This window comes from Stegodyphus dumicola, chromosome 4, assembly GCF_044657685.1.
Source record: "Stegodyphus dumicola isolate Sdum_Otavi_A_Nest chromosome 4, ASM4465768v1".
Lineage (NCBI taxonomy): Eukaryota > Metazoa > Arthropoda > Arachnida > Araneae > Eresidae > Stegodyphus > Stegodyphus dumicola.
This window is the reverse complement of record NC_140771.1, coordinates 57,632,350-57,920,707: the sequence shown is the minus strand read 5'-3', so window position 1 is coordinate 57,920,707 and position 288,358 is coordinate 57,632,350. Positions and strand designations below refer to the sequence as shown.

Below are 288,358 nucleotides of genomic sequence, written 5' to 3'. Positions count from 1 at the left end.
GCACGCGGAAAGGAGGGAGAAAATACCTTATAAAACTATGTACAATTTTAAAAGATTTTCTTGACTGGTTCTTTTTCAATATTTCTGTATAAGATCTATAGGAATTTTTTTATTGAATAAATGCAAAATTTATGAATATCTTTTTAAAAACATAGTGACTCAAAATAGTTCTTGGCAAAAGATCTAAGTATTTTGTTAATGTTTGTCAAGAATATTCAAGAAAATTATAATACATTTAATCTGATAAATTCTGATAATTGCAATCTGGTTTGCAACAGAAGTAATAACATTTCCTATTTTGCGAGGATATGAATTTCGTGTAGCGAAAGGAATAACATGTCTTCGAAGTTTTAAGGTGTTAAAAACGAATCCATAATATATATATATATATTAAATTTTGCTTGCGCACTTTATGTATAGAATTTAGCCCATAATATATTTTGGACGGCCTAGTATTCTAAACATTTTCAGATTATTTCAGAAAACTTACAAATTAAGGAACTAAAAAATTCAGTTTCATTTTGTTTCCCGAATTATGATAGGGCAATATTTTCGTTTATTATTTTTTCGGAGTAAAAGGAGGGGAGGAACAGACCTTCAGGTTTCTCGTTATTCCCGGAAGGATCCAAATATTCCCGGAAGGGGGGGATGAAACAAAATGCGTAAAACTAAAAATGATATGTCTGTTTCTACTAAAGTCCGTTTCGAATGAATAACCGGTTTCGCTTTAAAACCTGCTTTATATTTGTATTACTCCGGAGTGGTTTGTTTACGTAGGGCACGTTGCCCCTGTTGCCATGACAACAATGTCTTGGAATTCCTTTCTGTCTGGAGTGTTATCTTCCTCTTCCGGGCATAGATGCGAAGGAGCAGGCGATGCTCTCTCTGACACAGGGAACGCAAAGGAATGGATGATTCCCAGAGTGGTAGATATATACGGAAATTGCTCTACCACTGGAGATGGATAAAATATCATTTCCCAGAAAGAACCAAGCAGTACTAGGCGTCTAGTACTAGGCGAAATCATACACATATTTATTTATTTGCTATTTTAGCATTAGAAACTTCTTGCATTGCTTTCCCATTTTTTTTCCGCATCTCTTAACATTATCCTAACAGAGCGTGAATTATGCATGCGATTTTAGAAATTCTAGTTGTGAGGGCTATAATATCGCAGACTATCACAGAAATCAGGACTGCGAAGGCCTAAAACCTTTATTTTGGGATTGTAACACAATGACAATAATTAGCAGTCAAAATCATCAAGGAAGCACTCGTCATCTCAACACCGTTTGTCAGGAACTCGTTTCCACGAGGCGAATTGTTATCTCCTAAAGCGAACTTTTTGACCGCTACGCGCGCTTGTTTAATACTTAGCACAATGGAATGTATGACTTTGCGACATTAAGGCTTGTCTAGAAGGAACATTCATGAACTTTCACCATGCTGTGTTCTGGAAACACGTGAAATCTCTAAGCTTAACTGTCACATTTTGGATTCGTTTGGTTGGGGACAGTTTGGATTCTGAAATAGATTGACTTAATCAAGCGGAACACTTATCACGATCACTCAGTATAATATTACAATGCCCTAGAGCCTTCCTTTTAACAACCTTAAGACAAGAATTAAAAAATAAACATTTCTAACACCAGATAATTAATAATTTTAACTGGCTCTGAACTAGAAATTAAGAATTTGCAAAATTTGTTTCGTCTCAGTCAAGGAATATTTAAACACATTTCTAAATTTAGCTTGTGTACAGGGGTACTTTCGAAACTTTGCATAATACACATTTTACAAAGTACTGCATTTTAATTTGAGGTTCCTGGTCTAGGATCAATTTTGTAGTCGAAAAGTTGGATACAAAGAAAGCAAAAGTTTGATAAAAAGCAAACGCGCAAGCAAGTGTCGCTTCCATTATGCTCCCGAATCTGTGCACAGTACCCGTTAATAGTGTCTGGTAATCTTATATGAAACCTCTGTACCGGATTTCACTGGGGATAAGGCATTGAGCTGTGACTTACTTTAACGCCAAACGATAAAGATTCAGAAGTGAAGTGGTCCGTGAATGACTTCCTGAAGTCACACTGAACGTCTTTCGGGAAACCGATCCAGCTAAATAACAAAGCATCCATTGCCGCTACCGATCCTATATCTCTAGTGGGTACAGCTTCGGCCAAACAGATTGTAGTTATTACATATCGATTCCCCTTCTTACTAACTGGTAAGACGTATATATTAACTTTTGAGAACACCTTCTCTGATATTTAATACAAGCTTTAAGGGAGCCTTTATCTTTTCCTTAGGTTTTCCCGCTTTCTGACATCCATCACAGTGTAGAGCTCCTCACTTTTATTCTGCTAAATTGAATGTTGAGAAACCTAATGAGCGAATTATCGCTTAGTTTAAAGAACGGAAATCGCATACGCAAAAAGGGTTAATTACCCTTTACTTTAATCAAAATAAGAAGAACAGTCGGCCCCTTTCTTCGGGCTTACAACAAAGACTCCACTTGGCCTTATACTTAAAAATAAGAAATAAGAACTAACTATATCTAACTAAGAGATTTAGTTGAAGCTAACACAGACGGAGTTGGTCCTTAACTTGAAACTAGCCGGAGAACTATCAAAAGGCACGTAATATACGGCCGAGCGTAACAGCAGTTAGACAGACATAGCCCAAAGGTAAATGCGCGCTACTCAGGATTCCTAGCATTCTTTCTTGAAAAAAGTTGAACTTTCCTTTAAAACTATCGCTTACTCATTTGCATTCAACGCGATTCTAAAAACTCATTCTGGTAGGGAGTTGTAAGTTGAGACGAGGCAAGATAGAAAAGCATAATTAAATTAAAATAACTGTTATAAAATATACCTTATAACGCGATCTTATAGAGTCATCAATTTCTCTATAACATCTCTATAATAATAACAAGCTAACCTATCCCTGGTTTTTATCGTAACGAGATGGCTCGCTCACTTATCATGACACAATTCTAGAATTTTCATTGATATGCTATTAAACTGTAGAAGAAGACAATCTCTATCATAATGCTATTGATGAGCGATCAAGTGAAGTTAAAATTGCGACTATTGGTGCTTGTTTATTAACTGAAACTCTGCGTTGTATTATTCTCCACGCAAGTATAAAACTGCTAACATATCCCTAATGACACTAAAGTTCCTGCATTAGTGAAAAATCTTCAATGTTTTGTATTGCATGTACTGCCGCTTGCGTCACTTTTGCTTTAGCACGTTGCAAATTGATTTGAACGCAGCATATTGGTCCAGTCATGCTGATCCTAATGAATATTAAAAAGGAATGCTAAGCGTTGTTTTCCATATTGATGTTTTGCATATTATTAATAAGTTATGCTCCGTGGTATACGTTCTACACATTTTCTTTGTTGGGCAGGAAATGTGGTACGCTGGGTGAATACATAGTGTTTTATTGCTGGTTCTGTAGTTCAGCCTGCGCGATTAATACAGGTAGGTAAGGTAATCTAGAGGTGCAGTTCCTGGCAGAACAGAAGGCGCAGTATACTTAACTTTTATACTTTTGCTGCAGTATCCAAATTCTTGGGAGAGCCAGCAGCATTTCGTGTTGTAGAATTCTGCAATTCTATGTGCTCTCCTGCCGATATACAGGCGCGCTACACTGTTCTAGAGAGTAAATGGACAAGGCACCATTAAAAGATTTTAGTAAGAACTGATAGTGGGAACACAACAACTGTGACGTGAACATAAGATGGGTGACGTGACCACAGCATTCTAATAACCCTGAGTGTAGACACAGTAGGGTAGGTTTTCGAAACGTTTCGTAGACAATGACCTTCCTCTTGTTTTAAAGGTAAAGTGTACAAGATTTTATCAAGATCGGAATGAAACTGTAGATTATTATAAACTACACGCGCACAAACAAACCGATGGACACTTTTCTTTATTTAGAGATGACTTTAATAAATCCAACTAGGATTATTTCACGAGTCCAGTTAGTAATTAATAATAAATTCAATTAGTATCATCTCAAGAGTCCAGTTAGTAATAAATAATAATACCAACGAATTTGCGTTTGCAGCTTTTAAATTGCTTAGTTTGTTAATTAATAACAGAATAAATTTGAAAGGAAAATTAAATAACTTACCCTTTGTTGAACGACTACACACTGCCACTTGGAAGACAGAAATATTTTAATTCAAGTAGTTGCACCACATATTTCTTTCAAATCACCGAGTTTGATTATTAAATTCGGAGTACTGCGAATGGCAACACAATTCTTTTATATCGCTGAGTTTTCTGATTAAATTCGAAACATAAATATTTTACGCTTTGCACAGTGACAAATCAAAGCTTTACTGATGATCGATGGATGACGTACAACCTCCCGCATTATATTATAGATTTGAATTTTGCAAGTAAATTAAGGTTAATTTCAGTATAGCGTGTTTTGATGTAAAATAGGCGTTTCTGTAAGATTGGCCAATGGATGCTTTGCTATAAGTTTAGTTTTTATCAGGTTTGGATTGCACTTTTTTAAAGTACTTTTCTGATACTGAGGAGCAGAGCTTAATTCTTTTCATCGTAACTCTCTAATGTTAAAATATAGGCTGAGAAGCAAACATTCTACAAAATAAGAAACTAGACTTACTGAAACAACATTAATGGCTAATAATTGTAGTCATCATCAGGTTTTCTTTTTTTTTTTTTCCCTTCCTTTTATTTATTAAAAAAAGTATGAAACTGAAAAACTCTGCAATACCCTCACCGGCATTCGACCTCTGGCCCTCTCGATTTCGTGCCAGACCCGCTTCCAGTTATACTATGCATTACGAAAGCACACGGAAAGAAAGGAGAATATACTGTATATAATTGTAAAATTAAATGAGTTTTTTAACTGGCTAAATTTGATAGAATATAGGATTGGTTTCTTCTGTAATGCGTAATTTTAGGAAGCAAAATATTTCAAAATGTAATTATTAAATAGTTGGAAAAAATAATTAATAATAATATTTTAATTTTAGACCGAATTTAGTAAATTTTTGGCAAAAAATATTTTAAAATACCAAAACATGTGCTTAAATAAAAAAATGTTTAAATGTTCCATTGAGGTTAGTAGCACACTTAATCCGATCCTGTCGATTAATAAATATAATATTAGCACAAATTTGGAACTGAATGTGTAAGATAAAAAATATGAAGGCAAGCTTCTAAAGTTAATTCTCTATAACCTCTTTTACTTTTTATTTCAGTTAGGAACTTCATCATCTCTCTGACCTAAAAATAGCGCTGTAAGTCTAAACTGCGTCATTCAAATTAATTATGTGATCTTACGTAAACCTTTATGCAGATGCCTCTTAACCAATCACCAAATTGTAAACCAAAAATAAAAACTGAAACTTTTGATTCTCTCCCTTATTTCTATGAACTGATGCGTTACTTTTGCTTGTGCTTTCCTCTTGGCCAGGTGCTTTGCTGCAATCATGTATGTGCTGCTATATTCGCTTCAATGGCAATAATATCAAAATTGTGAATTTTCTTGAAGTGGACACGATTGGAGTGCCAAGTGAATTGTGGTCACAAAATGGGAATTTAAATAAATATGGAATTTAATTTGGCTTAACTTCTTGTTCTTAAAAATGGATAGACGCTCTAAGCATAAAGTATCTACGCCATCAGTATTTCTACGTCTCAGGGCCCTTACTTCAGTTCCAAATTTGCCCTAATATTACATATGTACACACACTTTTAGTATTACCGATTCCAATAAAAAACTGAAGAACTAGATGTTATAGCAGTCCCATATACACCATCTCAACGTTCTACGGCTATACGCGAATTTCATAGGCTATATACGTATGTACACCACAAAAATTTTATTTCGAATCCATTTTACAATCTATTTCAGAAAAAAAAGTCCTTTATTCTGTCCGTCTACAGATATCACATTGTCAAAATGGATTCGCAAATAATTAAAATGGATATTTCCCTTGAAATATGAAACCTGAATTTTTTTGCGATTGCAGTACTTCCTTCATTTCGTACAAAGAAAGAAAAAAGAGCTTCCATATACATAAGTTATCATTAGAAAAAATATAAAATGTAGTTTTATTAAAATTTACCGCTCCGACATTGAAAAGAACTTCATGCAGGATAAAAAGATTCATTTTAATTTATATTATTATTATTATTATTATTATAAATTAAACAAATATTAATAGTAATTAATAATTAATAATAATATAACATATATTTATTATTTATATAATTTGCCTTGAAAGATTCATGTGCTTTAAGATGAAGAATTATTTCATGTGTAAAATCTGAACACTAGGAAAGGTATACTTAATGGCATGCGTCTGATTGTCAAGCAATAACTTGCAAATTTAAAGAAAAAAATTCTAGTATTCATAAATACGGTTATATTTCTGCCTCTCAAAGACATAGCATTAAAAGATATGGATCTTCACATCATTCTAAAAAGGAGATAATTTCCCATCTGAAATTTATCATTAAAGTAAATAATTCCAAAGACAATCTTTCGAAAACGTGCTTTCTTTTGTAAGACAGCCAATGCTTTCTCATATATTATACGTCGTCCTTGCTAGAAATAAGAAAGAAATTTGCTAATTTTTATGAAAGGTAGCCCTAAATAGAGCCGTTTATTTATAAAAAAAATTCATTATTTACGATGAAACAGTTAAAATGAAACATAAACCATTAATGCAAATTTTAAATTGAAAAAAATAATATAAATTCCTGATTTTGAAGATCAGTCTTTACTGTCCAAATAAATGCTTGCAAACCTTATATTCGCAGAAAATTATTTTTACAATAATTACTATCCGTCGATTTTTCAAATATTAAGCTAGTAATATTAATAATACTTTGGTTTCAGGATAGGTACCGAACATTGAACAAGTGATTAGCGTTTCGCGAATTCAAATGCTTAGCCTTTCCTGTGCCAGGTTTGTTGGAAAATGTATTTTTTGATTGGTCTTTTTCGTCTGCCAGATTCTACACTAATTTCAAGCCTATATCTATCGCTTAAACAGAGCTGCAGTTTCTGTTTTGTTGGAGTTTATAAAGGCTGGAAGAAACCTTCTTATCGTAAAATTTATGTTTATCATAAAATTGATCAAGTTATTATAAAATAAAATCTGCATAAATGGCGATAACGCCATTTATACTGAATATATTCTTCTCTAGAAATTTGCTACTTTCCTTTCCATGGAATCATGCATGATTCTTTAAAGAACGCCATCAGAAGGACTGAATCTTTGATTTAATGAATAAGATCAACACATGTATCATCAACTTTAATAGATTCTGAGTGAACAACATAAAGCAGATAGCAAACTAGGGATACCAAACGCTAACCATCGAGTGGACCAGAGCGAGGCAACATGAACACATGAATAAAATAAATTTTACTGCGGAACAAAACGATAGGTGTCTAGACGGCTGCATTTGTTCGTAAATCACGAATTCTGTTTATGGCCCTGTTCTCGGAAGAATTGCTCAGCCTCATTTGCATATCACACGTCCATTTACTTCCTGTGGAGGGAATATCTGAATACCCAAAACGCTTCAAACTGTCCCATCAAATCTCAATATGCGAACTGCACTAGAAGCTTCGAAACAATTTACCACACTTTTCACGGCAAGTAATGTAAGATTCGCTGCTGTAGCTGCAGTAATAGACGTTCTGCAGTGTATAGGAATTGTTTCAAATTACCAAGCCGAACCTTTTATGCGTAATCTATTTTAAAAACTGAAAACATAAAAAAAAAAAAAAAAAAAAAATATATATATATATATATATATATATATATCGATAAAACTGGCGATTAAAAGAAAGCTGAGTGTTTTTAATTTTAAGAATAAACACAGAAATTTTAACAAATAAACTAACCTAAAGTCGAAAAGTTAATGATAAAATTAAGGCCCAACTTTTCGCTATATTTATAAATCTAAATTTTTCTCTTTGAAACAGCGGTAAGATCACTTGGCATCATCACTTGACAAGCAACATTTTGTCTTCGCATAAAAAAAAAAAAAAAAAAAAAAAAAAAAAAAAAAAAAAAAAAATTGAAAGCTTCTTATCCATTTAGAATTTTGAAATCTGTGGTGCTTTTCTAGATACATATTTTATTACTATTATTTCATATACAGAAAGCGGTGCAGCAAAAATGGATTGGCCAATGTCGCAACATCGTTGAATAGCTCATTTAACTCTTGGCAACTAAACACAGTGACTGCATGAGATTTATTTGATCTTGTGCATTGGAAACTCTTAAAACTAGTTCATTTTCGAAAATTCTTCTTGAAGGCATCCCCCGAATTTGAGAAATGTGCAAATTTCATAAGAAACAGACATGCCAGTATTTGGACTGATGCAATCATCCTAATTTCATCTATATACCATTCTTGCATCAAATAAACTGGTTGCAAGAGATTTAAGAAAATACCTATTAACGATCTTTCTCATGCGACATTTCTTAACGAAAACATAATGAAAGAGAGACATCTATTTTTCAGCTTATGTTACCATAATAAAAAATCAATAATCAGTTAATTAATCAATTTTCGCACGAAATACGCTAAATCCTAATCAATTTACAGGTCAAAAATCATAAAAAAATTAACTAATCCCATGACTTAACGATTTCAGTAGTTGCTAATAAATTAAGATTAATAATGCTTCTTTTCGGATTTTGAGACATAGAACACGTCATTCGTCAGCTGGGTATAAAAACGATAACGTGCATTGATGTAACTTATCCCTATTTAGTTACACCCACGAAGATGACATCGTTCGGCGGGAATCGAACTTACAAAGCGGATTAAAAAGAAGCTACGCGGGGAGGGAGAGACTTATAAAAGAATTATTTCTCAGACAGTGGGCCCAACCGGTTCTTGATTGTAGTACAAGTATGGTCATGTTTGTATTCCAGGGTTCTTGATTTCTGTTTATGGAAGCAGATATGACCAAGTTAAAGATGTACTCCCTCGAATGTTTATTAGGAAGCCCTAAATTGCTCCTGACATACAACTGAAGAATATTCTCAGAAGGACTAATAAACATCATACTAATAATTCATGATATAGGCGTCCAAACATTTTCGAGAGCGCAAGTTTTTTCTTGCTTTTATACGACAGATGTCGTGAACCACAAGCGAATAGAGAAAATACTGCAATCTGAACAACTGCAATCTAAAATCTTCATATTAGTTCAAAACCTCGAAGAATTTATCATTAAACATTTAATAACATCAAAAGGTATGTAAAACATAATGTAATAAGTCATAAAAATTTTAAAAAATTGAAATCTGATCTTCGAATTCAGATTATTGCTCAGATGATATTCGAAAAAGTTTTAAGCTAAAATAGGCATACTAAATAAGAATTAACACCCTAGAAAATAAGATATAGAATACAAAATCATGCATTTAAATGGAGCTCTTCAAAATATAGAATTACCGAAACTTAAGGGGGGGGGGAACTTTCTATGATATCCCATTCTAAATGGACTTATTTAGCAAAGTAACAAATAATAATAAAGAAATTCAGTCATTAACAGCTCTGTAACTAAAATGTTTTTTATAATTAGGACATTCATTTTTAGGATAATTAGGACTTTTAATATCAACTGTCTAAAAGGCTTCATATTATTATAAAGAATTATTTAACCAACTAGAAATAATTAAACCTTTCTCGCCGAATAAATAAAATACTGGACATTAAAATATCACAAAAATCGTTAATTTGGCCAAGTGTGATATACAATCTCGTTGAAAGAGAATGTCCATAGTATAAAACTGGTACTTTTATTTAACTGTTAAGCCCACAGCACTAAACGAATTTATTGCTTAATAGTGTAACATACTGAACCGATTCAAATGTTAACATGCTAAAAAATGTCTGAAAGTTTCGTCTCATTTTAATATGTTTCTGTATTTCCTCCATTTTATGCACAACAACCTTCAAAAATTGTTCCTTTTCTTACAAGTACGCTGAATTCTGAAATTCCTGCTGAGATAACTGTTGCAGTTCTTTACGTAAGCGCTTTAAACCTCGAACTTTAAGAACAGTAAACGGTTTAAATTTTTTCTTACAAAACATAATTTTCTTGGATTATTGTCATAAAACAAAAATGTTGACAAACATCCTGTAAAACTAAAAACAATTTGGAAACAAAAGCAGAAGCAATTGCCGATAAATTTGTAAATTGGGTAACCGACAAATTATCAATCTCTTCAAAAAAGATTCAAGTTCACTAAATGGCTGAAAAAATCCTTTCAGACGCATTTTTCGTATGAAACTTAGTAGAAAAATCAAAATTTTTGCAGCAAATAAAATATTCAGGCCTGCTTATTGATAATAAACTTCCGTGTCTATTATACGGCAAGCAAATTATCTTCTTTTAAATTGAGGGTGCCAGCGCATCTTGTTAGGCACCTTAGGGTTGTAGAACGACCTATTTTATATGGTGTCATTGCATGGAGTGAAAAACTCAAACAATATCTGAAGCTTAATATTAACTCAATCCAAACTCCATTCCTACTAAGTATCTGCAAAGCCTATCGTACAACTTCAACCGCAGCTTTTTAAGTTCTAGCGGGAATACCACCATTAGATCACAAGGGCCATTCCCACTGAGCTAACGGAGTCAGTTCCATGTGTCGACTAGCTCCGCTATGCCTACACTTCAGATTTTTCAACTTGCTGCCCTATGTAAAAAAACTGGTTTTGGAGATGGACCGGCTACGTCAGTTGTCTCCGTTAACTCAGATAAACCCCCGTGGGAACGGCCCTTCTGAGTTGAGCGGAAAGGTTAGGTTATGTATAAGTATAATAAATAATTACTAATAATAGGGGCTACCTATTATTTACCTTGAGTAAGTAGTTAAACGCCTTTTATAGTAGCTACCCAGATTAATATTGCAGTCCTGGGGCCCACGGTACCGTCTGGTGCAAAAGCGCTACTTTTGTTTGGTGCAACCGACATGGCAAGCTCTGTCACTGCTGGTGTTTTCAGCTGTCCCGTCTTATGATCGAACTCGGGCAGGTGGAGCATTTACATCGCTGCCTGAATAATGTATTAAATACACGCAATGGCTATAACAAGACTATATTACACTAATATGTCAACCTGCTTTGGCTGGTGGGCTAAAACAAAGCAGGACCCCGCGGGGCATAAAATATAATGTAAGAGGCTTAGAGCACAACAGAATTACCTTCGAACACCATCCGTGCAATTAAACCTCGATGCATTAATCGACATTGACTTCCATTATATAATTTCATCTCCGAAAGCGCTCTATACAAATGGTTCAAAAATAGACAATGGTATGAGAAGTGTTTTCTGCTATACTGATGTTAACTTTACCAGTTTACCTTGAAGGGTAGCCTGCACAGTCGCAACGCAGTCTTTCAAGCAGAGTTATTGGCCTTTGAACCAGCAATAAGCTATGCCAAAGATTGTCAAGGCCATGTAAACATTTACAACGACTCGACTCCAAGCCTAAAGGCAGTTGCAGGTACGCGTAGCAGAAACCCTTTCGTAAAAAGCATCAGATAAGCCTTGTTAGCATTACCACTGGACAAAAGGCTCATCTCTATTAAGTTCATGTCCACGCTGGAATAGAGAATGAACTTCCTGATGAGTTTGGAAAGCAAGTCGCTAGTAATGTAATTACGCCAGAACAGCCAATACTACTCCCATTGTCTTATCTCAAACACGTTACGAATGTGCACCTTATAAATAAATGGCAGGAGCAGTTGTCATCTGGAACTACAGGAAGAGGTATTTTTTTCTTTTTATCCGGTTTAGGCTCAATCAAAAGGGAGCTATAGCAGCAACCCATTGCTGACACAGTTAATAGCCAGTCATCGTCTCTTTCCCAGCTATCTTAAGAGGCTCGGGAAGAAGACCTCAGATCAATGCCAATGTGGATAGGAGGACACTGTCACTATGCATTTGCTTGCATCAATACAAGTGGCCATCATATAGCAGAACCCAAAGCTTCGAACTGAGCAGCATTGGCAAAAAACATGAAGTCCGATCCTTATGTTCTTATAAAACCGTTTCATATTTTAAATTACTGTGTTATAATAAGCGATTCTATCCTTCAAACAGCAGCTTTACTTTGATCCCAGGAAATAGACTAATGTGTCAAAAATATACATGATTATATATATCATCCCGTATATTGCTCCGTTACAATATGCACCACATACTTGTTATTCAAAACTGTAAAATTATTTTCTGGGTACAAACCTAGCTTATATCATAATTGGTTATTTATGCCTAAATAATTTAACTCTGCATATAATGTTTATATGCATGTATGTGTGTACTGATTGCACTTCTAATAATTATATAATATTCTTTTAATGTTCTTATGCATCTCGTACAAGATAACAGAATACATTCACCGGCTTGGTAACCATCCTCATACGGTTGACGCCAGGGCAAGACCTATTCCAGCGTTATACTCTATTCTGTAAAACTATTCTCGTTCTCAGCCACACATCTTTATTCCGCATCCACAAAACTTATGTTACGTCGCCGCATATTAATAACTGGACCGTGTTAATATGCTTGATTTAATTTTGGACCAATATTTCTTGGAGCATTCGCTTTTTGATAGCATTGTGGCATCAATTAACCGTGAGACACATTGTGAAGAATTGTACGGAAACTGACTCTTCCCCCCCAAAAAAAAAATTAATACGGTTTTTAAACATTTCAAAATATATCACGAATCAAATGTGAAATAGTAAGTTTTTATGTTAATTAACTAGTAACCTTATTACTTTGTACTTTCACTTCTATTTTCGTCGGTTTCCACCAAGATGCAAACTAGTTGGTAATATTTACTATTTAAGTTAACCACTTATTTTTAATTTCGACCTTTACTATTTCTCCTTTCCATTTCCTCACCAGAAATATAAATGAGTTTAGAGCGTATTTAAGCTGAGGTTTTTAGACTGTAAGACAGAGTGTATTTCTGCCCTCCTGGCCACGTTATTTAGTTCCGTCATCTCTGATAAGTTTGTAATCATTCGAATTTGCTTTATTGTTGTCGAATCGTGAATTGTTACGTCGTTTAGAGTTTTCTAAGCCAGCTTAGATTTAAATTTAATTGTGCAAGCACTGACTACTAGTCTACGTTTTAAATTTGAATTTCACTATTCTTTTAGTTACGTCGCCACAAGTCGTGGTTGATGTAGTAAGCTCAAGAAGTGCGTTTACGTTCAGAGTTTGCGTTTAAATAAAAAAGTTATTTTAACTCCTTTCGAAGACTTTATAGTTAATTTCAGACACAAGGATAATTCGCTTTACGTCTGTTAAGAGTTTGAATCTAGCTTATGCTACCAAAGCAAATCAAAATCTAAAAGTTAATAATTTTAAGCGCAGAATTCTTGAGTTCGAGAAACTCAAGAACTTACAGCTAGCAGCTAGTCTTGGCAGCTGCTAGCTGTAATTACGTCGCGAAAGGTTTAGAGATGAACAAATGCTTAGTAAGTGTTACTGTTTAATATTTTAATTTTACTTGAGCATTTATCCTGAATTTCTTGCAAGCTGTGGAGACTGATTTTCTGTTTTCGCATAGCTTGTGTAAATTTCAGAGAGCTTCTATTTTCCGCTAGTTTTTTTCTATTGAAAAAGGCACTTTAATGTCAAAATAAAATACTGAAAGCTTGAAAATAATTCCGATTGAGTAAAAGTAAATAATGCAGTTGGCAGAAATAAATAGTTTACTTTAAATATTTTTTTTAAGCATGGAAATTGATTATCCATAATTCAGTTATCCGAATCCCTCCACTTAATTTAAATATTCGAAATTCTACTAGTAAATTAACAGTTTAATAATTAACAACGAATAATGTGCAGGTAACGTTTATTAATTTTTGAAATAATAACACAAAAAAGCAAAAATTTTTTTAAGGAAATCAAAACAATATTTTCCAAATATGTTTTCCGTCTTGACGTTTTAAATATAAAAAAATATTACTGATAATTTATTGAAGAAATTGTTAATAAAAAAGTAACGGCGAATAACTAATAAATCATTATTACTTGATCTTTAATAATTACACGCTAATTATTTCAAAAGTATTGAAAAAATAATAGGAATACAGGAGAGTTTTTTTATTTCTCCACTTGATGAGTCTACATCCTCTTTCAGAGTTTATATTTCTATAGACTTCTTAGCTTGGTTTAAATAGCCATATATTTTTCTTATAAATGATAGCTACGTTTCACGACAATCTTAACCATCAGCTGAACATGGAGGGGGGAGATGCTGTATTCGTACCTATGTCGTTAAAAAAGGATAGATGGTTATGTTCCATGATACAAGATCATGATTTTATATGTCTCTTTAAACCTCTACTATTAAATCATGTAGACATATGCTATTCAGTTTATATAAAAGACCACAGCACAAATGTCACCCAAACTGTTTATTAAACCAATAAATAGAAGCAATTTCTTACTCCTCTCAGACGCGCAATGTTCTCCTTAACATCTCTAGTGAACTAACTTGTCTAAGTGTTTTGCCAGACTACCAGCGATGGTCTCTCTGCGCGTCATATCAGTAATTACCACATGATACTTGCAAAATTCTATTTAACATCCAAAAACTTCTTTCAAAATGTATTTCTAAATAGTAGATGTGAACATGAGAAATTCTCATAGAAAAGAAGGTAGGATTTTCATGTAATTTAAAGAACATGATCTGACTACAGAGAGATAAAACATAGTGTGCTCAAATTTTCTAAATGCTTTCTCCATTAAAATTCTATTTTGATTGCTATTCTAATGCTCTGAGTAGAAATAACTGCGTATTTCTGATTTAATATGTAAGTTATCGTTTCCAAATTTAAAGCTTAAATATATGTAATATGCATTTCTAGTATCATAAAAAGGAAATTGCCTATATTGTCTTTAAGCAATTCCATTATCATGTAACTAGAAATTTGGTGTCCATATTCACATCTGGAATTTCTTTGATCTGATCCTCTGCGTTTAGTTTTAAACCTCATTGTGTAATCGATTATGACCTTCATGAAAAATCCTTGCTAAATTGCCCAACTCTTGAAACTTCAGTTTGCACTGGAGAGAAGGACCGAATAGATTTGGGAAGGAGGATGAGAGGAAATGGCGCAGAAAATCACGCGACCTCCTACAAGAGGGTCAGACGATTATCGAGCAGCATGAGCTAGTAACGACGCCTGCACGCGATGTGTTACTTTCACCAGTCTAAGCCGATTCTCACAGCCGCCATTTCTATCCACTTAGCCTTGAATAGTCATCCCTAATAATGATATGAATAACAAGAACAGAGCGAAATTTGATGTCAGGTAATGAAGATTACAATCGCTGATGCATTCGTATTATTACGTCTGTAAAGAATTTTAATTCAGGTGAAGAAGCATACAGAGCATGCATGTCAAACTCACAGCCTGCGGGCAAATGGGGCACATTTGTGGTCCTGTCAATATAGCTCTATGTAACAAAAGTGTTAGTAAGAATTTCGCACATTTTTTTTAAATTTATAGTTAAATATAATTATTAATAACATAAGATTCGCCAGTGACCAAATACTATTCGTGTTGCATCGACCCACCAGTTTTCCCACCAATAGCTGCCCACCAGCGGCCGAGCGGTAAAGTCGCTGAACACTGGTAGTTCGGTCCGAGGTTCGAATCCCGCGAACGGGCTGGCTGCATGGGCGTTTTCGTGGTTTTCCCCATGTGTAACGTGTATACGAGCCAGTTTCCCTTAGAAAGTCCTCCCCAAAGGCATCCCTCCCCTTAGGCAGATAGCCCTCGAGGCTTTGCCATAATCACACACACACCAATAGCTGCGAATATTTTAATTTTAGCAGCTGATAATAATACATATCTCAAGTACTTCACACTAAGGACATCATTAACAAAGTTGTTTTGATCAGTACCGTTCCCACCATTAAAATGAATTTATGTCTATATTTTATTTAAAATGATATCGCCACTAATGCATTTCAGTTCTCACTCCTACTATTCTAACTTCCCCCCCCCAATACCTTGAATCACCATAATCACTTGAATCACGTGAGATTCGTTTTGTTTATTTATTGCTGTATATTGCGACTTCTGTCGAAAATTCAAATTCTTCTTCGAATCGTCTTACTTAGTGTTAACGACTGGTCACCTATTTTAGCCCTATGTATTCAGTATGATTTTATCAAAACTTGATGTTAAAGTAGCAAAACTAAGCAAAATATTGCTCTGACAACCATGGCAAATTTCAAGAAGAGTAGGGGGTTAAAGTTTTTTTTTTTTTTTTTTTGTGAAATAAAATATAAAAAATCTATTTTATATGTAATAAATGCTCTTCGTGTACCAAAGTTATTTAACAGAAAACGCCAGTATGAACACCATAAATCAAAATATGATAATTACGAAGGTTTAATGAGACAGAAAAATTTCAAAGACTTCAAACTGGAACTGAAAAAACAACAGTTCATGCTCACTACGTAAGAAAATGAAGCAGCGATACATGTAAGTTACGTCTTGTCGGAATTGATAGTTAATTAGCCGGTGCTGGCATGAAGTATGGCATGCTTGATGCAGAAGATAATATAGTAATCTCAGCAACCTCAGCTACTAGCAGTGCTGCACATTACGCAGTCAAATTGTTCCACAGTCCTTGGCATTATGCACAAATCATGTGCGCTCTTCAAAATATACAAAACTCTGCGTATGCCTTGCATTATATTTTGGACGATCCGCTCTAAATCATTTAAGAACCGATTCACTTTATTGAGAGAATTTACTCCGATTGCAGAAAATGCAGTTGTAACTCTTTGATAGTTCACGGACAACTCTTATTGGAACTGTGCCAGGAATAGATATCTGCTTTCTGGTCCGCGAAAAAAGAGCGGAGGTATTGTAAACGTGGCAGGGAAATTAGAATATTTTCCATTTTGAAGGAGAAAAGAATGTTTATTCTCTCATGGTTAAAAGTTAGTTTAATTTTAATCATTTTCCAACTTTCCGAATTTTATTGTTTTGAATGGTATTGGCTAGAACTTTATTATTAATTATGCGTAGGAAGGAGGTATTAAAAAAATCCCAAAACCATAGTTGAAATAAATCACTTCTGGGAGTTAGAGTTTGACTGAATCGATTTTTCCGATTGCACGACTTTTTCTTTACGCTGTTCTCTCTAGTCTCCCTAACCCGTCACGATCCCACTGCTTGTTCGATTCTTTCAACTTATCTTACCGTCCTCGCTAACTATTCTTGATTCAACCTTCGTTCAGGATCGTTTTCATCAAGGTTATTGATACTGAGCGGTAAGTTTTAAAAAAAGAACCAATTCATTTAAGTGAGTGAACAGTTCTGATCCGATCCCATAAAAGAGCGGTTTTTTCCACCTCTATTTCGCATACGAATTATTCCCATCTTCCTAGACACATTTAATGATGTCCAAATTATTCTTTTGCATAGAAACAACTACATTAAAAAACATGCGTTAAAAAAGACAGTGTGGAGGGACAGGCCAGAACACTAGATGCTACGATGCACTACTTAAAAATAGAAGAAGTAATATATAACAATGCATATACACTCATAATAGAAATAGCTATTAATCTAACAAAGCACATTTTCAGTGCATTTAAAATAAGCTTTTGTTTTCCTTATGCTACTGATTGTGGACTTATTGCTGCTTGATAAATACTGTGATTTCAAGAAATGTCAAGCATACAACAGATAGGTTTACTAATATATATTTTCAAGTGTTTTGAAGCAGTGTGTCGATGATGCAGAAATATCTGGTATGGTTTCTATTATTTCTTTTTTTAATATTCCATTATTTCTTTTTCTATTATTTCTATTCTATGCACATAGACACAAAATAGTGATATTTAATACCTTTTCTATTCCATGCATATCGGTAGTACAGAATGGCAATGCTGTTTAATTGGCTGCCCTGTAAAAAATTGCTTTTATAAATCTCAAACTGAACACATTTATGTGTGTACGCGAATTTTAAATATATATATGTCTATGTGTATGTATGTATATAATTTGAACTAAAAATATGAATATAATTTAGCAAAAATTAATTAACAATAGCAAATAAAGTTTAAAGAAAACAGCTGGTTGGAGCAAAAACTGTGTTTTAAGTGGAACTTGAGGGTGCATCGTGAATTGCACAAAAGTTTTTAACGTAGTTTTAAAGAAAAACCGAAAAGTTCACATTTTAAACGAGGTATTTAGAAAAATATTGCCTGGAAACAGTAAGGAGGTAGAAACAAAAAATAGAAAAGAAAGAAAGCTTCACGTATATGGCTACAATACGGTTTGAAGAGAAATTGGCCTGTTTGTAACAGAAGTTTGCTTCAGAGAAAAATAGTTACATTTATATGTAAATTACTCATATGTAAATAACCTTCTTTCGACTTAAGTTAAAACTTCATCAGCAACTTACTAGGTAACACTTAAGCCAGTGTGGGTTCAACCGAATTACAATTTTATTACGAAGTGTATAAATTATATTGTTGTAAAACTGAACCTTTCTCCTCGTATTACAAATCAAATAACTACGTTACTCTGTCCTCTTTTTCATTCTATTGTATAGGTAACTAATTGGAGTTAATTGTGATTAAATTAATTGGAGTTAATTGTGATTCTTTGGAATGTTATTTACAAATCATTTCAGCACACATACTATGTGAATTCCACTAGTATGGCAATTTCGAAAATTCAAAATTTCTATATGATATCATCTGAGTTGACAATCTGTTTGTGATGTCGTATTATATACAGTATACCCTTGCAGAATGCGGATTTCTGGAACGCGATTTCGCATTGTTTTGATTTAATTTTACCAACGCTAGAATTTTCATTTGTGCAGTTAAATATTCATTCATCAACACTGAATGTCCTGTCTGCTAAGTCTCCTGGCGACTAAGTGTATTTTCGGATAAGTGGTTGTCAGCGAACAGTCACGTATTCCACAGAACCGTATTTATATAGCGCGAGCTTAGCAAGGAATCGGTCTTAAGGCTTCGAATATAATTTTTTCCGAATCTTTCCAAAAGTCGCCAAGTTGATAATATTATTAATCGGAAAGGAAAAAATCGTCAATTATTATTTCTACATAAAAAGGAGACTCAACGAATACCTGGTAAAGGTACGTCCTGTATCCAATGGTTCAAAAGTTAAATTTTTGATAATACCAGAAAATCCGCCGATGCAGAAATCAATTGCAGAGTCTTAAAGTACATCTGTAGCAACATAAAAAAGCTTAACAACATAATGTTTACCAGCTTTTGCCGAGGCATGTGGCTCAACGCAAAACAATTTGAAGAACCTTGTATGAAAAATATTTAGCGGGAGATAAACTGAAATATATTGGGACCCTTGATAAAACATGGGTTTACCTAAATGATTAAAAAAAGCCGATTTATTATCGAAATTGAAGAGAAAAAAGTGCTCATATGTGGTTTCATCAACGCAAAGAAAGTTTCAGTACGCAGATTTTGATTTTCGCAGGATTTCTTATAATGCTAAATTAAAAATTCGGAGAGGGGAAAAAATGTTAAAATCAACTCAACGAAGTACGAATAGAAAGTTTTAGGTCCGTTATTAACAGAAGAAATTCCATTTTTTTATCCCAATCACTCCAAAAAGGGAAACTTTAACAGGACAAAACAACAAGCCATACTTCGAAAAGTGCCATTGCATTCCTTGAAAAAATGAAAACTGATACCCTTATTGCATATACACATTTTCAACGTATTCCTGTTAAGTCCCCTGAAGTATCACTTTTAGACTATTAAGCCTTTAGTTTCTTGAAAAGAAATCTTTCTAAGCGCAAACCCACAACGACTGATGGATTTTGGAAAGTAGGACAAGAGAAGTGGAAATCAAGGCTCTTGAAAATTTTACAAAAATCACAATGCAGACTTGTATTCCAGAAAAACGTCTATCAGATCCAACATTAACAAAAATTCTCTTCACAGTTTAAACACTAATTAAACAACACCGGAATCGTTCTAAAAGTGTGTAAACATCTACTGTATATTTATACTCTATTTACATTATAAATTTTGCTATAGAAACAAAAAAGTAATAAATTATTTATTTTATTTACATAATAGCGTACATAGGAAAGGTTTCATATTTTATTTAAGAAAGAAAATTATACGAAACTTATAAAATAATACAAGCGCTATTTTTAGTATTTACCTAGTCAAGTATTATTAATGGACGAGTATGGATATTACTGCACAATAAATCTTTATCCCTTTTTAAATATGTCTGAATTTCATTTGAAAAATTCAATGAAAAAATTTAACATAAAAATTTAAAAATTTGCTTTCCCGAGTAGTAATTTTATTTCCTTGGCATAATCACATGTTTACTTCCAAATGTTTTCTCTGTCATAAGATATTTATTTTCAATTTTTTTTCCATACCATCGCATTATACTCAGTTAACAGTTTCATTTATTTCGTTTGATTCGTTTATTTACTGTTCTCGTTTAACTCGTTCGTTAGTCTTGTTTGATTACTCTGCGGCCCTTAGAAAAGCAGCAGACCAACACTTAAAAGAATTAAATCGTACGCGAAGAAGAATCGTACGCGGATAGGTCATGACATTGTTTTATATTATAATGGAAACCTGACCGGCTCACAAAATTAAGAGATTTCGCCAAAAGTGGAAAATAATTAGTAGATTAAATGTACAGCAATCTAAGGAAAGGGACAGTTCTTATCTTCGGTTCTAGTTCACTGATCGACCAACTTGTGTGTTTCCTGTCTCAAAAGCGTGATTTAGTATATATAGTAGAGTTATCTATAGCGCAGAATGGGTATAAAAATTTGCTTTTAATTTTAGCCTCTTTTTATGTTTCTTTTTGTATATATACTATATAAATGAGTTTTAAAAGGTTACAATTAAAATGCCTAGAAAAATTCGTAATTAAAATGCCTAGAAAAATCCGGCATATTAGTATATATATATATATATATATATATATACTAATGTGCCACAAGTATTTTAGTTTACATACAAAAACTTAGATTTCTTTCTAGGCGTATAAAACATAAGTTGAATTTTATCTATCGGCATTTCGGCCAATTAGAAGAAGATTGTATAATTTGTTTTACTTGGCTATAAGGTAAATGATCAAATAATCATGCAAGCCGGACTTTTTGCCTTTAATAGGATCTTTAAAAAAGGATTTATCTTATGTGGATAAGTAATTGAAAACTAAGATATTCTAAAAAGGGTTGTGATAACAGAAGTGACGTATTAACCAGTCAACGGCATAAAGAGGTTTGCCTGTATTAACATTTAAAAAGGAATCTCTGTTTCATAATAATTACTATTTTAATCTTTACTTTATTGTAATTACTAACACATACCCTTTTAAGAACTGTCAGTTTATTTTAACAATCTTAAGATATTGTATTGACAATATGACAGCTAAGCAAACACATCGTTCTTGATCCTACAGGCTGTTTTAGTTATAAAGATGTTTTTATTTTCATAAAACGAAAGAAGACAGAAACGATTTGCTTTTCGGCATCATTACATTGTTTTCATGCCAAAGAATTTCTCTTTAATTAAAATAAGTATTCATTTGCATTGTATTCAAATTTTCTGATACGGCAGCGTCATAAAGTCATAACTTAACGATTTTATGATGAGATTAAATGCAAAAATGTGAGAAATGTTAAGTATTTAAATCAATGTATTGACTTACAGTTATGACTTTTTGAGTATCAAATTTATACTTTTACGAAATCAAAAAGAAGGTTTTTATATCATAAGTTATTAGGGCAATAAAAGCGCACACTCATAGTAATTGTAAATGTCCCTTTTGATTGCACGCTATGCCTTGAATGCTGCGGAATACCTTATAATGCAACAGCATCGAATATTATAGTTCCGATAACCATCTCGTAGAAATTTTAAAAGAACAGCAAGGCATTGACCGAATGATAAATATCTGTAAACATTTCAATTCCTTTTATTGCATTTTTATAATATTGTGTATTGATTTATGTAGTATTTATTTTTCATTGCTTTTAAGGCTTATTTTATCTTTGTGACCATATGTTTTTTATATAAGCGTTTGTTTTCTATATGAAATTGTTGATCTTTCGGTTCTGTTTGTGGCAACATTTAAACTGTAAAAAAAGCCTGAAGTAGAACTCAAGATAAGTGAATACCTTCTTCATATGTTTTGGTGATCCACTTTTCCCAAAGCTTCCAAAATCTCGTGCTACACCGGATCCAAACTCTGTCATTACAGTATATAAATAAATTTCCGAGAACTCAGACGAGTTGTTAAAACCAGATGTGAGTACTGTTGCTAAGGTTCTCTAACTTCCACGTAAATGTGCTTCCGTCTACCCAATGTGGCCAATGCCTCGCAGATGGGTTCCCGATTAGTATGAGCTGATGTCACCATTTGAGAGAGGACATACAGTTGGACCAAAGGGAAAACCAAACGCCATCTTAAAGGGAAAGGGGTGGTCGCTAGACATTTGTGTTGGAGCGATGCTACCATTGGACGATGTTAGTAAGAGTGGCCACACAGAGCGTTAAGAAGGTAGCGGTCGACCGAGAGCAACTGCAGAACGCGAGGACAGAGTAATGGTCCAATCGGCGCTCACAGGGCCTGATACGTCCTCATCAACAATTCGGCGTGTACCCGGAACATCATGACTACAATGGCCATTAACCGGCGAGTTACCGAAAGGCGCTAAGGTCACTGAGGCTATTGCGCCTATTGGCCCTCCTCGTTGCACACCGCCATGCACATTTACAGTGGTGCCGGATTCGTTCGACCTAGTACCTCACGGATTGGAGTAGAAGGAGATTTCAGCGAAGAGTTGCGCTTCGAATTAAACCTCGATGACGAAATTAACTTGGAATTTGAAAACTTCCCATTTACATTTCGAAAATGCTATGTAAGAATAAGGTAAAGTAATCAAGGGCTATATACCTATAGAGAGGGATGCCTTCATGGGGGAGATACTCATCTTCAGCCGTCTCATCAAAGAGAACACGAGATCCGCCACACGTTATACTACACACCGTTACACAAGACCCATTACGAAGAGCAAGCGATTTTACACTCCTAAAAAACTGGAACGAACACAGAAGTTTCTCACCTCTTTCATCCCTACAAGCAAACCTCTCGAGAGGACTATCAGCTCGCCATTTTTTTAAGTGCTCCAATGCCGCACATACGAATACCCGAGCTCTTTTAGGGATTTGAGCCCAGGCCCAACGATATGGCGGTACTAACCACTATACAGATCAGGAAAATAATGCGAAATATAAGCTAAATACGTTTAATGTTACACAGCTAAAATTTTGAATGCTGATTAAAAAAAAAACTGCTCGCTTGATTTTTTTTTTTTTTTTTTTTTTTACCAAACTTGGCATTTCTTCTGGTACGGTAATTATTGATGAAAGATGGCACTTATTGATGAGATTCATAAAATAAGCTTTCTTGAGTTGAGGAAGAATGAAAATTTTATCAAGATAACGTAAGACCAGGACAAGATGGTGTATGTTTCCAACATTCTACAAGATTTACTTTTAGGGGCATAAATGTGTGCAAAACACCTACTCTTTTTATCTCCATCGGGTTTCTTTATCCTGAAACTTGAAAAAAAAATTCTGAGATGCTTTCAGATTTTATATTACGCGCAATTGGCTTTACTTTTTTCTTTACACACACATACAGTTTTCGAGAGCATTTGAGCTAAAAATATTTAAAAACAGCACATATTTAGAATTTCTGATAGAAATTCTCACGCGCTGGAGATAAGAATGTTTTATTCCGTACAATATTGTCACTGTTCGCTTTGAAAACTTTGAGTTTGTTACTCAAAAATTCGTTAAAGTTGTACAAAATATGAGATAGGTAATAAAATTAATTCCAAATTCGAGTTTCTTGGTGCCCATGTTCGGGTGGAGGACTACATTAATTCAATATTCGATGGTTCTAGGTACCGTTGTTTTTCATAATGGAAAGAAACGTACATACGTTCATGCAGATTCTTCTTAACTTAATTTCTTTAAATATAATACAGGGCGATAATATTTGGTGACAAAAATTTTAAAAGTGATTCAAAGCTTTTAGTGATTTGATGCAAAATGCCGCTTCGAGGTTTCGAGCCCTTCTGGCCCCTTTAGGCTAAAAAAAAGGATAGGCGTCTTGAGACGCTTTCTCCAAATGCCAGTGCCAGCTAGAAATACTTTTAATGAGTACTGAAAAGACTTAAAAGATATGGTTTTGAATACAAATTCAAAAAATCGCAGTGGCATTTCAGCAGGTTTATTTCACCCCCAAATTACTACTTATGTTGAGCGTGATAGAAATGCCATTTCATTGACCCACCTATTTTTTAAGGATTAGGTGTTTATCTTAACTGAACTCTCCTATTATATATTTCATACTTATGAGCGTCAAGTGTATTAAAACAGTGTTGCAAGATATTTAGGCGTAGCTGGATTAAAAAAAATGTTATAAAAAAAAGAAATTGTAGTTATAATTGAAATCTCATTCAGTTCATATCTTCCACGAAAAGAAGGAAATGCACCAACAAAATTAGGTTCCTAAATTGAATAAAATAAACAGATTCACTGCAGGACTACCAGATTTGTGTTCTGATTTAGAGCGAAAGAATTCAAGCATAAATTTAGTATTACCGTGAGACGAAAATCTTCAGATCTAGGTCATTAATCCAACTTCATTAGAACAGGTTTAATCTTTGGCATAAATCTTATAACGTATAAAATTTTATATTTTCTGAAGGTATAGTTAAGTCCTTACAGACTTGATAGAGAGCAACAGATCTGCCTGAATCAGCCTGTCGAGAAGATACAAATGGAATCTTTTTTTTTTTTTTTTTCTTTAATTAAGGATACGAAAATGCCTGTTTTGTCGACTATGACGTTACTGATTAGAGTTATTTGATAAATGTCATTAACATCTAAAAATATGTTTCGTTATCGATTTATATGATTATGAATCATATCCAGGCACTTATATTACAGACCAAATCCTAATTATTTTTTTCTGCTACCACTGCTGCTGTAAAAAAGAGGAGGAAATGCTTACGATGAGGAAAACGAATTGTGTTTTGAAAAAAAAAAAAAAAAAAAAAAAAAAAAAAAAAACGAAATCTCATCAGAGGAGTAGCTTTTTCTTTTTTGAAGCAGTTCCTGAGTAAATTCAGAGTCAACTCTGGACCAATTCAGAGTATATCGGCTCTGAGTACACTTAAAGATGGCATGGCGAATGTTTTGGATGCTGGGAAAATAGTTGCATTGATAATGATTTAGTATTTTTTCATCTGTAAATTACATTATATAGTTTTTTAATTTGAAAATTATAGTAATCAAGTTAAATTTTATTAATACCTATAGTGATTTATTTTCTTACATTTGTGTTATTTTGGATGAAAATTCTGAAACGAAATACCGTTTTATAAGTATATTGGATTTTTCAAAAGCCTTCAGGCCTTATATTCTATTAAATGATAAGGAAGTAAAGAATGATGAAACCCCGTAATCTCGAGTAAACAGGTATGTGGTATAATGCCAACAGATTTCTAGGCTCGTTACATTTTGCCAAATGTCGGATGTCACCGAACGCCTGCTAGCAAATACTCCGTGTAATTTCTCTTTACTCACAAATTAATCGGATTTATGAAATTCTCAGTTTAATTTTACACAAAACTAGTAAAACTTTTCAGGTAACCATATAATTAGTCAGTGTAAGAGAAATTCTTGCATTCTGTGCTTGCTTGATTTATGTAAGTGGTTAATGCGTCCATCTAGCAGTAGAAAGATCCGTGGTTCGAATCCTGGCAATCACATAACCGATTCTCCCATTTCTTGCTACGAAAGATCGTAATATCTCTACAAAGACGTCCGAACTAAAATGTGACTTACTGAAATGCGATTCGTCATTGCAAATAAATAGCGCATCCTAATCGAAGTGTCTTATGCGTCTTTTTCACTACTATATTATTTCCTAACGTTCATAAATGTTTAAAAATTATGTTATAGAATTTGTTATGTGCAATTTTAAAAGGAATTTCTAAGATATGAATATGTATTTATAATGTGTAAAATGTGATTCTGTCTCTAACATACTCATCTTTTATATTCGTACTTTGTGATCTACATAGTTGAAACACATAGAAACAAAAAATAACAGAATAGATTATTTTTTCTTGGAATGTGAAATGGAATGTGAAATGCGAATAGGAAAACAAAGAACACAGAGAATGAAAAATCGTTTTAATCGCGCATAGTTACAAGAAGCAATAAATATTTAATACACTCCTGTTTGTCAGCATTACAAATACACGAACGAATCATGCGCATAAACTGAATTTTACATGACATGCAAATCAGGGTATAACATGCAAATTAGAATTTTGGAGTTCTATATGGGCTAAGTGACCCCCTTTGAACTATGGCGTTAGCTTCAGAATTAGAGAACTGTAGCAGAACATTAAAAATAGTGTTTCTTTATTTGCTAGAGGTAAGCGTTTCATGAGAAGTCAGAAGTAGACAATTTAAGATATTACTTACATGAATGCACAGGACATGCATCTCTCAGAACCCTCTGAAAATAATCTTCAGAGCTGGAGGGATAGACTAGTGGAAAATGAAAAAACGTCTAAAGAAAGCTCTCAAAGTAATTGCATATATTAACGTTAATGCTAATAATATCTAGGTTTTTTGCACAGTACTTTTAAATCAGAACTGTTTATTGCGAAGTACGTTGCAAAGTCTAACATAACGTTTAATTTGTAACGCGGATATTTTCTTTATGTTGTCTAACTGGTTGCGTTTTTTTGTAAATAGTCTGTAAAAATGTCTATGAATTATTATTTTGATACTTGAATATATTCTGTAAAAAGGTCCTATAATATGTGGTACAATATGTGTTTCTATGAAATTGATGTAAATAATCTTATAATTTATGATGTGCAACTTTTAAGCTTATGATATAGTGTTCATTTAACAACACAGGATTCGAACGCATTTCCTTCAAGGGTCTTATATGCCCATGTAATGTTCTCCGATCCTTGACCGGGGTATAGCTAGTAGTTCTTTTTTCCTTTAGAGGGCATGCAATAGCAGACCGGTTGTTCTCATGGGGGTATAGAGTAGAGTAAGTACGCCTCGTCGACAGCAAAAAGTGCGATATAAATAAGTTACTCCGTTTTGATTTTGAGGATGATCACCACGCGAGAAGGATGATTTTTATTATCACGAAATCACAGCTTATATGGCATAATGTCTAACGAGCCGAAAGTCCTGTCCAGAGGTTTGGTGATAGGGCAAGAGGACTGAAGGATCCTAGTACGTTCCAGAGGCAATTTTACGGGAAGATTGGGATGGATTTGCCCAGCTGGTGCTTGAGACACTATACCTATAAAATCGTAGGTGAAATTTTGGTGACCAGCCTTCTTCATGTTATCCTGCCCTTTCCGTCAGTGATGTGTGTGAAGTGGCGGATTCAAGAAAACAAACCTGGGAATGGACCAAGAAATGTTACATTAATATGGGATGGCATAAACCTCATCCGCATGACAGTAACGGATAGTGCAGCTTTATCTTGAATGTTGGCAGAGAAGTTGAACATTGCAAGATATGTGCCTTGTAAGCTTCAACAGTTAGCCGGCAACAACGAGCCCATCAGCAGAGTGATTGGAAACATCATCTTTTCCGATCAATTTCGCTCCAGTCTGGAATACAACAAAGGTTGAGTACATGTTAGATGCTAGGGGTGAACATCCTCTTGCGAAATCAATTATCTAGTGTTACACTTGAGGATCACTAAGCATGATAGTCTGGTTGCGCCTTGTATGATGGGTTATTTCATATGGTAAAAACTGAAGATACCTACAGCAAATAAAGCTAAAGCAGAGAGGCTATGGAATCCGAAATCGAAACATTTATTTAATGCGTTTATAGAGGTATATTTCAACATGACATATGTTGGAAGAAATATTCAATTTTTCTTCTCCATCATGTCAGATATGACTTCTTCCTTATCCTGCCCATTCACCAGATATGTCATCTGTTGATTATGCCTGGGATTTCTTGGGTCGGTAACTCGCTTGTGACACTCGTCTCGCAGCTAATATGCATGAATTATGAGTTCAGATGGAAGGAATACAGAATGCTATTTTTCAGGTGCACATTCAAAACTATTTAATTCAAGGACACGATTATTAAAAGCTCTTATTGTATTATTTGCATTAGTTTGTAAATTTTAGACCTTTACCACTAGCCGAGTGGTTAAAACCGCTGAATAATGGGATTTGATCTTGGGCTGCCTGTATGATTGGCTTTCGCGACTCCTCCCCATGAATATAAGACAGTTTCCTTTAAAAACCTTCCACGAACGCATATCTCTCCTCATATGGCCATCCTGTGTTTTCACGTATTTAAATAACCCAACCAGTATAAATTTAAATGCTTTTTATACCACCACGGGTCCTATGTGGAAAATATTTCCTTTAATTATGATAATTACTTAACGATGCTGCAGTTTTCACTAAGATTGTGTCTACAAAAAATGTTAAAAGGAAAACGCTAAATGCAATACACACATCACAATGACGAATGAGTGATAAGCATGTACTTTAAAAAAATACGCAAGAAGTCAATTCATGTACTTTAAAAAAATACGCAAGAAGTCAATTCATGTACTTTAAAAAAATACGCAAGAAGTCAATTCTGACGAGAAGTCTTCAGGTGAGTCAATCTGCGTCTTGTAAATAAGATCCGTTGTCGCTGTGATATATTTTGCATTTTTTCTTCTCGTTCATTGAACAATTCTTGTAAATTGTTCTCACTTTATGGAAACGATTTTCTATCTAAATCTTCCCGTTAGCCTTTTAAGATAAAAATTTGTCAATTTTTGTATATTCGTATGATGTTATTTTCTTTTGATTTGATTGGAATGTAAAATGAGAGATTTATTTCGGAATTGGCTTCTAAAAGTGATAAAAAGCTTGAAGGTTACATAAATGCACTTCCCGAGGAATAAAATTCAAAAATGTAAAAATGTGTAAAACTCGAAGTTTTTGCAGTTCAAAAAAAAAAAAAAAAAAAAAAAAAAAGGTGAAAATATTAAATTTGAAAGGAAAAAATGGCCCCCAAAAAACGCATCCTAAGATTATTCGAATGCGGATAAATATAAAAAATGTGAAATCTACGATCCCTGAAAGAAAATCCACCTAGTCAAAAATTCATTGCGTCTGAAATGGGAATGTCTTCTGCCCTTGTAAGTAAAATTTTCACAAAGATTCCAAGTTAAAATAGACGTTTGCACCCAAATTCCATCTTTCAAAGCAAATTGCGGAAAGAAAAACAAATTGTAGAAAATTATATGAAAAACATCTAGCTACTCATAAATGTAAGTTCGTATAATAGTCGATGAGGCATTGGTACTCGACGAGGCATAAGCTTAAGTGCATAACTGGCACTAAGCCATGCCTCATCATGCTTTATACCTATCATCTATATATCTCAATCATGCATTCTATGCATTGTGCATTACATGCATTCTATGCATCATGCATTACACCTCACCACGCATTGTACATACCCTGCACGTATTAAAAAAAAAAGATCAATTTTCGATTGCTCAATTGATGAAAATGACGGAACGTGATGGCTTCGTGAATGTACAATGTGATTCGTGATAGTTGCAGGATATGGTTACAACGGTAAAAAACCAGAAAAATCTCAGGTAGGGTTAAAATGAATTCACTGTACTATAAGCTGAATATTTTAAAACCAATTTTGATGAAAATATTCTTACATGGAAAGAGTATCAATAAAGTTAAGTTTCATATGGACAAAGCCACTGGTCATACGAATACGAATATAACCATTTATTTAGAAAAGAAAGAACCAGAAGCAATAAAATGTATCCCATTTAATGAAATACCTATAAAATAACTTGACTCTTCCTCTACGAACTTCTGTGCTTTCATCTTTGTTAAAACAAGCCTAAGGGAAACGACATTTAAGAACTCTTGAATGTATTTTGAAAAACTGTCTAAGAGCAGAGTGAAAAAATTTACATGTCTGTGCTAAGAAGAAACTTACTTTCATAGATGTCGAGCTATTACTTTCAATGCCGAGCTATTCGTAGAAAAGCTACAGTCAAGTATAAAAGCTCAGCGAGAAGCAAATTGCCACAATACACTCTTCATAACAAAAATTAATTATCAAAATCGCTCCTTCAATAAAGTCCAAACGACCTTCTGTAAATATTATTTCTTGTAAATGTTCGTTATTAAAACGACTTTTCGTTCTTTATGCTCTTCGTACTTAACTGTGTTTCAGTGCTCACATTTAACATCCCATCACGCACTGTTACTGAACTCCCTACATCGAAAATTGTTCCATCTACTATAATTTTTTATTCTTTGTAGTAGTACCGATCAATTCTGTTACAGGCTATCTATTTATAAGACTCTATCTGTCTATCCATCTCTTCATCTCACTCTCTTATATGTATATGTAGGAAATAAAATATGAAAGAAAATAACTAATTTAATTCACAATAGACCTTTTAATTCTTCATTTTAATATAAATACCTCTCCCTTCGAAATCCTTACTGCATCATTATTTTATCTGTATTGCTGTAAGATTTTATTCAAGAATCATTTAAATAATTTTTTTCATTTATTAAAAACTGAAACAAAAGCGCCGAGTCTATAAATATTTCAGCTGCTTTATACGCATCAATTTTCTTCCCTGTTCTTGCCACGCAAACATGTAAATAACCACTTTGCGTTTATTGTAACAAGGTGATTTGCATATAAAAAATTCTGGAGCGCGTATAGCACCCCCAAGTTGTACCAATCAAGAAGGAATGTGCTTCTAAAAATTTTTTTTTCAAAAATAAAATGTATTTAATCATCATGGCAGCAACATTTGACTACAAGTTCATCCTTCAATTTACGCAACAGTTTCAAGCTATCTTCACTCATCTACCCAACTATGATTGCTATATTAATTAGGGTCTTCTTCTGTCATCGTGTCATCAAAAGCTTTTCGTATATACATAAAGAGACAAAAAATATTTTTTTGTCCGTCATTAAAGACATGGAAAAGCTGCAGATACTTTATTTCGAATTTAAAATATTTCGATTTGCAATTGAACAGATGGCAAATTACCTGAAAGCAATATTTTGAAGGAAAATCAGGTAAAGAAAGGAAACGGAAGAGTGGTAAAGAAAAGAAAACATGGGAGTTTTCGTGTAAATGCTTTTGATTGACTCATTTTTAGATTTACCTTTAACAGTAAGTCATTTTTTCGTAATCTACAAATACTGAAAATTCGAAGGTGCTTTAAATCTCCCAAACAATTACATTATCCGAACAATATCCAAAGGGACAAATATCCGAACTGCAGTAAAACATTAGTAGGTTATGAATAAGGTATACAAGTTGCATCTACTTGTTTTAATATCATATATATTTTATCATTTATACATTTCGTTTTTCCCTTAACAAAATATCTTGAAAATTTCCCTAAAATTTATAATGTTTCACAAAATTCTAAAATGAATTTAGAATTCTAACCACATACATAGACATCTTTAAAAGTTAGAAACATTTTAGAAAATAAAAGCGATCTTTAGCTCTGTATTCCTCTTCTACATTTAAAATAAAAATGTTTGGAAAAAGTATGATAAAATTATGCCATACTCTTTATACAGAATTCATTGTAATATAAGTATTTGTAGATGGACAAGAATTTGCCTGTTTTAAGCAGTTGCACTTTATCTACAGTAAATGAATTTATATCTAATTATTATATGTTTCCTAGCAATGTTTTCTTTAGTTTTTCTTCGTTAAATCATTTTCATTGTCAAAATGCATTAGCAAATATTTCCTTCCATTTAAATGAGAAAAAAAAAATGAAACCAATGAAATGAAAGCATGGAAAATTATTTATAACTTAAAATATTATTAACATGCTAATTATTGAATGACCAATAGAAACCAATCACTTTTGTAACATCTGCCACAATAGCAAAATGTGATGACTTACTGTCTAGAAATTATTGCATTTAGTGTTACACGTATGTAGTCAAGTAATCTGTAAGCAGTTGGGAATAAAAAATAAACCAATAATTTTCCGTATATATATACACACACATATACGGAAAATTCCAAGAAAAAAATTCTATCCACTAGTGTGGGCTAAAATGGAAGCTTCTGTAGTATCCCATGATGGCGCGTGGTTGTCCGGCCTTCTGCACACACAGGAAGAGCATTCTTGCGTAATCGTCTGATTCCTCGGTCACTCGAAAAGACGGCTTGGACAGCGGTCGCTATTGTTCTAACCCTCCCCCCTTATCCTTCGGAATTCCATAATGAGAGCCGTGATTGTGGACACCGAAGAATGCGGTCTGTTGCCATCTGGGAAGAAGAGCAGGGAAGAGTGGAAGAAACAAACATCAATAGCACTGGTAAAGAGAGATCAACTTAGAACATGAGCCAAAATGATGACCTTCGGCCAATTCAGTGAACATGTCTTTTAAATATGGATATCCCGCACGCAATAAGCGGAATAGGGAATATAAAGCCGTACTAAAAAAAAAGTGTTGAATGCATTAACAGATAACAGCAGAATCTGACAACTCTGACAAAACAGTTTCTTTCATTTTCCGAAGCAGATGCATTTTAAACAGATCTCATGCTTAAACACTTTCATAGTCTCCCAATAATCTGCTATTGGTTTATTCGAGTACTTATTCATAAACAAAAGCAAAGAAAACAAAACAAACAAAAGAATGAGGGGAAGAAAGAAAGAAAAGGGCTACATACTATTGCCTTTTATTAAGTGCGTAACGATTTTACTAATATGCTCTTAATTTTAATATGTCGTAGTCTTTCATATTACCGGCATTTATCAGTTATTTAAATGATTTAGTTTACACGTATAAGAGAAAGAATATTGTAATGTATAAAATGATGATACTGTTTCACTGACAACAAATCTGTGTTAAAAATTATTAATAATAGAAAACTGAAAACCTGTGTATTTGGAAACCGAGTTTAAAAATAACCTGAAAAAGTCCTTTCCATCTCCTCCAAAATTTTTGTGACAATATTACCGATGAATTACAAGAATAAGAGTTAGAATTCTGAAGATATTTTGATTCTACTTACAGTTTTCGAAATTATTTTCAGCAGTTTCGTAGATTTTAGAGAGTTTAGGAAGGTTACTGTTATCATTAATGCTTCTTGAAGTAACGTTGAGATTTCCTGAGCTCTCCCGAGAAAAAAATTATTATTACTAAAATTACGTAATTGTTTACTATATAACACATTTATGTTCGTTATGCTTGATGGAAGATGTGCTAGTACAGTTATACTTAAGATTTATTTTTTAGTAGCAAACAGGTATTCCTTCAGCACTGTCAGAATCATTTTGAAAATGGCATTTAAATGCAGTACACAAAGTAAAGTCAAACGTAAAGAAGAGTAACAATTTACATTAAAAGTGAAATATTAGGGAAGTTATTAAAAGTGAACATATGAAAAATAAGAGTCATTTCTGGATAACTTATGATGGTAGAAAAATAAAGTTCTCATCATTGTAGCCCAGTTCGGTTATCTGAATTTAAGAAGATTTCTGACAGAAATCAGTATCTGGTACAGTCGCTATGGATGGCTATCACCCCTGGTATACAGTAAAGCATAAAAAAGAGAAATTGAGTGTGTGTATTAGATGTATTAGTCCCTATAGTTTCGGAAAGTTATTAAAGTTTAGCTTTTGCAGCCACGGATAGTCTATGGTGCACTAATCGTCTCAAATAAGAAGTTAGTCAATACAAAGTAGAGCCAGCGAACAGATGGGTCAAAGAAATAAATGAAGTATAATTACCGACCAGAAAAAAATTGTTGAACGTTGTACTTACATGCGATCACCAGTTGATACATAACATAGTCCAAGTTCCAGCATCTCAGAGTTGTTATATTGGCTATTCAAAGTACGAGAAAAATGCGTGTCATGTAGTATACATCCTTGGTAAGTTGTACTTTTATGGAACATCCATAGGCATAAGCGATTGCTCTATGCTCTATACCTTGACATCAGATATTGTACCGCTAACGTGATGCTTAATGCATAATTTAGTTTGTCGTTACGGTATACCTATAACTACAGATAGGAAAGGAATTTGTTGGAAAAGCGATGCCTCTTTTTTTTTTTTTTTTTTTTTTTTTTTTTTTTTCTGTAATGTTCTAGGCACAGTAGTAACCGCAGAGATATGTCATATACAGAAAAAGTAACCGAAACAGTGGGCTGTTTAAAAAGTTTCCGGTGGCAGCTACGACATAGATCTGTACATACGGAGACTAATTGTTACAAAAAGTGTTATTTTAAACTAGGCTTTCTCAAGCCGCTGTGTGTCATACGATTTTTATAAATCGTGCTTACAAGATACCTGCTTTCTCTTTCTATAAGGTGAACAGCAGTGAGTATTCTTCATGCGAATGAAGCCCCGCGGAAAGTTTTATAATTGTAGCTATCTGTGCTTTAGGGATTTTGTGATCACGATATAGTGGAAGTAATTTTGCCTATTATATAATTTGAACTTTTACAATATAACACTTCGGTGAACTCATTAATTTGATGTGGTTGGGGGCTGTCCTCGAAGGAAGTTGAAAATTAAATTCAAATTTTCTGTCTCCCGTATGAATTCCAGGGTGCCGAGAGGAACATTGTGCAAGTAGTAAGAAAGCGTATATTTGAAATGAAAGAAAGTACTGGCGTGGAATAGGTAAACACCTCAAAGAGCTTCCTATAGGAAACCGACAACTGCATTACAATCTTGATATCTATTTTCAAACGGCGCCATATAGGAAAATTAATAGCATAATATTATGACTGATGAAAATGGCAACGCTAGAGGGCAAAGCAGGGCTGTACAAGAAGCTAGGTTAAAAGATCTGCAAACTGGTTAAAAATAGTAGTGAAACTTAGCACTTAATCTGCTAAGGTAGTAAAACTAGCCCATCAAAAAAGGCGGTTAAAATAGCCATCGAAAGAGAAAGGAGGAAGAATATTTCATGATGGTACATTATAAAAATGAGAAAAATACTTTGACGTGAAAAGAAGACGTGAAAATTCCTTTGGTGAAAAAATAAACCCATCGAGGATAAAAGTGAATATAAACTGAATTTGAAAGTCAAGGAAAGAGTTGTCTTATTGAATTCTCGAAGAAAGATGACATGGAATTCATACAGCAGACCATCGGGGAGAACAAGAACCTGAAATATATTGCGGAAGCAAGAAGGCGGACAAAAGTGAATCAAAAAGTCTTGATTTACAATCTTAAGAAGAAAATGACAAAGAATCACTGATCTAAACTATCTAGATGCAAAACCTTTGAATATGAGGTTGCATCAATGGTAATTAAATTTATGATGCAAGGAGAGTATGGCAATAACTGAATCTTGTCGGTGAATCCGCATTTGTTTAAGATTATGATAAAGAATCAAGGAATTAATTTGCAGGGGACCAGAAATACGGTTCGAGAATTTCTGAGGTGTATCTATAGGATACACCTCAGAAACTATGGAGTATGGATACACCAGAAGGTACTTCTGAATACAGAATGAAAGTGCTCCAGATGTGAAGAACCTAGTCACATCAAGGCTGGTAAAAGAACTTTGCATTTAGAAATTTTACATTATTATTATTATTATTATTATTTTGTATTAACAATCTTTGCTTATTGATGTTAGGTACAAATATTTTAAAATAAATAAACATTTTATTCGAATTGCACATGAATTATCCGAGTTTTGTAAATGTAAATTTTTATAGGTGTAAAAGACAGCAACTGTAATTGTTGTAAGTGTGTGTAATTGTTGTAAGTGTGTAAGGCACCAACTTTTCTAAATCCCTGTAAGTAGAAAAAAAAAAAGACACCAACTATTTTAAACTTTTTAAGTGCGATAAACACCAACTGTAAAATATTTTTTAAGTACTCGATAGGTCCTTGTGGAGCCCTAATGTGTGCTGCGATCTAAACAGTTCGTGCAGTAGAACTATATCCACATTACTCACAGTTAAACGTTGGGTCTCCACTTTATTTCAACCTGACCTGATCTGTACGGCTGTGGAGGTTAGCTACGCGAACGGCAAAACTTTTAATACGAGATTCAAACTAGATTTTGAAGGCGGATCACTATCCAAAAGTTTAATCATGTGAGATTAATAATATATTCGGCAATAAAGCGTTAACACAAGGTACTAACCTATGCCGAATTAACCATACAGACTTGAAACTTCGCTTCTTCGAAAGTGAAGAACTGGACTCGCCAACTGCGACTGACCAAGTGATATAAAGATCAACTTCCGGACTAACTATTCAGAAAGAAATTCAGAGCACTGCGAAGAAAATTTAATTCAAAATTATATGATGAGACGGAAATACCACTGTAACTACACCAGATCAAGAAACGAGACGGGATGCTTCCAGTGGATGTCCAAGGAATCATGGAATATATACTAGAATACTACTTTCCAAATGATGACACATGAACGGATAACGATGCTCATTGTCAAATGCAACTAAAAGCAGCGTATTTGCAGAAGTCAGATAACGATAATGAATTAAAAAATCAAGAGACTGAAAATGCTTTCAAAAGCGAAGGACGAATGAGCACCGAGTATAAACAGGATTACTCTAGAATTTGTCGAAGAGATATACCTGACTAACAGGCATCACGTCCTGAACATTATGAATTCGTGTCTAAAACTGAGGCACTTCCAAGAGACGTGGAAAATAGCAAATCTCCTTCTCTTCCCCAGAGAAAGAAAAGACAAATTAGATCCAAGCATATATCGTTCAGTATGTCTCTTACCTTCATGGAGGAAAGATTATTATCAAGCTTTTAGAATAAAGGTGTAGAGACATTAGGTATTTTTTGGAAGCAGGCAAGATGAAAAATGAGCAATCACCTTTGCCGGGAATCGAACCACGGACTGCTGGATACCGGCCCAGCGTGCAGGACCACTACACCACGAAGGCACGTTAGGAAGGCTGGAGAAATACCTTATATACTCCCCCTTTTAAAGGGCGACTGAGGTTTTAGGGAACCCAATCGCCAAATCCTGGGTGTGACGAGTCATCATCCACAACCCTTTTAGTTCGGGCGCCACTGTAGAGACATTAGGTATTTTTTGGAAGCACGCAAGATGAAAAATGAGCAATCGCCTTCGCCGGGAATCGAACCACGGATCTCTCGATACCGGCCCAGAGTGCAGAACCACTACAACACGAAGGCATGCTAGGAAGGCGGGAGAAATACCTTATAAAGGTTTTTTTTTATTTTCTCATGAGCAATCGCTTATTAAAACCTAACCAGTTTTGTTTCCTCAAAACGAGGGGATTATAGATAGAATAGATAATTTAGTCTCCATTGAAAAGAGTAACCATACTCGAAACTGGCATAACTGCATCCTATTACGTTACTGAAAAGTCGTCTTTCAGCAACCTCAGTGGCTTAGTGCACTTGCGACATTCTTCGACATGAATTCCCCGGTTAACGTTGTAGAGATATTAGGTTATTTCGAAGCAGGAGATGTGAAAAATTAGCAATGCCTTCGCCGGGACTCGAATACTCGTCGAGTGTGATGACCACTACACCACGAAGGCTTGCTAAGAAGGTGGGAGAAATTCCTTATATACTCGCACTTTCAAAGGGCAACTGGGGATTAGGGGCCCAAGTCGCCAAATACATTATCCACCACCTTACTTTAGTCAGGGCGCCACTGTAGAGACATTAGATTATTTCGAAGTAGGGGATGTGAAAAATGAGCAGTGCCCTCGCCGGGATTCGAAACATGAACCTCTCGAATACGGGCCGAGTGTGCTGACCATTAAACTACGAAGGCATGCTGAGAAGGCGGGAGAAATACCTTATAATGTACTGAAGCTTTCGAAAAATTATGTTCACAATAGAAAAGTGATATACGAAAGGCACGAAATAAACATTAGTAAAACCTAATGCAAGAATCAAATCTAGGACCAATTTTGTGAGAACTTCGTTGGTAAATACAACATTGAGTCTGCACCTAAGGAATGACGTTTCGCTTCAACCATATGCTATTATGGGAGGTGGCAACAGAATTGGCATTGAAAGAAAAGCTAAGCGAGCTTCACGTATAATTGCAATTTGGAACATTAAGTATAAACTTAGTTTTAGAAGCTCCCAAACTAAAATGATTACGTTCTCGAAAGGTACCAAGTAAGACTGCAATTGAGCTGATACTTGAATAATTTGTATAATCCTAGCGAGTTCTTGCTACGTTCTTACTAGCGAGTTCTTGCTACGTCTGAAAATTGTATGACAGAGAAATCACTAATAGGTACTTAAAGATGATAAATGTAGTCTATGACTACACAGTCAATAACCTAAGTTATAAGCTGGCTCAACTAACTTTATCGGCGTGTAACTTTAAAGCAATTGGTTGAGAGATAATGCAAAGCCAAGATAATCAAATCTGGATAGAGCTGGCAAAATCTAACAGCGCGGCGCAACTTCCAGAAACTCTCTCTCTCTAACATCCCAAATCCTCACTTTAAGCTAATCTGCATTCTGGTGATGAATACGGAAAGAAGATATTAAAGCAAAGATTAAAATCATAATAATTGGTTGATTAACATAAGAACCTTGCAACCAAAGTAGTGCAGAATAGATTCTGCACTACTTTGGTTGGACCTAGATTAAAATCGTAAAACACTCCGATACGAATCAAGATACAGTAAAGTGTCTGTAGTTTCAGCCTTGATAAAAAGCTAATATGGAATTCTTTATCCCACGGAAATGAGAATAGAACTCAATCGCTTTATATCGCGGAACTGATATCTTAAAGGAAAGTTCTGGAAACAGTTGTATCTCAGAGCCATCGAAAGGCTGATATTGCATGATTGCCTAATACTGTGCCACTACAATGGAACAGTACGTGCTACCAACAAATTTAATACATATGCAAAGAAGAATGTTGCACCACCATAATTTCTGCCCTTCGAATTATGGGTGCCTTTCTCCTTGATCTCAAAGCAGAACAAGAGTTCAGGCTCCATCGGCTACATTGCTGCAAAGAAGACTTAGTGAGAGACGAGCTGAAACGAGAAAACAGCAAGAGCAAAAGTGGAAGATATAGTTTCTGAAATGAGAGATAACAGCGTAAAGAGCCTGTAAAAGGAAAAGGTAATGAAATTTTCACCGATGGTTTAAAGACGAACGAAAAAAGTTGGCGCAGCATTCATGGTCTTCCATGATAGTCAGATCATAAACAAGGTGCAGTGCAGATTAAGTGACACTAGTTAAGTTTTTCAAACTGAAGCAATTGCATTAAAACAAACTTTTAACTAGCTCAGTGACTATTATAAAAACTCAAGCCCTGAAATAAAGTTGTACTCAGACATCCAAATCGTACATGAAGCACTATGCCCAAATAATAAAATCTCCCTACTCTTTAGAGCTTTGTTGAAAATGATTAACGCAGAGTATCAATATAGACAGATCACCATCAACTGAGTATGACTACATATCGGAATAATGGTAAGGAGGCTGCAGACACGGCAAGCGCAGAACAATACCTGCTGAAAATGTGAAACAGACATGAATCTTCCAACATCAGGATTGAAGATGTTTCCTAAATCTATTCTGGAAGATCTAAAAAAGTTGTTTCTTGTGTCGATAAACGAGGCGTAACTCGCATACTGCGGCCAACAACTTTATCTGTGGAAAAGCAAAGTTCATTCACGCTATTCTGTAAACAGACAGCCAGGTGCGCGTTAACAGAAAACAGAAGTTTTCAAGGGGAATAGGTAATCTTTGATAACTTTAAGCGAAAAAATAGCATTCATAGTGTTGCGCGTTACGAAGACACTGCGAGTTTGCACATTAACTCAAATTCTTTTTGCGAGAAGCTTGTTGTTTACGAGCGGTACTTGTTGTTTACTGTCGAAGAAAGTTTTTAGCTGCAATGAATCAGGGTGTTTTTGGACAAAGATGCCAAAGAGGACCTATATTGCAGCAGAAGAAAATGAAAGCTTTTGCGAGAATGTCTTATCCTTTTGATATGAGGTAAAACCAGCATTAATCCGAGAATCGAAAGCTTTCAAGAAATGCAAGGTGCAGAAAAGCCAATTAAACGTTATGAAGAAGTTCAACAACAAAATTTGAGTCTTCTTATCTCTGTTTTTTTTTTTTTTTTTTTTTTTTTTTTTTTTTGAGTGGATTCATGAGATCTTGCAGTGAAGAAATAATTTTTAGAAAGGAATCCGAGACTTAAAGTTTTGCTGGTTTTGGATAATTATTTAGCTGATCCTATAAACTTTGAGGATGACTTTATTTTCTCCCTCCTTCCAGCATGTCTTCGTGGTATAACAGTAGCACATTCGACACATATTCGAGAAGTCCAGGTTCTAGTTCCAGCGACTGCATTGTACATTTTTCATATCTCTGGCTTCAAAATAATCTAATGTCTGTACAACTTACTGGAAGAATTGATATTCATTAAGGTCAAGTTCTTTCCTCCTAAAATTACTCTACTACTAAGTTCATGAATCAGTAAATCATTTAAATTTTCAAAAAGCTTTTTACTAAAGGACTATTTCAGCGGTGTTTCGAGATGACGAAGAACTGAACCTCCGTCAGATCTGAACTAAAACAGTTCCACATCTTGAACAGCCTTAGAATCATCGATAAAGTCACGAATGGAGTCACGAAGAATTCTTTGATTTATGTTTGGAGACAACTGAAATCTGACATGATACTGAGGTGTATGCTCATGAAGAAGAACTACCATTTTTTGATGAAATTTGTCTTTGCGAAAGATCATGTGGGATAAAGGCGAATAAGGGTGAAATTCAAGAGGAACACGAACCAGGAGTTGACCACCGATGAACTGATGAATTTGCAATCAACAAGAGATTCTGGAAGAGATCTTGTCTGAAGAGGTGCAGAAATGGAAGAAAAAAAAATCACTTACTTCATATGAGAATAAGGAAATATGTAAAATGTAGGGAACTGCAAAATTAAAAATAAATAAATAAATAAATAAATAATAATAATAAAATAAAGTAAAATCTGAAATGTTTCAGATTTTAAATTACGTCCAAAGGGGCGTTTTTTTAACCTTTTGTGTGTTACCTTTATTTATTACATATCATGTTCTTTGCACTTAAACCATAAAATTTAGTTCAATAGCAATGTCACAAAATAATTTTAAAATGAGCATTTTAGAATTTCCGCTACACAGTTCGACGCGCTGGAGATAAAAAGGTCCCCCCCCCCGTAGAGTGTTGCCATTACTCGCTTTTAAATCCTTGAGTTTGTTACTCAAAAATTCGTTAAAGTTTTACAAAATATGAATTAGGTAATGAAACAAATTCCAAATTTCAAATTTGGGATTTCAGATGCTCATATTCGCAGTAGGATTACGTCATTCAAAATTGGATGGCTCTAGATACCGTTGTTTTATCACAATGCGAGAAATATACATCCATTTATGCAGATTTTTCATTATTTAATTTCTTCAAATATAATGCAGGACTCTTACATTTTGTGGCAACAGTTTGAAAAGTGAACCGACATTTATAGGAGTCCGACGCAAAATGCCAAAACGAAAGTGATAGTCCTTCGGGACTCAAATCCCTTTGGACTAAAAAAAAGCAACACATAAGGCTGTTATAATACGAGAAATGATCTGTTTTCTGACATTGAAATATCACATTTCTAAGTAAACCCTAAAAAGAGACAAAAAGCGATTGTCATAGCATAAACTTATTGTTAAAGTCGTACCAATAGAAAAAGATCTTATGAGCCAACGGATAGCTGTGATCCCGTTATTGACGATTCTTTTCAAAGGGTAAAGTGCTGGTAAATTTGTTTTATGTATTTTAACTTTATATTTTGTATTAATAATTTTACATACATAATGCGTTGTGGAAAGAATTATGTGAATTTCTATTATATTTTACTGGAAAATTCTCTTTGTTATAGGTATGCTTTGGATTACACAAATGCATTTCCGGGATGAATTATCCTCGCAGACCAAGCCACCATGGCACCTTGGTTTGCACTGCAGCTTTTATATGGTACACTGCTGTGTAGATGAGATTTTCAGTGAGAAATTAATTTCTTAAACATAAAATATTATTTTCCTTATTTTCTCCGAAAAAGATAAATCTTTAAACATCTGAAAATATTTTAATTGTTTTTCTCAATCCTATTATCCCAGCGCTTTTGCTAGTGTGATCATATGTTTTTAGCTTCTATAAAATAAAATAATATTAAAAATTTTTACAGTTTTAATATTAATCTTATTCCCGTAAATTCATGTTTATAATTTTTATGCAGATTTTGCAAGTTTAGGTTTTAAACAAAAAAGGTATTTACAGGATACATAATTGAGAACTAAAAATAAAATGGAAAATTTACTTAAAATATTACACCGTTTAAATTAAATAATTTAAAGTATTATATATTAATTATGAGAGATATGTAATAAAATTCATAAATCTTTTTTAAGGCATTTGACTGGGATGAAGTATCCCAAATGAAGAGATAAAGTTGTAGGGTTTTACTTAATTTTCTAACAATTATTTTTATTTTGAAACAAGCCTTTCCTATTCATTATAATTTCACACTTATGTTTCCCTACCAGAGAGTTCTCAAGATTACGATTTGTGCAAATGAGGTAGAAACGAGTATTTAAGCTGAAGTCTGGGTCACTTCAGTAGGAGAGTGTGTTCTGCCTTTCGGCCAATTTGTTGCTGTTAGTCTAAGCTTACTGTTCTACGGCTGCACTTCTACTTTCTTGCTAGGCTACGTAGGTGATCTTTAAATAAAGGCGAAATCCGTTAGTTGATTCGGTGCAGCTTAGGCTGATTAAATTTATTTAGCGGTAGTTTAGTTTTATATTTTCTGAGTTAAAGCCAAGTGGAGGCTTAATGTACGCCAGAGAGAGGCCGCCAACTGCTAACTTATTTTGAGTTGGAATAAAGGGTCATTTAGCCCTTCTTTGGACTTGTTACTTACGTCACAAGATCTCAGTGAATAGTCGCTACACACTTCTTCAGTATTCTAGCTTACAAGAAAATCTAATTTAGCTAGGACATTACAAAGGATACAGGATCCCTTTTTCATAAAACTAAGTCATGCAGTACGTTGTGGCATTATTTATTTAATGTCAATTAAAAATATCATAGCTTGTCAAGAAGAGACATGCTAATCCTATTAAAAATTTCTTAAAAATATCAGTAACGTCAAGGGGAAAAAAATATGCACTATGAAAAGGGAACATTTATCCCCACAACTCCCCTAATTATTCGAAAATAAAAGATATGGCTCTGATGTATGGTGACAGAAATTGTAAATATTAACTGTCTTCTCAAATTGTGAAACTTAAGATGACGTCTCAGTGTAGTCAAGAAACCTGACGAAAGAAGGCTCAAAATCTGCTGAAATTCATTCTCAGGCGAACAGATTGCAACACTTTTATTTGTCTTCAAATTCTGTTTTTTTGTTAAGGCTGTGTATCCGTCAAGGATAATCATGAATTTCGGCTGAAAAACATCATTGTCAGTGAATATTGCACAAAGTCGAGAAGATTATTTTGAAGGCTTACGTGAGCAAGTCAAGGCCATTTGCAAGAAACATGCAGGATTGTCCGATAAAGGTATAATTATGCAATGCAATTATAAGAAATTTCATATATCCGCAGAACTCTGATATTTATTTACCAGTTGCATTCGGAGAGTATTTCTAGGTTTGGCTGTCCAAAATTTTCATCTTTCTTGATCTTTGAATGAACATTGAAGGAAAAACGTTTTACAGAAATGATGTAGTGATTCAGTTCTTCAATAGGTCCCACAGAATTTTTGCTTCTGATCTAAGAAGTTTATAGCCAGATGGGAAAATGCATAGTAGAGTCAATCGTAAGTATCTGAAGGTTCGTTTCAGATCGATATAACGAAACGCAAAGGAAAAAATAATGACTGTGTAAAATATAATTATATAATGTGAGTTCTTAATATACAGGGTAACTTCTCAGATTCATTAAATTCTTAGTGCATACTGTATCTGATAGATGTAGATATATTAACAAAGGCGTTAATGAGGTTAGTCTGATCGCCACGGTCAACTTGCGTAAATGTACAGGCATCTTTTTTCAGTTTGAACTGTGTTCACTAAGAGACAAAGATGTCCCATACTCTTCTAAAGTTCACGTTATAAGGTATTTCTCCCGCCTTCTTAGCATGCCTTCGTAGTTTAGTGGTCAGCACACTCGGCGCGTATTCGAGAGGTCCGTGGTTCGAGTCCCGGAGAAGGCGAACTTAATGACGAAATAACCTAATGACTTTACAAGTTCAACTACGAAGAATGCAATCTTCTTCAAGATGCCAGACCGCACATTTGAAGATCTTCATTTTAATGATCAATCATCGACTTGTGTAAGGGTACCGGCAATGTTATGAAATCATAGTGGTGGCGAGACATGAAAATTCTCGCTTTTGTGCTATGTAAAATATTAGATCCTACTGATAGGAATTTGCGACAACCTAACGACGGAAGTTAAGACAATTGAGTTTAGAACGCTTACGATTAATTTATGTTTTTTTTTTTTTTTTTTTCCTTGTGAGGAGTGGTATTAAAGCTTTTGCTTCAATAAGTTTATTGTTTTTCTTTTTAGCTCAAAAGGGGCTATTAGTATGGAAATGGAATTTTGCGTTAGTTTTCTAAACGGCATGTCATTTTTCAAATTATCCTCATCAAATATGATCGTCCTGTATAATTTTTAAAGAAATTAACTAATGAAGAATCTGCATGCATATACATATGTTCCTCGCGCAGTGAAAAAGCGACGGTACCTAGAGTCATCAAATTTTGAATAACGTAGTTGTTCACCTGAGAAAGTGCACCTGGGAGCCCGAATTTTGAGTTTTGAATTTGTTTTATTATATATTTCATATTTTGTAAAACTTTAATTAATTTTTTATTAACAAACTCATCGATCTGAAATCGAGCAGTGCCAACGCTTTTCGAAATAAGAAGTTTTTAGCTCCAAGGAGCAAGACTGTTGCCATTCTGAAAATGTAAGATATTTATCTTTCAGTTTTAATTAACAAATTCGGATCTATGAAAACATCAAAGTACTGCTGCAGCCGGAAATAAAATACTTGTATCTTCCAGCCGCCAGCGTGTTGCCATTCAGTAAAATCTTAAAAAATTTAAAATTTAATGTGGAAGATTACTAAGTAATAAACTAAGCCATTAAAGTCAATAAACACAATTCTTAAGAACATTTTGATATTTTTTAAGATAACTATTTTAGGCCGTTGACTGCGCGAGCGGCTAGTTTGTAAAGAAATAATATAGCAAATATTAAAAATATCTAGGCCAATCTCTAACACTGTATCGAGAAGTCTAGAAAGAGACTATTTTTAAATATTTTGTGATTTTTGTTATTGAATTAAATTTTATGTGGCGTAAGCGCGAAGAGCGGGATATTTAATACATAAATTTAATGCATGAAAGAGTTAATAATAAAAAGACAAAAGAAAAATTGTTAGCCACCTTACTAAGAAAACTGGTTATTGATACGATGAATGGAGAAAAGACTGAAAAAAATATTAAAATATGTGCCAAAACTTAACAGAGAATCCTAAACATATGTTCATATGCAGCTTTCAAAATTATTTTGTTGTTGAACTGATGTATGTGGCGTAAGTGCGAAGAAAACGATGCTTAGTAATAAAGCTAAAGAGAAAAACAAAATTTAAAAAAAAAAAAAAAAAAAAGGTTTAGCAGTAGTGAGTGTAAGAGCAGACTGCGAACTCAACAACAGCGTAAGAAACCTTAACAAACTCTTCTGGGAGACCACCGTTAAAATCTGAAAACTTTTAAAATGTTTTAATTTCTTTTTTCTTTCTTTCCTTTCTCTCTCGCTCTATCTTCCCTTTTTTTTTTTTTTTTTATTTGGTGTGTGTGTGTGTGTGTGTGTGAGTGAGTATGTGCATGAATTTTATAATTATAATTAATGTTTCTTCCGTTTAAACCATAGACATCATGTAACAAGGTGGAGCTATCCACCGTGCCTCGAGAAATTTCCCCGAATTCTCCAGAACCCCATTCGCCCTTATATTGACAGAGGAGAGCACAAATTCTCCGAAAGTTTTTGGTTCCTCTATATTTCTTTGCTCATATTTCTACGTTAAATGTGTGCTTCTAGCATTCCCTCTATTACCACTTATTGAAACAGTTAATACTGTACAGTACAGAAAATATTTCTTCTTTTCTCACTCGTCTTTTATGAAGCAGCTATAGTGCCAGAATGCTTTATTTCCATATATACACGAGAAAAATATATACATGAGTATTCTGTGCCAACATTACGCGTATTATTTTATTTAACGGTAGAATACCTTATATCCTGTTTCATACAGCTATTTTCTATTATCTGCGATTAAATCTTGGAGCGTATTACCAATCAGAATAAGGAAACACTATTTTGCTTTTATTATTACTTAAGTTCTGGTTCTCATTCACGGTCATTACAGCGAATAAGCTTTGCGCTGTATTTGAGATTTTTTCCTCCAAAGTTTCAAAGGAGCCACACCTAACAGCTACGGCAGATTTTCTTAACCCTTCAGTTTTTCGAGAACATCTAAAGTGAGCGAATTCGTCGGGTGGGGCCCTCTGGGACTTGATCTCCCGGCGTCGAGTGCCAAAGATCGAGTTTAGAGGCAGTCCTCATCCATCGAGAGGGGGCAGCATCCCTATAGGAAGGAAGATCTTAGCCACCCCAAGAAGGAGGAGGGCGTCGTGGCGAGCCACTTGTCCCCGGCAGCTGGGGTGCGCTACTGTGCCAGCCGCTCGAAAAGGAAATCGGAAACTGCCGTTTCCTCTCCTGCCTCCGTGTTCACCACCCCACCCCACTCGAAGTGTGTGTGCATCTGTGTGGACGCACTTGCGTTCCACCACGGATGCATCTTCAACAGTTGCTGGCTGCGGGCATCTGTCCTGCCACTGCATCTGGCCACGAATCTCCGTGTTCTAATTTGATTGCATAGCTGTGTACCGCATCCACTTTCTTAACATTTACCGCGTTGGCGGAACCTAAAAATAGCGGAACATTATTCCCGCATCTCGTGATTTCATAGGACTTCTAACACATCCCCATTATTCAAAAAATTGCGAGAATTGCCCTATTTCAATCATTTAAAATGTACTTTTTTATATTAGGTGACCAAGACGAAGGGTAATATGCTGAATTTGAAATATATTTCATTAAGCACAGTGATGCTAAAATAAAATTTCAGATCATTATGAAATGTTTTATTTGCTTATTTCAAATTGCTTAATCTGTTACGCAGTCACAGACTTTTTAATTCGAAATATAAATTAAAAGCATCGCACTTTGCCAAGTGTTAGTACTTATACTGCAAGTTTGTTGTTTGCCAAGTCGTGTAGAAGATCAGTTAAAGATCTTATGTTTCGCACAATAGAAAGAACTTTTCGCGCAATGTTCGCAAGCAATAGCAAAGCTTGACAACTCGAGTGGAGAGTAACTATACGGTAACGTTAAGTAATTGTCTAGAATTTTAGAAAAGTCCCCGTTAAACCAATTTCTATTTAAAAAAATAAAAGTTTTATTGAATTATATTGCTTAATTTTCAAAGATAAAATACGAGAAAAAACTTTTTGTTTCGTTCTTTCTTTTCCTCTTTTTTTCCCTTAAATATATGTCTATATTGGTTATTAATATTAGGCATAAAGTTAAACTGCATTAAAATCTGCCTGCCACTTCAAACTCTCACTTCACTGCTATTTTAATGTTTAAGGATTTCAATATGTATTTGATTCCCCTCTAAAATTATAACAATAATCCTTTTCCTAGATCCCTACTCTAAACTGAACAAGTCCTATACCTGGAATCGTTTGCATCGACAGTTAACAGCTGTCTGACTTCCTTTTCATCCTAATTTGAATTCCATTTAGTCTTCTTCATATTCTTAATTTTTTATTCCTCAGAGTAGTGTTCCCAGAAAAATTTCAGCTAAAGTAGCAAGAGAAGTATCAAAATTTTGCTAAAATAGCACTTGGCATTAGACATCTAGTTATTTTGTGACGTCATACGTTCATAAGCTCACATCGTCTCTGGCGTCTTCGAATTTTCCAGAAGTTTCAAACCATTTCCCTCGACCTGAATACCCAAGTTCTAATTCCATACATGATGATTGGCAGTACAATATTTAAGTAAATCTTTCTCAGAAGAGAGGATGTCAAAGCTAAAATCTCAGCTGAAAAAGTCCTTCTATAATTTAGTAAAATCATTGCAGTTCGTCTTTGTATGAATTTAAAATGTTTTATAAAATTTAATTTATTATCAATCATAACCCCATGATATTTCATATTTTCCACAAATTTGATTAATTTGCCTTGCTATTTCTTTATATATATAGTCTTTTTACCTCCTCTGAGAAAGAACAATGCACGTCATTTCAAAATTAAATTATAATTTTTCTTTCTTTTGCCAATCACTCAATATTAGAGCAGTTTCATCAAACAATTTTCCCATTTTTCAAGAGAATCGTGTTTCATAAGAATCATAGCATCCTCAGCATACGCGATTAATTCCACATTTTCAAAAAAATTTCTGTTTCAGCAATTTACCCACAATAATGTTCCAGAGCAGGGGGGCACTGCAGGAACCATGAGGTAATTTTCTATAAATATCCATTACTAAATCTTTAAAGCAATTAAAAATAATTTTTCTATTATTAAAATAACTTTTAAATCGATAAAACAAATTTCTAGGTAATTTTAAATCAATTAAACTAAACAACAGGGAATACCAATGAATAGAGTCTAATGCAGCCGAAATGGCTAAAGAAATCAAAGCTACGTGTTGTTCACCTCTAAAACGTCTGACATATCCAACAATCCGGTAAAATGCATCCTGCGTACCTCTTCCAAAGGCAAATCCACGCTGAAACTCACTACATTTTATGGTTTTATAGTTTTATATTTTAAAAGTAAGTCCAAAGTTTAAAGTAAAAGTCCAAGGGACTTTTACTAACCATAAAATGTAAAACTCTATTAGTTACCAATTTGTCTACCAGTATACCCAAAATAGTCAAAAGTTGAATGGGTCTTTGCTTTCCATTAGGCTTAGGGATCAAAATAATTCGACCTATTTTCCAACAAACTGGAAAAAGAGTAAACTTAAAACAGACATTATACAGGCAAACAAAAAAAAATCTGGGTAGTAGAAAAATAATCTCTTAATCAACGCAGAATGTATGCGATCCGGGTCTGCAGGAGCCATATTCCTCAAACACAATATAATACTCTTAACTTCATCATATGTGAATGGTGAGTCATTCCCACTTCACTCTCATTTCAGAACATCATCTTCAAAAGTATGTAAATCATCTGGTTCGTCCAAATTACACCCTTCTTTAACATATAGAGTGTTAATATCTTGTCCGTTACCCATGCCATCAGGTCTTTTTACCTTCAGCTGTAAATTTCTCCTCCCAATTGCCGTCTTATCAAAATCATTATAATAAAGAACGCTTCTTAAGAAATAATTCTATTTAAATACCCTCTTGGTCTTCCTAGTCAAACGTTTATAAATAGCCAATTCTCTTTTATACTTTATCTTACGTAAAATTTTAGTATTATCATCTAATCCAAATTCTCACTCTGCGAACTTCTCCTGTATGCACAAATACGTGTTTTAAACTTTTCCAATTCGGACGTCTACCATGAGATCACATTTCGACTCCTCTGCTGTATCACCAGATCGCAATTTATTCTCGCCTGAAGCAACATTCCAAAATCGTTTACTACAATCAATTGTTGACTATCATTTACAACACTAATTCTCTCACCAAACCTCATCATATCAAAAGTTTCTTACACAGCTTATTGACTCTTAGAATAGTTCTCGATACCAAAGTCCCTCTTCCATATTGAAGACAAGAACCTGTCATTTCGAAGATTACTTATCAATGATCGCTCAGTGATTCTTCAACATTAATTTCAAGTTTGCATTTGTCACTATCCAAGTTGCTGGATCCCATAACCAAATCTGCCCAACCTTGTCAGACAGCAGAATTAAAGGTTGCAATAGAATTTAAATCAGTAACCAAAATTAAATCACTAGACACAATAAAATAAAATATTGTTGCTTGCGTACGGGTTCGTTATGAAATGAATGCACAAGTCCGATGAAAAATGAACAAAAATTTATTATTATCACAACAAAAATGCTTAAATTTTCTCAAATTATCATGCAGTATTACAATACCTCACAGTAGTTATCTTTTAACTACTCAAATGTACAATAGAACGTAATTCAAAACAGCTAAAGAACGCTAATCCGCGAATTCGCTATAATCAACAACAGCAGTTTTCTAAACAACAACAAACTAAGCAACTCCTACAAACTGAGATGTTTTCCTCCTTTTATAAGATTTTAAAATCACGCGCTAGAATTTTCCAGTACTTTCTCGAAATCAAAAAGAGATATTTATTTATTTAATGCACGCGCTCTTGTATTTTCAATTTTCCGGCTTAGCTTTCTTTTAATATTCGTCACGCGCTGCACTGCGCGAGAAATAAAACCATTTAATTTATAATTGAACTAACATTAGCTTTTTAAATACCAAATTCGTAACACTGCCCCCTTCCCAAGGACTGCACGTGCCGGGCAGTACAATCCCTGGACAGGAAGCTAAACTTACAACTGTGGCATAAATGCATTAATAAGCATTACATTACAATAATAAACAACATGAACAATAAATGCAATAAATAAAACAAATCAAATACAAAATACAAATCAAATGCAAAAATACAAATCAAATGCAAAATACAAATCAAATACTAAATACACATTTAGAAGCAAAAAGGACCATGGTCTTACACTATTTACAATTATTTACATTACGTACTATGGCCATAGTAATGTGCTAACCTGTCGTAATGAACGACTTTAGGTTTAGAGTTCGAAGACTTACGAATCCGAACCACGACGTCATTCAGCCTGTTTAGGACTGTGTACGGACCATCCCAAGGTGACTGTAATTTCGGACAGAGTCCCTTCCGTCGAGTCGGATTCCACAACCACACCTTGTCTCTTAAATTATTTTATATGTTTTTAAGATAATTTTATCAATTCAATGATCATTTGTGAGCCGAGGATTTTATTTTACTTGTAGTAGTTGTATTTTATTGTACTTGTATTTTATTTTACTTGATGATGTAGTTATTTTGTTCTGCTCTAACCGGGGCTTTAAGTGGCAAAGTTAAAATTAATATTGCTGTCAGATTATAATTATTTTCTATTGCATTTTTAACTATAGAACACCTTATTACGTGCGACCTTGGTGTGACCTTCTGCAGGTTCTTTTCCTTTTGGGAATTCCCCAATGAACCTTTGAGGTGCTTAGTTATTTATGTTGTTTTATGGTTTGAAGCGAGTTTTATTATGTGACAGAAACAGCCTCTCTGTGAGTGTTTTTGTCTGTGATTGTTTGATTGCGTAAGTGTTTGTTTGTGTTTTGTGTCATTTTCTTATCTTTAGTTCTTCTACTAACCCTTCTTTATTTTTGGTTGGTTATTTTATGTTTTCTGTGATGTTTTATCAGCGTGGTTTGGAGGAGGGTTGACCTATTTTTAATCATATGGTCCCGCTGGGACAAGGCGGATTGGGTCTCCCTCGAATAGTTCACGAATAGTTCACCTTGTCTCCTTCGTGGAATTGATGTTCAGTAGCTCTTGTGACGTATCGGATCTTCATCTTCTCCGTCGCCAAGTTGACTCGCTCTCGTGCAAAGTTGTGCATCACTTCAAACCGGGCCTGGAGATCTTGAATATATTCCTCAGGCGATGAAGGAGCATCCGGAATGCGACCAAACAAGAGATCCCAAGGCAGACGAAGGTCACGACCGAAGAGCATCTGTGATGGAGAATAGCCGGTAGTCTCGTGGACAGCACTGCGGTAAGCCAGTAAAGAGTGGTAATTTCTTGTCCCAGTCCTGTTGGTTTCTGGAAACCACTAATCAGAGGTTATTAAGGATGGTTCGATTGAACCTCTCTACCATGCCGTCCGACTGGGGATGTAATGGCGTCGTTTGAGTTTTGTCAATGCCGAGTAGTTTGCATAGTTCTTTGATTACTGCCGAGGCATAATTCCTTCCCTGATCGGAATGTAACTGAAGAGGCACTCCGAACCTGGAAATCCAGTGCTGTATCATTACCTCAGCTACTGTGACAGCCTCTTGATCAGGAATAGGATAAGCTTCAGGCCACTTGGTGAAGTAATCAATGACAAAGAGTATGTATTTGTTGCCATCAGCAGTTCGTGGCAGAGGTCCCAAGATGTCAAAGGCGATACGTTCAAACGGCGCACCTACATTGTAACGTTGCAGCTTGCCTCGGCTGCGTTTCCTCGGTCCTTTCCGACCTGCACAGGCATCACAAGATCGGCACCACTTTTGCACGTCATGCTTTGCATTATTCCAGTAAAAGCGCTCACGAACTCTCTGTAAGGTCTTCATAATTCCAAAGTGACCTCCTGTAGGGCTGTTATGTAGTTCTTTAAGGACATCAGGAATCCGGGATCTTGGAAGTATCAGTTGCCATCGGAATGTCTTCCCATCATCTGATTCGAATTTCCGGTATAAGACGCCGTTTCGAATATGAAGTGAATCCCAGGGTGCCCAGTATTGTTTTGTTGTAGGACTACAGATAGAAATGTCCTGCCAAGTAGGTTTTCTGTTTGATAACTCTATTAAATCAAGTATGGGTTTAATGTCGCGGTCTTCCAGTTGGTCTTTCCTGACGTATCCTCAGCTCGACAGACCATTTATTCTCGACACCGACGCGAGCAATGAAAGTGTCGGTGCTGTTTTGTCCCAAGAAATAGACGGCTAAGAACGTGTAGTAGCTTACTGGAGCAAGTGCCTGTCTAAACCGGAGAGGAATTACTGTGTCAAAAGGAAAGAGTTGCTCGCCATAGTCAAAGCTGTAGAAAATTTCCATCACTATCTATACGGGAGAAAATTCCTCCTCCGCACGGACCATGCCTCATTGGCCTGGCTTTTAAATTTCAAAAATCCTGAGGGTCAAATAGCCAGGTGGATACAGAGACCCCAAGAATATGACATCACTATCCGTCATCGTAAGGGATCATCACACGGAAACGCCGACGCCCTGTCTAGAAGACCTTGCCAAGAAAGCTGCCGATATTGTTCCAGGGTGGAAGCGAAATACGAGCTGCTGACTCCGGTCGTAAGACAAATTACAACATCAACATCGGCTGATCGAGACCCGTGGAGTGATGATTTTTTATCCCACTTCTGACACCAAAAATTGTTGCGTGCGTACGGGTTCGTTATGAAATGAATGCACAAGTCCGATGAAAAATGAACAAAAATTTATTATTATCACAACAAAAATGCTTAAATTTTCTCAAATTATTATGCAGTATTACAATATCTCACAGTAGTTATCTTTTAACTACTCAAATGTACAATAGAACGTAATTCAAAACAGCTAAAGAACGCTAATCCGCGAATTCGCTATAATCAACAACAGCAGTTTTCTAAACAACAACAAACTAAGCAACTCCTACAAACTGAGATGTTTTCCTCCTTTTATAAGATTTTAAAATCACGCGCTAGAATTTTCCAGTACTTTCCCGAAATCAAAAAGAGATATTTATTTATTTAATGCACGCGCTCTTGTATTTTCAATTTTCCGGCTTAGCTTTCTTTTAATATTCGTCACGCGCTGCACTGCGCGAGAAATAAAACCATTTAATTTATAATTGAACTAACATTAGCTTTTTAAATACCAAATTCGTAACAATATCAACGTTCCTCTTGCATCAACCAAGTTAGCTTTCCAGCTAAAATGTTTTGAATTAAAATCCCCCGTGGCTAAAAACTTTTTATATCTAGTTAAAACATCTTCCAACTTAAGAAGATTCACAGCAACGTTCTCTGCAGGCGAAAAATATACCGATATAAAACTCAACTCTTGGTCTCCCACTAATAGGTCTTGGTCCCCACTACCTGTTATTTCATCTATTTCACAATGCACTATAAAACCAGTTTCCTTTTTAAAAAAACAATTGCAGTTCGTCCTCTATCTACAGCTGAAACTCTCCAAATTTCTAGGACTATACTTTTCAATAAATGCCAGGTTTCCAGCAGAGTTCCTGCAGTAAAATCAGATCAGGACTAACACCAATAACATTTTGGAGACCAAAGAGCTGGGCAGCAGCTAAGGCACAGTGGTTTAGGTTGATACTTAGAATAATCATGCAAATAAATTTACATAGTAAAACCATGCGAAAATAAAGCAAATATACACATAAAGGGAAACACAGCTGCTACAGTCTTATTATATAAAATACTAGAACCAATGAGTACATACATGGCAAAATTCATAAAAATTAAACCATACTAATCATTCTTTTAAATCAAAGTCCGTGTGATCTCTAATAAATTCAATCCATCTCTTTAAAGAGGGACAGTTCTTATCAAATGCACTGTGATCATGTTTCAACTCTATACCATACTTCTGATTAGAAACCACACAGGTAATACATTTCCTACCTTTACCTTTATTCATACAAGCAATCGCAAGATGATTTCCAGCACATTCAGCACAATGGACTTGATCTGTACAAAGTCTCTTAGTGACCATATGCTAAGCATTGTGTACACTGTCTTGATCTCAAAAATAACCTCGCAGAAAAAATACGCCATCCAATTGCCAGACATTGCTCTTCCAATTTTTCATTTTGACAAAGAGTATTAACAGAAAAAATATGATGAAGCGTCCTTCCCAGTCCTCTTGTAGGAATATCAAACAAATGTCTAGCACATTCGGCATAATGTACACAATTGCGTTTCAAGACATCTACAAGCTCATTCTTAAAGGTCTTTCTCACACCATAAAAAATAACTTTCGGTTTAATAAATCTACGCCTCCTTGGTTTTATGTACTTCCTCAAATTTTCTTTTTCTTCAATGGCACTCTTAAGCCTACCTACTTCATCTTTACTACCTAGCTTCGGCATTTTCTCTTCTAATGGACCTTTTAATTCTTAACCTTGATAATCGTCTGGCTTGATCATTCTACTAAATTCATCAAATACATCAACATCATCAGAGGCTGGCACCATCATAAGCTGACAATAGTATCGCTTATCGCTTGTTATGACAGTAGCACTCATCCCTGTAGTAATTCATGTCGAAGCCCGTGAAGGATGCTTGGCGGCACACTGCGACCATCGTCCCAACATGTCCCGCGCATTCTGCATGGGATTCATGCCCGCTGACTTTGCAGGCCACTGCAGATGCGAAATGGTTTCACTCTCTGGATAACTCCGAACCACTCGTGCTTTATTATCATACATAAATATCGCGTCAGTACCGATAGCAGCGATGCGATAAAGAAATGCACAAGAGAGTGTATAATTTCGTCGCGTTATCGAACAGCTGTGACAGAACCACCAGGAATCACGTAGAGGTCGATGTTGCTGCTCATTGCAATCCCAGATATACATGTCCTCTGGAATGATCCTCCACTCGAATGGTCGCTTTCGATGATCTGACCGTCGCCTTATCATTGCCCTTCCGGAATAGTTCTGGATGTGAAATCGAGATTCATCCGTAAAGAATATGTAACCCCATTGCGATCTTCACGTTCAACGGCGCTCTAACATGCGATGGGGGACAAAGGAATACAAAGCACAGGTTGTCCGACGTACAGTCCATCTTCATGCACTTGAGGCGACGCAATTTGGTGGGATGAGCCGTCTCGTCCTACAGCAGCAGAGAGATGCGATGCCAGCTATCGTGCTGTTAGTGATCTACGGCGTCTTGTACATAGCAACAGGAAGGCATCGTCTGCTGTTGTGGCAAACCTCCGGCGTTCAGACCCACGTCTTCTACAGGTGTTTTGATAATTTTGATAACGATTCCACAGCCTATTGATGACGCGACAATACACATTCAGCTCTCTCGCAATAGCAGACACTCTTGCACCAGTTTGCAACACCCTGACAGCTCTCCAACGCATTTCATTAGGCAAATGGTGTCTTTGACTCATCCTTTCCGCTTTGGCTATCTCGGATTACACGGAACTATTGCTGCTTGCGAACTGACGTATGGGTCACGCATGCCCCTTTTTAAGGCGTTGTGATGTGAATGAAGGATTGCGTTTTATGTTAATGACATTGCATTTGGCTATTCAACCCCTACTTCATATGTAAATTGTATGCTTTAATTCCCCTTTTTACATTCGCACAACTTTTTTCGTGCAGTTCCGTTTTCGGTGGCGTGAAATTTGTCGTGCAGATGGGTCATTTTGACATCTTTTTCATACAGATGGACGCCTGACTTTCTTATCTATAGTTTCAAGCTGAACTTTAAATTTTCGAAAAATAAAGAAAATTTGTGTTATTATTGTTCTACTGTAATTATACAGCTTCTTGTGTAAATAGAAGAAACATAAATCGTATCTTGTATAGAAACAGCTGCTATCATAGTCCTAAGCAGACTTCATCAGTTCGCTGGAAACAATAATTTTTCTCCCTTCAAGCTCTACTCAATGATTTAGCACTGAGGTAACAACAACAAAATATTAAAGACAGGAAAAAATGCAATAAATATGTTTAGAGAAACATTTCCAAAATTTCCGTGCAGTTTTGATTCTCACCTTTAACAGATATTTTTTTTCTTTCGCATGTGCATGTATTTCTGTCTGTTTTTACCAAGGGATTAGAATAGATGGAGTAAGTATGACGTCACAAAAGTGAAGCCAAGGCGACGTCATGACTTATCGTGGCCGCGGTATAGCCTACAGATATAACTACGAAACATATTGTTAAATTAAACTACACTGACTTTTGAGAGCCAATATCGACATCTGCAGGCTCATAACTCTCTTTAGGCATAATTTGCTTAAAATACCACTGAAACTTTCACTGGTCTTTTAGGTTTTACCATGTACACATTTCTCTTATAATTATAGTTTACACATTTTCATATATTTAGATTTTATTAAATTTCAAGCAGTTATTTTTAATCCTCGTGATTTTTCTATATACTAAGCAGAAAATCATTTATGTTAAGTATCAAAATTAGAACGGGAGACTTATAAACATTCAGTTATGAATAGCTAACATGTACACAACTCCGGTTTCAATGTAAACAAAATCAAACAGAAGTTCGTCTATGGCAGCAGCCATGATGAATCCTGCCGTCATAACATGATGATTCATGGCTTCATTTTCATTACTCTGAACATACGGGGAAGGTTCTCCATTTATTCTAATCACCTTGAATTTACATGGCTTTCTTTTTCTGTAATTATTTCATTTTGTTACTATTAAATAGCAACATGGTTCCATGTGCAATTTAATGGTGATGGAAACAGTAGGCATGCTTCAAATAATTTTTGGTGTTGACGAAGACGGGCAATGCTTTGCTTTGCAGTGTTATTTAGCCACAATATTGGATTGAACTGCATAGTTGAATTATTGGAAAGCAAATTAAAACTTTCGTTTGGAAAGGGTGTCTTCGGAGAGGATTTTCTGAAGTAAACTGATCCGTTAGATTGCTCAAGTGGAGAACATCGAGTCGACAGTCGATTCAGCCATTGAGAATAAAACGCGGGGCAATTTTTTTTCCCTTTCTGTCTTCTTCTTTTTCTTCCCGCACCCCTGACAGTTACACAATAAACGATTAAGAACGAAAATCGGTGTCAAAAATTGTAAAAATACCAACAGTTACTAAAAATATTTCTATGTAACAACTGTACAATATTCGACAGTTAATGAATTGTAATCTTGTAAAAGTATATATTTGTATGTTTATATTAAGCTGCTTTTAAATTTCGAGAGATTATTTTCTCTCATTATTATTGTTATCATTGGAATGTTATTGAAACAACTCTGACCAAATCACGTTGTGCCAGCTGTATCTCCCAACAAGAAAATTATATTTTTTCCAACGCTTGTTTCAGCATTCCAAATCATTATTCGAGGAACTCGTCAAAACTTTTTTTTCTGTGAAATATTAGCGAAAATCTGATCAGGGAAAACGTGGGAACTTTCATCAGCTTTCTACTTTTATACAAGAACATTATCATACGGAACAGACACTGAAAGGAAAGATACATTAATTGCTAATTTGAACGATTCAAGAATTTCATAAGAATTTCAATGGTTGGCCTAAAAACATAACATCCATTTCTTATACAAGACCGCGAAGGATACATCATTGTCGACGCGCGTGTCTACAATATGGGACCAAGTTCTGATTATTGCGCACAAAAATATTGGACTAAGGCTCCAGATTTTAGCGGGCCGGAAAATCCTTCTATGCTTGCTTACCAACCCGTTTTCTCCTCATGAAAACAAGTTTTCGGGGACAGTGAATTATACTGTCTATGTCTTCAGACTGGGTTCGGCATAAAACAGCATGTATTCTATTTTTCCATTATGAAGTCGTAAGATCGAAATTCTCTTCGAAAAATCCACCTTTGTTTATAAGCCTCTTCGGGAGGATGCATTTTCATGCACTGAAATATACCTTCTCACTTTCTGACGAAGGGTTGAGTAGAAAAAGAAAAGTGAAATAATATCAACAATAATGATAAAAAGAACAGAGAGAGTCTCGTCTGCTCGCCCAGACACGTCAAATATCTCGGGTCGGGCTGGCGAAGCGAGATAAGGCAGAGCGGAAACCGAGGACCGGAAGCAGGATGCGCGCTCTTTTGTGCCCCGGCGAGGACACCTGTCGGAATCACAAAAAACGACACCTTTCTCCTCCCCTCTTCTCACTTCGCGTCGCGAGGAGTGTTCTCTTTATTGGAAGGGGTGCCGCCCAGTGCACCAACCCCCTCTCCTTCTGGGTGCTCATCGTGGTCTAGAGGAGTAACAGTGAACCTGTGGTACGTGAGTTCTTTTCAAGGAGTAAGCTAGATTTATTTGTTTATTATGCAAGTCATAAAAAACTGCGTGAGTTGCTCTCCCCCCCTTTTTTTAAATCCAGTTATACTGAGTAGAGATTTCTGCTTTGCACAAAATCTGAAACACGGCCATTTGACAGTCGAAATTAGTAACTCAGTAAAATTTCTGCTTAAATCTGCAGTCTTAAAATATCAAAGCACCCTATATTCTTTCAGGTAGGTAAATAATACAAGAAATTCTTTGCCTCCTCCTTAACAAGTATCAGTTTTCTATTAGCAAATGAAATTTAGTCTACCTTTGGCCAGCCAATGAGAGTGAGCGAAATAATAATATCAGATTCGCAAATAAGCCATAAACTAGCTGTCTAATCTCAAGTTATAATTAATTTGAGTTTCATTTTAGGATCATAAGATTTCCTGCGAGCAGGTATTTGAAAATTAACCTTGCTTTCACCGGATACATTCCGCTTGCCAACTGGACACGCTTATTTCAAGAAGATAAGGACACGTTAGAGGAATTCTTTACTTCTTTGCAGTTCCCCATCACTTATCACTTGTTGTTGGAGTTGTCTTATCACTTATTAAGTTAGAGACTCATGACGAATGGTGATGGGTTATCAACCTCCACGTATGACTTCGGGTACCAATCTAGAAATTTTAGGTTTCTTTGCGAGTATAACCCACCCTTTTTTTTTTTTTTTTTTCAAAAACAAACAAACAAAAAGCCCCTTTTGTAAGAATCGATTTTTAAGCCTGCCAGTTATTAGCCGGATATGCTGGTAATATTCGTCAAGGACACATAGAAGGAATGCCTACTTGATTGTCTTAAGAAAAAAAAAAAAAAAAAAATTAAAAAACTTAAGACTTTTTAAGGGCTGATAAACCTATTTTCTGGAATGTAATAGTATCGATTTAAGTAGTAATAGTATATCAATTTAAGTTAGATTAATTAATACAAAGTATACGAGGCTATCTGCCTAAGGGCAGATGTATCGTTCTGAAGGACATTTGAAGGACTTTTTGCTTTAGTGCAAGGCAGTGACTATTCGCCAAGTGACAGGCTGGATGGCAGGTTGTAGCCGTTATTCCATGTTATCACATATGAATCCGAGCTATTTCTCTAACTTTATACTAAACTGCTAATTTCTGGATTGAGCGAGCTCGTGATAAAATGAGGCAATAGAAACATGTGAATTACAAGTCATTTGACCAAAAGAGGCAACAGAAAGTTATAAACTAAAAATCAGTTTGAATTGTGCAACCGAAGCCCACCAGCGGCAGAGCGGTAAAAGCCACTGAATACTGGTATTTCGGTCTAGGGTTCAAGTCCCGGCGAACGGACTGGCTGCATGGACGTTTTTGTGGTTTTCCCCATATGAAACGTGGATACGAGCCACTTTCCCTTTAAAATACATCCACGGGGCATCCCTACCTTTTCGTGCAGTGCCTAAGTGCAGAGCACGTAATAAGTGAAAAACAAAATCGTGAAACCCAACTATAATACCACAAAATTAGCTTCTCATCTTAGCTTTTAAGGACTGGATTAATTTTGTTATGAAACGGACTAATTTTTGAGATTTTTAAGAGAAATAAAAACATGCATTTTGCACAATTCTCTAAAGCTGTACTTCATATTTCATGCGTTCTTTATATCTTAGTTCATGCCATAAGTTCTCAATTGAATTTACGTCCAGAGACTGACTGAGAGAGACATGGCAGAACTTCAATTCCGTTTCATTCGAATCAAGTTTTGATCAACTTTATTAAATGCTTCGAATCATTATCTCGTTAATAACGCCACTTCAGTGGCATGCTCCCTTTTTGCCAGTGCTAACATTATGTTCTTCAAGATATCTACACATATTTCTTTGGTCGTACTATCATCTATACTAAAAATTGGGCTCACTCCGTATAAAAAAAAAAAACAACTCCACGGAAAAAAACTGCCACCTCCCCTTTTACAGTTTTCCCGGATTATTTTAGATTATATACCTGAACTTAAGGAAGACTGACAAACTGTTTCTAGTCATTTTAAGTAAATGTAGGTTTGTTTTTATTGCTCCGAAATACCATTTCCCCATTATTTCTTCCATTTTCAGGTCTTTTTCAGCATGATATAATTCGCGTACAACCTTTCGGTATGTATTTTCTTTAAAACGGAAGCTTTCTTGGTCTTGAAGAATACAAGTTTTCATTCTATCAGCATACGTTGGTTGTTCTAACACTTACGCAAAGGCCACTTTCACCTTGAAGCACTTTGCGGTACAAAAATGATTTCCCTTTTGACTTTTAGAAAGGCTTAGCCCAACGTTCAGGTATAATTTTTACATGTATCCCAATAAAAACTTTGCGGAACATCCAATCGATTTGGCAAATCTCAATGATATTACATTGCTGTGCACTTAAAATAGTTAGTAAATCTGTCACTATTGCAATGCTTTCCTGTATCCAAATTTTTTTTCAGTATAATTTTTTTAAGAAAGCAGTAGTTTTGAAAGAATTTCGAAGTAAAACCGAAATAATAACGCATTTTTATATAATTTCTTATCTTTTAAATGGCAAATGTTTTGTTTTGTTAAGAGGCTTTTGTTTGTGGGAGAAAGAGAGTACAGTGCTTTTTTTAGAATAATTCAGAAGAAAATATCGTGTTACGAAAACGTTACAATGATAAGTGAAGATACTAGCATAATTAGTAAATTAAATCTATAGAACCAACCAAATGCGCAATAATCAAAATTTTAAAACGTTAAAATGACATTATTCTAAAATTTGCAAAAACATAAGAGATATTTCTACTTTTCTTTTGGCCATAGCTACGTATTGTTTCAATAGTATTTTAATATATTCAATTGAAAGAAACTTTCCAATTGTAAAGATTAAATGCTTTTTGCTCTGTGTGGTTATAAATAAAGATAAATAAATATGTTTTCTTTTGCTATAATTTAGAAAAATACACTCGTACGATATGCAAATTTCAGTTTTCTCCTAATTAAAGGAAAAGAAAAGAAAAATAATTTTCAACTGATTTTAACAGCCATGAAAAGAAGATATGTCATATTTACTCTAAAGAAAGAATGTATTTCTATTCTGAAATTGAGTCTTATCTTATAAACAGGTATGTTTTTGATAAATGAAATTGCAAAATAAGAGTAAGGGGTTTAATTATTCTAATGCATAGAATAATTACACTGTTTGAATACTAAATAAATCACACACGTTATTTCGATATGTATAAATGCGTAACTATACCGTTAATCACAATAGTTACGTCTTGTTTGCGATTTTAATTGACGATTGTATCCGCTATACTGATATACATGAGAACAAATAATTAACAATATATGACTAACTTCTTCTCATCTTTTATTTGTTTTGAAGCCACAGCCACCGGTATTGCTATTTTAAGGAAACCGAGAGGAAAAAATAATAAACTAACATTTATGTTTTTTGGAAATTACTGTGAGACAAGATAATTGTTTATCCACATTCGTATTTTTAAAATTTATCCTAAATTGTAAGGAACGTTTTGCATTCGGGGTCTTCGTTTCGAGGAAATACGGTAGTTGTTGGTCTTCCCAGTAGTATAGAAAAATTTAACATAGTGAAGAATAATGTAGTTATTTGACAATCAGAGCTTACGATTTTCTTTATTCCTAAATAGTACGCAATTTTCAGGAAACGATAAATACAAATATAGTGAAAACAGATATGAGGGGAAATTGTAATTTGGGTATAAAATTCATTTTAACTTGCTAAATTTCTGAATAAATGATAACAGGAAAAAATAAATAATAATAACAATTTTCCGTACTTATTAGCGTGAAAAGCAAATTATGGAAATTGCGTCTAGCCTCAAATAATTTAATTCGTAAGATAAACTGGATTATCAAATGCAGTTAATGTTTTCAGTGCTAGTTACTTAATATATACATAGTGTTTAAGAACTGAAATATAAAACTTACGGGTATAATGCAAAGCACTAAAATATAAAGCAATGAGTTACCCGTAGATTTTCTATCTGCTGTCAATTTCAACCGTTGCATATTTTTAAACTAACAGGAGCAAGACAGTAAATCACACAAAAGAATATTCTTCTCTTTTATTAATAATTTGGGTGATTGAAGAACATTTTAAAATTGTTTCTAAATCATTATACATATTAGGTAATTAAAAAACTAATTTGTTGGTTGTTGGAATAAAGACGTATGTAGTGATATCTGTATCAAAAGTATTATCATACTTTGGTATATAAAATCTTAAGTATTTTCTTCGCAAAATTCTTTTTGAAATTGTTGTTGCCAGATGCTTAATCCTATTTTTCTCCGATAGATAGTTAATAGTTTCCGAAAACCGATTCTTGAAACATCTATAGTTTCTCACAAAATAGAGTTGGGATTCGAATCCGGTGTAAACCATGAATGTTTGCTTCAGTAGATTTTCGACTAAATAAAAGAATTTAAAGCTTCCATGAGTTGCTACGGAAAGGGAAGTGGAAAAGACACATAGGATAGGATTTCTTGTGGAGGTCTGAATCAAAATTGAGAGAGAGCGGAGCAAATTCGTATTATCTTCCTCGTGCTGAAGACCAACGAGACAGATGTATCCTTTATCGCACTTCGGATTATTTTTTAATCTGCTCATATACAAGAATTTAAAATAGCGGCGATAAAAGCTTTCCTTAAGTTTGTTTCTTTTGCATTGAGGTGAGGCGACTATGGTTTTTTCGACGCTCTTTTGAAATTTCATCTCTGAATTTACAGAGGCGATAAGTTGTAAGTAGACTATCATATATCCTTTTGTCTAGAATAATGCGCAATGTAATATTGCGTCACAGTATTCATTTATGTATGAACATCAAATCAGCTTCATATCTCGTGTTCATTAAGTGATCATATTAAGGCTTCTGATAATATCTTGGTATATCCTTTCATATTAGCAACGTATTTCTTTACCAGCTAAAACAAGAACTACCTCAGAAAGGTGGGGAACGGAACCACCTGACGGTAAAAGAAGGGTGGAGAGAAGGGGAAAGGATTTCCTTCACCTGGCGAAAGAACACTAGAAGCTCTCACTCTTGTCGACACTATGGGACCCTGCCACGTGTTGAGTCACTGATGTTACAACAGATCGCACGAGTGAGCACACAAGGTGCTATTTTTTCAAGAGGAATTCCCTTTTTGGGGAGAGACTTCAGTATAGATAATATCGTGCACTCTACAATTAATCCTACTACAGTGGAAATGTAGGCTTCTTTAACTACTAAATACCTCAACTATCTGATTTGCTTATAGCAGGAGTACTTTTATTAAAGATTAATAAATACTAGGGTAAAAGTACCCTCCAAAACAGGATTAAATCTAAAATTACTATTAAATCTTTTTTAAAATACTGGTTAGCTCTGAATTCTAAATATTATCTTATTTAGTAATATAAACGAGAGCGTGCTTAGTAGTAATACGAAATCAGGTAGTGCTGTCATATTACGCAGGTGGAGTATTAGTTACAAATTACAAGTTTTTTATTACAGTAACAGTGAACTCTGCGTAAAATGTGACTTTGTGGGACACACATAAATTTTATTCGTAAATTAACGTAGAAGGAATGTAGGATATTTATGTTAATTAAACAGTTATTATAATTGCAGTCTTTAATATAACTTCTGTTTTCTGTATTACTCACCAGAATGCAAATTAGTTGTGAGTATTTAAGGTGAAGTGTTTGGATTTGAAACAGACAGTGTTTCTAGCATCACGTGCGCGCTACGTGGTTAGTTCTTGCCAGCTCTAACAATTGTAATTGCTTAGCTTTGCGCTTTCTCGCTGCCGACACTTTAAATCTGACACACCGATTAAGTTATTGAGTCAGCTTTTAGTATAGTACTTAATTGTGTGGTTCTTGACTGCTGCTCAACGTTTAATTAAAATGTGACTATTCTGTTTCAAAGTTCTAGAAATGACTCCAAAGTTTGTATGTGCAAAGGTACAGACTGTAAACTGCTATTTATTAGTTACATTCTAAATTAATAAAAAAGGGAAGTATAATAGGGCTATACCCATTTACTTATAGGAAACATTGGGTGCCCTATTACATTTCAACCTGTACCTGATCTATTTATTTACTTTCGGACCGCACTTCCCCGGGATATTCTCCCTGAAAATTAGGGGTAGAAGCTTAACAGTTAGCTAGGTTCAGCAATACCTCAATTACCTGCAGCACTAGGAATGTCCTGGCCTAGCTTCTACCTGGCCTGGCCTAGCTCTATTTATTTACCTCACTGCGAGTTGTGGTTATTGTAACAAGAGAGCGAGCCCTTATGTTCAGAGTTCTGTTTAAATAAAAAGTTTATTATGACCTTTTAAAACTTTGCCTCTTATGTCAGACATAACGATAACACGTTTCACGTCTGTTAGGGTTATAGGACTAAAACTGCATTGCCACATCATTTGTAATTCCACGGGACATTATAAAAATTAAATAAGCTGCAATAAAATGCACAATAAGCTACATTAGATGTTGCATTCTAAATAAAGTATTTCAAAGTATATTGAATGCTATATGTTTTCTCTTTCTCTCTCGTTAGTGTGAAAATAAGTAAAAAAGAATATGACATTTTAGCCTTGTCCTCAAAAGATGCTACAGTAATAAAAAATCCAGTACTAGGTTTTATATGGTATAAAGAATTGTTTCAGTAATGGTAGAAATAAAAATCCTTCTGTTTCCAGGTTATGTGGGAAGGAAAACAAATACAAATGAGCCAAACATTGCCAGATCACAAAATGCCAGGACTACTAGCCGTTATGTTTATACTCATCTCTTACGGTATGAAAGTCTGTGGCTGAGAGATAATATATAATCTGAGAACGCATATAAAATTCTATATAGACTATTTCCATCTTCTGTGTTTGTTTATATCCGCCCAAAATATGCATGCAGGTATTCAGGTTAACTACAATTCTGAGAAGATAATACTAGACTAGTTTGAGTTGTATTTCTTTATGTAATGAGCTTTCAATTTGAAGTTTAAACGGGGTATTTTATTTATTTACTTTTATTTCTCTTCCTGTCAACCATCGGTACCAAACCAGCGGATATCTTCAAGACTAGGACTGAATTATATCAGTTTCAAAATGCATTAATTTTAAATTCAGATTTTTTTAACACGTTAAAATCTATTATTGGCTTCAGTTAGCAATAAAATCCTATCATCTGCAAATAAAGATTATAAATATTTATGCAGTTGTTGCTAATTAACGATTCCTAAGGATCTTTCATTTATTTAACTTTGGCTTTTTAAAAGCGCGTTCCTGATCAGCATAAGAAAGTTAACAACGTGAATACTTATTTATACATTTTAACGGCATTTCGCAACAAGTTTTATTTTATAAAGTAAGTCTCATAAATAAAATATGTTTCTATACCTGATAATGCAAGCAATTGCAGAGCTTCTAAGTCCACTTCTTTTCGTCATTAGTGCCTATATTCAAGATAAAATCGAATGATGATGATGAAATTTCTCTAAAAATGTAAAATCCTTGATTTATATTCCATTATTATTGTTATTATATCTAGCTGACATTATTTTGATTACATAATTATTATTCTTACATATTATTATTATTATTATTATTATTATATCTGATTGGAATAATTAAAAATACAGCTAACTGATAATTTCGAGAATACTTTACAGCATTATTGCAATTAATAAAAGATATACAAATTTACTTGGCTTCTAAGCGGATCAATTTATTTCACTGATAAGCAATTTATTTATATAATTTAAAAGATAAATATATTATGCTGTAAAGAGAGAGGATATTTGCTATGACTACGATTTACCAGACTACGTAGATAACTAATGCAGTAGTAGTATAACGTAACGTAACGTCAAAATTGGGAAGACTAGGCTATAGACAATCGTCAATTTAAACAAATAATATATTCTGTTTCTTTAGAATAGGCGCTTCAAGGTCAAAGCAACTCTTTCTTCATTTACGATCGTTACGTGTGAGTGCATCGCCGCATGGAAGGAGCTGGAGGATTTTAGCAAATTAAAGCATTCGATTTTTCCCCCCGATGAACAATTTACCATGATTTGGAGAAGAATGGCCTTAAACTGCTTATTCTAAAGTAACAGACTGCAGAACATAGTTCTAAATTTGGTTCAAGATCCGAGTTTCTCTGCACATCGATGTCCCAGCATCAAAATAGTGACTCGTTTAGAAAGGTTAGTTTTTTTAAATTAGCAAAAGCTGTCTGAATAAAGATGTCATTATAGTTATTTCAGGGCATTATATCCAGATTTTTAATTTCTTTATAAATCAGAACAAAAATTGAAATCTACTTTCAATAGTAACCTGTGATTGAGAAATCTTTGAAAAACTGAATACCTATATCACTACTGTTACTAAGCTTTATGATATGAATTTAAACAAATCAAGTTCAAAAATTTAATCACAGACAAAAGAGAAGAAGCTGGAAGTGTCAAAGCTTTGAGCACCTCGTAAATGACGGTATGAGTTTGCCTAGTTTTCCCTCAAATTTGATGGAGAAACACCTCGGAGGAAGGATTCAAAGGTCGCTTTTCCCATTTTCACTTATCATTTTCTTGTGGGGACATTAAGTTGGACGGTATTGTTTTTGGTGTCCCCATGCTGAAGATAATATACATTTGCAAATATCTTTCTCCAGGTTTCAAACCTTGATCCAAAGCTATGACAGTCGGCACCACTAACTATCATACCGATCAAGGTGGTGGAACGCTGAAGTAACTGTTCCTGCTCCCAGCCCTTCTAATCCCTGCTCCAACATGCACTCCGGTTTTGTAGCCGCTAAAAGAGAAATATCTAGGGTCTGATTTTAACAAATCAATTAATGAAATAAAAGTAACTATGATAGTAATAATGATTAAATGAAATAATAATAATAAAGATAATAACAATGATTTAAATGAATGAAATGGTTTCCAGTAGCAACATGCATTCCAGAAGCAAATGGAATGGCACTGGATATAAATAAATACTAAATAAAAAGAAAAGAAAATGAAGAAGTTTTGAAAATTTGACATTGCAAAAATAATCATGCTGAATCTCTTCCAACGAAAGGAGGAGGTGCCGATAGTATCCGTAGTGCTGCCATCTATTGAGCATAAAAGGAAACTAAAGCATAGGAGAAGGTCAACGGCTCTGCCGTATGTGAAGTCGACTTTCCCATAGAGCGGTGCGAATTCTTCGTGATGGACATGTCACGTTCGAGAGACAAACGGTTTTTCTGTGTCTCTCACGCGAGGTGGCTTTGTTTCTGATGTCTGAAAGGTAAAGGTAAGGTGAATCAAATTTAATGAATGTCCTCTCAGAAACTATATTTTAAGCTTATTATCCATTTACCCTTCTACGAAATAGATTATATGAGCTACTCTTCACAATTCAAAAAAGGAAAGAATTCGACTGTCCATTACAGGTTAACTTTCAAATGTAAATAAGTTCTTGGGAGTAGTCCTGATTTTCACAAAAATCTTCAAACGAATTTTATAATGATTAATAAACTGATGTTTGTTATTGAATAATCCAATTTAAAACTAAAAATGCCAAAGTTCAGTTCTGTTTTCGGCATTACTTTCTAAAAGTAGGAATAAACAAGGTAAGATTTATTTATTAAAAGTATAATGATCCAACTTAAAAAGTGAGTTTGAGAAGCTATAAACCGTAAATTATATTCAGCGTTTTTCATTCGCAGTTCCCAGGAATCATAGCAGGAACTGGACAGAAAATTAAAATTATAAACATATACAATGTATGGCTATATGATATGATTTAAAAACGCATTAATAATTATATACGTTAAGGCGGTTCCCTCAGATATGAAAATTGCTTCACGTGTAAAAATATTAAGAAACTCTGGATTGAAAAAATATAAAGTACTGATCATGCTAATGAAGTTTTTATAGATATTTAAACTCTAAATTTGGACAAACAAAATTATTCTTTACTTGGAACAGAGGGGAGAATATTAGCATGCTTTTTTTACATAGTTTAGATTAATTTCTTGACTTTTTTTTTTTTTTTTTCTTTTTTGTCTGTGTCAAATTCTGAGATCAATTTTTGACACACTCCTATCAACCCGATGTTCTTGAAATTTTGCAACAGTAACTATTTACGATAGTAAATATGCAACTGTAATACAAAACAGATATGCAATTTTAAATATTTGCGACATCTGCTTTGCTTATGTGCGTGCTCATCATGGTTTCTACGGAAATGAAAGAGCTGATTTCTTAGCTAAAGATGCCTTAAATTTACCCATTGATATCAACATTAGCATTCCAAAGAGTTATTGGAGGTCCTTTCATTATAAAAAGCTTTTAGCTATGTGGAATGAGGAATACATTTCATCTTGTAATGCGGAAGTCACCAAAAAGTTCCTTCCTTCTATTTACCATAGACTGAATTCCGAGTCTTTCCTCTCGTTAAATTTTAAAATGTCTCAGTTTTTATCTGGTCACGGTAAATTTGCAAGTTATCTGTTTCGTTTTAATCTACGATCAAACAATTTATGTGAATGTTCAAAAAGAGTTCCTCAGGATGTGGAACACTTGATTTTCTTGTGCCCTACATTTGATGGCCCTAGATTATGCTTACAGAACGATTTGAAAATGTTCGGAGTGACTTGGCCAGTGAACTTATCTGTTTTCGTGAAGTCCAGACTGCTGTTCTCTGCTTTTGTTCGCTTTATTTATGCATGTAATTTTTAATGTTTATTTATACATGTAACCTTTAATGTTCTAGTTAACTTACTTCTGTAAGCCCCGTGTTGTACATATGTGGTGCACGGGGAGTCTGTATGTTCTCAAAGGAAAAAAAAAAAAAAGTATAAGATATGACATTCGAAAAATCATTTTAAAAATTATGCACAATTGAATATTTATAATATTTTCTTATTTTAATATCTATAGTTATAATATTTGAATCAAAATAATGTCAGCTAGATATAATAACAATAATAATGGAATATAAATCAAGGATTTTACATTTTTAGAGAAATTTCATCATCATCATTCGATTTTATCTTCAATATAGGCACTAATGACGAAAAGAAGTGGATTTAGAAGCTTTGCAATTGCTTGCATCTATATTTGCACACATCCTTACTTAGTAACAGAACTAACTAATGGTCGCAGAATTTTGATTTTTGCACCATGAAATACAATGGATCTTCGAAATGAAATTTGCTTGGGATCACTAGCTTAATTTAGCTATTTTAGGGAATTTATCCAAAATCGATCGAGGAGCTACTAACGATCACGAAGAATCTAATGACACATTTCTATGCTGCTAGGCAATGTACACTGCAGGGGAGGGGAAAGACAGTTCTATATCTCCCGTCCTACTGGGCCGATTGAGAAAATTCAAATTGCGTTTTTCATGTCTCGAAAGCGCGACTTAGGATATATATTAGATTTGTATAAAGCATTGTTCTAATATAGGTATTTTGACATAAAAATCTCACTTTTTCTGAAATGAAATGCCAATGTTTTTCCATATTTCGCTTCTACGACTCAAATTATGCCTAAGTATTAAATTTTGTAAAATTTGGTGCGAAATATACCGAGAAATTTTAAAATTTATCTTGGTGGGTTTTTTTCAGTTTTCGACAAGAATAATTCACTTGGCGAACTTCTTAATATATGGCAACCTATTTTTCTTTTCGGTCTTACATTGTTACATAAGCATAAGCAAGTCACATCGTTCCTACTTTAAATTAATTTTAACAAAGTGCCTTAACTACAGTTAATGTTATTATGGCTTTCAAAAACTATGCCAAATTTCAAAACGCTCCAGTATGTAAATTCAGGTATATCTTAGGATATTTTGAATTAAAAACTCTAATTTTTTGCAGGTAGGCTTAAAAATATATCTAGGATGATGCTAAAAATTTTATAGATTATAATTCAAATTTTTTTTCCGAAAAATTTATAAAAAATATTTTAAAATATAAATTTTAAAAATAAATCATAAAAAATGAGCTAATTTTGTTTCGAATGAACTTAAATCTCGAAATGTGAAAGGAAGAATCAAATAAGTTTAATAAAAAAAAGAGAGATTAATAAATATATACCAAATTCAATTAACATTAAGAAGCTAAAATTTTGAGGGCTAATCTTATAAAAACTACTCGTGCCATTTTTATAAAACTTGCAGTTTGGCAGAATTTGAGTCGTAGAATTGAAATATGGGAAAAAATGGCATGTCACTTCATAAAAAGTTCCATTTTATGTCAAAATACCTATATCAGAACAATGTCATATATAAATCTCATACATATCCTAAGTCGCGCTTTTGAGACATGTAATCAGCCCAGTAGAAAGGGAGATATAAACAACTGTCTCTTTTTTTTTCCAGTGTACTTTAATAATATCAGAATTAATTAGATTCCAACACTTTTATTTTTCGAACTGAATTAGATTTTCAGGTAAAATGGAACAATAATTGCGGAAAAAGTTTAATAGATTAAAATAAATAGCCGATGGGTTAGCATTTACACTGTTAACTGTGTTTAAACTTATATCGTTTAGATACATTGTTAAAAAATAAAGCAAACGCATCAATAATGACAGATATTAAATCCCAGATTTGATATTAAATTTAATTTATTTGTTAACAATTAAAAGCTGTATTCGCTAATAATAAAATTAGTCTCAGATGACATTTTTCCTTAAAAATCTTAAATTTATGTTTGTTTTAAAAATTTAATTATAATATATTAGATAATTTTTCATGAAAAACTCGAAAAACGTATTCTTTGTTTTTTGCTAAAGCCTTCGCAAGATTGATAAACAAATTTTTTCCCACGGAGAAGACTGCCGTGGCCTTCATTGTCGGCCTTATTCATTTAACATACGTTATAAACAAGGAAAATATCCTTGCTTATAAAGTATATTATGTTAAGTCTTAATATTTATCATCTTTGCTGATCATAAAATATACATGAATAAACAATTTCCTGTAAAAACTGAAAATTAAATAATCATAGTTTCATACAGTGTCACTATTTTCATACGATCGATACGGCATAGAATCGACAATGGCACAAGATCGGTACCGGGATGAGGCCATCGTTGGTTACCGAAATACGATCAACATGATATAAAACAAATTTTAATAATGATGCATCAAAGAGTAAGCAAATCATTCCCCAAAGTCATAAATAATTCTTAAGACTGCATAGAATCAACATTCAGTATTATGTAGAATCATCACCGGCATAATAATACATAGAATCGCATAAAATCAACATTGCCTTAAACTTGTAAGGTTTATCTTAAGTTTTTAATAGTTATTTTTTAAGCTCCTTTCCTGTCTCTCCTAATTTCAGCTTACAATTTCCTACCAGAATGTGTTTTAGAATCGCGTTTAATGCAAACGAGTAGGAGTAGTATTTAAGTCGAAGCTCCACTGACTTCGAGAGAGAGAAGCAGAGTTTCTGACTAACGCGCGTTTGCCTTTTGGCCACATCTCTCTAAGCTGTTACTACGCTCCGCGATATTACGGGCCCTTCAGAGCTTCGCTAGCTAATTCAAAATTTAGGGGCCAACTAGTTATATTTATATTAGCTTCGGCTACATCTCTTTAGTTAAGCATTAGTTAAGCTCTTATTTCTTTCACTTTTGAGTTTAAGCCTAGGTGGGGGCTTTGCTGTACGCCCTGAGAAAGGGGCCGACTGTTATTCTTTAAAAGTAATTAACCCTTCTTGAGCTTTACGTTTCTATTACTGAACTTGAACGATTATTCGCTTAGCTGTTCACTAGGTTCCTCCATACTTAAGTTGTAGATAGAAGGGAGGATCCGCACAAACTAGACAAAGCTTATTATTAGGATGGGTGCATAATGGCTAAAATTTTGATGAAATTATTTTTTTAATATAACGGTGTAGGCTGACTCCTGCAAGTGAATAATCTAACCAGTAACTTTACAACGAGTTAATGGAAACCGGTTTTTGAGTTCTAATGTCGATTCTATTCCCAGTACAGAGACTACGCAACCTGAAGGTCTTTGGGTTGCGTAGTCTTAAGAGAAGGTCTTTAGCTAACTGCCATTTTTAGTTAACGTTTCAGCCAGTTTCATACTCTCAGACTCTGAGCTTGATTTAAACATGCACCGATTCAAACAGAAGCAAGGAATATAAAGACTGTGTTCAATAGATCGCATTCAGTCATCAATAACGCCTGCCTAAAAGTACCTAGATTACAAACGTCATTTCAATATAAAGTTATTATTAACTCCAGCAGCTCGGATGGCTCACTTATAGTTTATCTGTTTGCGACGGTATAAAGTCTTGGGTTAGAATTCCAGGTCAAATACAAACTTAAGGTCTTTACAAACTTAAGGGCATCCTTGCTAAAACTGCAGAGCTTTTACTTAAAGCAAGTTAATGGTAAATTTCCTTCACTTTTATATTATTGAGTTATAATAGCTAAGAATTTCGTTTCGAATTTCCGATTTTTCAACTAATTCTTCCATGCTGCCCAGGTAAGATCTTTCAGCGGTCCCTAAACAGCCCCCTAATTATAAAGCTATTAGACTCAAAGTTTGGCTCGTACAGCTTTACGATGCTGTCAATAGTATCACACGTAGTAAAATCTTTCATGGCATATCAGTGTAGTATACTGATTATTAAACAAAATTTTATTTGATAGGTATGTGAAAAGGTGTGCAGTTATAGATTATATGCAGAGCTTAATTTCTAAGATTAGAAGTGCCGGAACCTATGAATGAACTAACTAAATGAACTAAAAAATAAAACATTAAATAATTAACAAATAATAATTAAAATTAAATAAAGTGTACAAGGTAAATAAAAAATTCACAAATAGATACAAATTAATTATAATTAGGAGGATAATGAAATAATGCAACTTTAAAAATGAAATGAAACAAAAAAATTGAAAGATGACTAGATTACCGATAACAAAACACCAAGAATAAAAGAAAGATTTTGATCAGAGTTTTCAACATCTGATAAAATTGCTTCTTTATTATGGTTTCTAATTCATTCAAAACATTGACTGAAGGGGTAGTCCCCAAATACTCATCTTCTTAAAGGGTCCATCTCCCCTCTTCCTCCATTTTAAAATGGGTATTTATTTACCAGATGCTCACACTTTTACTCAGGTATTTTACAATGCAAAGCGAACGTGAAGCATAGTTATCGGTATCAAATTTATTAACAGTTAAAAGACATGTTGCATTAACAACAAATTTATGCGTATGTTGCAGTTTAAGTACACGTAAGTACACAGTACAGACCTCATACTTGGGTTTCTTACTTGGCGTTCAGACTTGAATAATGATTTCGCTCAAAAACTGAGAAAAACTGCAGCCAGGTTTCAGTTGAATTTAAGTTCCAATCATGTAGCAGTACTTAGGACTGAATATCATTACAACATTTTGCATCCCATCGCAGTCTGATTGATTAAAACCATTGAACACTCACTGGGAGTTCAAAGAGGGTTCAATTCAAAGTAAACGGACTGGTTGCATGGTTTTTTTTTTTTTTTTTTTTTTATGTTTTTTTTTTGGGGGGGGGCATGGTTTGCCCTATATGTAGTGTGAATACGAGCTGGTTTCCCTCAAAACGTTCTCCTCGAAGGAGCCTATTTCCTCAGGCAGACGGCCGTTGTGTTATGTCATATTCAAATACTTAATCATTACAGCATTTTGTTCATTACATTGATAATCATTACAGCATTTAGTTATATCGATAATTTAGTTATATTCTCGCACTTACAACTAAATTAACTCAAATTACTGCTGGATTTCTAAGAATCTTGCCTAGTTTGAGAATCGAAACTGAGAAGTCACGCAGAAATTTCCTACCACGCATTTGAGAATGCGGCATTGAAAGAAAGTATGAAAGGCATAAAAGATGCACCTGATGAGCACTCGCTGTGCACGGTTTCAGCAGAAGCAAATGTACTGGAGAATAGATTACCTGTCGAGAGTGTTTTCTTTGAGTTATGTCCAACCGTGAAAAGTTCATTGGATGAGACCCCGAGGAAAATGATTCACAGTTGCTGCGGTGTTGCCTAATTGGGATATCGGCAGGTATGAACAGAGTTAACTGCTTCAAAAGCGCGTCATTTGCGTGGAACCCATTAGTTTTGCCGATGGATCCGCCGCCCAAATCGAGTGGCACCCCGATGTCTTAGAGGGCAGATAAATCATTCACTTGCACTCGCTGGGCGGCACGCGGAAAGCTCTCGAAGAAGGTGATCTGTTCTACAAATTGACCATTAAGCGGAAATTATTCGGCAGTCTTTAAGAAAGGGGCGTTTTATGGTTTGCTGAATGCATCGCTTACTTTATATATTTTACCTCTCAGAAAAAAATGGCTTTCATAATGGTTTCCAGTTTTTTCTTTGCACATAATTTTTACTTGCTGTTTCATTTCGAAAATATTCTGCTTATTTTTTTGTAAATATTTTCCTCTGCCAGTTTCTTGTCCATTAATCTGGCCGTGGTTCGTTTCTTGATTTCTCGTAATCCAAACAAGGAAACACTTTTGATATTTTTTAACACAAGTGATAAATTTATTCGAACAAAAGTAGTATAAAATCATATACATATATGATTGCCCCATACATTTAATTTTGAAATGTTTGTCTTTAAGAGACCAAGGTGCACCTTTACTCTATAGAGTAGCTTTGGTAAGCGCAGGTCTGTATCTCTCTTGCAGTTTATAATTTCAAAAATCGAAAGCTTATTTTACAAAATTTATATTCGTGATATTCCTGCCTATAGGTAAACAGCTTCGATATGTTTTTCTATAATCTATCAGATTCACAAAACTTAAAAGGAAGCAGACTCCCCGGCTGCCTAGACGACTGCGTCATCATTCGAAATATGATTTCATTTCCTTCCTTTAATTTTATACGAGGGCGTTTAAAGGGTGTGAATAAATGCAAAAGTATTTCTATATAACAATAATTGTGTGTTATATACAACCCGCTGCTCAGATTGCAATCTTTTTGTCACTATTACACGAAAACATATTGGCTCACTGTTGTATTGCTAAGCAATATATAGTAATAGGCTAACGAGGCTAGAACGAAACAAAAGCAAGGCTAGATTGGCAACAGTTCTTTGATTCTCAATACTAATTTAATTTTATCGTTCACAAAAAATTTAAATTAAATGTCTTATATATACAGAATGCGAAATGCCCAGCTGCAGTAAGGCAGCTTCCCCGCAAAGCGGGTTTAGGGTGTCAGAAAACGGCAAGGAACAGAAGGGTTACCAGAATCGCCCGTTTAGAGATATTTCGCGACAAAATTGACGATATGCCATAGACGGAGCGAGAATATTCTAGAACGAATTCTTACTGGTTTTCCCAAGAATGTTCTCGAAGGTTGGTCAAAAGCTATATAAAGCTATACCTGCTTGCACGAGGAGAGAAAGAACCTTCAATTCAGTAGTGTAGTAGTGACTTGAGTTCAGAGATTAGCTCGAGAGCGTGACCGAGTCGGTAGCTGTACTTTAGTGCTTTGTCGTGAAGCTGTCTTCACCATTATAACACGAATGCTGTGTTGCTGATTGTTTCAGTTAGGCAGATAGCCCTCGAGGCTTTGCCGTAATCCTAAACACACACGCTGATTGTTTCAGTATGTTTATCGTAATTTTTCGACGATGTAAACGTGTCTTTTGGAATTTCCTGTGTAATACTGGCGAATAAATTGTGTTTTGATTCGTTATCAAGTGTTATCGTCAATTACTCAAAATAAACGAACCTGTAGAACGCAACAGTATTTTAAAATTTAAAAACATAAAGTAAGATAGCCCATCTTAATAATGTCACTGAACTTTGATAGCAGAATCTTTAAATTAGATTCAATGTTCGACGAATTTCGTAAATTACTACAAAGTATTTCTACATAAACTCAAAAATACGCTTTTATTGCTATCTAATACTTTGCCAATTTTTACTCAGTTATTAATTTATCAGTGACTCGAGCAATTTACTCAAATATTAATTCATCGGTGACTCGAGCAATTTACTCAAATATTAATTCATCAGTGACTCAAACAAAACGCTTATGTAACTAGAACATTTCTCTTAAACAACAGAATTAATGCTATGTTGTCGAATCATTAATTTCTTCAATTGTTTAAAGTTGCGTAACGAACATTTTTTTTTCAAATTTTTAATTTTACATTTCCATACTTTTAAAAGTTATAAAATTTAATTCTTCGGATAATCTAAAGACGATTTTCATGAAGAAATATGGTTTTAGCACTAAGCGTTCAAAAAAGTGTGGCGGTTCGTGTTTCTGAAACACTTACTTACATCATGTTCTTTACGTGGCCTTTATTTTCGCAACCGTTGGTCATAGACAGAGACTTCCAGTTACAAAAATGATTCAAATTATGTAAATATTTATTTTTTGGCATTTAAAAATTTTTAAAAATGAATTTTACATAAATTGCAAAACTAACTTTTTATGCGATATTCCAGTCCTAATATTAAAAAAGTTCTCTACTTTTTTAAAGATGCACAGATGCAAGACTACAACTGCAAATAAATAATTAATAATAACGCACCGCTACTAGAAGCGCTTCGCACTTTAAAAGTTAAAAATATTTTCTGTTAGGAGAATTTATACACGGCTCTTCCGTTACAAGAAGTCTTTGGTGGTGTGTGGTGTATTTAATTACGGCAAAGCACACTAGGGCTATCTGCCTAAGGGGAAGGGTGCCTTCGTGGAGGACTTTCTAAGGGAAACTGGCTCGTATACACGTTACACATGGGGAAAACCACGAAAACACCTATGCAACCAGCCCGTTCGCGGGATTCGAACCTCGGGCCGAACTACCAGTGTTCAGCGACTTTACCGCTCGGCCGCTGGTGGGCCCAAGAAGTCTTTGACAGTCTTTTAACTGTACCAGATTTATTTCCACAAATTACTGCGGTTATTTCAAAAGAAGAATGGCAGCTATATTTAAAAAGTATTCTTTTTAATGACTGCATTGCTTTTAATAATGCTTTTTTTAAACACATGAACGGTATCTCGATGGCACCCGCACTAATTCAGCCATCTGGAATTTGTACCTTTTCACCACGGAATTTCATTTCCAACAACAGTTATCTCAAGTACAACGTTCATATTACATCTACAGGTACATGGATGATGTTATTGCAATCAACAGCTTTAATATAATAGACTTCGATCACATTTATCCTTCATGTTTGGAACTCAATAAAACTAACTTTCAACAAGGCGATATTCATTACCTTGATTTGCAAATTATCAATTTCAAAGATATCAGAATTTACGACAAAAGAAGACATTTTGATTTCCCTACTATTAAACTCATCCATTGGCACTCCAATATCTTCAAAAGAGTAATACTGAATACCATACACACTCAGCTCAGAATAAAAAATGTTTGCAACAAAGTCGAATACTTACAAGAAATCAATTGTTTAATCAAAACTCTTTTAGAGAATAAAACCCCTCTGTATAAAATTTATATAACTCTAAAAAAACTGGTATTAACTACTTTTTAAAAATTTCTCATCTATAGTGATATAATAATTAGAACTTAAGCCTAATCGGAGGTAATAGTTGAATAGCAACGATAAATAATTTAATGTAAATATATGTAGGAAGATATTGTTTCTTTTCTCTTTCAATGATTAAATATACTTTCTTTCTACTATTTTATTGATTTATAACTAGCAAATTTTCTTGCTTTTACTAAAAAAATGGGGCCTTTTTAGCTTCAAAGACGTTTTGCACCCCGATTACGTGAAGACTTTTATCTTTTATATCATATATTTTCTTTTTACTCAACTTTGAGCCGATATTACTTCCACATTTTAAGATTTTACAGAAGACAGCATCTTTCAAAGTTTCTTAACTTCGCCACTTTGAAATTCGACGGTCACCATTCCCTGTGATAATAATTTTTACGACAGTGCCCAGGTTTGACACCTCCGCTCACAAAGTTTAACAGCATAGATTTTTTTTTTGAACATATGTTCAAAAACTTAGTTCTGCTATCGGACACCTTGAACCTTATCGCATACTTTTCCCAAGAACTACCATCTTCGGCTTCTTCACAGTTACTATGAATTCTACAAGAAACTCAGTCTGTTCATCTGAAGAATTAAGTAAATTTTCATTTGAAGGATGTCATATGATTTCAGTAAGTTTGCGTTTTTAAAATTCGTTTCTAATACGTTTTTTTCAGTTTTGTTTTAAACATGCTTTCAGTTCTTTGCCGAAGTAGGGTCAGCTTTGATTTTATTATTTAATGCAATAGCTATGAAAGGTTTTTCGTTTTATTGAAATTAAAAGTTTAGTTTAGCATAATCGGGAACCGCCCATTTTTAGAGTATTGTTTAAATGACTATTTGTTTTAAAGTACATTTATATTGCGATCTATCTTTATACTTGATTTTGAATTTCGGATTTGCATATAATGTTTTTAGATCAATTTGGTTTTTATCGAATGCTCATTTTACAATAAATAATGTTTTCTTTCTTTTTTTTTTTTTTTTTTTTTTTTTTTGTAGTTAATTTAAAACAGTTATGTTTTATTCTTTTTTTCAAGTGTTTCGAAGGCGTGTAGGCAAAATCCTGGTACATAAGATACACTTGTTTCGGTTTTATATGAGTTTTAATGTGATGTAAATTTTCAGTTTTAATATAATGTAAATTTCTTTTTTCAGTTTTTGATCTCAAATTTACAGGGAGAACGAAGCACTTTTTCGAAGCATATTAATCAACTTTTGACCCTGATGAGTTCTGAATCCCTGATGAAGTTTCAATAAAGGGAGATAAATTTTTATAATTTTATTATTTTGTATATATTTTCCCTTTATGCATTTTTAGTTTTCGAGTTTATACTACTATGATCATTTTTATATTGAATAGTTAAGATTTTGTGTTTAACTCTTTACAAGGATGCAGTTATTAATATTGTTGAGGAATTGCCTTGCTTTGTCTCCAGTTTACTTTGCTTCAAGTTTATGTATTGTAGAGACATTAGGTTAATTGGAAAAGCCGAAGAGATGAAAAATTAGCAACCGCCTTCGCCGGGAATCGAACCACGGACCTCTGGAATACCCCGGCCCAGCGTGCAGAACCACTACACCACGACACGCTAGGTAAGCGGGAGAGATACCTTATAGCGTATATATATATATATATATATATATAGACCTTTCTTACTCGGCTCGGTGAGCTCAGTTTTTTTATTCTTATATGTTGGTAAACTGAGCGTTTTCGCTTTAAAAGTAATTGAATTATATTGTTCTTATGTTCCGGTTAAGGTTTTTATATCGTTAGTTAATCTCCATGCAAAATGTATAGAATTATCAACAGTTCAAAAGTGCAAGTAGCGCTAAGGCCTAAAGTGCTGGCTATTTGTTTGTATTGGAAACTTTTAGTAGTATAGTGAATTAAATCAATTGGGGTTCCAACTTCAGTGCCATTTTCAACAGTGGGGCCAAAATTTAATTTTAAATTTTTATGCACTGAAAATTTTGTCTTTATGCTAGAGGGGGTCCAATTACTTGTTTTGGTTTAGAACTAATTTTTAATTGCAATAATCGTTTCCTTAACTCTTTTTAACTGTATTTAGTGTTTTAGGTTTATCTATATTTTACAATTTTTAATGAAGGTCTTTTGAGTTTTATATATTTTTGTCTTGACGCGAAGTGAGTTGATTGAATTAGAAATATATGCGCATATATATATATATATATATTCATGATATGCTTATCATGATAGTTTGCAGATATACTTGTCACTTAATCTGTTAATACCAGACATCTTTTTCTAAACTGATGCTTAATTTGGAATTACGTACAAATGCAAATATTTTATTCTTCAACATCTGTACGGCCTTTGAATCTGATTTCCATTTGATTTCCAAAGTTAAATTAAATATCTCGGTCAATTTTTATATTAAAGGTGTCAAACAGTTTGCATTTTATTTTTTAAGATAAATATAAAATTTTCCTAATCATAAATACGGGGACCGAAGGAACGCATAGAAAGTTAAATTTTGTAACTCCTACAAAATTGATTTTTCTTTTTTTTCAATTTAAAAATACCAAAACATGAATATTTGTAAGAAACATGAATATATCATTTAAAACATCTTTGCAACTTTAAGTATATGTCTGCTACATGGAATTTATGACTGCGTAAAAAAAGTGGTAACACGCTTAGTGGACACGGTGTGTAACACGCTTGCATAAATTTCTTCTGAACTTTTCTACCTTTTTCATGCAGTAGCTGTTGCTTATATTACGCATCACCGATTTAAGCAGAATGAATAAATGATTATAATAAAAGATAAAAGACGTGTAGCATGAAATTCTGTTATTGTTGGAGAATGTCCTTGAATTTTAAGTAATGTACCGCTGGTATGGAAGAGGATTTATTATCAAAACATTTAAAATATGTAGAGGGTATTTCGAAAAGGGATATACAAGCTCGCATAACAGAAAGTAAAATATTAGTATATATATACTTGGGTATTGTACTTACAACCTAGTTTATAATATACTAGTATATATATATATACTAGAAAGCCCGGAGGTCATACGAAATGACCGCTGTTCTAGATATTATAAATTGTAATTAAAATGATTTGTGCAAAGGTGTCTGCTAATTCAAACTGAATTATCCAGGGCAGGTGGCGAGGACGCCCCTTTGCTTACTGCCCCACGGGATTTCCATGGAGGTAGGACTTACTTCCTACCTAGGAAGTAAGTCCTACCTCCATGGGGGTTTCCCTTTTCTACTTGCTTAATTGCTTAAAGTAGAGTGCAAGGAAGAAAACCACTGGTGGTACATTTCTTAAGAGCCATCGCTAGTTCAATAAATAAAGGTGATTTAAATAATAAAATGTTAATTCGCATGTCAAAAATCTCTTTGTACACAACATTTCTTGTGCAGATCATTCCATCATTTTTAAGCTCACCTCGCAGAGGACAGTCAGTTATTTTTTATTTTACGTCCGTTCTTTCACTCTTGAACAGGCAACATAAAGTTGACCGTGTCTAACTGCAGGTTCAGGTAAAAAAATGACAACACGCTTAAGCGTTTGGCCCTGAGACTTATGGATGGTCATAGCAAAGGAAAATTTTACAGGAAATTGTCTACGTCTCAATTGAAACGCCAACCCGGTGCCGTGGCAACTTCACCCCATTGGCTAGTACAGTTACGCAAGCAACCAATAAACAATCGGCGACAAACAGACACTTAAGCCGCATATAATAAAGATATTTATTTATTATATCTTTGTTTTTTTCATCCCTGCCGGTTTTTGCCGGTTGCATATTTCCGAATTCTATTATATATAGATGTTAAATTTATTTATTAAATGTTAAATGCGCGTGCCGTATTTTTAATTTTTCCGGCTTAGCTTTCTCATAATATTTGTTATTCACTGCACTGAACAGGGAATAAAACCATTTACAGTTACGCAAGCAACCAATAAACTATCGGCGACAAAAACTTATATATAATTAATATATATAATTATAATAATAATATATAAGTCGCTTATATATAATAGATACACATACACACACACATATATATACATATATATACGTATTGGAAGCACTGATGTAAGAACACTGATACGTAGAACCGTAGAAATTCTAATAGCGTCGAATGTAGATCCATAGTTGAAGTCAGACTGGCAATCGAGGTGGTTTTAATTCCATTTTATTTCCAATTGACATTTGTGGCCACAATTCAACTTGGCACTCTAATCGTGCCTATTTCCGGAACATTTACTTTTTTGATACTTTTGTGATAGGAAGGAAGCCCAGCGAATTTGCTTCCAAGCAGCAAGCAGAGAGAAGCTAAACTACGCATTTATCCAATATGGAAATTTGTTGCGAGAAAGGTTTTGGTTTAAGATACAAAGGTTTCGGTTCTCAGAGTTTAAGTTCCCAATTAACTACGTCATCAGCGTTATGCAAGCTTAGTGGCATAGATTAATCTATAATGGCGCAGTCCAGAAATACTGTTATGTTTAGAACAGCTCAAAATAATACAGGTACTCAAAATAAAAATGGAGAATTAGAAGCTAAATGAAATGAGCTATTGCTAAAATGAATTGTAATGCTGATTTACATATTTTTATACATAAATCATAGATAAATATATATTATATATATATATTATTGTTATGCAAATGAATAATATTTAATATTCGAATATATAATATGAATAATATTTAATTGAATTTCAACACTGGTAATTCATGTTCAATATTATTGCCTCTTAATTGAGACGTACCGTCAGAAATCAGTTTCTTTCCATGCTGGATAACACACTAAAGTCGAGTGCGGTTTGCATAAGGGCATTTAAAAAACTCCATCTTAAATACAGACCAATACAGTATGAGTTTCGAAAGGGTCACAAAACAGATAAATTTATTTACGATTTCATAGGACTGAACAAAACTAATTACGCGTAGTTTTAATCATCATACTAACGAAGGGTTTGAGAAAAATTGTTATGCTTCTACTTCTTTCATATCATTATTTGTTTTTCAATTATAAACGCTATGTTGAATCATCCAAATATATATATATATATATATATATAGTCAGTGGAAGACTTTTCAAACATTCTTCTTTCGCAATTTTCACGATAATCTTAATTTTGTTTTCGACGCCCAGTCATTTGAGCAAAGACATAATTTTATAAAAAGTCAAATTATTTATTATGAGTTTTAATGGGTTTATTTCCGTATTAAAGAATATTTTTAAAAAATTATAAACACATAAAAAGCTAAAGGTGTTAAAATGCAATGTTTATTTGTAATATATTCATAAAGCATTAAGGTACAAAGTCAGCATAAGAACTGCTCATTAATAACACTAGAAAAAAATATAATTAGTTAATTATCTAAAAAAATAAAATTTTGAAATGCTTTCGTGGTCCCCAATAGATTTTACGTGACCGCCAGAGGGATCATGCATCATCATCTGAAGTAAGAAGCTGTGGCCCCTTACTTACCTTAAGAATCTCCTTTTTAGCGAAATCGAGATGTAAAAAAAGCAAACATAATTTTTTAACCAATAATTTATTTTTGATACCTGTCAGAATATTTTTACGTCATAAAACACTATTGTAATAATGATAAAAGAAACTGAAAGCTACAAGAAGTTACTGTTAAAATGTCTTGTGCCCCTGCAGTGTCATGGCCTAATCATTAATAAGTATAAACACCTGGACTCTTTTGCTAGATCGTTTGCTCATTTGTTTAATAACTTTTGAACTCAACTGCACAAATCATCATACCTATTTTATCAGTAACTTATAGAAAACAATCGACATCTGCATATATATAGCATTTTAAGCACGATGAATGGCAATAAATATTGAAGTCACTTCAGTTTGTGATGTTTAAGTATGCAAATATTCTAACACGTTGCAGGAAAGTAAACAAAGGACAAAATATACGTCCTAAAACTTAATAAAATATTTCAAAGCACTGTACAAGGTACTGATATCTGATTACCACATTAGCTAAGCTGTTCAGTCCTGTTATACTGACTTCAGATGAAACTTATTTCTCGATACTTGTGGTGGAAATGAAAATACATCGAAAACAGAGAACTGGCTACTTACCATGGCGACGGAGGCAAATCTGCAGTCTTTTACAGTTTAGAGTCCTCGTCCGCCCCCTCGTCGGGCGTCTCTGCAAGACACGTACACCGGACGCCCACCCACTACAAACGCCTCGGCATTCTGAAAGGTGGTTGAAAACTCTATACGCTTGTAAAATTAAGTAATTTAATGATTAAACCAAAGAATTCGCTGTATTTTTCTCAAGTGACAAATTTCGATGTCAGAAAAGAGGAAAAATTGTCAAGTAATCATGCACTTTTGACACTTAAGTTATTGAATGAGTAAGCACTAGGAAATAGACTCAGCCTCGCTTCTTCACATGATGCATTAAAAATATGTATTCTTCAGAGTCTGGAGAGCGAAATTCTTATCAGAAGATCACGATCTGAAAGGTAAACAAAAGGAGAAGCTTCGGCCGATATAACTTTAAAGACTCGATGTTCTAAAATTATGTAAAAGCGTTTATGCCAAATCATTATCGGCTTGAAAGACCAGTTAAGAAACATATTCTAAGTTTTAATTTAAGAATTTAATATTAAAAAAATTTCAGTATTTTATGAAGTAATGAGAAGACTATAAAAATATACATGTATATTTTAGACTCAATGAAAATAAGAGTTATTTTACAAATGGAAAAATAAGAAAATATTTTTGCTGAAAAATCAAAATTAAAATGAGATAATATTGTACATATGAAATCCAGTACATTCTATGTATGTATAGAGATATTTACAGTTAAGTATTTTGCTGCAAGATACGGCAAATTTTATGCTTATATGAATTGAGTCTTTTATCAAATTCAGAATGCTATATATATAATAAATGAAAGCTTACAAAATTTCGTAGGAATCATATGTCACTTAAAGAATTTTCTAATATTTAAGAAGCGCATCAGTATTTATTCGGTTAGTACAAAAGTTTTTTTGCCTTTTTAACTTCCAAAGAACTTTTACTTCATTCTGAATTAATGTATTTTTAATACTATAATCTATCGAGAATGATTTGACGAAACAGAACATTTCAGTTTATTGGTCAATATATTGTAGGGTCCCTCCCTCTTTTTCGCTAAACTAAATGTCGAGGAACCTAGTTAACTGTTAGGCGACTTATCGCTGAGTTCAAATAACTTAGACTCAAGAAAGGTTAACTATCCTTTATTTCACTCAAAATAAGATAAACAGTTGGCCCCTTTCTCGGGCTTACAGCAAAGCCTCCACTTGGGCTTAAACTTCGAATAAAAAATAAGAACTAAATTAAAACTAACTAAAAGACTTACATAATTATCTAACGTAATTGGCCCTTAATTTAAAATGGTCGACGAATATCAAAAGGCACGTAATAAACGGCCGAGCGTAACACCTTCAAGAGAGATTTAGCCGGAAGGCAAACACGCGCTAATCAAGGTTCCTAGCTATCACTCACTAATTAAGTTGAACCTTCCTTAAATATTACTTCTGTCTCGTTTACATTAAACGCGATTCTAAAACTCATTCTGGTAAGGAGTTGTAAGTGGAAACAAAAATTGATAGGAAAGTGACTTTAAAATTAAAGTAACTATTATAAAATTAAAATATATCTTACACTTTATTGCATCTCTTCAAAGTAATGCTCCTAACTGAAATGCACTTATGCTAATATTTTTACATATAATTCAAAACATCTTTCGTCTTTCCTGTGAAATATCTTCAGGACTCGCAACGAATATCCTGTCATTGCATTTGACTTAAAATGGTAAACAAGAAGCAGAAATATGACTGTGAAAAGGACAAAATTTACATAGCGTCATATTATATGAATACGAACTTACTGGTGTTTGTTGAGTTTGGGCTCCAAAATTCAAGAACGAAATACCATTCTGAGCGAGTGCATTATAACTCTGTGAGTCCTTTCACCACATTTCATGTCGTTTTCTACAAATTCCTTTCCGCAGAAGACGCAAAATATTAAACTAATATTTTTTTGTTAGGGATTTTGGCAATGGGTAGAAACTGATGCACAGCATCATAAGAGCTGAAGAAAACTGGCAGTATTACTTTGACTTATAATTGAGTGTTGGCATGGCATTTTTGGTCTCACTTACACTTTACAACGATATTCACTTGTTTGGTGAACTGTTTCTCTATCTAAAGCTTAGATACATGTTTCATATTCGATAAAAATGCATTAAGAAGGATTCACCTTGATGAAGTATCTCATGAGCCAATTAAGCATACTGTTGTTTTCAAAAAGAAAAATACTTCAACGTTATTAGTACAATTCCAGGTGTTACCTCCCAAATGAATTTCCAGAACTAATTGACCGGATCCGAAAGCTATAGGAATTTGCTCAGTAATATACCTAATTGTTTAACAATGATAGATAACCACCAAATCTCTAACTTGATCGACGCGTTGAACAGAGTCGTCTACCGAAACGTGATTCCTCTTCAATGTTTTCTCTGACCTTCTTTAAACATTTTATACCATTCGAAAGCTCTTTTTTTTATTATTATTAAGGCTATTTACATTTCAAATCTTTTGAATCAAAACTTCCATTGCAAAAAAATTCATTTAATAAATGTTCTTCGCTCTGTTATATTTATCATCTTCGGAAATTGTCGAAGGAAAACTTTTATTCATGAAAAAATAATTTATCTGAAATCGTAAAATGAGATATATAAACAGATTGTTTTCCAGGCATCGGTAAAAGTACTAACAACTTCTGAAGACATACAACAAACCATCTTTTGAAAATGAATAATCTAAATCTCTAAATGAGTTATTCCCGATACTTTTTTATCACAGAAGTATGTAGGTGCAATCGAAGTGATGAATTTGCAGTTACTGATGAATGTAATATTTTATTACGCTTGATGTTTTTAGTTACATTTAAAAGAAATGAAATTTATCTCTTTGATGTCGTTCAGATGACAAAGTTCAGATCAAAAATCCGATACCAAGACTTTCATCAATTTCATATATAATAAGAAGTGAATTAGATTCCACAGAAGGTTTTCTGTATCATTATCCAGATGCAGATCGTCCAGATCGAGTTTCACTCCAGTGTCAGTTTCTTTACCGAAAGTATTTGAATTAATTTCTGAAAATATGGCAGATTCAAACATCCGATCCGAAAGCCTGAGAAAATTATTGGTATTTCTTAAAACTGCATCGCACAACAAAATAAATTTTTTGAAAACTTCAAATGCTTCGTTGCTCACCATTGACAAAGTCAAATCACCGAACTTTGATAATTCAACAAGAGTTTTATGTCCCTGCAAACGGGCAAGCTGCATGATAGTTTTAGTGGTTTGCCTTACCTTCTGTGGTTATTAAAAAGGTCCTCCACGAAGACAATTCTCCTTTTAGACAGACAGCTCTCGCGCTTTATCGTAATAATGCAATCATGCTCCGTTATAAATGAAGTACAACAAATCTTCACTATTTAAAGCTGCAGACTTTTACACCTTTTGTAAATATATAATATAGTAATGAAAATTTTCGAGAGGAATATTTTATAAACTTCTTGAAATTCAATGAAAATTTGGATCAACCCATTTTTTCTTTGGCAGTAAATTTAAAGTTCTGTGTTTTAGCAGCACAGTTTATCAAGGATCATCAAGATGAATTTTTCAATATCATAACCAAGCTAAGATTACTTTTATGCCGAAATTTAATAAGTAACATTTGCGTATCTCTCTCCTATGTTATCACCATAATTGCAAAATCCTAGCTAATATAAACTTAACTAGTTTAGGCTTACAAGTTTATGCAAGATAAATTAAGGAAATGAAATTATCTGATTGCAAATAATATTTTAAGACGTATAAATCATCTGGAAATTGTGTAATTGATCTCTTTCAATTAAATATTGGAAATTTATATTCAGTATTTCTTATTAAACTAAAGTTGATTATTCAGTAATGTACATCACTTAAATTTGGTGTTTTGATTCTAGTAAAGATAAGAAAATGTAAAATATTTAGCATATAATTCTAGTATCACATGTTATATTTTTCACAACATGACTCGTGATTCGAATGACAGGAAGAAACTATGCTTCTTTATTATTTAAAATTAAATTCGTAGGATGTTGATTTCTAAAAGCAGTTCATCATTTAAAAAAAATGTTACAAAGACAGTATTATAAAATTTAGCTTACAAGAAAAATGGTTCATAATAAATATGAATAAAGATACTTGCACATATGTAATCATTTAACAACGTCTTGATTATTTAAGCAACTCAAAAATCAAATCTAATCGAATCGTATTTCTAATTATAAATATATCTAAACCTTTATGACATGAAATTGAGATATGTGCTGGTGATGCTGGTTAGGGTAGGATACGAACTGCGCGAAATTTGATTGAAGATACCCCCCCCCCCTTCTTATCTAATCCACGAACTGCGCGACGTTTTCCTGTCCCCTCTTTCTAAGAACTTGAATTTCCAAGAAAATGGGTGCTACAAAAAGTCATTTATATCCATTAATGGAATATTTTATTGAGACTGCAAGCCTCTATTTTCGTTTATCAAATATTGTAAAAATTGTGCATACAAAACAAATACTAACTTAAAATCTGGCGTCCGCTAAAGTAAAACAGAATTTCTTTTACATTCATTTTAAAGTTTTATCATGCTTAAAAGAATAATGAGCCAGATTTTTTTTTTATTCTGTGTAAGAATTAAATACTTAACAAGTTGCAGATAATGATATACAGATATATCAGTTTTGAATAATTAAATTGATAAATTAATGACATACATAAAACTGATACATAATCAATCTAACAATTATCGGATTTGTAGGGCAACTTAAATAAGTTTTCTTGTCTAGATGAATATTAACAAATCTTCTTAGATAACAGAATGGTTTTTAACTTTCAAATTTACCATTTTAGGTAAACATTTCTAATTTAACTAGAAGAATTATCTTTTTTAATCTAAAAATTGGATTTCTTTAAGTGGTTCTAAATTCATACTAATATTATTGCAATATATGCCGTATTAAGCTTTCCATTTTTAATCTTTGAAGTTATTCTAAGGTTATTTAACTTTCTTACAAATTCCATATTTTAATATTAGAAACGTTTAAATATTTATTCTGTTTTTCAGTGACCCTACCTGATGTACTTTGGCATACATTTAATTTCTAATACACATTTAATTAATAAAGTGATAATTATGAGCATCTGCAGAATTTTCATAATTAACAAAAAAAAAAAAAATTTCGAACTCCCTTATATTCATATCTTGGGATTTTCAGTTCCCTTTTAATCCATTCCTTTTTCACATATTGTTGCATTGTATTAAAGTTTTCATGTATAAAGAAATTTATATATTTTGTATTGTATTGATGCTAATTTATATTTAAATGATAATTTTTACAAATTTTTGCATCATAACTCTAGTTAACAGAAGATGTTTCTAACACCTTGATAAAGCTCAATCTTCAGCATGCAGCTTATTTTCCAACCTAGTTTCAGGCTAAATTATTTGTAAAATTAATTATTTGTTAACAAAGATCGTTGCTAAATCCCGCTAATGATATGTCTAACTGTTGTAATTTATAATTAAACGAGTTCATGTGATTTATAATATAATTCATTTAAAATTTTTTCAGCAGTATTGAAATTAATAGCAGACACTGATAATGTTATACATTTAGATTGCCAATGCCTTCTTCATCGATGCTTTTATGCTACATACCGAATATTTCAAAATAGCATATAGATAAGTTTAACTCATTCAACAAATATGTAAATCTATAATTCAGCCCACTTTTGTTCTTACATGTGCTGTATCTTCTATTTTCTTTAATATATTGTTCAGCCTAATTTCAAAAGGGCTTACGATCAAGCGGAAAAGTCACTAAACATTGGTATTTCGACCCGAGTTTCTAATCCCAGAGATCCCCCAACTCTTTCTTTTTTTGTACTTATTTACTGTGTAAAAATGTATCGTAAAAATTTCAGTTCATGAAGTAAAAATACTTTTTTTTTACTTTTTTTACTTTATTCTTTAAAAATATTGCAAAAATTTTCACCTCTACCTTAGCGTAAATTTTTACAAATCCCTTTAATAAGAAAAAATAAGGAAAGAAATTAACTCGGTTTCGGTGATTGATACCTCGGTGCAAATTATATGTAACTTTTTCCAAAAGCGTAGAGTTTATATGGATATCAATAAATTAAGGATTATTTCTCCATCTAATTTTCTTAACATGTTTATTCTAGAATTTTCTTTTCACACTGTAGCGCTTAACTTTATGAGTTTTCTATAATCATTCAATTTCTCTAGCTATGGCAACTTTGCATACCTTCTGGCGAGTAGTCATATTTTTAACCACTATATTTTAATTCCTGTTGACTATCAGTGCATTATTAACTTGTTTCACAAATGCAAATAATTATTTTATATGAAAATCTACGTAAAATAGGAATAAAATTTCAGTTATGCGGACCTCCTGATCGATTGCTTGTTTCAGATTGAATGAAATTAAGCGTAATGTCACTGTTAATTATCTTGTTATTAATTTAATTATACGTTTCCAATAAATTATATGTTCAAATATTTCCAAGTATATTACACAAACTTTTGCATCCCAATTTTTAATTTTTGGTTAAAAAAATAAGCTTTTATTTATTGAGAGGCCTCATTGATTATATTAATTTGCAGTACTGTTTATCTCATGGAGGTAGGAAAGGGAGGAGGGGCCATTCCGCGCTAGAAGTGAAGCACTGCTTTGAAGCTTGGGTCACCAGACGGGGTGTTCTTTGTTTACATTCAGAAGCTCGCTTGATAAGATTCTGATAGTATTTCGACACACGACAGTTCCATAGAAATCGAAAAAGGGACACTCTCGCATGAAAGAAACATTCATAGTGTAATGGATAATAGCAATTTGTATAGTTTAGTGACATTTACGCAAAAATCACATCTTGGTTATTTTTCGATAACTAACAACAGCGATTTTGATTATGAATTTGCTTTATAAAATTCTAAGCTGTTGCACTACAAAAATATAGATTTTAAGAAAATTGCTAAAAGAGATCTGCCAAAATTTATTTTCTAGAAGATTTGAAAAGTTTGAAACTTGATGGCTAAATGTAAATATAAAATTATGTATGTTAAAATATTTGTAATTAGGCACATAGGTCAGATTGAGTTTTTATTAAATAGAGTAACGCATGCAAGGGCTATCTCCGTAAAGAGAGAGATGCCATCGTGGGGGAATTTTGAAGAAAAACTTACCTTTGAGTGGGTATTAAAAATAATACTTATAATTTTCATTCAAATTATATTCATATATATTTTTTATGTAAAACTTTCCGGTGTATGCTAAATTAGTGTAAATTACTTTACACGAAAAATATAGTGAATGCACAGAAATTAAAGATTTGCACATGCCGGAAATGATAAATAGGAAATATGTATGGGTATTTATGCATGTGCTTGCAAAAAGCATGAATCTGCCTTTGACAAAATACTTAAATATTCATTAAATTATTTATAAATGTATTTGAAATGAAGAATTTATTCACTTATAAACAACTGTGAAAGTACTGTGAAGAAATCTAATGATTAAATGTATCTAATTTATAATGATTATAAATGTTGTCTAAATATATAATAACCTTAATATTGAATTGTAAACATAAATTGAAATCCTGTTGACAAATACGTTATAAAACTATTTAAGCAAGAATTGTTCGTATTGGAAAGCAATCTGTTAAAAGGTATTGTAAAGCAAATGCTATGAGATGCGCACTTAAGAACGTAATAAAGAGTTTTGGAATATGTATTGTTGAAATGAAGGGTAAAAAAAATCTGATAAGTATAATTAAAAGAATTATTCCCTTTACATTTTATAACTCAGTTACAAGCTTTAAATAATACTTAAAAAAAAAACTTATTTTATTCCCTTTCAGAAATGTTCAGAGAAAGTCAAATACTATTTAATACCTATTTAATTATTAGGAATTAGCGAAATACTTATTTAAAGTATATCGCTAATTCCTAATAATTCTCTAATTTAAAATGAACCGAATAGAGCATTAATTATAAACTGACTTACATTTTTCGATTTAAAAGAAGCCAAAAAATCATGTCATATTTAAGAAAGTATTTTAGGAAGAAGCTCTATAAATAGAAAAGAAATAATGCATAATTTTAATATTAATAATACAATAAACTTTGATCTTAATTTTTGTACCTTAACCGAATAAAATCGAATTACCTTAATTTTTTTTCTAATGTAATTAACGAAAACTTGTGAAAATATTTCATTCAAATTAAACCATTCTGAGAAAACTGTCCTGTGAAAAGTATAGCATTTAATTCCGTTCAGAATGAAATGTTGTTTAAAAATATGTTGTTTTCACATACTTAGGACTGTTGTAGAAAAAGAAAATATATACATTTATATGTACATTTGCGACGTAATTACAAAATATTTACACCCGAACTCGTCAAATCCCATAGAACTCAATGGTAAATGACCCAATGTTTTGGTCACCACGTAGGGATCGCCGGTGCTTCAGAGCAGGGTACGGAGAAACTTGTTTAGGGCGACTCCATCTTACTTCCTACCTCCATGGTTTATCTAATTCTTTTCTTCTAGTCAAATTTTAGAAAAAAAGTCTTAGCATAATAATTTAAATTTATTTACAATTTATACCTCAGTGTTCCAAACGCATAGTAATGTTGTTATAATAGATTTCATGCTAAGCTTTTTTTTTTCTAATTTAACTATTAATTTCTGCAAACATTTACATCTTTGCAGAATTAATTAACGAAAAATATTTCTAGCACACTTTTAACTCACTTTGATACGGAATAATACGGCATGAAACAGCGATCGTTTCTCGCTCTGTTGCTGAATATTTCTTTTGGGTAGAATTCAGCATTTTCGAAAAGAAGGCTATCGGTTGTCCCTTCTGAGAAAGCACCGCTCCAATTGCATAATCGGATGCATCTGCAGCAATCTCTAGACCTTGTTCGCCTTCTGGGAATTTCAGGACTGGGGCATTAATTGGGGCATTTTTTAGTTGTTCAAAAGCGGTGTTCGCCTCGGCTGTCCAAGAAAATCTAGTCTTTTTTTTTTCCCTTCTTTTAAGCACTAAAAGAGGCTCCACGATTTTGGCGGTCTTTCTTAAACATTCTGTACTAGGAACATAAGCCCCAAAACGAAGATAATTTCTTAGCCGTGTTTGGGAGAGGATAACTTTTAGTCGCTAATATTTTGAAATTATCGATTTCTATGCCCTCCTTCGAAATCTTGTACCCAAAGTACCTCAACTCCTCGACCGCGGACTTGCACTTTCTTGCATTTATTTTGAAACCGGCTTCGTTAAGCAAATCAAAAACTTCTTTCAAGTGTTTCACGTGGTCGTCCTATTGCTTCGCTGGTTACTATTATATCATCGAGATAAATAATTGTACTTTTACGCAAAGCTAGCCTTAAAACTATGTCCATTGCTTTTTGAAAAAAAGCCGGTGCTCCGCTTAAACCAAACGTCATTCTTAAGAAGGCATAGGCACCTGACTTTGTAATGAACGCAGTCTTTTCAACATCTTCGAGTTTTACAGCGATTTGAAAATAACCAGACGTTAAGTCTAAGGTTGTCATAAACTTAGTCGAATGAATTATCCTGATAATTTCATATTGGTATCAATTATTGGTAGGGGATACGTAGGATACTTTGTTATACTGTTAAGTTTGTGATAATCAACTATAAACCTATACGCGTCCGGGTGCTCGGGCGGTAGCTCATTTTTCTTCCTGCAAAAGACCACCGGACTTGCGTATTGACTAGTGCTTGGCACAATGATTTTATTTTCTAACATTGTTTTTATATGATGTTCCAGAATCTGTTCTTTTATCATATCGATATGGTTTCGACCGGACTGGAGGGCATTCCCTGTATCAATAACATGATTTACTACTTAACAGAAGCCGAGTTTATCATTAAACAAAGAATTAAATTTTCTTACCAACTTTTCAATTTTTTCCTTCTCGTCAAGCTTCAGGTGGTCTAAGCGCATTTCCGACATAGACCCTTCCTCTTCTTCCACGGGGTCCATGTGCACCTGAAACGTAGAATTCTGAAAATTAAGATTCGCGCCAGCTGCGCGTAAGAAATCGACCCCTAATATTACAGATGTGAATAAATTTTTTACGACTAAAAAGTTAACTTTTAATACCTCGTTTTTTATTTGTACATGCAGTGCGGTTTTCCCCAAACACACGCATTTTTTGCCTTGGGCGGCAATTACTTTTTGTCCTGTAGTTTTAAATAGTCTATAACGACGAAAATGTTTCTTAAGGAACCCTTCTGAGAGAAATGAACACTGAGCTCCGGTGTCCAGGAGGGCAGTAGTAGGTACGTTATTTACAAGAATATGTATCTCCGGCATGGCTAAATTTTGTACCACCACTGTATTTAGGCGTATTTCTGAGGGGATTTTCTTCCCACTCTGTGACCGTTCCTCCTTCCCGATGACCGGTCTGCGTTTAAATATTGGTTCCCTGCTCCCTCTTTTCGCTGATTTTTGTACCCGCCACCCTTAGATTTATCCGCGCTCTTGTTATTGGACACCTTTTCCCGTCTGCCGATACGCATTGTGCTGAACTTGCGGTTTCTTCTGATGAGTAAACCTTGAATGTTGGCCAAACTGATTTCGCTCGCGCTTTCTCCGAGTTCCTTCTGCTCTGGAACTTCCCCGCAAGTTGAAATAGATCTTCTAATGTTTGCGGGTTACGAACTTCGAAGATATCTTGAGCTGATGGTAGTACACGCGGTAAAATTACCTCGAAGAGTTCACTATCGGACCTCTTCCCGTATAATAAATTGAAAATGTGGATTTTTCATAAAATGAACTCCGTCAAATGCTCGAAACTGCTTTGGTATTTATTATATGATTTCGACTCTAGCTTCGCACTCTCTTTAACAACTGGAAATGCTTTTAGCAATGCAGACTTGAAATTTTACCAGCTGTATGATTCCAAACCTGGGTCCTCCAACAAGCCTCCAACTTTCCAATCCCTTTTCCCCAGCTGAGAACTTGACCTCTTAGTTTGTTGTAGCGATGATGACTTTCTGCAGCTGGTTTACTGTATATAAAGTAAAGTAGTAGTTTCTGCAGCTGGTTACTGGTCCAGATTTTCCAGGAAGGTCATAACTGAGCCTTTGCCGTCAAATGTTGCGGCTTGCTTCATCATCGCACGCATTGTTTCCACGATGAATCCGAATCCTTCCATTGGGTTCGCGGCCATCTGAGGGACGTGAAAGGTTGGAGGGGTCAACGTAAACTTCCCGGACTCTAACGACATGGCCCGTTGACAACTTTTCGGCGCTAGTTGTAGGATTCTCCACTGTGTAATTCTAAGTTACTGTTGGAAGTGAAGTATCTTAAGAACTGATAAGCGAATAATCGCTTGAGTTCGTGTGACAAGAAACAACAAGATAGAAGGGTAAAATAACTCTTTATTATTCCAATTAAAGTTTAACAAAACTCCGTCTTGGAGTTGTACAATAAAGCCGACACTTAGGCTTGAACTTAAGAAACTAAGAAATAAACTAAAATAATCTTAACTAAAGAGGTATAGCCGAAGCTATCAAGATTCTAACAGAGTTGGCCCCTTAACGTTAATTGACTGCGAAGCTATCAAGTGGCTAAAGTACGGCCGAGCGTAATAATAGCTTACGAGAGAGTAGCCTGAAAAGGCGGATGCGTGCAGCCATAATATCTGGTATCTCTCTCTCCAAGACTGTAGAACTTCGCGGTTATATACCGCTCTTCCTCATTATTATTCAGACGGGATTCTAAAACTACGTTCTGGCCGGAAGTGGTAATTTGAAGTAAGAATCGATAGGAAAGGAAGTTTAACTCAAAATTTAACTGTTAATAAAATTAACACAATTCTTACATGTTGATAACGTAATCTAAAGCTACACATAAGATAGAATAAGTTGGCTCAGATTATTTAGTTGCCAGAAACTCTCTGAACTAAAGAACCAAAACCTCAGCTTAAATACACACAAAGCTAATTTACTTTCTGGTGAAGAATACGGAAAGAAGAAGTTATAATAAAAAGGCCCGGCGGTGCAGTAACTAGAGCATTGCGCAGCAGCACCACGGGTCCGGGGTTCGATTCCAAGGCTGTGCAAGGTCGATTCAGCCTTTCATTCCTTGATTTCCATCATTTGAGTCGATAGAATGGGTACCAAGTTCGCTTGGGAACTAAACACTAGGGGTCCTGCGACCAAACTGACCACTTGTTCAGGACATATGCTTACGCACCCTGGGGGGCCCACTGTCAAGAAAGCAGATTTCGGGCACTGCAGGCCTTGGCCCATTAGGGCTGTTACGTTAGTTTTTTTAAGAAGTTATAATAAAGACTTAAGTCATATTAACTGACTTAAATCGTAATAACTGGTTAATTAATATAAAATATCTTACATAGTTCTTAGATAAATTAAAATCAAATTTTACAGTGAAAATACTTGTATTAAGTTTTTTGATTCAAACAGTTTAAAACTGAAAATTCCAGCTCTGAGGTTTTTTTTTTTTCCGAGCACTAATTTCTAATAGATTATTATTATCATTATTATTAATAAATGCAAAGTATTAACGCATACTGAAAATTTAGTTTTGGGTCTATTCTTCTTTCATGCATTGCAAAATACAATTACTCGCACATTGTTAAAACCAGTCATATGCGCAGCAAATAAGACTTTTGAGCAGTTAATTTAGACTGAAAGCAAAATAACTTCTATACTTGTTACAATGTTGTTAAAATTCAGGCCTGGCGATTATTTTTCTTTCGCACATTCTAAATACAGTATGCAGAGGTATGGCCCAATAGCCTCGGCAGGTCTAGTTCCGGGGATACTTTTCTTGGCCAGGAATGTTAGGCCATTCCATTTCGGGGGCCCTTGTTGCGCAACTCAGGTGTGGGTGGAATGGGTGAGGATTGCGTGAGTGCGATCGCAAATGGAAGTCGGTGGGGGAGCCGCAGACGAGAGCGAAGTTTCCCAGCCACCCGCGGCGGAGGCGCACTCGACACACCCAGGGCCGTGGGAGAGCCGAGGTGTCGGTGATTCAAGCTTTTGGTCGGCCGAGGCTGCCTCGAGAGCCCTCCGTGTTTGCACTTCTGTCTCCGGGTTGGGGGAGGGTAACCCAGTGACTGCCTTACCCTTTGCTCTCTCCCTGGAAGTGGCTCGATTGACTCACGTTAGGTACTTGTTTTCTGATGAAAATAGATCGGGACTACGGTGTCTCACGTGAGACTGGAAAGTTGATCCAAAATTTCAAAACAGAATGATAAGAAACAAAAAAATTCAGCTGGTAGACTTTCAAACAACAAGTTTTTTTTTTTTTTTTTCCCTAACGGACTAGATTTTTATAACTTTTATCCTTAACTGAATAAAGATGCAATTTATTAAGTATTGGAATCTGCTTGCAATACGTTTCATAAAAATTTCAATGCAAAAAGTACCTTTCATAAATACATTTTTGTGCATATAATAAATTTAAAAAATAAATAAATAGATTAAAAAATTAGTAAGTAGCACTAAGATATTATAGAATATATTACGAGTAGTATTAACTTCAAGGCGTGCATAATGTGAACGCCCAGAAACTATTGAATGGCTGAAAATAATTTTAGGTAAATGGTTACATTTCTGCCCTCGCAAAAGCCCAGTTTTTGAATCCTTTTCGATATGATTACCACAAATACACATGAATGTCTTCATAATATGAGATGAGATTACTATTTATAACACTCACAATGAAAATGATCCTATACTAGAAGGTATTTCTCCCGCCTTCTCAGCGTACCTTCGTGGTATGGTGGTCTGCACGCTGGGCGCGTATTCCAGAGGTCCTCGGTTCAAATCCCGGCGAAGGCTTTGCTCATTTTTCATCTTGCCTGCTTTCAAAAATACGCAATGTGTCTACAATACTATAACGCAATCTACCGAAAATGTCCCGTGAGCCACTAGTAGCTCGCGATCGACAGTTTGGACATGATTGTTGTAGACCGTATCGCATCAAACGACGAAATATTTTCCACAGGCACTTGCCCTTGCCTGCTTTTTCTCCCATAGTGCGCAAGAATAGGTGAATTCCGCTCTATTTGCATGAGGTCGGTTTACCGACTCTCTCTAAGAGTTCATTGTTTATCACTGAATTTAGCGCGATTAAGCCCGAGGCGACTTTACTGTCCCAAGATTAAAATTGCAGTATATCTTTAAGATTGGCTTATTCTTATTTCTGAGCTTTTTTTTAAGTCTGAATGACGATGTATTAAATCTTGAAAGGTAAGAAGTGAAGTAATTTTTCCAGAACTTTAAACCAGAACATGAGTTAAATGAGTTTTTCCAGAACATGAGTGAAAATGAAACAAAGGGACTTTTAAAGAACCTATTTCAACTGATATTTAGCTTTTCATCCTTCTCTAAAAATTTGTAAAAAACAAAATTTACATGAAAATGACAGCATTTTCCTTTTTTAATGGGCATTAGCAGTAAAGGAAAAAAAAATTTTCAAATTGCACATTGCAATAAAATGAGTTAGTAATTTGCAGTGATAAAGAAAAGATTTTCTCTTGGCTATATTAATTTTTGGTCCTGATAGAAATGTGTAGACTAAAGATGCAGTTATTTTGTTGTGCTGTTAATATCTATTTTAAGGGAGAAAAATCTAACTGTTGTGTTAGAATAAGCATAACATTTTTCAGAATGTAACTATAGAAGCTGGATGGCTGTATAAAAAGTTAGATCACTCAACTTTTATGAAATTGATATTTTTAAGTAAGTACACTTAAGTTGGGGAAGCATGAATATTTAAGTTGTAAGGTTCCTATCTTAAGTTACAGCTAAAGTTGAGGAACCTTGAGAACAGGTAAGAGAATAATCGCTTTAGTTCAGTAGACAGAGAACAGATACTCGAGAAGGGTTAAAAACCCTTTATTATTCCAAATAAAGTTCACAGAAGACTCCTTGGAGTTTACAATAAAGCCTCTACTCGGGCTTGAACTCAGGAAAGTAAGAAATAAAGCTTAACTAAGGTAAAAAGATATAGCCGAAGCTATCAAAATTCTAACAGATTTGGCCCCTTAACGTTAACTAATGGCGAAGCTATCAAGGGCCTAAAGTACGGCCGAGCGTAATAAGAGCTAAGAGAGAGAGTCGCCTAAAAGACGAACGCGCGCTGCATAGAATCTCTGGCTCTCTAACGAAGTCAGTATAACTTCGAAGTTAAATACTTCTTCTCATTTGCATTTGACCGCGATTCTAAAAACACATTCTGGCTGGAAGTTGTAAATAGAAATTCATAGAGGACAGGAAAGTAACTTGTAACTAAAAATTAACTGTGAGAGAAATTAAGATAAATCTTACAAAGTCATAAAATATTTTTAAATTTTTGTCTAAAATATTTTTGTAAGTATATATCCACGACCGACGGTTATCAAACTAAAGGTTTTTGTGTAAGGACTTTTGTAAGCACGGCGTGTGTTTTTTCATAAAACAAGAATTGTGATTTAGAAGGCCATATCAGTCTACTGATTCCATATATAGGAAAATATATATAAAATCCATAAATCTAAGAGAAAGGAAAGGTAAATATAGTCTATGGTTCAGACCATGGCACTTAAGATAGTGTGTGTAGTAAAAAAGCGCTAATTACTATGAATATAAAATTCAATTGATTAGATGTAATAGTTTACATATGCGAAATATACGTATTTATTTTGGGGAAAATGCAAAAAATGTAATAAGTGATATAATTAATTTAGTTGTAACAATGTCTTCAGCCTCGCATGAAATGATATAATTTCCGAAGTAATGCGAAAATATCTAAACTTTTCTATGGGTGTACGTTCCGTTGTTTAAAAATAGTGGACTGTAAATTGACTTGATATTACTTCAGTATAGAACCCAAAAAGCCTCAGAGTCATAACGTTGACCGAAACTTCTTTATTGACTTTCATACAGTAAGTTAGTTGAGGAACGGCGAAGACCACACAAACTCCGACTTCAGTGGCGGCTTACCAACACAAACTCAGAAGAACCTCTGCTTAGTTGAAACTCCAGTAATTCACAGCAACCTCAAAGCTCTAAACACGAGCTTTAAAACCTAACAAATTTGCGCCTGCGCCGCTCCTCGGTACAAAGAAAGAAATACAATTTGCATAACATAGAACATACCCCCAGCCTTGAAGTCCCAAGGGGGTTCAAACAATAAATTTAAACTGTTAAACTGCATAAACCTGAAAAATAAAAATTAAAGTCTCTAAATCAGGAATTAAATGGCAAAGCACAGAACTTTGCTATAGGTCATTTTATTTCACCATTAGACGTGCGTAAACTCACCACTCGAACTTTCTCATGAAGACCAGGATACACTTCATGAGAAAGTAATTCTACCTAATTTCCAACGTAGCGGAGGTAGATTTTCGTTCTTAATAAGAACCATATCACCAATCTTCAGATCTTGTTGTAACTTGCACCACTTGGGTCTCTGCTGCAATCTAGATAAATACTCACTGCTCCATCGATTCCAGAAATGTTGAAATAACCTTTGCACGTTCCTCCAACGGTCACTGCAGCTCATGGTTTCTTGAATTTGGTTAGATTCTGGAATAGCGCTTAAAGCCGCTCCGGTTAAAAAGTGTCCTGGTGTTATCGCCTCCAAGTCGCTACAATCACTTGAAGCTGGTACCAAAGGCCTAGAATTAAGACAGGATTCAATTTGGGTTATTAATGTCAAAAACTCCTCGTATGTTAAAATAAGTGTTCCTAAACATCTTTTTAAGTGATGTTTCATAGACTTGATACCCGCTTCCCAAAGCCCTCCAAAATGAGGGGCAAAGGGAGGATTAAATAACCATTTAGTATTTTCTGAAGAAATATATAACCCTGTAGCTGTTCATCACGTTGAACAATAGAAAAGGCTTTCCTTAATTCTTTATTAGCTCCTATAAAATTCGTTGCACAATCACTGTGAATTTCACACGGTTTGCCTCTACGAGCTATAAACCGCTTAAGTGTCGCGAGGAATGATTTTGTTGAAAGATCTCCAACTAATTCTAAGTGTATTGCTCTTGTAGTAAAACAAATAAATAGACATACGTAACACTTAAAGATTTTGACTCCTCTACCAAGACGATATTTAACGTTAAATGGTCCTGCTAAATCAATCCCTACACGAGAAAAAGCTGTACTTTGAGTAACTCTTGAAGCGGGTAAATCTGCCATTAACTGAGTTGCAGTTTGCGCTCTAACTCTACGGCAGATAACACATTGGTTTATACACTTTCTTATAATATCTCTAGCATTCACAATCCAAAATCTATGTCGTATGACAGAAGTGAGTAGCTGCGTACCTGCGTGAAGATACGTGTCATGATAATGCTTAATAATTAAACGCGTAATATTGTGATTCTTAGGTAAAATCATAGGATGTTTCTGATTATTTGAAACTGTAGAGTTTCTGAGCCTTACTTACTTAAACTTAAAGACACTTAAACTAAGGACTTACTTAAACTTAAGGACTTAAAGACAGTAATTTACTTGATGTCTTCAAGGGTTTACCAGAGTCTAAACAGAATAATTCTTCTGAAAATTCGGCTCTTTGCACAATCCTAACAATCATAGAAGTAACTTCACAGAATTCTTCAGTAGATAAATAACCCTTTATACGCTCTGTAGGTAACTTACTACAATTATTTCTGAATCTTTAACACCACGCTAACACTCGACATAACTTTAAACATGATGAAAATCTTGAAAACACACTAGGCTCTTCAAATTTGGATACATTTGAACTGAAACTCTTTTTCAATTCCTTCAACATAACTTCACCCTCTAATTCTACACTTGAGATTTTGCTGTACATGAATTAGGGATTCGTTTAACCACCGCGGTCCCTTCATCCATAACTCACATTGTAAGAATTCTGATGGAATAAAACCTCAGGTCCCACAGGATTTTCTTTCTGCAGGATTTTCTTTCCCAGCAACATAATTCCATTGAATACCTACCTGGAACAGCTTCCTGGATTTTTGCAACTCGAGTTGCCACAAAAGGTAGCCAACGGCGAGGTTCGGACGAAACCCATGCCAATGTAACCCGCGATTCTGTCCATGCGTAAATATTGTTAATAGGCAGTTCTAATGCATGATAATACTGCATGTAAGAGGTTTGCTAAAAGTAACGCAGCACATTACTAGTCTCGGAAGAGACTGGGTTTTTAAGGGCGCTACTCTGGTTTTCGATGTCAGAAGGCTGACTTTGACTGACGAATCAAGGTTGATTGTTCGGAGATAGATGACTGCACAATAAGCCTTTTCTGAAGCGTCGCAGAAAGCATGGATTTCTATAACTACTGCCTTCGGACTCAAGACATACCTCGGAAATTGTAAGCTTGAAAGTAAGGGCAATTCTAGATAGAAACGCTTCCACTTTCTACTTATTCTCTTATCAACGAGTTCATCCCAACCCAGCTGTAAGTTCCATAACTCTTGTAATAATATTTTCGCGTATATTATTGTTGGCGCTAACCATCCCATTGGATCAAAGATTTTGGCTACTTCTGATAAAATAGTCCTCTTAGTAAACTCTTTATCACTTATGCATACCGAAAAATGAAACGTATCACTAGAGTTGTTCCAATTAATTCCCAATACTTTTACTTTCTTGTCACTGTTTATTTCAAGAGAAATACTGGATTCTCGTAAGCACTCGGGAATATTCTCTAAAATAGCTGAACTGTTTGAAATCCACTTCCTTAAGCGAAATCCACCCCTTTTCATCATTTCATTCAACTGCTAAACTAGAACATTAGCTTCCTCTTCACTTTGTGCCCCTGAAAGCAAATCATCAACATAAAAATCACGAAGGGCAATTTTTGATGCTAAAGGAAATCTCACTTGTTCATCTAATGCAAGTTGTTTCATTACTCTAGTAGACAAATATGACGCAAAGGCAGTCCCATATGCAACTGTCACTAATCTAAATGTACTCAAGGGCTCACTAGGACTATCCCTCCAAAGCATTCGTTGCCAATTTGTATCTTCTGGGTGGACACAAATTTGTCTGAACATCTTCTCTACATCGGCACATACTGCAATTTTGTGAGTTCTAAACCGTAGAAGAATTGGAAACAGCTCTTGCTGAACTCTTTTCCCAACCATCAAAATATCATTCAATGAAAGACCCGATGTCGTTTTAGCTGAAGCATCGAAAACATCTCTCTGTTTAGTCGTAGTACTTGATTCCTTTAATACGGCATGATGAGGCATGTAATACGTAGAGTCAATAAGAATCTCTCCCTCAGGCACTCCCTCCATATGTCTCAGCTCAAGGTATTCCCTCATGAAATCCTTAACATGTTCATATATCTGAGGCCTTTTTAGAAGTGAATTTTCTAAAGATTGGAATCTACGCATAGCTAATTGTCTGGAATCTCCAAGCTGAGAAGGCGGAGAGTGAAACGGTAATTTCACAGTATATACCCCACTTTCCTCTCTCGTATATGTAGATTTGAAATAATCTTCACATGCTCTCTCCGATTTAGTAAGCATGTCAAACGTAGGTACAGCATCAAATGTCCAAAAGTCAGACAGCATCTGATCGGTTTCCTCTTGTATGTTATTAACATAGATAGTAGAATTAATTTCTGTTGAATTATTCACACTACCTGAAATAATCCATCCTAGTTCAGAACGAGAAGCTACCGGTTTACCTTCTTCGCATTTAATTATTTCTCCCTTTAAAAGAGGTAAGGCAATATCTACGCCTAAAATTATATCAACAGGCCCACTTTTGTAAAATGCTGGATCTGCTAACATTAAATCATTATATTCCTCAACGTACTTCTTATCCAATGTAAAATGCGGCAAAGTTCCAATAATTCTATTGATGATAAATACTGGTGTTTTAAATGACACTTTCGCCGGAAAATGCGGAACGAAGTTTATTTCCGTAATTCCATTAGTTTTCGTATCCAAAGACCCTAAACATGAAATAAAAACTTTGGCATTTCTTCTTGCTAACCATAGCCTTTGTACACAATCTTCTGAAATCGGGCTTGCTTGACTGCCAGGGTCAAGGAGGGCTTTACACAACTGGTATTCACCCGATGAATCTAACAATTTAATAACAGCCGTACATAATAAAACTTCACTCTGAAAATTAAAGTCTGAAACACAAGATTTAATTACTGGACTAGAACTTGCGATATTCTTCCCTGACCCAGCCGATTGAGCGCGAGGTTCTGGCCCAGGGAAAAATGGCTTAGCCGTCACTGATAATTCATTCGAACTGTTCGTAACTCCTTTACGTGCCTTTGGTTCATTTTGAACTCTTTCGAAATGCAGTAGTGTGTGATGATTTTTAAAGCACTTTTTACATTTATGTGTACTTCTACACTCGAAAGCTTTATGATTTGAAACCAAACAATTAAAACAAACATTATTTCTCTTGACAAAATTAACGCGTTCCTGAACATTCAAATTTAAAAACTTATTACATTTAAAAACTGAATGACCGGCTTTACAATACGTACACTGCGCGCGAATCTCTGAAGCCAATGAAGTTAATTTGTCTTTTGTAACTCGTTTTTTAACACCTTGCGTTTTACCTGCTTGCAAGGTTCTGGCATGAGATTTCAAGAACTCTAGCAGATTATTAAGTGTTGGTATTTCCTCACTCTTTAATGTTCTTTCCCACCATCCTCTCGTCGAAGAATCCAATTTAAACTGTACTATTAACATTAAAATAGTATCCGCGAATTGTTCCACTTTGAAGCCTTTTTGAACAATGGGCAATAAATGCCACTTTGAACAATGGGCAATAAATGCCACTTTGAACAATGGGCAATAAATGCCACGCTATTTCGAAATTCCTGTCACAAATAGTTAAAGATTTTCAAACGAACATACACACTCTCTTACAGTGTCTACTAACGCTAATATCTGACTAGGAATTTCAGCTTGTAAATTTGATAAATACAAGATTTTCTTTAATAGCGATGAAAGTAATTCTCTCTTATGTGAAAATCTTTGACACAATAAATGCCACGCTATTTCGAAATTCCTGTCACAAATAGTTAAAGCTTGAACAATCCGCAAAGCATCTCCTTTTAAAGGACCCTTTAAATATTGTAGCTTTTGTGCACCTGATAAACGGTCATTATCCACTATCGCCGTTTTAAATAAATCAGAAAATGATAACCATTCTTCAATACTGCCACTAAATACAGGAAGAGTTAGCTTAGGTAAGCGTATACTCGCTATTTCACAAGATTTAGTTTCCACACTAATGTCTTTAACATTCTTAACTCTGGTTAGCATTAAAATTAACTCATCAACAGTATCTTGTATGACCTGTTGTTCTTCTATAAATACATCAATATCTTTTTCTTCACACACTACAAATATGTTACTAAAAATATCCGAAAGTTCGATCATTAAATTATTTAATCTAGATTTAAAAAGTTCTAACTGATCAACATCAGCAGAATCGTAAGTCACTGTAATTTTCTCTTTCAGTTTATTCAACTTAGCTTTAGCTACACGCTTTTTAGTCTTAAGCGTTGTAAATTCCATTATCTAATAAGAAAGATAAAAAAACACACTGACTCACCAAATTTACTGCGACTCCGTAGCTGACGGACCAAAAAACATGTACGTTCCGTTGTTTAAAAATAGTGCACTGTAAATTGACTTGATATTACTTCAGTATAGAACCCAAAAAACCTCATAACGTTGACCGAAACTTCTTTATTGACTTTCATACAGTAAGTTAGTTGAGGAACGGCGAAGACCACACAAACTCCGACTTCAGTGGCGGCTTACCAACACAAACTCAGAAGAACCTCTGCTTAGTTGAAACTCCAGTAATTCACAGCAACCTCAAAGCTCTAAACGCGAGCTTTTAAACCTAACAAATTTGCGTCTGCGCCGCTCCTCGGTACAAAGAAAGAAATACAATTTGCATAACATCGAACAATGGGCTTTGAGATTTTAAAAATATGTTTATGTTTTTAAAGCTCTTTCATATAGTTTGTCAAGTCTTCAAACTTCTGTGATGTATCGTAATTATTCATGAATTTTCATGAAAGATGATTTCATGAGAAATATTTGATTTCATATTGAAAGTTTAAGTGTCATTTAGTAAGCATCTACAATAAAACTCTCATGGTGTTGCCTAAATAATGTAAAATGGCGTAAATTCTTTGAAAAAGAATAGTATGTATTCTAAAATTTATAGGATATTGAAATGTTTGATATGATACAATTAAAATCGCAAATGAAGATCAGTATATTTTCTCTCTCATTAGTGCAAAACTCTTTTTAACCTGTGAAATGGTAATTATTTTTTCCCTTGTATTTTTCAGCATTTCTTATTTTATAACTGTGACTTGCATAAATGGGTTAAAGCTTAGAAAAATTTCAAATATTTTCCTCACTATACGAACTAACAACATTTTATTCTTTTTTTGATAACAAAACGAACTACGACCTGCTCTTCACCCCACATTATTCAAGTAAATATTTCTTTTTGGTGCTTCCACAATACAAAACACTAAACATGCCGATTACACATGTTACATAGTTTCCATATAAAATATATCCATATTTTGAGAGTTCTGCTGATTACTCAACAAATTGAAATTCAACAAAATAATCCCGCAAGTTCATAATCTAAAGGCCTATCTCTGGGATTAGAAGCTCGGATCAAAAGAGGTAAGTACGATATTTTAAAACACGAAATTAATCTGTTTTGAATTCTTGCAACAATGTAAAATCTAAGACTTCTGGTAGCGTTTTATTTTCTGTTGTACTTAAAAGTAATATTGATAATTCAGATTTTATGTTTAATATTCTGCCTCCTAAAGTTAATAGTAGCTCTAGAGCGTCTAAATAGCGTGGCATGGATATACTTTGCACGGACAGGACAAAACTACCTACAATAGGAAATTGTTAAAAATAATGCTGGTGTAAATAATGTTAATAGGTTTGATGTTCTGAATAATTCGGAAAATAATGTTGAAAATGACAATAAAAATGCTGATAATAATAACATGGACATGAGTATTCCTAAACTGATACCTAAACCTACAATTAAATCCCTAATGCTAATACAAGCCATTAAATTTAAAGACTTTATTAAGGAAGCTAACAGACGATACCAATTGTGTTTACCACGAGGATCGAGGATTGCATCTTTAAAAATAATAGTTATTGCAAATATTTTTCTGTCAGTATTCCACTCTTCGAATTTCTTTAATTTGCCCTGCAGTGGTTCCTGGGATATACCACCTTTTACTTTGTTACGTGGAACACTTGCAAATTTCGCATTTGTCTGGGTAACTTTTCTAAGTACATTAAGCATCGTTTCCATCTTAAAAGAGTTGCTTTGTTTTTCATGTGGCATGCCTTGTAGTTCTGGGTTGGTTGCTTTGGGAAAAATCTGTTTTGAAAGTTATTGGATTTCTGAGGTATTTTCTATAACTGGCCACATGATTTTCGCAGTAGTTGCAGCAAGTTAATTTTTCAATCCCTTTTGCCTCACAATGAGAAGATTTGTGAGACAAAGCACACTTCACACAATGGGGAGCTAATTTACATTGATCAGATGAATGGTAATAGTGTTGGCAGCTATGGCACTGTGGACCTTTGAAATGTAACACCATATTTAAAATCGTAAGTACAAAACGAAATTTTTAAACTTGGTAAATTCATACATGCGTTCGGTTCCAGGTACGTTAGCTAATTGTAACTGGAAAAAAAGCATTGGCGTCCTGATTTTGAAAAGGTATATCGGACATACTTTGGTTGCATTAAAGCTCCTTTAACAGGCCCTTCTGTAATTTTGTCTGTAATCAGTCTGATTTTACCAGTCTGCCAGGCCCTTAACAGGTTTAACAGATAAGACAACTTTAACAGGTTTAACAGATGTTCCCTGCAGTACATAGTGTTGAATACTAATTTCAGTGACGGAATGAGTTACAGTCCTGTGGTTATCAACGTTCAGAGGAAAATTCTTTAAGAATGCACCAGTTTTGAAATTTCATTTTGTACTTACGATTTTGTATGGTGTTACATTTCAAAGGTTTACAGTTCCATCAAAGTGTCAGAGTTAACTGTGTGATGAAGAAGAAAGGAGGGGACTCAGAGCAGTTTATAAGAAAAAGAAAGTATATATATTATACAAACGCAATATATGGACTGCAAAACCCAACACCTGAAATAGATTCTGGGAAATGCCTATTCTTTTAGTATTCTTCAGTATTCTTTTAGTACATTTACTTCTAACATTCATAAGAGGGTGGAATGCATAATAGACCACCACTTCCCTAATGATAACAAAAGGGTAAATGGACAAGTACATAAGAGTATGAGAGAGACAGCCAATGTATTGCCGGAGACTGGAGACGATCCACTCTTTACGGAGATCAAAGAAGCGATACGGATGACTAAGAAAGTTCGAGCCTCGGGTTCGGTTGACATAATTCTAAAGTTCGTAGAAGAAAACTACAAGGCTCACAAACAGCGAACTATTTCTGGACATCCTTAACAAGTGTTTGAAGGTGGAATACTTCCCCCAAAAAATTTTAAGTTGCAAATATCGTTCTATTTCCTAAGGAAGGAAAGGAGAGGACCAATCCCAGTGTGTACCGTCCGATCTGCCTTCTATCATCTCGGGGAAAGGTTCTAGATAAACTGCTAGCACAGAAGGTGTGTTTTCATATCATTAAGAACTATCTTTTTCATCCGCTTGAATTCGGTTTCATGCCAAGAAGAAGTACGACTGACGCACTCAACAACGTGGTGAAAATCATTAAACATCACCACAGCATGAATTGGCACATGAACATCTCGCTCGATGTTATGTCTACGTTCAGCCACCTGTGGTGGCCAGGTTCGCTTGCCACTCTCCATGACTTTGATTGTCCAAAGAACATTATGTTCTCCTGAGTGACTATCTAAAAACAGAAGAATCACGTACTAAAGATATGGTGTCTATATAATGAAGCAGTACTTAAATACTCCACAAGGGTCCAATTTAGGCACTTTTTTTGGAGCGTGATAACGAATACTGTTTTATCCCTCGATCATGGGAAGAGACAGGCTCCAAGCATACGCCCGGGAATTTTTAATTATTGTAGGAGGCATTGTGGTGGAATTGTAACAGAAAAACCGAAACTGAAAGGAAAGCTAAGTAGGCTGTTAGCAAAATCCAAGACATACAAGCTAATTCAGCATCGAGAAAACTAAAATGATCACCTTCTCCAAAGCTTCTAAGCCTCTACGTGATTCGAGAAGGTTACGGTGGATGGACAGACCATCAAGAGGAGCGACACTATCATGTACTTGGCTAACACTCTAAACATAAAATTAACATGGGTCCCCCACTTGTCAGACATGAAAGATATGACTCACAAACTTGTAAATAGTTTAAACAGATTCATGACACATAACTGGGAACTGAAAGGCAAGATTCTCAAACTGCTTTATATAACAGCGATTGAAATACTAAACATGTATGTGTGCCCGATATGGTGGCACTATAGTGGCACTGTCAGAGGAATGAACAAGCTACTACAAATTCAAAGGACGGTTACTACTTCATATTTCAAAAACGTTCAGTACCAGACCCACTTCAGTCTTACAAGTTATGATGAGTGTACTTCCATTGAATCTTAAAGCAAACCAAGAATCTAAAATATACAGAATAATGCATTGTCAAGAGGATCTCACGATCGAATATAATGAATTAGAAAAGGAACTCACACGGATGAGACGGAACCCGGCAGAGATTTCAAAGTATAACTGGACCCAGAACAGCTCCCGCAACAAAAGCCTAGGGATCTATACTCGCGGTTCCAAAAACACGAACCAGGTGGAGAGGCGTTCTTCGCCTTCTACAACGGAGCTATAATTGAAATACTCAAATTGAAGTTAAGTCATTATAGTAGTCTTCCAAAAAGAAATGATAGTTCTCAAAAAAAATTTTTTATGGAGATATGACTTCTTGAAAAGCGACAATAACAGAGCTCTTAGGATTTACACGGATAGTCAAAGTGTAATAAAAGTGTCGAGCAAAACTAAACTTACAGCCTTACTTACTTGAGCCATCCATAAAATTATAAACACAGAGAATAAGGTACGCTTAGTTGAACTTAACTAGGTGAAAGAACACGCAGGTGTCGAAGGAAGTTAATCAGTTCACAAGGCAGCTAAGGATGCTTTCGAAAAAGCAGGAGATAGACGTGGAGCTACCGTTTTCAACAAAGGTAATCAAATGACAGCTTCTAATAAAGATTCTGGAGCAATGGCAGATGTGGAGGGACGACGCTGACATGGGCCGGCTAACCCATCAATATTTTTCTGAAGTATCATTAAAGTGAACAAAAATAGATCGACTGCTGTCTCAATTAGTCACAAACCACGGGAGGTTCAAGAAGTTCTTTTACCGCAACATCAGGTACAGTTGTAGCACATCAGCGGAACTGGCGGTATCAGATTACTATATATGGTGATATTAAAACTTTCTGAACTAAGGAAGAAGTACCTATATCTCAACGCATCTTCAGTGCCGAAGGCAAGGACGATAAAAGATGTTCGATGTGTAATTAGTCTTAGAGAAATTATGCAGCCTATCACTGAGAGAGAAGGAATAATTGTAGAATAAACTTCTTTCCAGCTAATTTACTGATTGTATAGAAGCGTCTTTACATCTGTTTTGACAAACTCTGTAAATAATATAAATATTATAAATAAATTCTTCAATATTTTGTAATGTGCATATGCTTGTTATAATACAGGACCAGTGGGTCCACAATGACGTTGACGAGGTCAACAAATATTTCAGTTCAAAGACATTGCTTTATCCAATACGCCTTTTGCCCTAACAAACTGCATGGTACTAGCATACGACCAGAAGTTTGTTTCAGCATATTTTCAGCAAGAGGTGTCAAAATTTCAGTCCCCCTCATTGTTCTTAATTGAACGGGGTGGATAATCAAAAATTTAATTAGTTAGTTACACGGTTGTGGAAGTTCTCTCCAAGTTGCTCTTCCTTGGCCAGCAAGGTTAGCCAATGAGACATGTATATAGGGTATGATAGGCTGTCAGATTCAGGCGCCCCAAAATGTCTCAATTCTGGAGCAGTAATTGTGGAATGCCTGACAGAATGCATTGCAGGATAAGTTTAGGAATCTTTATCACCTCTCACTTAAACGTTTGCAAGCATGCATCACTGCCATCGCATTGCCTGACAGGTCCTATAGCCTTAAAGTTTTAATAATTTCATTACCTGTGTATGAGTTTTACCCATATTTAATTTAAAAAAAAAACAGTCACTTTCTTCAAGGTGCATTTTTTTCCCAAAAGAGTACTTACATATATTCCTAAAATCTGAAAGCTTTTGAAAGAAAACTTGGAATGCAAAATACATTTCGTAGGAACATTATTCTTTCCTTTTGAAACAGGACACGTAAAAAATGAACCATGCTCTCCCCGGAACTAGAACCTGGACATCACGTTACACTATGAAGGCATGGAGAAGGAAAGGATAAAATTCCTTATATACTCCCTTTTAAAGCACGGCTGGGGTTTAGGAGACCCAGTCGCCAAATCCTGTTTTAAGAATCATCATCCACTACCTTTTAGTTTGGGAACCACAGTAGAGTCATTAGGTTATTTTGAAGCAGGAGACATAAAAAATGAGCAATGCCTTCGCCAGGATTCGAGCCTGAACCTCTCGAATACGCGCTGAGTGTGTTACTGTTATACCATGAAAGCATGCGAGAAAGAGAGAGAAAATACCTTATAATTTAATTTCTATCATGGTAATGATCCTAAACCTGTCCTAAATGTTCACTTTTAAATGTTATACAACTATCCTGAAGTTACTAAAATACATTCGTGTTCTTCAGACCTAAATCCTACCGAAAATGGATGGAGTGAATTGGAGAAAACAATAAGGAAACATGATATTTCTTCGAAAGGTCTACTGAAAGCCATTCTTACAGAGAAATGGAACGTTATTACACAAAAGTATTAGTTGAATCCAAGTGAATAAAAAGGGTAATTTTAGCGGAAAATATCCAACGAAGTATTGAATGTCCCAATATTTCCACATTTTTATTACACTATAAGGTATTTTCTTCCTTTCTGCGTGCCTTTGTGAAGTAACGGTAGCACACCCGGTGCGTGTTCGAGAGATCCAGGTTCGAGTCCCAGCGAGGGCACTGCTCCTTTTTCACCTTTCCTACTTCAAAAAAAAAAAAAAAATACTAATGATTCTACAGTGGCGCCCGAACTAGAAGGTGGTGGGTGATGATTCTTCACACCAGGATTTTGCAGCTGAGTTCCCTTATCCAAAGTCGCCCTTCAAAAGAGAGAATAATACAAGATATTTGCTCCTTCAATTTCTGCGTGTCTTCGTGGTGTAAGAGTAGCACACCGAGTATTCGAAAGGTCCAGGTTCGAGACCCGGGGAGGGCATTGCGCATTTCTGCATTTCTTCAGTTTTCTGACACTGAAAATTTCTAAGTTACTCTACATTGGCATCTGAACTAAAAAAGGTGGTGGATAATGATTCTTCACCACCAGTATTTGGCGATTGGGTCCCCTAATCTCCAGTCCCCCTTTAAAAGAGTATTTTCTCCCTCCTTTCTGCATGCCTTCGTGGTGCAACGGTAGCACATTCAACGCGTATTCGGTCCAGGTTCGAGTCCCGGTGAGCGCACTGTTAATTTTTTACTCCTGCTTAAAAAAAACCTAATAACTCTACAATATATAACTTAGTTGTTCAAAGTATCCGGATACATATGTGAATTCATTTTCAGAGCTTTTAAAAATTAACATTTTTTTCCCTAGCCAAAAACATTTTGAATAAATTTTTCAAAGCAATCAGAATTTAAAAAGGATGATCGATAGTATCTGTGAAAGGAAAATAAAGTCATTTCACTTAGTAACTGATATTTGGAAGTAAAACTGGAAAACACGAATGCCCAGAAATAAATGTGAGCCTCTGTAGATGGTTTTATTCACCTAGTTTGTTTGTTTTCTTCCTTGAATAAAATTATAAAATAATTTTTTGACCCCGCCTCTGCCAAGCAAAATTTCTCAAAACTTTTCAAACATAATATATATAATTGTGAAAATTCACAGGAACAGGAATGTGTGACAGGAATTCTTTGAAAACTTAATGCAGATTTTTATCTAGTTAGAACTGAATTTTCATACATATACACTTTTACAATCAAACTAATTACCGATGACTTCCTATCTTTGCAATATCAGAGTAGATAAAAAAATGTCTTTCAAATTTCTTCTTTTGGAATTTCTAAAGTAATTTATCTAACTTTAGCTATTAGTCAAAAGAGTTCGAAATTTCTTTCTTTGCTTTTAATTTTTCGCGCAGTTACGGATATGACGGATTTTTAAATCAAGAGATTTAATCTTCATTTTTAACAGCCGCATGATTTCAAGAAATGATAAGATGGGATCACTAAATTAAATTAGAAATTAAACGAATTGAATTTATGTCATCAGAAAGATAGGAAAACTTAGGAAAAAGAATGTCACCCATATTCTAATTAGAATAAATTATTCTTCAACTCTCGAAATTAGTTCTACGTTCGAAAAAAAGCAGGGATTTTCTTTTTTTATTCTTTATTATTTATTTCCCCTCCCGTTCAATGAATTAAAAAGTGTAAAATAAAATATATCAAAATCATTTAAAATTAGATGGCTTTAGTTAAATGCGTTAAAATTGAAATTTAGTTTTGTTAACATTCTTGATCATATGTGACCAAAAATAAAATCATCGAATAAACCCTGCAATATGAAAAAAGTTTTTTATATGTTTTATTTTCAAGATCAGAACTATATTTTCACATTTTGAAAGGTACATTTATAAAAACTGAAGAAATAATGAAAAGGGAATAAATTCAAGGTTACGAATATAATAAATTGAATATAACCTGATAGTTCAGACCCTTTCTTTGAGGTAAGAAGAATAGAGCGACTTGGTAACGAGGTTTTTCTCACGGCAAGCTCCGTTCTTTTAATCCATTTGTGCTTAGGCCAATAGATCAAAGGTCAGACAATCACTGAAGCGAATAACAAGTTCAGGCTGCCCAAATAATTCTCCTGCCAGAGAAGTGATGGAACTCGGGTGATCTATGTTTATTTTCTCTCTTATTTCCCTATCTAGTACTTTCTCGAGAGATGTCTTGAATCTCGTCCTACTACAACCACATTTTATATAAATAAACTTATGCTAATCGCCCGAGCGGCCAGCCGCATAAAATAGTTCTTATAAAATAGGAAAAAAATATGTTATTACTTTAACAAATCTAGCCAGTGTAATTTCATAAAAATAGTTAGTATTTCTAATTGGAAGACATAAATATATTTTCTATTTAAATCAATCAGACTGAAAAGTATTCTTAAGAAGTAAGTTTCTTGCTTTTAAATCGCTTATTTGTTTTTATGTCAGCAATGGCAACACATCGCATTTAAATAACCGATTAAAATTGAAAAATAAATATCTTGTATATTGAGAAATGCCAACAGTGTGGTACGCTGAAGATAAAAATAAGGAAGTTAGGCTTGATAAATTTAGCATGACGTCACAAAAATGAAGCCCCCCCCCAAAAAAATGTCAACAACGTGTTATCAATACTTATCCCGGCGGTCATACACCGTATGCGGATAAGACTACGAACATATTGTTAAATAAAATTTCACTAACTTTGAGAGCAATAAAAGAGTCTTTAGACATCATTTGTGTAAAACACCTTTGAAACTTCCAGTGGTCTTCCGGATTTTACTATGTTATATAGTTACCACTTTCGCATTTTCATATATGCCTTGCACAAAAAATAGGATAGTTCTATATATCCCGTTCTACTGGACCGAATGTCGAAATTTAACTTGCGCTTTCCATTTCTCGAAAGCGCGACTTAGGACATATATATGATATATAGAGAGAGCTTTGTTCTAACATTTTGACACAAAATCAGACGTTTTCTGAAATAACATAGCAATTTTTTTCATATTTCGATTCTACAACTCAAATTATGCTTAGATATTAAATTTTGTAATTTTTGGTGAGAAATTTAAAAATTCATCATGCTGCATTTTTTTTTTTTTTTTTTTTTTTCTTTTTTAGTTTGCGCCAAGAATAATTCACTTGCGAACTTTTTGATTTATAGCAATCTATTTACCGTTAATTTTTTTTGATTGTACACGAGCAGAAAAAAGGTCATCGTTCATACATTCAAATAATTTTGAAAAAGTGCGTAAACCACATTTGGCGTTATTACCGCTATTATTACAAATATGCCAAATTTCAGAACGCGCCAATATGTAAATTCACGTATATTTTAGGAAATTTTGAATAAAAATTCCAATTTGCAGATATGTTTAGAAATACATCTACTTTAAGACGATAGAAAAATTTTATAGGTTTATCAGGTTCAGTGTTCCTCCTTACTTGCTTGGGGAACATTAAATGACCTGACTCGGAACAGGGAGCTTACTAAAGCTATGTTCAATAAATGTGGGAAGTAGACAAGATACACAGGAAGGGTATACGAAACCCTTTATTTTTCTCTCTTTACAATGATTTCCGGACTTCGGAATACAGAGACCAACCACTTGTGGTCTGAACGTAAGAATATAAAAATATTAACTAAATTCTAAACTAACTTTGGATTAATAAACAAGTGTCTACTTGAAGATTGGCCGTATATTAACAGAAAGGCCGTATGTAGTACAGAGAACTGTTAACACTACGATACGTTTAAAATTATCAAGAGGATTAAACCTCTGGCCTTGAAGGCAACGAGCAACCGAGTAAAACTGCAATGGCAAGCGGCCCGCTCCTAATCACTCCTTCCTCTCCCTCTTGCTTGGCAAAAAGCCACAACTTAAGTACTTGGCGTTCGCAAGACAAATTTGCATAAATAAGTTAAAGCTTTTAATTCTGGCCGGAAGTAGAAAATAAGAAGTGATAGTAAAGATTTAAAATAAAATAAACGTTAGTAAAACTTAAGATCCTTACAGGTTATCATTCAAAACTGTTTTCGAAAAATTTATAAAATTTATTTAAAAGTACAAATTTTAAAAATAAATCATAAAAAATGGGAGAATTTTATTTGGAATAAAACTAAATTTCGAAATGTGAAAGGAAGAATCAAATAAATTTATTAAAAAGAGATATTAATAAATATATATATACCAAATTTAATTAACGTGGAGGAGCTAAAACTTTGAAAGCTAGTTTTTTAAAACCTACTCGTGCGATTTGTATAAAACTTGGGAGTTTGGTATAATTTGAGTCGTAGAATCGAAATATGGAGAAAAGTTGTTACATTATATTAGTAAAAGTCCGATTTTATGTCGAAATACCTATGTTAGAACAATGCTATATATAAATATAATATATATCCTAAGTTGCGCTTTCGAGATATGGAAAACGCAAGCTAAATTTCGACAATCGGTCCAGTAAAACGAGAGATATAAAATTGTCCCCCCCTTTTTTTTTTCAAGGTGTACCTATGTTTGATTAAATTTGAAACTGCTATTCGTAGTTCTTGTGATTTTTTTATGTATTAAGCAGAAAATCGTTACTGTAAAGTATCTAAATTAGAACGGAATACTTATGATTAACGTTCTTACAAGTGAAACATTCAATGATGAAAGCTAATATGTAAACAACACCGATTAGAATGTAAACAGAAGCTCCCCTATTAACAACGGTCGTGACGTCATACCTTGACATTTCATTGCTTCATTTTCTTTGCACGGAGCATCCGAAAGAGGCTTACTCCATTTATTTCGGATAAAAATGTTTAATTTCGAACAGTATTGTCACTGCTAGCTTTCAAATCATTGACTGTGTTAGTCAACAAATCACTGAATTCGTATAAAATATGAAATAAATAAAAACTCAAATTCGGGGTTTGAGCTGCACATATTCGCGTAGAGCGTTAAATGTGTTCAAAATTTGGAGGCTCTAGGTGCCGTCCCCAATGCGGGGGAACATACAGATATAAATACAAGTTCTTCATTATTTAAAACAACTGTAAAATGTGTTTTCCGTATTATCTCATATGGATTGAAGTTTAATATAATCAGTTTCCGATTTACGGAGGTAATACTGGGGACGATGTCATTTTTTAACTCGATTACGATTAATATGAGGACAGTTGAAAAAAACACAGGACAGAGGAATAACCTATGTTATAATTAGCAGAAAAATACTATTATCGAAATACTTGTATTTTTAAAAAGTTTAATTTGTTGAGTAATTTCATTTGGTGACCCAAATCCCCCAAAAATCAGTATTCCAAACAAAAAGAATACGATCTAAATAGTGGAAGAATAAAAGGCATTAGAAAAGGAGAAACTTAATTTTTAAATGGCATTAAAAAAATATTTACTAGTAGTAAAGCTCTCGATTCTCTAACGAATGGAATAAATGAACGCGTGTACTAGGTACGGCATGATTGCATAGAAATAAAAATAGAAGAATTAAAAAATAAAGAATGATTCCATCATTAAACTTTTATATATATTTTGAGACTTGCCGACAACATTAAACAAAATTAAGTAATAAATAATATTAAATGAAGGTGGATCAATTACTTTACTTTGTTATTATACAATGTAACTCAAACATTGTGCGACAACGAGCAGTTAAAGTGTTGAGATTCCAGCTAAATAATGTTTATTATTTTTTTTTGTCTAGACTTTACTTGAACTGTGAAGCGACTATCCGCCAAGTTAAAACTGTATTAATAACAAGCCGTGAGAAGGATAAAAAGATCCTTTTATTCAACTTAGAGAGGACTTACAGACGGCACTGCTGGTGCTTGTAAACTCAACCAATACGTTTGGCTGCAAATTCAAAATAGAAATACAAAGTTAAAACTAAATTAAATAATCAGCCGAAGCTGCAAAGAGATAATTAACGTGAGTTGGCTCTTAGCTGTACCACTGACGTACAAAAACCGACAATTAATAAGCATGGCCGTAAAATAGCAGATTTAAATCAGAGAAAGAACGTGGCCAAACGGCGGAACACTCTCTGTCTGAAGCAACTCAGACCCCAGCTTAACTTGTATCCTTTTATCCTACTCTGCACATGACGCGAAACTGAAAAAACATTCTGGTAGGGAATGGAAATGAAGGAAGATAGAAAACTAAGTAACTGAACAAAACTGGTTAGTTTAAAACTAAAATAGCATTCCTTATAAAAATAATAAAAAATAAGCTCATGATATTATGTGATCACATAATGTTCACGTGTTTCACACAATGTTTCAGGTAGAAACGTTATTAAACGTTAATAATAATGTCTAAAACGTAATAAGAAATTGCTCCAATTTTAATGCTAAATAATGCACTTCCACCTGATGCGATAAGCTCACCACATACAGACAGCGAAAATTTTGGCAGTTCTTTCACGTTACGGGAAGAGAGGAGAGAAGAGATCAGCTGAATGCGCCTACGCCACCCATATTTTTCCTGTTCGCCTTTAATAAAATAAGAAAATTTCAATAATATCTTTGAGTTCAAACTTACATAAGAAAGTCAGTCGGTCAGAATGTTTTGTTTCGTATCGTACAATGTTCATTTATTCTGGATTATGCGCAATCAATTTATACACTGTTGTGGATAAAAACAGGTCACAAATTATGTAAAAGGCATCTTTTTTTTTTTATTATTTTTTTTTTTATTTTTAAATAGTGCACGACTAATCGCGGAAGTTGACTGTATATTTTATTTTATTTTATTTTATTTATTTATTTATTTATTTTTTTTTTTTTAGATACTTGGAAGAAAGTTTAATTGCTTGAATTTAAAAGCTTAGGCAAACGAAACTGAGATCGACAAAATTTCAGTTTAGATTTTTTATGCTTCAGTTTGTAATGGTTTGGAATTCTTTCCTGCATAAGAAAGAACAAATGAATAAATCGTCTGCTTAAGGTATTCAAGATATATAAACTATATAATATCTGTATATAACACAACAGAGTCATACTTTATGACATAATAGAGTAAATTACTTATAGATTCTGACATTAGAAATAGCTACAACAAAGTTTTTCACTGTTTGAGACAGTTACATTACATTCCATTACTAGGACATTTATCTATCAAATGTTAATAATGCACTGCTCATCTTGGCAAAGAGCCAGTTTCAGTTTCTTCTATTTGATATGGCAGAAAATTCTTTCAAATTACAATCGTAATTGCGTAACTAAATCTGAGAAATAAAAGAAAAAAATCTGATGTGTACACCACATGACTTCCTTACCCGGAATATTAAATTATACGCATTTTTTTCCATTTCATTTAAACTTATTGGATTGAATTAAATCTACTTCGCCGACAGCGCATAAACCACAATAGAATAAATGCATTCTTTAAAATTGACTCTATTTGTTTACCATAGCGACATTCTGGCGCTAGGTTCACTTAACAGTATTATATTTCGTTCATATTATAACTCAGAATGCACAAAATTTATATCATTTAAAGAATTATCTAATCGTTGCCACATGTTCTATTCAAATACTATAATAAAGCTAGAAGGATGTATAAAAAAATTATACATCATTCAACAACAACAACAAAAAGAAAAAAAAAACAGTTTTTCACAGACAATTGAGTACTTCTTATTCAATTAATTGAGTTCTCACTTCGCGACAAGGCAAAAATACATAAAATGTCAAAATATCCGTATCAAAAATTACGAAGTAAATCTTTAACACTTATTTCCTCGAAAAAATTCCAGAAAGGATTAAGCATGATTTAATTCGCAATAATAAATGAAGGCGTTATCTTTGTTGTTGCGAAGCTAAGTTTCTCTAGATTTGGCCACAAATCCACTATTCTGCTGTTTTAAATGTAAACAAGCAATGGCCGCCATCCAAAACATTATTAGGCTTAGCAGCACTTAAACAACTTTAAAATTGTTGATAATTCTAAAAATATTGCATACAAATTTACTAAAGGCATAAAAGCCTTAACCGGAAGATAAGAACAACATAATTCAATCATTTTTAAAGCAAAAAATGTACAATTTACAACCATATAAGAGTAAAGAAACTGAGATCACTGAGCCGGGTAACAGAGTGGATATATATATATAAATATATTTATATACGTTTGGTGCTTCCGATTGCAACCAAAATACGAGGTGCACATCTACATGTTATAGCAGTCCCTATATACAAAATTTCAACGTTCTGAGGCTACTTGTTTTTGAGTTATGCGAGATACGTTCGTACAGACGCCACGAAAAATTCTCTTCAGAATTCATTTTAAAGCAGTTTTATAATTTTTTTGAGGAAAAGAGTCTTTTATTCTGTCCTTACGTACAGATATCACGCAAAAGCATCGTTAAATTTCATTCGATAGCGGTCAAAATGGATATTTTCGTTGAAATATGCTGCCTGAAACTTTTCGCGATTACAATACTTCCTTTTTAACTTCGTACAAGGAAGTAAAAAGCCATTCTTTATAATTTATCTTTTTGTTTTATTTTTTATTACCTTTTTATTTTATTTTTTTAATAATTAATCTACTTCATAATGCGTCTGATTGATATACTTTATAATGTAAACAATCAACAATTTTTATAAACACCTTCAGAATTACTATTATGAATTAAATTTCTTTCTAGTAGTATATATTAGGTACGTATGATGCAGTTTTGAATACTCCGAATTCATTTTACTTCATATGTAGCTGGAAAATTGTATCTGTATAGATAATAAGGCCGAAGAGTGAAAAGTGCGGAACCAGTTCAAAATGAGGTAACGAAACATCGGTGAGCAATTATTGGCCAATAATGAGTAATTATTAACTGGAAAAAAATATCTGATAATAATTGCTCTTTGGGTTTCAGCTACTTAAAAGGTAAAAGGTTTTTCTGCATAGCTAAGGAGTATACACAAAAGTTACTTTTACAGTCACAACAGAATTAAACGTGTGCATTTAAAATTAGAACATACTGTAACTAAAACTATAAACACTCCTAACAGTTTGCTCTGCTAAATCAAAGTACACTTATTGCATTTTGGGAAAATTTAACTTTGGCTCACGAACTATTTGCCCTCTGAAATGCGACTTTTTTTTTTTTTAAAGAGTAGCTTAATTTTTAGATAAAAACGGAATATGAAATAGAAATTATACAATGACACTTTTTTATTAATCGCTAATTTCTTATATTACATACGTAATAATTTAATAGAATTAAAACTGTTCATCACAGGCTTATCGTCAGAAGAATAAATATTATTATTGTAAATAATTCCATTTTTGGCACTTCTGATAATTATTATTCCGGCCATGTTATGTTTTATACTGGTAATGGTCATCGGAATAGCACAAAATATATAAATACAAAGTTCCTTTATAGAGTATTTCTAATATTTTTCTATTAAGTCAAATTTATTTCAGGCAGTTTCTGCTTACATTCCTTCCGTGTAATCCCATAGTTCATAACAGTTGTGATCCACTCGGAAGATTTGGAATTCGTTGTAGGGTTCTACTTTTATTCAGTTGTGGAGATATTAGGTTAATTGGAAAAGCCGGAGAGATGAAAAAAATTAGCAACCGCCTTCGCCGGGAATCGAACCACAGACCTCTGGAATACCAGCCCAGCGTGCAGAACCACTACACCACGAAAGCACGCTAGGAAAGTGGGAGAAATACCTTATAGAATCCTTGAATAGCTTGAGTAATAGTTGAAGAAACCTCTTTCGCCCTGCATTCTACGCAGGGTTGTTTGAATTCGTGGAGGCAACAGACATGTTGGTGGACTTTAAAATAACTAAAAATCAACTAAAATATTGAATTTGTTTTTTCACTCTTGTAATATTCCACATACGTAACTACATCATATTCAAAAAACCGAGTTCAAATATTCTAATTTTTAAAGAAGTTACAAGCGTTTAAAATGTGTAAACAGCGTGAACTTTGCCCTTAAAATTTTGGAGAAAATGTAGAAAAAGGTATTTCAACGGTTATTTACTGATGTTATAATTTATATATTTGACCAAAAGAAGTGTTTATTTCTTAAAAAATGGTTAGAAATGTCAGCATTGACAACTATTAATGAATTTAACTTTGGTTAAGTAAATACTATAGGCGTAGAACAGGAGGAAGCCAACTCGTTGCAAAAAAGAATGATCAACGTCACTTGAACCAAAGCAAAAAGAGAAGTTTACCTGCTTGGAAAAAAAAAAAAAAAAAATCTGAAATGTTTCAGATTTTAAATTACGTTCAAAGGGGCGTTTTTTAACATTTTGTGTGTTACCTTTCTTTATTAAATAATCATGTTCCTCGCACTTAAACCATAAGATCCAGTGCAACAGCAATATCGCAAAATAGTTTTAAAACGAGCATATCTTTAGAATTTCCGATACAGAGACTCACGCGCTGGAGATAAAAATGTTTTTTTTCTGCCCAACGTTGCCCTTGCTCGTTTTGAAATCCTTGAGTTTGTTAATCAAAAATTCGTCAAAGTTTTAAAAAATAGGAAATCGATCATAAAACAAATTTCAAATTTCAAATTTGGTCTTCCACATGCTCATATTCGTTGGAGGATTACGTTATTCAAAATTCGATGACTCTATGTACCGTTGTTTTATCACAATACGAGAAATATACATACATTTATGCAGATTTTTCATTATTTAATTTCTTCAAATATAATGCAGGACTCTAACATTTTGTGGCAACAGTTTGAAAAGTGAACCGACATTTATGAGTCCGACGCAAAATGCCAAAACGAAACTAATAGCCCTTCGGGATTCAAATCCCTTTGGACTAAAAAAACAGAAATAGTAAAACATATTTTAAAGCATTAAAAAATAAAGTAAATGTAAAAGATGAAGGTAAAACATATGACGCGGATGAATTTTAAAAGTTTCATTGGATATAATGTATGAATTGTGTCTACCTCTAACTTCGAATCACATACCAATTTGCGATATACTTATTTTTATCAAATTTAATATTGTGAGAATAAAAATATTTAAATGATACAAAAATGTTACCTAGTGTCTATATATTCATATTTAAAGTTAATTTGCTGTTTCTCATGACCATGTATTAAAGGCAATTTTGAAGAAAAACTTTAAATTCGGTTTCCTCAAAACTAATTTTTTTGCAGTTCATGTCTTGAAAATGCTCCATGCGTCTCATTTTTAGTTAAAAATGAATGGTATTTGGAAGAAACTGTCTTGTTATATGTTCCAGTAGATCTGTGTATGCATTTTTGGTTATGAGGTTATTAAAGAAGTTTAAACTTGCGATAATGTTTAACAAAAGGTGTTTTTTTTTCCGAAAACTGGGTTTAAGTTCACAAGTCCTTTTTAAAAATTTCTGATCCATCATATTCAATAAAGGGTACACAAAAACTTTTGTCACGTCTTTATAACTAACTTAAAGGAAAAATTTAAAGGAAAAATTAGGAAAACAATTCGAAAATTAGCTCGCAAGGAGCATTTTAAATTTTTATTTAAAATAATTAATTATTTGTTTAGAATTTTTTTAATTTAAAATAAATTGAAATTTTGAACACATATTTTATAAACTGATGTTATAATATGTATAGGCATAAAATTTCTTGTTGAAAACACAAAAACTTCAAAAACTAATTTTTAAAGTCCACCGTCTCCTTAAAGGACACAAAGAAATGTTCAAATTTTCCGAAACTAAAGCATCATTAACGATGTTAGGTTATGCATTCTATATTTTGAATTTCTCCTTCATCACTTGCATTTTGGATTTTCTTAGCAATATCTGGTATTCCTTCTATATTTTTCCTTTCTATTACTTCAATTCGGTTTCTTTGCTTTCTGTCACTTCCGCGTGTACTTTCTGGTTTCCAGAATTCTCCCCGAGTTCTTTTTCTATAACTTTGCTTCAGAATGAAATACGCATTAATATTATCTGGTTTTGTATTAATAACATAGCTAAACAGATAATTTTTTTTCTTTATTGTTTCTTCCTGCATTTTCTTCGCACGCTTTCATTTTTCGGCACTGGAAGGGTGGCAATAATTCATTTTATATAAATTATTTATACAATTTATTATATAAAAAGCTATTTCAACACTTCAACTAATTAACCACTTCCAGAAATTCTATATTTAGAGCCAAAAAATCGTCTATCTACCAATAAAACACCTATGTGCATATTCTTTTGTCTCTAATCTTGCTACGGTTAATTTTTTTACTAGACATCTCTCCACCATGCAGTACGCATCCAATATCACGTGTCACGCCCCCACCTGCAGATTAGTTAGTCAGAAAACTATTGTTCATGTACAGTGGACCATTTATACCAATAAATTTTATTAAAAAAAGAAACCTTTAAATTTAGATTAAATTTAAATTGAGTATATGGATGCACTTTTATTTATTTTGTGAAATAAAAAGAAACTTATTTTATTTTTACATTTTTTTCAAAGTGGACGGTTTGACCGGGCCCTCAAGAAAACTGGGTCCTAGACATTTGTTTATGTTAGGTCCCGGCCCTGACGCCATGCAGTCAACTCCTTTACTGGCATTTGAAGCAGGATCGAATTTATCAGCGTTCAGCGAGTTTATCCACTCGAACTTCTTAGTAGGTCTCTTCTGTGTAAGAACCAGAGTTTAAAAATTTAATTTATCCGTATTTCTTGTAATGTTTTTTATATTTTATGTCTTACGTAGTGTACTTAGCTGATATAGTTTATAATATGTGTAACTGATTATTTTTCTAAACATTACAGCATTAGAATACGTACTTCGCTACAGAGCAATCGCTTGTCTCTTCATAAAAACGAATTTGCTACATTTTCAATAAGGTATTGACACTTTTCATTTTATTCTTTTCCCATTTAATAATGTGGTTTTCCAAACGGTGTTTAAAGCTTGTGCAAAGATTGCTAACAGAGAAAGGGGGAGAAATGAGATAATGGAAAGGGGGATAAAAGTTTTACCCACAAAGACATTCCGCGTGTCCAATCACAGGCTGCTTCCCTGGTGAGTAAACAGAATGAGTGATTTTCTTAAAAGCCGGCTGGCCATTGCAGATCGATTATGCGCAAACCTGCATGAGGTTGCCATCGGAGCCACTCGAAGGCGTGGGAAAATATGTGTTCGTTGCACCCCCTCCGTCCCTCGATCCAGAGCCTTTCGAGCAATGAAATGGCGCGCAACCTCCGATCCACAGTAGGGGTGCTCTTGGTTTGCAGTGAATGCCGCTAAGAGACTCCGGCAAAAGAAGATTCTAATAATAAGTGCAGTTCTTAGCGCTCTTAAGAAAAGGCCTTGGAACAAGATTGAGTTAGTTACTGAGTTTGTGTGGGTCACACGGTCTTTTTTAAAAAGAGAAAGAAATTAAGAGTCTAAAGGTTATCGAGGTCCCCAATGAATGCACAAGAGCTAGAGAAAGAAAAGGGATTGTTTGTGGTTTAAGCGTTTAATGCATTCTCCCACAGCACTGAATACTAGAGCTCCACCATCGAAATGCTAGCATGCTCTTTATACCAGTGGAAAATAATTTCTTTGATTTAAAAATTGGACAAGGATGCATTTCTTTATCAATTAGACTGCAATTTCCCCTCCAGTTAACACATCAAATACGCAACATCTTTTACGCAAAAAAGATAAAAGGACAAGGAAAAAAACCGAACTGTTCCTTCCCGAGTTACGTAATATAAAGTCTGTTCAACGAGTTTTTCTTAGCAGTGCTTCATTGCGATTTTACAGTGAAATCTGTTAAGTGACGTTGTATGTAAATGACCCCGGCAGATTATTTTCTTTTGTTTCATATTTAAATTGTCATTAGTCGTTATATTACGCAACTTTTCGTATCTATTCTGAGATTCTCAAAATGAATTAATTTCATGAACAGTGTATTAACACAAAATTTACGTTGAAGTTGAAGAGAGGGAAGAGACCCGTTGAATTTTGAAGCAAGTTTACGGTGATTACTGCATAAGCTCTATGCAGTGTTTTGATTGATTTAAGCAATTCAAAGATGGCCTACAATCAACTGATTATGATTTTCATTCACGGAACACATCGACCTTAACTGATGAAACTCGGTGGCTCATATTCCTGAAAACGTGCGTTCAAACTAACCATTGTTTGCACGAGAAATTGCTGAAGATTACAAAACTTTAATTAGATCATATCGTCACATTTTTTTGCCTGAGAAATTCGAAATGCATCGCATTGCTATAAAATTCGTCCGACGTCTGCTGAATCGAGATCAGAAGGGCAATAGCACTGCAATTTACTGCGGACATGTGAATGAGGAAAAAATTTTATTATTCACCAGTAATGAAACATGAGTTTATGGCTTTGATACTAAAAAAGCCCAGTCTTCGAAATGGATGCAGGAAATTTTCCCAAAGCCTCACAAAACTCACAAATCAGATCGTTGACTGTCGCTAATTTATTAGTTGCAGTGATCAAACATATAGGTTCCAACTAACAGATGCAAGCTAAATAACCCTGACTGAAATTCAGCACTTAAATTCAAACTGGATGCCTAATTCGCCTGTTCAAGTACCTCGCAGAATTACTAGTAATGCGCATGTCTGATGACTGCAAAATGAAGAATTTTCATTATTTTCTCAGCATTTTAAGCAACATAAACGTAGTGGCCTAAAATCTATTAAATGGAGCAATCTGAATTATTAATCTACAGTCCGAATCGAGAGAATTTACTTCATTCTCGTGCATTTAATTCTAATAATATAGCAAAGGATTTGTGTATATGTACATGTTTTTCTTTTTCTCTGAAATATAGTGTCAGACGTCACCTAAATGGTAACAGTGAGTCTGCTTTCCCTTTAAAAGGAAAAAAAAAAAGACACCTTTCAACTGACAGCTCCAATGGATTCTAATATATATTCGTTTATATGAAGGCAATAAATTAGATTAAGTCCCAACTGATAATCCCCAAAAATTATTCTAAGATTTTTATGGCGCTTGAACAGAATATGCCCAGAGATAAACCACTGGATTATAAAAGAATGGCTTTCGAGAAAAGATATAATAATTGGAAAAAAATTTACTTCATCGATCTTAAGTTCACAGACAAAAAGTACTCTGTAGTATCAAACGTATCAAAAAGGTATCAAACGTGAGTTGAAGATCACTGAGCACCGAAGATATGATTGTCCGGCCCGGGTTCAAAGTCCGGGGAACGGTTTGGTTCCATGGGCATTTTCTTGGCAATTCGCATTTTTAACATAAGAATGAGGCAGTTCTTAGATAGTCTTATACGAAAGCAGATAACCTTAGTGCGTCCAATCCAATCTAGTCTTGATGAAACAGTTAATGAAAGTTCTGAATAAAGCTTTGTTTCATATTAATTATTTGTCAAATAAATTTTCTAATTTGAGAGCGGAAAACTGCAAACAGAAATTATGGGATATATATTTAAATCATCAGTTTTAAATGCTCAGGAGTTTGACTGAATGTAGAAGACTTTTAATTTGTTTAAATCATATATATGCATTAAAATATAATATTATATTAAAATTGAGTAAATAAAATTAAAATTTTCTTTATTAATTGACATGATAAGCATATAGATTCATATTATATGTATATTCAGTTCAATAAACAGATACGATAATTGCACTCTTAATGCGTCAAAAACAATTGCTATTCAGTTTGCAAACCCAAAACACTAATATATCTGGAAATATATATGTAGTTCAGTCATCAGTCTGTTCATTGGCCAGTGAAAATTTATGACACATATCAAACTTGGAGCCTCATTAATCCTTATTATGCTCTCTGTACACCCCGCTCCTTAATTTCAGTTAAAAATCAACAAGGAATCAAACCCAGCATCTTCTAGTTATCAGTTGGAAGCTTAACTTCCAAGGATACGCGAAAGAAATGCCGTTCATTTCTTGCAGTGCTATTTCAAGGAGTCTTAGTAAAAAATTTGATATAATCAAGATCAGAATTCGGAACTTCTGAATCTACAAAAGAAATCTATCGCCACTAGGCCACAAATATTGACTATACTTTTTGCTTACTTTTTCCTTCATGTTCGACGAAGCTGAAGTTTTAAGTGTTTCTTAAAGCTGCAGTTATGTTCACCAAAGCCTCGTGGTGGTAGTAAATCCAATGAACCCTCACTAGATAGATGAATATCCATTTAACGCAGCCCGAAAAGCCGTAGATAAAAAATAAAATGTTTTCCCTACCCTCAAGCACACTCTGCGCTTTATACCAATTAATATGTCCTAAGTTGTAGTAACATCATTAATCCATATAAACAGGTCTTCAGCGATCCGAATGAATTATTTTCTGCTGCATGTTGTGATACGCTCGAGACCGAAATTAGTTTTCCCATCCTGGAGATAACTGACAATTTTCGCTTACTGGTGAAAATATTTCGTTCACTGGAACAGGATGTTCACTACAGAGAAAATGCAACGGTGACCACCCGCAAGCGATGGGCGGGCAAGTTCTTTTTTTTTTCTGATTTTTGGGGAACTGTTGGCTGCTAATCGGAATGGTATCGAATGCTGTGTTCGATGAGCCAATTAACCACATACCTTAAAACCAGTTCGCAGAGAGAGAAGGAGCGAAAGAAAGAGAACGGTGAAAAAAAGGAGCAGAAGAGTTGTTCCGAAATTAATTACAATACCGAGTGAAGCGAACATCGACGTGTCATTGACCCCTTTCTCCCCCCACATTTTTTTTACTCTCACCGCGGGTGGGCCACTAACCAACGAAATCCCACATTCACTTTCAGGTTTGCTATGTCTCGCAGGAGCCGCTCCCATTCCTACTACGGGCCGTCTTCTGGTGGCCCTGATCCGGCAGTGGCGGCAAGCGGTCGAAGACATCCAGACATTCAGCTCGGCATGCTTTCCCTTGCTTGTTACAAATATACCGCCGAGGGGAAAGTGTGTGTATGAGGGGAAGTGTGCGTTTGAATGCAGTGAGATGACAGCAGTAATAATGAGATCACAGTAATAATGAGATCTATTCAATCAAAACCTTTTAAATAAATACCTCTGTTGTTTTAAAATTGCTTTTTCATATAAAATTTAATAACATTTACAACACTGACAAAGCATATGCTACGATCGATAAATAAGAATAAATGCTTTTAAATACTGCAGCCTCACAAGGTGAATCATTCTCTTTTGAAGTGTCTTATAAATTCACTATGGTTGCGCCTCTTCTAAGGAAATGTTTGAAATGGACAAATAAGAAACAAATGCTTCTATACAGTTTCACGGCTGTCAGCATTTCTACAAACTTGTAAGAAATTTTCTCCTTCCTTACTGTGTGCCTTCGTGGTGCTATTAAAAGCACGTCAGGTTAGCATCGGGAAGTCCGGAGTTCGAATCCCGGCGCATCTCTGATTTTCCATATTTCTTTCTCGGAAATAAACTGATTGACGTGCTATATTCTAATAAGGGGGATCACCATTTTAATTAATCTTTCACTTTTTGAGGTACTGAATTCTGTACAATTGATTTCAGGAAGAAACGCTATTTAACCTATTATAGTAACCAAAAAAACCAAAAAAACAAAAACAAAAAAAAGTGTTTTTATCAATATACCAAAACCGCTTCTGCAGTGTAACTGCATGAACCCATTACCTGCAGAGTTGGATTTATGAAGTGATTACTCATCTTACCTGACTTCTGTAATTCCTCATCTTAAGAAATACAGTATATTTACCACAAAATTAATTAATAATTTGGAGATTTTTCACGATAATGACTTATGGGATCCCTTAAATCTACTTCTGGCTCTAGATGAAAAGCTCATTTTAGTCTCCTAGCCCCTAGGACCAGATAAATGTTTTAAAGTAAGGAAACGGAGTTAAACTGACTAACGGACAACCCGTTATGGGATATTATCCAAAAAGTAGGTTGTCGAACGTCGCTGCTAAAACTTGCAGTCCAAGAGGGCATCAGCTCTGGAAGAATGTATATAGTAATGTTGGAAAGAATGTCACAAATTTAAGACTTGAATGATCGTACTTTTTGTGTCCACACGAGGATCTCCTGCACAACTCCTATTTGAGTTAATTACGTTCAATCATAAGGGTTTATAAAATTCATTTATAAGGATATTTTTTATTATTTATAAGGGTTTATGTAGTGACGTCTGCAGCTATTTTCAAACGACCACTCAATGTTATTTTCTAACGATCCCTTAGTAATTCTCAAGAAAGCAGAATGTGATCGAAGCCTTTTAGAAAGCCACGAAGGTATTTTGAAGGACACGATATGATCAGTGGCCTAAATAAGGGTATGCAAGGAATGCCGTCGCATAGGGGCCCGAAGGCTTAGGGGGCCCTTAAATGTCCTGATGAACTACATTTACATGTTTAAACTTAAAAGACGGATTCCATTACATATATAAAGAAGTTTTAATTCATTTTACCTTGATGAGTTCGAAATTAGAATTTCAATAAAAGAAAATTATTTATTATTTTTACATTTTTTATCTTGTATTTTTTTCCCTTTAGCTTTTCATTTTTATTTTTAGAATTTGTACTACTATAAATTCTTATTTTAATTTTGATAAGTTTGGATTTTGTGTTAAACCCCTTTTACACGATTATTAATATTAATATAGTTGAGGAATAGCCTTGATTTGACTCCAATTTACTTTTCGCTTTAGAATCCTTAAGTATATGTAGATAATAGAATTCGTTTTCTTTTAAATTTTTAAGGGCCCCCTACCTATATGGTGCAGTAACGCAATTCTCTGTATGACGCAGATAGGAGGCCCTTGGAAGCACCTGAAACAGCTAAATTCAAGTGTTTGCAAAAGTTAAAATTCCAGCATTCGACTATGAAATAATAACTTCATGACCTACCCCAGTTTAGGGATAGCAGTGAGTGAAAAATAGGAAAAGTTTCTTTGTATTCTTTAGTCTCAAACGTGAAAATTATTAAAGACAACCCCCTAAAGGAAAGGTTTCTCCTTTTGCAATCCCAAATCAAAAAGCGGTGGAAGTGGAAATTAATTGCAACTATTTATTATAAAGTACTTATTTTATGCATTAATTTGTTTCTGTATAATTCGCATTATAATCGAATAATCAGTAAACATATTTTCTTCTTTTTCTTAATGCTATACGTCGACATGTTCCTTTTTTTATATAAACTTATTCATTTTATATAAACTTATTCATTTATTCAAAATCATCTGACGTCAAATAAGCAGACTAAAGCAAATTTTCATTTCACCAGTTGGTCAAGGGAAATTATTTTCCTTTTTATTCTTTCTTCACGTTACGTATCTTTCAACTGGTTCCCTAAGAACGTGCTTTTATTTTTTAACAATTAATCCAGATGTGATAAAAATCATCATGAAAACATTGGCTCCTGGAATCTTTGATTTTTTTTTAATATTCGCGTTTTTTATTTATTCATTTATTTATTTATTTTTAAGCACATTAAATTTGTTGGGAAAGGGGCCCAGGAAAATTTTTTTTTCATAGGGGCCCAAGAGTTCTAGTTACGCCACTGGATATGATCCGTCATCACGTAGCGTTTGCGATTCAGTGGTTCGTTTCATGGTGCTCCGAAGAAGAAACATTGTTTTGATCCTGAGAATACCTAGAACGAGGGAATCCTTCGTTTAAAATTTCCACGCATCGGTTAATAGGTGTACTTGTTATGTATCACCTGCCTGTCACGGAACACATAGATGCAGAGAATCCGGATCACGTCCAAGATGGAGCCTGAGAATTATCAGGGTATTTTCCCAGGCATGTGAAGATCATACCCGCAGACAATCACAGTACACTTGCTAGTCGAGAGACGCCTGAAAAGTTAGGGCAAAAAGGGATTCAGAAAGTCTTCATGAAACGCCTATGAAATCTTGAACAGAAAACAGTTAACGCAGCTTCAGAGTTAGAGTTAGTTTGGTGAAGAATAGTAAAACTTCCTCTCTTGTGTTTTCAGCTTTGCCAAAAGGAAAATTTTCTCTGTTCGCACTGTCAAGAACATTCTTATCTCTCTGCGGAGAGATCTAGTAACCGGTAGTCGGACTTTCCGCTACCTAATTTGAGAGTAACTTGCTCGGAACGACCATTACGTAATGGTCGTTCCGAGCAAGCCGAGTTATCCTGCGGCCAGGATAGGCAACAAGGCTGTTTGCCTTACATAAGAACTTCACCCTGCATTAAGGAACCCTCTGAGAACTTTTTTTTCGGGGGGTGCAATTAATTTAACTTTTCCCCCTTATTCTTTGACTAGAACCAATATACACTATCTTGTAAATTATTTATATATAACCTACAATTTTAAATAAATTAAATACGCTACACTCTTGCTTTGTGTCAGCTCGCTATAGCAGGAACTTCTTAGACGTACTGTAAGATTTCTTAAAAATAAAGAAGGATTCTAATGTATAACAAGGTTATTCACAAAAATGTCAGTTTATTATGTCCTTGTAAACGTAAGTTTAAAGAAATAGTTTTTAAACAGAAATTAAAAATCAGGAAAATTTATCATTTTTGATGCGTATTTATATTATTTACTAGTCGCAAGAAAATGTCATACCGAAATCCAGTTAACTAACTGCAGACTGATTTATCATAGAAATAGAATTTTAATTTCAGAAGAGTAGCCCTTTCAGAATAGCCCGATAGGATACTGAAAAAGATGACAGGCAAGTATAAAAACTTGATGGATACCCTGTTTCACTTGTATTCAGTTGGATTCATTAAAATATTTCTTCATACAATAAACTTCTTACACTTCGAAAAATGAGGGGTTAAAACTTAAATTTCGAGTGTTACGGGAACTAGCAATATCTGCCCTAATTATGTTTCAGTGCTATACAACCTAAATAAGCCAGAGTTATTTGGTGGCAAAATAATTGTTTCAACAAATCGGGAACTATACAAAAGTATGTGAATCTTGAAACTTAAGAGAAATAATAATTTAGAATTCAGTTAAGATTTTCGACCTAATTAATCTTAATGAATATTAATTTTATTTTATATTATCGACCCTTATCTCTGAAAATTACCGCTAGTATGAACAATCACAACATACTGCTTTCTCCAAATTATTTTACTTCATTACGAAAATGTGTTTCTAGAAAATTTTGCCTATTTCCTACGATTTTGAAATATAAGGTCTTCCCTAGGAACAGTAAACTATTTCTTCCGATTTTTCTTATGTTCAAGTAAACTTGTCATTCCTAGGATCTATCAAAAAAGAAGTTTACAATACGATCAGGATTGTATCCAATCTTATCAGGATGTTGGATAATGTGTTATTCTGTACGTTAAAGAAAGACTCAGTTCATTCCCACTCCCTTGTAGAAGGTTTTGGTAGTGCGCTATGTCAAACTCTTTTTCGTCTTCTGAATAGGGGAAAAAAAAGGTACAGATAGCCGGATTTTCTTCAGAAAAAGAGTCCCTCTTGATGGCGCGTGTCTGTTAAGATCCAAAAGAAGTTTTTCGAATGGAAAGACCATGCAGACCATGACGTAGAATGCGGGAATTAAGGAGGGGCACGCCCGAACAATGAGCGCCTTTTGTTCACGTGCAAACTTTCCGGCACACTCGATTACTGGACCCTAACATCCCGGCACACTTCAGCAGCAGCCACTTCCTCCCGAGACGGCCAATTACACGACCCGACCCTCCCGTCGACACCCGAGACGCAGCCCCCTCTCTTTATGATGATACTAATTGCACGATGGACTCATTCTATCACCTAAGGATCCGCTTCAAAGAACAAGTTTGATGAAAGGCGCTTTTGAATACAGTTTCTGCCTCATTTTGGGCAAGAAGCAGCATCAATTTGCAAATTTATTTAGTGTGTCTTAACTGCACCATGATTATCACTCGGGGCCTCTCTATAATGATTCTAAGCACCGTTCAGCATGATCGCCGGGCGCAACAGATGTGAAGCATGGACAACGACGGCAATAAAGAGTTCGGGTATCATACAACGCCATTTTGTATATTCCAGTGGTAGGGTAGGGGGAAAATGGAAAATATTTTTATAATACATATCCACAATAAGCGCGAAAAGTGTCGATACTAAGCTATACGTTGGCTTATTTAGCTGAAGCGGAGCAATTTTAATTTGATCTGAACATGACATGAAATTATTCATCTCATTTCTAACAATTGCCAGAAGGTAACTTCCATATCAACCTGAGCTGGAAACATCTCTTTATCACCAATAGTGCAGCCTTATTTTTCTACTTCCTTATGGAAATAAAAGGAGGCAATTTTCTGGAGAGTATATGTTTCTAAATTGAATTTGTATTAATACGATATTATAGATATTAGAAATAATATCATCTAATTATTTTAATGATTTTATTACAGGTATACAGCCGTGTTTTAAAAAACATTGTGAGGAAGTAATCTTTTTCAAAAACTAATAACTATGAACTTTATTTTGCAGCGTCCCACCAGTGGCTGAAAGGGTAAGACCCTGAATACTGATAGTTCGACCTGGTTTGGGTTCGAGCCCAGACGAACGTGCTGGCGGTGTGGGTTTTCTTATGTGTAACATGAACTCGAGCCGTTTTACCACAGAAAGTCCTCCGTCCTCAGAGTAGTTGCTTTGTCATAGCCAAACTACCTAACTTTATTTTGCAGCTATAAAATAAATAAATTTAATCCTTCTGTTTACATTAATGTGAACTACTTATTTGGATCACTCTTCTCACAATGGAGTATATTAAGTAAATCTATTGGTGACCCAGGTATTGAGCCACAGAAGAATTTTCAATAAAAATTAAAAAAAATTAAAACTTGTAATTAAATAATCCTATTTATCATTGCTTCTCATTTGCCATCAAACAGCTTGAAGAACCAGAGTCGTAGCTAGTGTTTTCAGAACCGGGGGACAAATGAAGATTTCATGCTGTCTCCTGCTTGCTAAGAATGGAAGACATTTAATTCTAAAATTTCGCTACATGAGTTTGGCGCCCGCCGGATACCCAGGAACAGGTGTCCCCCCCCCCTCTAGCTACGCCACTGTGAAGAACATTCACCTCGTTATATCATATGAGAATTTCAAAATACTTTCATTTTACAGTAATCTACCATTCTTAAAAATCAGCTGAAGAAAACTACATAATTACAGAACTTTGGTAGTTTTAATAAACAAAACATCTACGCGCTAGTCGCAAATTTGATATATTCTCTATCTAGCAATTACTACGTTTTTTAGCCTGTAGGCGATAAACGAATTTAATTTTAATGCTTTAAAGTGGAGAATAATCTTACATTTGCGCAGTGAACATTTAATAATATAAAGCATTTTCCAGTCGATTTTTTTTCTTTCCATTATTATTTCCATAATATTCTAATTTCTTTCTTTTTCTATTCAAATTTTGTTTTTGGAAGACCGCTATTATACTAAACAACAGTGCGGGAAAAAAAAAAAGAGGGACAGTTCTATATATCCCGTTCTACTGGGCCGATTGACAAAATTCAAATTGCGTTTTTCATGTCTCGAAAGCGCGACTTAGGATATATATTAGATTTATATAATGCACTATTTTAACATGGGTATTTTGACACAAAATCGGACTTTTCTTGAAATGACCTGAAAATGGTTTTTCCATATTTCGATTCTACGACTCAAATTATGCCAGACTGCCAAGTTTTGTAAAAATCGTACGAGTAGTTTTTAAAAAATTAGCTTTCAAAATTTTAGCTCCTCAATGTTAATTGAATTTGGCATATATTTATTAATATCTTTTTTTTTATTCTTCCTTTCACATTTCGAAACTTAGGTTCATTCCAAATAAAATTCAGCCATTTTTTTGTGTTTTATTTTTAAATAATTTTTGTAAATTTTTCGAAAAATATTTTGAATTATAACCTATAAAATTTTTACCATCATCTTAAAGAAGTGTAGTTCTAAGCATACCTGCAAAAAATTAGAGTTTTTTATTCAAAATTCTCTAAAATATACACAAATTCACCTATTTTTGCGTATTGAAATTTGGCATCTTTTTGAGCAATAATAACGCCAAATGTGGTTTATGGATTTTTGTTACAGTGAATTGCCACAGCTATTTTTAACCTTAAATTTCAAAAAAATTTTTACGGAGAATTAATTATACGAAATTTTTTCCCTCAGTGATGCATAATAAATATTTATTAATACTATATGAAAAGCTATTTTTTTAAAAATTATAAATGATATTATTCAAGTTTTTAACTTTTTTAAAATTTCTTTTTCTCTTACTTTTTTAAAAAAATATTTTTAAGAGTAAATTTTTACCTTCGCCGTGTTATCGTCTGCTACTTTACTTTGCATTTAAATTCAATTGTCTAAAGCTGAGACAGTGGCAGTACAAGTAGAATTCGATGAGATATTTACGTTTTGAGCTTGTTCTTTTCAGTTCGTTGTTACGATTTTTTCTGAAGAATTTGATCAAGAATAATCAGAATTTGATTTTTGAAAAAGTTTATTTGACTGATTAATTACCTTCGGGTAGAAAATGTCCTTTTATAGGACACCACTCGATAGTTCTGATGAAGAGGACTACCGAAGCGAGCGTTCGTCCAAATCCAACAAGACCTATCCATTGAAGAAAGAGGATTTCATACTTATGGCCAAAGAAAAGAAAAGTAAAGCAAAAAAGGCGAAAACTATGTCAGATACGGAAAGCGAACAACCAAGTAAGAAGAAAGATGTTAAACCTGGTAAGGAAAAAAGAGACATTCAAACACCGAATGGAGAAGCTACTGATGAACAGACACCAGAAGATTTATCAATAGAAAATGATGAGGACATCCCAAAATTCAAGTCATGTTCTGAAGAAGAAATCCGGGACCAGATTGCGAAATTTGGATTTGACGTAATTTGCAATTGCTTTCATAAAAGAACTAAGGGTGAGATGGATGTAGAGACATTCACGAAAAAAATTTATCCAGGGCAGATAACTGAAAGAGGAACAGACAGCAGGGAACAAGAATGGATTTCTCCTAAGAAAACCGCGAAAGTATCAGAAAACAAAGCTCCAATGGAAGTTACGACGGAAAATCGATTTGAGCAGCTAAGTGAAGTAGAAGGTATGGAAGAAGAAGAAGGAGGAGCCGAAAAAGAGGAAACTCCACTCCCAATAGTTTTCCAGCAAAGCGAAGTGGATTGGCCTAAAATTCATGAAATCCTTATCAATACCTGCAGTGAAGAATTCGAAGCCGATATGAAAATGAAACTACTATATGTTAATTTAAAGTCAGTAGACGATTACAGAAAAGCAACTCTGGTTTTGCAGAAAAGAAATATACCATTTCATACTTTCCAGTTACTCAGCGAAAAACCTATTAAGGTTGTTCTTAAGGGCCTCCCATTCACGATGAAGGAATAATCCAGGCACATCTGGAGAGAAGGAAATTCCAGATAAGTAAAGTCAAGCAGTTTTCCAGACGAAGAGGAGAAGCTATCGAGAAACTTCCGATTTTCCTGTTGGAGCTGAAGAAAACGAAGGAAGGACGTGCAATTCATGGACTCAACAATATGTTAAGTGTTAATGTCAAGATCGAGAAGTTTGCCCCGAAAAAACGCGTAATTCAATGCTATAGATGTCAAGAATATGGACATTCGCAACATCTTTGCTAAAATCCTGAGCGATGCTGCAAGTGTGGACAGCACCATAGAAGTAAAGAATGCCCTCTAAAGCCAGAAGAAAAACCTAAGTGCATCTTCTGCTCACTACCGCATGTAAGTTCATACAAAGGTTGCCCCGTGTACAAGAAGCGATATGAAGCAAAGAAGCAGCAGGCGAAGCCAGCAGCTAAGATCCCTACGCCGGCAGATTTTCCGAAATTCATCGAAACAGAGAAAGACAGCAGTAAAATCTAGATGAAACCTCTCTACAGTGATAAAGAAAAAATTGGAAAACCCACCCACAGAGTACAAGGATATCATAAACTGGATCCAAGATCCTAAAATAAAAAAATTTCTGAACAGTATGGTTGAGCACGTTGAGAAGATCCGCGCTGCAAAAACCACGGCTGAGAAGTTTACTGCCGGGTTCAAAGCAGCCATGACACTGATGAGATTTGCTGAAAGTGAAGAGTAATCACCAGCTTAGAAGCATTTGAGGGAATTTCACTATGTTTACGATTTCTTTCACTTTTTTAACACACGGGTTCCCCTGTTTACAGCAGCAGAGCTCGGGGTCAGTACTTGGGTGGGTGACCACCCACGTGACTGGCCTCGACGGATCATCTTTCTTCAACTAGTGAAGATACATCACAGCTTGTACGGCGGCCAGATGCTTGAACCCTCCATCTCCAAAGTCTACTTGACCAACTCACGTGCATTAGAACATGTCCCTGCTTCACCTTTGTAGGTGCGGTGTAAATCCCCTTAATTTTTAATTCTTCCCAACGCTTTAGGGCATATCTCCAACAGAGACGGTTAAAGTAGCAGAGGCTACTAAATGCCGCCTAACCATTCACTCGATTTCGATTTCGAACTGCAGTGGCGTAGCGAGGGAGGGGCAAGGGGGTGCATGATGCCCCGGGCGCCGCTCGTAGAGAGGCGCCAAAATGGTCTCCAAACAAGATTTTCTGGAAAATTTTAGTTTTTATTTTGGTCGGTTTCTGGAAAATATATTTAAAATTAATAACTATTGTAATATAATTAATTATTTATTTTCTTGATTTGCCTGATAAAATGTGTAATAAAATGTTTGCATCAACCAAAACGTTCTTTCTGACCACTTTATTTCTCCAAAGTAGAGATATTTGTATTTTTTTAAACGAAATGCACGTATAACTTCCGCTTTTTATTTTAAAACGATAACACGGCCTCGTCCCGAATTTCTCAAACATATCCAGTTTCCAAAATCCGATTCAATAATCTGGAAATGACATTTTGAGAAAATCCTAATGCTTCCGCTGCAATGGATTGCGTTCGACTCTCCTGTAAACGACTGAATGCCTTCCTGGCTACCGATTCAACTAAGTAATCTTGCTGAGACATCGTATATTCACTGCTACGAAGTATTCAACGCATGTCAATTGTTTTTAATCTCCTATTACAAAAGGAATACTGCAGGTCGCTCCTTACTCCTTATCTAAAACGCATAGTTTTTGACGTCACAGACTAAATTTGCATATTCCCAACTTTGTAAACGTTATAATTTTCCTTTATAATCTCTTCTATTTCCTTTTGTTCAAAAAGGTTATCGATTATATGGTTATTTCCTACCGAACCTACAATATCCCTAATTTTTTTAGCAGTGAATGTGACTGCATGACGTTACTCCGTAGTAGAAAAGAAACGGAATCTAAAACTCCACTACAGAGCTATAGAGAAAATGTTTTTCCAAATCTAAGAGTCGCACTTCAAATACTACTTACTATTTCATTATCAAATGCTAGCTATGAATTTTCGTTCAGCAAGTTAAAATAAATTTTCACATATTTACAATCAACGATGGGAAAAGATCCCCTAAGTCATCTAGCATTTTATGTGTGGAAAGAGAAAAATTTGAAAGGCTCGACTTTGATGAAGTAAATGATAAATTTGCTTCATCCAAGGTAAGAAAAGTGTATACATAGTAATTAATTGTGTTTCATGTATTATATTATTATTAATAAATATAAGTGTCCGACCAAGTCCAGGTGCACGTGATTGAAGGGAGATAAGGGCAAATTAAATTTTTTAAGTTGGCTGGTGGTGTGTCTGACAATTTTCGATTTTTGGCACTCCAAGCACGAACGTATCCAGTTGGCTATGTCCTTTTGCATACTAAGCCATACGAAACGTTGCTGTATCAGTTTCCTCGAAGCCTTGATGCCAGGATGTGACTGACTAAAAATGGCATGGCGAAACCCGGAGGGAACATAAGGTCGAAATCTTAAATCCTGAACATCACAATAAAGTGATTTTCCGGATGACAGCTGCATAGGCTGCAAGTTGAGATTGGTGGAAGATTTGCTTTTCAAGAGGGTTTGTAGTTCTGAATCCCGGTGTTGTTCGTCCGCAAGGGCAGCAAAGTTTATTGGCGAAGGAACGGCTAGTTCTTCAATACGAGACAAAGTGTCTACAACAATATTCTGCGAACCCTCAATATAACGGATATCTGTTGAAAATTGCGCTATGAAGTCTATGTGTCTCATTTGACGAGGAGAAGCTTTATCCGAACACTGTTGAAAAGCGTAGATTAAGGGTTTGAGGTCTGTGAATATCATGAAAACGCGTCCCTATAGCATATGTCGAAAATATTTAACAGCTTCATAAATTCCTAATAATTTGCGATCGTAAGTGTTGTATCTGGTTTGCGCTGGTGAGAGTTTTGATGCGTCAACGTGTAGAAACATTAGGTTATTTTTTTTTTTTATTTATTTTTTTTTGAAGCAGAAGAGATAAAAAATATGCAACGCCTTCGCCGGGAATCGAACAGCGGAAGTCTGGAGTACCGGCCCAGCGTGCAGAACCACTCCACCACGAAGGCACGCTAGGGAAGCGGGAGAAATACCTTATATACTCCCCTTTTTAAAGGGCGATTGTGGTTTTTAGGGGACCCAATCGCCAAATCCTGGGTGTGGAGAATCCTCATCCAACACCCCTTTTAGTTCGGGCGCCACTGTAGAGACATTAGGATATTTGGAAGCAAGAGAGAGATTGAAAAATTAGCGACCGCCTTAGCCGGGAATCAAACCGCGGACCTCTGGAGTGCCGGCCCAGCGTGCAGAACCACTACACCACGAAGGCACGCTAGGAAAGCGGGAGGAATACCTTATAAACGTAGAGTGATAATGGTTTCGATGCGGAAGGATACTGCAAATTTGTTGCCGAAATTAAATCATTTTTGCATTTTTGGAACGCTTCGCGAGATTCTGTGGTCCAGTTTATAACACGTTTATCGTTTTTCTTGCTTCCAACCAAAAATGAATTTAGAGGTGCTTGTATGGTTCCTGCATGAGGTAAGAAACGTCGATAAAAGTTGAGCATAGCAAGAAATCTCCTTAAGTCTTTCACTGTAGATGGTTCGGGCACATCGCGGATAGCGGGGACTTTATCTGGAAGGGGTCGAACGCCGTCAGTGGAAATTTCACGACCAAGAAAGGATACTCTTGGTTGGCCAAAAACGCATTTGGAAGGATTAAGACCGACACCGTACCTTTGAAAACGTTCAAAAACTGTTCTCAAATGTGATAGGTCCTCTTGCTCTGAAGAGGAGGCGATTAAGACGTCATCAAAATAAGGTACCTAAAATTCGAGGCCGTTTCACACCTGATTCATAAACGTTGGAACGTTTGAGCAGCATTACATAAGCCGAAAGTCATGATCGGAAACTCAAATAGTCCGAAAGGCGTAATAACCGCACTTTTTGGAATATCAACTGGGTTAACGGGCACTTAATGATACGCCCGCTCAAGATCAAGGGTTGTAAATATAGCGTTTCCCTCTAAAACTTGCATACAGTCCTGAATGTGCAGGACTGGGTAACGATCAGGTATTGTAGCTGCATTTAACCAGCAATAATCGCCACTTACCATTTCGTTTCCGAACTAGATGGAGCGGACTGGCCCATGAACTTTTTGAAGGACCCCAAATTCCCTGTTTCATCATGTATTGAAATTCCTCTTTGGCGGCTTTATGCTTGTCCGGAAGTAAGCGTCTTGGTTTAGCGGCAATTAGAGGTCCGGTAGTTTCAATATAATGTAGTACATTGTGCTTGGGTTCGGAAATACCCATAACTGGGCGCGTGTTTGTAGGGAATTCTCTGAGAAGTTGATGCCATGGGGTGTTACCCGAAATCAGTTTAATGCTCAAATCTTGACTATTGCGAATTACTCCCGGATGTGTTAAGCTGGTTGTGTAATTTATCAAACGGCGATTCTTAAGATCGACGAGCAAAGAAAATTTTTGAAAAACGTCAGCGCCAATAATAGGACTTGAAACAGTAGCAATAATGAATGGCCATTGGAAGTTGCGGCGCAATCCTAAATCAAGAGATATCAGGCGTTCACCAAAAGTTTGAATAGGAGTTCCATTTGCTACATAAAGTTGTAACTTGGTAAGGCGCTTTTGTTCTCGAAAATGTGGTGGAACGACAGAAACATCAGCCCTGGTGTCTACAAGAAACCTTAAGCCCGAATTCCTTTCGATGACGCAAAGGCGTGCAAAATTCCGGCCGCTGTCGTTCACAACTTCGAGCAACGGCCTTTCTCCTTTCCCTGGTCGTTTTAACGACACGTTGAGCGGCATCTGTTTGCCTTGTTTCCAAAGTTTTGGTGGTAAAAACAAATACCCGTAGGAGGACTTTCATAACGTTTCCTCAGTGGGCTACGATGTGTATTTCAACCAGGTGATGTGGAGCGGTTGCGCTGAAAGGATTCAGCTTGGATGGTAACTAACTGAGCAACCTGTTTGGACAAATCCCCAATTTGACCCTGTAACGCCACAATACCTGGATCAGGAGCCTGCACTGCGTGTATTTGCTCTGGAATGGCCAGCTCGTGAATTTTATTAGCGATTTCGGGAAGATTTTTAAGTGGTTTTACTGGTCGCTAAAACGGTTTGCATGTTAGATGGGAGTCTATTCATCCATAATGTTTTAAGAATATTATCCGTTAGGTTACCGGGGGCTAAGTCTGACATTTTAGACAGCAAATGAGAAGGCCTCATATCACCCAACCGTAAATCGTGCAACAACTGCTTGATTTTAACTGTCTGGGATTCTTCATAAACAGAAATAAATTTTTTTTAAGATTTGTATTTGTCCGTCGCCGGTGGATTCAAAATTATTCCACGAGCTGATTGCAGTACCTCTGATTCTAAGGTCCCAATCATATTATGTTTCGGCTACGCGGGACTTGACGTCGAAAGGGACAATTCTCAAAACCCGCACGATTCTCAAAACCGCACAGGAATCACACGTAGCTAGATTACCATTCTCACTTACTACAAAGACCTTGAACGCCAAACAATAATCGATTATCGCTCAAATTGGGATCACGAGATCCTTCAGAAGCAGAACTTTCGTCTGATTGGTTGTCTGTACCCGGGACTGAGGTCCAGCCGAGACATGTTCGGTGAGGTTTGAAAAAAATCCTGCGTAGCCGCAACATTTTTCCGTAGCTAGGCGGAACTTCGCTTCCAGCGAGGCTCTTTTTTCTAGGAATCCTCCCATTTAAACCAGTGCTACCAGAATCTCGTTTCTCAGAAAAGTCCCGTCTAGCAGGGACTGTAGCCATATGTGATAACCTCTTAACGCGGCGATCGCTGTATAAAATTGAGTTTCGTCGGCAGTAATGTGACTCAACGCGCATCCAATTGAATGAACCATAACGATGAGTCTCGGTGACAAAAGGGCAGTGGCTTAACTACCACTTCTGTCAATTGTGAAGCAGCATCGTTGTCAACCACTTTAGATCAATCAAATATGCACAAAAATAATATGTATAGAAAAATAATCAATATGTATATAGTGACACAGTTTCTTGGTACTTGAAATCAGAGAAATTGGAGGCTCAAATGCAGCAGACGATACATATATATCCGCTGAAATTATGACAGAAATATGTTGACTCACCAGAATGCGGCACCACGCTTGAAATGTCTCACTTGCATCTCATCACAATGGATAACTTACTGCTACTAAGAATTTTGACATATAAACTCATATTCGTGCAACATTGAAGGTTGCTATTCGTAATAAATACGGGTCACCAATTATGGAAGTAAAATATTTTTAGACAGATCGTTAAATAATTATAACAATTGAATAGAATAAATATTATTTTGTTTTTGGTTGCTATGGGTTACCAGACCGGCAGAGTTGAGTTGTAGTAGGCGTTGCCACATATCTATTTATCTATAATGTATATTAAACTTTTAATTGTTTAAAAACTGTACTTTTTAAAAACACATATATAAATATGTAAAATAAATAAAACCTTTTTAACTAATTCTAGACCAACGTATGTCTGATTTTTCCGCCGACACAGACGCATTTCCGAATCCAAGCCTAGTGTAGTTACGTAGTGACTATTCTTAATATATTTTTGGTATGTTATAGCAGATTCAGCATTTTATTATTATTTGCATTATTTTCTTATTACGAATATATTCTATATATTATATTACTGAAAGTTTTTTTTGTGGGGGGGGGCGCCACAAAGGTATTTTGCCCCGGGCGCCAGTTATGCTTGCTACGCCATTGTCGAGCTGAGAAAGTTGGTTTGATGTTTATTTTCACAATGTTTGTAAGCAAACAGGACGTTGAAAGTTTGGGTCATGTCCCAGCTTTAAAAAATATATATATAAATATAAATTTTTACATAAATCCTCTTAAAGAATGTTTTAAGTAGTAATTTTCTCTCGTGTTGTAGATTATATAAAAAAAAACAAGTCCTAGAAATTATTAGGCTTAAAAAAAACTCTAAATAATACGATTTAGATTGTTTTGCACCCGATATAAAAATTGGGCCACTCCGTGGTACAGGATAAGCGCTGCTGGAATGGTTTATTTCTTTCTCATTTAAAAAATTCTTTTAATTCAAATATTTATCCTTTGGACTTTGCTTTAAAACTTTATTTACAGTTAAAATGTCTAGAAAATGAAAAGCTATCTTCAGCTGAAACGCATTTGATGCAACGAATATTTTAAGAAATTTGACAAGAATGCAAAATTTATGGAAGTGTAACAATCGAAAACTCTTAATTTTCTTGTGGTGAGCACCGAAAATAAATGTAGAAGGAAGAAATATAAAGAGAAAAGGAAGGAAAAATTTGAAGGAGATTTTGGCTGTCAGAAATACCAAGGTGTTTCGAAAAGTTGGATGCTTTTGAATATACTTTCAGAATACTTCAATGAATTTGGGTTTTCAAAGAGAAAACACTTGGACGTGTACACTAGCAAATACCATTAATTGAGCTTGTGCTAACGATAAAGACAAAAACGATGTCATTGCAGATTAAAGTGAAGAGCGATTGGTTTTCGACTATAAGTTTGTATAAATTTAAATTACGTTATAGAACATCATATAATCATCAACAGAGAATCCCATGATTTCTTAGTCGAATTATTTGAATATTCATGAATTTATCCAGTGATGTATGTGGATGTCACCTAAAGACGTTTCACCTCTTGATGAAACCAGTCTTTCCTTTCATTACATGCCTTAAAATGCTTAGTCTCTAAAGACTGATAAAGGCTCAAACCAAGTACTGATGAAATGGATTGAATTGGATTATTAAGTTACGGCAAAGCAGGGCTATCTGCCCTAAAAGGCCTTCGTGAAGAACTTTCTAAGGAAAACCAGCTGGCATACGCGTTACAATGAGAAAAACCACGAAAACGCCCAAGCAACCAGTCCGTTTTCGAACCCCGGAGCGAACTACCAGTGTTCAGCGACTTCACCGCTCGGCTGTTGCTGGCTTTATGGAATGGAAGGCGAGAAATTTATTTAAAATGAATGTCAGAAATACCAAGATGTTTAAAAAAGTTGGATGCTTTTTAATATACTTGTAGAATGCCTGAAGAAAAATAAAAAAAAAAAAAAAAAAAAAAAAAAAAAAAAAACCATTAAGAAGAAAAAAAAATAATTTTTTGCATAAAATTTAGTATTTTTTTAAAATTTAAATCTTATGATATTTGATTCTTGCGATTTCAAAAATAAAATATTTGACTAAAATATGAATAACATTTTAAGAAACTAAATGTAGGATGATAAAATTGTGTAAAGCAATGAGCATTAATGTTAAAGCTATTTAAAGCAATATATGAAGTCATCCTAAGTTAAAATGGTGGTTATACATCTTTCTCATTTATATATCTTTTCTGAACGGAACATTGAAAGGCGTGTTATCTGTGCTTTACTGTATTTCAGGGGCGTAGCTAGAGGGGGGCATCTGTCCCCGGGCGCAGAATCCAAGGGGCACCAAACTGATGCTAAGACATTTTAGAATGAAATGTTTTCCATCCTTGGCAAGCAGTAGGGAGCGCGAAATCTTTAGTTGTCTCTGGGCACTGAAAACCATAGCTACGACTCTGCTGTATTTTCTCTTTTAATATATTCAGTTTTCAGATGCATCGTAGTCTGGGACACAAAGTATTCTTCCGAAAGAAACGAAATTCAAATAAATAAAATAAAATCCTGGAAAATTTATATTAATAAATATATTTAAAATGCTCAGTTCGAATGGAAAAATAGTAAATTTGAAGAGAAAATGCGACACAAACAATTAAAATAAAAGTGTAAAAATTTAAAAATTACCTAAAATAATAACTGTTACAAAAAAAAAAAAATATATATATATATAAAGAAAAATATTTGGAAAAAATAAACGATGCACCTTATATTTAAACTAAGCAGTTCGAATGGGTAAATAGAAAAGTTTAAAACAGTTATTCAAAAGAAACCATGCAACTTAAAGAATTAAAATGAAATTCGAAAAAGAAAAAGAAAAAAGGAAAAAAAAAAAAAAATATTTAAAATAATAACATAAAAATATATAAAGAACATTACGATTTTTTTTTTTTCCTCTCACGAAAAAGGAAAATAGGTTGCCATATATTAAGAAGTACGCCAAGTGAACTCTTCCTGGCACAACTGGAAAAAAAAAAAAAAAAAAAAAAAAAGTGCCAACATAAATTTGTGAATTCCTCCGTAAATTTCACAGCAAATTTTACAAAATTTCATATTTGGGCATAATTTGAGTCGTAGAATCGAAATATGTAAAAAAAATTGGCATGTTATTTCAGAAAAAGTCCGATTTTGTGTCAAAATACCTGTGTTAGAATAGTGCTATATATAAATCTAATATATATTCTAAGTCGCTCTTTCGAGACATGAAAATTGCAAGTTGAATTTCGTCAATCGGCATAGAACGGAAGGTATAAGAACTGTCGCCCCCCCTTTTTTTTTCGTAGTGTATCACCGACCTATTCTAACGAAATATTAGCTGATGAAGAACGCAAACAAATGCACGATTTAATTTCTGGAATCAATTTAAATTAGTTAACTAAGCCCGAGCTTCTCGAACAAGGCTGTAGCCCTCTATTTCAAACAGCATAAACATGCTAATCTGAACGATTTGACAACACGAATCAAGACTTTCTGTCTGTATATATCCTTTATATATACCATCTATAATTAAAAATAAATTGAAAAAATAATACGTTTAAAATTCATCCCATATACATTTCGAAACAAACACATGCAGAAACCCGACTATCAGAAGCACAGTGGTAAACTGCAAGAAATGGTGCTAAATGTACCAAAACCGAAAATAAAATAAGAAACAAGCTGATTTATTTGCTTCTTTCATGCGCCAACTTCCTGATGACGATGCAGCCAAAGATGTAAATTTCTTATTTTATTTTTGCCTCTTTTCTATCAGTCTGCTGTTGCTCTTCTGTATTTGGGGTTTTTCATACGTTTATTCCGAAATGAATATGGGATGAATTTTAAACGTATTATTTTTACTTCCTTGTACGAAGTAAAAAGGAAGTATTGTAATCGCGAAGTTTCAGGCAGCATATTTCAACGAAAATATCCATTTTGACCGCTATTGAATGAAATTTAACGATGTTTTTGCGTGATATCTGTACGTAAAGACAGAATAAAAGACTCGTTTCCTCCAAAAAAAACTATAAAACCGCTTTAAAATTAATAATTTTCGTGGCGTCTATACGAACGTTTCTCGCATAACTCAAAAACAAGTAGCCTCAGAACGTTGAAATTTTGTATATAGGGACTGCTATAACATGTAGATGTGCACCTCGTATTTTGGTTGCAATCGGAAGCACCAAACGTATATAAATATATTTATATATATATCCACTCTGTTACCCGGCTCAGTGATCTCAGTTTCTTTACTCTTATATGGTTGTAAATTGTACATTTTTTGCTTTAAAAATGATTGAATTATGTTGTTTTTATCTTCCGGTTAAGGTTTTTTTGCCTTTAGTAAATCTGCATGCAATATTTTTAGAATTATCAACAATTTTAAAGTTGTTTAAGTGCCGCTAAGCCTTTTTTTATGGCGGCCATTGATTGTTTACATTTGAAACAGCAGACTAGTGGATTTGTTGCAAATCTAGAGAAACTTAGCATCGCAACAACAAAGATAACACCTTCATTTATTATTGCCAATTAAATCAAGCTTAATCCTTTCTGGAATTTTTTCAAGGAAATAAGTGTTTAAGATTTACTTCATAATTTTTAATATAGATATTTTGAGTTTTTATGTATTTTTGCCTTCTCGCGAAGTAAGAATTGAATTAATTGAATGAGAAATACTCAATTGTCTGTGAAAAACTGTTTCTTTTTTTGTTTTATTTGCTTAATTTCTTTTATACATCGTTCTAGCTTTATTATAGTATTTGAATAGAACATGTGGCAACGATTAGATAATTCTATTCTTTAAATGATATAAATTTTGTGCATTCTGAGTTATAATATGAACGAAATATAATACTGTTAAATGAATCTAGCGCCAGAGTGTCGCTGTGGTAAACAAATACTAGAGTCAATTTTAAATAAAGCATTTATTCTATTGTGGTTTATGCGCTGTCGGCGAAGTAGATTTAATTCAATCCAATAAGTTTAAATGAAATGCAAGAGAAAATGCATATAATTTAATATTCCATACAAGGAAGTCATGTGGTCATCATATTACCACCACTTGCTGCTTTCAACTAGAAATTGGATTAATTTTTGAACTTTTTACTTTGTATTTATTCATTATATATATGTGTGTGTGTGTGTAACTCATATAATTTGAGCTTAAAATATTACATTTGTAAAATAAAACAGCTATTAATAAAAATTATACTAGAAGGAGAAAAATGAATAATGTGCTCGAAATTATAGTAAAGGGACATCTTTAGCTCGAATTCAGTCAGGGATAAAATTGTTACAGTTATATATTCGAAAAAAAAAAAAAAAGAATCAGGATATCGATGTTGCAAAGTCCTCCAGTCTTACTGTGCACATCATTATAATTTGAGGTATTTGTCTATGTTTCATGCATATCTTATCGAAATCTATGTCAGATCTCTGTGTACTACTATTTAATCATGCATACAGAAGGCATTACCGCACAGTGAATATCCTGGTATCACAAAGGATTCTGAAATTCAACATCTTTTTAATATGATTAACTCAACTTTTTCCATTTAACATCATGGATGAATCTAATCACTAACATGCATCTATGAAGTAATGTACCAAGGTACATTATGCAGAGGTACTTCCTCCCTCTATGTTAATTTCTAAAAAATTTGGAATACATTTCATTTTTTATTATTTTTAATACAATAAAACTAGAACAGACTATCAATGATATGTTCAAGAAACTGTAGCATGGACCTTTATAAATTAAATAACCTACATAATTAATCAATCACTCTAAATGAAAAACCATATTTAATTGAAATAATTTTTGATAGACAATTTTACGCAGAAATTTGTATTTTGACTAAAAGTAAAAAAAAAAAAAAAGACTGAATGAAAAAAAGTCACAAAAATATTTAAGATTTACTAAAGTGAATCAGAAGGTTTTTTAAAGAAATATGATAGGATCTAGATTTATATTGTTTCAGATGTTTAACTTATATCTCAAAATTAAGATCAGATTAAATTTTATGTTTTAATTTCTGAATGTAATTTTTTTTTTAATGGTAAATTCTAATTTGAGGTGTTAGATTGCAATCTGTACTTTTCAGATTGCAACTGAAATTCTTTTCAATGAATACAGAATATTAGTATACCTTCCCCTTGCCCAAGCAAAAATATTATATGCCCACAAGACTAACTTTAGTTCGACAGGAAAATTAAATGGCAATCATAATCTATTGTGCCATGGACAAGCACATATCACTCAAAGGCAGCTAGATATTTCTTTTAAATTGATTAAATTTTATGTAATGAATTTACATGAGTTGTAAAAATGAATGTACTTATTAATCATCATATGACTTGAAAAAATATTTTATTTATATAAACACAGGCACAATTTTTTTTTTTTTTTTTTTTTTTTTAATTAAAGATTCATACTTCACCAGGCCTCTAATATACAGATGCATGGATACTGATTTGACTATGTAGAATTATACCTCTTTCAAAAGCCAAATGGATTACTATGTTACTCTGTATACAGTTTTGAAAGTATCAACATATTTATAATAACAACTCAACTATACAGCTTATTTTTTTATGTTTATTTTCTCTCTCCTACTTCATGGATTACACTTTTATTTTATAATTAATTTCCATTATTAAAAAAGACATGAGATAATGCCATAATCTGAATTTTCCTTTCCTAATATGGCAATTAGTACCTAAGCAAATCTAATCTGAGAATTAAAAAGAATGAAATTTAGTTTTCTTTGTAAAAATACTAAGTATTTTAAAAATTTCTTAGATACTAGCCATTCAGAGAATCTTAGCCTTTGCTGTTTTAAGTGATAAGTTACCAAACTTATTAATTTCGAATAGTCTTGGCATTATAAACTGGCAGTAGTTAGTAAAAGTTCATTATTTTATTAATTTTGTTCCCTTGTTTAGAATATGAATCTAGCAATCTGATGTTGGTACCTTCCATCTATTAAAAAGAAAAAGAGAGAGAGAGAGCATGGATATAAAAAAGGAGAGGTAATTTATGCTTGTGAAAAATCATTATTAATAGAGGCTACTTTTTCTTAAACAAGTCGCATGCCAGTAAAACAATTTAAAATTTTACATGTAAATAAAACATTTCTTTCTTTATCTACGTTCAACTCTGAATTTAATGACCAATTCTTAAAAAATCAACATTAAAATTTTCAATTCCAGTTGAGATGTCTTGTTCAATGAAACAGTTTTTAAATTAATTTCAAGAATGGCAGAATACCAAAGCTAATCAGAGCTGACACTAGGCATTTCACCACTTGGTCATTCCTAAATTCAGCTGCCTCCAAAATTTTATCATCTTCCAACTCTGCACTCGGTAGAGGGCTTAACTGAATATATTACACAGTTAACGCACAAAATATCCAAAACATTGTGTTAATACGAGTAGCATCTCAAAGATCTGCGAGTATGAAAGTCCATATTTTGTTAAACTTACTGTTATTCTTGAAATAACTAGTATAGATAAAGGCCTCAAAACACACAGAAACTCATGATTATTTTTAAGACAGCCCAGTTAAAGCAAACCACTTTGGAAAATGGTTAACTATATCCCACACTGGCCAACTGATGTGGCCAAAATTTGCAGTATACAACAATTGAACATAATTTTCAGGTTTTGACTTATAAGTTCTAGATTTGGTTTACAGAAATAAGCCAAAATTAGAAATTATCTTTAATTCTAATGATTTTATATGAAATTGATATTTCTTAGAGTATAAAATTTATATATATTTGCTAATAGTAAAAACGTTACAGTTCACCATTAGTACACAATTAGAAATCTCTATGATTTACATGCAGCACAGAAATAAAATATGTGATTAAAAGCAGTTTTTCAAAGACATAAAAATTACATAAAACAAAGAAATATTGATCTCAACACTAAATTATTTTTTATTTTTACTTGTTTGTGAAGTTTAAAGCTTTAACTTGCACTTTGCAGCATGAAATTATGACAAGTTCATATAGGATATGCATTTTATAACACATAATTATCGCAAGTGAAAAGTGTAATTTTACAAAAATGTTCATAATTGTACGTTTATTTATTTTGATGGTGCAAAGAAATCTCCACACAAAAATTTCTAATTATATTATAATGACAAGTAATGATCATGGTAATGATAAAATGCAATTTTTAACAACTACAATATGAAATAGCTTATTATGCAAGTAAAAAACAGATCACAGAGTTAAGATCAATATTTAACAGCTTTACATAATTTTTACTTTGAGAAAATATTTATACTGATATATATTTAAGTTATTAATTTTTTTGTGGTGCAAAGGTATTTTCCTGAGATTTTTAATTATGTCCAAATAATGATACTAATGATAAAAAGTAGATTTTTAACATTTATAATACTAAAACAGCAAACTTATCTTTCATATCAAGAACATCAACTTGTTTTTGTTCTTGGTATTAAGTTTTGTATCATTACTGTCAACTTTTTTGTTCTTGTTTAGAACAAAATATATATATATATATATATATATATATATATATATATACATATATATCAATAAAATTGCCCGAAAAAGATAGTTTCTAACTTCTGATGAGTTTTCTCGGCTAAATCCAGGCTTAAATAAAAGCCTGAAGTAATGATAAATTATTGTATATTTCAGACTTTGAGCACATTTCAGCTGGCCAATATTAGAAGTGGTCATCTATATAGAGCTTTGGCTGTAAAATATATAACTGAAGCTACACATACAATGTAAAAACACTATCAGGGGGGGGGGTGGAGGAACTTATGGATTTCTAAATTTTCTGTTTGGCAATAATTTAAAAAAGGTAATGAACATATCTCACAAGTTTTACTCTTTTTTGGAGCAAATACATATCATCACTGATACTCAGCTCTAGAATAAGACTTAGACAGGTCTCCAATACTTAACCACTTAGCAGTTTTGCCTCATATGGGTAATGCATTTTATGTGCAGTATGATTTGCCTGAGTGTGGTGTGGTCATCACATCTTCAAAGCTCACATTTCTGATTATCAAGTACAATTAATTTTAGTTTAATTTTCAGATTATAGATGGCATTACTGATCTGTAAAACAAACTTTCTTGAGTTTTTCCTCCCTTCTTCTTTATTGTTTTGATTTATCGTAAAAAGCACACTTTTGTTTGGGTATTGTACATTACAGTTCATGAAAGTTTTGTTTAGGTAAGTTTTCAAGGAAATTATTAAACTTTTATTAAGCTTATTATGAAAATTAAATAATTAAGCTTTCAAAATTTATTTTATGCAGCTTACAATCTTAAAAAAATTTTCGTGTGAACCAAAAATGGATGATTCTATAGTAGAAATTATTGCTAGGACTATAATGTGAGACTCTGAATTGTATCCTGTTTCAAAATATATCATACTGATTTGAAATATTAACTTGTATCTAGAAATTTCAAGATATGTTATATGTAAAATAAGTTTACTATTCATATGAGCTGTGTGAAAAAAAGGAAACATTAAAAAAGCAATTTTAATAATTTTAGATATATATACTTACATTTGGGCCAATAAATGATTTTCTACACATATTTTGTCTATAAAAGCAATTTTTTTTTTTTACAATTTTGGCAATAAAAAATAGACATTTGGGGGAACGGGTTTTTAGAAATTTATTGAACTGCTAAGTGGTTAAAAGATTTTGATGTACACAGAACATCTAGACCAACCATTAAGCAAAATAAGCATTTTTTCCTCATTCATTCTCTTTCCTCCTTAATTTAGCTGCGCAATACATTCCATGGTAAAACTAGCAATAGGAAATTTTTGTGGTGCTCTCTTTTCTTGATGCCCTAAGCACATGCTTATTTTGCTTAATGGTTAATCCAGCTCCGCTCATACTCATTCATTTTTTTCACAAAGTGCAAATTGTATCAGTTTAACTTAAAGGGGAAAATGAGAGTCGCTTCGGGCAGAAAATTTCTCTGCCAACTATCCAAAAAAATTAAAGTTTAGTTTAATTTTTAAAAAGTAAAGTCATAGTTTAATTTTTAAAAAGCAAGATTTCAACAAACTATCATTATTCATATGAAATTCATAATATTCATGAAAATATATTTGCTACTAAATTGGCAGAAGACATCACAAATGGATATGACACAGAGAGCTAGGAAACTGCAATTGAGAAACCCTATTTTCAGACAATTTCATTTTGAAGGAGAGATGATTAAAGAAAAAACTTTAAAAAGAATAAACTGACATCTGCATATTTGCAATGATTTCTGGACAAAAGTCCAGTTTTAACTGCAATATGCTACCATATTATATAATGGAAATTAACAACAATAAATTTTTCAAATGCAAAATGGAGTAACAAATTTAATAAATATAATCCACATGTACCATACATTACAAAAGAGAATTTATCAAATACTAAAAACCAGTAATACTAAGCTATTAGACACAGTGCTAAATATTGCAGTATACATTCACACTGAAAGCAAATTACAAGATTTGTCCATTCAATTATTAGCATTTAAAAATATATCCAGAAATTTGATTTTTATATTATATAAATTTTTCCAGTTTTTAATATTAGACAATTTCCAAAGCAAAATAAACAGAGGATATTTTACTCAAAGGAACACGATTAACTCTTTCACATTGGTCAACCTCATAAATCATTCCTCCTAAACTTCTGAAACACCATGCTTACAGACTTAAGAAGCAAACTGCCAGAAAGTAAATAGTTAATAATCGTCTACTTAACGGAAATGGTTACTTTTCTCTAAGTCCTCTGTTATGTGCTACCAATTTTCAATTTCAGCCCTTTGTTAATAGCAGTAAGATCACAATGCTCCAGAAAAGAAAAGGAAAGGTTCATTCAAATCAGAGATGTATTCAGAATATGACAAAAGAATGTTGACAATTCAATCAACAGTTTCAGAAAATGAAGAAACCATATATTAATGTAACTTGGGGGAACACTCAGGCTGGCAGTGGGGCAACTAAAAGGTTGTGCGAGCACTTAGATAACTTCCTACTGTGAAGGAATTAAGAATATATTTACATAAAAGTGATAAAGAAACATTTTTTTTAATTACAATTTTTCTACACTTAAAAAAGCAAGTTTTTGATAAGGTATCAGCATTTTTAATCAAAAATCTGCTTCTTACACAGAATTATAGACAGCTTCATCCTGAGCTTTAACTTAAAATATTTTATTAGATAAAATGTTGCATAATTCAAGAACTTGAACATAAAGGAAAATCAAAGTAATAATTTTAATCAACTTTTCAGTTAAAAACCTCAAAGAATTATCACATGGAACACAGTAATCAGTAGAGAATTTTACTTAATTTTATGGTCAAAGCAAACTTATAGCTCTCAAAATTACATATCTTTTAATATATAATAAACAAACAAAACAAAGCAATAAAATAATCTAAATAACCCAGGGAAGAAAGGCTTTATCTTTCTACAATGCAATATCTATACCGATATTAAATTACAAGAGTTCAACTAAAAGTGTTGCCTTATTTTAAAAAACCATTTTGTCTCCATACTTGTCTTTAAAAATAACCATACAATTTTATTACATGATATTTTCAGCTAAAAAATGTAGAAGCATTATGCATTTAAAGAAAAGCAACCAAATCATGAAAAGTAGGTATTGGCTACAAAACCTTTTAAGTCATCTAATGTCAGGATTAAAAAAAAATACACAAATATTTATAAAGAGATTATATATAATGATATAAAATTAATATTTAAAACTAATAATATGGAAAGTTCATCATATTATAATAAATATAACTAAAAATATCAATATCATGATCAAAATGATCAATTTCAAATATAGACACATTCAATGATCACAGAATCCACACTATTAACTTAGAAAGACGAAATCAATTCAACCTACGATCACTCATGTTTCTTACAACTAGAAATTATTTCACTACAATACATTAGCAGAATTTAACAACATTGAAAAGCATGCTTGGAAAGAAAGAGTTTTGACACAGCTCACTAGAACTATTAGCTCATTTAAAGATCAAGAACACATTTCTAAATATAAACTCTTGCCATTATTGCAAACAACAAATGACAAAAAAACCTTCCATCATCTGCTTCTGTGTAAAAGCATGATTTACAAATTGGTATAAAAGACAGTGAAATTTACATATGAATACAGGAACGCTTTAAAAATACTATAAAAGTTCATATTTCATAAAATGACATTTTTATATACAGTTATGAATACTACAATAATAGCAAACAAGCTCAAACTTTATTGCACAAGCACAGCTAAAACGTAAAGTTAAGAAAATGAATTTCTTAATTGAAAAATAATACTAATTGAAATACTAATCTTGGGAAGCAATTCTGACTAGTACTGAAAATTTACCCCCCCCCCCCCACTTAATGGCAAATTTTTACCACTAAACAATTATCAATTTGACTAGTTATTTTTAAAGTGAAAGACAAGTAATAAACATACATAAAAATATTGGCAGATCACAAAATTAAGAAGCCATGGAGAATTTCACTGGCCAGTAAATACATATGATTATCTCACAGCATATGAATGAAACAACATGAATTCATTTTATAGGGCTGACATTTATCACCAAGAGTTTTGACTTGGAAATCTTTTTCTATTTATTAAAACAAAAAGCTATGTATCATAAGTACTATATAAAACAAATCTGAAGAATACTGGAATTTCAGTAAGTTATTACTTTACATAATTTGAATAAAAAAGTACTACAGCAAATTAAGATCTTTTCATTTATAAAATATAACTTAAAACTATCATTTACATGGCATATCTAAGGAAATATACATGGAAACTAATACAGGTTTAAAAAAAAAACAAACCAGATTATTATGTTTTTAATTGTTTGCATTATTTTTAAAGTGGGAGGTATTCATCTTTAGTTTAATTTTTGAGAGAAATAAAAATGGATAAATAATACATTATAATTATAAAATTTTGAACTAACTTACAACTACTTTGGATAATCAGGATAACACTCAAGATGTCAATCAAATTAGTTCTTAGAATTATTAACCTCAAAACTAAAATCAGAATTTCTAATTTCTTCAAATGGGAACAAGCATATTTTTATCAAAAATAATATCTTAGTTTTTTTCACCTCTTGCTTGTAAAAACAGCAGAAACCTAAAAACTTATTATCGTTTTCAACAAATTCAATTTAGTTAACAGTCAGCATAACATTTTGGTATAGCCAGAAGCCAAAGAATATAAGATTTTGAAAAATAAATATATATAGCTTAGATTTTCTTAACTGCCAATTCTCCCTTCAAAAATCAGAAAGCCTTTTTTCCAACAGTTAAGTACAAATTACTCTGCATACATATAATCTCATTTTGAAACAAGTGCATTATGAGGTTCTTTCCAAAGCTGCTGAACTATAGTTCACCGAATATCAAAATGGGTTATGAATGAGAACTTAAGATTACTTTGATTACAGTATTTAAGTTCCAATATGCTTCTAGAAAAATTTATTCAATATGATTATTCTCCAAGAATGCAGTCATATAATTTACACAATAACTAATAATTTAATAAATTCACACAATTCAGCAGTAGCAAATAACTGAAACATTCGGAAAATGTTGATTTAAGAAGTACAAAGATAATTATCAAATTAATTCTCTTACAATGAAAATGGCATTCTTGGGAAGAATAAGTTTCACTAATCAGTTATCCAACAAATGAAGCCACCGGGAAGGCGAATACTATCTTCCCAAACATGAGGTTTCATTGCAAAGGTTGTGGAGAAAATCCCTTTGATAAGGCTATTTTAAAGCTGCATTCGAAGATAAACCAGACTTTCTCAAACTATGCACTGCATAAAACAATTTGGAAACAAAGCTAAACCAGATTTTCTCAAACTAAGCATTGCACAAAACAACTTGGAAATAGCAATCATTTGTGGACCAAAAATAGTGTATTGTTTTGGCTTGCATGTTATGTTGTAAAATGGCTTTAATTTATTTTTGAAAAGTATTTTATTCTTTATATGTTACATAAACTCTATGAACTTAAGTATGGCCATATGAATTCCAAAATTAGCCAGAAACTTAGATTGAGATTGAGTTTATGGCAAAGCCACTACAGCAATATCCACTTAAGGCTACATTTTTAATTAATTTGGGGAAAAGAAAAGGCTTAAACAAGGTATTACCTAATTGTGATAACCAATGATGTGCCCAAAGGAAATAAAAAGGACCATACATACTCCCTAAAAATTTTCCTTTTATCAAAAATTAATTAAAACTAAAGATGGCATTATTCTGCTAATTCTCTTACTGAATATGCTCTTTTTGGGTTACCTTACCAACTAGTTTCTCTTTTATTAGAAAAGATCACATATGCTTATTTTGTTAATGCTTATCCCTTGGATGAACATGTATTGTAGTAGTCAAGCTAGTGAATAATGGAAGATGGATGAATTCAGATAAAGAAGTTACTATTGATATTTCTTAAAACCATGCTCCAGAAAGTGACACAATGTGTCAATAAAATGATACAAATTCAAAGTACGCTGGAGATTGCAGAGAGCCAGCTCAATACAACATTAAATAATACAACATACAACATTCTTAAATTACTTTTAAAACTGTCAAGAAGCTGAAATGAAAGATGAAATGCAAGCCAAGAAAAGAAGTATTACATACTAAGTGATGATGAATGACAACTCAAGAATGCTAAGACTCATAAGCAAATTTCAACTTCTTCAAGCACTTTTGATTCTAATTCATATATATTTTTGAACCCTTTAGCTGAAATTAAAATCCTTCTCCAAGAGGAAAATGTAATGTATACAATTTTGCAAGTTATATAACTCATTAAGAAAAACTTAATTTTTTTTAAAATACTTCAATTTAATAGCAAAGTGTGAGCTTCCAAATTCTGTAATTGGCTATGAAAATGTAAACAGAAAATTTAAGTACACATTACTTGAACACCCTTGGCTGGCTGATCAAATTCGCTGACTAAAATTAAACTAAAGATGTAAACATTGTAATACACTAAAATTAAACTAAAGTGTACTGTAAACATTGTGTTATGTTTGGCAACAGATATGCACATCAATCAAACTTTAAAACAATTAATGCATGGGCCTTTTTACAATTGTTGAAAATGTAATGAAATATTCTGTAACCACAAATAGAAAAATAGCATGAGCATTCCTCATTACTTGCTGATACTTAAAAAAAAAAAAAAAAAATGTTGTTCGCTACAAAAAAATCCACAGTTAATGCAATTAATATTGACAACAGGGTTGCCACTCAAACAGGAGAATGAAATTCCCTGACTTTTCCAGGTATGTTTCGAGAAAATTCCAGTCTATCCGCATAATGTACGTTGGCTGTGCTAAGAGGTAAATTAATTATGGTATTACTTGTACTGTGTAGCAAATTCACTTAATTATTCAATAAATCCCAGAGGACATTTATTCTTAATTATTCTTGGTACACTTTGTTTGATAATTTTGTTTACTTTTCCACTTAAAAAACTTAATAAAATTTAAGATATATACATTGGATAACAACTGTACATTTTATTTAATTATTACTCATGATCATCCCCAGTTCAACACGAGGCTCATCCGGTTCTTATAAATCACAACACAATGCTAAAAGTTAGGTTAGATTTTAGGTAAATTTAATTTGTGTGAGGTGTATTCTTAAAAGGCACCTTAACACTTGAAAACACAAATATAATTATAATAGGAGTTGTTTTCTCCACTGAAGATTGAGATTAGAATCTGCACAATCTGGAATAAAATAAGGCTTTTTTTGCAGACATTCTGCAGCTAAACGAAAGAAAGAAATCTATTTAATGATATTTTTTTTTACTAAATTGAGGTATTTTATATTTATTTCGCAGCATACATAAGGAAAAAATTTGTGCATTAAATTTTGTGATGTCATCATACTGCTAGAATTAATTTCGGGATTATGCCAGAGAAAATTTCCTGAAATTTAGAAATATTATTTACTAATGATAAATAAATTTAGAGGAAAGAAGCAACATTAAATGATATGAATAACATAAAAATAAAGATACTTAAAAATTTAATTAGAATAATCAACGATATTTTAGTGAATATAGTTATATTACATGGTTATCCTAGATGACTGATTACTATTTTTTTTTTTTTTTATTATTTTACTACAAAATGACAAGGTATTTATTAAAAAGAAAAGAGAAAAAAAAAAAAAAAAAAAAAAGATTTTGCGGTAAAATCCTAGTATACGATACGGCCATCGCATGATTTTGAAAATTGTCGCCAAAAACAAAATGACCCGTTTACTGGTCATCATCATGTCGCCAAATCCCGCTGTACCATACATGGAGATTATTCTAACCAAAGAACGCCTATGTAAAAAGCGGAGGGAAAATTTGCCAAGGGATTTGGCGACGGAACCTGGGGCCAGAATTTCCCTCTCCGCGATGTGTACAGGAAATTGAGAAACACGTGTTAAGAAGAAACGTTCTTTACGAAAATCCGTTTTTAAATTATTGCAAAAAATCCAAGAAGAAACGTTTTATCAAAGAACGTTTTTTCTTGGATTTTTCGCAATAATTTTAAAAACGGATTTTCGTAGATTTTTTCCCCCCCTCAAAATAACTAATCCATGAATTAATTTACTTGCGCCAAAAAATATTTTCTTTTCCTTTAGAGTTTAAAGAAATTTTAAACGATATTCATTTTATGAACTCTTGATAACGTGACCTTCGAACTTGACACCGGTTTCGAGCTTTGGCGACAGATATATCGCGCATGCACAGCTGTTTCCCGCTATGATGGAACGGAGCCACGTCTGTTGCAGAGAGGTTTTCCTTCTTCACAATATACATATTTTTTGATTCTAACCTTCATGGTACCGTATACTAGGATTAAACACATTTTGTTTTATATGAGAACAGGTACTTTCTTTAGTTCATGCACTGCACATGCGATTCTCGAGGTTACTGGAAACCAAAAGTTGCGGGAAACTTGCTTTGCCTTTCTAAAAAGACAATCAAATTGGAGCTGCAAAAATTGGCTCTATGCCAGCTGCCCGAATGACACTCACATGATACACAATTTGCCAAAAAAGTGATCTCTTCCGACGTCGGCGCAAAACTCACCTTTTTTGGCAGGAACATTGCATGAAATTCCCTGAATTTTCTAGATTTTGACTAAAACACTTAAATTCTCTGACTTTTCCCTGAATTTTTTGGTCAATTTCCGAATTCCCTGACTTTTTCCGGTTTTCCAGGTAGCGTGGCAACCCTGTGACAAGAAATAAATTCTCACTAAGAAGTCTTCACATCCTGGGCAAATAGATGTAAATGACAATAGCACTGAATCTCATTAGAAAAAAAGAAACTTTCGCCAACTCTTCAGATTTCGAGCCAATGAAGTAGATGATACATTAAAAAATCATTCAGAGTTCTACAGTAAATAATGCAATATATATTTCACCAAAAATACAAAATTAAATCATAAATGCTTACAATAAACTTATTTTGGAAAAGATTGTTGTATGCATTTATGATTTAATTTGTAATGAAAATTGAAAAGCATGTATTTGCTTTTGTAGTTCATAACTACAAACATTTTTCACAAGAGCAAGTATCTATTTTGTGAGATATGAGGGAGATATTTAAATTAAAACTATTTTAATAAAAAATTTTTACATTCTGTACCTGTCATATAGGCATGTGGGGAAGGTTTGGATAATGCCATTATTGATATTTTGACATCAGTAACCTTAGATTTGAAATACATGAGAGGTAAAGTCTATGATTACAATGCAACCGTGTCTGGGATATTCAAGTTCATAAAAGGTACAGTGAAAGATTTCCTTCACCACTCTATGTTCATTGTTCTTCTCATTCCTTCAGTTTGGCAACTTATATCACACTAAAGATATTCATAATTGCATGGGAGTGATAAAAAAGCATTACACTTTTATGAACACTTCAAGAAGAACAATACTATTTTGCAAGAAAATGTATCAAATTTGTACCCAATTTCAAGAAAAGAATCTCCGAAAAAATTTATATCAGTTATTAGATACAGAGACATGAATCTGTTATGGTGGAATTACTAAATTTTTTGGTTCATGCATTAGAAATACTAGGGAACTGGCATGATAAGGAATCACCTTCTAGAACTCATATATTCAAGTTCTCCAAAATGTTCTGCTTTTGTGATTGCATTATTTTCATTTGAAAAAATATTTTCATATTATGTGGCCATTAAGCAGGATTTTACAGTCTATCTGCGGCAATTGACTTACGACAATAACTAAAGAGAATTAATTATGACAATTCAAAAAACATTTTCTGTGCACTTTATTCAGAGTCAAACACACTTCTGAAGCAAATAAATGAAAATAATTTAGAAACTTCTCTTTCACAACTGGCATGCAAGCAAACATTTCATTTTAATATTCTAAATGAATTCACCACATCCTATTTTTGAATATCAATCTTTAATCAATATATTGATGATGTGATCTTGCACTTAAGGAACATTTTATTAATATAAAGAAGTGTTAATATTTTAATTTTCCAAAAGAATAAATTCCCTGTCCAGTTTGACTATGAAAGAAAACTTAAAATACTCTCTGAACATATATTCTTCTGATTTGTGGAACTGCAATATCAGTATTTAAAATGCAGACTATCAACTCTGGCATTGAAAAATGCATCAAAATCAAAGTAACATAACTGAAATAAAACCTTTAGTGGCCTGCAATAAACAGCCCTTTCTTAATATTTACAAACTTTTGAAAACCCTAATAGCATTACTAACTACCAAATGTACTGTGAAAAGATTATTTTTCTATCTTACAATATCTAGAAAATCATTTACAAAACAATACATGTGAAATATGTGTTTAAATGGATTATGTTTGTTGTATAAATATAAAACATATTTGCAAAAGAAGAAATTTTAATTATATATAAAAAAAGCATTTATATAGGACTTGGTCTAAATTAAGAAACTGATTTTAGAAATATCTTTGACATGATAAAATAATGCAAGTATTTTTGTATTGTTAACTGGTATTTTTATTAAACTTTGTCAATAACAAATAATATAAATGGAATTAAATTAATGTCATATATTGTACTTAAATAATGTAATACAGATACATGTTTCTTTGATTAAATGCAAAATTATGCATATTAAAAATTGCACTATGGTAGTTTTGACATCATGATGGTGACTGCACCTTCCAAAATTAAATATTAGGTATCTCACTGGTGATAACTGTCTGCAATGATAAACATTCCATAAAAATTTTTAGAAGTTAGTATCTTGTAAAACAAATACAGTAGTTAAAAGATAAAGATATTTAAATGAAAACAAATGAAATACAAATGACAATTTTAGTAAGATTCATTTTCTTTTATACTTGAATTATATAAATGGCACACAAATGTTGACATGTTGAACAAATTTCTCTAAATAAAAGGTAAAAAGGGAATAGCTGTTGCTTTAGTTCGAAGATGAATGGTTACATTTTTAAAAGATGTAAATATTGTTCTGTTTTCTAGAAGTAAGAAAAAATAGACTAAGTAAAAACGAGAGCATTGTTTTTTTAGCATTTCACAGTGGCATGTAAAAGTGAAGATATGTTCCACACAGATCTGAAAAGCATCCTCCAGTAATTATCTTCTGAAGGTGCATTTAAATTTCATGACACATTTTTATTTGATTACAGTAAGTATCTATTAATTTCTCTTTATAAATATTTATACATTTCCAAGCCAGAACTGAAAATGAACTAAGAAATCTTAAAAACCTAAAAGCATTTACATTTCTTCTATGTATGTGTTTTATAAAAATTCCCAAATATGATTTCCCTACAATCTTTGTAAATGTCAGAGGGAATAAAAATAGTAAAATTTCATAACAAAATTATATAACACAAAAAAAACTTCAAAAGTTTTCATTTTTAATAGTGTACATGAAAGACAATTGCTTGTATATGACTTATCAACTAAAAAAAAAAGCTGAAAAAAGCTCTACACTTAATCTTAATATCTCAGCTAGTCTATCTAAATACTCGGTAGGAGAAACTAAGGCAGTGACATGCATACATAAATAAATTACACATCTTTTAGAATCAATCTGATGGAAGACAAATTTAAACAAAAAATTATAAAAGTCAATGATAACATATGCCAAAATGGTATTTCTAACCATTTCAATGGAACCAGCCAATCTTTTAAAATTATCAATAATTAAGACAAAGGATAATGTTAAAATTAAACAATATACCTTTTTCAATTATGAAATGCAAGTCAGACTAAAATACTACATGTAAAAATTGTATGGCTAGAAAAATGCACATAACAAGATACACAAAAACGCTGGTCCACGGATACAGTTCCCAAGATGTACTTGCTGTCAAATGTTCAAATGATTTTACAAATGGAATCTGCAACCTGTAAAAGCACCTTATTAATGAATTTAAAAAAAGTTGTCAGAAAGTAGAAAGATTTAAAACAGAATGTTTTCATTACATACATTGCAAATTTTAAACAACTTTAGGAAACATGCTAAAATATATACAGAAGCTTCAAGTGAGCTACGAAATTTGCTTTAAGACATTACCATACTTCTTCATGTAGTTTTCATAACCACATATATTTTCCCCTTTGTTCTTGACAATAACTCTGCTCATCCCCTCCCCAAACAAAATAAAAAAAAATAAAAAAATCTGAGCATTTTTACATAAAAAATACAGGACTGAGGTTACCTACGTAAAGAAGATTTTTTAAAAATGATGAACATATATAGCTGTAATTAATTCCAGCAAACTTTGAATGTTCTAACCATTTGATTTTTCAGTTAATAAACCTTTCAAAGATGGAATTCAAAGGCCTTATGCAAAGGGAATGGCTGGAATTATCTACAGCCTGACACCAGACATAAAACGCAATGACTATGTTTGGAAAAGAAAAAAAAAAAAAAATAATAATAATTAATAAAAAAAATAATCACGAAAGCATGAAAATTAATTCACAGTTAGTAACTGAGAACAATTTTTTAAACCATTTTGGATGGTCAATACATATACATGCAGTGGACTGTTCACATAATTTCATAAGCAAAACTTTCTTTCTCATCCACAAAGGGTTTAAGAAACTACGACTTCCAACAGTGTAGATGTTTCTGGTTATAATTTAATTTTATAAGACGCTGAAAATGACATCTATGCATATAATAGGAAGAACTTCTAAATGTCTTTCATCTGTGCCATGCATAAGCTACTACATCCAGGACTGCAAAATTTGGTACATAGGTGCATCTAGACAAAAACCAGTGCACCTTCAAGTGATATTTTTCAAAATTTTATGTTTTTTGATGAAACTGCATCAAATCGATAATTCTCTCTCATTATATCAGCAATAATGGCATCTAGAATTATCTCTAAATTAATGCAAGAAAGTAGTAAAAATTTATTGATGATGGTGAGACCCAGGGATTCATTAATGCCAAAGATGATGAATAGATTTATAACCATGTTGTAATTTAACTGTAACTGCATATAAAAAATCATTCACTGACTTTTTACACTTGTATCCCCCCTCCCTTTTGCAGTGTGTTTGAGATTTATCTATCTGCATATTTTTTCCTCAGTAAAACAGCACAATAAAGAAAAAAAAAAAAAAGTATCAGATGTGAGTACTGTAAAAGAAATGTAAAAATTGAGTTAAATTGACTGCTGGTTCAATACAGAATCAAACATAAGCCATTAAATGTAGCAATTAATTATCCTGCTTGCATTATTAAGTCAAAATGCATGTTAATTTTTTATTTTTACTTCCTTGTACGAAGTAAAAAGGAAGTATTGTAATCGTGAAAAGTTTCAGGCAGTATATTTCAACGAAAATATCCATTTTGACCGCTATCGAATACAATTTAACGCTGTTTTTGTGTGATATCTGTACATAAGGATAGAATAAAATACTCTTTTCCTTCAAAAAATTATAAAACTGCTTTACAATTAATTCTGAAGAGAGTTTTTTGTGGCATCTGTACGAACATATTTACATACGTACGTACGTATCTCTCATAACTCAAAAACGAGTAGCCTCAGAACGTTGAAATTTTGTATATAGGACTGCTATAACATGTAGATGTGCACCTCGTATTTTGGTTGCAATCAGCCGCACCAAATGTATATAAATATATTTATATATATATCCACTCTGTTACCCGGCCCAGTGATCTCAGTTTCATTACTCTTATATGTTTGTAAATTGTATATTTTTTGCTTTAAAAATGATTGAATTATGTTGTTTTTATCTTCCGGTTAAGGCTTTTATGCCTTTAGTAAATCTGCACGCAATATTTTTAGAATTATCAACAATTTTAAAGTTGTCTAAGTGCCGCTAAGCCTTTTTTTAACCCTTTGCGGTTCAGTGTTCCACTACATGGAACACCCAAATTGAATCGCTTCTGAAACCTTTAAATTGAACCATAAATAGATAAAAATGCCTTTATAATATACTTTGAACTTTTCTTTTTAAACAGTAGATAGCAGCATATCACAAGGAGACACAGAATTTTCATTTTTTATGTGTTATTAAAATCCACTTTTTTTAAGTAATTTTCTCTATTTTTTTAATGATAAAAAAAATTTAATTTGGAAAAAAAATTAGGCATAATTTTGCTGGCTGTACTCCAAATTATCTGTTCTACATTTTTTTTTTAATCTTTCAGAAAAAAACCATACACAGAATCATTGAATAAACCCAGGTGTTCCAATAGCGGGAACACTGCGCCTTTAGCGATCTCGTGCTGTTATGAATCAGAACATCTGTGCTTAGGAGAGAACATCCGTTGTTTACGTTTTCTGTTTTCATTGCTTTGGGGGGAATGAATTCAAACAAAGCACTATTAAGGGGTGAGGTGTTTTGTGTTATGAAAGCCCTAATATTGGCATCTCGAATTATTTGGGAGTAGTTTTTAGGCGGGAATTTTATTAGTAGCTTGACTCATCTTTAGTTAGACGAATTTTTTGCTGTCGCTTTTTAGTCTCATTCCCGTTAATTTTCAATAATTGTGTAGATATTTTTGTGTATGTATATATTATAGGCTTATTTTTCTTTATTGTTAATATTAATCGTAGTTAATTATTTTAATCGTGGTTGGTTTGAGCTTCCATCAAAAAGGTGTGACTTGCTTTGAACAATTTCACGAAGCTAAGAAATAGGAAAATTTGTAAATATTTTTGTATATAGGACTTGTGTATATAGATATTTATCTCATTTATCCGTATATATTGAAGAATATTGTGTATATCCAGGAAACCATATATACAGCCATAATACAGAGTTTTTTCATTCTTATACAAACGCTTCTACTCATTTTCATGCTTCACTGCAATGCTCGCTTAGTCGCACTTTTAAAAGCTCTGGCGGCGCAGTGTTCCACCTCATGGAACACCCACAGAATTAAAACGGTAAGTGCAATTTTTACAAAATTTTACCTGTATACTCCTTTAGGACTAAATAGACTGCATACAACTTTTTTTGTTGAAATTCCGACGTTAACGTATAGTGCGCTGCAAAGGGTTAATGGCGGCCATTGATGTTTACCTTTGAAACAGGAGACTAGTGGATTTGTTGCCAATCTAAAGAAACTTAGTTTCACAACAACAAAGGTAACACATTCATTTATTGTTGCCAATTAAATCATGCTTAATTCTTTCTGGAATTTTTTCAAGGAAATAAGTGTTTAAGATTTACTTCATAATTTTTAATACAGATATTTTGAGTTTTTATGTATTTTTGCCTTCTCGCGAAGTGAGAACTGAATTAATTAAATGAGAAATACTCAATCATCTGTGAAAAACTGTTTCTTTTTTGTTTTGTTTGCTTAATTTCTTTTATACATCATTCTACCTTTAATACAATATTTGAATAGAACACGTGGGAACGATTAGATAATTCTATTCTTTAAATGATATAAATTTTGTGCATTATGAGTTATAATATGAACGAAATATATAAGTTAACTGTTATATAATTATTGGATTATATAACAGTTAACTTAGTTTCTGTTGTATAATTATTATATAAGTTAACTGTTATATAATTATTACTACTGTTAAGTGAATCTAGCGCCAGAGTGTTGCTATGGTAAACAAATATTAGAGTGAATTTTAAAGAATGCATTTATTCTATTGTGGTTTATGCGCTGTCGGTGAAGTAGATTTAATTCAATCCAATAAGTTTAAATGAAATACAAGAAAAAATGCGTATAATTTAATATTCCGTACAAGGAAGTCACGTGGTGTACACATCAGATTTTTTATTTATGTACTAGCCGCCATGCGGCTTGCCTTCATCTGGCTTTTAAATGTATCAGAAAAACACATAAAGTAAACAACAAACATTAAATTTAAAAACTACACAGAATTTTACTCTGCAAAACAAATTTATCAAAAGAAAAAAAAATACCCACAAAAGCCATTGTTGCTGATATATCACTGTTGCCATTGTTACTGATATCAGCACTGTTGCCACTCTGAAAAATGAGGGCAATAATTCTGCACAGTTTTTTAGATTAATGTTTCTCTTGGTTACTGGATGTTTGTCGACAGAAGGCAAAGGGAAGTTGGTTAATTTACTTATTAGGATAATTAATATTTGTATTAAAGGATATTGCTTATTTCATTGTAATTTTTTATATTTAATATATTTTTATTGATTTTTTTAAAAGTTGTTTGCAGAGTAAAATTCTGTGTAGTTTTTAAATTTAATGTATGGTGTTCCCTTTAGGCATTTCCCCGGTACATTTAATGCCAGACGAAGGCAGGCTGCGTAGCAGCTAGTACATTAAAAAAAAAAAAAAAAAAAAAAAAAAAAAAAAAAAAAAAAAGAAGATGCATTTTGGCTTAATAATGCAAGCAGGAGAATTAATTGTTACACTTCATGGTTTACGTTCGATTCTGTATTGAAACAGCAGTCAATCCAATTAAATTTTTACATTTCTTTAACAGTACTCACATCTGATACTTTTTTTTAAGTGTGCTGTTTCACTGAGAAAATACTCACGTGCTGTATTGCCGAGGGAAAAACATGCAGATATATAAATCTCAAATGCACTGCAAAAAAGTGTGTGTGTGGGGGGGGGACAAGTGTAAAAAGTTTAAGAATGATTTTTTATATGCAATTATGGTTAAATTACTACATGCTTATAAATCTATTCACCATCTTTGCCATTAATGAATCCCTGGGTCTCACCACCATCAATAAATTTTTACTACTTTCTTGCATTAATTTAGAGATAATTCTAGCTAACTGGTAACATCAAATTCCTTGTCTAAAGAGGGAGGGATTACACATTTTATGGAAGCAATCTAGTTATTTTAAACTAATCATAAAATATCAAATAAAAATTTGGAACACATAATAATATTATATTAAATCACACAGAACTACTTTCCTCCTACTGAGAGAATATATTTTAAAATTCCTAATACATTCTTTTCAAAAATAGCAATAAACGATGGAATCATGAGTGTAAAAACTTACCTAAAATTGCTATGAATCTAGCTTAGCCAGCTCACTGGTATAAATTCCAATGCTTTCCATGTCATGAAGAACAAAATATATTTGTTTCAATGAGCTGGACATGATGTTAACAAAATAATTTGAGATTGCTTTTAGAATTATCTGCGCAGCTTGTTGCTTAGGAAATCCAGAGCTGTAAAAATAAATGCAATTCAGATAGATGCATAAGATTGCTATTTCTTTCTAAATAATTGTGTTAAAACTAATATAATATTATTAGGATTCAGAAATAAAACAAAAATGAAAACAATTTTTTACAGTAGTGTTCCCATGTTGGATATATGTTCCAAGATCTTTTTCAATGAATATAAACACTTTGTAAATAAAAGTTTTGCATGGCAGCTGCAGCCAATCAGTTATAAATGAATATTTTAACTTTTATTTTTTATTAAAATCATGTAAAAGTACATATTTCTTTATTTCCAATATATTTCCATTAAATTAGTTATAATGCACTGATATTTCTGAGGGACATATTTTTCTTAATATTTAATTTTATTATTCAGCAGTCATGGACAAACATGATTACATTAAATACAATCTACAATAACTGCAAATTCATAAGCTTTCATAAAGCATTGGAAAAAGTCAATTGATTTCTTATACTAAACATTAACTTACCTTCCTGAGCTTATTGATGGGATAGCAAGTGACTTTAAGTTCTTTTCATCAGCTATGGCTAATATATTCTTGATTGCTTTCTCCATTAATTCTGCAGAATTTGATGAACCATATGAAGGTAGATGACAGTGGATGACATATTTTGCAGGAAAATTGTGTCCAGGACAAATCACAGCTGGAATTAATTTTGGATGATTAAAAAACAAGTGAAAATTTTACATCAAAATTTTAATGTAATGCCTTTGTAATAATTAAAATACCTCAGCGAGGGAAAACATAACACATTTACAACCACAAGAAAGAAGTAATATATATAGGATTAATGGCAGCAGGTAAAATTGTTAAAAACCTGACAAATGTTTCTATCACGAGCATTTTACGAAGTTTCCTCTTGAAGAAAAGAGACATATTAAAAATGCATCAACACTTTTCCAATTGAAATGAATGCCAAGTAATGGCTAATGATTAATATTAATGTGCATACCTAACTATGATAAAAATCCAGTTAAATACATTTATGCCAGTACTGCTAAAGGTGCTCAGCCAGCGGTGATTTTATCATTCTTTAAATTTTTTGCAACAGAGTAACCAGTTCTGCACCAGATTTATTAACAGATATAAGAGAGAAAAGCATTCAGCTACTCCAGAATTACAAATCAAATGCTCACATAGTGATAACACTTAATTTTTAAAATATACAAAATTTCTGGAGTATCAACTCTCTTAACACCACCTATTATGCCATCTACCACCTACTTATTAATGTTTCCATAATAACTGTTTAATTTTCTTAAATGACTAGAGTCTCATACATATACACAGTGTCTATAATTAAAGAACCCTATTTTAAAGCTGCCTACAAACAAAATCACTGATCAGAAAATTGTGAAATTTTGTGGCAGAACGAAGGGATAAGAATTTCTTTCAGTGGGGGGAAAAATATTTATAAATAGCATCATCAGAGGAATTATATTAATAAATTATACCTTTAGCCACTACTTCTTTACAATAGTTTTACAATTTTACAGATGTTGCTAAAAAAATAAAACATGTTCTACATGATGTCCATTCTTTTCAGCTACCATCTGAAGATCACAAGATGGAATTGTAGAGACATTAGGTTATTTCAAAGCAGGCGAGACGAAAAATTAGCAATGCCCTCACTTAGACTCAAACCATAATACACGCCGACCATGCTGACCATGACATCACGAAGGCATGCTAAAAATGCAGGAGAAATACCTTATAGTATGTTCCACAGTTGAACGAAGTGTGTGCTGTGACATGTCCAGCAGATGGTGTGAAATGCTGGCTTTAAAATCAGGTAAAGTTCTTGGACTATCTCAACTTAACATATATTTCAAATGTCACCAAAGCCAAAAATCGCATGGATTGAGGTCTGGGGATCGGAGAGGCCACGCATTACTAAAATGACATGCTATTCTGTAAAATGACATTTAAGAACATTCCTAACACACCCTGCAATGTGTGGTGGAGCTTGTGCAAGGCACTGACATGTTTGCACAGACAGAACAATTTCATTCTCCAACAGTGATGTATAATGCTGCCTGGTAATCGAGCATGTCAATGGACCTACGGAACTTAGCCCCTCGAAGAAGTATGAGCCGAGAATAAATGACGCAGTGACGCAGAAAAACCACACCATACCATCACTTTTGGTGAATGCAATGGAAACTCTAAGACAGGGTGCAGATTTTCTGATCAGCAGTTGTGAGTATTCACTGAATAACCCAAATGAAGAAATTGTGCTTCGTTTGTCCAGAGGATATTCCAGGGCCATTCTGAATCGACCTCAAAGTGAGCAAGAAATAGAAATGAGAAACAGAGTGGCGTGTCAAGATCATGCGAAAGCAACTGCTGCACTAGTGAAAGTCTGTAAGGGTAATATTGGAGGATATTCTGCAAGATTTTATAGACAGTTAAATGTGGTCTATACAGCCCCTCTCCTTTATGCCCAATATTGGGCTAGTCAAAGTTTGAAGCAGCATTCTCTAGGACCTGAAGCACAATCTCTTGTACTGCTTCTGCAGAAACAGGTTTCATTATCAACAGCCACTTACAATGTGCAGAGTGCATTCACATTTTAAAATGCTAGAAAACAAAAAACTACAGTTCACATCATGATATCAAACTGACAATAATTCTATCCAAGAACAAGCTCTGTTAAAAGAATGCCTTTTTGTCAATAAAAAAGAAATACAGTATGCTCTTCCAGCTTATATTCAATATAAATTTTCTCATAAACTAATTTTATAATCCGTTAAAAATTGCATGACTTGAAATATCTAGGTCATCAAGAATACTTCTGCAATATTCTGATTTTTGCATCATTATCCAATTTTCATCATGTCATGCTAACTGTAATGAAAGCTTTTTTTCTCTGCAAACAATGCTGTTCTGTGCTTGCTTTTAAAACAAAACAAAGTGAAATATGTGATTTTTCAATTTCTTGACACTCTGTTATGTTTAAATTTAGATTAAACAATTGGTAGTGAATGCAGCTTAAAATATACATAAAATTTTTGTTAAAATGTACATACCGTATAAACGCACGTACAAGTCGAGATATTTTGGACAAAAAAAAGACTTCAAAGTGGGGGGGTCGACTTATACGCGGGGCCATAAAAAATTAAAAAATTTCTTTATATAATGCAGTTGTTTTCTTCCCGCACTCAAATTAGATGACTTATCAAGTAAGTCACTTACTTGAAGTAATTTCATGACTTAAATTATGTGACGAACTAATCACAGAGTTTCATACTTTAACTAGAGTAAGTTTCGATTAAACCAAAGAATTTTCGGCCCCCGAACAACCGATCAGTATCGAGCAATAAAAAAGTTTCACCAGTTTCACCAACACGCCAAGAAAAGAGAAATGCAGATAGTTTTTACGTACATGTAAGTCTTTATAATAGTTATTGTTCATTCATGAAATACTTTTGTTAACAGGCGTACACGTCAAAATTTAACAAAATAGCCCACACAATAACTGAACAGTTCAATACAGAGTTCGAGACTGAAAATATGTATGATGACGAGCCAATGACAACAGAAGAGTTCTACGAAATGTTTGGCGAATCTGACCATAAATCGGACGTTGAAGGATTTTGATTTTGTTTATTTACCAAGGTATTTTTTATCGTATATTTACTTTTTTTTTCTCAGATGATTTTGAATAAATGTAGTACTTAAAAAAATTTTTTTCGAAGTTTCTCGATCAATTTCGGAAGTGGGGGTTGACTTATACGCGGGTTTCTTATTTTCTACGAATTTTTTATGTTGAAGTGGGGGGTCGAGTTATACACGGTATCGACTTATACGCGGGTATATACGGTAAGTAAAATGTGCGAGATGTAAACACTTTGCAAAAATGTGCTTATAAAGGGGGGAGATGTGAAACTTAGCAAGCAAAGATCTCAACTTTAAGATTACCTACAAGTCTTAATGACAGTCATATGAAGGAGCTGATTCGTGCTATCTAAGAAGAAGTGGCACAAATTTAGTGGAAGAATAGAGAATTATGTGAAATATTAAATGCCATTATGTGAAATCTCTATGTGATGAGAAATATAAAGAAATTAGAAAACTGAATACCCTCTGGCAGAGCAAATGCAAAACTACTTTGAAATGTGCCTTTTGCTGCTTTTGCAGAATGGCCCATTTTTGTTTTACTTCTAAAAATGGATTTGTGTATGATTCAGATGTCAATGTGTGATGAAAAATGGATCTTGCTACAATAACAGAAAATGATCAGTGCACAAACAAAAGAAAAAAACTCTTCAGTTCTTTTTGACTTCAAAGTGGGACTTCAGTTCTTTTTGACTTCAAAGCCACATTCTAGTGACTTGTGACTTAATTCTTCTGAGAACTGGCTCAAATATTGCTGCATAATTTGCATCAAAGAATTAGAAGTTTGTCAAAAGTTGAAAGCTTTAAACTAGCATATGTCATCAGAAATGTTCAATCCTCCTCCACAATAATGCTAGATTACATATTTTAAATACGATCCTGGAAAAACTACACAAGTTCACATTCTTCTGTTCTGTCCCCAACTCATCATCAGTTCGTCTGCACTTCCAAGTCATTTTCTAGATGAAAAAAGTAGGAAATGATAAGGGCCTTGTATGAGTCACGGACTTCTACACACATGGGATAAATCTGATTGCCATACTGTGAAAAAAACATATTTGACATGTTGGTGCATGTTCTTACGAAGTATGATGCATAAGGATAAAGTTATTTTGATAGTTCAGAGCCCATGAAAATTTCTTTGGCATCAACTGTATTATTAATAAATCTGCTATGCTTAAAATAAATCATAAACATGTTTAACATTACAAACTCTGTCAATTTAAGCAAGCTATAAAAAATCAAAATTAAATTTGCATATCCACAAAGCACTCATAAACTTTTACCTCCAGCAATGTCTAAAGGTCCATTGGAAGATAAAACATCTTTAACTTCTTGCTGAAATTCTTTACCACCAGCTTTTTCCAAAGCTTGACCTAAGGGAGTACATATCTTAAATCACTGAGATAACATATATTCTAAATAAAATACACATTATAATGGGTTGGTAACACAGAAATGTTGTTTCACACACAGCTTGAATTCAATATGCATCGAAGAATTTTAACCTTCCAGCGCGCGCATACGCACAAAATTTATGACAAATTCAGTTTTTAATGCACATTTTTCGCATATCGAAGCTGAGACATCGGAAGGTCTCTCCTTTCTACCCTTCCCCACATCATGGAATGTGCCAAAAGGAAGGCATTTGAGTTTTTTTTTTTTTTTTTTTTTTTTTTTTTAATGGGCTTTTGTGCTATGTGGCAGCTTTTTCATAAAATTTACGACACGCACGTGGTCGTGTTTTAAAATTCGGAAAATATTTTTTTACTCAAATATTTTGTAATTTTGTGTTATTAATTGCCGCGTATTATTTTATTTTAAATACATTTGGCTCTGTAAATTTTATATCGGTTTTCAAGGTAAAAAAATATGTGCCATCAGCTGATTTTGCTCGGATTCTTCAAGAATTATCTGTTGAAGAAAAGGAAGACAAAGAAACCTTTGGATGGAACAATAGCAATTTCCATTCTTTATTTTCTTTTATTTCTATTTTTTAGAAATAAATAAAAACATTAAAGTTAGTTTAAAGTGCATTTTTGTAACCAGTAAGAAGTAAATTTCCTTCCAGAAGTAAGTAATGCTAAACTTACTTTTTTTCCTACCAAGGTGTTTTCCTTTTTTATTGTCTATACTTGTCTTTGATGAATATTAAAATTAGCTTCGATTTTAAAATATAATTATTAAATAATAAATTTAAAATTTTCTATAATGAAATACATCATTGCTTTTTCCATCTCACCAACATAAGAACTTAAAAATAATTTCCTTATATTTGAATGTGATATCATTTGTATTTTGCAATAATAAGATTAATATTTTATTTCTTAACACATTTATTATCAATATTCACTCATTTCTGTCGTTTTTCGTGCCCAAAACCATAAAATAACGGGATGTCATAAAAAATATGACGCACGCTTGCTTATATAAAATATCCAAGCGTGCATGCTGGAAGGTTAATATTACAACCAAAATATAAAGACCAGCAGAAAAATATGCTTAAATTACATCAGCTCTCTGGAAAGTGTTAATATTTCATTACCAGAGGTTTTTAAAGATGCAACATCTAATAAAGCTTTAACGACTATTTAAAATATTCTGTCAAAATCCATACTTCATCAGTAATCAATAGACTTTTTATATAAACTGCACATACATGATTAATATCTGAATAAAAATTTTATTCACTAACATTTTACTTTTGAGATAAAAGATACTGGTTGACAGAATAATATAAAGGGAAAATCCAAAAAGTATTGCCTTTAAAATAAAAACTTTGCCACAAAACTAGCATAATTAGCTGAAATGCATGTCAAGTAATCATAAAAATGCATTAATTAGGAAAATACTATTTCAGTTTGCAAATTTTTATGAAGGAGGTCAAATACTTAAAAGACCAACCAAGCACCAACTGTCACTATGACTGTTTGAATGGATTAATACAAAACACATTTAAACAATCCAGCTAGCAGTGAAAGTGATAAATAAGAATCAATTCCCATTTACATTGGCAAAAAAAAAATCCAATTCTAAATAACTGATGGCATTTGCTTATGAAAGACTAATTTAATTTTCAGCATTTGATAGCAATAATGTTATTTATTTGTAAACGATTAATTGAGTTTCATTGATTTATATCACTTAAGAATGTTTTGGTTTCCAGATGGTAAGGCTGTGGCAAATGTTTCTTATTTTAGAAATATAAAACTTAAAAAAAATATACAACATATGTCTACACAGCATGGTTATCTTCTTTGGTAAGGAATTTCCAAGATAGAGAACACTGATGTCATTTATGATAAAGAACATCATGGACTTTTTTTAAAATCTATTTATATTAAAATTTGTGAATATTATTATGAAAAGAAAAAACAATCGGGCACATACTATGATAAATTTGTAGAATCGCCATTGAAGCATCTAAGTAAATAATCCAATATTACTATCCCTCATTCCCTTAATTGAAAGTAGATTTAATCTAAAAGAAACTTTCTCCTCATATGACTCTTTATGAGCATTCTGCTATATAGAGCTGCTAACGTTTGTACTATTATGAGATATTTTCCCCTTTCTTATAGCTAAAAATGTTTCTACTTTCTAATTGTTACTTGTGTATCACAGTGTGGTTAATAAGGTAAGAGATTTTTATTCAACTTTAATATTTGGTAATTGTCAGTAAATTGCATTTTGATATTAAACAGATGAACTGCACATTTCTTCAACATTTGATTATGAGACAGAGTGCATGTTTACAGCATAAAACATATTAAGATAAGCTATTATGAATAAAAATAGAAACAGAAAAGAAACTATTCTAAATTATCACTCAATAATCGAAAAACAAATACCAAGCCTGTCTTTCAAAAGCAAAACATACCAATAGTTGTGTATTGCACATTTGAAAAGCAGAAGCAAAAACGGCTACTAGCTGTGATAATAAATAAACAGTTGTAAAATTAAACAATAACAGCTATCAACTATGGAAATACAAAGTAGAAACGATTCTGAAAAAGAAAAATTTATAGGACCTTAATCACAAATGAGACACCAAAAGAAATCATTGCTGCCTGGACAAAATGAGATGAACAAGCACAAGCTACCATAAGTCTACTCATAGATGAAAACCAAATCGTGCATACAAAAAATAAAATAACAGCTAAAGAAATATGGAACAAACTACAGATTCAATAAAGAAAATCTTTCCAGTAAACTTTACCTTCTCAGTGCTGTACATGTTAAAAGTAGAAATTGAATATAAGCTCGAACAAATCAACAAAATGCTTGAGATCATAGATGAACTGCAAGGAAACAACGAAGAAATAAAAGAAAGTCACATTGCTGCACTCTTACTAAGCAGCTTACCAAAATGCTGTGAAAAATCTTATTACAACTTTAGAAGCATACTCATTAGAATATGTAAAAACAAAACTGATTGTGAGGACATCATTTGCGATGCTGAACAGCCATTTGTGAAACTTCTTTTTGCAATTTTTTTTCGCCAGAGCAGCAATATTAAGCCACTCTAAAATCAAAAGAACAGTGACTGATTTTCTTTTTATGAAATTCAATATGTATAAATTGTAAACAAATGTTAATCTTATGGGAGTCAGAGGAGTGCTTACCATTTTCCTACATCAATAAACTTCACTGGTTTACCAAGATTTGATCCAATTCTATTTATTAAGAATAAGAAGAAGAACATACAATGCTTCTGTATGATGGTGAGATGTCATTGACATTCTACACATGTTATAAACAGTTCACCTGTTATTAAATATGTGTTAGAGACAACGTTGTAAGCAACTACTTGTCCACTATAAAGTTCTGTAGTTTTTCTTTTTTTTCCTGAGCTTGAAAGTGGATTGAGTAAAAGTTTTGATTTCGCAGCGTTTCTGTGTTTGCATGGATTATGTTAAGAATTTAGGGTTTCATTATTTTTATTCATCTGAAAAGTATAAAATTTTGAGCATATGTGGTACTGAAATACTTCTGAAATGGGTTAAGTCAACTTTAAAAATTAAAATTTTGTTCTATATTGCAATACGTCTTCGGTAGTAATGTATACAATTAGGCTGATAAATTTATTGAAAACTTTCAGAATGCAACAAATGTGCTAAAAGTAAATGAACTAATAAAAACTAATTTTTACTAAGCAATTTTTAACCGGAAAAACTTCAGCTATAAAAAATAAAATAAAATGAATAAAGATAATTGTACATCCATTAAGCTTAATTCTACTATGGCTGACAAAGACGAAAGTACACAAACTGAAATTAATGCAACAACTGCGACTGTTCCCAGGGTCAGCATTCTTCACCATCTAATAACATTATAGCCTAAGATCTACAGAAACAGACATCAAACTTGCAGAAAGCAGAAATTAATAGGCATAGAAGTTCCAGCCTACAAGAAGACACAGATCGAATTCAAGAAATTGTTCCAAAAATAAGTAACTCAACTGTTATTTACATCAATGCTTTGGCAAGAGAGCTTAAAAGTGCACTCTGCCATGCAAATACCAGGCTTTGAAACAGGAAAACTGAATCTCTGGCCTACCATGACGACTGAAATCAAAGGATCCAGCTGAGTTGTCTATATATTCATGACAATGCATCAGCAACCTATTTTTTAATTAACACCAGAGCAGAAATATCGGTTATTCCACCATCACCATGGGAAAAAAGGACTGTGTCTAAGCTTGAGCTATTTGCAGCTAATGGTATAACAATCAAACCATGTATGATGGTATAACAATCAAAAAATTACTAGAACTGGATTTAGGGCTATATATATCTTCCAACTAGTCTTTTATCATTGTGGATGTCAATAAACCTATCATTGGAACAGACTTTCTCTCACATTTTAATTTGTTAATCAATAGTAAAAATATAAAATTAATTGACGGCACCACCTCATAGACGATTAAAGGTACTTTGTGTGGCAATACTGTCATTCCTAAATTCATTAGTAATACTTTTCAAAAGCAATATAGAGCCAGTCTAAATAAATTTTGTAGCTTACTTAACAAAGAAAATGATAAACTTGAAGAACAAGATGTGCTGCGTTACATTGAAACCAAAGGTAACCCTGTATCCTTTAACGTCAGAAGACTTTCCCAAGAAAAGTTGATTACTGTGGAAAAGGAATTCAATTATATGTTGCTGCAAGAAGATCTCTGCAGACTATCCAAAAACAGCTGGTCAAGTCCATCACACCTCACTTTAAAAAAAATCTGGTTACTGGTAATCCTGCCGTAATTAACATGGCCTTAATGCAAATACTGTACCAGACCATTACCCACTACCATTTCTATGGATTGTACATATATTCTGAGATAAAATGATATTTTCAACCACAGATTTGATAACAGCCTACCAACAGATTCCTGGTTATGAAGCTGATATTCAAAAGACTGCTTTAACACCTTTCGGACTTTGAATTTTCTTATACGACATTTGGCCTATTCAACGATGCATAAACCTTCCAAAGGTTTATGAATTCAATGCTTAGTAGCCTAAACTTTGTATTTTGCTATTTTGACAACATTCTCATTGCCTCTCATGACACTGAATCACACAAGAAACATCTTGAACAAATCTTCCAAAGACTCAATAACTATAAACTTTGCAAAATGCAAATTTGGTCTGAACGAATTTGAATTTTTAGGTTATGAAACATCAACAGAAGGAATCAAACTTCTTCCATCAAAAGTTGATACAATTAAACAATATCCTAAACTAGAATCCTTCACAAACTTGTGCAGATTTTGGGAAATGATGAACTTTTACCCTCCCTTCATGCCAAACAGTGCCAAACTACAACCATTGACAATCTTGTTTAAAGGAGTAAAGAAAAACAGCAAAATACCTTTAATTTGATGCCGAAGATTTACCAAAGATGTGCAGAAGGTTTTCACTGATATTAAAAGCGTACTGTGCAACTCTGCTATATTACTTTGCCCCAACCAGACAGTGCAAATGATCCTAACTGCAGATGCATCTAATTCTGCCATGATCCATCAACTATACAATAATGAAAAACTACCGCTAAGCTTTTTCCCCAATCCCTATTATTAGCACACAGACATTACAGTGCACATGATCGAGAATTACTAGTAATCTATAGAGTGGTAAAGTATTTTAAACATATTCTGGTAGGATGATCATTTACTATCTTCACTGATCATAAACATATCACCTTTGCCTTCCAGCAGAATTTAGATAAAGCTTCTCCAAGACAAGTCCGGCAGTTGAACTACATTGTCAAATTCACTACAGACACCTGCTACATTTCTGGAGAAGAAAATATCGCAGCAGACACGCTGTCAAGAATCAAAACCATTGCTACTCTAGCTCTAATTGATTATATAGTTATTGCAGTCTTTAAGATTCTTAAATTAAATTTCAGTTTCAAAATAGTACAAATTTCTATCCCAGATAGCAATGAGAAAATTTACTGTGATACCTCCAATTTTAACCAGCTATACATTCCTAAAGAATTTAGTGAAATAATATTTTTCTCTATACATAACTTATTCCACCTTGGAATTTGTGCAACAATTAGAGACAAAAAGATTTATTTGGCCTGGCACAAACAAAGACTGTCAGCTATGAACTAGAGCATGCTTGCAATGCTAATGAGCCAAAGTTCACAAACATACCCATGCTCCAGCTGCTGAATTCAAAAGTTCCCCATCAACATTCCAAGCATCTTAACATCAATATTGTTGGCCAGTTACCATCTTGAAATGGTTTTAGGCGTACTTTACTGTGGAGTAGAAATACGACTGCTATACTCATTGCTTTCCAAATTTGACGTTTGCCTTCATGTGTTTAATGCTCATACCAGTTCTTACCATGATTTTCATTATGCGTGTCTGTTGTGCATTACACGAGTCAGGCCTTTCAGATCGTCGCATTTTCCTATAAATGTGCCAAATGCAAGGACTCTTGTTAGAGAATTAGGACTTGATCAGAATGCGAAAGATCACTTATTTCGGAGACTCAATGAGATTGCTAGGCTTAAAAGAAGTCTTTTTGCAAGTTACCCACAGAACTGACATATGTGCGTAAGGACAGAATAAAAGATTCTTTTCCCCCCAAAAAATTATAAAACCGATTTAAAATGAATTCTGAAGAGAATTTTTCGTGGCATCTGTACGTACGTACGTATCTCATGTAACTAAAAAACGAGTAGCCTCAGAACTTTGAAATTTCATATATAGGACTGCTATAACATGTAGATGTGTACCTCGTATTTTGGTTGTAATCGGCTGCACCAAAAGTATATAAATATATATATCCACTCTATTACTCGGCTCAGTGAGCTCAGTTTTTTTATTCTGATACATTTGTAAATTGTGCATTTTTTGGTTTAAAAATGATTGAATTATGTTGTTTTGGTTAAGATTTTTATGCCTTTAGTTAATCTTCATGCAATAATTGTAGAATTATCAACAATTTAAAAGTTTTTTAAGTGTGGCTAAGCCTAATTTTTTATTACCCTGGCAGTCATGTTTGTTTACATTTGAAACTTAGTAGAATAGTGGATTAGTTGCTAATCTAGAGAAACTAAGCTTCGCAACAACAAAGTAATGTCTTCTTTTATTATTGGGAATTAAATTATGCTTATTCAATCTGGAATTATTATTTAAGTTATTAGTTTGTTTTTGCACAAAAAGTGTAATTTTAATTGTAAAAATTGTTTTTCTAATTGCTTCAACTGCACTCGGTGGTTTATGGTTTTTTATATCTTTCAAATTTTAATGAAAATATTTTGAATTTTTGCCTTGCCGCAAAGTCAGAACTGAATTAATTAGTAGCGCATGCACATTAGGTAAGCGGTGCTGAATCGTCTGTGAAAAACTGTTTCTTTTTTATATGTTTAATTTCTTTTATACATCATTTTAGATTTATTATAGTATTTGAATAAAACTTGTCATAATTCTTCAGATGATATAATTTTTGTACACTCTGAGTTATAAAATGAATGAGAATTAATGCTGTTAAGTGAACCACTAAAGTGTCGCTATGGTAAATAAATACAGTCAAAAGTCGTTAATCCGGACTCATCGGGACTTCGCCGATTCCAGATTATAGATCATCAGTTTAAATCTCGTAAGATGGCATGCAGAAATTCTAAAATTAAAAATATGAAACCGTAATTTATTAAATAAAGAACAATTATGATCTAAAGGGTATCAAAATTTACAAAAAAAAAAAAAAAAAAAAAAAGCTTAATATTTATTTGTTTACTTTATGAAACATTTCTTTCAATGTAAGTTGTTTAAGTTGCTTCATTTTATGTGATAATACTTTCTCTTTAATTCTATAAACAGACATAATTTCTTGTTCAGTTACAAAGTTCCACTGTTCAAGTCCCGTTAATTGCTGTGCTGAGAATACCGACTAACTTGTCAATCGAAATTTTTTTGTTTTCACTAACCTCTCTGTCACATTCTTCATGTCTTTATCCATTTTTTGCAGCAATTCCACTTTTTGTTTGTTGGACATCGAAACATACTTTCGTTTTGTAGATCCTTGGGAAGTTCCAGCATCAGAAATTCTATTTGACATAATTGAAAGTTCAAGTTTACTTTTATAAAATTGCTCTTACAGTCTGCAAAAAATAATAAGCGGGATCCAATTTGAAGATTAAGGAACAACGCAATCATTAACATTAACTGAAATAGATAATTAGATAATTTTAGCTTACACCGTCCGTTATACATTAAACGCGCAGGCGAAAACGTATTCTGCACTTGCGCACACGCATATGCGCAGTAGTCAAGGTCTTACGCGCACGCGTAAAACGCCTGTGCGCATGTGCCAACGCGACGCATGCGCAGAAAGTTTTTAGCTTGAGGTCCGGATTATAGATCATTCCGGATTATGGGTGTCCGAATTAACGACTTTTGACTGTATAGTATAGTGAACTTTTAAAAGTGCATTTATTGTATTGTGGTTTATGTGCTATCGACGAAGAAGATTTAATTCAAAATTCATTAATTGTTCATTCAATATGCTTAAATGAAATGCAGGAAAATTGTTTACAATTTAATATTCTGTACAAGGAAGTCATGTGGTGTACACATCAGATTTTTTCATGTTATGATTGTTTACTTTTCTCTCATGTAATCTTTTACTCTCAGGTCTCGACTACATCATGACAATTGGCAAAATATTCGTAACCAACACAAGCTACGTCCATTATAATAACGGAACTTGGAACTGCCTTCCAGTCTTGCAGAATTCTTTGCTCCTGATGAAGAGGGACCTGTACCTGTTTCCCCTCAAAATCGACTCAGATCTTGACTTAAGTCAAACTCAAGGTTGCTGTATTAATAATTTTATTATCATTTCAGCATCATTATGTTTGTTGAAGCAAGGAATAAAAAATGCAGAATGCTTTCACCGGGATCTCAACTCTAGATCTCCTGACTGCTAGCTTGACATGCTTCCAAATATACCATGAAGGCATGCAGTAGGGAGAGAGAAGATATCTTACAATACTACCATTAAGACTATTGCAAGGGGAGGGGGAGAAAATACTTAACAGTGCTATCATCAAGACTAATTTATAATTTCCTATAAAATTTTTGAGTGAAAGCGTTAAAGAAGCTGTTCAAGTCAACATCTTTTGAAGCATACACATGATGTAAACCAAACATTATTCACCTTAAAAGATTTGAATGGGAAGCATATTTCATGTAAAATAGGAAAAATATTTGATGGATTTTCAATTTTTGAAAAATTCAAAAAGTAAAAGATGTGAAATTCGAAAAGTAAAAACAAAGATCGGTTTTATTAAGGAGAAATTAAAAAAAAAAAAAAAAAAAAAAAAAAAAAAAAAAAAAAAAAAAAATTATTTTTTAAAGGGAACAAACTAACTATATAAAAAAAAATCAGGAATAGCATAGAAGAATTTTTTGGAATATAATGATATAACAGGTCAAGAATCTGAGGTAATTTTACCGCCAAAGTCATATGTTAAAAATGATGAAAACAGTTTGCTGCAAATGCCAACATCTGATTCCCTTCAAGAAACTGCAGAACCCAGAAATTACATTTGTGTATCAGTCATAAGACTCGTCAAGTAAATCAATTTAATGCCAATTATGGAGAAGTGTGACATCACAACACACTCATGACATCTAAGTTTTCTTTTTAATGAAAAATTATATAAATTCACTGTTACTGCTATATTTTTCCCTAGCATTTTTTTTGGGGGGGAAAGAGTTTGAGGGCAGTAGAATCGCATTTGTGATTGAGCTTTGGTCCAGTAATGACACTTTCAACCTTTAGAATACTGTTATTGACTGCAGTTTACAAAACCTACAAAATAATTTTTTTTGATGTAAAACTTGCATATTTAAATGGACATTTAGAGAAATTAAGTTATATGGAATTTTATCTTAAGTCTTAACAAATTAGATATGGATTATCACAGTCAGGAAGATGCTGGTATGAAGAATTATGTAAAGTAATTTGAAAAAAGAATATAATAAGATTAAAATCAGATCCATGCATTTGTATTTATAAACATTTGCTTAAACATCTTATGATAATAATATACATTAACAACTTAATGGTTATTAGAAATTCAAATTCTGAAACAGATGACTTCATCTCTTAACTTTCTAAATTATGTAAAGTCACTGAAATGAACTTGTGGAATGAAAGCATATCTTTTAAGATTCTAGGAATACTGATTGAAATTTTTGATGAAATTTTTTAATCTTCTATACCAGGATCTAAAATAAAATGTTAGGAAGCATTAGGTTCATTGATGTACTTATCGACAGGCATAAGAACAGATCTTGTTTTTTCTGTTTGAAAAATAAAAATAATAATAATAATAAATAAATAAATAAAGTTTTGTTTGAAAAAAGTTATCACTGCATAATAAAGATCTTCCAAAGAAACAATAGAAAACAGTGATGAGGATATTTAGATACATTATAGGAACACAAAATGCATATCTAATATAAGTTCAGACAACAGAAAATTAAATACTATTTCAGATGAAAGCTGGTTGTATACTACTGAAGATAGAAAATCATTTGGAGGTTATTTTATTAAATTAGGTAAACATTTTATAAATTAACAATGCAACCAACAAAGAATAGTTGCTCAGTGTATAATGGAAATTGAACCTCTGGTACTCAGTGAACGTACATGTGAAATCAGTTGGTACATCATTTACTTGAAAAATTATAACAAAAAGATTTAATCGACAAACCTGTAGAAACTAAAATTGACAATCACACATTGATAGTGTAATGATCCTCAGTTTTGATGAAACATCAGGTTTAAATTAGAGGATTTCCTGTTCCCATGGCAACATAACCTGAGTGTTCGTTAAATGGCCGGAAAGTAATCAAGAGAAAAAACTCATTAAGGATACCTCCTTGGGTAGTTTTCTTGTGACACAAATGAAAAAGGAAAGGAGGGAGCTTTTGTCCGAGAAATGCCATAGGTCTAAGTCACATCATGCGACTGTCTGATCTGCATCATGTGGAAGCTGTGTCTTTCTTTTCTGTAACTGTGCTGATGCTTCAGCTTTTATTTAACCAAGAAATCTTTGTTTAAGTTTAAAAAAAAATATTAAAAAGAGCACTGGTCTGATTATTTTCCATCTCGGAAGCTCTCCTACATTACAATAGAAAGGATAAAAAACCCAAATCCAAATAGTGGCTAATGACACATTAATCAAAGATATTTTAGAGAAAAAGATGAATATGAAATGAAGCAGATCATCCCTCATTTTGTGTATTTTCAAAATCAAGAAGCAGTCATTTAACCAAGCATCCACCTGCTATAAAACTGAGAGGTAAACTCTTAAAAGATGGACATAACTGATGGATTAAAATTAAATCTTTATCAAAAAATGATCATATTTGTTTATAAAAGACTAATTTAGTTTTCAATTTTGCCAACACTGATGTAATTAATTATAAAAGATTGAGTTCCCTGGATTTGGCATCAACCGAGAATGTTATGTTTTGAGATGTTGTGCATGATGAATGATCTTTAATAAAGTTGTTTTATGTATTTCTCCTTAATGTTTATTTTAGAAATATCTGGCTTTTAAAAATAAAAAAAGTTTAGAAAACATTCAACAATAACATAAGCAGAAAATACATATACTGTTTTAAATTGGACAATTTGGCCCATTAAAAGCAGTGTATTTTCCTAATTTCAAAAAGTAAATTAAAAATCTTTAGTACTGTAACTTTCTGTAAAATTAGCAAGTTGCCAGTGAAAATAAAGATCTGCTATAAGACCATCAACAGCTGTTAGAAGTGAGAATTTGTCACACTGCAGGGAATTAAAGTATAATAAAAGTAACATGATGCAAAAATGGGATTAGTCAACTACAAATATTTCTAATGCCAAAAAAATTGTAAAATAGGTGAATCACAATTTACTGAAGTGAACAGATTCATTGGTCCAGTCTTCAGTTCTGCATCGTTGTGAAAGAAATCATTACTTTATGGAATTGTAATTACAAAGAAAAATGGATTATCTATAACAATTCTTCAACCTTATCAATGATAATCATCAGAAAAGTTATCCAAAAACATTTAAATGTATGGTCTTCATTACAAGGTCTTAACTGCTAACCTTGAGAATAATTTTGACATAGTATTAAATCAATTTATACAAGTAATCCAGCGATTCTACATCTACATATCATGGTTTAACAATAATAATTACTGGATGAACCAAATTACTGCAACAGTTCAGCATAAGTAAATTGTAAGGGACTACTTCTAATCCAATAATGCAATGCAAGATATCATACTACTTTACAAACTTGGTCAAATATTTGAGAGTTCATAAAATATTTTTCTGAAGTGTCTTTAAACTTAAGCTCATAAAATTTTAAAATATTTAGCAAGTGCCAGAAACATATATGAAAATATAAATAAAATATTACCTATATCACTACTCATATGCAAAGTGGCATTTGTGGGATGAAGAACAGCATCAGATGTCACATTGATGATATCACCTTGTATCACAATTAACTGCAAGAAAAATTACTTTCTCAAATATACAACACAGATTATATCATATTTAAAACAATACCTATAATCCATTAAAATGACAGATTTTATGTGCAGTAAAACTAGTTGTATGTGTTAAGAAAACTAACACATACAAGCCGTACAAAATTTTAAACTATTGATGATTTATTATTCTTTCAAAAACAAATGTTTAGACACAATAAACTTTCAGATTAAACAGCATGCTGGCACCAGCATGTTTCAGTTTAAGAGTGAGTTGGCACCAAATTTTACTGGGGACAAGAATGGCAACCTTAATAAATGTATACAATTTCATGAAAAGAATAACTATTTTATTAAATCTAAAGTGAGCCCCCAAAGCAAAGACAAATACAGAAATTTATAAATATGAGTGCATGTAATTATTCCAATCAGCAACTCTACAATGTTTCATCCCTAACTGAAATTGGAAGAATTCTACAAACATCATGAGCTCTTGTCATCAGAAGTAAATAAACAGAACTCTCAGAAAATGAAAGCGTAAAGCTTCTCCAATCAGCTTCTACACTGTAAGATTCTGCCCTCTCTTTCCTTTTTCTTCATTTTTCTGTGATATAATATTTTTCCGCAGTTCCATTTAGGTACTTCAGAATTAGAAAACTACAATTTCATTCTGTTGTTTTTGAGCTAAATATTTCTGTATAGATGACACCTTTCTTTGAAGAAATGCAAAATTTTCAATTTATTTACCACATTTAGCACTTTGTTGAAAAACTTTTGACAGGTATCCCATTAACTGGAAAGTATCATGAAAGCTCTAGACGGAATTATTTCAGCAAATTTGCTTATAATACCTAAGCCAGGGGTTTCCAAACATTTTCAGTATGTGGCGCACTTACAGTTTGGTTATTTTTTCACGGTGTTCCTGTTGCAATATTTCTACCATAACGATAATCAGGCACAGAAATAAAAACAAGAATTTTATGAAAAAGTATAATAATTTTAATTGATCAGCAAACATACAAATAAAAGAAAACTTCAGCAATAAATTAGAAACTCATTGTGACAGGTAAGCTTCTTGATGCCCATACAGTTTTTTCAAATCAGAGAAGACGACTTGAGACAGTCTCATTTTTTGCCCCGCGTTGATTTTCGAACAATATATGGTTTTTATTAGAGCGAGAGCTGAAAACCAAGCTTCACACAAATAGAATGCCACAAAGGGGATGAGGATCCTTAGAGCTTTAGAACTTAAAATTAGATACTAAATTTTGATTGAAATCCAAAACTTCTAATTAAACTCTCTTCATCTTGTGAATGAAAAGGATCTTGGATTAACATAAATTTCTCTACATTATCTTCTGCAAACCAGTCAGTGAGCTTTGAAAGGTGTTCCATGAAAAGGGACAGCAATTCCTATAGAACGAGAACTTTATTAGAAGTTGTGTATTGGTACACTGTAGAAAAATAATCTTTCTACACTGACCGCTTTCAGTGGTCTAGTTTTTATACAGTTTTTATGTAGAGTACCATTGTCATAAGCACTATCAGTGCATCACATTGAGAACCATCATGTTTTTATCCACAACTCCAGCTTTTTCCTAAAATCTGAAATCCTTTTTTACAAGTTTCAAGATGTGCATACTGTAGTGGCTGATTCAAAAACTTTAGTTTGTCAAAAATGCAGTCCTAATGTGCTAGTGTAAACAAAAAGACTGGGTCTGCAAAATTCTTAGTGATCGCATGACCTTCCTCTTGCAGAAAAGTATGAAATTCTTGATGCCATCCGAAGGCACAAGACTGGACATTGTCACGCAAAAGCTATCGTGAAATGCAATAGCATAACATAGCCATGTGTTCAGCTTTCATATCCTTGCATAGGTTTTTGAAAATAATTGCTTTTGGCCATCTAGTTTTTATGTAGTTCCCTATGTCTATGACCTATTCTAACGTCATACTCAACTGAGAACTAAGCGACTTCTCAGTAAATAATGTAGTGAGTCCACACAGCATGCAGTGTTTTTCTGCAAATAAATGCCTATAGTCCCACATAGCGACCGTATATTGATTTAGCAACCATCAGTACATAAACAGATGCACTTTTTCCAATCTAAATAATTTTCCATTACAAACTTGTCAAGCATTTTGAATAAGACTTGTGCCTCTGCAGTTCCAATGATGCTCTCACAGAATAGAAGATCTTCAACATTATCATCTAGGAAGCAGACATAATGTATAAGATTTGCATCTTTATTACTGTCAGTAGCCTCATCTAAATGTGGACCAAGTTCATGCTCTCTATCAAGTGATCATTGAGATTCTGAGTTACACATTAAATTCTTCGTACATATGAATTATACATTGAGTTCTAATAGCTGCATACAGATACCTCAGAAATGAGTTTCTGTACCATAATATTAATTATGTCGATAGCAGCTCTTCTGCAATAGTGTGCAGTTTTTTTGCACTTCATCACTCAAGCTAGCTTGAAAGAAGCTAGCTGCGAGTTGCTCGGAACTGACAATTGCTTCGTGAACACACTGCCTTGCTTTTGTAAATCTTGAAACTTCCTATTAAAAAAAATAAATAAATAAAAAAAGAAAAAAAAAAAGAGAGAGAGATTTGTCTACCAAGTAAGGGTGAATGATCTCAAGATGTCTCTTTAGCTTACATGGGTGCATACATCTGTCATCATAGTATTTCATTATTATCTACATCTACTAAAATAAAAGCAAAATCAACGTGGCTGTGTATTATCATTCATAAAAACAAAATCAGGAGCAATGGCACCCAAAAAAAGATGCACGTGTGGGGGTTTACTTCATCACAGTAATGATCTCAGATAATTTAACCTCTGCCAAAACTGTGGAACTCCATCCATCTTAATGCCTTCTCATATAAGTATGACCCAAATGGTCTCTTTCCCTGATGTTAGTGGAATGAAAGCATGACCCTACCTCTTTACATATCAGCTGGCACCTGATTGAAATTATTATCATTGTTAAATAAGATGTGATTTCATTTATGAGTTTTCCAAGCTTTGTATTCTCTACACTGCTGTAAATGGTGCCGCTGATGGATTATTATTATTAATTGTCATCAGTCACCATTATGTTCTTTGGCCAATATCCACCAACCTTGTTTATATCTTTACCTGTCATTTGGAAGGCTTTCCAAGCTCATGAAAAAATACTTTTATCAATTCCAAATTCTTGAGTGACAGATGTCAAACTACATTCTTTCTCAAGCATGCCAATCATTCTATCATGTGTAAAATCCTCCTGCTGTTTTTTTTTGTAGCACGGTATGTACAATCTCTCCGATGTCATGGTGCTGATATTTGCATATGCACTGCCCTTTGTACCGATAACAAAAAGCTTTTTCCAACAATTTCATGGTTACATGTTGAAAAATGAATTTGTTTGCTTACATTTTGAGCATTAGTCTATATTCATTACTTAGAGGGTGTTTACACACATTTTTTAGAATGATTTTAGGGTCTTTTAATTAATTTTTAAAATGTAAAGAATATCTTTTCAAAGTTTCATCTGAGAGCTTTTTTTCTGGACCATAAGCCACATCATGATTCTATGACAGAAGAGCTGTTCATAAAATTTATATTCTATTCCTCTCTCACTACTTTCCACAGTCTCTCAGTTGTGATGGTTTTGCACTTAGAAAGAGCTCTTTTGAAGAGACCAAAGACAGAACAATCCATGAATCAGGGGACAAAAATCAGAGGACTTTGCAGAAGTACACTGCTCAAAAAAATTAATAAATAAATAAAGGGACGGTGCTATATCTCCCGTTCTACTGGGCCGATTGACAAAATTCAAACTGTCATGTCTCGAACTGTCAAACTGTCATGTCTTTTCATGTCTTGAAAGTGCGGCTTAGGATATATATTAGATTTATATATAGCACTATTCTAACATAGATATTTTGACACAAAATCGGACTTTTTCTGAAATAACATATCATTTTTTTCCCATATTTCGATTCTATGACTCAAATTATGCCAGAATACCAAGTTTTGTAAAAATCGTACAAGTAGTTTTTAAAATATTAGCTCCTCAATGTTAATTGAATTTGGTAAATATTCATTAATATCTCTTTTTTTATTAAACTTTTATTATTTTTCCTTTCACATTTCGAAATTTAGAATCATTCCAAATAAAATTTACCCCTTTTTTGTGTTTTATTTTTTAAATTTCTATTTTTAAATAATTTTTATAAATTTTTTGAAAAACATTTTGAATTATAACCTATAAAATTTTTACCATCACCTTAAAGTAGGTGTATTTTTAAGCATATCTGCAAAAAATTCGATTTTTTTATTCAAAATTTTCTAAGATATACACGAAAATTACATATTTTCGCATTTTGAAATTTGGCATCTTTTTTTTGAGCGATAATTATGCCTAATGTGGTTTATGGATTTTTGTTAGAGTGAATTGCCACAGCTATTTTTAACCTTAAATTTCAAGTAAAATTTTACGGAGAATTAATTATATGAAAATTTTTCCCTTAATGATGCATAATAAATATTTATTAATACTATATGAAAAGCTATTTTTTTAAACTATAGATATTATTCAAATTTTTAACTTTTTTTTTTTTTTTTTAATTTTTCCCTTTCTTCCTTTTTTTAAAAAAAAATAAGAGTAAATTTTTACCTTCGGCGTTTTATCGTCTGCTACTTTACTTCGTTTAAATCGAATTGTCTAAAACTGAGAATTTTCGTTTGATGTTTATTTGAATTTTATGAAAATATTTTATGATATTAATTGCATAATTCATTTCTAAACAAACTGTTGCTTATGAAGTGGCTGAAAAAGCGGCTGATACTATCATCCATATTTTTAAAGCACAGTATATTTTTATAGAAACATAAGATTTAGAATAATCATTTTTATAAAAGTCAAATTATGATATAAACATACAACCCTATAGAGACTGAATTAATGGAAGTTCAATAAAGTCAAATTATGATATAAACATACAACCCTATAGAGACTGAATTAATGGAAGTTCAATGGTTATGTAGAAATGATCTGCAGCTACTTAATGGCTGGATAAGTCAGCAGGTTCTGTGGACAAGTAAGAATAATTATATAAACGACACCCAACATTCTGGATTCAATTAACAATGAGGATACGATGTTTATTAAATGAATTTAAGAAGTTTTAAAACATAAAAAATCAACTCATTTTTATCCTAAAATGTATTTTTGTGCATAGCGTATTTTCGTTATATCCTTAAAATTCTAATTTGGAATGTAATTGTCAAGAACTGAATCCTAATCATCAGTAATATAATAAGTAATTATTACGGTTATTAATAAATCCTTTTTATAAAGTAATTGCAAATATTTCAAAAAACTTTCTGTCTGAATGCAAATATTTATAATTTTATATTAATCAAGACTGCACACGATATTATTTATTTACTCTTCAATTCTTACCATTAGCCCTAGTAGAAGTTACAAATCAAGTATATTTAATTAAGGAATGCCCATCTAACTTTAGAAACAGCGTACTGTAACAGCAATTCAATTATTGGCGCCGTATCATTCATGTTACTCCCGATTGGCAAGCTACATGATTTTTAATGAGTATTCGGGTTTTGCTAGTAACTTCACTTGGAAATCGCGCTTAAACTAGGTTAGTTGGTTATTTGAACATAGAAAGAACATGGGAGGTATTTGATTAAGATGCTTTCATAGAGAACCTTTGTAAAGAGAACCTAGAAAACTACAAAAACCAACAATGCAGCCTGGGTTAGACTTCGCAACAAACAATTAGTATTTAACAATCTTCAAATGCTAGGCAACTGGTGAGGCTCGAATTAAATCTTCAATTTAATATTTTATTTGTAAATATTTAAAATATTCTTGTATTTTTAGACACAAAAAGCAGAATTTAAGTGTTGTTAATTCGTTAGTAAACTACCAAGCCGTAGTGCAAATGAATATTCAATTTCTTTTGCAATAATTGTATTCACTTAATATTCTTGGAATATGAGCTAAAGAAGGAACGTTATCGGAAGATTAAAGAAGTGTTTAAATCCAGTGATATTAGGTTTGTCTTACAAGCTCAGGATCAAAACGATTCTGCAATTGCCCGAGTAGTTGACTTGTAAATGATTGTGAATTAAGCAGATTATTTTTAATCTTACGTTTTCAGTCAGAAAACGTATTCCAAACATTTGGTATTGCACGACAATGCATCTTTTCATTATTCAATAACCAGTCGGAGAACCGCTTGTATTCAGAAAATAAGTATGTGTACTCAATCGTCCTGCATGTTCTTCAAATTTGTCTTCTTGTGATTTTTTTCTTTCCCCAAAACTAAAGTTGCCTCTCAAAGGAAAGTTTTTTGACATTGAAGAGACAAAAGGAGTATAACATTTACTTTTAGAGGCATGTCAAAAACAGATCTCTACAAGCCTTCTCTTCTATTACATGTTGTGCAGTCAAACAAAAAGTTGCATCAGCGTAAATTCTATAATCTATTTTCATTACACTCTGATTACTTTATTAACATACAGTGAATATTTACCAAATCTTTTACTTCAGCTTAAGAAATTCGGAATTTTTGACGGAATTGTTGTCGGAAGTCAAATTAAATATTTCGATAACCTAATAAATTCAAGGTCGAAGTTTCAATATTTTATTTTCAGAGGGAGGGGAAATTTTTTTCAGTTTTGGTCCATTATCCTAAGTATATTTGCTTCGATTATTTATTTTTCCATAAAAGCGAAAATTTTACGCATGGTATACATATAACGCATAGTTTCAAATTAAAATTTAATAATATACAGAGTGGTTATAATTAAAGTTCCACATTGAATAGGTCATAAAAGGAAAACTACTGAATCAAATGTTATCAAACTTGGTAATTGTGTAAAGAAGGTCATGGGAATTTATTTTCCATGAAAAAAAGGAAGTTCGAAACCTCACCACAAGGGGGGGAAAAGGCGCTGTATGCAATATTGTTAAACAAAATATGGGTCGGAATCTAACTTAACCTTTTGTTACCCGGGTTTAATATGTTGTATACCCTTAAGAAACTTTGAAGTAAGCAAATTACCATTTAAAGGCGTTAAATTCGATAAAAAGTCGAGTGTGCCATCCGTATACGGGAGAAATTCGTCCGTGAAAACTACGAATTAGCGATTAGAAAATGTGAGATCGCAAGTCACTCGTACAAGTGCATACAATCTGGAAATCGTTTTCTTACAGATCGCTAATTTTTAATTTTTGAAGCCTGAATTCGGCACTAAAACATGAAGATACTGATTCAAAACACTTTTAATCGATATGGGCCAAAGAAATCATGTTATCTATCTAGTTCCATTGCATTCTTCTACTGCATTCGATTGCATAGCAGTCATTCCACACCAAACGATGTGGAATGACAGCTAGTTTTATAACTGAACCATTTTTCTCTGAAGAGCAGTCGACAGCTGGACCACTGTGATTGCAGCTCACTTAGAGTCAATGTTAAAATGTTTCGTGGTACATGAACTGCAGTAACGTGGCATTTTAGATACTACGATTTTTATGCAGGGCTGTGCCCCACCTCACATGTGTCGCACAGTTACTTAGGCAACATTTCACAAATAAACGTCTTATAGGCCGAGACTTCCCGTCTTCCCACCAGACCTCAACCTCTGTGACTTTTGGCTATGGTGTTATCTCAAAAGCACTGTTTATGGTGATAATCTAAACAATTTGGCAGAAATGAAAAATTAAGGTACACTGACATGTCCGTAACATTCCTCCTGATATGCTAAGAGCCGCTGTTGAGAATGCAGTAACAGAATTTAACTTGCTTTCAGAAAATGCTGGACGCTACATTGAACATGCTATCTAACATGTTTCGAAAACTATTAAACACATTTTAAACAGATGTTTTCATGTCTTACTTCATTTAACAATATTGCATACAGTGCCATTTTTTCCCTGGTGGTGAGTTTTTGAACTTTTTTTTTTTATTTTTTTTTATTTCCCCGCAGAAAATAAATTCCCATAACCTCCTTTACATGATTCCCAAGTTTGATAACATTTGGTCTGGTAGTTTTCCTTTTATGACAAAAAGGAACTTTAATTATAACCAACACGTAAATTAAACTTTAAAAATTTGACAGCTTGGTTCAAGTCCCAGCTTTAAAAATATATATATAAATATAAATAAATTTTTATATTAATTCTCTTAGAAAGAATTTTTTAAGAAGCTAATTTTTCTCTCGCATTATAGATTGTATAAAAAACACGATCTTTAATGATTTAGATTGTTTCAGCCGAAATAAGAATCGGGTCACTCGGTGGTACACAATAAACCCTGCTGGACTGTTTTATTTCTTTGTCATTTAGCAAAAATCTTTTAATTAAAATATTTATCCTTTGGACTTTGCTTTAAACTTTATTTATAGTTAAAATGACTAGAAAACGAAAAGCTGCCTTCAGCTGAAATACAATTCATGTAATCGATATTTTAAAAAATTGACAAGAATGCAAAATTTATGGAGGTCTACCAATCGAGAAAGCTTAATTTTCTTGTGTGAGCACTGAAAATAACTGTAGAAGAAAAGAAGAAAATTAGGGAGAAAAGTAAGCAAAAATTTGCAGGCAAATTTGGCTGTCAGACATACCAAGATGATTAAAAAAGTTGGACGCATTTGAATATACTTTCAGGATACTTCAAAGAATTTAGGTGTTGAAAGAGAAAACACTTGGACATGTACACCAGCAAATGCCATCAATTGAGCTTGTGTTAACAGAAAAGACAAAAATGATATCATTGCAGATTAAAATGAAGAGCGACTGGTTTTAGACTATATGGTTCTATAAATTTAAATTACGTTACACAACATCATTTCGTATCATAAATGGAGAATCCCATAATTTTCTCAGTCGAATTATTTGAAGATTCAGGAGTTTATCCAGTGATGTGTGTGGATGTCACCTAAAGATGTTTTTTTTTTCCTCCTGATGAAACAGTGGCCGAGCGGTAAAGTCGCTGAACACTGGTAGTTCGTCCGAGGTTCAAATCCCGCGAACGGGCTGGCTGGATGGGCGTTTTCCTGGCTTTCCCCGTGTATGCGAGCCAGTTTTCCTTAGAAAGTCCTCCTCGAAGGCATCCCTCTCCTTAGGCAGACTGCCCTAGTGTGCTTTGTCATAATTAAATAAACCAAAACCTCTTGATGAAACCAGTCTTTCCTTTCATCTCATACCTTCAAAATTTTTAGCCTCTAAAGACTGATAGAGGCTCTGACGAAATACTTCGTGAAGAACTTTCTAAGGGAAACCAGCTGGCATACACGGTACACATGAGAAAATCCACAAAAACGCCCATGCAACCAGTCCGTTTACTGGGATTCGAACCCCGGAGTGAACTACCAGTGTTCAGCGACTTTACCGCTCGGGTGTTTGTGGGCCTTTATGAAATGGAAGGTGATAACTTTATTTAAAATGATTGTCAGAAATATTAAGATATTTCGAAAAGTTGGATGCTTTTTAATATACTTGCAGAATGCCTAAAGAAAAAGAGCAAGAATAAAGTAAAATGCCTGAAGAAAAAGAGAAGAAAAAATAAATTTTTGTGTAAAATTTAGTATTTGTATTTTTTTTTCAATTAAAAACCTTTTAATCTTATGATATTTGATTCTTGCAATTTCAAAAATAAAATATTTGACTAAAATATGAATAACATTTTAAGAAAGTAGGATAAAATTGTGTAAAGCAATGGGCACAATGATAAAACTGTTTAAAGCAGTGTATGCAAGTCATCCTAAGTTAAAATGTCGGTTATACATCTCTCTTATTTATATATGTTTTTTCTGAACGGAACATTGAAAGGCGTGTTAATTGTGCTTTACTGTATTTTTTCTTTTAATATATGCAGTTTTCAAACGCATCGTAGTTTGGGTTACAAAGTATTCTTCCGAAAGAAACGCAATTCAAATAAATAAAATCAAATTCTGCAAAATTTATATTAATAAATATATTTAAAATGCTCAGTTCAAAGGAATAAATAGAAAATTTTAAAACAATTATCTGGAGAGACAATGCAACACAAACAATTAAAAAAAAGTACAAAAATTTAAAATTACCTAAAATAATAACTATGACCAAAAATATATACAGTCAAAAGTCATTAATTCGGACACCCATAATCCGGAATGATCTATAATCCAGACCTCAAAGCTAAAATCTTTCTGCGCATAGGCGTTTACGCGTGCGCGCAAGACCTTTACGACTGCGCATATGCAGCTGCGCAAGCGCAGAATACGTTTTCGCGTGCGCGTTTAATGTATAACGGACGGTATAAGCTAAAAATATCTAATTATCTATTTCAGTTAATGTTGATGATTGCGTTGTTCCTTAATCTTCAAATTGGATCCGGCTTATTATTTTTTGCAGACTGTAAGAGCAATTTTATAAAAGTAAGCTTGAACTTTCAATTATGTCAAATAGAATTTCCGATGCTGGAGCTCCCAAAGGATCTAGAAAATGAAAGTATGTTTCGATGTCCATCAAACAAAAAGTGGAATTGCTACAAAAAATGGATAAAGGCATATCCTTTGTTTATGTAACCATTCCGAAATCTGTTTATCAATTTCACGCAGCTCTGCGGGGGGGGGGGGGGGACGCCGCGGCACACAATGAACTGGAAGTTGATCTGTCAGCACTATCGTTATCTTCAGGGCAGATGTTTTTATTTTATTTGGCTTATAATTCCTTACTAAATGTAGTATTTCATCTCGATGTACTCCGTCTTTGATATGATTTAAATCAAATTCCTCGTCATTATAAATATCCCGAATACAACTCAAATAGTTTTCTGGTTGCAATTTTCTAATTTCGGCTAAGCGTAATGTATGCTTTACGCATGTGCGTGTTGAAAGAAATGTTTAGTAAAGTAAACAAATGAATATTAAGCTTCTTTTTTTGTAAATTTTGATACCCTTTAGATCATAATTGCTCATTATTTTATAAATTACGGTTTCATATTTTTAATTTTATAATTTCTGCATGCCATCTTACCAGATTTAAACTGATGATCTATAATCCGGAAAAATCAATAATCCGGAATCGCCAAAGTCCTGACGAGTCCGGATTAAAGTCTTGACTGTATAAAGAAAACTATTTGAAAAAACCATGCAACTTAAACAATTGAAACGAAATTAAAAAAAGAAAAAATTACTTAAAATAATAACAGTTATAATTAAAAATATAATATAAAGAATATTATTTGGAAAAAAGGAACGATTGTGACTTTTTTCCCTCTCAAAGGAAAGGAAACTAGGTTGCCATATATTAAGATGTTCGCCAAGTGAACTATTCTTGGCGCAACTGGAAAAAAAGTGCCAACATAAATTTGTGAATTTCTCCATAAATTTTGCTCCAAATTTTACAAAATTTCATATTTAGGCATAATTTGAGATGTAGAATCGAAGTATGTAAAAAAATTGGTATGTTTTTTCAGAAAAAGTCCAATTGTCAAAATACCTATGTTAGAATAGTGCTATATATAAATCTAATATATATCCCTTAGTCGTGCTTTCGAGACATGAAGAACGCAATTTGAATTTGTCAATTGGCCCAGTAGAACGGGAGATATAGAACTGTCTCCCCCTTTTTTTTTTAGCAGTGTACATTGAAAAAGTATATGTGCAACACCTGTAACAGGCTTCATTTTTTTTAAAGAAATACAGTGGCACTTTTTGGAGTATGGTTAGTTGCTTTGTCTTCATGAAATTTCCCTCTTTGAAAGTCACTAGGATTAAGAAATGGAATTTTTTCTGTCAGTATCACACATGAAACTTTACCTTGATTGTAACCAATTTTAACATTTTTTTCCTACTCTTTTTATTTTTAATTTCCCATTGTAAGAGAATCCTGTGACAATCATAAACACTTACTGAAACTTTCTTTGCATTGGTGGAATCAGGTTTTATCTCCAGTTAAACAGTTTTCATACAAGGTTCTACAAATTGTTTGGGGCTGAGTTAATGTCTTGATGAAAGCTGGTGAACATTATGTTTTTTAGTCTTATTAGGTTGTAAATATTGATTTATTAATTTATTTATTGTCATCACACATATCTTTAAAGACCTTGAACTAAATTTCTGCACTGTCGGATTTTCTCTTCTTACCAATGATTTAACTTTAGAAACACTATGTAGCTTTTCAGGTGCTTGCTTGGAGTCTTCTAAAAAATATCAAAATGAGTATGCAATAATAGAGGAATATAATAAAAATTTCAAAAAAGCAGAAGTAAAGGCAGAAATGTATTCAAAGAAATGTTCAAGGCCATGCTCTGGAAGAAAAATTGAATTTTTACACTTTGTGTGATACTAGCAAGTCCGCCTATAGTGCAATCATATTTCTAGAGAACAAATGAGAGAAAAAGATTAGAATTTATTTAATTGAAGCTAAAAGTATACTAACTCCTTTAACAAAGATAATAAATAATAACTCAACTAGAATTGTTAGCATGCTTGATAGAAATTCACCTTACTGTAACAGTGAAAGAAGCTATGAATTTAAAAGGAATTCCAAGCACCTGTTGAACTGACACTTTAACCGTTTTATTCTGGATAAGGAATGAAGATCATTGAGGAACATTTCTCAATAACCGAGTGAAAGAAATAAAAGGTTTAACATCAGAAGAACTATGAAAGGTACAAGCTGGCTGACCTCCCTTCTAAAGGTTGTTCCACTGAAGTTTTGCTTAGATCTAGATGGTGAGAAGGCCTACCATGGCTTTGAGTCTGCAAACAAAAATCTTTTGAAGAAAAGATACAAATAATTTCATTTATCCAATACTTTTACCGTCTAATCATCAAACTGCAGAAAAATTAATTTTCAAACAACATACAATGCTTTCATGTTCCGGAGTTCAAGTTGTTTTGGCACACATTCGTTAATGGTTTTGAATCCTAAGAGAATGCAAAACAGTTCAAAGAGTAATTGCAAAAGCTATAATGCAAAGAAAATCAAACCAATTCTAGCCCCACTACTTGAAGATAGGATCGGTAACGATTTGGCTTTTGAGGTTACTAGAGTAGACTTAGCTGGACCTCTTTAAGATGGAAAGAAAAGCTGGATACTTTCAATCAACTGTGCCATATATGGCACACCATACACCTTGAACTGACACAAAGACTTTTCACTAGCAATTTTTTTTATTGGGGTTCAGAAGTTTATAGTCAAATATGAATGACCAAAGACTATGTATAGTGAAAGTGGTATGAATTTTGTCAGAACTAACAACTTGTTTCGTTTTCTCGATTGAAATAAAACTGCAAAAGAATGTTCCATTTTGAAGATTACATGAAAATTTAATCCCACTACAGCTGTGTTGTGGGGCAAACGGTACGAGCAACATTACTGAAACAGTGAAGAAAATTTTGAGAAGAACATTAAGGAAAAGCTTACCCCACGTAACGATTGTATCCTTTGGAAGTGATAGATGACGAGAACTTGTTTTCACATAAACAAAAGCAATTTAACATTCATGCCAGTAAAGACATTAACATTCATGCTAGTAAAGACATTAACTTGATAATGTCTTTACTAGCATGATAAGATAGTTAAAACTAGATGCTCCTGATAAGATAGTTAAAACTAGATGTGGTAGGACAACTGAAAAACTTTTGCAGTATAATTAGTTTTTTTTTTTTTTTTTTAAATTTTTTTTTTTTTTTTTTTTTATTCACAGCTGCATCAAGTATATTGTTGTTTAATCTCCTACTTAAGTATACTGTATTTTGATTTGTATTCCACCCACCATAAATCAAAAGGTGGGAGGAGACGTCATGAGTAACTCAACATTTGTATAAACATACTTTTCCTTAAAAGTTATTTTTCAAGGTTTGGCAACCATGTATTTAGTTTATGTTTAGAATACTAAAAACAAAGGATTAAATAAAAGCAAAAATAGTTCACTGTGTACTTAGAGAGAATGACAGTGTGCACAAAAATGTACCATGATGCTTAATTTTTACAACTGTTTTTTTTTTTTTTATTATTATTATTTTATTTTATTTATTTATTTTTTTTTTTTAAGCCAAAACAAATCATTCTGTACAGAGGAAGAACAGCAACGGTAAAAAAAGGAAGCTATGAGTTTTATTCTTTATTTTCTAGTGTTTTTAAATTTGTTAATTGGTTGCAACTTTATGTTATTGCTTATCTTATTGCTTCACCATTTTTTTAAAGTGGCTGTTGTCTTTCCTGTCTTAGTGAAAATTAGTCATCCACAGTTGGTAACTCAAGGAATGCAGATAATCAGATAATATTAAATAAAGTTCAGATACTTTATATAAATTAAAAAAAAAAAGTTACTTAAATTGCAAAATATGTGTTAATACACTTCTTGCAGTGCCTGTGTAGAAGCCCAAACTCTAAGGCCACTCACATGAACATTTAACCTGAACATCAATCAATTTAAAACAGTTATAAATTAACACATATTTAACAGGCAGGTATTTAATACATACTTTAATCAAATGTGTTAATAAACTGAAATGATATTTCTATGGTTATTTAGATCTCTATATTATATTAGTTTATAAACATATCATTTTTTATCTTTATAAAAGGAAGTTTTTTTAAACTTTCTTTTATGACATCAAAATTCCTATTTCTCAAAGAAAAGATGAATATATATTTTCCAATTATGTTCTCAATTAAGATATTAAAAATATGTAAATGTAATTAGTTTAGATCCAACCAGGCCACAGAAACTCCATACAATAATTAAAAATATAAGCTCGGCAAAATACAAAAATTAATTACAGTCAAAAGTCGTTAATCCGGACTCGTCGGAACTTCGCCGATTCCGGATTATCGATTTTTCCGGATTATAGATCATCAGTTTAAATCTCGTAAGATGGCATGCAGAAATTCTAAAATTAAAAATATGAAACCGTAATTTATGAAATAAAGAACAATTATGATCTAAAGGGTATCAAAATTTACAAAAAAAAAAAAAAAAAAAAAAGCTTAATATTTATTTGTTTACTTTATTAAACATTTCTCTCAATGTAAGTTGTTTAAGTTGCTTCATTTTATGTGGTAATACGTTCTCTTTAATTCTATAAAAAGACATAATTTCTTGTTCAGTTACAAAGTTCCGCTGTTCAAGTCCCGTTAATTGCTGTGCCGAGAATACCGACTAACTTGTCAATCGAAATTTTTTCGTTTTCACTAACCTCTCTGTCACATTCTTCATGTCTTTATCCATTTTTTTGCAGCAATTCCACTTTTTGTTTGTTGGACATCGAAACATACTTTCGTTTTGTAGATCCTTTGGAAGTTCCAGCATCGGATATTCTATTTGACATAATCGAAAGTTCAAGTTTACTTTTATAAAATTGCTCTTACAGTCTGCAAAAAATAATAAGCGGGATCCAATTCGAAGATTAAGGAACAACGCAATCATTAACATTAACTGAAATAGATAATTAGATAATTTTAGCTTACACCATCCGTTATACATTAAACGCGCAGGCGAAAACGTATTCTGCACTTGCGCACACGCATATGCGCAGTAGTCAGGGTCTTACGCGCACGCGTAAAACCCCTGTGCGCATGTGCCGACGCAGCGCATGCGCAGAAAGTTTTTAGCTTTGAGGTCCGGATTATAGATCATTCCGAATTATGGGTGTCCGAATTAACGACTTTTGACTGTACAGATTACCTTTTGTCCAAGGAAGAGCTTCTTTTCTGACAGCATTGTAACAGCACCAGTTTGATTGCTAAGGGAATTTGGAAGATCTTTGCTAGCCTGAATGTACGAAATATTTTATGTTATAGTATTATTTTCAATTAATATCAGAGAACATTTTTAAAACAAAAGATATGCATTTCATATAATTAATGTATAGTTTGTGATTAAAAGAAATTCAGTACTTTGTAAGTCCAGATTTTTAGATTTCCATCCAAATAGTTAGATTATCTTTCTTTTGCTAAGCATATTTACTGTAATGCAAATGAGGAAATTTTAACATATTTTTCTTAAAGATTACATAATTAAAAATGATACAATTTTATCTCACCTTAAAATGCTCTCTTTTTTGGAAAAAAATAAACAAAGAAATTATTTTCCAAAATAATAAAATACATAATCTCTATATCCCATTTGGCAAAAAACAAAACAAGTAATCCATTTTTATCCATTAAAATTAAACTAAGGCATTTTACTGGTGCTCAATAATAAAATTAACAATAATAAACTTATTATTGATATTGTTAAAATAAGATGCATCTAATAAAAGGAACTGTAGTCATATATTCTGTGGTGTATCGAGAACTTAATCCTAATCGAACTTAAAACTGGTGCATCGCTAAGTATGCGAAGCTATTGTAAACCAGAACACAGACTGAGAATGACGGCAGTAAGAGCTGCACGTATGTATGCGAGTGATGATGTATGTATGTATATAATAATGTAACTAAATGTAATGTCTTGTGCAATAAATACCCACTACAGACACAGTAAAGCTGGCAACGAAAGATATGAGATTTTTAAAAATAGTAGAAGTGCTGTCGTGACGTGTTTTACCACTATCGGAGTACTAGTTATGGATTAGGGGATTCCCTGAAGACTGCTCAAGTTAAAGCTTTTATAATCTTCCCCCTCCCTTGGAGAATCAACCATGGAGCAGCTAGTAGAGCAGAATAAAACTCCGATGGAAAAACTAACTTCAGTTATCACTCCACCAAATTCTAAACTTTCTGTTCAGTTAAAAAAATATAATAAACATGAAGAACAGTTTCATTCATTTTTAGAAAGATTCAAAAGTTATTTAGATACACAAAATGTTTCAAAGGACAAACATGGGAAATTACTGATTTCCAGTTTGTCAGAAAAATGTATAGGCTGTTAAAAAACTTGCTGGCTCCTGATAATCCTTCCGATACAGATTATGATGTGTTAAACACAAAACTGAGAAATAATTTAAATCCGAAGCCACTTAATCATCATTTAAATCCGAAGCCAATTCCTAGCAGGCATGTATTTTTAAATTGAAAGCAGCATGAGGGAGAAATAATTAGTGTGTACATGGCAGAGTTAAGGTCATTTGCCATACCATGTGCTTATGATCAAAGCATGTTAAATACAATGTTGCAGGATGTGTTTGCTGGTGGACTAAGAGATACGGCTATTCTTGATAGAATTTTTGAGCAGGATAATATCAGTTTAGACAACACTTTAAAAATAGCTTTGGCAATGGAAAAAGTGTTAAAAGGTGCAAACGAAATAATTGAGAAACCAGTAGGAATTAAAAAATTTAGTGTTAGGAATAAAGGTAAATTTAAGTCAGTCGCTCTAAAATAAAAATTTGAAAAACAAAACTTTTCAGCTAAGAGTGCTAATGGCAAAATGTGATCATGATGTCCTGGAACTGACCACGATGATAGAAATTCCTGTAAATTTAAAACAAGTATCCTCAGATTTTGTAAGAAAATTGGACACATTGAAAGAGGATGCTATAACACTAAAAATGCTGAAAGCAAAAAAACAAAAAAAAAAACAATTAGATGTAGGAAAGGAAAACATAGTTCCTATAAACAATATAGATTCCAGTGAGGTCAAAAATAGGAAACCACCCATAATGGTCCAAGTGAACATGGAAGGAAAACCGACAGCTATGGAATTGGATACAGGGAATGCAGTATCAGTAATGAGTTTAAAGAATTTCCGGTAAATTTCGAAGAAGAAAATTCAAAATACAAGTCTGATATTTAAAACATATAATGGAAAAAAAAAAAAAAAAACTGATACCTTTATGATTTACTACAGTTAATGTAGAATATAAAGGTGAAAATAAAAACTTAAATCTTTACATTGTAAAAGAAAACCTTGATACAATATTTAATTGTAAATGGCCTTAAGAGATTAATTTAGATTGGACCGCTATAAAGTCAATTTCGGTCTCACAAAAGAGTAGTTTAAATAAATTATTGGAACATTATAAAGAGACTTTGATGAAAAATCAGGGAAGATAAAAAATTATGAGGCTCAACTTGAATTAAAACCATATGTTTCACCAAAATTTTGTAGAGGTAAGGAAGTACCATTTGTGTTAAAAGGCCAGACATATGAAGAAATTGATCGCTGGAAAAAGGTTGGTATAATCGAAAATGTTGAAACATCGGAATGGGCAACTCTGGTAGGACCAGTAGTTAAGCCGGATGGCTCTTTAAGACTGTGTGCAGATTACTCGGTGACAGTAACCCCAAATATTGTTATGCATCAAAACCCTTTGCTGATCACTGAGGGAAAATTTCCATGTTTGAGCGGGAGAAAATATTTTTCAAAAACTGACTTTAAACATGCTTACCTACAAATGAAAGTACACCCTGAGACTCAAAATTTGCTAACAATAAACACACAGAAGGGCTTATATAAGTCTAAGAGATTAATGCTCAGGCTAAATGCAGCGCCAGCAATCTGAAAATGTTACATTGACGGACTATTACAAGGAATGGAAAGGTGTAAAGTCTTCATTGGATGATGTGCGAATAACAGGGTCTGTTGATGATGCACATTTAAATACTTTAAAAAATTTCTTTGAAAAATGTAAAGCTCATGGACTACAATTAAATTTGGAGAAAAGTAAATTTTTTTCCAGATGAAATACAATTTTTAGGTCATGAAATTGATGCTAATGGTTTCCGTAAAACTGATGAAAAAATATCAGCAATTGCAAAAGCCTCAAGACCCAGAAATGTCCAGGAAATTCAAAGGTTTTTGGAATTGGTTAATTTTTATAAGAACTTTTGCGAATTCAAAATTAGTGACAATTGCAAATCCCTCATGCCAATGAACTAAGAAAAACTCAAAATGGGTTTGGATGAGGGATGGTCAAGAAGCTTTTCTAAATAATAAAAAAGAATTGTGTTCATAAAAAGTTTTGATGCATTATGATCCAAAATTGCCCTTAACATTGGCAACTGTTGCATCACCAGTGGGGTTAGGTGCAGTACTTTTTCACAAACTTCCTGATGGAATGGAAAGGCTAATTGCATATGCTTCTAGAACACTGACTGAAACAGAGACAAAGTTTTCTGAAATTGATATAAGAGCCTTGTCAATCATTTGGGGAACTAAAAATTTTTTTCTGTACTTAAAAGGCAAGAAATTTATGCTAATTACAGATTATAAACCTCTTGTTGCAATTTTCGTTCAAAGAAAGGCATAGCAGTTTTGGCAGCAACAAGACTCCTGCACTACACCTTGGCTTTACAGTCATTCCAATTCGGTATTATTTACCGTAAAACAAACTAGCATGATAATGCTGACTTTCTATCGACAAACTAATTACCAACAAACTAACAAACTCAGAGCCACTGTCTATTCAGGATGATGTAACTATTTTTCAATTACAGCAGACTGAAACTCTTCCAATCACTGCCAGAGATTTGACTAAAGAAACTGAAATTGGTGCAGTACTCAGTGCTCTGCTATGAATACTTCAAAGCGGTGGTGAACTGAAGGAAGGGAGATGGAGTACAGTCTTTAATGTGGCTATATAATGTATGGCCAACGTGTTTGCGTTCCAAAATGATACCATGAGAATGTTTTGAAAGAGTTGCACCACCGACACTTAGCAACTGTAAAGATGAAAGCAATTGCTAGATCTTACGTGTTTTGGAATGGTATAGATAAAGATATCGAAAATACTTAAAAAAAAAAAACTGTTTTGAATGCGCAAAACATAAAATAGATACTCCGAAAGTAAAGGTTCATCATTGGAAGTGTTCCAATGGAATATATTCACATCGATTATGCAGGACCTATTTTTGAGAATATGTTTTGATAATTGTCGATGCTCACTCAAAATGGCTAGAAGCCTATCTAATGAAATCAAGCTCGAGTTTCAAAACAATAGAATGAATATGAAACTTTTTTGCATTATTCGGATTGTGTGATAATGGGCCACAATTCACTTCACATTAGTTTAAGATATTTCTATAGAGTAACAGAATCAAACACAAAACCACAGCACCATTTAAACCATCTAGTAATGGGCAGGCTGAATAGTATGTGTTTACAGTAAAACAATCCTTAAGAACCATGCAAAATTATCTGGGAACTTTGAGGCAAAAACTCAGTACATTTTTAATGCAATACAGAAAAGCTCCAAACTTTACAGAGCCTGCAATGTTAATGCTGAAGAGGAAAATTCGAACAAGAATACATTTATTGAGACCAGATCTCAAAAGGAGGGTGGAAGACAGAGTTTGAAAAGAACTCTACGAGTTTGTAGACCGAGGATTTAGAGTTGGTGATAAAGTAGTAGTAAGAAATTACCAGCAAGGTGACAGACGATGGAGATTTGGAACCATCCAATCCAAGGATGGGCAACTTCATTACACTATAAATGTTGGTCAGCTATAGTGGCCACATGTCAATCAGATGTGTGATGGAGGAACTATAATTGATGATGGCTGCAAACATCCCCATCCAGCTCTTGCGATTTCCAAACAGCCTGATAAGAGTGGAATTCCAGAACCATCCAAAGCCACCAAGTAGATGAGTCTGTGTTGACTTCCGATCCCAAGGTTTTACCAGATGCTCCATTCAGTGGGATCTGCTGCTGATACAGCCAGGTTCCCAAAGAAGCCAACTGTGCTACAACCTTTGCATCGGTCCATCAGAATTCGATGACCCCTAAATAGACTGAACTTGTGATAAAGGGGAGCGGGATATCAAAAGCTGATGCAGAGCCAAGCATCGCCAAGGACACAAAACTATCGTAAACCTGAACTCAGATTGAGAATGCCGACAGTAAGAGTTGTAAGTGTGTATGCGAGTGATGTGTTTTGCATATAATAAAGTGTAATGTAATTAAATACAGTGTCTTGTGCTATAAATACCTATTAAAGACAAAGTATATTCAGTCTCTAATTAGCTTTCTATTAATATTTATAAGCTATATACTTGATGAACATTACAGGCTAATCAGTATATACATAATTTAAATTAACAACAAGTGACCATCACACTGAATTTATTTTTTATATCATTTAAATCAAGGAAAAAAATTAAAAACATATAAATAAATTAACAAGGGGCTTAATTTTGCTAGACCCAGATTAGGAATTCTAGTGGATTGTCTTCTTTTAATGACAAATAACCTAAGTAATTTAAGAAATACTAAACACAAGTTAAGAGTGCCGGCAGTAGAGACATACTGTTTCTTTATATTTTTTTTATAATCATTTTCAAATAATTGCTCTACTGTAACTATAAGTGACTAATTTGTTATACAATTTAAATTACCAATAGTTTGCACATATCATAATTTAGCTATTACAGAATACAGAGTGTGATTACTCGTTTGCCACAAGTACAATGACACAAAATATTTTTGAAGTAAAGTAAGAAAACAAGCAAATAAACAGCAGTATGTACAATAAATTAGAAACATTGTGTTAAAAAAGTATTATATATTTTTATATTTTGTAAAATGCAAACCAATTATAATGATATACTCAAGGAGATAGACTACTATTTTAAAGCTAGAAGTTACTTAAAATTTGTTTAAGCTAGAATGTGTAATATAACAAAGAAAAAGCATATTTTCTCGTTAAAGTTCACATTTAACACATAATAACTTTATAAAATATGCATTTATCAATTAGTAAATAATATATCTCCTTACATGAAGTATTCTAAACATGTATACCAAATTGCAGAAGATCTCAATGATAATTTTTAAAGACAGTGTGTTTCTTGTTAGCATTAAAATACAAAAAATGAAAAACGAGATACACACATTTAAAGAATTCAAGCACTCGATTATCTACTTTTAATCAGTTTGTAAACTTAAAATTCCCCTGACTTTTTAACTAATGCCCTCTTGTTTTTCAGAATTTACATTTTTTTTTTTTTTTTTTTTTTTTTTTGCTTTCTCGCAGCTTTTAAAATTTTTCTCTGCTTTTTAAAGCCAAATCAGGGAATGTTGTTTTGCATTGTCGATAAGGTTAACATTAAACCTTTCATACTCGTCTGGAATGTAGTAACCAATTTATCTATAAATAATTTACCATATCTATACCAATATTTATCTATACCTATAAAAAATTAATGAATATTACTCAGTAATAAATTTTAAAAAAATGCTTATCAGCAATGTAAACACAACCAAAACATGAGCAAAAATGCATTAGTGAATTCATAACACACAGCTTGAAAATATGCTAGAACTTTGTGTTGTTGCCATCGTAAAACTACTTTTTGGTCTTTAAAATGCAATTAAATAAGTTTTAAGCCTTGAAACTAAAAGTAAACAACTCTGACACCATCATTTCGGCCTTTTAAATATTTATGTTTTGTGCACTTCTGGTATGCTGTTCCAGGACAAGGTGTCAAATCAGCTATCATAACTCCGGTTTAAATGAATGTAGGAACAAAATTCAAACAGTCTTGGAAACATAAGAAATAAGATTTTCATCAAGCATAAGAAAATAACAAGGAATTTTTTTACCAAAATCTCAGTTTCTAAGGTATACAGCCCCCTTAAATAAGCATCATTTGATTAAAATATACTTCTGAATATTAAAAACCTATCACTAAGGAAAAATTTTAAGGTGCAGTATCTTTCAAGAACTACATCTTTTTCCATTAAGACTATTTCAGGCACATATGTAAGATATCAAATAATGAAAATTAAATGCACATTGCACCCTTTTGTGAAGCAGCATCTTTTTCGCTCATATGACCAATGTTGTAGCTGTGGCTGATTGCTACAGTTGGTTGCATTAAAGTAACACATCATAGCTTATTTTTCACTGAGAGAATTTTCTGCATTAAGCCATTTTTATTACGTCAAATAATAATTACATAGCTTGTCTTGTAAGTTAACTCTACTAATAGTTTCTGATGTTTGACCAGTCTCATAATTAAGAATTTTAAACACAAGGAAATAATAAAGCACAAGATATTTCTTACTGGGGAAGAGGTATAATTCTGTGCCCTTGCAATTTATTTTATTAATAAAAAAGCATACACTCAACATGGTATTTCTGTTTTAGCTTCTAATTACTTGGTTAACTGATTATAGTAAAGCAAACAAGAATTGCTCCTGATAAAGACTTCCCAAGTGAAAGTATCTTGCATTCATACTAGATGCACACATAGAAAACTGATTTGTTAGGATAAACTACTATAGTTCAATAGTCTTATTCATTCAACCATTAGTGGACAACTGCCCATATTCAATTTGAACAAAACAAAACAAATTTAACACAGAAGTTTATTTGGATATGGGAAAGCAGAGGGGGAAGGACTCAAACACATGTTGAACTCAGAAATCAGCAGTCTTAATCACTTGGCCACTGCTGAATCATGAACATGAGAAATGCCATAAATTAACACAGCTGCCTATAAATTATAAAACTATATATTAATACTTTCATTAAATATTATCAATCAAATCTTTTTATTACTGCAAGCATTAATATACACCTATTTTTAATAGAGATAAATATCTGTCAATTTGACATACTTGTGGTTCTGGCTTTAACATTAGGCAAATATTAAAAAAATTAGCTGATTTAATTTATCACACTATGTTTCCATTTAAGTATTTTTATCCTTTAAATAAAGTTACAAAAACTGCATTGATGTCATTGCAAATAAGAAAAAGGAATGACAACACTGAATAGTTACTCATTACATGAAATAAACAGAGTGACTTGCATGCCACTTAACTGGAACGTATCAAAACATGCATATAGTATAATAATTTCAATTTTAAATACTTAAGCTCTCAGTGTAATTTTACATACAAAGTGTTTCACATACACAGGTTTCTAGAAGAAACTTACAAATTTATGTAAGAAAATTTGGTTTAAAAAGATCTGATCCTGGAAACGACAGTTTAAACCATATGAACTGCTACAAGAATGATAGATGTGGAAATAAAACTGTAAAAAGAAATTTACAACTTTACCTTGCCTTTTCCTTTGCCCTTCCCTTTAATACTGGCACTGACACTTGCTTTCCTGGGCATTTTCTTTGGTGGTGTATAAACTGGTTTGGCTTTCTTTGTAGATGACACAGGAGCTGGAGAAGAAGGTCCAGAACGGGGAGAAGGCATTGTCACAAAACGGCCTTTCTTCTTTGCTAGCAATTCAGGTTCAATTCGGGGCAATACACCACCCGAAGCAATGGTAACGTTTTTTAGGAGCTGAAATAGATATTCAATGCATTTATATATGTGAAAATAATCATTGGTACTTACATATGAATGCAACTAACTTGGCACAATTTGGCTATTTTTTACAGATCAAAAAGTAAAAGCTACATATTTGGTGCAAGTTGGTGGTTTTCGCAACCTTCTTTTTTTTTTCAGAAAGGTTCCCAAACTATCAATATTTATCATAAGTGAGTAAACATTATCAACACAGGAAAAGAAAAGATACTTAACAATTTAAAATATAAACTTGAGTTATTAAATAAGGATTACATGCTAATTAAAAAATAAAATACTTAAATATTTTTTCAAACCTTCCTGCAATTTCTTTGTATTATTCGTCTCCTGAAGTGCATAGCAATTTGTTTTCACTAAAAAAAAAAAAAAAAAAAAAAATTGCAGAACAACAGAATTGTGGAGATTCAGCTTCGCACACCCCTGAGCAACAGTGGCTATCTAGGAAATGCATTTTCTCATTGTTCCCTTAGAAAATTTTAAGTAAAATTCTGAATTCCTGCAGAAATTTTATCACAGTTTCTCCCACTGCTGGCAAATTCCACAAACTCATATTTTTAAACTAAGTTTAAGACAAAAATATCAGAATATGTTTGTAAAAATGGTTTGAACTTGGAATACAACATAAAAGAAATGCATATAAAAATAGTGATGGTGCTTGATTCAAATGATTGTTATGAACATGGTTGACAGAGTTTAGGACATTCTGAAAATTTGGCGATGTTAGTACCCGATTATTAGGACTACATATTACAAAATACAAAATAATGAATAAAACAAGTGTTGCAGATTTATAATGTAGTTGTGTTGTTGGGAAGCAAATTAAATGTTTAACTGTAATGTACATTGATTAAGTATTTAGTTTTGAAATTAGAATTTTGCTTTGTAAATGACTACAGCCTTGTCTTGTAATGCTTTTACTATGACGATTAAGTCATTGTTTAGTTTGTTTTATAAATTTTAGCTATAACCTGGGTTAGCATGTTTCTTCCAAAGTAGAAAAAACAGCTAAAAGAAATGGGAAATGTAAGAAACTAATTTTTGAACTTATGTTTGTATTATTTTCATAATATTTTATTTGTACATTGGCATTTATATTACTATTTTAAATATTTTCGTTTTCTATATACTTTAAGAAGCCTCATTTGTATGCTTGTGACAGCTTTTCATTGGTAATATATGTATGTATATATGTATTTTTGTGTATCTGCTATGATATTTCTTTCACATCTGTGAAATTATTTAGAAAGAAAAGAGGAAAAAATTCTGGAAAATTTATATTAAAACAAAAATCTGAAAGCTTTCAGATTGTATATTATGCCCAAAGGGGCTTTTTTTTTTCAACACTTTGTGTGTAACATTTATTTATTAAATATGTTCTTCGCACTTAAATCATAAAATTCAATTCAACAGCAATATTGCAAAATAATTTTAAAAGAGCATGTCTTTAGAATTTCCGACACACATTCATGCGCGCCGCCGGCGATAATTTTTTTTCTTTTCCTCCGTACAGTGTTGCCACTGCTAGTTTTGAAATTGTTGAGTTTGTTAATCAAAAATTCGCTAAAGTTTTACAAAACATGAAATAGATAATAAAGCAAATTCCAGATTAGTGCTTCCAGATGCCCATATTTGGGTGGAACATTACATCATTCAAAACTTGATGTCTCTAGGTACCGTAGCTTTATCACAATGCGAGAAACATACATAAGTTTATGCAGATTTTTCATTATTTAATTTCTTTTAATATAATGCAAGGCTCTAATATTTGGTGGCAACAGTTTGAAAAGTGATACGCTGTTTATAGTGATTTGAAGCAAAATGCCAAAACGAAATTAGCCCTTCTGGACTAAAAATTCTGAAAAGGTTTCAGATTTTAAATTATGTCCAAGGGGGCATTTTTTAAACATTTTGTGCGTTACCTTTATTTATTAAATATAGTGTTCTTTCCCCTTAAACCATAAAATTCAGTTCAACAGCAATGTCACAAAAATATTTTAAAATGACCATACTTCAGAATTTCTGATACACAGTTCCGCACGCGGTTTATAAAATGGATTCAACCCCTCGGTAGAGTGTTGCCATTGTTTGATTTTAAATCGCTGAGTTTGTTAATCCAAACTTCATTAACGTTTTACAACATATGAAATCAATAATAAAACAAATTCCAAATTTTATATTCATAGTAGGATTACGTCATTCAAAATTGGATGGCTCTAGGTACTGTTGTTTTATCACAATGCGAAAAACACGCATTTATGCAGATTCTTCATTATTAAATTTATTTAAATATAATACAGGGATCTAATAATTGGTGGCAACAATTTGAAAGTGATACACCGCTTATGGTGATTCAATGCAAAATGCCAAAACGAAAACAATAGTCCTTCAGGGACAAAGCCCCTTTGGACTAAGAACATTGAATCTACATCATCGTAAAAACAGTGTAGCTAAGTAACAACAATAATAATTTCTGAAATTTGAGATAAATGAATATATTCAACATTCATTCTAATCCTGTTGAACTTTAATCTCAATTAAAAATTCACATGAAATTTCTGGTATGACATATTCCAGTACTTATGTATTATCTCATCAACTGGCCAAGTAACAAAATTTAATGTCAATTATGAATCATTCACTTCTTTAGAATTCAGCAATAGTAATTGGTGATTGGTGAATATTGCCGATGATCTATAGGATAATGCATAAGCACCCATATTGCTTTCCAAATTTTATATTCATACCATACAAGATTTTAGACATGGCAAATAGCATCAAGATAAAGTACACTGCACAAAAAAAGGGGAGAACATTTCTATACTTCCTGTTCTACTGGGTCGATTGATGAAATTCAAATTGTGTTTTTCATGTCTCGAAAGCGCGACTTTGGATATATAGTAGACTCATATATAGCATTATTCTAACATAGGTATTCTGACAGAAACTCAGACTTTTTCTGAAATGATATGCCAATTGTTTTCCATATTTTGATTCTATGACTCAAATTATGCCTAAATATTAAATTTTGTAAAATTTGGTGCAAAATTTATGGAGAAATTCAAAAATTTATCTAGGCAAATTTTTTCAGTTTGTGACAAGAATAATTTACTTGGCGAACTTCTTAATTTATGCCAACCGATTTTCAATTCCTTTATTTCATTGTAAATGGGTGGAAAAAAGTCATCATTTATACTTTCAAATAATTTTAACAAAGTGCGTAAATCGCATTTGACATTACTATCACTTATAACAAATTTCAAAACTTGCCAATATGTAAATTCACCTATAGCTTACAAAATTTTGAATTTAAAAAACTCTAATTTTTGGTTGGTGTACCTAGTACTAGTACATCTACTTTAAGATGATGTGAAAATTTTTATAATACAAAAAGTGTTTCGAAAAATTTATAAAAGTACAAATTTTAAAAATAAATCATAAAAAATGTGCGAATTATACTTAAAGCTTTAAATTTCGAAGTAAAGTAAGTAAGCCTAAATTTCAAAATCTGAAAGAAGGAATGATGTAAGTTTAATAAAAAATATAATAAAAAAATAAATAATTAATAAATATATTTCAAACTCAGTTAACATTGAGGTGCTAAAATTTTGAGAGCTAATGTTTTAAAAACTACTCGTGTGATTTTTACAAAACTTGGAAGTCTGGCATAATTCGAGTCATAGAATCGAAATATTGAATACAATTGGCATGTCATCTCAGAAAAAGTTTGATTTTGTGTAAAAATACCTATACAGTCAAAAGTTGTTAATTCGGACACCCATAATCCCGACCTCAAAGCTAGAAACTTTCTGCGCATGCATCGTGTTGACGCATGTGCGTAAGACCTTTACGGCTGCGAATATGAGTGTGCGCATGCTCAAAATATGTTTACACATGCACATTTAATGTATAATGGACGGTATAAGCTAAGCTAAAATAATCTAATTCAGTTAATGCTGCAGATTGCGTTGTTCCTTAATCTTCAAATTGGATCCAGCTTATTATTTTTTGCAGACTGTTAGAGCAATTTTATAAAAGTAAGCTTGAACTTTTGATTATGTCAAATAGAATTTCCGATATATATTTACTAATATGTAAAGGATCTACAAAGCGAAAGTATGTTTCGAAGTCCATTAAACAAAAGTGGAATTGCTGCAAAAAATGACTTAACCATTCCGAAATCTGTTTATCAATTTCACGCTGCTCTGCGGCGGAGGGGGGGTGGCGCTGTGCGCAATGAATTGGAAGTTGATCTGTCAGCACTATCCTTATCTTCAGAGCAGATGTTTTTATTCTATTTGGCTTACAATTCCGTACTAAATGTAGTATTTCATCTCTATGTATTCCGTCTTATATATATAATATGATTTAAATCAAATTCCTCGTCATTATAATTTGCTTCCGATAGTGAAGAAAGTGACACAGAGGTTATTGAAAACGAAAAAATTTCGATTGACAAATTATAGGAGCAATTATAGGACTTGAACAGCGGAACTTTGTAACTGAACAAGAAATTATGTCTGTTTAATAGAATTAAAGAGAAAGTATTATCACATAAAACGAAGGAACTTAAACAACTTACATTGAAAGAAATGTTTAATAAAGTAAACAAATAAATATTAAGCTTTTTTTTTTTTTTTTTTTGCATGCGCCGCGTCGGCACATGCGCACAGGCGTTTTACGCGTGCGCGTAAGACCCTGACTACTGCGCATATGCGTGTGCGCAAGTGCAGAATACGTTTTCGCCTGCGCGTTTAATGTATAACGGATGGTGTAAGCTAAAATTATCTAATTATCTATTTCAGTTAATGTTAATGATTGCGTTGTTCCTTAATCTTCGAATTGGATCCCGCTTATTATTTTTTGCAGACTGTAAGAGCAATTTTATAAAAGTAAACTTGAACTTTCGCTTATGTCAAATAGAATATCCGATGCTGGAACTTCCAAAGGATCTACAAAACGAAAGTATGTTTCGATGTCCAACAAACAAAAAGTGGAATTGCTGCAAAAAAATGGATAAAGACATGAAGAATGTGACAGAGAGGTTAGTGAAAACGAAAAAATTTCGATTGACAAGTTAGTCGGTATTCTCGGCACAGCAATTAACGGGACTTGAACAGCGGTACTTTGTAACTGAACAAGAAATTATGTCTTTTTATAGAATTAAAGAGAAAGTATTACCACATAAAATGAAGCAACTTAAACAACTTACATTGAGAGAAATGTTTAATAAAGTAAACAAATAAATATTAAGCTTTTTTTTTTTTTGTAAATTTTGATACCCTTTAGATCATAATTGTTCTTTATTTCATATTTTTAATTTTATAATTTCTGCATGCCATCTTACCAGATTTAAACTGATGATCTATAATCCGGAAAAATCGATAATCCGGAATCGCCGAAGTCCCGACGAGTCCAGATTAACGACTTTTGACTGTATTAGAACAATGCTATAAATAATCTAATGCATAGCCTAAGTCGCACTTCCGAGACATGAAAAATGGAAGTTGAATTTCGTCAATCGGTCCAGTAGAATGGGAGATATAGAACTGTCCCCCTCTTCTTTTGTGCAGTGTACATTTTTAGTAGCAGTAAATTTTTAACAAGTTTAGCAAATTTCTTCCATACATGAAAAAGTAAAAATGATTTTTTTTTTTGTTTACTTATTTAATAATAATACATTTATATTTCATTCCTATATAACGGTGCAATAATTACTAATCAATTTAAATATTTTCATTTTATATATATATATATCAAGCTTCATTTGTATACGTGCAGTAAGTTTCTTTTGTAACATACATATGTAATGTTCATTTTGCACTTGCAATTAAATCTGCTTTTATATCTGTAAGTCTTTGTGGATTTCAAAACTGAATTTCAGTTTGTAACAGGAATAAAATTAGAAAATAGATATATTTATTCAAGAAAATAAATAAATAAATAAAGTAAAATTAATTATTGAAAACTGAATCTACATCATCAACAATGTGTAACATACTATAAATGAATAAAAATTCCACCATACTTTTCACTACTCTTTTTTTAGGAAAAGTTAATTTATGCATTTTACTGCCGAAATAATAAAACATTTATTTTCAAATGAATTAAAATGTTATTAGTAAATTTATTTCCTTTAACAGCTCTATACACCAGGAATAGCTTCATAAATTTAAATTTGATTTTTAGCACGTTCCTTGCCACGTGGGGCATATGCACTCCACGCTAAACATTCCGTTCAAGCCATTTAGTATTATCATTGTAAAATGAAGAATTTTTTAAAAGTTCATTATGCAGTCAATTATGGGCATCTTCATACTACTGCTGATGCCCTCATTTAATTGTGAGGCGTATACGCCCCACGCGGCGTGATTAGTAATTTTTTTTTATCGCCAGAAACAAAATAATACAAATGTAAAGCGTGAACGGGAAGTCTTCAAAAAACGGTCTGGCAGAGAACGTGTTAAGGTACAGTGCGCAAAACAGGGGGGGGGACAGTTCTATATCTTCCGCTCTACTGGGCCGATTGAAGAAATTCAAATTGCGTTTTTCATGTCTTGAAAGCACGACATAGGATATATATTATATTTATACATAGCATTGTTCTAATATAGGTATTTTGACACAAAATCGGGCTTCTACTGAAATAACATACCAATTTTTTATATCTGCAGATAATGAAAATGTTATAAACAAATTCAGGGATTTTCGGCATAATTTTCAATATAAATTCAGTCATTAAGCGGTTAAGTTGATAAAATGTGTTTCATTTTATTATGTTGATACTGATAGTAAACTTATGAAAAATATCGATAGAAAATCTTTTTAAAAGTGCCACCAAAATTTTCACTTGCACTGAATGAGTAATTTTTCAACTGTAAAAAAACTCCACATTGCACCACGATATTAATATATGAGAACGATTTTTAAGATTGTGTTTACCTTAATAATTATTTAACTGTACAAAAAATACAATCCTGTCATGAAGATGTATTTGTGTTGACAGTGCAACAGATGTCAATACCAGATTAGCATAGCTTTGTATGTTAGCTGTTAGGTTGAAATACATTTTAAGCTAATTTCACACTACAGATGTTAAGTTGCAGTATTTATAAAAAGATGACAATAAATATTATTATCAAATAATGTAAAGTTTTATATTTTATTATAGAGCATCATTACTGAGATCCACAACTAAACATGGGCATGATAATTATGCAGTGTGCTATAATTTAACTTCTGAAAATCTGTATTTGTCTTCAACTGTTTAAAAAAAATGTCATTTTTGAAATTTATAGTTGTCCAAAAGTATTTGACTAAATATAATAACTAAAAAAGTAATGACAAATTAAATTTAATTTCAGATACATTTAAATTAAACTTATTTATGTACTTCATGAAATACTAAGATATGATAAGCTTGGTTAGCCATATCATAATACCTGAAGGATTAAATTTTCCCTTTGGATTTGTTATGTTGTAGGGGATTATTTTAATTTTCTAATAGTTATTTTAATTTTTGAATTAAGCTGTACTTTACCTCCTTGTTTTCCACCTACAATTCCCTAACAGAATGAGTTTTCAAAATTACGTTTTATGTAAATGAGATAGAACCAGTATTTAACTTGAAGTCTTGGCCATTTCAGTAGAAGAGCTTAGAAGTTCTTCATACAGTGTGTTCTGCTTTCTGGCCACATCATTGCTTTAAATCTAATATTACTATACTTCAGCTATTTTGTTAAGTGCCTGTAAGTATTCGTTGGTGATCTTTAATAAGGGCCAACTCTGTCAGTTATTTCTGTGCAGCTTCATCTGGTTTTAGTTTAGTTAACATTAGATTAGTTTCTTATTTTCTATCTTAAGTTAAAGCCCAAGTGAAGGCTTACTGTAATCCGAGAAGGGCCATCTGTTAAATATCTTGAGTTGGAATAAAGAGTAAATTTAAGCCTTCTTTGGATTTAATACTGACTAGGAACTCTGTGATTTATTTCCTGCACAGTTCTTAAATATTCTACCTTGCAAGAACCACAAATTTAGCAAGAATATTACAATATCAATGACACATTTGCTGTATTTGATGAAAATAAAGTTTTGACAATTATGAATTCTGTGGATTCTACCTTCCAGATCACTTCTGAAGTTGAAGCATTCCATTTCCTTTTTCTCAACATTTCAGGCATACAAAATAATTCTAGTTTTGATACCATATGGAAACCTTTCTCAATTTGTCTCAGCACAACCAGATCCAGACACTGTGCACACACATGATTTGCTATATAAAGTCAACCCCTGATCACTAACTGAACTATTTGAGAACTCTTACAATTGATTGATTAGAAATCATTTCAGATTTCTACCATGAGTCAAAAAAAAAAAAAAATTTCAATTCTGATATAAAAAAAATTATCCTATTCCAATTAATGCTAATAATTTAGTTGCTATTTCTTTCTTTCCTGCTATCAGTTACAAAAATGCAACTTTCCTGTCATTCTTTCTTGTCGGTAAAATAACACAATTTTGTCCTTAAAGACCCTATTCCTGAAATGAATTGTTAGAGAATTCAGTACAGGTTACATTGAACAAATGAAGCAAGTTTTAAAATTTCACATAAAAAATGTGAATCTTATTTTCTAAAATTCGAAAATGAAAAATCATTTATTGCTCAACACTGTTGGAATGCAAACTGCAAATTCAATTTTGCTTTTACCAGAACAATCCAAGAAACTTCTTCAGTTGGTAAATCAGTTTTTCTATGAGGCTTTCAATATCTATAACATTTTGTCAATGACTCGCATTCTAACCACAATCAATAAAATCGCAGAATTTATCATAGAAAGCCTCATTAGTTAGTAGTAAATTTTCGAAAATTCATCTGTCTTTCTGTTTATATCTTTCCTTAAGTTTCAGCTGAAAAGTTTGAACTGCTGAAAGCATTTTTGCTAAAATAAAATATATTTCAATCAATTATGTTTTTCTTACATTCAGTTTTACTTGGTGTGTCACTTACCATTTTTCCAATTTTAGCAAGTTATATAACATACTTATGATTGTAAATATTAGTTATGATTGCATATATACTTATGATTTTATATATTTAACTTATAATTATATATATTAATATTAAATTCAATATTACATTAAATTAAAGTATGCAAAATAAAAAATAATTTTTATTCTTTAATAAAGAAAAACTACACTATTTAACACCAATCAAAAACATAATTTCATATCTTAACAAGACAGAGATAATAAATACCAAATGAAGTTCTTCATCATTAGCTACAGCAAGAAGAATATGACGTGGAGTAACTCTGCCTTTTTTGTTATCTCTGGCAGCATTTCCAGCTAATTCAAGAATTTCCGCTGCAAAGATTAAAAATTTACTTGCATCTGATGGGAAATTGTACAAACACTCCCATGTATCATATGGTACTACAACACAAATAAAATGCATTTCTTTACATAAAAACCAAACTGAAATATTTTTTTATCTCAAATTTAATACAGTTGAGCCCCGATATAACAAAAGACACTTAAAACAAATCCCTGCATATAATGAACGAAATCTTTTGGTCCCATCCAGTTTCTTATAATGTTATTTTATACTATAACAGCAAATCTTAAAGAGTATGAAAATCAGATAAAACAAACCACATGGATACATTACATTGAAACTTTTTCATATATTTTATATTTTGCACAGAATTCTTGCAACTTTTAACAAAACAATTACTACCCATTAAAATAATCCATAATTAGAATGTTAGGATTCACATTCTAATCCCACTCCACATTCCTTCCATTAAATAAAGGAAAATGTAGAAGGTTCTTTTTGTAAAGGAAAAACATGTTTTTTTTTTTTAAATTTTTTCATCTATCTTTATCTGTGCTCTAAACAGAGGCTATGTCAGACACATGTGGCACTCAACTCTAGGTGAACAAGAATACAATAAGCATATCTTCGAACGCCATATTATATATGTTATGTCGAGAATTTTAATTATTAATACATATTTTAAGTTATCATTATTCCAGAATTTTTATTTGTACTCATATGTATTTTAATTTGGAAAAAAGCATTCTTAAATTGTTAAAGCCTTATTTAGCTGGTAGTTCTTGAGACTGTAGTGTAATAAAGACAGGAAACGGTTGCAAGAGCCACCTGGTTTATTGGTTCATGGCCTTTTTATTAACAATGGAGGCTGTAGGGTGTTGTGTTGTCGCCTTTTACTAATGGTGTTAGAAGATTTTTGGACATAGAAATATTTTGGACTTGGTCAGAATCTTGTACTTTGAAATATCGTCTTTGCAATTTTTGGACTTAAAAACATTTTGAACTTGGTCAGAATCTCGTACTTTCAAATATCGTCTTTGTGTCAAAATATTTCTAAGTTTCGGGACTTAGAAATATTTTGGACTTGGTCAGAAGTCTTGCTTTCGCCTTGTTATAGTTGCAATTTTGTTTACTTCAGACAGTGGGGGTTGTTGTTAGCTTAGGTAATTGGATTCAGTTAATCTTTGAATTATGGTAACTTGGCGATTTTTTGGCGAAAATTTTGCGACCAACACTGCTACAGCAACCTGCTAGTTTTTGTTTGGACGCCATTTTGTTTTCACGAAGTAAAGGCTTTTTTTTTTTTTTCCTTCAACATTTTTTTTCCAACAATCTGCTAGCCGAACTACGCTTATGCTAGAACTTTTATGGAACAAAAGTGCTTAATCATGATGAAGATTAGGTGCGAAATTGGGAGAAAGTGCAGAATCGCCAACTGCTTGCCGCATTTTTAAGAATTGCACATACATGGTATCCAAGTACACGTCGACCTATTTTCACTTAAAAAACATTCCCAGAATTGCACAAAAATGGCATTGCGCACACTCTTGACTTTATCCATGTACACTGCTAAAGTCCTAGCTAGTAACCTTTATCGCCTTACCAAAATGTCGCCAAACTACCTGTTACCATATTACAAAGATTAGCCTTGGATTCTTGTAAAGCTTAGTTTCTGCTTGTTAGTTGTGGAGGTCCACTTTAGTTCCCACATTGTGTGTACAGATGTTTTTTGGACTTCATTGTCAGATTTTCTTGTTTTTGATTCATTGCGAGGATGTAATTTTCTCAGTTTAGATAAAGTAAAATTCTGGCATTGGTGCGATTTTAATTTTATGATTTTTTGTAAGCCAATGAAATTTTTTTTTGGGGGGAAGTGGAGAGTTTACTTCGGTGCTTGCACCAGATTCATTCGGATTTCTGATTTTTGAGCAAAAATGTAAGAAAGGAGAAAAGAGTGTAGGGGCTTGACCCCTTGCATATAATTTATGGTAACCTGAGTAGTTGAATGTTATGGAAACCCTATTATGATGTATTTGTTTGCATTATTCTGGGAAATTTTGAATCATGGGATGTTTTGCAAGGGCTTTTGTGATGTGTATTGCCTAGGAAGTAATTGCTTGTTTCATTGCTTAGGCGGCACAATAGCTGAATGTTGTAGGATTAATTTGAAGTTTCTGTATGATTTGGAACGAAAGGGGAAAAGTGCATTAATTGACTGGTGTGTAAATGAAGGTTTACTTAGTAGCCATAGTCCGGATCTACGTAGTATATTTTTGACTGTTATTTTTGTGAATTTCTATGGTGATGGCGATATACGGATTGTAGTTAAGATAATTTTAGGAAGTTTTTGGATGCTGTTAAGGAATTTTGTGTGCCACAAACTGAATAAGAAAGAATTTCTAAATAAGGTAAGCGGATATTTGCTTTGTGTAGTGCTTAAATGCATAACAGGTTTTTCCTTTTCTTATGTTATTGTTTGGTTTAAAATGTAGTTTATTGAGATTATGTATTTTTCGTTTGCCTCTACTGTAGAATTGTGTGCTCCTTTGACTTTTTAAGTGAAAATATATCGATGTGTACATGGACAAACTCAAGGGAGTGCGTAAAGCACAGTTTGTGTAATTCTCTGATGTTTTTTTAAGTGAAAATAGGTCAGTGTGTACATGGATAAAGCCAAAGGAGTGCACAATGCCATTTTTGTGCAATTTGAGAATTTTTTTTTTTTTTTTAAGTGAAAATAGGTCAATGTATACATGGATACCGAGTATGTGCAATTCGACTTCTTATTTTGGCTTGCATATTGGGAATTTTTTAGCCAAAAATTGCTGCTACGCAGGCCCAAAAAACAAGTTAAAGAATTGCACAAACTCGGTATCCATGTACCGCCGAAAATCGCTAAGTTTCGCCAAGGGGTACCCTAAAATATAATTTTACCGAGGCTAGATGACAGACCTTAACTAGGGAATCTTATCCATTTGTGTCCACCACTACAGAACATTCGTCTTATAAACTTGCTGGAGGTATTACCATCATAAGTAGATAGCTTCAAAGAGAAATGAAAAGGCATGAGTAAACGTTTAAAACCATCAGAACTGCTTCCTGCTGTCGCTATGCATTTCTTTACTATGCCAACTTCTTTGGTGACAGCAGCAGAAACTCAGTCTTTAATTTATTGTTCAATTTTTTTCTTGGACGACCGAAACTCTTTCTTCAGTTTCTCAAACTCTATTTTCAACTGTGCCTATTCAGTTTCCTATAGGTTCAAATTTGCTCTCTGTTATGGCTATAATATCTCTTTTCATTTCCTCTTGGCCCACTTTCATCTCTTCTTTGATGGATTTTTGACCAGCTTCCATCTTTTCTTTAATGGATTCAGCTCTTCTTTGAAAGCAGCAAAGGCTGGCACCAACAGCCTTAATTGTTTCTAAATCACTCTTGTCACTGGCATTCAATCTACTACTGCCACCAAAAAGTGTTGTTTGTGCACGACTTCGCAATGAATTGGATACATGAGTCTGATAACAGGTTAATAACATTTATTTTTATCAAAAGAAATATTTCAGAACTCTGGAATTTTCCATAGAAATATTTGTACAAGTGTTCACAGTATCGCACAGTATGATCAGTAATTACGTTTCAAACTACTAAGAATGATAAACCCAATGCCATGCAAAGCATCTAAAAAGAAAGCTAACTCAGATATTTTAGTTCACATGTAACTAAACAACTTGTAACAAAAATAACTAAGCAACTGAGAAGCAGATGCTCTCTCTTCAGCCTTAAACAGTTTTCAAACAGCTGCGAGGTTATTTCTTGTACTTTCTGCTTCTAGAAATTACAGGAAAGCAATAAGAGGGTAGAATTAGAGTTACAGTTAACATAGTGATCAATTACATTTATTCAGTTACAATACTTATTACAGTTATACAGGGACCAGACCCAAATGTTGCCAAATTTGGTGATAAAATAAATCACCAAAACCATTGTCAGCTTGGCGATATTTCGCCAAATTACTGAGATACCTATTAACTCCATGTTATATGCACTTTTACTTTTTCGGCATAAATTTCTCTTAAAATTTGTCTCGTGTTATATTATACAGAAAAATACAACAATTCTACCAAAATTACCTATCTAAGTACAAAATTCCTAATAATAGGTTATCGTAACTTATTTATAAATCATTCAAATGCTTGTAGCTGCAAGACATAAAATACTCCTATTGCTCATAAACTATAAAGACAGCCCATTATCTTTGTATAATGTGTTTGGCACACCACAGGTTATACACCAAGAAATCCACTCACCCATCCACCAACCAGCCTATTATCTAAATGTCGATCTTATACGATAATTTCTAGCCATTTAACCAGTGTCTGCATAGCATTTGGTTTTATTGCTGAAAGATAATTTTTCGGGAGTTTTTTTTATTATGAGCAATTACAACACTTGAATTTAAGGCAGTTAATACATTAATGTATTTCTGTATCTTTTTTGGTATACTGGTCAGGGTATTTTGATCTTGTATGAATCTACAAAGAATGATCTTCAAACTTTTTAAACTGTCCAGAATTTTTTTTTTTTTTTTTAGGGAAATTCACCTTTCCTTGAGAACTGTTTAATGTGTAACCATTCTTTCACTAACATTGATAAGACAGAGAAATTCATCAGTACTAATAGTATGTCCCATATTTCCACATGGTTTCACAAATTTTAGCTCTATGTGTTTTGCTCACCTTGCAGATACAGATTTTTTTTTTTTTTTTTTTCATATATTAGCACAGGTAACCACAATATGTACTCTTCTAAATCAGCATCAACTTGAAATTTTTTGCTGAACGTACCATGACGAGATGAAAGAAATGACAAATGCACATTCTATTTAATTATGAAAGAACAGCATAATGCAATGCATTCTACAATTGTGGATATGTCATCATATCAACAGGACTAAGCCATTTATATTGCATAGGATAAAAGGATTTTTATACCAACAACCTTTGAAAAGATAAAAGAATTCAAATTTAAAAGGATTATTGAAATATTTACTCATCTCAATGGCAAACAGAAGTAGCAGTTGCTTTTGGAATTTTGTGTACAGTTTAGGTGAGACCATGCAAGCTGATTAAAAGTCACTTAAGTTGCTAATTTAAAACAATACAAATGACACAAATAGGCATTATAGTGTTAATATGCATACACCCCAAATTTTTTGTTTCTCATAAAATCAAAAATAACATTCAGCTTTGTCTCTTAAAACACACTTTTTAAAAATATGCTTTAAAAAATAATATTTTTAAAGCTCAACCCGACTTTTGAATTTTAAATTTATTTTTAAGATTATTATCTTAGATAGGCTTTCCAAAATTAAGTAGTATATGAATTCTTTTGCGAAAAAAGTCAAATGAAGGCATAATTTAACACTATACATGTTTTAAAAAAATCTTTAAAATCTCAAGTTAAAACGAAATGTGTTCATTACAGCAAAACATTCAAGAGGTATCTGCCTATCTCACAATATATTACAATAAAACATACACAAGTTATCTGCCTATTAAGATATGTTTTCAGAAAAATTAGAATACTTTAATGTTACAAAGATGAAAATCATGAAATTCCTATGCAGCTAACCTGATCCAATGGTTAGAAACTCGGCCCTGAGGAACTATGAATACTCCAAAGTATAGAAATTCATTCTGCTTAACTGATACAAGGAGTGATTGATTACACATTTTTGCCTCCTACACTTCATTTTCCTAACTAAGTATTTCGTATTTTATAAATAGGTAGGAAAATAAATTAGTCCATTCAGTTAAATAAAATATTAAAAAGCATTGTAATGTACAGAACTAAATACTGTTAAGTAAAATACTGTTTTTATTGCTTTTAATACTTTTGCTTCCATTAAAAAAATTATTTTCTTCTTTTATACTAAAAGTCTGAAAAGTATTCCTGCAGCCACTTATGAAAAAGTTCTTCTGCAGATTTATACTCCAATAAATGCCATTCAAGGCACGCCAAACACTTTCATGTTGCAAGACATTCATATATATTCCTCCTTATACTGATAAAATAAACAAACTTCAAAAGTAAGAGGCAAATTTACAGTTTATAAAATTGATTAGATTAATCATACCAGTCAGATACTCAATAACAGCAGCCATATATACCGGTGCACCTGCACCGATTCTCTGATGATGAGTACCATTTCTTAAATACCGATGAAATCGTCCAACGGGAAATAAAACTCCAGCTTTAGCAGACCGAGATGTAGATTTGCTCCTTTTTTTACCACCGCGAGCAGACATTTTTAAGTCAGACAAAGTAGACAGAAGTCTTGTTTTGCACCCGCTAAGTCTTTCTGCTCGGATGAGCGAAAAACAAACACTGTCGACTGTCAATACGGTTTCGAATAGTGTAATGTAGAAGACATTTTCGTTTAAAATCCATCTCACATTTTTAATTTAAAAATTCATCCATTATAGTAATAAATTATGATCTAATTTTTCAACGATATAAATACCAACAATGTACTTCTATGATTTTACTATTACCTAATTTGAACATAAGTATTAAATACATTTTAGATAACACTATTTTAATAATTTAAATGAAGCAAAGAGTACGTGTTATTATTATTTAATTTAAATGAAGCAAAGAGAAAATATTATTATTATTATATAATTTAAATGAAGCAAAGAGCAAGTATTATTATTATATATCTATAAATTTGAGTTTTAAAAAAAAATATATGATGTGCACAGTTTCAACCTTATTACTAATTTTTATTAATAATAATGTATAAATTACAGGTAGAATGAGTAAAATTAATAAAATAATGAAAATAAATCAAATTAAATAATTTGCTCAACGTAAAATTCATTTTAAAGGTTTTTTTTTTTTTTTTTTTTTTTTTTTTTTTTTTTTTTTTTGTCCCCCGGATGCTGTGTGCATTATATTTGCAACCATTAGATGCTTTTTAACTGTACACAAACGATTTTGTTATTATTGGGGAGTCTGCGATCACCGAGGCAAGCGGCAGCACGATCGCTGCGCTCCGTAAAAAAGTGAAAATATTTCCTTTCCTCTTGGTGATTATCAATTAAATTTCTTTGAAAAATGTTTATTTTTCCCCTACAAAACCTATATCATTCCAATGAATTTCGGCTCCGATGTTGACGAGAATAAAACAGCGGACAATGTAAGGATATACTCCAAAAGCCTGGAATTTTAAGATAAGTACTTTTCTTTCATCTAAACTAAATCAAATTTCTTTAAATAAGTGCATTTAAATCAATAAATCTTAATTTTTCATCAGTTTAAAGCATTAAAAAATACTTGAAATTGCCATTGCTTGTGGCTTCCTTTGTGTATCAACTCCAAACAGACGCCAGCGTTATCAGTTCACGTCTGTCAACACTTACAAAGCCCTTAAGGATACTCGAGAGAGGGAAAATTTGGGGATGAGAGGGATAATTTGGGCATCGCGCTATTTCCCTCTCGGATCTTCTGGATTCTCATTTCTTTCTAGATCGCTTGAATATAGTTTCGCCTTTAAATAATATTATACCTCACCGATTTTTTCTCATACTGTTCTTTGCTATCTGTTAAATGTCCATATGTAAGGGATGGTTTATTCTTCACCGCCTTAAATGAATTCTTAGAACTATGAGCTTATATAAATAACAGTGTGCCTCATAGTGTTATACTAACATTATTTAACTAGTAATAAATTATGATAGTAAAATAATTAATCTTGTAATAAATTATGATAGTTAAATTAATAAATACTGTTTAATTTGTGTTTTTAATACATATACTCAGTAATATACACACACACACACATATATATATATATATATTTTTTTTTTTTTTTTTGGTGTGTGCGATTGTGGTCTTGTATTGTATATATTGTATATGGTTCTCTGCTGTTAGTCTGATGCTGTTTTTTGAAAAATGTATGAAAATGTTGAGAATGAAAGTAGCATAAGTTACTTTGGTTAAATTAATATATACTTTTGTTTGATGACCTTTGTTGATATCTCAGGATGCAAGCGTACATATTACTTTATATTCCATGCTAAATACCTTGATACGAAGCATTTTAACACCGTCAATAATTGTTTTTTCCCCAGTAACACATCTATTCACCATTACCAAACACACTCACTACACAAACACACATGTGAGACACTATTTATTGTAAATGAAGACAGTTTCTTCTCCTTTTAACTACACTCATCGACACAATCGTATTTTAGGATATTTCCTACTTCTTTTCCTTTTCATTCTATAGGCCTTTTTTTTTTTTTTTTTTTTTTTTTTTTTTGGCCATTTATTTTAAATTTTATTTTGTCCCATCTTTTCTTCCTGGCCTTTTGAACTCGTGCAAGATGTACGAAGTTCCTTTTTACTCTCCTCAAATGCGAAATTGCCCCTCTTTCTATATACCTTTCCTTCGCACCTATGCTTGATTTTTCGCCCATCGGTGCAGAAAGACTTAGCGGGTGCAAAACAAGACATCTGTCTACTTTGTCTGTCTGTCTCATTTTGTTATTGTAGATTAATTTTTAATATATAATGCCGTACTTATTAGGTTCGCATGCAATCCGAAGAACACGCAAATACCTAGAGCAAGGCAAACTAATATTTCGAAAAAATGTACAAATAATGACTGTACATTACAATGAGAAAGACATTTATCATCAAGGAGCTAAGTATGAGTAAAGATATTCTTTCGATAATACTTTTGAGTATGTCTAAAATAATAGGAACATTCTGTTTTCAGTGTTGTGTTTGGAAAGCAGTATCCCTAAAACAGTGCTTGTTTATTTGAATTTCGCCTAAATACAACAATTTTCATTTCTGCTACTGCAGTTATTAAACACGAGATAAATAAGGTTCTTAATATGGCTGATCCCATAATATGCGTATTAAATTTGCTTTAAATAAGAACATTCGTCCGCCCCCCTTTTTTTTTTTTTGGAAATCAGTTTTTGTTCCATGTTTACAGGTTTTATGAAACTCGCAAGTGCCGGTTATCTAAATATGCCCTTTTTAAAACGTGCCATACTGGGCCGTAATCTACGGTTTTACCGAAATAGGAAAGCATTGTTTAAATAGGCAAAAAGAAACCTTAGATAGCTATAAATTTTGGGCAACACTTTTATCGATTTCGAGTGTGATGTAGCACAGCTCCCTCCCCTTTAGACGGAAAAAAAAAGGGAGGGGAGAGGGAATTACGTCAAATTTTTCACGAAATCCATAGATTATATTAAAAATTAGCACCAATCTAAGATAGCTTTTTTTGCTTAATTTTTTTTTTATTTCTGTTGCAGTTACATAATGCATTCTTATTCTGCTACATAAACACAAACATTAAATGAATGCGAGCCTCTTTGCATTATTTGAATTTGATTTGTTTCTTTATTATGATTAAAATGAATCTTACTTTTAAGATTCATAATAAGGACCGTTGATTAAAAATATTCGAAAACAGAATTAAAAAATAATGTGTAATTATTAAAAGTTTTTTTTTTTCTTTTAAACAAGAGAAATTACATTTTCATTTTCCTGTTTTATGTACTGCTTGCAAGAAAAGCTGAAAATTTATAATGCCATTTAGTTTTTAATATAATATCAGATCTTGCAAGTAGTAATAACAAAAGCTAAAATGATAGTAATTTGTGCAACAGCCTATAAAATAAATTAATCTGTGCTACAGCCTTTAAAATAAATTAATATGTCATTGTTCTACATTATGCAAGTGAAAGCTGTATAACATTGATAGTTCTAAGTATTAGCAGTTATGCAAACTTCGTGATTTATGCAAGGGTAAACAGAGGACTTATTCCAGGTTTTCACTTTCAAGAGATTCTTAAAATCTTCATGCAGTATTTGAAGTACATTGGGTTTTATACATGTTTTTGATTCTAGGGGTACGGGAGGCAAGATCTTGTAGGCTGTGCAGTCTTAAAAAGAAAAAGGAACAATACAATGCAAGAAAAAGTTATTTAGCATTAAAATAATATGTAAATCATGCTTCTGTACATTATGTTTGAATTAGTGTGATTTTATTTTCAATGCAGGATGTGTTTGCTCTATGGCAGAAGGTCATATGCCTTTCAATCTTGCAATACATGTTTTTATCACTAAAGTATCAAGCCAAAGGATTTTCATTATTATTATTTCATGCTATTATTAAATATGATTCATTATTGTTTGTTGAATTCTATTCCTTACAAACTTCCTTGCTGCACAGGTATTTTCATAGTTTTTTTGTGTATGTTTATGAATACAAGCCAGTTTCTGTAAAAAATGTCCTCTTTGAAAGCATCTTTCTTCATAGGTAGATAACTTTTATATGCTTTGCTATAATCATATAATCCAGTCTAATCCATGGTTATTTATTTTTAATAAACAAACCTATTTCTTTCTTGTATTTGTAACTTATTTCTTTTTTCTTAATTGTTCCATTTATAATTTTTTGTGTGAATAAAAACATAATTTTTTTTTTGAAAAGAAAGTTTTGAAATCATTGCATAATTTTCATAAAATCAGAAACAAGCAACATGCGAGGATCTTCCGGGAAAGGCAAGCCTTTTGATGCCATAATAAAAGCAGTTGCATTGATAACGAGCCATGGAAATCAAATAGTAGCAAAAATTCTTGATCATGTGCTGGATGATTGAAAAATTTTCATCTCGCCAAAGATCTGATCATTAAATCTTGCTAAAGAATTCTCCGGCTAATCTTTGGAATATGGTAACAGGTAGTTTGGCGACATTTTGGTAAGGCAATAAAGGTTACTAGCTAGGAGTTTAGCAATAATCTGAGAAGTACACAGTTCGAATCACAGATTATTTTGTCTCGGAGAAATGAGACATTTTCCGGAAAATTCCAGTCGGGAATTTAGCTAATAAGCACTTAGAAACAATTTCGCTGCTAAAGTGCAGAATCGCCCACTTATTTGTTTAGTGCTTTTTACAAGAGTAAGAAGAATTGGATTTTTGTCAATTTTCTTTGACTTTTAAAGTGAAAATAGGTCAATGTGTACATGGATAAAGTCAAGAGTGTGCTCAGTGCCATTTTTATGCAATTCTGGGATATTTTTTTAAAGTGAAAATAGGTTGACGTGCACATGGATACCGTGTATATGCAATTCTTAAAAACACGGCAAGCAGTGGGGGATTCTACACTTTCTCCCAATTTCGCACCTAATCTTCATCATGATTGAGCACTTTTATTCCATAAAAGTTCTAGCATAAGCGTAATTCAGCTAGCAGAAAAAAAAACAAACAAACATGGCCTTACTTCGTGAAAACAAAATGCTCTCCAAAAAAAAAAAAAAAAAACAGCAGGTTGCTGTAGCAGGGTTGGTCGCCAAAAAATCGCCAAGTTACCATAATCCAAAGATTTACCAATTATCCTTTCCCCCCAATAAAAATATTACTTGTTAAATAATTAAGTTTAGCAAAAATCACTCAGGATGAAGCTTCCTCTCTTAATAATACTCTGAAATGGTTGTAATTATGAAGATAAAATTGTGATATATATTTAACCATAGCTGAAATTATTTTTCTTTTGTGTAATGTAGCATTATTAATGGCATAATATTGCATATTAAGGTCATTTAATTTTTTTGTATTTGTATGTAATATTACATTATTAATGGCATAATATTGCATTTTAATTTAATTTTTAATTATGCTATATCTGTACATAAACAATATTTAAATGCATTTGTAATTAATACATTAAAGTATGAAATATTAAAATGTGGCCATAGTTGCTTTTTTTTTTCTTTTCTTTTTTTTTTTTTTTCTCAAATATATGTTTTTTTTAATTTTATGCCATGAAAGCATTTATTTGAAGCTTTAATATACTGTGTTTCATTTGAATATGAGTTTGATTAAAAAAGTATATAAAATTAATAAAAATAATATCTATTTACAGAGATTTTGTATATTGGAATTTGTGTCAAGTGCAATATAAAAATCCAAATGTCCAAGTTGTTTTCTATAGAAACATGTTTCCAACATCATTTGTCAGGTGTTGGTTAGGTAAGAGATTATTTTCTTAGGATAAGGTGAATAGTTTTTAAAATTTTGAACCCTAAATATTTTATTCAATTAATGATACTTGCTCTCAGTTTATTTTATTTGTTATTTATTAATATTCAGTATTTTTTTAAGTGCATGTAACTAGCAAATGTTACTGTGGTAACATTTGCTAGTTACATGCACTTAATTCCTTTGTAAAACAGCCATTGCATAAGCTTTTGGGAACATTGGAAATTGGCCATTACAGATTAGGCAATTAAGTCTGCCAGTTTTGGTGACTGAGTGTAGTGTCTGTTTTAACAAGGATTTAACATATTAGTGCAACCATCTAGTAGAAGTCATCAAATTATCAGTATGTGCCAAATTCTGGAACCAGGTACATAATAGTTGTTCACTTTTAATAAACAATGTCACTGTTTTCTGTGTGCATGTTTTTTTCTATATTCCTAATTTCAGTCGTTTCTGTACTAAGTTGTGATACTTTTTTTGTTAAATTCAGTTATAAAAGATATGTTCATAGACTTTGCCTGCAGCGGAAGAAAGTTTTATAAAGTTGCTGCTGCAGTTTGGTAGTTTCCTGCAAGATTGTTAAATGGAACAGTTGTTTTGAATTCTTAGAAAAGTCTCTGTGAAATTTCCAAGAGAAAAAAAGTATTGATTGATTTTTCTGGATAAATACTAAATTAAAATATAATATACATATTTACTAAATAATTGTTTGCAATTGTGAATCATTATTCTTTTTCTTCCATACAAAACTGCCCAAACTATGGCAAGATGGTTGTGCTAATACATAAGTCCTCTCTTCTTCCCTGCCCTCCCCGAAGGAAAAAATTGGGTACTTTTCCATTTTGCTGTCTCAGGCGATAAAGTTAACAAAAATAACATCCGATACCAAACGATATATCTTGGCTGGTAAACTTTCACTGCCACATTTTCAAAACAAGTCACGGCCATTTTTTATCAGTCACATCTTTTCTCTAATGCATCAAAAATGGATGAAAGACCAATGAAAATTTGGGATTTGCCCAGAATGGAGGAAGAATCTGTCAAATTCTTTCAAGCAAAAGACATTTTGCTTAAAAATTGCTACTTGTGATATTAATCATGAAATGAAATTATATTTTGGAGACAAAATTTATTGGTACTGCAACCTTTCAATTTGTCACAGTAAAAGAAGTATTGTTTATGGTTGAAGAAAAGAATTAACTTCAGTTTAATTTTGTGAAAATCATTCAGTTGTAAATCAGTCACAAGACTATTATGGACTGGAATAACTACATACACAAGGTACTAGCATAACCTACTTTTTTGGTACTTGCATGTTGGCTGGAAGTAAGTGTAAATACCCAATTATGAGCTTCTTGATACTGATGGCAAATCAGAAGTTGCTAATTTAGAATCCTATTGAAACAGAAGCGGACTTATTTAACCATAAAACATTTATTATAAATTTTGAAAATAATTTGTTAATTAAAACTTTTCATATAAAAATTTGAAACTTGCTTTGTTGTATAAAAGGTGTTATAAAAATTGTAGAAGACAGGTTAATCATGCCTTTAATCATATGCAGTGATTTATCCTCATCTTTACACCTAAGCATCTAGAATCATTTTGCAGAAAGCTAATTCATATGTACTAAGCACAAAGTCCGTAATCTGGACGTCCATGATCCGGAATGATCTATAATCCGGACCACAATTTTTTTTTTTTTTTTTTTGTATGCTTTATGCATGCACATTTAATGTTTAACAGATGGTATAATTTAGGCTAAAATTATCTTTACTGATTCTAAGATATTTCAGTTAATGTTGCAGATTGCACTGTTCCTTAATCTTCTAATTGGATCCGTCTTATTATTTTTTGCAGACTGTTAGAGCAATTTTATAAAAACTTAAGCTTGAACTTTCGATTATGTCAAAAAGAGTTTCCAATTCTGGAGCTGCCAAAGGATCTACAAAGCAAAAGCATGTTTTGATGTCCATCAAACAAAAAGTGGAATTGCTGCAAAAAAATGGATAAAGGCATATCTATCTCAAAATTATGCAAAGAGTATGACATTGGAAAGTCAAATGTATATGACATAAGCAAAAAGAAAAGGAACTTTTTGTGGATTCCAACACCCCATTTGCAATTAATAACAGAAAAAGGGTTCGTTATTGACAATGACAAAGGGATGATTGAATGGGTCAGACAGCATCACAGCAAGGGTGGGCTATTGATGGGTCCAATGCTAAAGGCTCAAGCCAAAATATTTCATGAAGAAATTAACTTACGTATTCAACAGGTTGGTTAACTAAATTTAAAAATCGCCATGGTATAAGACAATTAAAAATTTCAGGTGAAAAAGTTTCAGCTGATACTGAAACTGCTGAACAATTTGTCGATGAAGTCATTGAACTCATTACTAGTGAACGATTATCTCCTGAACAAATTTACAACGCTGATGAAACTGGTCTTTTCTGGCAATATGTACTGCAAAATACCTTGGCAACCTCTACAGAAAAGGCTGCAACTGGTGTCAAAGACTCCAAAGTGAGACTAACAATTTTAGCATACACAAATGCTGCGGGAACACACAAGTGCAAAAAACAGCATGGATGAATGATTGGTTTAAAAATCATTTTATACCCGAGGCTCGGTGACATTTTAATTCGTTTGGTTTACCTGATGACTCAAAAATAGTCATGATTGTTGACAACTGTTCGGCGCATACTTCACTTAAAGTTTTAGTGAAGATAATGTATCTGTATTATTTTTTCCTCTAAATTGTACATCCATCATTTAGCCTATGGATATTGGAATAGTGTGTACATTGAAATGCAAATGAAAAGTAGAATTTTTAAAATCCATATTAAATTTCTTGAACAGTGGTAAGACTATTCAAGACTTTTTAAAATTTTTTAGCATAAAATCTGCTGTGTGGAGCATCGCAAGATCATGGAAGAATGTGTCTCCAGATACGTTAAAAAATGCTTGTCATTATTTATGGCCAGCTACCATATTTCATGGTGAGGACAATGAAGATGATAGCCGCGAATTTGAAGGTTTTCGGACATCACAAACTAAAGGTGAAATTTTCTAGTTATTGGAATTTGTAAAGAAATGGCTCTAGATCCAGAGAATACCGCTTTCGATAGTGAAGAAAGTGACAGAGAGGTTATTGAAAACGAAAAAATTTCGATTGAAAAGTTAGTCGGTATTCTTGACACAGCAATTACAGGACTTGAACAGTGGAACTTTGTAACTGAACAAGAAATTATGTCAGTTTATAGAAAGTATTTGCACAAAAATGGCAACTTAAACAACTTACATTGAAAGAAATGTTTAATAAAGTAAACAAATAAATTTTAAGCTTTTTTTTTTTGGTAAATTTTGATACCCTTCAGATCATACTTGCTCTTTATTTCATAAATTATGGTTTCATATTTTTAATTTTATAATTTCTGCATGCCATCTTACCAGATTTAAACTGATGATCTATAATCCGGAATCGCCGAAGTTCCGACGAGTCTGGATTAAAGACTTTTGACTGTATTAAAAAAAGGTATTGTCTTAATCTTTAATTAGTGGAAAATTCATGAAATGAACAATAGTTTTGTACTTGCAGAAATTTATTAAAAATAATCCATTGCGCAGTTTGTTTGAAAGTGTCTGCATTGCAAGCACTTTTTCCTATGTGGATATTAAAGTCTCTTATGATCTTAAATTCTACATTATCACCAACTGTTATCATGAATTTTTTTAATTGAGAAGTGTATTTTAAGGTATCTGTATAGTTTTTTATGTCATACTTATCTTCTGGCTCTTCTTCATCTTCCTCACTGCTCTCCAAACTAGTTTTGTTAAAGCTAACATCATCAGCTACAGTTGAAATAAAAGATTTTATGTTGTCATTGGTGTCTTTAATACATAAATTTTCATTGATTTCTGTATATTCTTGCATTTGAGCACTGCCACTGATTTTGATAAATTAAATAATTAAATTTCCTAATTAGTATTTTCACTGAGGTTATTCGAAACTGGAATTTCAAAGCCTGCTTTCTTAAAACAACGTTTAATACAACTTTGTAATGCATATTTAAGAGCCTCTGTTATCTACTGAGTGGCATTCAGTAAATTGACAAATTTTGCAAACTGTTCCGTATTTCCGCAAGCAGCTTGACAAAGAACATGCCGTAAAAACAGTTTTCTGTAATCAATCTTGAAGCTTCTAATTATACCTTGGCCCAAAAGTTGTAATACTGATATCGCATTACTGGAAAAATTCTAATTTCACTGATTTCTGGTTTACATTTGTTGGGCGGGCTGGCAGATTGTCAAGAAATAGGAAGCATAGGAACTTTAGCCTTTAGCCAAGAAATAGGAAGCTAGTTGAACACTACTTAGCATCAAAGCCCACTCTGGATGCCCATCCTCTCTAAAGACCATTTAAATAAGTTATTAATGAAAATCCAAGTTTTACAGTTCAGGAACAATCAAAAAGCATAAATATTCCAAAAATACATGATCATTTAAAAAAAAATTGGGTATGTAATCTGCTTAAATGTATGGGTACCTTATCCAGAGACCCATTAAAAGGAGCTATTGGTAAAAATCCAAGCTTTAAGGAACTATAAGAATGAATAAATATTCCAAAAATACATCATCGCTTAAAGAAGGTTGGGTATGTAAGCTGCTTCGATTTATGGGTAACTCATATTTTAACGGAGCAGAACATGCTTGCTCGAGTTTTGACTTTCTTTGCTGGGGGGGGGGGAGAACTCCTTTTTTAAAAGAACTTATTACTCGAGATAAGAATTAGATACTGTATAATAATGTTTCAAGAAGAAGAACATGGGATAAGCCAAAAGATCCTCTCTTAGTAACATTGAGAGGGACAGTAAGATTCCCAAAAAATAACGCTTTGTGTATAGTGTGACTACAAATGAATCATATTCTATGAAATATTGTCACCAAGTCAGACAGTTAATTTAAGAAAATGCTGTTCCCAAATGGAAGTTTTAAAAGCTGAAATCAAAACCTAGTGCCAAGAACCAACCAATCTTCATGGTATTATCTTCCAACATGACAGAGCTTGACAACACATTTCGATGAATATCAGACAAAAACTTAATGAGTATGGTTGAGTTGCTTTTTATCACCTCCCATATTCTCTATACCTTGCCCTTTCAGATTTTCATCTCCTTAAGTCACTTCAGGATTCTCTGAATGGCCTGGAATTCACCTCTTTGAGGATGGTTAAACTGCATGTCTCTAGCTTCTTTTCAAATACACATAATGACTTTTCTAAAGGAGTAATTTTCCACCTGTCTTATACATGACAAAATGTCATTGAATAAAATGGTGGTTACATAATTCATTTAACTTTTCTTATGTTTTTATCATTTGTGTTTATCATAAACAATCTGCAGAACTTTTCAGGTGACCCAATACTATATATTGTTTTTATTTTCTAGTTGTTTAATAGAAGGTCAGACTGCAGCTTACTTTTATAACTCTACCAAGTATCAAGGTTTTACATTTTTATGCTAAAAGTCTCTAGAAATGTGTATTTTAGTGATATGGACTTGAATGATTGTGTATCCTGTAATATAGAAGGACTGTCATCTGTCACAAGATAATCAGGTTTTAGGGGGTTTTATGTCTACCTGTGTTTAAGTAGATAAGACAACTGAAGATAGGTAGTTAGTTCATCCTTAACAGTATTTGCTGTATTGAATTATTATGTTTTCCCTCATTTCTGATGTGAATGAAATCCAGTTTCCTTTAAAAAAGTACATCATAAAGTGTGGAACAATTCTTATTACTTGTTTTCATAAATAAATAGCATTAAAACTAACTTTTAAACTTTTTCAAATAGAAGTGGGAGGTTAGTGACTGTTTTGTGCTTTAAATGAATTTCTTGTTGATTCATATAAATTCTGAATTTGAAAAAAAAAAGAAAAAAAATCTGTAATAAATAGATTTATATATGTAATTACTTTTTGGGGGCATTTCAACACTGGTAAAAATATATTTACGGGTATCCCTTGGCAAAAATTGGTGATTTTTGGTAGTACATTGATACCGAGTTTATGCAATTCTTTGTTTTGTTATTTTGCCTTGTGGTATGGCAATTTTTATGAAAAAAATCGCTGCTACACAAAACCAAAATAAAAAGGCAAAGAATTGCACAAACTCGGTATCCATGTACACATCGACCTATTTTCACTTAAAAGAACATCAGAGAATTGCACAAACTTGGCATTGCGAACTCCCCTGACCTTTATCCATGTACACATTGACCTATTCTCACATTAAAAAAAAAAAAAAAAAAAAAATCATCAGAGTATTGCACAAACTAGGCATTGTGCACTCCCTTTGTCCATGTACACATTGAACTATATTCGCTTAAAAAGTCCAAGGAGCAGCCAACAAAAAAGTATATAATCTCAATAAACTACATTTTAAATCAAACAATGAAATAAAATAAAAAAGGAAATTCATCTTTGCACTACACAAAGGAAATATCCACTAACCTTATTTACGAATTAACATGTCTTCAGTCAAACAAAATTCCTCAACAGCATCCAAAAACTTTATCTGAACAAGAATCTGTATACTGGCATCGCCACATAAATTCACAAAGTAAGGGTAAAAATATCCTCTCTAGCTATGTTCGACGGTACGCATTTCCGGCATTCAACTATATGCATTTCCTCTCTACAAACAGGACATCTAATAATGGCTACTAAGTAAACCTTCATGTATACACCAATCAAGTAATGCTCTTTTCCCCTTTCTTTTCAAATCGTACAGAAACTTCAAATTAATCTTACCACATTCAGCCATTTTACCATCTAAACTACAAAACAAGCAATATATTTTCTAACCAACACACATCCACATTACGAATTTACCACAATCATGCAACCGATTATATCATAATAGGGTTTCCATAACATTCAACTACTCAGACTACCATAAATGAAACAACTTGGTGATAAAGGAAACAGCTTCGCAATAACACAAGGGGTACCCTTCTCTCTACTCGATCCTCAATATTATATCATATAAAATGTTTTTTCAATATTATATTATGTAAAATGTTTTCATTTTTATAAGTATCACTATATAATGTTAAATACTGTAATTATTCTTTTCTACTTCTACACTGTATTTTATCTATTGTATTGTTTTAGATACTGGTGAAGATGTGCTTATGGATGTATTTGGCAAAAGTAATTTGGAAATTCTCAACCATCTAATAAAAATTTTAGGCCAACCAGTGTAAGTTAAAATGCATTTTAAATGTAAAATCTTTCAGTAATTTATTTTTTTTTTTTTACTTTAAAATTTAATTTGGTAAATGCATAAAAGCATAAAATTGTGAACTTATGAAAAATTTGCTGCATATCTTTATTGCCATCAATCTTTTATTTCTTTCACAGTGGATTTACATATACAAGTTTTCATTGGTAAACTGCTTTTTCACAAAGTTTTTAATTGGGAGAAGGGAAGGAAATATTTGTGAAAGCAAACTTTTGTTACATTTTTATGTTATTATGTTTGTAATAATTAATTATGAATAACTTTTTTTTTTTACAAAGTAAAAGTTTGAATAACACAATTAAATTATATCATAGTTGCTGTTTACAAAAAAGTATTATAACATTGGCACTAAAATTTTTTTAAATTGGTACTTTGGGATTATCCCGTTGACCATTTTCACCAAACCCGATATTATCGCCAAAAGGTAGCTTCTGCACCAATAATCACAAATAATTATGTAATCCTTGACTATGCAAGTTAGTTCTCTTTAGCGTGTTAAAATATGCTGCTTTTTTTTACTCCACTACAAAATGGTTCAAATTAGGGATTTACCTAGCACTGAAGAGAATGCAATGACATATTTTTAAGAGTATAGAATTGTTTCTTCTACAAAAATGTGCTTTAATGGCCAGAATATGGCATTGTATATCAAAACTGATAAGCAATGGTGGTGCAGTGTAAAAAGGTGCGATAAACCAGTAGCTATTTGAAAAGGCACATGTTTGGAAAGCTCAAAATTCCCATTTCTGACTGCCCTCTGTTTTTTTTACTGCTGGTCGCAAGAAATAACATCAATTGAATGAGAAGAAAAATAACTGGATTTAACAGGAAAAACAGTTGTTATTGGAACAATTATATGAGAGAAATGTGCACTCGTAGCCTTCTACAACCTGATTGAAAACAAGTAGGAGGTCCAAACTAAATTGTAGAGATAGATTGTAGAAACTCTTCAGAGAGACCAACAAGTATTTCATCATAAAGGTTCCCAAATGAAATGCAGTAACTCTAATGGCTGAAATTAAGAACAACATTGCAGAAGGAACTACAGTTTTCTCAGACTCGGGGAAAAGTTACAAAAACTGATGACTTGGAAGCAGCAGGATTTCGACACTTTAAAGTGAATCACAGATATAATTTTGTAGATCCTGAAACTGGTACACCTACACAAAATTTAGAACAATTGTGGGGTTTGGCAAAATCAAGAAACAAGAAACACCACGGAACTACCCAAAAACAATTGGATTCATATTTAAACGAATTTATGTGCCGGAGAGTCCACAAGGATAATGACTTGTCTGTGCTTTAAGAGCAATCAAGGATTTTTGGCCGCTGAAATGATTTATAATAATATATATGGTATTCAAGAATAATTCATTGTGTAATTATAAAAAAAGTACAGGTTTTTTATTTTGTTTTGATTCTTTTTTATTACACTTCTTTATTACGTATTAGTACACTTATATTTTTTTGTTATTAGGATTTTATTATTATTATTTGAGAAATTTAATGTGTTTAAAATGTTTATTTTGGAAACTGCTTTTCATTATAATGGCACCAAAGGATTTTTGCTTTTTCGCGAGCGTTTACAGGTCGGCGGGATAATCCCGAAGTGCCTTGAAAGGGTTAGAAGATTATTTTGCCCCATACAAGATATATATATATATATATTGGTAATGCATGAATTAAAACTTCAAGAATTTGCTGAAGTGAATATTTGTTCCTTAAAAATGTATTAATTTAGAAATTTTTTTAATGTGAGACTAAAAAAACTAAATATACTAGACAGATTTAAGTTAAGATTTCAATCGATTTCAAGAGCAAATAGATACAGGTCCCTCTTCATCAGGAGCAAAGAAATCTGGAAAACTGGAAAGCAGTACATCAGTAGATCGGGGTTCGTAAGAGAAGCCTTTGTCCTGTCAGTGCTTTACTTCCATATAATCTCATCTTCCACTAAAGCTGCCAATTGATTGCATGAAAGTCTGAATTTAAACTTTTACTTACATAATTCTATTGTTCGTAATCTCAGTAATTTGTTCTTGAATGAGTTTAGGTAGTTTACAATGTACAATAATGTTCTACAATTTTCAACATTGCTAAAAGAAAGCAATTAGTGTGGGATTAAAATAATAATTATCAGTACAGTAGAACCTCAAGATTTGTTCCACCATTTCCAGCACTCGGGTTTAATTTGTTCCAGCATCGAGCTCATATAGTGAATTTCGTGTATCTAGAAACAAACTTCCCCATTGAAAATAATTGAAATCCAGTTAATTCGTTCCACCCCTCCGAAAAATACCATCATAAAAATCAATTTTCCTAATACATAACACTGGCAAATAATAAGTTAACCATAGTATACCTTTACAAAGAGTCCTGACTGGGGATAGGGATGTGTGGAAGACGAAGCGGGTTACTGAGGGGAAGGAGAGTCCCCCTCTGATTCAGGAAGGCACTCTCTTGAAAATTTTATCCCACTGGAAACAGGTTCTGGGTTAGAATCGCTTAACTTTTAGTTGCAGGTTGCTTTGCCAAAAACTTATCTAATAATACTTGTTTCTGTTTTCTTTTCAGAACAATTATAAATATGTTATCTTTTGGCAAATATTCATAATTTAATTGTTATGTTTTTGAGATTTCTTTCAAACATAATTTTTTTTAAAATTCAATCAAAGAAATTTATCGAAGTTGAAGCAATGAAAGTTAAATTGAATCTTTATGTTTCTACGTATGTTGCTAATCAATGTAAAGTACTGTAGTGTCAATTGCTCGATCTTCATTGAGTTTCATCTAGTGTTTAAATTATTGACCCCTTCTAAAAAAAAAAGTGCTGTACAAGGAAAATCTCAGAAACATAGCAAATGCGTAACAAATATTTGCTTCTCCTTGAAAGATGATACATACACTGGTGGGAAAATTTAAACAAACAACTATAAAAAGGTATTTATGTTAATTCTGTTAAGTAAAGTCCAATGAAAGGTAACTGGTTGATGGATATCGTATGAGTGGCTTGATAAAATTTTGCTTGTGGGAAATGAAACATGTCATTGAGAAGGCATATGACAGATTGTGAGAAATGGTGGGCACTTGGGAGAATAGAAGTAGAGCAGACACTGACATAAGTCACTAAAGACCTAAAAATAACTGAAAGCATTAGTCAAGAATCTGAAAATGTTTTAAAGACACTGATAATGTATGATGACAACCAAGTTGAGATTGAAAACATGCCACAACAAACTCCAAGAGCATTATTTGGCAATAATTACACAAAAAAGAAGTAGCGACATTAGCCGAGTTTGCAACAGAATTCACTGCAGGTACAGGAACTTGATTATCCAATTATATTTTGAGTGACAGGCTGCATGAAAGAGGCCTGTATGCGAAAAACCAGTGATTTGTTTCCCAGTATCTTAAGCTGCGAAATACGCCCAGTTGCAATGCTGTAGAAATTACAATGATTGGAGTCCCCCAAACTGGAGATAAGTTTTCTAAACTGATGAATCCAGTTTTTGTTTGAAGAGTAATCCCAGGTGTGTTACATTCTGGAAGGGGCAAAGTATATGCAATAAGCATGAAAATGTCCATGAAAAGCATTGGTTTAAGAGTCATGAAGCGGCCATCATTGTGAATGGCCATGTTGATCTGTACGCTTACACATGTGCAACCATGAATGCTGAAGTATGCAGAAATGAGGTTTTTCGTAAGTTGTTTAAGGGTGCAATCAGTAATAACTTCCTGAAAATGCTCGATAATGTTCATTGTGCTGCAGTAGTGGCTGATCATTGTGCGGTTGAAAGAATCCGGCAGATGGAGTGGCCCACATATTTTCTGAATTGAAATCCAACAGAACATGCAGGACACAGGACCAGATTTAGATAAGACCAGATCATAAGCTATTTGAGGTATGGGACCATTTATGAGGGATATGAGCCAATTTTTTTTTTATATGGAATATGGTACAATTTTTGAGGGTGTCTCCAAGAATGTGGAGGATATAAGCTATAGCTTGTGCAGCTTATATGTAAATCCGACACTGCTTGGCTTGCATCACTGCAGCCCCATGTAGCATTCTTCAAGACCTTCAAAGCACTGTTCATTTGGAATGCAATAAGTTACTGCTGGAACTCTTAAAATAATGTAATACATAGTATGGAAAATAAGCTCATTTCAGTCCATGGTTACCTCACATTTTATTATTTTTTTCTGTTTTATCTCAAAAGTTGTAAGCCCTTATCCACATTTTATATCATATTTCTAATGTCCTTATTTAAATTATTCTTTTTTCAGAAATAAGCAATTTTATATTTTGAACTTATGTCATGCATGACAAAATAAAGTTTCGTGCAAGTTCCGTACTCTTATTAGCAAAATTTTTCACATTACAGTTGTTCTATTAACTTACCATTTATTTTAGTGTGTGTACAATTATTTTCCATCATTGCTTTTTGTTTTTCAGTCTCATTTATTTTCTGTAGTACTGTGTGTTTTAGTTTTGACATGACAATTTGTAATTCTGTGGTTACGTAGTGTTTTTAGTGTACTGAGATAGAAATAAATGCATGCAGTTTTTTTTAAACATATTTGACAACTGGTCGGTGGACCAGCCTTTATTGATATGGTTCTTCAAGAAAAAGCAATTGCTGCGCTACTTGATCCCTGTTGGTTTTAAAACATTTGTCAATGAGAATAAAAAAGAGTATTTGATTCGGATATGTCTGCAAGATTTTTTTTTGCATTAGCTTTGCCAATGACTTCAAACTACTTCATACATATATATATAAAAAAAGTAGGTTTAAAAGTCTTTTTAGAACACCTCCTAATCAAAACCATGTATAAAAGGTTCTCAAAGTAGCAAAGGCTTATATTATGTGTTTAAAAATATTTTTTAAACCTATTTCATTTATATATATATATATGTGTGTGCATTATTTTGCTGCATTTGCATTCAGTTAATGAGCTTTGCAATTTTAGTAACTTTCAACTTTATTCCATTACCTAGATAGATATAGACATGTAAGAACTTTCATCTTCGCCCATGTTTGATTTTAGTTTTTGACTTTAAAACATTATCAATTTAATAGCATATACAGCTCAAAGTCCGTAATCCGGACATCCATTATTCGGAATGATCTATAATCCGGGCCTCAAAGCCATAAACTTACGCATGCGCTTTTAATGCACGTAAAGCGTTTACCCATGGGAACTTCCGATAGTGAAGAAAGTGATAGAGAGGTTTCTGAAAACGAAAAAAATTTCAATTAACAAGTTAGTCGATATTCTCGACACAGCAATTGCAGGGCTTGAACAGTGGTACTTTGTAACTGAACAAGAAATTATGTCTGTTTATAGAATTAAAGAGAAAGTATTATCACATAAAATGAAGCAACTTAAACATCTTACCTTGAAAGAAATGTTTAATATAGTAAATAAATAAATATTAAGCTTTTTTTTTTTTTTTTTTGTAAATTTTGATACCCTTTAGATCATAATTGCTCTTTATTTCATAAATTACGTTTCATATTTTTAATTGTTAATTTCTGCGTGCCATCATACCAGATTTAAATTGATGATCTATAATCCGGAATCGCCGAAGTCCCGACGAGTCCAAATTACGGACTTTGTACTGTATTAAATTTAGTTATTTTTGCTTTTTACAGCTCTAGCAAAGCAGAAGAGAGGAAAGACACTATAGAAAAGGATACAGAGATTGCAAAATTTGGAAGTGGTTATAAGAGGCATTGCATATGTGAAATACCTGGGCAAGTTCCATGTCCAGCTGTTATACCTTTACCAAAGCATATGACTGGCAAGTACAAATCTGAACATAATTTATGGCCATTAAAGGGAACGACTTCTGCATAGATAATCATTTCCTTTGAACTTTCTCTATCATTGTGTCATTTGAAGATCAAAATGTACTGCATTGTGACTGAACTGTTAGATTATAAATATAATTCTCATAAATTCTTGTTTACTTTTGTGTTTAAATATATCCATATACACTCATAATAAATAAGCTATTGTTGATAATATTTATATAGGAAAACTAGTTTTTCTTATCCATATCTAAATTTGACTGACAGTCTGCATAGAATTGATGATTGTCTTCTCCAAAACATCCAATTTTTGGCAACAAAATATTTCAAAATACATTGTTACTAAAGTTTGCTGTAGAGAATTTAAAATATACTTTGTTTAGATATCAAAATATTTCTTTCAATCAAAATGTCTTTCAGAGCCTTTTGAAAGGAAATAAACATTGAAAGAGACAGATATTTTAACATAATTTAGAAGAAGAAACTGTGTGTAAAACTAAGTAAATTTTATTATCTTTCTTATTAATTTGAAAACAAACAAAAGAACTTCTGTATGCAAGCTATCATTTAAAACAAAATTTGAAAGAATTCAGATTTCAGCATTGCACTAGAACAGAGGTTGTCAACCTTTTGACTAACGCTTACCATTTAAAAAAAAAATTAAAAACTTTTAATACCACCACTACAAAGTACTACTACCACCACCTCACTTTTGCTAACAAAATTTTTTCCCCCTTTATTACTAAACATTGGTTTGTTTGAACTTACATCACATAAAATTCAAAAGTAAAATCATAAAACATTTAAAAACATAATTTTAAAATTCGTGATATTTTTAAATTCGCAACATTGTTTCTTTAAAAATAATACATGGTGATAACATTTGGTAACAATATTTCTTTTATTTCAAAATTGATGTTTGAGGCTAATAGCACCTTTGGTGCCCCCCCCCCCCCAAAAAAAAAAAAAAAGGAAAAGAAAGGAAAGTCTGTCAAACTTCAACACTCTGATTTAGAAAATAACAAAATTCTGCTCGATATTTAAGAAGTTACTTTTAATTTTTCTTGCGTGAAGGATTTGTATATTTTAAAGTAGAGAGTTAATTCATGTAAGAAATTTGTCACCAAAAATGTCAGTATAATAACACATATATTATCATCAAAGAACTTTTCTCAAATTTTTTTGTTTTTTTATTTAATTAATCCAAAGGTTCTCTGTCCCTGAAGGACTATTGCTTTCATTTTGCAATTTTGCGTCGAACCTTATAAATGGCGTTTCACTTCTCAAATCGTTGCCACCAAATACTATCGCCCTGTATTATCTGCATAAATGTATGTATGTTTCTTGCCTTGTGATATAACAATGGTACCTAGAGCCATCCAATTTTGAATGATGTAATCCTACTGCAGATATGGGAATCTGAAAGCTGAAATTTGGAATTTGTTTTATTATCAGTTTCATCTTTTGTAAAACTTTAACGAATTTTTGATTAACGAACTCAATGATTTAAAAGCGAGCAATGGCAACACTCTATGGGGGGGGGGAACCTTTTTATTTCCAGTGCACAGAACTGTGTATCAGAAATTCTAAAGATATGCTCATTTTAAAATTATTTTGCGACATTGCTGTTGAACTGAATTTTATGGTTTAAGTGCAAAAAGCATGATAATAAATGAATAAAGGTAACACACAAAATGTTTAAAAAATGCCCCTTTGGACGTAATTTAAAATCTGAACGAACACTTTCAGATTTTTTATTATTATTATTTTTTTTATTATTATTCATTTTTGGTGGTCATAGAAAGTGTTTTCCCTTGAGCAGGCATGGATCTTCCCATTATTCTTAAATATGAGCTAATTTCCCATTATCCTGGTATTTTTCATTACATTAAATAACTCCAAATGCAATCTTATAGTCATGTTGTTGTTTCTATCACAGAACCCATGTTTTCTTAACTAAGAGAAAAATTTTTTAATTATGAGTATTGAACAGTGTGATTCATAAATTAGTTTTTATGAATGAATGTGTCAATATTAAACATGTACTTGTCAGGAAGGATCAAGGATGAAACTATTGGGAATTCAGAAAATTTTCTGAAATGCCCAGACATAGTAATAATAATAGATCAAGCAGTATGTAGTAAAACCTGTTTCTAACTAGAAAGTGGCAAAAAATGCAAAGGCAATTATCATAATTGTTATTTTTGTATTCAGAATATATACTGTTGTTTCAAATCTGAACATCAGTGGCACCATAAAAGTTTTTTAAACCTCATTTCCATGTTATATCATTACAGTTACTGAAACATGGCAAAGATATTCAATATTAATAATTTAACTGATTCTGAATCAATGATCTTATAACACCAGCTAAGAATGATTTTATAACACCAGAAATAATGATCTTATAACACCAGAAAAAAGTGATATTGAAGAGGTTCATGTGTATAAGAAGTTAAATGAATTTTTCAAAAGGGTACAAGAACTGTCTGATTTTGTAATGCAGATTGACCCAAATGAAGAAAAGACAGGATACTTTATGGAGACATTGAAAAACTTTGCACTCCTTACCAGTGGCGACTCGAGGCTAAAATTAGTAGGAGTGCTGTTCCAAAAAAAATTTAGCCTTTGTTTTAAAATTATGTAAAAGGAAACAAACATGCATAAAAAGAAAATTTATTTCGAAACTTCATGAAATCTTACAAGAAAAAATTAAACATTTCTTAATTACTTTAACCAAAATTATTACAGTTCAATCTTAGTCTAGTCATTTGAAAATGAAATCCATTCCTCTTGTTTTAATTTGCACGAAAAGATCAATAATTTTCTCCTTGATCTGTAGATGACAACTGAGGAAATTTTTCCTTATTGAAAGCAATGAAGCGCATTTAGTCTTTCCGAATTCCTAGTGCTTCTTAGAAAAGTTTTCATTCTTTTCAATGTTGAAAAGCAGCGTTCTGCCTCTGATGTAGTCATGGGAACTCTCAAGAGAATTTTTATCAGTTTCGTAATTTCACCAAGAACATCATCTAGATTATTTTCGAAGATAAATTGTAGTAGCTCACTTAATTTGCAGTATTCATGGATATCAGACCTACAATAGAATACTTTTAGTTCAGTTTCAAGCTTTTCTTTGCCAATCATCGGATATGCTTCAGTGGTCAGTACTATTTCTTCTGTAGAATGTTCATTCCTAAAACTAAGCATTTCTTGTTAAACAATTTAGCAGCTGCTAAGTGTTTAGTGGAAGAATATCTGTGCATTATATCAATACATAATATAAAAACACATATTTCCTTAGCTTCTACCATCAGTGTCTTTGAAAAATTCTTACAGTACTTTGAGTTTCTTAATTCTAAAATAGCAGTTTTGAAAACTTTAAACACACTAATTTCTCTGGATTGCATTTAATTGTACATTATTTCAACATGAGGTATCTGATAAAAAAATCTCTAACCAAAACTTGAAATTATCATCATTTAGATATTTTAAAATTCCTGTTGCTTTTGCAATAGTTTGATCTGCATTTGATGTTGATTGTATTTCAGTAAGGCAATTTTTTAAAAGTTGCAAATTTTCATGAACTCTGTTTATGGTCCGTATGATGAAGTTCCACCTTGTGGAGGAATACCACACGCACGGAATAAAAAGAAATCACGTTTTCAGCAACATGACAGAATTTCGGCACTGCAAGAGCGACAGTGCTCTTCTCTATACCCGGCTCACGTGCTGCTCTCTGTGTGCGCATGCGCAGAACAGCCAAACACCAAGTTGCTGGAACTGTGAAGCATGCAGTTCCAAACAAAGAATTTCGTACCTTTTTCACAAAGTGGGGGATGGTTACTGACATTAAGCTTAAGGATTATGTATTGTAAAAGTATAAAGAAAGAATTAAAGACTAAAGGGCACACTATATTAAATATTAAAAATAATAATAAGGGGAAATAGGGGGTGCTGCAGTTCCACAGTGCTTATTATCCTTACCGTGAAGCATTTAATGAATAGTTGCAGACATTGCAAAAATCACTAGCTGTAAAAAAAAAAAAAAAAAAAATATTATCTATCTACTTATTAAGCAGTGATTAGAATTCCAATTAATGTTTGTTTCATTTTACCTTTTAATGACAATAATAATATTTAAGTTTGTATAATTTATATATACTTTCTTAATCTGAATTATACCTAACCCACTTTTTCCAAAGAAAGTGTACTTTGTGCAAAGCAAAGGATTTTACCGTATGTGCAATAAATTAATGAGTATCTCCCATGTTCAACAAATGTTTACTGTATACCAAAAATAGAGCAGTTCTACCGAATGTTGAAACTGGGAAGCAAGGTACCAATTTGTTTCAATTTACTAATTTTACATGTCCGTATCTATTTGCAATATTTAATACATCAAGCATAATATCTACAATATTTAATATTTGACTCAGAATAAGGGGAAAGCATTAACTATCATAATGAAACTTTAATTAACAATAATTTATGTAAAGTTATTCTGTTTTCTTTCAAAAATGGTGGATACAACTATTAGAGACTCAAAACTTCAACATGGAAGAAACTATCAAAAAATAAAACCATATTTCATTTTTTCATGCATAGTAATTCAAAATAATGAGTCCTAAATTCTATATAAATTGCAATTAAACACATATCAAAGTACTAAGTACTTCTTGTCACCAAACCGTTTCTGGATTCAAAAATATATTCTTCGAGAGATTATTATTATGCTTCATCTGTTAGTATAACTATATATATGGAAGCACCAGTGGTCATTAAATCTACTTTGTCTCCTGATATATATGGTTTAAAAATAGATGAAATATTAATTGTAATTCCAGGATCCATGTAGCAAAAATCAATGAACTCATTAGAAGAAAAAGATTTAGAGATGCTAGGGGAAAAAAAATGAAATATAAACTAGTGATAAATGTATTAAACTCATTGTCCTAATCCAATTATCATTAGCACATCGCAGTTTCATAACTGTTGGATCTATTTTTTTACACCATAGCTTAACAGAAAAGAATTTTCATATCCTACCACCCCAAAGATTTCATAATGATGTTGAGACTTTTATGTAAATCAGCGACTATTCACTTAGATCTTCACAGTATGAAAATCTAAAATTCACTTATATCTTCACATGAACATCCTGCCATCTTGATGAAGGTTGCTTTTTTTCTTTTTTCTTTTCTTTTTTTTTTTTTTTTTTTTTTTTGTTTTGTTTGTTATGAACTGACCTTTCCTAAGGCTGCCAATCAATCCTTGTACCTTAGCGAACAATCCTTAACCTCAAATGTTGCTGGCACATTTATGTTGCTTGCAGCTGTTAGAGCAGACCCTTCTACCCCTGCCTGTCTAATTTGCATTTTCAATATTATAAATACTTGTTTAGTATGTATTATGAATTTATATAGTACTGATGCATTTATAGTATCAGAAAGGGACATTTACTGGAAAAAGTAAAATTTCTATAAAACATTGTTTATAATAAAATATTTGTTAAAATGAAACACTGACTATTAAGGCCCGTTTCCACTTCTGCATATGCAGTGTGCGTGCGTTTCTCCAATTAGTGAGCGAATTCACTTTGATTGACATCTGCAATCCGGTCGATGTGCGGTGACGGATGACATACGGATGGAGTCCAACAATGTTCAACTTCTACCCGTATGTCTGCGGAAACGTTGGGGTCACGTGGTAAAAAAGGAGCAATCAGGTGTCGTTCGTCACCAAAAACTAATGGCGGAAGTAGCACTGAACGCTGGATTACGGAAAGAATGTTTTCTTAAAAAGTACTTATTTCTGAATTAAAATTATAACGAGAAATTTGTATATTGAAAAAGACAGCAATCAACTGAATTTAGTTAAAAAAAAGAAAAGAAAAATAAGAAGATAACTGCAACTACAATAGTAGACTTTCACATCGCAGCAAGTAATAGGAGAGAATGCCAGGCCGCCGTTAACGAAGGCACTTCCAGAAGATAGACGATTTTACGAGGGGTATGGTGATCGGACTGAGAAGGGCGGGTTTGTCCTTACGTCAGATCCCAGCTGATACCGACAGGGATGCGAGCACGGTGCATCGGCTATGGCGAACATGGTTGGACCAAGGAAGTGGGGGAAGAAAGAGGGGTGCAGGTGCAGCTAGAGTGACGTCAGCACGCGTGGATCAACGCATCCGCCGATAAGCTGTGGCGGTCCCGCAAGTCACTTGTACCGCGATTCTGCAGCATGTGTAAGATACCCTGGATGTTCCCGTTTCGACCAGAACCATTTCCCGTCGATTGGTTGAATGTAGCCTGCACTCACGGCGTCCGCTAAGAAGACTGCCATTGACCCCACAGCATAGACGCCAATGTTTAGAATGGTGCCGGGCTGGAGCGATGTGGATGACAGAATGGCGAAACGTCGTGTTCTCAGATGAGTCACACTTCTGTTTATGCATTGACAGTCGCCGAATACGTGTGTGGCGTCGATGGGGAGACAGATCTAATCTGGCAGTAACTGTGGAACGCCCCACCGCGCGGCAACGTGGCATAATGGTTTGGGGCGCTATTGCCTACGTTTCCAGGTCACCTCTAGTTCGTATTCAGGGCACTATGACGGCCCAACGATACTTGGATAATGTACTGCGGCCGGTGTCAATCCCCTACCTTCAGGGGCTGCCTAATGCAATTTTTCAGCAGGATAACTCCCGACCACACAGTGCTCGCATCTGCCAACATGCTCTGCAAGGTATACAGATGCTTCCCTGGCCACCGTACTCTCCTGACCTGTCACCAACCGAACATCTGTGGGATGTGATTGGACGAAGTTTGCAGACTTTGCCCCTGCCTCGTTCAAAAGACGAACTATGAAAGGGAATGGAGAGCCATCCCTCAGGACACCATCCGCACTCTTAATGACTCTATGCCTAGACGTGTTTCTTCGTACATCGCTGTCCACGGTGTTGAATTGGGTTCTGGGTTTGGGCGCCCGGTGTGTGGCGCCTTGTGATTCCTCTTTAGGCTCCAGATATAGGTGGACGTGGTGCTTTACCGATTAACCTTTTGGTAAAGGGACAGTACCCACGTCCTCCGTTGCTTATCGCTTATCCTACTGAGCCGACGCCGTTTTCACTCTGTATTCTGACTCATTTTGAAATGAAGCTGCTTGCTGTCTGTCTCTCTTTTTTCCAAATTTCATCACTTTCTTACCACTCCTTCTTGGTGTTGCATTTTCAATGTCGAGCAGTGTATAAAATGAAGGCCTTGTGTTTTTAAATGCACATTCTTGATTTTGCCGGTCTCTATACAATTACTCCTGTTTTCAATCTGGGTAGCCAAGTATATGCTTGCCAAATACACTAGTGTACAAAACGTAACCAACCTCTCTGATATCGGCCGTAATTCCGAAAAAAATTAATTGGGAGACATAAAATTTATACTACAGAGGCAAAAAGTAAAGGGCTTAAAGGATCCGGAGAGTATATACTCACAAAAAATTAATAGAGCACATACAGTACGAAACGATTAGAAAAAGGTTTTATTGACAGAATGGAGTTGGTGCAAAAAACTTTCTGGCGAAGAGCAAGCCAAAGAGCCTTTGTAAGAAATATGACGTCCCCTTAACTACAATAGTTGTATTTCACCATCTGTCGATACTTATTACCAGATTATCTAGCAGTTCTTAGGGTAAGAGTTCCCATTCTTCAAGGAGTTTCAGTTGTCTGGTGTTCTCCGAGGATAAGATTGTGCTCCCTAAAGTATCTTACAAACGTTCAATGGGATTTAAATCCGGGGTGAACGCAGCCAATCCATTCTGTAGATATCTTCACTTTCTAGGAGCTTTTCAGTCCGTCCGTTAATCTGAATGCTTCCCCGTACAAGCACGCCAGGACCGCCCTAATGGTCTTTCTCTGATATCAGTAAAATTAAAGCGTTTCCGTACCCCTCCCCATACTAACTGGCGCTAAGAATCTTGTCATACTGAAACAACTCTTATTGCTAAAGAGGATGTGACTTCGTTGATGCGATATTCTGTCTTTGTGTTCTATGCACAGCTGTAAACGCTGCTGTCAACAAGACGGCGGGCGAATAGGCCACCTTTACGAAGTAGTTTGTCTACAGTAAGGTACGACACCCGCCGTCCGGTTGCCATGCGCAAGTGCTGCTTGCCCGCTTTCCAGTTTTGGTCTCTTTTCGCCTGGAAGGCGATATATCGATCATCAATCACCGTTGTTGATTTCCTTGCCTGACTATCACCAACCTTTCTACCAACTGTACCTCTCGTCTGGAAGGTTTTTCAAGCTCGTGAAACAATACTTTTATCAATTTCAAACTCTTGGGCGACAGACGTCAAACTACTCGCCTCCTGAAGCTTGCCAGTCATTCTAGTGTGTGTAAAAGACGTCCTTATATTATCTTGCAGCCATACTCCATATACAATCTCACTTCCACTTGCAAAAGAATGCTTGGAAATGCACCATCCTTTCTTCCTTTTGAATTTATTGCCTTGCATTTTGAATTTACTGCGTTCGCTGGCTTCTCATATTTTGCGTGCCTACATGCATAGTCTGACTTCATGCTGCTGATATTTGCATATGCATCACATTTCTATTGAGTTGGATTTCCATTTCATGGATAGCAGAAAGGCCTTTTCAATAATTTCATGATTTTATGTTGAAAAGCGTAACTTTTGTACACTAGTGTATTACGAATATCGGAATAATTGTATCACGGAAAAAAACTGGAAAATTTATTGGTCAAAGGGAAAATCTTGACCATTCTTGGCTTAGGTCTTTCATTGCAAAAAGACTTAATATCTTCAGAATATAGAATTAAAAAAAAAAAAAAAAAAAAAAAAAAAAAAAAAAAAAAAAACGATATCACACATTGATAATAAGCAATTCAAATAACTAGTAGCTAACAAAGTAAAGATTATATCATACGTTTTTAAACTGACTATATATACTGTATATAAATCAGCCATATTTTGACAACGTTAGCAACATCGGTGCGTCAGAAAAACGTTTCTGTATATACACAGATAGTCCTCAATGCAGTTTTTTTTTTTTTTTTTTTTTTTTTACCATAACATCCTAAATTTAAAAAGTAAAAGAAAAATTAAAAAACTTCTTAAAATATAATCGTTTGGCAAGGTACTGTGGGTTTTGAAGGTAACTAATGCAGCTTCATATTGCTTAAGAGAAAGTGACTATTTCATTTTCGAGAAGTTTAAGCAGCTTCACCGGAACTGGGAACTGATTTGAAAGTTTGAAGGGTAATTAAAAATTTTAGTTTAAATCAGAATTGCTATGAAATGTATTTTTCCCATGATTTCTAATGAGTGATAATAATGAAACTGTTTCAGTGAAAAATATTCCGGTTATTTTAATAGAAATTTATAGTCCAGAAGGAAATTATTTGCAATCATCGGAGCCTGGTTCAAGCATTAAATAGCAAAACCTTTAAATATCAAGAGTAAAAAAGTGATTGAATAAAATAAAAGATTCTAAATTTGATCTCTGGTTAGTTCATTTTCATTCCTCTATGAATACTTTATGTACGTTATTTTATATGGGCTGTTTTATGTTTGAAGATCTATTGACTTAAACAGTATTATTTAAATATCATGGCGCTACTGCTTCATTTCTGAGAATGCGAGGATGCTTCCATAGGATATATAGACAGAGTCAAGTTTATTTAATTTACGTAAACCGTATTTATGAATAATATCTTTGTGTCTACGGGTAACAGTAAAGCGTGTCAAGTGATGAAAGTATAAATCAAGCTTCCAAGGGTGAAAAGCATTACTGTTTCCTCTATATGCAACCATCTGAATAATACACTGAGTTTGAAAAATCTAGACTCACTTCTTCAGAATCAAGGTTCCATAATCACCGACGGCAACACGACTACGCTCGGAACATAGCTAACCGAAAACGCATTTACGTTACCAGCGAAACAACGTCCAAATCATGTCCTCGAAATGATCAGGGGCAAGTTTCATGAAATGGATGAAAAAAAAATCAACCTCGAATAATCCCAAATCTTAATAATCAGGAAGTATAAAGTTCAAGGTATACTGGACTGCAAGATGCCTATCTTCGGTAAGCAAGTCTCGATTGCTTACTGAAAAAAGTCAGTCTTTTTTCAGTAAGCAATCGGATGGTTATACATTCGGCTAAATACTTAGGAGTTATCTTCAGCAGATTATTTACTTCGTCTACACACATTAATGTTAATTAAATTGTTGCCACCAAATACTAGAGCTCTGCATTATATTTAAAGAAATTAATGGAGAATCTGCATATTTATGTATATATCTGTATGTTTCTCACATTGTGATAAAACGACCGTACCTAGAGACATCAAATTTTGAATAACGTACGTTTACACCCAAATATGGGTATATGGAAGCCCAAATTTAGAATTTGGAATTGGTTTTATTATCTGTTTCATATTTGTAAAACTGTAACGAATTTTTGATTAACAAACTCAACGATTTCAAAGCGAGCAATGGCAACACTGTTCGGGGGGGGGGTGATTATCTCCAACGCTATTAACTGTGTATCGGAAATTCTAAAGATATGCTCTATTAAAAATTATTTTGCGATACTGCTGTTTAACTGAATTTTACGGTTGAAGTGAAGTGAAGTGAACGTGATATGTAATAAATAAAGGTAACCCACAAAACGTTAATAAAACGCCCCTTTAAGCGTAATGTAAAATCTGAAAGCTTTCAAAGTTTTTCTTTTTTTAGTTATTTTATTTATTTTTGATCTTAGAATAAGGTTCAAATTTTGGACAGTTTTAGATAATAAAATATGCAATGAGGTAAAAATAAAGAAATAATTTTTACAAGAGATGCATGTATATTTCTTTTTACACAATGGGTTAATGGGTTCTATTTACAGTGCACATTTTTAAAGTAAATTGAAAACAATAATAATAGATAAAAGAACAAATGAAAACAATAATAATAAATAGGTAAAATAAGAATAAAATGATTCATGATTAAATATAAGAAACACATTCCAAAATGAGAAAAGCTGCAGTCCAGCGCGCTGACCTCTCAGTTATCTGTGATATCAGTTTCTACAAAAAATAATGTAACAAGTAGAAGTTACCGCAAAGGTAATTTAATTAATAGTCAGTAAATGAGTGCTGTATGACTTAAGTTGTAACTGTCCTCGAAAATTTCGTAACCGTATTTTAACTCTTTCACAGTCAACTGTTTTATTTTAAAAGCTGCTATATTGTTGAAGTCAATGGTTTGGTGTATCTAATATTGGGATGCTTATTCAGCTTCTTGTTGCACATGAAATAACAAAAATTTGTAATAATTCAGGACAAATTTGTAAGGCAGAAAATTTGATTCAGTAGAAACTGTAATTTATTTAGGTTCTTATTCCTTACGGTGTTACATACAGGTGAAGCATATGGATATACTGGTGGGATCACTGCTTTATTAAGTTTTTCACTTTAAATAGAATTTGAAATTTATACTAATCTATACGGTTTGAGGGAATTGAGAATGCTACAAACAATGCTAATGATTTTATTCCTGTGGACAGTTACGATCCCTCTGAAAAAAAAAAAAAAAAAAAAAAACTCTCTTCGCTATGTGGTTTCCGACACCATATTGAAAAGCGTAAACAAGAAGTTTCTTCCGACTATGGCACGAGAACTCAGTCAGCTATTGGATGTTTGTTCACGTCGCGAGCGAAAAAGCTGAACATGAGTGAAGTCAGTTTAACGTCCTTTGTGTTATGCGAATTTACGCCAGCCAGAAAATACGGCAACTACGTCGCCAGCGTGCTTGTGTGGACGGGCCTTGACGGTGGATGTAAAGGTATCGTTTGAGTTTTGCCGATGCCGTGTAGCTTTCAGAATTCGTTGATTATAGATAAAATTTCTTCCTTGATCGGAATGTAACTGAACATGTAAATATCCGATATAACTGAAAAATATCCGAATCCGGAAATCCAATGCTGCATCATTACCTCTGCTACCGTGACAGATCAAGAATAGTATAAGTTTCAGGCCCACTTGGTTAAGTAATCAATGACAACGAGGATGCATATGTTGCTATCAGCAGTTCATAGCAGAGGTGCCAGGATGTCAAAAGGCGATGCGTTCAAAAGGATCTCTTCTATTGTAATGTTGCAGCTTACCTCGGATGCGTTTCTTTTGTCCTTTTCGACCCATACAGCCATCGCAAGATTGGCACCACTTTTGCGCGTCATCCTTTGCATTATTTCAGTAGAAGCGCTCTCGAATTCTACAAATTTACATCTTATTTGCTATGTCATTCCAAAAATAAGCTACGAAATGGAAGAATATTTAAGCACACTAACTTTACTTGCCTTACCTTACTATTTAAGCATAACCATACTTTTCTAGATGTGAAGATCGTTTTTTACTTAATGCCTGCATTTATTCCATTCGTCCTCTAATTACTGATAGGAAAAATTACAGCTACGTGAAAGATTTGGAATCCTGAAGGTCATATAATTGTTTAATGAGAATAAAATCCGGCATATTGTCGTTATTGACTAATTCTTCGAATAACAAGATTTTGAGACAACATCAGTTTCATTCGCGTGAATCAAATAAATACATATTTTCCCCCAACACTCAAGAAATCAGTCATAAAAATCAACATAAACTATCTATAAACACATTTTAAGTATTTTAAAGAACTCATAAGTTGAAAAATGACAGAAAAATAATCGTAAATTGATTAACATGTACCAATAGCAAAGAGAAAATAGTTTCGAAGTGTCGAAAAGATTATCAAAAGCGCACTCTCAAAATCTGTACGAAAACAGAATGAGATAGCAAATATGTAAATTTAGTGGAACATAAAATTCTTTAAAAATTTGAAGTCGAAATTTTTGTTTTGAAAGAAGAAAGTAAACAATAAATAATTAAAGGTGGGTATTCATGTACATGTTTGCAAAGAAACAAGTATATACATTATTAGGAAACTTTTACATATTTTTTTTATTTTGATTATAATATTGGTAAGTCAGATTAATTTCCTGCAATGAACACTACTATAAACTCACTACGAAATTCTTTGGAAACACAGGCAGTCTGGAATCTCTTCAATATCTGACTAGAAATCAAATGACACAGATAAGCAGCAGTTTGAAAATGAATCAAAAATAAGACAAAGTGCTATACATATAAATTAACTTAATTTAAGTTACGAATATTTTCTTTTCTGTAGAATGCAGCCAGAATCTTCAAAATGAGTAATGAAACATTTTGTTCAATCTTTAATATTTTACTAAAAAAGCACATAAAAAAATATGTGTAACAGTAAAGTCTTGCTTGAAACTCTACTGATCTAAGGAAAACAACATATGGCATTTCTTTAAAAAATCGCATGGTAGGTAATAAAAATTAAAGCATGACCCCGTTCAGCAATGCAGTACAAGACGTTAAGTAAATTTTCTAACCTGGGAAATGCAAATTTGTATTACGTGCGAAATGCATTGTAAAAGTGAAAATTAGTGATACGTTACAACATTGAACTGGGAATCAAATTTTTTAAAGATAAGCAAATGGTATGAAAATTAATCAAAAGATTTGGTAATAAAAACAAATCAGTCATTAAGATTTTACTAAAAACACAGTAAAAACTGTGTGTTTGTAAAATCTGACTTAAAACTACGCAAATAAGAGAAAACATTACTTCTCTCAAATACACACTTGATATGTAATACAATAAGTATAGCCCTGATTGATCAATGCAATACAATAGTTTATGTACTATTAATTGTTCCTTTCAAATGTGATAAAGAACTAAGTCAGAGAGAAACAATTATGCAAAACAATGATTCTAAAGCCCTAGTAATTTAAAGAAAAGCATTCTAAAAGTTGATGTTTCTTATGAGGATATTGATATATTCTTGATTGTGTTCTTATGAAATTAGCATGAAATATTTTTTAAAGTTTGTGGTAGTGCAAGGCAATGATCATGATAACATAGAGAACAAAATTGACAGTCCGTATGAGCAGGTTTAAAAATCTCAGTTATCTACATAAAAGTAGATCAGTGCCAGAGAAAATTATTCTGTTACACTAGTATACTAACATAAAATTCTTTCTTTTTTAAAATGGTAGTGTTGTTGAAGTTGAATCTTCAAACGCGTAATAAAATTACTAAATCTAAGGGCTAAAAAAGGTTATCGACAAGGAATTTTCTCTAAACGGTCTAAGAAAACACGATAAAATCACATTAATTGGGAGAAACTGTAAAGTTTATACTCGAAAATTTACTTGGGATGCAGGAAAAGGAAAGTTAAAGGATTAAGAATGAAGATACTCGTGCAAAATTTCCGAAATGAAATAAATGTACGGAATTTTCGGAAATTTTTCACTTAATTTGTGTGTAATTATATTAATTTATTGTAATGAACATAAATAAGATACAAATTGTATTCGGAAAGGAAAAATAGTAAATATTTCACTATTCTGCAAAGAATTAAATTTCACTATAAAAGAATGTTTACAAAACGACCGAAACACAGAAAAATATCCATATAGAATGTTTTGTTTGAATATGTCTGTTTCGAATAAAAACTCAAATTAGTAATAACAGACTGATTTCTGTCAAAACTACAATAAAGAGTTTCCTTTACTGGTAAAAATACTGCTTAAATTCTGTTACAAAAGGGAAACATGACTTCCCTTAGACCTTCGTACTGTATGGTATAAACGGCTACCACTTGTGAAGGCTAATGGCTGTTAAATAAAGCGCCCGCCATTTTAAAAAAATCTAAAAATATTCGTAGTACATTATAATTTTGCTAACTATCTCCGAATTCATAAAATAGCAAAAAAATAATTTATGTCTTTCGCTTGGTTAAGGTGTATTCCATTATCACCCAAAACACTTGTGCTTTTGAGTTGTAATTTTTCTGAATCTGCAACTTCAGAAAATGAAATCACTCTGATTTATCGAATTGTGCCGAAATGTAGAATACAGTTTTTAAGCGGATGATTTTAGAATATAGACAAGAATAAAATTAAATTCTTTCATTATTTTTCAAGCAAAATTCGTGAAACTGGTTAAGATAAGGTTCAGACTTGTCTCATTCGAAACATTTTCAAAAAAAAAAAAAAAAAAAAAAAAAAAAAAAAAAACCCTCATTTCTTGTTCATTTTTTGCGTACTCCAATACTGATTTTATTGGAAATCGGATATTTTCTTCTTTCGTTTTATATTTCACTACTGATGTTTTCCGTAGGATATTGTATTTCTCCTATAGGTCTGGAACTATTCTAACGCCAAATCTGGCGACTTTTGGTGATTTATTGCCAGATTTGGCAACAAAATAACTCGCCAAAACCCTTGTCAGCTTGTCAATATCTCGTCAAATTACCGAGATACTCATTTACTCAATGTTATCTCGTATACACTTGCACCTGCACTCTTACTTTTCCAGTATAGCGTTCTCTTAAAATTTGTCTCGCGCTCCATTACACAGAAAAATACAATTTTAATTATAATTCTACTAAAATTATCTTAAAAGCATATTGTTACGAATTTTGTATTTATAAAATACAAAATTATTAACAATATGCTTTCCCGTTATTATCAATTAGGTTCATTGCGTTCGTAGCGTCCAAGCACTGTGTCTTTTCTTCATTCTTTTTTCTTAAGAATATAGTCGATTGAAAGAGAAATTCTGTTTCTTATTTTTGAAATATGTTTCATTAATTTATTATCTATAATGGTCATTGTAAATTAAATGCTATATATGTTCGAAGATTTTTTTGGCTCTAATGTTTAATTAAAATAATGCTTCTTTGAAAATGTGATTTTTTTTAGATTGAGTCATATTAAATGCGTTAAAAATTTTTAAGTTACCTACTGCGCTGGATCATGATATCGACTTCATGTCATTATTACATGTTATACATTATGTTTATGCATAGTTTTATTTGCTAAGAGATGATAAATTAAATATCAAATGTTCTCAAGAAAATGCTGTAAGTGTTCAATATTAAGTACTGTCAGTTTGAACTCGGTATCTCAAGTTAGAATGAACGTGTTATAATTTTTAAGTTAACTACTACGTTGGTTTATTATTTGGAGTTCATGTCAATGTTATCTGTTATGGTGCTTATGCATAATTTTATTTGTTATCCACAAGACATTAAATGTCAAATATTCTCAAAGAGCTGTAGGCGCTCAATATTAAATAAAGTTATTTCAATTTAAAATTTATATATCTTATGACGACTGTGTTAAATCTTTTATATTAATTACTAGGTTGGATCATTATTTGGAATTCAAGTTATCAGGACTTGTATTCCTCTTTACTTGCTTTGGAAACATGAACTGTCCTGACTCGGTACAGGGAGCTTACTCAAGCTATGTTCAATAAATTGTGAAGTAGACAATACACTCAGGAGGGGTATACGAAACCCTTTATTTTTCTATCTTTACAGAGCTTTCCAGAACTTCAGAATACAGAGACCAACCACTTGTGGTCTGAACGTAAGAATATAAAAATACTAACTAAAACTCTAACTAAAACTAACTTTGAATTAATATACAAGTGCCTAACTTTAAGATTGGCCGTTATTTAACAAAATCCGTATGTAGTACAGAGAGCTGCTAAAATTACGATACGTTTGAAATTATCAAGAGGACTAAACCTCTGGCCTTGAAGGCAACCAGCAAACGAGTAAAAACTACTATGGCAAGCGGCTTGCTTCTAATAACTCCTTCCTCTCTCTTGCTTGGCAAAAAGCCACAACTTAAGTACTTAGCGTTAGCAAGACAAATTTGCATAAATAAGTTAAAGCTTTTAATTCTGGCCGGAAGTAGAAAATAAGAAGTGATAGAAAAGATTTAAAATAAAATAAACGTTGGTAAAACTTAGGATCCTTACATACTTCCCGCCAGAGTTAATTAGTTTGAAACTGAGGTCTAAAACGACCTTGTTGAAAACTTTTAGCTCTAGAATCTAACGCGAGGCCAATCTTTTACAAACATTTCTCTCTAGAAACTAGAAATTAAAAAGTCGTTTTTACATTATCAACTCCATGGACAAGTATTTTCATCTGTACTGCCTTTATAAACAGGAGTTTCTTAGTTGAAATCTGGTTCCTTCCAGAGATCTAGAAGGAAAACTAGTTTATGAAATGTTACACAATTAAATGGCAAGTAACATGAATACTTATATTTCTCTTTTAACATTCTTATTTCATCATGACGTTATTTAATTATCTCCCCGTGCTCTCTGACATGTGCTGTAAAGAAAAACACCAAACACGAGCGTGTCTATGTACAAGTGTTCAACACTACCGCCTGCAATCAAAACACTAACGTGTTAAAATTCAACATAACAAAACCTCAGAACACACCTTATATTCATCTCTAAACCCTGAGGTACTATTCTGAAAAGTGGCTAACTCTGAAGTGTAGCGTCAGAGAGCCTAACTACATTCATTCAACCTTTAACACATATTCACAATAATTTGCTCATTTTACAGTCACACCAATAAGTTAAAATTTTTTTGGCATTACTCTAATATTTTCACTTTTAACATATCACAGTATTTCTTAACTTTTAAGATAACAGTTCACATTGTATATAAGAACATATTAACATGCCGTTAATTTTACGCATTTTAAAACATACATTAGTAGTACATTGTTAACTTCTATTCTTTTCCAAGCAAATGCGAATTCTTCTACATTGAAATACTACATTTCAGAGTAAAACTTCTTTCTTGCCAGAATCTTTTAAATAAAATTTTATACAATAATTTTTACAATTTTCTTAAGGTACCTTTCTCAACGATTATCAATGCTTTTACAATATTCAAGTATTTACACATTCCTATTATACATTAATTTTAGTTTTACTCACGAGTAATTGGAAAACATAATACCAAAATAGGTAACAACTCATTTCTCGCCTTTTTGGCGATAAAGGTAGGCCTCACATGAGGTAAAACTTCTTGAATTCTGCCACTTGTAGCAAGAATGAAAAATTAACTTAAGGTTTCAAAGTAACATAAAGTTTTACTTATCTTTGTGATATTCAGACATCCTTTTTTCTGCCGAGTCCTGGATGGTAGCGAAGACTACGGTCTGGTTTATCTTCCTTCTTGTGCGGGTTCGCTCTTCGGTTCCTCCCTCCATGAGCTTTCTTTTCCTTACAGTTCAGTCACCCTTGAAGACCTTCTTTTTAGCCTCTGCCTGTGGTCTCGGCCGTTTGGTGGCAGCTGGTCTTGGCGGAACCGGGACAACTCTCTCTCGTTCCTGCTTGGATCTCTTTGCTGGCCGTTCAAATTTTTCTTGCTTCTTTGCATCTGCAGCTGGTCTTCCTTCATCAATTCGTCGACATTTGCTGCGTAGACTCCTATCCGATGGGTAGATCTTCCGTTTTGGAGCCGGGTTATAGTTGCTGTCATTTCTCCTGGCTCTCTTTACATTAGTCGTACTTCTCCATTCTTCATTCTGGGGGTCCTCTCTTTTCTGGTCGGTGGAACGGCTTCTTTTTCTTGTTACCTTCAGTTTTCCAACGGGGGAACTTTCTTTTCAATTGCTCCTGTCTACTCATGGCTTGGCCTTGTGATTGTCGTTGTTCCACCTCTGGAGCTTGTGCCTGCCGTGCCGGATCCTGAAAAGATCTTGAAATATTGGCATTTTATTACGATTATAAAATGGTTTTATCTGGTCAACGTTTGCGGTGCAGGTTTCGCCATTCCCGGCTTTTAAAACCACTACAGCCTGAGTTACTTTTTCTATGACATATGGTCCTTCAAATCGTGGATAAAATTTGGCGGTTTTATCTTCTGGTGCTGAAGAAAGTGAATGCTTAATTTTTAAAACTTCATCCCCTACTTTATAAATTACTCCCCGTCGTTTCAAATCATAATATAGCTTCTGTTTTCTTTGTGCTACTTCCGTATTCTTTTTTGCTTCTTTTATTAGTTTTTCTATATCGCCCATTTTAAATTCTGGGGCTCTTTGTTGAACATAAAATAATTTATCTAACGGCGTTATAATCTTTCTGCCTAAAAATATTTCAGCAGGAGTTTTGCCCGTCGTATCATGTTTTGCGGTCCTTAGGGCAAAAGCTAATTCATTGACATAGTTATCCCAGCTTTTATGAAAATTTTTAACATAACTACGGATAATTTTCACTATATTTCTGTTGACCCGTTCCGCTATATTTGATTGCGGCCGATACGGGACCATTTTTAAATGACGTATGCCAGTTCTTGGCACATGTCTTCAAATATATTACTTACAAATTGAGGACCATTATCCGATATAACTTTTAGGGGCGCCCCGTATTTTAAAATATATTTATTTAAAATAGAATCAGTAACTAATTTCGCGGAGGCTCGTTTTAAGGGAACAATTTCGGTCCACTTACTAAAATGATCAACCATAACAAGGAGATACCGACTTTTATTTAACTGACTTTTTGGGAAATGGCCCAATAAATCGATGCCAATTATTTCATTTGGAAATTCCGATTTAATGCTTTTTAGAAACCCGCCCGGCCGGGCGGAAATTAATATAATTAACTGCTTGACATGTTGGGCAGGACTGGACATACGCCCTTGTTAACTTTTGCAGCTCAGGAAAACAAACTTCTTCGCGTATGCGTTGGATGGTTTTTCGAATAACCAGCCTGAAAAGCTAAAGGGGAGTCGTGTAACTCCTGCAGTATATTTAATCTAAGACTAGCTGGGATAACAGGTCGAAATTCGTTGTTGGAATTCGTAGTTTTTGTATAAAATAATAGACCGTCTATTAGTTCGTAATGGGCCGCCCTATTTCTTATCGCTACAATATTTTGGTGGCTAAAATTTTCAGGATCCTTTAAATAATCATAAATATTTTTAAATTCAGGATCCTTACCCAGTTCGGTTATTACAGTTTCTCGGAAATGTATCGTACATGCTTGTGAGCATTGCCACCTTTACAGTATTACCTTCTTCATCTATTTTTATTCTGGATAGGGCATCTGCTACGATATTTTCCTTTCCGGCGGTGTGCTTGATTACCAGATTATATTCTTGTTACTTGAGTGCCCATCTTATTAACCTTGGGGATACGTTTTTCCCTGAGTACAATCTAGTTACCGCCGCATGATCGGAATACACTGTTATTGGCGCCCTTCCAAAATAGACTCGGAACTTTTGCACTGCGGAACAGAAATGCAAGTGCCTCTCTCTCAGTCGCGGAATAATTTCTTTGTGTTTGATTTAAAGTTCTACTAAAAATCGCCACGGGCTGCTGATTTTGCGAAAGTACCGCTCCTACCGCATAATCCGAAGCATACGCTGAAATTTCTAAATTCTCATCGTTTTCAGGAAATTTCACACAGGCACTGAAGGGCGAGCCCGCACACGAAGGAGGAAATATCAAACAAGAATCTACGCTACTTTCCAGGACTGGGCTCAGAAAAGAATGTCCAAATATCACAAAGATAAGTAAAATTTTATGTTACTTTGCAAACTTAAGTTAATCTTTCATTCTTACTGCAAGTGGCAGATTTCAAGAAGTTTTACCTCATGCGAGGTCTACCTTTATCGCCAAAAGGGCGAGAAATGAGTTGTTACTGATTTTGGTATTATGTTTTTCAATTACTCGCGTGTAAAACTAAAGTTGATGTATAATAGCGATGTGTAAAGACTTAAATATTGTAAAAGTTATGGTATAAATTTTATTTAAAACTTTCTGGCAAGAAAGAAGTTTTAGTCTGAAAGACTTTTTGAAATGTATTATTTCAATGTAGAAAGAATTGGCACTTGCTTTGAAAAGAATAGAAGTTAACAATGTACTACTAATGTATGTTTTCAAATGCGTAAAATTAACGTCATGTTAATGTGTTCTTATATACAATGTGAACTGTTATTTTAAATGTTAAGAAATACCGTGATATGGTAAAAGTGAAAGTAATGTTAAAAATTTTTTTTTATTCGTGTGACTGTAAAAAGACCAAATCATGGTGAATATGTGTTAAAGGTTGAATGAATGTAGTTAGGCTCTCTGACGCTACACTTCAGAGTTAGCCACTTTCAGAATAGTACCTCAGGGTTTAGAGTTGAAGTTAGGGTGTGTTACGAGGTCTTGCTATGTTGAATTTTTAACACGTTAGTGCTTTGATTGTAGGAGGAAGTGTTGAACACGTAGTCATAAACACATTCGTGTTTGGTGTTCTTTTACAACTCATGTCAGAGACCACGTCGAGAGATAATTAAAGTAGTCATGAATGAAATAAGAATGTTAAGAGAAATATAATTATATATGTTACTTGCCATTTCATTGTGTAACATTTCATTAAACTAGTTTTCCTTCTAGATCTCTGGAAGGAACCAGATTTGAATAAAAGCTCCTGTTTAGATGCAGTACAGATGAAAAAATTGCGTGTCCTGGGAGCTGCTATTGTAAAAACAAATTTCTTTCTTTTAAATTTCTAGTTTCTAGCGAAAAATGTTTGTAAAAGATTGGCCTCGCGTTAGATTCTAGAGCTAAAAGTTTTCAACAAGGTCGTTTAAGACCTCAGTTTCAAACTAATTAACTCTGGCGGGAAGTATGTAAGGATCTTAAGTTTTACTAACGTTAATTTTTTTTAAATCTTTACTATCACTTCTTATTTTCTACTTCCGGCCAGAATTAAAAGCGTTAACGTATTTATGCAAAGTTTGTCTGGCGAACGCCAAGTACTTAAGTGGTGGCTTTTTGCCAAGCGAGAGAGAGGAAGCAGTTAGTCGAAGCAGGCCGCTTACCTTAGAAGTTTTACTCAGTTGCTGGTTGCCTTCCAGGCCAGAGGTTTAATCCTCTTGATAACTTTAAACGTATTGTAGTGTTCACAGTTCTCTGTACTACATACGGCTTCATGTTAATATAAGGCCAATCTTCCACGTTTATTATTTTAAAGTTAAATTAGAGTTTAGTTTTATTTTTATATTTTTATGTTTAGACCACAAGTAGTGGGTCTTTGTATTCCGAAGTACGAAAGTTATTGTAAATAGAGAAAAATAAAGGGTTTTGTATACCCTTCTTGTGTATCCTGTCTACTTCCCACAGTTATTGAACATAGCTTTAGTAAGCTCTCTGTTCCGAGTCAGGTCCTTGCATGTTCCCGAAGAAAGTAAGACGGAACATTGAACCTGATAAATGTAGCTGCTTACACAAGAAGCTTCAGCCTCATCTGGAGTACCTACAGTTTGCAGTTGAAACCACTGATTTCCGGTTCGACCGCCAACTCTCGAAGTTGTAGGAGGCGTTTTTTGGTTCTCCGCACGACGTCGTGATTGAGATCATATCTGAAGAAGTGGGTGAAGAATTTAAAGCAGCTACAGTGGCTCCCGTAGGAACATTTAAAGCGCCCTTCCGCTTTAAAGGAAGGCGCGACGATAAGGTCTAATAGATTTTCGAGTACACTTAAATTAAGGAGATCTATACAGGTTGAAATAGCCACATAATTCGGGAATAACTCGGAATCAGGAAGTGCTATCGGTGTCAGTAGCTGAGACACACGCATGATGCCTGCCACAGTGAGGTACAATTCTGTGCATTATGCGCGGGAAACCACCCTATGCGGACTTTCAGAGCTTGATCACCAAGCTGCATGAACTGCAGAAATGCAAACTACAAGCAAGACTTATCTTAGATATGCAGCCTAACTCCCAGATGACCAGAGTATCAACGTATTGTCAGACATTTCGCAGCTGTACCGAGTACTAGCCAACAAGCAAAAGGCATCAGTCGCAGTCCACTAGTGCACAGCAGACCCTCTGGTATGGAGCCGAGCCTAGACGGTGATATCAACGCTCTAATAGTTCAACAAGATGCAATTCGTGTTTTGCAAATCAGTTTTCAGAGAGCGAGAGCAGCGGCAACGGCCTAGCTAGTATAATATGCCATGGAACATGAAGTGGTCATGGAACATCCTGGCGCAGGAAATTTACTGTCGCCTAAACAGGATAGCAGAACTGACCTTAGCATGGATAGATATACAATTCGATGGCGAGGAGAAGCCAAGAGTCGCAACGATCAGCTGCTCGTAAAAATGGGTTCCTAACATCTCTAGGGACACTGTTATCATCGCTGTAGTAGCTATAGACCTCAATATCTATATAATCAACATTTACGTCCCGCCAACAGTTGATATTAGGGAAATTATAGAGATCCAGCAAGGATTACTCAGAAGATAACTTTCGCCACAACATTTCAACACCCATGCCGATACGTGGAATATCCTAATACGGATATAAGAGGACATAAGTCGAAGATTTCATTACAAGTAATGACCTAACCCTTCATAATGTCCCATATTGTCCACCGACTTATAAGACTATTTATGGAAAGGGGTAGCCAGACCTAACCCTTTCAACCGCTTCAATGCCATCGAAAATTTGTAAATGGACAGTGCAAGATATTCAGTTTATCTCCGACCATAAGTACATTACCTATAGTATCGACCCATGCCAACTTCTAAATAAAGCGAATATAAGCTGTCTGTTTACTTCCACGCCTATCGAATTAATGTCCACCTTTTCGTTGCCCTGCGTTGGCAACACGCTTTTGAGATTTGTCGTTCGTAGAATTCTGTCGCTAAAAGCTTAGCTGACCTGTAACAGTTGTAATTCTTATTTTAAAGCTTATTTGTACTGCTGAATTATTACTAGATGTTTACGTATGAATGTTTTATTATTAAATGTATTCAGTTTGGTTTAAATAGACCGAGAGTGACTAAATTTATTAAGTATATTTAAAGTCGAAACTACGTCATCCATTTCGGCGCCATTCTAACACGAGGAACATAAACACTGACAAAAGGCAGTTTCTGAGAACTCACCAATGAAGTGAGAGATGTACTTGCGCAAATGGAATGCGAATTAAAAGAGCGCCACACAGTTTCCGAGCTGGACTCCTTTACAGCTCAGCTTATAAGGTATTTCTCCCACTCCCCTAGCGTGCCTTCCTGGTGTAACGGTAGCACGCTGGGCCGGTATTCCAGAGATCCGTGGTTCGATTCCCGGCGAAGGCGGTTGCATATTTTTCATCTTTTCTACTTCCAATTAACCTAATAACTGTACAAGTGGTGCCCGAACTAAAAGGGTTGTGGAAGATGATTCTCTGCACCCAGGATTTGGCGACTAGGTCCCCTAAAACCCTAGTCGCCCTTTAAAAAGGGGAGTATATAAGGTACTTCTCCCATTTCGTGGTGCAACGGTAGCACGCTGGGCCGGTATTCCAGAGGTCCGTGGTTCGATTCCCGGCGAAGGCGGTTGCATATTTTTCATCTTTTCTGCTTCCAATTAACCTAATGACTCTACAAGCTTACTGAAAGTCTACAGGATCTGTGTAGTAGGATCTTCTCTCTAAGCAGCCTAAACTTCTCCCAGCCTAAACTGGTGATCGAAAGACCTCAGGACACAAAGTAGTCAAACGAGAGCCTTGAGGAGAAGAATGAAAGCTGCGCATGACCAGGGGGCAAGGCAGACACTAAGTGTTGCCTACAAACAAACATTAGCAATCTATAAGAAACATATACTAAAAGCCAAACTAGAAAACTGGCGTAATTTTTTCACGAATAATACGGAAGTGTATAGAATTTTATATAAAATCGCTTCTAATAAAGTATTCAAATCACCTCAGCATAGAAAATACGTACACCCACAACAATCCACTTCCAGTTCGGTGGAAGCGACATTCATTGCCATCGTGAAAGTAGTATTTTCAGGGAAATAGCAGGATGAACTAGACCTCCAGTCAGATCTGGCTTGTCCACTGATAAGCCTAATGACGTGCCCTTCACTCTATCCGAAGTAAACGCGGTGATTAACACTCTTTCAAAGTAGTCTGACTCCTTGGATTGCAATATCATCCGAGTTGTCCATAAAGCAAAGTTAAGATTCCTGGTCAAATACTTCAACAGATTTCTGAATCTACAACACGTCCCTAACGCGTTTCAGATGAGACAAGTTATTCTGTTCTCAAAGCCTGATAAGGATCAAAATCACCTCTGTTTCTGATCTAACCTCTGTGTGCGCGACGAGGCTGGTATTCAAGACCGTTGCGTAACAGCATACCCACTCACAGAGACGCTGCACATGCAGCCGCAAGCTAATGATGCACCATTCATGCGCTTATTCATTAAGCAGCCTGCCTTTACTCAGAAAACTTAAACTCATAATGGAAAAATTACAAGCTTTAGAACAATCCCTTGCCATATCACCTAGTGCACTATTGAATCCTGCCCAATCTTCAGTATTAACCATCTTGCTTTTGGGTGTCTCTGTATTTCTTAGTAGTACTCCTGTGCGACATGTTAGTGTGCTATTTAGTGTGTGTATGCTGAAACCCTGTGTACGAACACTCTGCAGTTTCTAACGTATCCGAAGCAAGTATGTAAAATGCACGAGGGTAATTTATGTGTATGTATATATATACGCGTCATTGTAGATCTGGCCTGTAAATAAGAGTAAAAGTAGTGTAAAATGTTCAAGTATTAGGGCAAAATGTTTACAAATACTTAAAAGCAATGTACGCGCAACAACGTACGCATGTGTAAGACACACATTATTGTAACAGTGTATTCTCAATATTTAAACCTAACTGCACGTAAAAAAATGTACCACCGTACGTTTTGCTTATCTATACGCATCGACGAGAAATTTATATGTGTAGCAGATTAAAATTAGTGCATTGTTTAAATAACAGTGCAAAATTTCAGTGTAAAATATGTATGTAAACTCAACAGTATACGCATTAGTGTAAAAATAGAAGTTTCTGTATTAGTGTACCTTCAGTGTCTTAATCTACGTGCACATAACAAACACTAGAGTAATTTATGTTTATAGCGTAGAACTGAAGCGTGTAACAGTAAAATCAGCGTAAAATGGTTAAGTAACAGTGGAAAATATCAGTGTAATATATTTATATACAAGGTGTGTTCGAAAAGTTCCGTGATTGGTCTCATAATTAAAAAACCGCGCCGTTTAGGATCTTGCACTCACGCAGACGCAGTGAGAGAAATGTCATCTAGAGCCATCTAACGGCCATTTTACGACAGATAAGAGGAAGTGCACGCTATGAGCAGTTTAACACAGTTAGTGTGAGAAAGACTGTCAGTGTGACATGGGGCAACGCATAAACATGATGTTTTGCTTCAAGTTAGGCAAAACGGCGACGGAGACATATGATATGTTAGTGAAAGTTTACGGTCAGGAAGCAGTGAGTAAAAAGTGTGTTTATGAGTGGTTTAAACGCTTTACAGACGGAAAGGAGGATGTCAAAGATGAGCCGCGGTCGGGGCGCCCTACAACAAGCACAACTCCAGACAATGTGGAACGAGTTCGACGGATGCTTGCGGCAGATCGACGACTATCTTTAAGAATGATAGCTGGCGAATTGCAGATAAGCCTAGACAGTGTGAGCACCATTGTGCACAAACATTTGCATAAACGTAAGATATGCGTCCGGTTTGTACCGCACTCGCTGTCAGACGAGCAAAAGCAATACCGGATGGAAACCTCTGGAGATTTTATCGACATGTGTGACCGGAATCCACAATTATTGGAAACAATAATTACAGGGGATGAGTCGTGGTGCTATCAATACGATCCGGAGACCAAGCGGCAATCCATGGCATGGTGGTCAACGTCGTCACTCCTTCCCAAAAAACGTCGTTTGACACAATCCAGGATCAAGACGTTGTTGATCGTCTTTTTCGACAGTAAGGGTTTGATCCATCGTGAATTTGTATCCGCGGCTACAACCGTCAATGCGGAATACTAAGAGGGGGTTTTGAAACGGCTGCTGCTACGCATACGCCGGATTCGGCCACAGTGGAATCTGCTCCATGACAACGCCCGGCCGCACACTGCGATCCGTGTAACCCAATTTCTCGACAGGCACCACGTTCCAGTTTTGGATCACCCTCCATATTCTCCAGATCTGGCTCCCGCAGACTTCTTCCTGTTTCCCCGCCTCAAAGGAGTTCTGAAAGGCCAACACTTTTCCGACATTACTGAGATCCAACAACGTGTGACAACGGTGCTTCGAGTCATACCGAAAGAAGCGTTTGCAGATAGTTTCCAACAAGTGTACACCCGATGTCAAAAGTGTATTGTTGCTAATGGCGAATACTTTGAAGGACAGTAAAGCTATTTTGCTTGTTTCTCTTGTTTCCTTTTTTCTATGGTAAAATTCACCGAACTTTTCGAACACACCTTGTAAATGCAATAGTGTATGCATCAATGTAAAATAGATATTATCGTATCGGTGTATCCCTAATTTTTAAACACATGTGTTCATAAAACGCACCAAGGTACTTTTATGTCTAAATATGAGTACCAGAATAGAATTTGTATGAATAACAGGGTAAATGTTTAATTATTTGAGCATAATATTTATATAAAAGCTACAGTGTATGTATGAATATAAAATATTGTATTGTGTAAAAATATCAGTGTAAAATTTTTAAATATCAGTGCAAAATGGTACAATATCAGTATAACAGCATTATCAGTGTAACAACGTTATAAGTGTAACAGTATTATTAAGTGTACAATATCAGTGTAACAGAATCTTGTACCTTGTATGAAACTGTTGTCTTATATCTTGTCCCCATATGACCGTGTACAGTCAAAAGTTTTTATTAAGATTCCGACGCTGCGTTTCTGGGGGCCCAGAGAGTTCTTGCGTTGTTTACAGGTGCGGATTCCGAACTATACTCGAATACCAAAATTAAAGTAAATTTTAACATCCCGTATATGGTCGATTGCGAGATTTCTAAACCTACGTCCTCTGTATCTATTGCCTGTATATAGAAAAAAAAAAAAAAGTGTGAAATGTTATAATAAAAACGTAGATTGAAAGCCCTTGTTCACTGCGGGGGGGGGCAGTTCTATATCGTCCGTTCTTCTGGGCCGATTGACGAAATTCAACTTGCGTTTTTCATGTTTCAAAAGTGCGTCTTAGGATATGTATTAGGTTCATATATAGCACTGTTCTAATATAGGTATTTTGACACAAAATCGGAATTTTTCTGAAATGACATGGCAGTGTTTTCTCATATTTCGATTCTACGACTCAAATTATGCCAAACTGCGAAGTTTTGTAAAACTCGCACGAGTAGTTTTCAAAAAAATTAGCTCTCAAAATTTTAGCTCCTCAATGTTGATTGAATTTGAAATATATTTATTAATATCCATTTTTTTATTACATTTACTTGATTCTTTCTTCCAGAATTCGAAATTTAGGCGTAATCAAAATATAATTCGTACATTTTTTATGATTTATTTGTAAAATTTGTATTTTTTAATATTTTTTATAAATTAAAGAATGTGTTATAACCTGTAAAATTTTTAACATTCTCTTAAAGTAAATGTATTTCTAGCCCCACCTGCAAAAAAATTAGAGTTTTGCATTCAAAATTTTCTAAGCGATAAGGGAATTTACATACTGGCGCATTTTGAAATTTGACATGTTATAAGTGATAACATGGAAGAAGGAAAGATAATTAGAGAGAACAAATATTAAATCAATTATGATAAAAAGAAGCATACAGCAGTATAATCTTTAATGACACAAGTAATTTTAATGACTTCTAAGATTTTTAAGCAGAAAGTATAAACGAGACTTTTCTCCGTTCGTCTAGAATGAAAGAGAAAGGAAAGGAAAATAGTTTGCCATAAATTAAGAAGTTCGCCAAGTGAATTTTTCTTGGTGCAAACTGATAAAAAATGTGCCAAGGTAAATTTTGAAATTTTGCCATAAATTTCGCACCAAATTTTACAAAATTTAATATTTAGGTATAATTCAAGTCGTAGAATCGAAATATGGAAAAATAAATTGCCATGTCATTTCAGAAAAATTCCGATTTTGTGTCAAAATACTTTTGTTAGAACAGTGCTATATATAAATCTAATTCATATTATAAGTCGCACTTTCGAGACATGAAAAACGCAATACGAATTTCGTTAATCAGCCCAGTAGAACGGGAGATATAGGAACTGTCCCAGTTTTTCTTTTTCTTTTTTTTTTTTTCTTTTGAGCGGTGGTAGATATTCCTTTTTCCAGTTTCATTCAAAATGTAATATTATTTTTTACTATCTTGATATTTTGCTGTTTGTATGATTTTACGTATAGGAAAGAAACGCAAAAGAAAACGGAGTCTTTAAAATCAAAACTTTTTTTCCATTATTAATTTATAAATTATAATCATCTAATTTTTGTGGTTCTTTCCGTGCGTAGCATTAATGCTAACTAGTTTTCCCGAAACGGTCGTAGTTAGAATCATCCCTTCTCTTAAGCACATAGCCCTGCATTATTTGAATAATCCAAATAACTCTGTTGTGCAGTATACAATATTATACGTTAATATCTATTATGCAGTATATCATTTTCGTTGCTAAGACGTATCTTTTTCTCCGTATAAATAACGCCAATATCCGGATTCCGGATGCGGCTTAGAATTGCGGATTTTTTACTAATTGCTAATTATTCGAAACAATAAAATTTTCTAACAATTAATTTAAACGTGTCTACTGTTCTTGAAAGTAAATCGAAGCCGACGGTTACTAATAAGAAAATTATAAAGGAAATTTTAGCTTTTAGTTCCACGTATTTTATTTCCTTAGACATAAAATTCCCCCCCCCCCCCTTTTCTCCCTGTTGATAGTACAAATCTTAAACAGACGCCGTTTTAGAACGAAATGAATGTGATAATAACACTTATCGTGCAATATATTTTTATTTTGGATTTACAGTTTTTTTGAAAGAAACATAAAATAAGAGCATTGGTAAAGACAGAGAATTTAACAGCATCTGCAGGCTTATTAGACATCTTAACCCAACTTCCTGACCGACGACAAGTTTCCCAATGCAAGAGCAAACGGGTTGGGGGTAGATTTTTAGGCCTGAGGTGAAGCTTCTAAATTTACTTCGCAAAACCTCAAAAGGCTAATCGCAAATGTACAAACATACATACTCTCTCTCTCACTCCCGCAAGTTTCCGTTTCACCCTGAGTGCAGACAACCAGGAAAAGCCCAACAAGAGGGAAAAAAGAGCTGTTGCCACAGATGAACAGGCGCGAGTGAACCGCTGCCGGCGAACGGACGACCTCCTTTTACGTTCGCTAAAGACGAATTGTTAATATCGGCCCCTTCTGTGTGTTGCAACGCATCGTTCCACTTCTCCCATCGTTGCGCGTTCGGCTTTTCTCGGAATAATTTGTCCAATGGCCGACAGAGGTCATTCCAATAATGATAGTTATTGTAGATAGATAGAAATGTAGACTGCTCGTCTACATTTCAGCTTAACATCTGAAAGGGGTTACAGATTGGTGTCCCTGCAAATGTAAAACAAGTAAAGACTTCCAAAAGTACAAATCAAGAGTTTTTAAAAACGCCTGAACTGAGAGTTATTGTTGTCAGTACGCAAATTTCATGTCTGGGCAAAGTTGCTATTTCATTTGCGAGAAATATTTGTTGCAAATACCGTTACAAGCGATCCAGTCAAAAATAAAGCAAATGTACTGAAATAGTTACGTCTTTTCTTCAATAAAATCTACGCAGACCTTGATTTGTGATGGAATATTGTCTTGAGCATAGCAAATTCTCTCCCTCTGCGCTTTAGCATTACTGTTTTGAATTGCTTGTTTCAAATATATGATTTTATGTTCTGTATGATCATTTTCTGGGAAATTCTGGCTTATCGTAACTGATTAGCATAAAATTCTCTGAGGTATTAAACTGAATTAATATAAAGATCATTTCTTTTTTAAGAAGAAATATTTAATCAATCATGCGAATCATGAGCGAGCTAAACAAGAATTGTTGGAAACCCGGGAAGGTTTGTACGATAATCAGTCCTGAATTAAAAAACAGGAGAAAAAAAAATCACGTTTTTGTTTAGTTCAACCCAGGACCCGTTGCTGTCCGTAATAAAATCAAGTCTTTTTTCATTAAGGATTTATTTTATTCTAACCAGTTATTTTTAGTTTTCTTTCCTTTCCCTCTTGATTTCAGTTTTCTGCCGGAATGTAAATTTTGTATGACGTAGATGTAAAATTTAAACGCGTGTCAGAAGTATTTAAGCTGCGTTGTAAGAGTTCAAAAGAGTAGTAGCAGACTCAGTTCCGATGTTTATGCTGCGAGTTTAAAATTACTTCTCTAATTCGGTGTTTGACACTTTTCAGTTTATACCGATATTTCTCGGCTCGGCTTTGCTGTGTGCAGCCGATTTAACGTTAGTTAAGCTAAGGAGCGGGTTATTAGAATTTCTTAATGTACTAGCGATTTGTTACATTCCTATTTTTCTGTTATTCTGTAGAGACATTAAGTTATTTCGAAGCAGGAGAGATGAAAAATGAGCAATGCCCTCGCCGGGACTCGAACCACGGATCTCTCGAATACACGTCGAGTGTGCTGATCATTACATTACGAAGGCATGCTAAGAAGGCGGGAGAAATACCTTATAACGTAGCCACAAGTGGTAGTGATTGATGAGCACGTGCGTGCATCAGTTTAATTTAGTTTTAAATAAAAAGGTTATTTATACCTTTCTTCTGCAGTATTTATTCTTAAAGACAGAGCGAGAATTCGCTACTTCGTCTTCAACGTAAATTTCAGAGTGTATGTTACCAAAGAATACACATAGACATAATTTAATGAGAAATTTTTGAGGTAAACTATTGTCGGAATAAGTAAAAATACTGTCAAATACCGTTATAATGAATTTAAAGGGGCGGAGAGTTTGGTTCATTTTACTCGATGGTTTGCTATATCACAGGAGTGGCCAAATTTTTGGGATCCGTGGTCTAGTCCACATTTAAAAAATCGAAGACGGTCTACCAATGGCAGAGCTAAATTAACGTAACGTACATGTTTATATATTTATTTTCGGTAACAAGAAAAAATGGTAAATTATTTAATTTTTCTAAAAAACATAATATTAATATTTACAAAATAAAAATTCTGACGAAAATAATCAAAGTATTTATATACAAAAAATTGATCATCCTATTCAGTTAGTTTAGTTGAAATTTGGCACCGTATATCTGCGACAAGTTTATTATATTGTGGCTGATACGAGCTTATTGCAATGCGTAAACACGAAATCAAATGTTCATCTGTTAAATGCGACCGATGTTTGGTTTTTATGGCGTTCATGCTTGAAAAAGCAGATTCGCAAAGATGCGTCGATCCAAAGTATGATTTCAAATACAAAATCAGTTTGTAAATATTTGGAAACGTTTCCTCAGAAATTAATTTCTCAAAATCAGTATCTCTAGATGCTCTGGATTTAAGAAATATATGGTATCTTAATTTAATAATTTCTTCCTCGACCGTAACTGATGTGGTATCTATTAAATGTCCTATTTTTTTCAGATACTCCATCAATGTTGACATTTTCATTAAATGGAAATATCATAAAATTGAGTATTTCTTCCAACCTAATTAAGTCAGCGAATCTTCTTTCAAATTCTTCAAACAAAACATCTAAATGTTCGACGAAATCTTCGAAGTTTCGTTTTGGATTATGGATGCACTCTTCCTCCATGTTTTTGAAGTTTCTCAATTCATGTTTTCTTAATTCAGACGCATACCTTTTTATCGTTTATTTGAAAGTTTTAATCGCGCTCATCATGTCTGTTAAACATTTATTCTTTCCTTGTAGATTTAGGTTTAAGTCGTTACGTTTTTCAGTGATATCGCAGAGAAAAGCTAGTTTCATGAGCCACTTCTCATCTCCCAATTCAGTAATGTGCTCTCCTTTCATTTGTATAAAATGTTTTATTTCTGGTAACAGAATACGAAATCTTTTTAAAAAAGCACCACGGCTTAGCCACCTCACGTCTGCGTGCAATAAGAGATCTCCGTACTCTGATTCAGTTTTTTCCAAAAGCGCCCGACATTGTCGTCTCTGAAAACTTTTTGAACGAATTGAATTGACGATTTTAAAAGCAATTTGCATTATATCATTAGACTTTAGTATTTTTGAACACAATACCTGTTAATGGATAATGCAATGATAGCTGGTAAAACTGGGAATTTCCTCATCATTATTGCACAAGGCAATAAAACCAATTCGATTCCCTACCATTGCTGGAGCTCCATTTGTTGTAACAGAGACCAATTTATGTATTGGAAATCCTGTCATGAATTGTAGACATCTTGGCCTCTCGTTTGTCCTTTCAATGGAATTATAGTTAATAACTCTTCTTTTGAAGTCATATCTTCGAAAATTATTCTCACAAAAATGCATAATTGTGCAATGTCACTAATATCCTTGGATTCATCAAATTGAAGTGATAGGAACTTACAAGCTTTTAAATCGTCATTTAACAAAGCCTCCAAATTATTATTCATAGCTTCAGTCCGTCGCATCACAGTGTTACGCGACAAAGAAATATTATTTATTGACGATATTATTTCAGATTTGTTTTTAAAATCGTGGAAAAGCACTTCTCCCGCTTTACAGAAAGCTTCTTTTATCAATTCTCCATCTTCGAATGGTTTTTTTCGCTTTATCAAAACTTCTGTAATTTTAAACGACGCCAATGTTACTGCTCTAGCTTTGGTGCCTCGTCTCATAAATAACGATTGCTGTAAATGTAAATTCGACTTTAATTCATGCACTTTAACTTTTCGAAGTTCACTGCCGATTGGAAAGTCTGTAGCGTATTCTAAGTGCATGGTTTTAAAATGTCTTTCGACGCTTGCTTTTTTTTTTTGGTAGTGCCATACTTGAGTTACATATGAGACAAACACATTTCTTCTTTACCATAACAAAAAAGAAATCATCTTCCCACTCATTGTGATAATGGTATGTTTTACTTCTCTTAGCACTGGTACATGGCTGAGTCATTTTGGACGGGTTGTTGAAACAATAAATTATAGTATCAATGCGGTAGGAAGCGAGCGACCTGCAACGTAAGACGATTAACTGAGAACTGAAACTAAACGGGCGGTGAATTACGTAGTCTGAAGTATTCGGCCTATCGGCCTTTACTCGAAAAATTAGTATCCCTACTAGGCAGTCTTAGTAAAAATCTTAAACAGTACAATTTGTACGTCTTCCTTGGCAAAGCAATAGATGACGGCGAGACTTAGCGAGATTAAATACAACACCTAGTGCATTCTGTTTGATTGAACATGCAGAGTAGTCAAGTGAAGAATAATGACTTCCAATATCATTAAAAATTGTCCGAGTAATAAAGTTTTTGTGTTTTTCGTAAGATAAATGTTCAAAGTTCATGGAAAATACTAAAATTTAAAAAAAGATGAGGTAGAATTAATGAAAAAAATTTGTGGGCGGGACTTAGCCTTGATCAATGCTATGATGTCCAATAGTCATCTGACGAAAACACGTTCTGAGTAACTTGAGCAAAGATTATTTACAATACGATAAGATTTCAATAAAACTTGAACTTCTGGGATAAATATTAGCAATTTGAGCTAAAAAGATTTAGCAAAGATTATTTACAACACGTTACGAGTTCTAATTAAACTTGATTTTCTGGGATAGATAACAGGATAAATAACGAAATTTCTTGAGTAAATATATACAAATGCGTACATAGATGTTTGACTACTTCCAATTATTATTATAGAAAATTGTTTTAGGACGTTTGAAGGGCTTATTAATGCGGTGATCGTAATTTTCTAGATATCTAATGACATTGTGCTGATGATTATCACATTTGGAGTGAAAATGTTTAGATAATTTGAGAATTTCTTCGTTGATGGTGTTAATCTTGAAACTTTTTCTTATAACGGTGTTCCTGACGAAACTGTCTGACTAATAAAAAGAGTCTGACATAATTCGTAAGTGAATATTTTGTTGGCTTTGTAATTTGGATCTGTGGGTATTGGCGGTAGCAGCCCAAGCTGGAACTGCATATAGAACTGTTGGACGAATGGATTTCAAATAAATGATTCTTTTGGTAGCATGTTGGAGTTGCGATTTTCTCCCTAATAGAGGATAAAGCGCCATAAATGCTTTTTGAGCTTTCTCTTTCACGTAGTCTGTATGTTGACGGAAGGTTAATTTCTTATCAAGGAAAACTCCTAGATATTTAACATGAGGTTCTCTTCTAATGATGTCGTTATTGATTTTGATAGCCTCGAAATTTCCTCTGAGAGTATTTTTGCTGAAAAGAACGACTGTTGATTTTTCAGTATTGATTTTTATTTTCCATTTTGTAAACCAGCTTATTAATTTGTCCGTGGATTCTTGCAATTTAATTAAGGCCATGTGGAGACTGTGTGACGGGTAGACCTTTTTAGTCGACTCACTGCTATCATCGCGCCACCTACTGGATATAATCTAAGCATCCCACTTTGTCAAGTTGCTTCTATTTAATTCTCCACTGTAAAACGACAAATTCATTGTATTACTTTGCACAGTTTGTTTTAGGTTTTAAAGCGTAAACTGTAGTAAATTTTTATTTTAAATAATTCATTAATTCTATGTCATAAGTCACAAATTAAATTGTTAATAGAGGTCATTATCGGGATGGTCGCGCGGACTACCTAAAATGTCTTCGCAGTCGACGTCTTAACCACCCCGGCTATATCAGATTCAGTAGGTTCTTATAAAAAATATAAAAACTTGACGAATATTGAAAAAAAGGTTAACTAAGTTAATGAATTATTGTGTCATGTAACAAAAGAAATAAATAATAACTCTTAAAAGTATGTTAAAGAATAATTACAAATATTATTATGCTCTATCAAAGACGGTACTAAGCTTTTTGACGCCCGATGCAAAATCTACAACTCCTAAATTTTAAAAACTTTGTTTTTTTGTCTCTAAATTCTGGCACTCGGTGTGGCAGCACCAGCTGTGTCTCTGATAACCGTGGGCAGTTATTAAGTTTGTTTCGCGTTCTCCTTTAATTTTATCAGACGTTAATAATTTTGCGCGATAACTGAATTAACATAAAAGTCATGATTCAGATCTTTCTCTCGAAATACTTATCTTCCTTTTAAAGGCGCATTTATAATTATAAATAATCATTTAATTCTCCCAAATATAAAAACACTAAAAATAAATAACAAATGCCGTGACGAATTTTCCTTTAATTTGTACTTGAATGTCTGAATACAAAAATAATCTGTAATTTACTGCTGGCATAATGCACATTGCAGAAAATTTTTGGTCGTAATTTGGCCCCAAAAGTTAAAAGACTTCATCACATTTGCTTAACAACACATCATCACCATATGCGTAACAACTCATTAATGATATGCTTCGTAACCTTGGCATCAGCTATGATAGGGAATTCACTTTCCGTGTGTTTTATTTTTTTATTTAACACTTTTATCAATAACAGAAAAAGAATCCTCGCCATCAACATTTTTCATTTGAATTTCTGTTGCAATCATCACTTGAATCTTCACATATAACAATATCGTCATGACACGTTTTGACAAATTGCATATTAAGTTTTAAAAATCGTGCAAGGATACTTTTTTTCTGGATACTTTGTGATAGACAAATCCTAGTTTCACGACGTTCCTATACAGCACTGTTTAATAGATGAACGTGCTGAAAACAGTTTAGGATGTTTGACTCTGTAAAATGTTGATAAAAGTTTTTCCAAGGTATCAGGAAATGAGATGTTATAATCTACATGTTCGTAGTACTTCTCCAAAATACTTAAAATGAACTGATTTCTGTAATGGTTCTCCCAGCTTTGATTTAATCTTGGTTCATAGGTTACAGGATCGAAGTTGAATTCGGGGGAAATAAAACAATCCATTCTAAATTTTCGATATCTATATATGGAGTACAGTTATAAATTGACTGCAGAATTGTTTGCTTTTTTGCCGAACGTTCTTCGTCACAGTTTTGTAACTCTTCTTCACACACGGCAGTCTCTCCAAAGTATTTGGCAAATTCATTGGCCTTTACCTCAAACATTTGTAAAGATATCGACTGACTGCGGCTTCTGTGAATGGTGAACCATTCATTTCAGAAAATTCTTCTTCAACATTCTTATGCTAGGTTTTTCTCATCTTTTTTCTGGTACCCAAAGTTTTTCTATAGGCAAAGGTTATCAAATTTTGATGTTTTGAATGGTTTTGAATGGAATTTTAATAAACTAGGGCAAGGACGAATTTACTTCAGATTCAATTTCTGTCCGTTTAGACGCTACGTTCGCTTTCTTCGCTGTTTCAACTGTCAAGGCCTAAGCCATCACAGCCACACCTGCACAGAACCTCTTTCTTGTGTCAAGTGTGCTAAAGACACGAAGTACCAACTCCGAATTGCCAGGAAATTCCGATGTGTACAAACTGTAACATAAATAAAGGTACCTATTTTGTTTTGATTGCGATCATTCTGCTAATTCCAAGTTACGCCCGACTTACAAAAGGGAACTGCAGCAATTATTGAGAACCCAAATAAGAATTAAATTCCACTTCTCGTTATACAATTAAGTCTAAAATTTCAACAATGTAACTTATATCCATAGTTGCAACAAATCATGCGATTCAGAAACATTTTGAACTGGGGACAGACATAGGCCTGGTTCAAGAGTCATACACTACTAAAGATAACACTCTCATTAGTTCTACTTCTCGTAATAGGATCCTTCTGTCTCACAACAAATTGGTTGCAATAGTCTACAATGGCTCGTTGTCTCCCATGATATGGGAAACAACTGAGTATACCATCTCCATAGCCTTGAAGATAGCAGAAGGTTGCTTTCTGATCGTTTCTGCTTATTTTCCACCTAGTGAAAATATCCATTCCTTATTATTTAAACTAGATTATCTTAAATTTAGCTCATTCAAAAATTACATCTTAGGAGGAGACTTCATTGCTTCGATCTCACTATGAGGTGCAGCCTCTGAAAATTGAAGACGTGCCCCATTTATAGATTTCATTGAATCTAATCACTTGGTGGTTCTAAATACGCTACTTTTTCGCTTGAAGACGCCACCTGATCAATATTGGGAATAATGAACTTAATATCTATTAAAAACCAAAGGAGCTTTCACTAAACGGACTAAAATATTACAATTCTATATTTCATGGTCATCACCTAAGTAAGCAATCTTTGCATAAAGCTTTTTTCTTGCATTTTTATTTATTTATTTACTGTTATTTATTTAGATATATTATTCTATCATTTTATTTACATTCTTTCTTTCTTCATTTATTTTACTTTTGCTTTTTATTTTTATGTTTTTTTATTATATTAAGTACTTATTTGTAAAATTTAATCTGCAACTGTTTTTTTATAACAATAAGTAATATTACTTATAATTCTGCATTATACGTAGCATATGAATGTAAGGTGTCATTGTTTATGTAACACTACTATTTTATGTACTTTCTGATTTTGTTAAAAAAAGATGAAGTTTGATCTATCAGCCCTAACCTGGTGGTGGCGGTTGCTAGATTGTAGATCTATCCGATTATTCTATTATAGCAGGCACTATTCTGTTTGATACACACCTTAGGTCAGAAACCTTCTCAGTGGTCATAAACAAATAAAATTGCATTTCTCGACCTCCCGACAGATATTCTACTTTGCATTCTTCAATGTAGTCCATATTACTTTTATAGAGTTTGGCTTTCTTTGGGAGCATAAATTACTATCAAACTCCAAACAAACATTAAGAAAATTAAAGCTGTGTCTGAAATGAACTACAGAGCCTCAGAAAGGTTTAAAACAAACCTTTTTTTAAACAGAATTAGGATATAAACGCACTTTCTGTGCTCACAGGATCAGCCACCACTTGTGACGATGCAACTTAAAGTAACAGTCAGATTCAAAATTTTAATTGTAACTTAGTAGTCAAAGCCTATACAATTAACTTTAAATCTAAATTGTCTCAGAACTTCTCACCGGCGTAGCAATTTAAATAACAGAAGCTATAACGCAAAGCCGAATAATTACAGTCTTATCAGAACTGGCGAAACTAAGTAACGTGCCATCGAGAGGCAGAAACACTTATCAGGGTCAATGTTCCTTCTAACCTTCTTCGGGAACATACAAGGACCTGACTCAGAACAGAGAGCTTACTAAAGCTATGTTCACTAATTGTGGTAAGTAGACAGGATACAGACGAAGGGTATACAAAACCCTTTATTTTTCTCTATATACAATAACTTCCGTACTTCGGAATACACTGACCCGCCACTTGGGGTCTAACGTAAAAGTATAAAAATAAAACTAAACTCTAATTTAACTTTAGAATAATACACGTGGAAGATTGGCCTTATAATAACAGGAAGCGTATGTAGCACAGAGACTGTGAACACTACAATACGTTTAATTTATCAAGAGGATTAAAACCTCTGGCCTGGAAGGCAAACAGCAACTGCGTAACTTCTAAGGTAAGCGGCCTGCGTTGACTCACTGCTTCCTCTCTCTCGCTTGGCAAAAGGCCACAACTTAAATACTTGGCGTTCGCCAGACAAACTTTGCATAAAAACCTTCACGCTTATAATTCTCGACGGAAGTAGAAAACAAGAAGTGACAGTAAAGATTTAAAATAAAATAAACGTTAGTAAAACTTAAGATCCTTACATACTTCCCGCCAGAGTTAATTAGTTTGAAACTGAGGTCTAAAACGACCTTGTTGAAAACTTTTAGCTCTAGAATCTAACGCGAGGCCAATCTTTTACAAACATAACTTCGCTAGAAACTAGAAATTTAAAAGAAAGAAATTTGTTACAATAGCAGCTCCCAGGATACAAAAATTTTTTTTTCATCTGTACTGCATCTAAACAGGAGCTTTTATTCAATTCTGGTTCCTTCCAGAGATCTGGAAGGAAAACTAGTTTAATGAAATGTTACACAATGAAATGGCAAGTAACATATACAATTATACTTCTCTTAACATTCTTATTTCATTCATGACTATTTTAATTATCTCTCCCCGTGCTCTCTGACATGTGTTGTAAAAGAACACCAAACACGAATGTGTTTCTGTCCACGTGTGCCAAACTTCCTCCTACAATCAAAACACTAACGTGTTAAAATTCAACATAACGAGACCTCTTAACACACCCTAATTTCAACTCTAAACCCTGAGGTACTATTCTAAAAGTGGCTAACTCTAAAGTGTAGCGTCAGAGAGCCTAACTACATCATTCAACCTTTAACACATATTCGGCATGATTTAGTCTTTACAGTCACACGAATAACAAATTTTTAACATTACTTTCACTTTTACCATATCACGGTATTTCTTAACATTTAAAATAACAGAACATATCAACATGCCGTTAATTTTACACATTTGAAAACATACGTTAGTAGTACATTGTTAACTTCTATTCTTTTCAAAGCAAGTGCCAATTCTTTCTACATTGAAATAATACATTTCAAAAAGTCTTTCAGACTAAAACTTCTTTCTTGCTAGAATGTTTTAAATAAAATTTATACAATAACTTTTTACAATATTTAAGTCTTTACACAACGCTATTATACATCAACTTTAGTTTTACGCGCGAGTAATTGAAAAACATAATACCAAAATCGGTAACAAATCATTTCTCGCCCTTTTGGCGATAAAGGTAGACCTCGCATGAGGTAAAACTTCTTGAAATCTGCCACTTGCAGTAAGAATGAAAGATTAACTTAAGTTTGCAAAGTAACATAAAATTTTACTTATCTTTGTAATATTCGGACATCCTTTTCTGAGCCCAGTGTTTAAAGGTACTGCAGATAGTAGTTTGATTTATCCTCCTTCTTGTACGGGCTCGCCCTTCAGTGCTTTCCTCTGGAAGCTTCCTTTTTCCACCAGTTCGGCCACCCTTGAATACCTTCCTTTTCTCCTCTGCTTGTGGTCTTGGCCGTTTGATGGCAGCTGGTCTTGGCGGAACCGGGAAACTTCTGTCGTGTTCCTGCTTGGACCTCGTTGTTGGCCGTTCAAATTTTCCTTGTAACTTTTCCTCCGCCGCTGATGGCCCTTCCGCAGTTCGGCGACTTTTGTTGCGGAGAGTTCTGTCGGATGAGTAGATCTTCCGTTTTAAAGCCGGGTTATAGTTGCCGTCATTTCTCCTAGTTCTCTTCACATCCGTCGTCCTTCTCCCTTCTTCATTCTGGGGGTGTTCGTGAACTCTCTTTTCTGGACGGTGGAACGGCTTTTTTTTCTTGTTACCTTCAATTTTTCCGCGGGGCAATTTTCTTTTGACTTGCTTCTGTCTCTTATAGGCTTGCCCTTGTACTTGTCGTTTTTCCACCTCTGGAGCTTTTACTTGCGGTGTCTGCCGTGCCGGATCCTGCAAAAGATCTGAAAAGATTTGCATTTTATTACGATCGAAGTAGGGCTTGATTTGATCAATGTTTGCGGAACAGGTTTCACCATTTCTGGCTTTTAACACTACAACAGCGTGAGTTATTTTTTCTATAACATATGGTCCTTCAAATCGTGGAAAAAATTTCGCACTTTTATCTTCTGGTGCTGAAGAAAGTGAATGCTTAATTTTTAAAACTTCATCCCCTACTTTATAAGTTACTCCCCGTCGTTTCAAGCTTCTGTTTCATAGCTTCTGTTTTCTTTGTGCTACTTCCGTATTCTTTTTTGCTTCTTTTATTAGTTTTTCTATATCACCCATTTTAAATTCTGGGGCTCTTTGTTGCACATAAAATAATTTATCTAACGGTGTTATAATCTTTCTGCCTAGAAATAACTCAGCAGGAGTTTTGCCCGTTGTATCATGTTTTGCGGTCCTAAGGGCGAAAGCAAATTCATTGACATAGTTATCCCAGCTTTTATGAAAATTTTTAACATAACTAC

General features: G+C 33.3%; 4 protein-coding genes and 1 long non-coding RNA gene across 8 annotated transcripts; 4 read left to right on the top strand and 1 right to left on the bottom strand.

The window, feature by feature from the left end:
• The first annotated feature begins 58,958 nt into the window (after window positions 1-58,958).
• Window positions 58,959-136,528, top strand: LOC118195832 (uncharacterized). Of its 4 annotated transcripts, none has more exons than XR_015040673.1 (4): window positions 58,959-59,099; window positions 125,294-125,448; window positions 125,597-125,671; window positions 135,251-136,528. It is a non-coding gene; the product is annotated as an uncharacterized LOC118195832 (long non-coding RNA). The 4 variants fall into 4 exon arrangements; XR_015040672.1 differs by having other exon boundaries at window positions 125,294-125,463; XR_015040674.1 differs by lacking the exon at window positions 125,597-125,671.
• A 19,328-nt stretch (window positions 136,529-155,856) lies between these two features.
• LOC118187345 (core histone macro-H2A.1-like) lies at window positions 155,857-227,753 on the bottom strand. The gene is made up of 9 exons (XM_035357542.2): window positions 227,535-227,753; window positions 221,321-221,427; window positions 211,807-212,043; window positions 203,541-203,627; window positions 187,757-187,847; window positions 175,099-175,188; window positions 170,663-170,837; window positions 170,003-170,174; window positions 155,857-164,899 (listed from the first exon to the last, which is right to left on the bottom strand). The coding sequence occupies exons 1-8, from the start codon at window positions 227,704-227,706 to the stop codon at window positions 170,012-170,014; spliced, it is 1,122 nt and encodes a 373-aa protein (XP_035213433.1). The 5' UTR covers window positions 227,707-227,753; the 3' UTR covers window positions 155,857-164,899; window positions 170,003-170,011.
• LOC118187346 (uncharacterized) lies at window positions 164,052-173,064 on the top strand. Its single transcript, XM_085814944.1, has 2 exons — window positions 164,052-164,171; window positions 171,741-173,064. The coding sequence occupies exon 2, from the start codon at window positions 172,351-172,353 to the stop codon at window positions 172,768-172,770; it is 420 nt and encodes a 139-aa protein (XP_085671070.1). The 5' UTR covers window positions 164,052-164,171; window positions 171,741-172,350; the 3' UTR covers window positions 172,771-173,064.
• Window positions 227,754-229,920: 2,167 nt separating the features above from the next.
• Window positions 229,921-246,738, top strand: mRpS25 (mitochondrial ribosomal protein S25). The gene is made up of 4 exons (XM_035357541.2): window positions 229,921-230,115; window positions 233,354-233,460; window positions 240,645-240,732; window positions 246,432-246,738. The coding sequence occupies exons 1-4, from the start codon at window positions 229,979-229,981 to the stop codon at window positions 246,634-246,636; spliced, it is 537 nt and encodes a 178-aa protein (XP_035213432.2). The 5' UTR covers window positions 229,921-229,978; the 3' UTR covers window positions 246,637-246,738.
• A 26,002-nt stretch (window positions 246,739-272,740) lies between these two features.
• Window positions 272,741-273,382, top strand: LOC146997555 (protein GVQW3-like). Its single transcript, XM_085814345.1, has one exon. It carries the CDS (start codon window positions 272,741-272,743, stop codon window positions 273,380-273,382), a length of 642 nt encoding a protein of 213 aa, XP_085670471.1.
• Window positions 273,383-288,358: the final 14,976 nt, after the last annotated feature.

Excerpts from the sequence above, each read along its gene's own strand:
- LOC118187345 (XM_035357542.2), bottom strand. The coding sequence starts at position 227,706 with ATGTCTGCTCGCGGTGGTAAAAAAAGGAGCAAATCTACATCTCGGTCT. Across the intron at positions 203,628-211,806 it reads AGGGCAAAGGAAAAGGCAAG|GCTAGCAAAGATCTTCCAAA; the intron begins GTAAAGTTGTAA and ends TCGTACATTCAG. Across the intron at positions 175,189-187,756 it reads GCATATGAGTAGTGATATAG|GTCAAGCTTTGGAAAAAGCT; the intron begins GTAATATTTTAT and ends GTACTCCCTTAG.
- LOC146997555 (XM_085814345.1), top strand. The coding sequence starts at position 272,741 with ATGATGTTTTGCTTCAAGTTAGGCAAAACGGCGACGGAGACATATGAT.
- mRpS25 (XM_035357541.2), top strand. The coding sequence starts at position 229,979 with ATGCCGTACTTATTAGGTTCGCATGCAATCCGAAGAACACGCAAATAC. Across the intron at positions 230,116-233,353 it reads ATTTATCATCAAGGAGCTAA|AGATTTTGTATATTGGAATT; the intron begins GTATGAGTAAAG and ends ATCTATTTACAG. Across the intron at positions 233,461-240,644 it reads ATTTGTCAGGTGTTGGTTAG|ATACTGGTGAAGATGTGCTT; the intron begins GTAAGAGATTAT and ends GTATTGTTTTAG.
- LOC118187346 (XM_085814944.1), top strand. The coding sequence starts at position 172,351 with ATGGAAACTCTAAGACAGGGTGCAGATTTTCTGATCAGCAGTTGTGAG.